Source organism: Haemaphysalis longicornis, unplaced genomic scaffold (assembly GCF_048455015.1).
Source record: "Haemaphysalis longicornis isolate Haplotype H1 unplaced genomic scaffold, Haemaphysalis longicornis Haplotype H1 scaffold_8, whole genome shotgun sequence".
Classification (NCBI taxonomy): Eukaryota; Metazoa; Arthropoda; class Arachnida; order Ixodida; family Ixodidae; genus Haemaphysalis; species Haemaphysalis longicornis.
In genome coordinates, this window is record NW_027526445.1 from 32,787,134 (window position 1) to 33,044,308 (window position 257,175).

At 49.0% G+C, this 257,175-nt stretch overlaps 8 protein-coding genes across 12 annotated transcripts; 4 read left to right on the forward strand and 4 right to left on the reverse strand.

Annotated features, from left to right (window-relative positions):
• The first annotated feature begins 13,229 nt into the window (after positions 1 to 13,229).
• LOC144148237 (uncharacterized) lies at positions 13,230 to 17,982 on the forward strand. The gene has a single exon (XM_077679809.1). It carries the CDS (start codon positions 13,230 to 13,232, stop codon positions 17,526 to 17,528), a length of 4,299 nt encoding a protein of 1,432 aa, XP_077535935.1. The 3' UTR covers positions 17,529 to 17,982.
• Positions 17,983 to 18,405: 423 nt separating this feature from the next.
• Positions 18,406 to 34,339, forward strand: Rpt4 (Regulatory particle triple-A ATPase 4). The gene is made up of 12 exons (XM_077681987.1): positions 18,406 to 18,568; positions 19,849 to 19,928; positions 20,527 to 20,566; positions 20,705 to 20,825; positions 21,829 to 21,943; positions 22,901 to 23,050; positions 25,321 to 25,444; positions 26,034 to 26,095; positions 26,210 to 26,330; positions 29,132 to 29,212; positions 31,447 to 31,518; positions 34,136 to 34,339. Exons 1-12 carry the CDS (start codon positions 18,442 to 18,444, stop codon positions 34,252 to 34,254), a joined length of 1,212 nt encoding a protein of 403 aa, XP_077538113.1. The 5' UTR covers positions 18,406 to 18,441; the 3' UTR covers positions 34,255 to 34,339.
• Positions 34,340 to 37,908: 3,569 nt separating this feature from the next.
• Positions 37,909 to 48,454, reverse strand: Rpn12 (regulatory particle non-ATPase 12). Its single transcript, XM_077681683.1, has 6 exons — positions 48,299 to 48,454; positions 47,887 to 47,959; positions 46,921 to 47,023; positions 46,708 to 46,810; positions 44,833 to 45,117; positions 37,909 to 38,100 (listed from the first exon to the last, which is right to left on the reverse strand). The coding sequence occupies exons 1-6, from the start codon at positions 48,416 to 48,418 to the stop codon at positions 37,969 to 37,971; spliced, it is 816 nt and encodes a 271-aa protein (XP_077537809.1). The 5' UTR covers positions 48,419 to 48,454; the 3' UTR covers positions 37,909 to 37,968.
• A 155-nt stretch (positions 48,455 to 48,609) lies between these two features.
• Positions 48,610 to 67,056, forward strand: LOC144149938 (protein FAM98A). The gene is made up of 10 exons (XM_077681682.1): positions 48,610 to 48,764; positions 49,637 to 49,782; positions 49,936 to 49,992; positions 50,090 to 50,167; positions 54,504 to 54,583; positions 56,074 to 56,184; positions 57,774 to 57,971; positions 59,232 to 59,331; positions 63,106 to 63,285; positions 66,015 to 67,056. Exons 1-10 carry the CDS (start codon positions 48,625 to 48,627, stop codon positions 66,368 to 66,370), a joined length of 1,446 nt encoding a protein of 481 aa, XP_077537808.1. The 5' UTR covers positions 48,610 to 48,624; the 3' UTR covers positions 66,371 to 67,056.
• A 6,745-nt stretch (positions 67,057 to 73,801) lies between these two features.
• Positions 73,802 to 84,261, reverse strand: Arp2 (Actin-related protein 2). 2 transcript variants are annotated; one of them, XM_077681444.1, is made up of 7 exons: positions 84,101 to 84,261; positions 83,829 to 83,939; positions 83,440 to 83,460; positions 81,563 to 81,851; positions 80,407 to 80,543; positions 77,017 to 77,445; positions 73,802 to 75,178 (listed from the first exon to the last, which is right to left on the reverse strand). In XM_077681444.1, the coding sequence occupies exons 1-7, from the start codon at positions 84,146 to 84,148 to the stop codon at positions 75,002 to 75,004; spliced, it is 1,212 nt and encodes a 403-aa protein (XP_077537570.1). In that variant the 5' UTR covers positions 84,149 to 84,261; the 3' UTR covers positions 73,802 to 75,001. The 2 variants fall into 2 exon arrangements, with proteins under 2 accessions (XP_077537570.1, XP_077537571.1); XM_077681445.1 differs by lacking the exon at positions 83,440 to 83,460.
• Positions 84,262 to 84,447: 186 nt separating this feature from the next.
• Positions 84,448 to 107,910, reverse strand: LOC144150153 (uncharacterized). Its single transcript, XM_077681992.1, has 10 exons — positions 107,666 to 107,910; positions 107,412 to 107,573; positions 107,267 to 107,322; positions 107,050 to 107,141; positions 103,417 to 103,616; positions 98,414 to 98,438; positions 97,274 to 97,471; positions 89,038 to 89,308; positions 86,959 to 87,763; positions 84,448 to 85,650 (listed from the first exon to the last, which is right to left on the reverse strand). Exons 1-10 carry the CDS (start codon positions 107,817 to 107,819, stop codon positions 85,520 to 85,522), a joined length of 2,094 nt encoding a protein of 697 aa, XP_077538118.1. The 5' UTR covers positions 107,820 to 107,910; the 3' UTR covers positions 84,448 to 85,519.
• Positions 107,911 to 108,125: 215 nt separating this feature from the next.
• LOC144149942 (uncharacterized) lies at positions 108,126 to 163,330 on the forward strand. Of its 4 annotated transcripts, none has more exons than XM_077681690.1 (14): positions 108,126 to 108,167; positions 108,830 to 108,961; positions 112,155 to 112,240; positions 115,839 to 116,161; positions 119,627 to 120,021; positions 125,415 to 125,514; positions 126,059 to 126,170; positions 136,659 to 136,782; positions 138,708 to 138,765; positions 140,541 to 140,711; positions 145,118 to 145,216; positions 148,337 to 148,434; positions 152,082 to 152,270; positions 157,653 to 163,330. In XM_077681690.1, exons 2-14 carry the CDS (start codon positions 108,888 to 108,890, stop codon positions 157,717 to 157,719), a joined length of 1,896 nt encoding a protein of 631 aa, XP_077537816.1. In that variant the 5' UTR covers positions 108,126 to 108,167; positions 108,830 to 108,887; the 3' UTR covers positions 157,720 to 163,330. The 4 variants fall into 4 exon arrangements, with proteins under 4 accessions (XP_077537816.1, XP_077537815.1, XP_077537817.1 ...); XM_077681689.1 differs by lacking the exon at positions 108,126 to 108,167 and adding an exon at positions 108,187 to 108,324; XM_077681691.1 differs by lacking the exon at positions 108,126 to 108,167 and adding an exon at positions 108,395 to 108,574.
• A 12,382-nt stretch (positions 163,331 to 175,712) lies between these two features.
• Positions 175,713 to 232,129, reverse strand: LOC144149456 (semaphorin-2A-like). Its single transcript, XM_077681028.1, has 8 exons — positions 231,905 to 232,129; positions 225,161 to 225,282; positions 212,358 to 212,469; positions 207,668 to 207,731; positions 202,552 to 202,901; positions 187,375 to 187,502; positions 180,926 to 181,071; positions 175,713 to 175,877 (listed from the first exon to the last, which is right to left on the reverse strand). Exons 4-8 carry the CDS (start codon positions 207,706 to 207,708, stop codon positions 175,847 to 175,849), a joined length of 696 nt encoding a protein of 231 aa, XP_077537154.1. The 5' UTR covers positions 207,709 to 207,731; positions 212,358 to 212,469; positions 225,161 to 225,282; positions 231,905 to 232,129; the 3' UTR covers positions 175,713 to 175,846.
• Positions 232,130 to 257,175: the final 25,046 nt, after the last annotated feature.

Here is a 257,175-nt window from a genome sequence, read left to right on the forward strand (position 1 = left end):
GACGGCCGGAACAGAACTCTCCGCGCGTGAGCTCCCAGTAATGTGGCCTTCAAACAAACAAACAAACAAAAATCCTGGGCCATCTCCACTAACGTGAAACCTGGGGAGGAGCGAAGCATGCAGTGTATAAGCAGTATAGGTGTACTCTCGGCTCCTTGCCGTTTTTGCCAACGGCGATGAAACCGTTGGGGGTAAAAGTATACAGCTTTGCTGTAAAAGTCTCGCGTCTTTGAAGCACGAAGCTCTCTAGCGCGAGGCGTAAACGAGTGTCCCGGTGTTTTTTTAGTACGCGTTACGATCGCGCTCCAGCGCGGGGCCGAGTGCCCCGGTGTTCTTTTTTAGTACGCGTTACGTTCTCGCGCGAGGCGTTGTTTTAGTACCGTGACCAAATGAGACGACGATTACGAGAGGAGACGCCAAAAGCCCCAGCCCCTAAGGGCCTTCGCCCCTAGAAGCGGCGGTGCTTTTCAGCGGGTTATTGCCGCAAGTGAGGACGGAGGAGGTGGAGGAGAAGGGAGCCACCGCTCGCCGGCGCTGTCTGCGGGATAGATAAAAAAGGCCGTACCTCTTTTGAGAGGGAGAGCGGTTACCCGGTGAAACGAAACGCAGCCATAAAACCATGAAACACGCGCCCGCTGCCCGGCTCATTCTGCAACGGAAAAGGCTATGGTCGACGCTGTTTTCGTTGGTTTCTGTGTAAGGGGAAGAAAAAAATGCGTTCGCGGAGAGAACGCATACACGCACGCGAAAAACAACTACATCATGGTTTACTCCAATCAACAGGATGAAAAGTATGCGCCCAAAATTTCACGCCGCCGGTAGTTTTAGGAACATGAAAGTCACGCAAGGGCGCGCACTTATCGAAAAATTATTCGGGTTTTCCAGAAATTAAACTCTTATATTGAAGTTGCCGCTTTGTGTGACCGAAAGTAACTGAATTAAATATTGGAGTTAAAATGAGTGTTCTGGTTCGCTAGCTCCTGAACTTTTTGTGCCCAAGGAGTATACGTACATTCACGGAACAAATTGAATCGGCAGTAAGTTACGGTGCACTGCTGGTGTCTTCATTTGGAATGCGTTGTCCATCAAAGTTAAGGAATGAGACGGCAACAAAACATAAGCGTGAAAGCACTTGAGCTTTACGATCTCCATTTTACCGCATTTGGAGGCGTGACCGTTTGATCACCCCGTCAACGCCGTGTAATGTTCATCGTAAAGAATTTACTTTTGATCGATAGTCCAAGCGCACAAAACATTATTACAAGAGCCAAAGACGCTACACCAAAATGTGTTGGCGCTGTTTAAAAGCGGCGAGGTGCATTGGGACTGTATAAGTCTATATCACCAGTGAGTTTATAAGCGCAGTTTTATTTCTCTTTTGTGCCATAGATATGGGCTTCAGATTATGCTTTTCACCTTTTTTAATAACCAAACCGGAAGCAATAGAACATTTAAAACCCTGTGAAGGTGGAAAACCAGCGAAGCTGTATTGGTGGATGACTACCGTATTTACTCGATTCTAAGCACCCCTCGATTCCAAGCACCATCCCCTTCTTTCGGGGAAAATTTCGGAAAAAAAAAAAAAAAGTTTGTATGTGAATCTAAGCACCCCCTTTCTCTAAGCAATCATCGCTAGGTGGATTTCAGACCCGTGGAAGCGTGCTCGAGTTGACGTTGCGGCCAAGTCATTTATGAAGCTTTCAATCACAAACCACTTCAACGCAACAGAAGATACTGAAAGCGGCGGCCCATGCGGCCCAACGGACTCGAATGGTGGTGAAGGTGACTGGGTATCATACGAAAGCGGGGGGTTCACTGTCTGAACCTATTTTTCGGTTGAATATTGCTCAAACAAAACATTATTTCTTGCGCCCCTCTCGTCGAGATACGGCCGCGAAAAAAAGTAACGGTGGGGGGGGGGGGGGGGGGGAGGTGATTAGGTTTTTCGATTCTAAGCGCACCCCTCACTTTGGGAATCGCCATCTAGAAAAAGGGGAGTGCTTAGAAACGACTAAATACGGTATATGTGCACTTACTACATTGAATGAATAAAAACGCGCAAACATATCTGCATTGGAGTTACTGCTCAACTAATTGTCCTATAATTTGTTTCGGGACAGTTTCGGTAAAACAAGAAAGACATGCATGCTTACAAAAGACGGGAATTCTCTGACTGACGGGAATTCTGTAATTGTGACAAGTACTACATGAAACACGGCGTTATGGTACAGTCGTCTTAGCGCCCACTAGTTCTACGATTTGTTCAGGCATCGTGTCAGTCAAAGAAGCGTTACATCCGTTTTCTGTAACCATTGTTCTTGGGGAGGCAGCCATGTCTTGACAGCAGACGGAAATTCTGTAACGTTTGCAACTTCACTGTGAACTAATTGCAACGCGAATAAGAAACTAGGTGTCATAATCGACTTATCTTAGTTGCTCACCATCATATAATTTATTTTGAGATAGTTTTGACAGAACAAGAGTTAGAGCCGTTTTCTGTACCCATAATCCTTTTGTGGACGCACAGCAATGAGGAGTTCTGCAACGTCTACACTTTCACAGTGAACTAATTGTAACGAGTAAATAAAACTCGGCATAATAATGAACTCGTCTTAGCGGCCAATTTTAGCATTTTTCCCAAGATACTTATTTAGAGTAAGAGCTGCTGAGCAGCTCTCTAGCGCGTGCAATCAATTATTCTCAGAACTTAGAATATATGCGCTAAACAACGCGCTTTTCCGCCGCATTTTTTCGGTCAAATAACCATGAAAAGCGTAAAACCGGAACGCATCAGTGCTTGCATGCGCAATGAGCTCGTTTTGCATATGACTGTATTTGTTCTGTTCCCACCAAGCCCTTGGAGCTCGTGTGGACACCTTCCCATACCAGCCTAGGAGGTATTGAAGCGGCCGACACAGCAGCTCGAGATCTTACTGCCTGAGCAGGCCCTTCTGTTACCCCCAACCACGGAGGACCAATCCCGTCTTGATAGCCTTATTATGTCCACACCTTATTACGTGCACCGCGCACTACTCCTCCTCTGCCAGAAATACCCACTGTATCCCACCCCTCACTTTCTACTATATACCTTCTACAACGGAAGAACGCTTGTGTCGGCTGCTTCGAAGTAACACCCTTCTGTATCGCAAATACCTTCATCGCATATATCCTCATCAATACCCATCACCGCTGTGGCTCCTCTGCGGAGATGACATCGTTTGCCACCGTGACTATGTGGGCGTGCACTCCAGCATCCTTGTACCTAAACCCCTCTACTGATCAATGGAAGGGCGGCGTTGGGCGTCTCTGACCCCCAGCCCATTCCCTAGTTGGTAGAACGAGCTGCCGAAGTCGACTGGGCTGACCACCCACCCTAAATTACATATAATGCAAATGAGCTTTATGAAGTCAAGAGAACACCTCGCGGATACTTAAAGGCACCTGCAGCACGCGTTTCCAGCGTGGGCTGAGCCTGTCGCTTTAATGATATTCAACTATAGCTGCAGACCATGGACACAACCCAAACGTGTTCAAATCCCGTGTTGGCGTGTTCAAATCCCAACAGGGTGTTTTTTTTTTCTGGGCGTTTTTTTAGGTGCCATAGTTTGCGTATCTCATTCGCGAATTCAGTTTTTGCGTGATTTTGAGAAGCAACTACCTTTTTGTTAAGAAAAATTCCCTTCGAAACAGCGAGCCGCAATTCCTACAACCACAGCAATCAAGTTTACTTTTCTTGCAACGCATTTCTCGGAACTTCGATATACCATGGTGGCACTGCGAGGCCTTCTCTGTTACATGAGGCTAAATTTCTACTAACGTACGCACTAATTTATATGCATATTCTAGCTGACACAGAGTCTTTCTCGGGAGGGGTTCATCCAGAACATCCGTTATTAACACAGCCGCAATGCGCACCAGCACCTTCCGCCCTAGAATGGCCTTTACACCATCTCTGCAGGCTCAGCTGAACACGCTTGACGAACTGGTTGAGCAACGTCGCTCAGCCCGTATGCACAGACGTACTTTTGTTGCGAAAGCAGCGACCCTAGCTGGTTAAATGGGTTGTTCCCTACCTGCTTCACCAGATCGCCCTGTAACCAGGCTACCATGGCTGTATCACCAGGTTACCGACAATCGACCACTGACTCGATCGACCGGAAAAGCAGGTGCGAGAGAAACACTAACTATACTGACGGCTGCGACCCAGTACAAGGCGGTAGAGGCCTTCGCGGACGCTGGGACCCAGGATGGCGTTTTGTCTACTGTGATACAGGGTCCTGTCTATCCTGACGCCTCTCAAACTTGCTTGTACCAAACCATCCGTACCCTGCCATATCTACTGGAGCTCACAGCCATCCGGGATGGCCTACAGGCACTAACGCCAGCCTAGCGCGCCCTCCTGGGTTCCATCCTGCATCTTTATGCGAACTCCACGGCGGCGATACGGGATTTACGCCGATTATCCAACAATGACACTATTTCAAGGGACATATATCCACACACTACTATAGACACGTACCACTCCGGCTGTTGTGGGTTCGGCCGAATACGCTCCCGGCTCACACTGCAGCGGATAGGGCTTGTCATCCTACGTCTATTCCTCGGCCGCTGCCAACGCTAACAACCGGTCCACTAGAATGGAATGGATGACTTTATTATAGGAGGAGGTCAATAGGCTCTGTTGTCGGTCAAGGGAAAAAGGGTGGAGAATTCGTTCATATGAATCTTTTCACTGCACTGTGAACGTTCAATTAGAACGTTATGTCTGGTTCCGTCCATAGGGGCACCATATTCACTGTTGAAGTAGTGGAGAGGACACCCTAATAGGGCGACATTCCGGGTATCCACAAAAAAAGCCGTTCAGGATCCACAATGGGTGTGTTTGAGTGGTCATATAGAGGGGGTGAACGATCCGCCATCATACTACTTTATAGAGATCTGTTTTTAGACCGAATTCTGTGATTTGCTGTAACATTTGGGAGTTGTTTCTGACTTGTTGGACGTGTTCTTCAGAAGTCGTCGGGCGTACTGAACATGCCCAGATGAGGTGGAAAATGTTCGGTGTATTGTTGCTCCCGCAGTAGGGGCACCGAGGACTAGCAAGGCCCCTGGGCGTTGTCCGTTTGGAGGGGACGTCCGGAGTGCAGGCCAAGTCAGCGTAGACTTTATTGGCAAAAATTTCGCCTGTTCTTGGCAGGGACTGCAGAGGAGCGCTAGAAAACTTTCTCCAACGGAAGGACGATCTGCGTCGCGCCACACGTGCCCTCATCCCACCGAGTGGAACGACCTCATTAGTAGACTTGCTCGCTGGGAAGAGGTTTTGCTGCGCAGACTTCGCGTTGGAGGGTCTCTTTCTCTTGCTGTGACCCGGGCGTGGCCTCCACGCTACCATGCCCCTTTCGATGACACCTGCGCCCCTTCTGCACAGCTCCTGCCGAACAAGCTGGTGCGAACCATCTAATGGGCGTGTCCTTCACTGGACTCAACTAGAAGGCGACACCTTAGAGGCACAGGCCTTTTTCCTGGAAAACCCCCCGACCTCCAGCGATGGCTATGCCCCCCCCCCTTCGCTCCCTCCTCCGAAAGACGGGTGCCCATATCTCTATCTATAGATAGGCTATTTTTATGCCAACGGGCATTTTATCTCAAATAAGAAAAAATCAGGAAGGAACAACGCCGAAGAATTTCAGCAAGTGATTGCCGATGACGACGATTAAAGCCACGTGCTTTTGGTGGTTGCAGGTGGTGATAATGCGAAATATAACTGGCTTGTAAACAGTTTATTTCACAATGTGTTGTTTGTCTCCTGACTCTGCCTAAGACCCCCTAACCACAGGCGCACTCCATGAACCCGAGTGTCTTCCCCACACCCCCTGTAGTCACAGGCTAATCCTCCATACGGATAGCACGATTTCATAATACCGAAACAAAAGAAGTTAAAGTTTATGATTTTTAGGACACCGGTACTAGCCGGCAGAAAAAAAAAAAGAAATGCTATTTGCAGAATGTACTCTGCTACTTTATGCGGTCTGTATATTTCAGGACGAAACAATTAAATTGCGCACATCTACACCCCTGCGCAATCAGTACTCATGTGGGAGTCGAGTTTACGAAAAAATAAAGGACAGAAATCACGTATTGTATGGAACTGGCATATATGCATGTAATTTCTCAAACTCGGTTTCTGTATGTAAAGTTTTATTTTGACCAAACACTTATACGGGACCCATAGATGAATACCGGTTCTTTGTAAAGCCATGGGTTCTTGGTAAGGACAAGTCGATATGTGTGGCAGTTGCTACGTTCAGGAGGTGCTTCCTGCAGATACGGGATACCGACCTGAGCATCTGACCCTACGGCGTGGATATGCATGCACCGAGCAGTAGCAAAGACTCGTCAATTTGGACGAAATTGACCGTCTTGAAGACAACTGTGTCAGCATGCCTTCGGTTGCGCTCTCGAAAAAATAAATAGAATATGTGGAGAAACGAGTGTAGCAAGCAGAGAGCGAGATAAGTATTTAGTTTTCGTTGGCCTTGGATGTTTCCAGGTTGTACGTGTCATTGTTGTCTGAATAAAAATCCCTTGTATTTCAGCGCTGTGTCCTGCCTTCTCTTCCTTGTGTGTCCTCGTCTATACGTGCGCTGTTAACCCCTTCAAGATGCCCCGCCAGCTACCCCGATAAGCCATACTCGTAAAATATTTGAGCGCTTTGGCGGCTTGCATGTTGGGGTCGTTGAATTGCCTCACAAGTATACAACTCTTCACGAAAAGCGGCCTAGCATAAGCCAATTAGCCGTGCACGTCCACACCCAAACTGTGTCCTGCTTTCACTTTACTACGGACTTATCAAATTCTCCCCAACTCGAGACGAATGAACTTCCCGTTACGTCCATATATCCCGTTGGCCACTGTCCTTCCCTTTCACTGAAGCTCGCCATCACCACCTCTCTTCAAACTCGTTGATGGACACGCATTGCTTACCTTCTTCGTTCCCGCTTACACTGAGTTGTGTGCGTGTCCGACGGCTTGCGTTAGGTTGAGGTTCAATATTTTGCGAAAGTTGAGCAGTTCCCGACGATATGGTGGCGGTCAGATTGGGTGTTTATTTGACAGTAAGGTCATCTTGATGAGGAAGCCTTCATTTGCAGGTCATTCGACACGCACGTGATTTATTATAGATACCGCTCGGGGTGCCGCAGTTCCAAGATGGCCGCCGGCTGTCCCATAGGAGAAAATCGTTTTTATACCTCTTCTAAATAAGCAGGTACCTGCCGTAGCTGTTCTAGGGGCGAAGCACCTTAGGACCTGGCTTTTTCCGGGGCTTGGCGTCCGTGGACACAGTGCTGCGCATGCGCGAGGAGACTTGTATTTGCTTGGATTGAAATATGGATTAAATTAAATTGTATCGGATTGGATTGGGTTGGAATTGTATGTACACGCCTTGTCACTCATTTACATGCGCGAGTGGGCAACGCCACGGGTGATTTACGACAAGAACGATCCCCAGTGCTTCGCCCACTCGTCATGATTTACTTCGTGGAGATGCGTGAATTTTTTTTGGCGTTAAAAAAACCTATACCACCAAATGCGATATATGTGTGGAGTTTCAGCGCGAGCGCGGAGAAGTTATGCGCTCATAAAAAATTTTAGTGGCGCTCAACACCTCATACATTAAGGCTGGTACTCCGGAAGCGGGCCTCATCGAAGTACGTCATCTTTCGTGGACACTAGTTATTGAGGCGCGCTGCATTTCAAAAATCAGGAGCCATGAAGAGAAAATACAACTTCGTTTAATTTGAAAGAACTAGGATTCAGTATCTCACTCAGCTCCATTACAGCCACAAAAGATGTTTTTTTAACGAAAAAAAGCAAGAAGTATTTAAAACTTTCAAATTTCGCGCCACAGTGACGTGTTATGAGCAAGAATGACGTCATACGGGCCAACAATAAAACATTATTTTCAGTGCGTTAACTGCACGTTAGCATTCAAGTGATGCGGTCAAATGTAACTAGAGGCCCCATTACAGACGTCCACTCATGTGTCGTCGTGACAGGTCAGTTAGGCGGCCGCCAATCGCACAAACAAGGTTTCGTGACGTCATAGAAAAGTTGCGGAAAATTGGCTAGGGGGTCGCGACTGCTTCACACGTTTTCTTTCATATCTCCGTTATTTGTTCAAAGATTGCGATGATACTGGTATCATTGTTATCGGGACTAAGCAGTCTTTATAATAAACCCAACTTGTATTTTGTCTTCATGGCTCCTTTAAACTCTCGACACCCTCGCTATGACCTGGAGGAGTACATACCGTCTAGACAGGCGAAGACTGCTAGGCCTTCACGTCGCAAACGAATCCCCGACTGAACTGCAGCTCTGATAGCTGGATCAGCAAAATTATCCGCCATGTCATTGCTACCAAGGCCCACGTTGCTCAAATGACCGGCAACCCACGCCAAAAGTACGTACTTTACGTGTCTGGCTATGCAAAAAAGAAGCGTGCGGAATTGGGTACCCCATGAAGCATGGTAATGGTGAACTGAGTCTGAGAGTTATGGAAATTCTAATAGCAAAATAAAATAAAAACAATTGTAAAAATCATACGCCCTAAATTAGCCGCCTGAAAGCGCAGAAAAAATTTAATAAGCCGTTACGCCCATGTGAAGAACTTCAGCGGAGCTTAACTGGTTTATTCAGTGGAGAGGTTGGAAGCCAATACGCTCCCCGGCTGCTCCAGTTCACCAAATTGAGGGTCTTAGCCCCGGTTAAAGAAATCACAAGTTCACGACAAAGTTCGCGATGTCTAGACGGTGAATGTCTTCCTGGGGTTCGTTTTCACAGATTAGCGATGAAACGCCCACACTGCAGTCGTGAATACTTTGACGCGATACGTGTCGACGTAAAGAATGCATTTAAGGCGCGGACAACCTCATTTTGACGGCAAGAGTCAGGCCGTGTGCCCGTGGACATAATAGAGTTCCTACACACACCATACGATTGTTCGCTACTTTATTCCCCTCCCCCCCCCCCCCCGATTAGGAAGAAGACTAATAAGGAAAACCCGGCCAATTCGTTGCTTCTTTTATACCGGGCCAGCAGCCTCGAAAACATAAAAAAAAAGGATTCTTGCTTCACGACATTATTGCGGCCACGGAAAGAATCGTTTGTTGAGACAACCATCCCGTCTCCGACGCCCCTCCGGAGTGAATGTGGTTACTTTTTTTGTAGTTTTACCTTAATTTACCATTTCACTACGTAACAAAACCAACACCGCTTACAAGTCCTGGCCAATCCCCCCCCCCTAACATCTGCGCATGCGAGCCACTTCATTAGAGAATTATAGCTTAGCGGAGAACCGGTCCTGGTATACGGTAACCAGTACGTGCCCGAAGGCCGGAAACCTGGCTGTGCGCATGCTCCGGTGTGCCGGCCACCGTATACCACTACCGGTTTTCCGCTCTTGGAAGAAAAGCTTGAGCCCATCTCCCCGCGAGGGGGACTCGAGTAAATGTGTCGCATAGGGGGTGGGTGTATTGCGTTAACGTTTAGTGTTGGGGGGGTTGGTGGTAGTGAATGCGTTGTATCAGCAGCTTCTTGACGTAGTTTGAATGAGTCAAGGATATAAGGCGCGTTCGTAGCCTGTCATTCTGTGTCGGTTCTGTGGAGAAGTGGGAAGAGCACCATGTACCTCGCGTTCCGCCCACAGGTAGTGAATGCGTTGTATCAGCAGCTTCTTGACGTAGTTTGAATTAGTCAAGGATATAAGGCGCGTTCGTAGCCCTCCATTCTGTGTTGGCTTTGTGGCGCAGTGGGTAGAGCACCATGTACCTCGCGTTCCGCCCACAGGTAGTGAATGCGTTGTATCAGCAGCTTCTTGACGTAGTTTGAATGAGTCAAGGATATAAGGCGCGTTCGTAGCCTGTCATTCTGTGTCGGTTCTGTGGAGAAGTGGGAAGAGCACCATGTACCTCGCGTTCCGCCCACAGGTAGTGAATGCGTTGTATCAGCAGCTTCTTGACGTAGTTTGAATGAGTCAAGGATATAAGGCGCGTTCGTAGCCCTCCAATCTGTGTTGGCTTTGTGGCGCAGTGGGTAGAGCACCATGTACCTCGCGTTCCGCCCACAGGTAGTGAATGCGTTGTATCAGCAGCTTCTTGACGTAGTTTGAATGAGTCAAGGATATAAGGCGCGTTCGTAGCCTGTCATTCTGTGTCGGTTCTGTGGAGAAGTGGGAAGAGCACCATGTACCTCGCGTTCCGCCCACAGGTAGTGAATGCGTTGTATCAGCAGCTTCTTGACGTAGTTTGAATGAGTCAAGGATATAAGGCGCGTTCGTAGCCCTCCATTCTGTGTTGGCTTTGTGGCGCAGTGGGTAGAGCACCATGTACCTCGCGTTCCGCCCACAGGTAGTGAATGCGTTGTATCAGCAGCTTCTTGACGTAGTTTGAATGAGTCAAGGATATAAGGCGCGTTCGTAGCCTGTCATTCTGTGTCGGTTCTGTGGAGAAGTGGGAAGAGCACCATGTACCTCGCGTTCCGCCCACAGGTAGTGAATGCGTTGTATCAGCAGCTTCTTGACGTAGTTTGAATGAGTCAAGGATATAAGGCGCGTTCGTAGCCCTCCATTCTGTGTTGGCTTTGTGGCGCAGTGGGTAGAGCACCATGTACCTCGCGTTCCGCCCACAGGTAGTGAATGCGTTGTATCAGCAGCTTCTTGACGTAGTTTGAATGAGTCAAGGATATAAGGCGCGTTCGTAGCCTGTCATTCTGTGTCGGTTCTGTGGAGAAGTGGGAAGAGCACCATGTACCTCGCGTTCCGCCCACAGGTAGTGAATGCGTTGTATCAGCAGCTTCTTGACGTAGTTTGAATGAGTCAAGGATATAAGGCGCGTTCGTAGCCCTCCATTCTGTGTTGGCTTTGTGGCGCAGTGGGTAGAGCACCATGTACCTCGCGTTCCGCCCACAGGTAGTGAATGCGTTGTATCAGCAGCTTCTTGACGTAGTTTGAATGAGTCAAGGATATAAGGCGCGTTCGTAGCCTGTCATTCTGTGTCGGTTCTGTGGAGAAGTGGGAAGAGCACCATGTATCTCGCGTTCCGCCCACAGGTAGTGAATGCGTTGTATCAGCAGCTTCTTGACGTAGTTTGAATGAGTCAAGGATATAAGGCGCGTTCGTAGCCCTCCATTCTGTGTCGGCTTTGTGGCGCAGGGGGTAGAGCACCATGTACCTCGCGTTCCGCCCACAGGTAGTGAATGCGTTGTATCAGCAGCTTCTTGACGTAGTTTGAATGAGTCAAGGATATAAGGCGCGTTCGTAGCCTGTCATTCTGTGTCGGTTCTGTGGAGAAGTGGGAAGAGCACCATGTACCTCGCGTTCCGCCCACAGGAAGTGAATGCGTTGTATCAGCAGCTTCTTGACGTAGTTTGAATGAGTCAAGGATATAAGGCGCGTTCGTAGCCCTCCATTCTGTGTTGGCTTTGTGGCGCAGTGGGTAGAGCACCATGTACCTCGCGTTCCGCCCACAGGTAGTGAATGCGTTGTATCAGCAGCTTCTTGACGTAGTTTGAATGAGTCAAGGATATAAGGCGCGTTCGTAGCCCTCCATTCTGTGTTGGCTTTGTGGCGCAGTGGGTAGAGCACCATGTACCTCGCGTTCCGCCCACAGGTAGTGAATGCGTTGTATCAGCAGCTTCTTGACGTAGTTTGAATGAGTCAAGGATATAAGGCGCGTTCGTAGCCTGTCATTCTGTGTCGGTTCTGTGGAGAAGTGGGAAGAGCACCATGTACCTCGCGTTCCGCCCACAGGAAGTGAATGCGTTGTATCAGCAGCTTCTTGACGTAGTTTGAATGAGTCAAGGATATAAGGCGCGTTCGTAGCCCTCCATTCTGTGTTGGCTTTGTGGCGCAGTGGGTAGAGCACCATGTACCTCGCGTTCCGCCCGCAGGGTCGTTGGATCGAAACCAGGCGCCGGTAAGTAATTTTTTTATATAGTGTAGGGGGAGGGGTGCGGACTACGATGGACAACTAGAACGGGTGACATCGTGAGTTAAAGAAATGCTCTGCATTTAAGAATACTTTTCCGCCGTTTTTGACTCAGTAACTGCGAACAAGAGAAGACAACGTGTGGCTTGCCCATTGCCGAGCATGCTGCTTCACCCGATGGGGTAAAGCAGCCAGACCCCATTTATACATTCCTCTCGTCTTAATTGTAACCTGCTTATCGACCACGCCGATAAATGGTAGCCATATATGGATAAGCCATTTCCAGAAATGCAGATTAATGCGCAATCATTCCTGCGCCGTTTCTTCACGGTATTATAGCGATTGCTGGGACCTTATAACTTCGCCAATTATGCCTTTCTTGTGTAAATTCAAGACGCTATACGCCTGCTAATACCTAATTATTCGCGAGTATTTTGTGTGTTGGTTTCTGCTTGGGTGGTTTTTTTACATTTTTTGTCATCCTCTCGTAAGGGTCATGTACGACACATCATATTTTTGTCAGCTTACTTTCCGTTCTTTAATTAGTATTTATTTTACTTCCCGATTTCTAAAAATCCTCTCCGACTCATTTCCTCTGACCACACACGTGTTAACTTCGCCAGTGACGCATTTTTGTGCAAATGCAGGACCTTACCAACGGTTATAATCTAGGGGTACTTGGTAAATAATGCGTCAACAAATTATAAAAAGTTGGGGAAGCCCATAAGCAAAAGGACAGGAGGGGTTGTTTGGGAAAGTCGGGAACCAAACAAAACGCGCGTACGCGTGACGTCGCACCACAACAAAACAACCAGCAGTTGAACTGCGCACACAACGAACGCCTTCCAGGTGATGAGGGCTCGTTTGCATGCGTGCACCTCATTTTTTAAAATTCCCTGTTCATACCGTTCAGTCATACTTCACCGCACCCAAGCTCCATGCTTTCAGGATGCATTGTTTTTAAGATCACAATTTCTTATGAAGACTTCGCGATCAGCATACTGCGCCCTGCGAGTCACAGCGGTGGCGAGTCAATCGCGGGCTCTTCATCATCTTCAGCGGCACGGGAGGCGTGGCTCGCGGCATGTGCCGATGAGGCCGACGACGAGCCAGCAGGCGCACGGAGCGTGCTGCCTCGAGCCTCAGCCGGCATTCGGTTCGAGCCGCCTCCGCAGAAGGGACGTAGCGCGCCCAGCTGGAGCAGTTCCCTTTGGCCTGACGGCGACCCGAGAGGAGAGAGGTCCGATGCGCTTCAGCGGTCCCGCCAAGAGGCGTCGGGAGAACGCCGGCGGCCGAGTGCCGCCCGTGTGGGCCGCCCGGCCCAGCGCGCCCATGTGGCCGCCCCGCTACGGACCCCTGGGGTCGCCATTCTTGGTGCCCTTCTTTCCAGGAGGGCCCCCGCCCCCCGACGTCCAGCTCTGCGCGGCCGGTGGAGTACCGGGAGTCTTCAAGAAGGAGAAGGCCAAGATCGTCCAGTTCGAGTGGAACGGGTGCACGTTCTACCGCTACATCCCGGACAAGGTGAACGCGGCTGGGGGCGCCGGCAGACTCGAACCCACTCCGCCCCCGCCGCCGTTGCCGCCCTTCGGAAGGCCTCCTCGCTCGTTCGAGTGGCACCAGCGGGCACAGAGCCGGCGCCGCAAGCAGATGTTCCCGCCCAGGACGCCCGCGCCGGCCTGGGTTCCAGGACCGAACCTGCCGCCTGAGAGGTCCAACGCCGGAGGCAGCAAGCAGTTTGGCGGCGCCACGGCCGCCGTGGGGGGCAACCCATCTGGAGGAGGACAGTTCCGGGCGAGGGACAACCCGCGGATCCCGCGCAAGGAGAGCAAGACTCCAGCCAGTCACATGCACCTGCCGCCGTTCCTGGCGGCGACTTCGAGCAAGTCGGGCACCGCGACCAAGACTCCGTCTCCTCCCACGCACCAGCAGGGGCCTCCGCGGGCCGCCTCGTTCCGGAACAAAGACGCGGCCAGCGCGCCGCTCCCCTACTCCGTGAGGGCTGCCTTCGGAGCCGAGGGCGCGTCGCCCCCGCTGCCAAAGAAGCCCGAGCAGCACAGCGCCCCCAGCATTCCGACGTCGTCGGCGAACCAGCAGGCCACCGGAGGCGGCGCAAAGTCCAAGTTTGGAGGAGGAGGAAGAGGAGGAGAAGGTGGAGGAGCCGTGACAGCCCGCCGGAGCCAGGACAGTGGCATTCCGGAATCGGACATCCTCGGGGCCAAGCCCAAGAAGCGCATGGGGAACATGACGTTCAACAAGTCCACGGCTGAACGGCCGGTGAGCGGGCCCGCGGGTAACAACGCCAAGACATACACTCGCGCACCGCCCTTCCGTAACAGCCCGCGCGTTTACAGCTCCACGGTGCTCAAGGACGCCGGCGGAAAGCAGGAGTGCCGAGGCGCGGCGGGGGAAGGCAGCAAGCCTGTCCCGTCCACGCCAAAGGTGTCACCGCCCAAGGAACAGAGGCCGAGCCGCCACGAGCGCCGTATGCGCTACAAAGCCGAGGTGGTTGGCTCTAACGTCGTCGTGACGCAGGAAGAGAACAGCCCTGACAAGAAGGGCGACGGCGACAAGGCTGCTGCCACCGCCGCACCGCCGAAGGCTTCAACGACTGCAGCGCGCCCCCCTGGCGGAGGAAAAAAAGGCCACCACGAGAAAAGTTCGGCCCACAAGGGTCAGGCAGCCGCGCCTAAAACCAAAACTCCCCAGTGGAGCGACTTTGACGTATCGGTCTTCCGGAGCCAGGTTGCTACCCTGGCTGCTGGAACGGGCCCGACCAACACCGGGAGGTCATCTGCTGACGCTTCAACCCAAGTGGCAGAAAACTTCTCATTCAACGAGCAGATAGACCGATACCTGACCCCTGGCCCGCGAAGCTCAATGAGCGCGGGCAGCGACTACTCTGCGGGCGGACTAACATCGCCTTCTGGAGATGAGTGGCCAGACGGCAACTCTCGCAGCGTGTCCATTCAGACGCATGAAAATGAAGAGCCCTCCCGACCGCAAGAAAAGCAAGGAAGCAAGAGTGGGTGTCAGGCATCGGTGCACGCTCAAGTGAAAGAAACGCAGTCAGCCTACCGAAAGACAGACGAGTCGAAACGAGACGCCATAGTCTGTAACGGCGCCGCGGGGCCAAACTTCGGGAAAGTTGAAATGAACGGAGTGTTAGACGAGGCTCTGTCCGACGGTGAGCACATTTCCCTGGCGTCCTATCTCGACGAACCGCCCACCAGTAGCTCCGAAATATACCTGGATAGTCTGGTATCGAACGGAACATCTACGTCCTCGCCCCGGGAGGACACCTACCGCAAGTCGATCTGCGGAGCCAACAGAATGCCCAATCAAGATGGCCCGGCAATGGTTTTCGAGGAGATGAACGTCTTTCTCAAAGAATGCAGCCCTATAAAGACAGCCGCTAAGAGAGCGGAGGCGGCGGCACAGGCGCAGGCCCTGAGTGACGCTTGCGGGGCCTCATCGTCCGGTCCCTCGTCGAATGCGCCCTCGAGGAGCCCCGAAGGTGATTCTGCGCATCCCGAAACATCGTCTTCTGCACTGACCTCGACCTCGTGTTCCTCGTTGTCCAAAGGGGACGGCTTCTCGGACATCTCGGAGCCACAGTCGCCACTCGCCAAGGACCTGAAGGTACCGGACAACACGTCACTCGCGAGCGACGTAATCGTCATCAACTTCGCCGAGGACACGACCACGCTCAGGGAGCACCTCGAGGGTCTCGCAGCTGACTACAATGCCAAGCAAGAGGGAACCACCGGTGCGGACGGAGCCGACGCTGAAGAAAGTGACCCTGAACTGCTCGCGATCAACACCAGTGGCCACAGCAACGTTCTAGAAAGACACACTGGGTCCTCCCCGACCGGCTCGATAGCCCCGGTTCTCCAGCCAACCCACGTCTCTCCGGGTGAGGCTTCAAAGATCGCGCAAGAGACTCGCTCTGCTGGTGGAGACTTCTGCGGTGGAGCGAGAGGACGCGGCGATTCGTTCAACCAAGAGCAGCCGCAAGACCAGCGGCGCCAACGGGGAGGAGCGCTGTCCGAGAGGGGCGACGATCCTTTCACCGCTTCGCACAAAGGAGCCGTGGCCGACACGCGAGGCGCCGACTGCACGGGAAGCTACCAACGCCAAGACGCCTTCTGCAGCAAGTGCGGCGATTGCTGCGGCAGCCCGGGCTCGGGAGACAGCCAGGGCGTCGTGCGTGTCTGCTCGTGCAAGATGCGCCGCGGTGGGCTCCGCTCCATGGCCGTAGCCGAGGGAATGGAAGAGGCCCTGAAGGAAGAGTACCGAGACCCACAACTTGTACCTTACTTCGTCGAAGAGACCGTTGAGTACCTGCTTTTGGATAGCGACAGCGAAGAGTACGAAGAATCAAAGCGCCGCGCTTCGGTACGCTTCTCGGAGAGCCGGGGCCAAGCTGGCTTCGAGGAGCGCTCAGCTGCATCGGAGCGATATCCAGAGAACGGCAGCAGCTGGAACAAGCTGAAAGAGGGCTCCGAGGCCTCGGCGGTCAGCCCTGCGCGCTGCTCCAGCGATGCGACGACGGCGGCATCGCGGGCGCTGATGTACGATTGTCCGTGGTGGACGTACGACCAAGGCAGCGATGGCGCTAGTGACCTCAAGGGCTCAAGCAACAAGGCTCTGGCGAGCTGTGACCGGATTACTACTTCGTCCCCCGCGATCCCAGAAATGGGCCCCATGGCAGCTGGAACCCTGCACCCTTGGTCCACCCCACTCGGCGCGGCTGCAAGCTGCGACGGAGGTGCGGAGGCTGCTGGAGCGACGGCAGCTGTTGGCAACAACCCTTGGGGACCTTTCTTGGCGACCGCCGAGGCCATGGTTGGACCCCGGATGGAGGCTGCATCGGGTGACCACGAGTCTTCGGAGCAGGTTGCCTGCCGGATGGTCCGGTCGGACGCCGACTTCAGCACCCTCTACATGGAAGGGCAGCCACGGAAGCCGTCGCTCAAGCAGCGCTGGGCTTCTGTCGACGTCGCTGCTACCGCCGGGGTCGGGGAAACTGGTTCCAGCGGAGTGACTGCCGCCTTGGGCACTGATCGTGACTCGCTGTCCTTCTACGAGTTTCCGATGAACGAGCACCCCGAGGCGATTCCGCCGCAGCGCCACTCGCTCAGCATGGAGACGCTCGTAGGGTCCAACATGATTGAAGCCGCCTCAACGTCGTCTACGGGTGGCGGGGGAGAACCCCCACTCACCGATGTCAGCGTCGGAGCTCAGTCTGCAGAGGCTATCGAGAACAAGGATTCCGGAACCCATAGCCCCAATGCTCAGTGCTGCGAGTTGGAGCTGTACGGGCCCGGGAACAAGGGTGATGCAGCTGCTTGCACGGTGGCGGTTCCTCCGCAGGCCCTGGCCGAGGATGGAGCCAAGGGAGATGCTTCGTTTGACGGTGAAGTGATGCCGGGGACCCCGCCGGATGACCTGAATTCCTGCGGCGACAAGAAGACTCCCGAGGGCCCCAAGCCGATGGGCAAGATCCGCACCAAATTCCGAGACTTCTTTTGGAAGCACAAGTGACTGGACAGAGGGAGCTTTGTTTCGTTAGGATCCCCTACAGCTTTGTGGACTGGAGTGTTTGCCCCTGTTACACTTTTTGGACACCTGTACCACAGACAACCTTGGCCGTTTTTTTTTTTTCGCCCATCCGTAGCCGTGTTAGTGTGTCATCTTGTGTTCAAGTTTTTCCTCGCACGCTCAACTTGTTCACAGCAGGGTGACGCTCTTTCCACTTTTTTTTCTTCGCGACGGCTGTGAATCGGTGTCAATGCTTGTTTTCGCAAGAGGGGGTTAGGGCCTTGGTTACTTTGTGTGAGTTCGCAGAAAACAGTGGTTAGGTGCTAAAGGTGTTTCAGGTTAGCTGATGGTTGTTGAAAGCCATGACTGGTTTTCTTGCTGCGCGCTACTTTACACATCACCAGCTGTTCGCGTTCCCCGACGTGAAATTTCCTTCACTTGAAAACCGCCTTCCATGTACCCGTTTTTTTTCTAGTCCAATAAAAGTTGAAAAAGTGAACTGCAGTGAAATGTGTTACGCACGTAGGAGCGCCCGCGAAACATGGGAGCTGGCGATACTAAGATTAACGGCATAGCACAAAAACAAGCTGATACAATGCGCCGACGCCCCTCACCGCTGTGACGCCTGCGCATTACTTGAAAAAAGTGTGCGACCAGTCAGCTAAAAGAATTTGCACTCTTTTATTCTAAACCCCTAAAATTTGTGGGGTGATGGCGTTGCTGCAGCAGTCGCTCAATGAGCGAACTAGCAACGCGTGTTTCATGTCGGCATTTAAATTTCCCGCTAAAATATCAGTAGCTGCACATGGTTGCTGACATTACTCCGGCACGGACCAAAGTGGCAAAATTGCGTCATGCCCGGTGGCGCGCGCAGACAGATCCAGATCCAAATCACGGCCGCAACAAAAAGAGAAACATGGCGGCGGCTGCTGTCCTGCCAGCGGTGCCTTCTTCCACGGGAGAGCAAGGACGCGAAAGATGTCTCGAAGATTACCGAAAGAAGTTGACCGAGCATAAGGAGCTAGAAAGCAAGCTCAAAGACTGTAAGTGGTAGAGGGCAAATACGCCTTGGTTCTCAATCTTCCGTCTACCTGAGTGCGGTCAAAGGGCTCGCTTGAAATAACGCTGATTCACGTTAGCAGAAAACGTTTCAAATCATTCGGTGCTTGTTCCAAAACAGGTCGCTTATATCTTTATCTTTATACAGGTTATTGCCGCAAGCGCGCAAGGACGTCGTGGTTTATTGTGGTAAATAATGCCGGCTTGGCCAACCGGGGTTTGTTTCGTGCATGGCGGGCCCTGTCTTGTCATGAAACAAGAGATATGAGTAGAAGTGTGTGAGCTAGAGTTTTACCTTTGTGACAGTCAATTTGTTCGTCTGTTAGCAAGGACTTTGCTTGTCGTGTAATTCTTAGGTCTGTCCGCCAGCTTTGACAAAACTGCGTCAGCAAGGCGGACGTAATCAGGTAACGAGGCCCATGGCCCGAAAATGAAGATAAAACTAGGAGCATTCCAGCCATTGGTCAGGAGTCAGGACTCTGCTTGTTTTGACGTGGGGCCAAGCCTCAACGGCCTCGTCGTCTCCAGAAAAAAAAAAAAAAAATCTCTAGGGGGAGACGTCTTCCTTGTGCTTTGAAAGCGAAAGAATTGTGGCAGTGGACGTGAGCCTCTGACGGCCGCTGTCATCGTCATTGGCCAAACCCCTCGCGTGGATATGTGACCCGTCAGGAGACTTCACAGCTCCGTACTGACAAGCCGCGAATCTCAGTTGTGGTAGCTCTATGGAATTAGCATGACACGCGCGGTGTTGCACAAAGTAGGGGTAACCATAACCACGATGTCTCGGCACATAAACAGGCATCAGTGTATCTCAAAACCCGCGTAGAGTGGTAAAATAGTGGTAAGTCGCTTTCCTGTTGTGAAATGGCCCTCAATTCGGTTCCATGTTCACACTGCAGTTTCTTTGTAGTTGAAGGTACGTTGAGTTCGGGGACCGTCTTTTGTTCACAGAACCATGTTTCGTATGAATAAAAGTGGCATGGCCGGTAGTACAGTAGAAAAGTGTTCATTCCTTCGTTCGTTCTTAGTTGGCTGTTAAACATTTCTCTCTCTGACCGAACCCGGCAGGAGTTCAATGCGTTCCAATGTGAACTTACAACTGCAAGCTTATGAAGTAAAGTGGGGAATGGCTCTAGCTTCATTTCAGCGCATCGATGCTAATATCCGTTTATCGAATCCATTGTCGCTGCAGGCATTTCCAGTAAGCAGGGGCAGATTGTCTGTAATTGACCCTGTTGTGTTCACACCTCTCTATTGATTTCAGTGCGGGAGAACCTGAAGGAGCTGAACAAGCAGTACGAGAAGTCTGAGAATGACCTCAAGGCCCTTCAGAGTGTTGGCCAGGTGAGGACTGGACAGCGTATTCTTGAAGTGTGTCAGCCTGTCTCGGAAAACAAATTCCTTCCCAGTTGCATGTTACTGGTCACATTCCCTGATAAGCAGCTCAGTAAGGGTAGCTTAAACCGCTTTCATTTACATTCGGGCATTATTTTGGCTGCCTGTCAGGTGGTTTTAACAGTGCCAGCAGGAGTTAAAAATGACAGAGTTTGTGGTACAGTGTTGTTAACCTCGGTCAGTGTGCCACAGAAATGGCTGCTGCGCCTCTGAAAACCGAATCGCGCCGAATTTTTGTAATGATGGGCAAGCTTTGCTGGTGAAACCACCGAGACGAGCGCACGAATGCGTGAGACTGCTACGTATAACTGCCGTGTACACTGATATGTGCCAGGTGCCTGTAGTTTTGCTGTGTCCTTTTTTACGGATTTGTTCTTATTGATGTTGTGTAAAAAATAAGAGAGAGAGAGAGAGAGAGCTTTTAAATTGAAGATTGGATGAATTTTTATTCGTTGAAGCCCTGGCGAGCTTTATTGGAGTCTCGACTTTGCCAGAGGTTGTGAGTGCTGGTGGTGATCTTACAGAGCTTGCGTAATGTATGTTGCAGATTGTTGGCGAAGTGCTCAAGCAACTTACAGAGGAAAAATGTGAGTAGTTATTCTCTGATGGAGCTTCCATTCTCAGAGCTCTTTTTTTATTCTTTGCTTTCTGTCGATGTAATTTTCAACTTGTTTGAAATTGGCGTCTGTTCTGAGAGCAGTGTTGCATTGAACATTGCTTTGCAGTCATCGTAAAGGCAACGAATGGGCCGCGCTACGTGGTCGGCTGCCGTCGGCAGCTGGATAAAGCCAAGCTGAAGTCGGGAACCCGTGTGGCCTTGGACATGACCACCCTAACCATCATGAGGTGAGTGTGGAACAATGCCCTGAAGACGGGCACCAATCTAGCGTATTCTGTGGTCTGAAGCTGAGCAAGAGTTTGGAAAACGTGATGAAAATCTGACTGGGTGTCGTCCAAGCTCCACAGACAATTCAAATCAATCTTTCATTGCTGTGCAGCGATGGTTCTTGAATGTCCTTGCACAATGTATGCACAAACGAAAGCTAAGCTGCCCTGGTGCATTCGAGCTCGATATTTTGCAGTGGCTGCAGGTCTGCGAGTCTCAGCATTAGCTTCGAAGTTGTGCGTGATAGCATGCGCAAGCAGCACCTGTTAGGCATATCGGGCCGTTTCGTTCAGATCAAAGCACTTTGGGTGAAAAGAAACACAGCAAGAATGTGGGCCAGACTTGAGAGGTTCCTTTCCTCGTCTGCTTTGTACCTAACCTAACACTCAGATTGCTGCCTGTCTCTGGGCGTACTTTCACACTGAAGGAAGGAACAAATCTGTCCAGAATTCAGTAGATCGTGTAGTCTCGTGGTCAGTGCCCTTAGCCCAAAGCTCAAGCGGTTGTGTTCAGAGTTCTCCAATATGGAACAGTTGTGGAACTCTGCTTCAGAATGCAGACTGTGTAAACACCCCTGATTTGTTGAAACTGGGGGCAGAAGGTGTATTGGTGTGACACCTGGGGAACAGAAACTGGGCTTTTCTAAACATTTACTCAGTACAACTCAATAAAATATATTTTGCTTTCCAAACTAGAAAACACTAGATCGGGTACTGTTTACTTGTGTTTCCAAGGTTTTTCTTTTATGAATTAAGGCAGCAGCCTCAAGCGCGTGAGCACTGCTTCGACTTTCTGTCGACAGATGGCAGTCTAATTTATTTGCCCGTACCATGCTTGCCCCTGTTTTTCCCCCAGCACAGGGGGTTAACTGTGGACCGGTTTTTGATGCATGGCACCTATGGTAGTTTTGCAAACTGGTGTAAATTGAGTAACTCTGGCGGATGTGTTGGCAACCCCATGCAGGCACCTTCCCCGCGAGGTGGACCCCCTGGTGTACAACATGTCGCACGAGGACCCGGGCAACATCTCCTACTCCATGATCGGAGGCCTCGCCGAGCAGATACGCGAGCTCAGGGAGGTGAGAGGTCGCCGGTGGAAGAAATACCGCCTGGGCAATCTTGTTCCTCAGATAACTGAGCTACAAGGAGGAGGGGGCAATTCAGAAGCTGATTGGGGAGGTCTTGGGTGGGAAATGCATCACTGACATTTTAGAATTTAAACCTTTTGTAGAACACGTCGTCTGCATGGTCCTTTTTGTTTGTTTGTTTTTTAAATGAAGTAGCAATGTGTGAATGCTTGAGTGCTCAGTTGATCTGAAACAAGCCTGGTTTCGTTGCACAAGAACATTATTTATTTAAAATCACACTTAGGAACTTCATATGGCATTGTGAATGCTATAGACCACAAGTACTTCCTTCTGAAAAAGTGCAGCACCTTGCTTTTTATTTTTAGAATTGTTTTTTTTTTTTTAATAATTTTGTCAGTTGTGCACGTGCAGGAAATATTAGCAAGTTTGTGTGGTCCCTGACTGCTTACCTGCTGTTTAAGAAAATAGATAACAGAAATTTAGACACAGCAAGGCTGCATGAAAGCAGCATGGCCATTTTTCATTCCGTGTGCCCACGGTCTTCCCAAATGCAGCACCCACAAAATACCTGAAACTGCCCTTTTGCGTGAACGCGTGAAATACTGAGCCTGGGAACAAAATGCCATTTGGTTTAAAGTGTTTAGCCGTAACCCAAGCTGCATCTTGTAGATCAAGTGTTCAGCAAGCTGGGTTAGGTTCTAGTTACCAACTTTCAGGAACTAGTGGGTCCAGGCAAATTGAGCTAGAGAGTGCTTGTCTTTGCCGTACCGCAGTCGAAAGTGACCTGGCGCACTCGGGAGGCAGCAACTTCACAACGTATTCATTCTGCTCATGAGGGCCATAAGGGTACTGCTCGGTACATGAAATGGTTACGAGCTATCGTCAGCCGTCTCCTGTTGTAAGGGGCTTATTAACCTAGCCTCGTCTTTGCCGTTGGTGGTGTGCTAGGTGATCGAGCTTCCCCTGCTGAACCCCGAGCTGTTCCAGCGTGTGGGCATCACCCCGCCCAAGGGCTGCCTCCTGTACGGTCCCCCCGGCACGGGCAAGACGCTGCTGGCACGAGCCGTGGCTAGCCAGATCGAAGCCAACTTCCTCAAGGTGGGCGTCCCCCCCTCATCCTTTTTGTTTCCTCCCACGTTGGGCCACAGGGTGTTGGAGAAGGTGTGTGCGCGAGTGCCCGCGGACCTTGCCCATCTCATGTGGGGCTGCGAAGAACACTGTGCGCGTGACGGAGGCCGCGGCCTCCCACCGGACGTTCGCGACATGATCGGCTCTATGGAGCACGGACTCCAGCTCAGGGCCGTCCAGCGGCTCGAGGCTGCTCTGGCGCGGCAACGGCAAAAGGAGAACCCGCGCTCCCCCCTGGTTGCTTCCCTCGGGAACGGTGACAGGAGGCGGGGCGGGGACACCCCTAGTAGCCCGAGCCGCAGGCCAGGCCCTTTGCTTCGAGGTCAGCCCGATACCTATAGTTCATCTCAGAAGCTAGCTGCAGCACTGTGGAGGCTACATTGTTATCAATAGTGCGCCCACTGAGGGCGCCCGTGAAGGGGGTCCTGAAAGGACACTCCCTTCTCCCCTCTCGGCAAGTGGCACCGCACGGCCCCGGCGCCTTTTGTCGCTTCCTTCGCGGTGAGTTAGGCGCCCTGAGGGGGACAACAATGTAGCCTCCACAGTGCTGCAGCTAGCTTCTGAGATGAACTATAGAATAGGTAGATAGACAGGGGTGACGGCAAAGCCCGGCGTGGCCTGACCCGCACCCCCCGCCGGACAACGCAATTAAGGTCATTTCTCTCTCTCTCTTGGAGAAGGTTCTGCAGGATTGGATGTGGTGTGCGGGTTGGACACCACATGATGGCGGTAGCAGTTTTAGTAGTACAAGCATGGGAACAAAAGAAAAAATATTTGGAGTAAATCTGTTTCAAAGGTATTGCTAAGATTGTAGTGTGTGGTAACAGGCAGTTGGTCTGTTTGTACCAGAGCTGTGCTGCTGAGCCCAAGGGTGTGGGTTCAATTCTCAGCCATGGCGGCCACTCTTATGATGGAGGCGAAAAGTGAAAATGCTGCGTGTTTGAGATTTCGCTGCGTGTTAAAAATTTCCACGTAGTCAAAATTAATCCGGAGCCCTCCACTACGGCATGCCTCATCACCTGTGTAGCATTGGTGCCTTAAACCTCATTATCAGTCAATGAATCTATTTGTACCAGAGGATTGCACAGGCCTGGTCCCAGTCGACTCTGGTATTCCAAAAGCAGTGAGGCTAGCCGTATATTGCACTGTTTACAGAAACATCACACACACTACTGTTGAATGCCGTTGATGCAGGCGTGGCTTGTTCACTTGTTCTGTATTCACGTGTAAATGGACCAGGATGTTCGGATTATTTTGTTGTGTATGTTTAAAATGAGCATCGTTTATGCCTTTCATTTTGGCTGTGGCATTATTTTTTACACGGATACCAGTTGTTTGACAGCCACTGCGTAAACATTTTCAGGCCTCTTGTTTCATCGCTGTGGCATCAGCTCACACCGTACGCATTAAATTGGAACTCGGCAATGTGGAATCTTGCTGTTGGTTTGCCAGGTAGAATTACCAAGGGGGTGCCTCCTCACAAGCGACTTCGTTATGTTCTTATTGCATTGGAAAATATTATGTACACCGTGTTTTTTTAAATACACAATGACAATGTAAATAAACTTAAAGGGAAACACATTGTTGGGCAAGTTTCTTTTCTTTTTTTTTATGATTAGCAAATTTCAAATTGTCACAGCAACATGTTTTTTCTCTGTTCCCTTTTTTAATGGCTGATTAGTTCGGACCTGGAGAATGCGCTTTCACTTTTGCTTTCTTTCTTTCTTTTTTTTTTTTTTTCTTTTGTCTAGAAGGCACTGGAAAAACATTCCCTGCCTCTCTTTATGTCCTGGTTCAGTTTGCAGCAGGAAATGACAAGGGCAGTCAGGAGGTCTAGTGTGATCACTCAGAGGCTGGAGTTGCCAACTTTTTTTGAGGGTTGGAAAGATGGACAATGCAGCACAAATAACAGGCGCACAGTGGCGCAACTGGTTTTTCTGTTTAAAAGTGTGAGCTATGCACGTAGCGCCTGTGACTGCACACTTCTCCAGGGGCTGGAGCTTGCCGATAGTATCAGGCTTGGTTATTCCAGCCGATGATCAGAGATATGGCATCTGTAATGGGCAGTCCATTTCGCCGCACAGCATGTGGCAAAGTTGGCGGTGCTGGGCTTCGACTGTTCGTTGTTTTTTCCGCTGTGTTGTTGTAGGCCGCAGTGTTTGTTGCAAGTGGGGTGGAGTGTGAAGCCTGACTGCCCGCCCTCTCCCCCTCTCTCCCTCTCTTCCGGGGGACCCTTGCAGGTGGTGTCCAGTGCCATTGTGGACAAGTACATTGGCGAGAGTGCCCGGCTGATCCGCGAGATGTTCAACTACGCCCGCGACCACCAGCCGTGCGTCATCTTCATGGACGAGATCGACGCCATTGGTGAGAGGGCTTCTCTCTGCGTACTGTGGGGCACGAGGGTGCTGTTGACGACTGGCTGAGAGAGCAAAGGAAGCATTGTCTCAAGCGGCTCGTTGGGGGATGCCCTGTTCGACATGGACGGGATTGGCTATAAGTAACTATCGAATAACACAGATGGTGTTTTTCTTTGACTGTCTTCCTTCCCTCTACCCATGCTCCACATATGGTCACTTGGCAGTTATCGTGTAGACACATCTAATGCAAAGGCACACTTAGGCACACTTATGCAAAGAAGAGAGGGAAAGAAAGACCCCCTTTCTTCCTGTTCCCCGTGAAGGAAAATTGTTTGGAAACAAGGTTCGAATCTCGTCCAGTTGTGGGCAGTACCGTACCTCGAGTGCCAGCAGGGAAGCTTGCCTGTCCTTTTTGTCGGATAAGTGTAGAGCACAAAGCGTCTCAACTTGGATTGCACAGAGACAGTGTCGCTCTTCTCGCAGGACGCTGTATGCAAAGTCAGCAACCCCTTTGAGGGATCGGCCAGATCGAAATGTCGAAAAGCCATTGTGTACTACACGTGTCCATTCTTTTCCTTCTCTTTTGCTGTCTCCAGGCGGCCGTAGGTTTTCCGAGGGAACGTCGGCAGACCGCGAGATTCAGAGGACTCTCATGGAGGTGAGTCCTTCCTTCTTTCTTTCGCTGCTGCTCTTCCGCTGTTCCAGCTTGAAAGAGTGCACTGGTTTCCGCTTCCACTCCTGACTGTCGTGTGACCGTCTGTCTTGTGCGCAGCTGCTGAACCAGATGGACGGCTTCGACTCCCTGGGCCAGGTCAAGATCATCATGGCCACCAACCGGCCCGACACCCTGGACCCCGCTCTCCTCCGCCCCGGCCGGCTGGACCGCAAAATTGGCAAGTGGCCATTCATGCCCACGCGCCTTTGCTCTCGCCCTGTGCGGTGGTTAGGCCTAGCCAAAGTGCGAGTGGATTCAGGTGGTTACGCCTCGACGTTTCTGGATTCTCGTTATATTTCCACCACTTAGCGCTTGCCCCACAAAGGGGACCATAAAAGACGACTGTGTAGAACATTGCTTTGGCCAGGAAAAGATGTTCAAGGCGAAATAAGCAGAGTGTAGCATTTAATCCAAGTTCCATTTCGTTCGGAATTCCCCACTTTCGCCGGACGGTGGTCGCCCTGTGAACTTCACGGATTGGGTGATGCTGGGAATAGCAGTGCAAATTCTAGAGGATCAAGCGGAGGAAATGTCATCATCACTGCGTTGCTACTGGAGCACCGTACCACTTATGATTGAACCAACTGGCAAGAACTACGAGCGCCAGTTGTCTAATACCCCTGTCACACGGGCACTTTCAATCGCGATTGAAGTGAATCGCGATCGAGTTTTCGAGCGCGCTCGACGCACTGCCGCTGCTGCACGGCCCGTTTCAGTCGCGATCGAGAAGTTGCACCGATTGCACTCGTGTGCGCCAGATGGCGCTAACAATGTATTTGCGGCCGGCGTTTGGTAACTTCGCGCGGTCGTAGGTATATGTAACTATGGAAATGTTACCGCACGCTTATTTCGGTCAAATTATTTGACACAATTTGTGGCATTAGTTGAAGTTTTCACCTTCTGTGTCATTACTGAGCGGGGACGAGGGTATCGCCGCTTTCGTTCGATCGTGCTTGGAAGCCTCGATCGCGCTTGAGAAACCAGGATTGAGTTCGAGCGGGATCGAGCTCGATCACGATTGAAACTGCCGTGTAGCATGCACCCGATCCGGATTGAGCTCGATCCGGATCGACTCAATCGCGATTGAAAGTGCCCGTATGACAGGGGTATAATTTACTGGAGGGTTTGAATCGCTCAAAGGGGCCAGAGGTTCATCATCTGAACCAAGCAAGCGATAGCCTGTTAACATTTATTGAAGTGTTGCTAATGTACTTATGGCAGGCTTTTTGCCTGCTCCACCGAATGCATTATTTATTTTATTTATTTAGATAAGTGCCCACAAACAGCATGACGCCTTCAGCGTGGTGCACAGAAGAAACAAGGGAAAGGATAGAAAAGGGAGATGTGTACAATGGGGAAAAAAGAGTATACTAAAAATAACATCAATGGATCAAACATTATGAGGCTGACTCACACGATTCTACAACGCAAAAGAAGACACTCAGAACACACTCAGAAGATGTGTACCGTAGCGAAAAAAGAGCATGAGAAATGAAAATAACTTCAATGGAACAAGGATTACATGGCTGACTCGCCTGATTTTACAACACATAAGTACACACTCAGGCTTTAGATGAGTTTTTAACAGCTTGCACAAAAGTGCTGTAACGATCAAAGATACTCAGATCAGGCACTTCAAGTGAGTTGTAAAGGAGTTGCATTCTCTGGACAGGACTTTTATGATTGACGTCAGGATAAAATAGCGGCGAGGAACGGCATCGTGTGGGGACATGAAAATTGATGGAAGTTAGCAAATCGGCAGAGTCAACAGCTCCATGAGTGAGCTTGTGAAGAAAGCACATATCGAGGAGTGTTCTTCTGTCACTCAGTCTGCTTAATCCAGTGTGGTCGAGTATTCTGTCATACGTGTAATATATTTTCCTGAAAAGGTAACGATCATAATAGATTCTAACAAATCTCATCTGGACTCGTTCCAGAGACAGTGACAAGTATTGAGGAACAGAGTTCCATACAACCGAGCAGTACTCTAGCCGGGAACGTACAATAGCCCGAAACAGGGACAAATAGCAGGTAGGATCAGTGAACTCTTTCGTGACACGTGTTACGAGTCCAAGGGATTTCATTGCATCGCTGGCTGTTTTTTCAATGTGGTGTTTAAAACTTAGTGATGAGTCAATGTGCACACCCAAGTCCCGCACTGTTGACGCTCGAGTAATGGAACCCCCATGCAGCTTATACAAAAATTGAATCGGCACCTGTCGACGATGGTATGATATCACATTGGTCTTTGATGGGTTGATGCGAAGCATGTTTGCTGAACACCATGCTGACACGGTGTTGATGTCATCTTGTAGAAGAGAGCACTCGCTAGCCCTGTCTATAGGCCGAAAGATCTTAATGTCATCAGCAAAGAGGAGCATTTCAAAGTGTTGCGTGCGCTCAGCCAAGAACTTTTGTTGTGTCATAATGTTTATTTGAAAAGCGGGTAATTTGAAACCTGTGCTTTTTGAACGCAGATTTTTCTAAAAATAGAACATCATTCCCTGCCATAGTAGTGAGGTGTGGAGTTAAATAAATAAGACTCAGTGGCTGAGGTGTTGTGCTGCTGAGCGTAAGGACGTGGGTTCGATTCCCGGCCGCGGCAGCCACTCTTCTGGAGGAGGCGAAAAGCAAAGACACCCGTGTGTACGAGATTTCGGTGCACGCTAGAGATCCCCAGGTGGTCAAAGTCAATCCGGAGCCCTCCACTACGGCGCGCCTCATTGCCTGCATTGTGTCGGCACTTAAACACTACAATCAAGTAATCAAAAATAAAGCATGCTGTCTTTGTGGTCCGGTGGAGGCATCAGTGGCAGACTGAAACACAAGACCACCTAACACGCTGTCATTACCATTGCTCCTTTATTGACATGACAAGGGTGTTAGTCATGGACAATCAACCCAGCTGTTGACAATGTTGCTTGATATCCCCTCCCCCTCTCGTTCTCTCATTCTGCGTGCTTTCTTCCCCTCGTGCAGAGATCCCGCTGCCCAACGAGCAGGCCAGGCTTGACATTGTCAAGATCCATGCTGGACCCATCACCAAGCACGGCGAAGTCGGTGAGTGGAGAGATCCTTCGAGTGTCTTCTACGTCACACGGATGTCTCGGGACAATTTGTTGAAGGATGTTGGACGTTTTTGGGGAACAGTGGGCTATTTGTTGGCTTCGCAGCGATGTCCACTAAAGTGGCTCCTTGCCTAATGATTTTCGGAAGTGCTGCCTTCAACAACCTTGTGTGGCGATGAAGTTGGTCGTTTCACCCGCCGTGGTGGCTCAGTGGCTAAGGTGGTGCACTGCTGAGCACAAGGTCGCGGGTTCGATTCCCAGCGACGGTGACCGCTTTTCTGATGGAGGCGAAAAGCAAAAACGCCTGTGTGTATGAGATTTCGGTGCCTGTTAAAAATCCCGAGGTGGTGAAAACTAATCCGCAGCCCTCTACTACGGCGCGCCTCATCACCTGCGTTGCGTCAGCGCGTTTAGCACTACAATCAATCAATCAATCAATCAATCAATCAATCAATCAATCAATCAGTCAAGTTGGTTGTTTGGGCAGGCTGCTGTCTAGGACGAAGCAGTGGGTGAGAAACCAGGGATCCTGATACCTTGGTGGATGGGACCAGGTGCACTTTATAGGTGTTACTGTGGCAAGCTGTTACCATCGCGTTTAGAGCCTGAGGACGTAGTGGAAGTTTTGGCTGCCGCCAGAAATAGGCTGTCGGTGGGGGTGGCTGACAAGGTAACACAGGTGGTAGTGCTGGAAAGTTGCTGACAAGTCACTGCTGCATAGCTTGCAGGGCCTATTCTGTGACAAAAATACTTTCTGGGGCTTTGCAAGCTCAAATGTCGCCATAAAAAGCACTGGCTGTCAAGACAGTTCTGGGTGATGCAGCGTTTCCTGGAAAACTGGCTGAATGAATTCTAGCAGGGAGTCGCTTGTAGCATTGCTAGAAGTTGCGGCGGTTATCCAGTCATAATGGCAGCTGCCGCTTCCTTGAACAACTCTTGCCAGGTGTAGGTTAGGTTTTGCCCTAAACTAGCAAACAGTTGCTCCCTGGTAGATTGCAAAGTTCCTCTGAGCTTGGACGTAACATAATCAGCATAATAAAAATGCAGCAACATTTAGTTTGTCGTCGTGGCAACACTTTTATTTAGATTTTCATATCCATGACTCGAGCAGTAGTGCGCGGTGTTGAGTAGCAGGGCATTGTTATAGCAGCTGCTTATGGTACCTGTCAAAAAGAATTTGGTAAATGAGGTGAAGTCATCCATGCACATGCTCAATACAGGCCGAAAAGTTTGTCGGGAAGTTCCTTGGAGGTACTTCGGTCTTTCTGTGGGTGTGTCGCTGAAATTGCTCGAAGAGAAACTAGCATTGGTGGGAAACGTTGGATGTTCTAAAGGCATTAAAATCTCGTTCCAAGTAGAACTGCGAATGAGGTGCAGTTTTACTATGGCCGAGAACAGCAGTCCTTTTAAAGGGGGACACTGGTCTTGACGTCATTTTTGTTATGTAACCTGTGTGCCCGAGATTTACACAATAGGGGTATTTTAGCGTTCTGAGCACAAATATGCAGTCAGTTTTCGTCCATGTTATGTAAGTTCAGAGTTGTGCAACATGTTATGCCATTCCGTTTTGGTAATTTTTTCATTATCTACCTATAATATACTCAAATACTTTTTGACGCTTTGTACTCTAAAAGGACCATGGAGTGCGACTTTAACACGGCAGTAATTTTAGCATTGTTTCTGCAATTGCTGTAAACTTCATAAATATCAGGTCATTAATTAACAAAGTTTTTATAAAACGAACTGCATAAAAAACTGCTAGCAAAAAGATATCCGGCATTCTTCTGGTTTTATTGCACTGTTCATTTCATAAGGTTTCTAATGCAGCAAAGATTGTGATACAAATCTAACCAGTAAGTATATCCCAAGATATTGTACCTGCCAGTTTACCTCATGGGATAAAAGTTGGTCCTGAGAAAACAAGGCACGAAGTTTGGAAACATATGCGAAAATATTCATTTAGGCGACTTCAAAGGGCGACAGCTTGGTAAATGCGTATGCTACAGGTATAAATAATATTTTGCAGGAACATGCTTTGAAGGCTGTAGACTGTAAATAACATGAATACAGAAAATGATTTTTTGGGCAAATTTTCGGTCACGAGTTCTCGTACTTCACTGTTTTGTGTCCAGCCCTCCTTGGTGGCCACTCAGAATCTCAACTTTGTGTGACTGCTGTAGTTTGCTTAATACAGGTCAACCTGTGCCTCTCCCTTGTTCCTCGCAGACTGGGAGGCCGTGGTGAAGCTCTCGGACGGGTTCAACGGTGCAGACTTGCGCAACGTGTGCACCGAGGCAGGTGAGGAGCGCTCGGCCAGTGCGCCACTGGGGCAGCCCGGGTGGCAGTTTCACTCTGTATGCTATCTGTATTGACGTCTACAGTGGAGTGAAACTGTAGTCGAGGAATCCGTGTGCTGCCCTAGCTGTCTTCGCCCAGGTCACCAGGAGAATCTCGTCCAGCTCAGGGAGGGGGTGGAGGGCCGGGTTGTGTGCGTATTTTGGAACTATACGATAAAGGGTACCTAATTGTTGGCAGAATTTGCGTTGAGTAAGGTGCCATGTGGGGGAAAATAAATGCGTTCGGACTGGGCGTGCTGAAATGCCTGGTCGTAATTGTGAAAGTGCAATTTCCTGATATTTGCCGAGCGTAGGGTAAGAGCAAGGGAATTTTTGTGTGGTGGTCGGTAAGATGGGGTGATTCCTTGATAGGTAATTTTTTTAATCGAACATGACATTAAACAGGCACGATGTTCGTAGCAGCTGTCATGCTTTCGGTTATGCTTGGTGTGAAGTCAGAGTTGAAGGTCTGCCAGCTTCCTTTATATTGTTGTCGGTATTCTGGTATGCAGGGAAATGTTTTGGATCTCTTAAAAATATTTGATGAAAGCACACTTCGTTGCCTTATTAAGGGGAGGACGTGGCAAGTAAAACGGCTCTTTTACTTAAGCAAGAAGTCAACAAAATTTTATGTCAGTGTGATCAGCGATGTCTATTCTGTGCAAGGAGGAAGGAAGGTATTAGATTGGCATAAAGAACGAACAAGTAAAGTTTCGCCTTCCTTTTGAAATCCGAAATAGTTTCACGTCAAAAAGAAAGTGAATCTTTTGTCTTTCTTTTTAGATACCCAAAGGAAATAAAGCAATAGTCTAATAGTTTCCTTGCACAGAATAGACCTTCCTGATGTCGCTGACTTAAAAATCTTGTGGACTTGTAACCTAATTAGTAGGGGTGTGCGAATATTCGAAACTTCGAATATTCGATTCAAATTTTTTGGTATTTGATTCGATTCGAATGACACTTTTATGGTTCGAAATATTCGAACCACCCAAAACTAAAAAAAAATAAATTCAGAGCGTGTCTCAGCTGCAAAGTGGCGAAGCATAAACACGGCGAACGGTACGTGCTTTCGCAGACTGTATCGGTGTTGTTTTCTGCTCGCGAAAACGCTCTGCGCACACCCAATGCGCGCTGACACCGCCGGAAAACCACCCCCACGCTGCGCGGGGTGCGGCCGGCGGCGTCAACATGGCGTCGGCTCCAGCCGCGAAGTGGCGCGGGCGCTCGAGCGACCGTTTCTAACCGCTCTTTAAAATGCGGCTCAAGGGAGACATGAAGTTGCTTGTGCGGTAAAGGAGCTGATAATGCATGCGAAAACGGTACTATAAAACATCATCCGCGCCGCTAGTGAAAGCGCCCATAAAATATTTGCCGGGGTGCTAAGCCTAACCATCTCCAGCGGAGCCAAGCCGGCTGTCTCGATCTCATCGCAAGTAGTCAGACTCCTCCATTCTGCCGCGTGCGTCGTGCGTCATTTTTCTGACCGAGGTAGGCGCTACCGCGGGCGCGAAATTGTCGATGCGGGCATGAAAATACAGCGATCGCAGAGCCGAGGCGAGCGAAGCGCGTGCAAAAACGCACCATGCGGTTCACGCTTGACTGTTGCGGCATGTAGCGAGCTTGGGCACAGCGAGTGAGGAGACGAGCACGAAGCTTTACGTGCTCCAGAAAGGGCTGCTTTGCGACATGGGGGTTAAAAAAAGCAGAAAAAATCAGTGCTTAATTTTTTGGTCTGTGTTGGTTCATACGAATTTCGGATGATACGAATATTTTTCGCGGTCCTGCAAGATTAGTATCATTGAGATTTTACTGTATCAGCGCGCGGCAATGTGCACGGGCTTGGGCATGCCAGCCACTAGTGTGTCAAGTGAGCGGCTACTTTCGGTATCTGGTGGAGTCGTGACGAGCGGGAGGTTGTCACTGCTCCCCGAACATGTCGAGCAGTTAACCTTTCTCTATGTTAACATTTAAGTGAGTGCAGACCTTAACTTGTTGAGTGCAATGGTATTGTGTAATTTCTAATTTTACTTTGTGTGATTTGTTGCGCAATAAAGTTGCAGTTTTTGTGTCTCTAGATGGTGAAAACTTTAATTTTACAAAAAACAATAAGTATTCGTATTTGAAAAATATTCGATTCGATTCGAACTTTGTTTTTATTATTCGAATTCGCTTCGAAATTAAAAAATTGATATTGGCACACCCCTACTAATTAGTTTAACTAGTCTTGGGGAAGCTTTGTGAAGGTAATTAACTTAAAAAGTACAGAAGATATTTTTAAAGTGATTTAGGTGTTGTTATTCTAGTGTACTACATAAATTCTCCTAATTGGACTAATATTTTTAAACTGATTGAGGTTTTGTTATAGGTTAGTTTACTACATAAATTCTCCTAATTTGACTAAATTCGGTCCATTAATAACAAAAATAGTTTCACTTGCCATGTCCCGCCTTAATGCACTTTTATACATCTCCCCAGAGGTGTGTCAAGTGCAATGTTCTCGAGGAAAGCATGTTTTGCAGACTTTTCTCATGTGTCTGGATTTGTTGAACTACGAGGGTTGAGCGTGCCCTTTGGTGCAGGCATGTTCGCCATCCGTGCTGACCGCGAGTACGTCATTGAGGAAGACTTCATGAAGGCCGTGCGCAAGGTGGCCGACAACAAGAAGCTCGAATCCAAGCTGGACTACAAGCCGGTGTAGAAGCCGCCCGGAAGGAGGCGCCCACCCACTGCATGCTAGGACGAGTGTCGGCTCCGAGAAATAAAATTCCTTTTTTCTAACTCTCGCCAGGTGTGTGGAAGTTTTTTGTCCGGCATGCCTGTCCTAGAGGGGAATGGCGTGTCTCAAAATAGGCTTAGTGTGTTCTTGTCTTGGGTTGGGGTTTTTGGAGTATGGTGTTGAACTAGCGGAAACGGTATTACTGTATTTGCCAGTGTGCAAGTCGCGTTTTTTTTTTTTGAAATTTTTGTTGGTGTGTCTTAACCACCGGTGCGTAAATTTAGTACGTGGCGGCCCCGCGCAGTCCACATCGAAAAGATGCCTGTGTGCTGCGTGATGTCAGTGCACATTAAGAGAGACAGCTTTATAGTGTAAATGAATGATTTGTTAGTGAGTCGGAGGAAGAAGGCTTGGATGGTTTTGACTAAACACCATCTGTAATACATGCCATCTGTGTGTATCGATAAACTAGTTTTGACAAGTTAGTTCTGTCTAGACTTTGGGCGATATATGCGCGTGTCTACAAGAACAAGCACTGCTTACTGGGGGATGCGTTGAGAGGCGGTGGCTGCCTCAACCATGTACTTTCGCCGCACTTTCTACGTTGAACAGACTATTTTTGAATTTAGGTGACTTTTTTTTTGCCTGTGATGTGCGAGTGCAGTCAAACGATTTGTGCCTTCTTGGAACCGGTGCATAGTAAAAGTATGGGACCAATCTTTGGCCTTATTTTTGGCATATTTAGGTGTTTTATACACGCCCTATGGGACATCAACACACAGGACCTCTTCGCTGGTGTTGGATTGAAGCTTTGCAGCACTAGCTCAAAGTTTGCCCTGTCAGCTGCACTAAGGAAAGACAGCATTTTGTGATGTGTTCACATAAGTTGCCAAAAAAGGTTGAATTTAAATGGAAGAAAAAAATGCTGGTTTTATTTCACTCGGTTTTGGGAAAAATAAAGTTATCATCATCACTACTTGTTCTGGTACATAAGCCCAAAGACGTTTTGAAAAGTGGCAGAAGTTAGCTGCAGTGAGCGCATGAATCTTTCCTTGCCATGTGGCATTTTGTGTTCCATTGCATCTCGTTCTATGTAGGAGTTATCCGAGTCATGTTCAGATTATGTTCATATACAAAAATCTTTAAGTTGAAGGGCAACACATTTACTATGCCGAACTTAAAGTTATCTAAGCCAAGGCTCGGCCGTACGGTAGAAGGTGCGTGTTGAACTTGCATTCCGCAGGCGTTGGGAGTGAATCCCAGACCCGAATCCACCCAATTTTCTTTTCCTTACTTGCACTTCCATTTTAAGTGCGAATGCACTTTATAAGCGACCCTGAATTCCGTTGACCGCCGTTTGTCCACATAGCAACAGCTGCGGGTGCGCGCACTCCTCGTCTTCCTTGGCAACGGGGGGAGATGGCACATACCCACGTGGGGGATTCGCCAGGAATCTCCTCGTCTTCCTTGGCAACGGGGGGAGATGGGCGCGCGCTGCCTGGCCGCTGACATGGCACATACCCACGTGGGGGATTGGCCAAGAATCGGGCGTGAGAAGGGCTAATGCACCCGCTTAAAGGAGTACTGACACGAAATTTCAAAGCTGAGATCCACTCTAGCAGTCAAGTACAACGACAACACAAATAGGTGTCTGTGAATAAATGCATCTTTCTTTCTTTGTAGTTGTGTGTGTGTGTGTGTGATCTCTCTTTCGCGAACATTACCGAACCGCGCAAATTCAACTCGTGCATTCGCACTTTCACATTCTTCCCCTCGGGGAAATGCGGGGAAATTTTTTAGAAACACTGCTCAGTCTCGCCGACACCAAACTTTCGTGCAATTGAAAATTTTAAATACCTTCGCATTAAAATCTCCCCACAAACATCTGTGAGCTGTAGGCAGATTTGGACACGTATGCAGAGGCACAACAGGGCGCTCACATTGCCCATGAAGAGAAGCGTTTCCAGTGAGCCCATTTCCCCGTAGCAGAGGTCGAGAAACACCTCAGTGCATCAAGGCATGGATGGGACGTTGCCACCAGCAGCTACAGCTTCTATCAGAGTCCGTCGATGCCTTTCTGGTCATGAAACTTCCCCATCACGCTATGGGAGAGCTTCGTACGCTGCCGCCCTGCGGCGCTGGTGTTGGTCGGAGGGCAGCGGGGGGCGTGGTCAGAGCGCGTTTGGCAGGGAACGGACCACGGAGTAAGATAAAACAGACACTCGCCGCCTTATCAGCAGTGCGCTTTCGCTGTACGTGTCGTAGGCCACTGAAATGGACTTATCATTTCGTGAGCGGCAAAAACATTTGGTGCGAGCGGGCATGCTGCTACTGCATTCCTGCCTGCCGATACGGCTACAGAGCAGCGGTGGCCGCCCGATGCCCTCCGATCTGCGGTAGTGCCACTCACGGTAGCCTTTGTCCCCGTACGAAAATTGGCTGGGAGTTTCATGACCAGAGAAGCATTGAAGGACTCTGGTTCTATGTAGGTGGGTGTGGGCCTGTGCCATTGCATAATGCAGCAATCTCGCAGACCGATAGCCCCTACGCGGTTGCAGCGGCGGTCAATGTTCTCCATCACCTGCAGGTCCCCCAAGAGCACAAGCTTTCTTTAGCTCAGTTTTGCACCCTGCTCGCACAACCAGGACCAAATACCAGCGCTATTATTGGTGTGCATCCTGTTGCCCATGCTCTCACATCTAGACATTTTCCCCCTCCTCACCCACATCTTACTAAAACAGAAGAAGTAATACTCCGGAGGCTTCAAACAAACACCTTTCCTCATCCAACTTGGCTACATCGGATGTACCCCACCCAATACCCTGCCACATGTAAATTCTGCCCTAACCCATGTAGCCTCATACACATGATCTTGGGGTGAGCACACAACCCAGCCCTCCCTCCTTTACCCACTTCCCTTCCCCTTCCTGAGCTGTGGGAGAACCTGACGACCAGCGCCAGCTTGGATGCACAGCAACTCCTGGTGTCCAGGGCTGAGACAGCAAGGTCGTCCCATGGTCTCCTGGACTGAGGAGCCACTCCCACATCACCAGGCTCACAATAAAGTTTTTCCTCCTCCTCTCACCGTGAATAGACCTTTGGTAGTGTTGTTTCTGGTCTAAAGGGGAAAAGGGCATCGGTGATTGTGAAGTCAAGGTTTGGGAAAGAAATGACATTGACATCTCTGAATGACATTGACCGCACACTATGAACGCATGGCTGAACCATTTCGTTGTGAACTGGTAAGTTTTTTTCGGTTCAGTTCTGGTTTATATGAAGCCTGTTTCCAAGTAATAGTCTGGGTTCAGCTGTGGCAAAATACAGGTTCAGTTCGCTTTGGCAGCAACATGAAAGGACATTAGAGAGCACAATTTACCCCACCACATTTGCGAGGCAGGTTTGCTAGCTGAAAACCGCTTAGCCGGTCGAATCGGCTCTTTCGAGGTTGGAGCCAAGTTGGTCTAATTTGACGCTACGCGACCGCTCGCATGCCCATTTCACGTCACCACCAGGAGACGCTGACAGCTGGCAGACACGACCCAAACGCTCCATGTGGCTGCCACTGTTTATAATAGTTTTGCAGTGTAAAACGTGGGTGTGTGAGCCACTACTATGGACCACCAAAGCAACACGCAATGAAAGGGGGCTCAGGTGTTTTATACACAAAAAGAGAGGAGGGGAGAGGAGGGGCAGGGGCTAGACGATCATCTCGAGCTCGCGGGCGTAGCCGATGGCCTGGGCCGCCAGGTCCTCGGTGGAGAAGACGTCCTCCGTGTGCTTCGCCTCAGCGCCAAACTTGAACAGGTTGTTCTTGGCCACCCAGCCCCGCTGGTAAAAGCAGGAGAGAGGGGGAGAAAGGTATCACAATTAAGCAGGAGGTCAATCACACAGCCGCTGCCAGAGGTAACAAAACGCTTTCTTTTTTTCAAACCATTTTTTTTAGTTCAAGTGAAAATTGACACATTTATGCAGCGCCTGAATATTCTCGCGTGTTCCATAACACCGGTGATGACGACGACACGGCTTGGTGCGCTAGCATCTTGCATGAGAGCAGGGTATGTAAAGATTGTGGTCTCTCCACCTCACAATATGCATAACGCCAGCCTTGCACAAGGCAGGCATTCATGCACACTGCGAGGAACCACCGTGGGTTCGAGCTAGTTGAGCACGCTCACGATACTGAAACGCCGTCGCGCCAACTTAACACCGCCTCTGTTGGGCACGTGGAGAAAGGGGCGACAAAGGAATATGCCCAGGGTACGGAGGGAAGACGTTTATTTTATACTAACATTCTAGCCACATATTTTACAGTCCCAATTACATAATTTACAGCACAGGTACGTACTTCCCGTTAGGTGAAAGGGGCGATGGGGCGCCACGCGCAAGTGCGCACGTTTCGTCGGCGCAGAGCCAGTGGGCTCTTCTGTCAGGGCAAATTCCGGGTGCGCGCACGTTGTTGTGCGCGCGCGCATCGCCGTGCTGGCCGGATCGGCTCGCAGCAGCGAGGGAGACGGGGCCCATTCGCTCACAGGCGCGTACCGCACGGCGTGTTCGTCGAGTGGTAGGTACGGCCTTACTATATGCAAGCGTAGGGACAACAGGAGCAGCCTTGGGCACGGGCCGCAGCCGGAAGGGCTGGTGGGCTTTCGCCGGCGCCACAGAGTGGCAGCCGGCTGGTAAAGAAAGCGTCACATACCTTCGGCCAACGCCTTCGGCGTCCTGGAAGCGTCTCCCCGAACGGACCCCCGCGCAGGGCGCGCGTTCGCCTCCCGGCGAGAGTCGGGTTCGGGCCTCGTTCAAACGGACCAATGAGGTGAGGTTAGCTCCGCTACCAGGGCGGAGCGCCCGCTGCGTGACAGTGTTTTATCGCCGCAACGGTCTCTGCCAGCTTCACCTCACGCAAGAGTTTGAGAGACGGCTCGGCTCTACACAGAGGCGCCAAGACGAGCCGGAATTTCGGAGGAGAGAGGGGAAAAGCTCCGCGTGATGGCACAAACCCAGTGATCGCGCAATGGCCTGGGCGTCAGGATCCCCACACTCCCCTCTCCTTAAATGCCCTCGCCGGTCTTAGAAGAGTTGACCGGCCATCGCCCAGGCATGCAAAAGACGGCAAAGAGTAGAAAAGAATGCATGCACAGGGCAGTCTCAGTCCCCAGCCCATACAAAATATTTACAAACTACACTACCAACACTACCCCCCTCCAGCACGAATGATACACACAGGAAAACTACACGCGACACTGAGCTACATATTACATAGTAATGGGTTACACATGCAAACACAAAATGAAGCTATTGATATTTACAATGATTACAGTTATCGCGATACTATAATAAGAACAATAATGCTAATAATATATACATGCAGTGCGATACTATGCTACATAGGGTTACAAAAAGAGAGTACACTACGACTATAAAGAATCAGGGCTAAAGAAAAGACACAGGCATGCTAGAAACTACGAAAATTACATCATGTGCAAAAATGCCGACGAGTCCGTTTCGTGGGTCTCGCCAATGTCCGGCAATTGGGAGCGCAAAAGGTTCTCGGCGAAACGTCTGTTGTGGCCCAGAAGGCGTGATAATGGCTCAGAGTGCCGGAACTAGCTCACCCCCATGTCGACACAGCAGCGGGCCCGCACCGACACACGGGTAAGCAGGCTTGTGAGAACCGCGTCCCGACGCAAGGGGGAAGCGCCTACCCTCTCGGGCCAGTGACTTCTTGTGACCAAAGGGGTACCGGCCATGAGGGGATGCAGCTGAACCGTACGCCGCCAGGTATAATGACCAAGATGGCGCTGCTCAGGTGTAGACCTCGCGTGGCACTCGATGGGTGCCCCGCCAAGGAGCGACGAGCGGCGCTGGTGGTGGCCGCCGCCCAGCGCGAGTGAGGCAGCTGCCGGACGACAGTTGTTGAGCCCTGGTGCCCATGACGCATGGTGCAGTTCCGATGACACCACCACATTGTCCGCATCTGGAGAGGGCACCTATGCCGCAACTCGCAACAGGCCGCCAGTCCCGCCCTCGTCGGTGCAGGGTAGCCCGGCCACGTTCGCCTGCTGAAGGCGGTGCGCAGGGGGTACATGCCGTTGACCGCCGAGTCAGCACAGCTGTTCAGGGCCCGGTCAAGTTCACGGCGCGGGAAACCCCCTCCCCATCGGACCTTTAACCACACCGGCGAGGCACCACATGACGGAGGGCGCAGCGGACGAAGCAGAAGCCACTCGCGGAATGCACCGATGGGTTCGCTGAAGCCGGCAGAAGCACACACCACACGCACTCACGAATACCCGCACAACATGCGTGTCAGTGTTCGTGCCACCGGGGCCAAGTTCCCTCGCCACCACGCGGTGCGCCCCACTCGTAGCGTACGCCCGGCCCGCGTTTTCCAGGAAAACACAACCTCCCGTTGGCATTGAGTATATGGTCCCCCAAAGTCTGGCCTGCTCTCCCAACTTCACACAGTCCACGCAACGGCCTCCAGTACGCGCTGCTCGCCCGAACACGGGGGCCGCGGACGGCCGAAATCCGACACCTTCAAAACAAGACTATAACTCTCGACCCTGGCTGCGCGCGAAAGCCAAAGACAGTCCTCGAAGGGCACTCCCGCGACCGACCCAGCCGCCGCTTTTCGGCATTCGCTCTTTCGTCAAGACTGCGCCTGAGTAAAAAAACAGAAGAGAAGAAAACTAGCCCTGCTCACTGCTAAAAGGGGCAAAAAAAGAAAAGAAACGTACAAAGCACTTCGTCCCGCATGCGCAGACTAGGGGGTTCCTGTACCAAATAAATAAAGTTAAAGCACTGGAAAAAGAAAACACTACATCGTGCACCGACAACACACACACACATAAAAAAGAAAACAACCCTAACGCCTTCAACGAGGCTAACACACGAACCGTACCGAACCCAGAAACTAAGCCAACAAAATGGGTTCATGCTACATCACGCGGTACAACGCTCAAAATACTAAGCGGAACACTTCCTCATCCTGTGCATTAAACCAGTGCTCTAAACAATAACAAAACAAATTAGGACAAGATACATTATGTGCAGTCATCAACGCCCAAATGGGGACACACTAATACAGACAGTGCCACGTAACATGCACACTCTTACAAACCGAGTAAAAAGAGAAAACATGCGCTTACAACTTTGCTGGAGGGGAGAGACAACTGACCACACAGATTGGGCTGGGGCGGCCGGGGCGGCCGCGCTGACTGAGACTGAGAGAAGTGAAGTCAGCACGGGGGTGAAAGGGCCTGCCGTTTAGTGTGCTATGATTACTGAGGTGACCTCTTCGTGACGTTATATTGATGAGCCGGCCGAGAGAAGCCTGGATTAACGTGGGTGCCGTGTCATTACCGCGCAGAGCCACTGTGCTCAAGCGCCAAATAGTCAGCCCGTGACACCATATAAGTAAAGCTCTGCTTGCTTCTCGGCAAAGGTCCCTTCAAGTCGCAAGCAACTACCTGCCATGGACGCACACTGTCAAATGGCTTCACAATTCCAGGCGGCTTCCCACCGTGCGCCCTCGCCGTTTGACAGACATGGCAGGACCGGCAACAGCGAAAATGTCTTGCCTCGTCCCGGGCCAGGTCACGGAGCGACTCAGTTCACCAAAACTTTGGAGCCGCCTAAATGCCCGGCGAATGGTTCGTCATGAGCTTAGCGCAGCAGTGCGCAACTCAGACTTAGGGGGTTACCACACTGAATGGTTCAATTGCCTCATCATCGGTGGCTACGTAGTTAAGCACGAGTCCTTCACCGTCCAGCAGAAATGAGTCCCCCGGGGCGTCGGCGACACACGCTGACTTCAGCCCCCCCCCCCCGCGCCTGCTACAAGACAAGTAGCATCTCGGCGCACGCCCGCAGCAGGACAAGCTACGTCTCGGCGTCTAAAAAAAATCAAACTAAAAAAAAAATGTCTCCCAGAGACCGTCGCACATCCGTCGACAAAAACGGGTCATTCTGCTGGCCGGCTACTAGCTCTTTTCGGCTCAATACAACCGCCTTGCAACGGGCATCGCTTCCCCCTCCTGATTTTACAGCCGAGGCCCGTCCGCTTTCCGGCGCCACAGAGTTCGCGAAAAGCGCCTGCCCCTCTCTGCGGGGTGTCCGCACGGCTTTTCTCAACTCTGTGCCCTCTTCCTCCACTCAACGGCTGTGTCAATTTCGCCTCCTTCACGGACGCACGCTTTTGCGCCGCCGGATAAAGTCACACTTGGACAATGAATCTCGATGGATTGCGAAGCACGAGATAGCGCGTCAACTACCACGTTCGTGCTTTACTCTTAGGGGACGGCAACAAGCATATATCTCGCGTGCACTACTCCGAGTGGCGGCTGTGGCCTTTCTCCCGGAATACGTATACCGCCGCTCCAGTGGGGCGCGGTTGCACCGTCGCACTGCCCCGTGGGGCTGCGTGAACGAGGGGTGCACGCACACTGGCGTACGGAGGGGCAGTCGCCTCGTCCCCGTAGCAGCTACCGCTAGCGGATAAGCATTACGACTGATTCCGGTTGCGTACTCAGCTTAATTAGCGGCCAAAGGCTAATGAGCCAATGGCCCCACGTTGGGCGCCAGTTTGTGGTCTCTCCACCTCACAATATGCATAACGCCAGCCTTGCACAAGGCAGGCATTCATGCACACTGCGAGGAACCACCGTGGGTTCGAGCTAGTTGAGCACGCTCACGATACTGAAACGCCGTCGCGCCAACTTAACACCGCCTCTGTTGGGCACGTGGAGAAAGGGGCGACAAAGGAATATGCCCAGGGTACGGAGGGAAGACGTTTATTTTATACTAACATTCTAGCCACATATTTTACAGTCCCAATTACATAATTTACAGCACAGGTACGTACTTCCCGTTAGGTGAAAGGGGCGATGGGGCGCCACGCGCAAGTGCGCACGTTTCGTCGGCGCAGAGCCAGTGGGCTCTTCTGTCAGGGCAAATTCCGGGTGCGCGCACGTTGTTGTGCGCGCGCGCATCGCCGTGCTGGCCGGATCGGCTCGCAGCAGCGAGGGAGACGGGGCCCATTCGCTCACAGGCGCGTACCGCACGGCGTGTTCGTCGAGTGGTAGGTACGGCCTTACTATATGCAAGCGTAGGGACAACAGGAGCAGCCTTGGGCACGGGCCGCAGCCGGAAGGGCTGGTGGGCTTTCGCCGGCGCCACAGAGTGGCAGCCGGCTGGTAAAGAAAGCGTCACATACCTTCGGCCAACGCCTTCGGCGTCCTGGAAGCGTCTCCCCGAACGGACCCCCGCGCAGGGCGCGCGTTCGCCTCCCGGCGAGAGTCGGGTTCGGGCCTCGTTCAAACGGACCAATGAGGTGAGGTTAGCTCCGCTACCAGGGCGGAGCGCCCGCTGCGTGACAGTGTTTTATCGCCGCAACGGTCTCTGCCAGCTTCACCTCACGCAAGAGTTTGAGAGACGGCTCGGCTCTACACAGAGGCGCCAAGACGAGCCGGAATTTCGGAGGAGAGAGGGGAAAAGCTCCGCGTGATGGCACAAACCCAGTGATCGCGCAATGGCCTGGGCGTCAGGATCCCCACAAGATGGAACGACAAAGAAGAAGCATCACTGCTCGCGTTCTGGGTTTTAATCATTGAGAGATCTGGTGCTTGCCTCTGAAACCCTCCAGCTCTTCTAAAAAGGCCCCAGCTGTCCTACACATCTAGTCGCCTTCGAAGACCAAGGAATCGCAATGATCACGTGTTTGTAACACGCAATAAACAATGTCCTTGTTCACAAGCTTCCCTGAACACTTAGCACTGATTCATTCAAGACAGGGGCTGCAGTTTTCTTTTTCTGCATGCCAGCACATTCCTTTTGCAGATTCAGAGCACCAAGACAGCTCATTCATTCAAATCACAAAGAGCCTGCTGGTTATCACAATACAAGAAGTTAGGCATCGAAACTCGCCCCTCACAGGAGAACGGCATAAGGAGATTCAGTGCGAGAGAATTTCACCCCTGTTTATGGCCGACTGCTGCTTCATTTCACCTTTGCCAAATTTATTCTGAACGCGCATGATGTACAGTAGCCGACTGTTTTGGCACTACTCCTCAGCCGAACCTCAGCCAAGGGATACGGCCGACTGATGGGGGGAGAGAGCACCTAACGCTCCCTTTTTGACGGGTGTGTAATACAGTTTTCACTGACTGACTGACTGACTCCGAACTCCGAAAATTCGGACTTGCTGGATATTTCGACTTTTCCGAGGAACCGCCAGTTGTCCCATAGGAGTAATTACTCGCAAATTTTTTGGACTGCTCTTTTAATTGTACTATTTTTCATTTTCCTCCAGGTCCGAAAAACCGGTCGGCTACTGCACTGCTAAACCAACTAAGGGATTCATCGTACTAGCAAACATTAAGTTAGGGACAAGGCTAAAGAGGAGACGAAACAGATGCTAAACACCGTAGCGTGTGTTTCGTAACCAACTCGCCCAACTCAGCGCTTTAGCTGCCACACTGACAGCGACGCTTGCGTACAGCGGTGCCGCCGCCGCATCATCGCGGAAGAGAAGTGCCCCGAGGAGGAAGGAGAGTTGCTCACCTTGGCGGCGTAGGCCTGCGCGAGGGCGGGCGAGTCGAGAAAGAGCATGCGCATGACCTCGGGCAGGGAGATGCGCTCGTAGGCCTTCTCGATGCAGCCTGCGATCTCGTCGCGCACCGTGTCCAGCAGCGAGTCCATGAAGAAGCTGTAGCTGGCCGCCGGCACGTTGCCCTTGGACAGGAACACCTTGTTGTAGCTGCCCTCCATCAGGAACTGCTCCAGCGACACCGGGTGGCTGATGTAGATGTTGCCCTGGATCTCCTTCGCCGGCAGCAGCTCCAGCTCCTTAGTGGGGAAGGGGGGGGGGGGGGGCAATGGGTGAGCACACACATGAAAGACTCTTCTAGACATGCCGCAGCACTGAAACTCGTCACACAGCAATACACCAGTGTCACACGTCATCTGTGCCTACAGGAACACAAATGCCCTTTCCTGCTCATTTTCCGCCTCTTGCTTTTGATTGATTGATTGTAGGGTTTAACGCGCCGACGCAACGCAGGCGATGAGGTGGCTCTGGATTGATTTCGACCACCTGGGGATCTTTAACGTGCGCTGAAACTTCGTACACACGGGCGTTTTTGCTCTTCTCCTCCATCAGAAAAGCGGCCGCCGCGGCCGGGAATCGAACCCGCGACCTAGTGCTCAGCAGCGCAACGCCTTAGCTACTGAGCCACCGCGGCGGGTGCCTCTTGCTTTTACTGCAGCAAGATAAAGTCCACTCTTGTTAACTGCGTTGCATGCTTCCAAAAATGCAATACAGTAGACTTGCAATAATTTAAAATTTCGCCCTATTTATAACAAATTTCAAAATTTTAGTCGGCCCGCTATGTTTTCAATATATTTTAAAGCTACTTAATTCAAACTGCTACACTGAGCAAATTCGGTTAATCTGTACTTTTTATCTGTCCTTGCCGGAACATATTTGCGGCATTTGCCACTTCTAGCTGCACATTTGCATCCTCATATCGCTAACAGTCACAAATAAAGCCGACTCATTTGCAAGTTCTTGACCAGTGCAGAAAACTCTCGCAATGAACTGGTGTCCCTTTCTGGCATCCATCAAAAACTTTGTTTTTAACTGTCATGCAAAGACAAAGCCAAAAATATCAAATATGCATTCGTGATTTTTTAAAAACGTTTAAACAGCACTTCACTATTCTGTGTGGATGTTGCAACAAATACATGTGAATTTTTCATTAACTCGAGTTGGTGTGTTGCCCCCCCCCCCCCCCCCCCCCCCCCCCCCGAGTCATATTTGTGGGAACTTCTCGTACTTCAAACGATGCCGGGTTAGTTAAAGTTTGAATTATCTCGACTCTACTGTAATGTGGTGAAAAAGTATTTACCAATCTATTTCATACTAAAAGCAAAACTTTTTCCAACGTTCATTCCCTATTTGATCAGAAATCTACACCGTTCACACTCGCCCAATTTTTCGTGAGCTGGAAATGCTTGTGGGGATGCTGCTTTTTTTTTCTCTCCCCGCATGTTTAGTACTGCTTCCTGAAAGATCAAGGGAAGAGGTTGTCACACCGCCTCTTGACCTCAGCTTGCCGACGCGCATCACCAGCGACTGTTCAGCCATTCAGTAGACTCGGACAGCTTTGCACAGCTAGCCTTCATGGTACTGGCAGTCACAACACGCATCTAAGCTAAGCACCTGTCCGTTTCTATTTCCCCAATGCTGAGCTCCTGCTTGGTTCTTCCAAACGAAAAACCAAAACCATTTAAAATTAGCCCCCTACCGCACTTCACATCTACACTGGTTTGCTCAATCAAAATCTTTGAGGGGAAAAAAAAAGGGGGGGGGGGTTGCACAGATGAGACTACTGAGTTAGAGAATTTGACGTCTTCGGGTGTACACCATCTGCTCACCGTGTGGAACTCTGCCACCCTGTTCTGGGAGAGTAGGCAGAGCAGGTTCAGGCCCAGCAGCTGGAACTTGGACGGGGACACAGGGAGGTCCGAGTCGGCGTTCCTGGTACCAGGAAGAGGCCGTCAGCACAGGACACTCTCTCTCCCGCGCCACCCGCAAAGCCTTTAGAGAGAGAGAAACCCTCCAGCCAAGGACACATGTGCTCAACTCACTGGTAGTCGAGGTAGTAGCACTTCAGCTGAGCCATGTACCGCTCAAAGGAGGTGATGTCTCGCATCGCAATGCTCCACTGGGCACCCATCTCGAGGATGTCGCCTGCAGCAGTGCACCGAAACGTCACAACGCTGTTTCAGGGCACTCCACATAATCAACATCAACCACAGAAACATTTACAGCTGGTAGTCATCCATGTCACCGTTGTCTCCGATTATCTTCCCACCCCCCACACCAGTTTTCATGCTTGAATGAACTATTTAACTAGGGCCTTCGCTATCTGTGCTGTCACTCGAACCATACCAAAAGCCTCGTCACATACCTCTACAATCTGCAGTCTGATCTAAGCACTAGTCATCTTGAACCCCCAAACCAAACATTCCTGGCTTTGTTGCAACCAGATGAACCGTCCTACTGCCTTACACATCCCAAATCCCCCGTCCCAACCGTCCTACTGCCTTACACATCCCCCGTCCCAAATACGCTCTAACATTTTACCGTAATTTGCAAGATGCCAGTTGTGCGCACCAAGACTTCCGTCTGGTCCAAATGCGTTTTCATTCAAATTTGAGCAAGCATATCATGACTTTGCACTTGTTGACAAATCCGCCGGGCGCCTCTCCTTCGCCTGGCCTCGCCTGTCATTGGCATGACTCGGTTCTTCCATAACAGGGTCCACGTAATCGGGGACAAGTAACAATTAGCAGTGCGCCAGCTAATTGTTACACGCAACGCTCCAAACAGGAGAACAGCTGAGTGCAATGACTTGCAGTTGTCTGGGCGAATGACAACAAAAGGAATGGCCCGTGAGATCTCGTTTTGGAAATACCTGGAGGACGCTAAGAACTACAGACACGTAGAGTAGATCTTAGCAACATAGAGGCAAACTGCGTGCGCTGTGTCGGACGTTTCTGCGAGTTTGGGAAGCCGCGTGTGGAGAAACCGAAACAGAGGCGATTACTCACGGGCTAAGAGGAGCTCCTTCTTTGTGACGGCCGTGTTGGAAGTTGGCAAGAATGGCAGCTGCGTCAGCGTAACCTGAAGAGACAAACAACAACGGTTTTGCACGCGTAAAAACTGCAAATGAGATAGGTGCCTAGTGTGACAGGAACGCCGGTGTGTCGATTGCCGGGTAGAATTTCAAATCCGAAGACCCCCTTTTTAGCTCTTACAAAATAAATACGTTAGGGGCGATACAAGCTTTCTTCTGCTTAGTACAGATACTGCTAAATGTTAATCGAAAAGAGTTGTGCTACGAGACATGACATTGCATTTTTCTAGGTTCCCGGGCAGGTAGGCTTAATCATTGAAATCGCCGGCTCACGAAGCTCAACGCCGTAGAATGTGACCACCGTCGCCGAGATCGGCGCATCTCACCTTTAATTTCGCTAATAATTCGCCGCATTTCTTGAGGTCGGGATTTTTCTTGTTCCATTCCTGCGTGAGGAGCTGGTAGTTCACGAGCACTTCGTCCATGATTTCATCCAACAGCGCCATGTCGTCTACAAAAAGCAATTTTTTCGAACTCTTCACATCGGTTGTTGGCCCCTCATTCCGAAACTTGAAAAAAAATTAGCATTTTTTAGTAACTTTTTAAAGCAACCCACGTATAATTATAACTGCTAGTTTTCAGCTCTCACAACGCGGATATTTTAGGCGAAATTGATGCGCTTGCCAAGATGACAAGACGACGCACGGGTTTGATGAATCCAAGCCAAGCACGCCGGAGCCTGTCAATCGGACGGGTGAAGCGTGGGGTTTGCTATCTGATTTCACTTTCGGGGATACTTTCCTCAAAGTCTGACATGGATGACCATGTTCTTACGGCGCTAGAAGATCTCAAGTAAGTGTTCATATTGAACGACAAGCTTTTCTTTTAGTATTTCCGGTATCGTGCCTTAAATAGCCACGGTCCTAGATGTGCGTGTCGGCACAGCTCGTCCACGCCGTCAACATCCAATATCCAATCGCCTGGTGATGCTCTCCGATGGTTACTCCAGTAACCTTTCATCGAGCTAATTCTAGTCATTCACTAGTTAGTCATTGTCCGCTAGGGCAGTTTCGGTTGTCTTCGTCGAGGCATTTTAGTGGATTATTCTTAATACAGTACAAATCAAACAAATGGTTACCGGCACACCCATGTGCTTACGCGAGCACTGTGATGTGGACGATTTTGTTGGGTGGTAACCGATAAATCTGAGCTTTGTCTAGCAACTACATTACTACAGCAGCCGAAGCATTGAGTGTTGCGCCATTTTTGCGTTCTGATTCTCCTCTAATCGCACTGGATGAACCGAAGAACCAAGATTATTTCGTCATGGTCGTAAACATGCCTACTCGCATTTAGATACCCCGTCCGTAGTGATTTCACCAGCCGCACATGTTGGAAATAAAGCGCCTGCGTGTGGTTCAGGCCGAGGCCAGTGACACGCAGCCATAAGGCAGTCTTCGCGTCGCAGTTTTGACTGCCGAGACACAAATGCTAGTCCGTAATCAATATTCGTCGTCTGCTACACCTTCAGTAGAGCTTAAATGCGGCCTGAAGCACATACAGCTCCAATGTACGACACAATGCAAGTAAAGGCACGTAACGCAGGCGCCGACGGGAAACTTAGCAGTCGTATCCATTGACGGTGCGAGTTCTCAGGCCGAGATCTCCTTTCTTTTTGTTTCTACCTGACTAGTACAGTGTTTTTTTCTGACCTGCTACGTCAGGTACGATGGCGCGCTGTCGGACGCCGAGCTGTTTGCAAAAGAGATCGAGGACCCCAAGTCAACCAAGTTCACTGGCCTTGTGTCGTGGCTGTCCACCGAGATAAAATCTCTGTGCAACCTGGAGGACCACGTCAACGCCATCACAGGTACGCAAGCACTACCATTTGCAGTACGCTCATCTGCTCAGTGGCCTCTGAAAACGTAATTCGAGGCTTGTAACACAAGGAGGAAGTTCTTTGCAGTTTCGAGTTGAGGTCACCAGCTGAGTCGGTGTACACTTGCACTGTTGTCGCTTGCAGATGTGGACGACTGGAACACGTTCCTGCTTGAGATCAGCGCCTTCCTGAAGGAAATGCGTGAGTTTGAAAAGGCTTGAAAAATTTTGCACAAACTTATCTCAAGTTTCCTGAATCCACGCACCGCTTCTGTTCTGCTTTGTTTTTTTACTTCCAGAGTGCCCGATGACTGCGCTGACCGACGGACCTGTGAGCCAGAGGCTGATGACCAAAGAGAACAGGCTGTTCCTTCTTGGTGGGTCTTGGTCTCTCTTTACCTGCCTTTGTCAAACAGTTCCTGGGCAGTCCAGAACTGCCCTCGCAATGGAAATTCTATGGGCAAATGAAATACAGAGCTGCTCTGGTGCAGTTCTGAGCTGTCCAGGGTGACAAATCGAAAAGACCATGTGTCACTGTTGGTGCAGTTTTGTCGAGGGCGATGCTGTCAATCACCGGGCCTTTTCTGTCGGGGACCGCAGTATGCTGCAGTATGTTTGCAAATTGAACTGCCTAGAGTTGAGTTCCCAGGCAGTTCACGGGAGTATTTGGTGCTGGTGAACTAGGCTGCAGTAACTCACTCAGCCCTATTCCAGCCACAAAAGATGTTAGTTTTTTAACCGAAAAAAAAAAAACGCAAGAAGTATTGAGAAACGTTGTAATTTCCCGCTACAGTGACATGATATAGGAAGGAGGGACGTCATTCGGCCAGGAGCAAGAACATGAGTTTTGGTCTGTTGACTCCACGTTATCATTCAAAAGATGAGATGAAATCGAACCAGACGTCCCACTAAAATTGTCTGGCTATGTGTCTTAGCGATTGGTTGGTTCGGCACCCACCAATCACACAAACAAGATTTTGTGACGTCAGAGAGAGAGATTCGTGCAAAGTGGCTGGTTCATCTGTCGTCCATAATATCTCCATTATTTCTTTGAAGTGGGCCGTAAAATTGCTACCACTGTTATCGTGACAAAGCAGTCTTCTTTGTAAACCTAATTTGTATTTTGTCTTCATGGCACCCAGGAGTGAGACAGCTGCGCATATTGTGCCTTTCTGATACAATTCCATTTTCCTGCGCCAAGCTGCTCCAAAAGCACGAAAATGGCGAAAATTGCGCCAAACTGCTCCAGAAGAGCCTCAACGGCACGGATTTTGATGATCATGTCAGTTTCGGCGGGGACAAAACCCTCCCGCATCCCGGTCACCGCTTTTATCGTCGGTCAATCGCAAACGCAGAAATGGCTGAAATAGAAAGACTGAAACGAAGCAAGCGATAGCTTCTAAAACTCGATTCGCTTTCCGTCCGGGTTCGCAGACACGGCCTTCTCGATTAGGCATCGCTGTGGCAACAAATATGGCCGCCGTCTGATCTGGCTGAACTTTCCTGGCTGCTACCAACGCGCTCAGTGCGTATCGCCAATATTTTCCCTGGTTTATGTTATGCTATCAGCTGAGTTCCAGTCTATTCATTCTATCTGTTGTGGCTCTGAACAGTGACGTTAACGCAAGGAAACGGTTTGAGATTTGTGCCAGATTACGGGAAGTTGGGCGGCTCGAAAAAAAGTTCATTGAAATGTGGGGCCTACGACTTCGGCGTGGTTTGTCCTTCAGTGCGAAACGCGGAGCACGCGTCTATAATCGGATTCGTGAAGTGAATTGTTTGGCTTGTTGTGCTGTTGTAAAATGTTGAGGTGTTGCTGTGCTTCGAAGCGCGATCGCGAGCCTCGGGGATGGAACGATCGACACGAAAGTTGCGGGCTGTGCTGCGGCGCCGCGACCTGTTCAGGCAGCGCCCAATAGGTGCAGGACTACACGGTTGCCATAGAACGCGACTATAGACTTGATGTATGCAAAGTGAAATTTAATGCCAAAATCTAGGTGGCTAAACATTAACGCTACTCAAATGACCATAGGGTGAACCTGCGCCCCGGGGACTGAAACGGGTAGGCTGGTTGGGCTATGCGACCGTTAGCTCGAAGCTGCTCAACTGTTTCCGTGACTACAGCCGTTCGTACAACACAGCCTGGGATTACAAAAATAATAGTTTTAGCATTAAAACAGCAAAAAAAACGCCACAATTGCGGAGCCCTTAAATTTGATAAGAGTTTTAGCAGTCCGTCTGTTCCGTCATGTACGTAGTTACTGTGCTCACCGGGACTCGTCTGGGCACGTGGGCATTCGTAACCGTAAGGGGATTAGTTGCCCGCGCCTCCTCGCCCTTCCGCGCGCGCAGGCGCAGACCGGTCCGGTAGACCCGGTAAAAAAGTAACCAACAAAACAGACGGACTGCTAAAACTCTCTAATGTTAACGGCAGTTTTGTTGTCAGTGTTGCGTGCAGGCGCAACACAATGTCACCAGTTAGGAAAAAGGTAGTGCAGTTAATACTTTGTGATACTCTTAAAAACTCTTTCAGGCAAGGCTGTTTGAGTGTTCTGTGTATTCAAAACTGATTGAAATGTGCACTTGACCCTGCAAATTGCTGAAATAATGATTTTTTAAGCTCACAAGACGATGTATTAAATGTCCCTAACTGCTCCAAATCAAGATTCTTCTGCTCCAAAATCGAAATTTTGCTGCTCCAAAAACTGCTCCCAAATCTGTTTGGGCTGTCTCACCCCTGATGGCACCTCTCATAAGCTCACTGTTTTCTGCAAGCGTGCAGACTACCTTCTCAGTATGTCTCGTTTAGGTGTAAGAGAAAAACTGCCAGGAGTGAAAGTGAGAAAGCTGGCAGAAAAAAAATTACTGCGCTAAAATAAATACCTGCTGTGAGACAGTTGTAATTAGTCTATACAGCCCTAATTAGCTATTCAGACGTGAATATCACCTGTACCTCTTATTAATTCATTATATAAACATGGAAGACACGCAGCCATACTTTATCCCGTCACTTCGCCTGTACAAGCACATCTTAATTTTCATACTTTTCCCGAACAATAGAATATTAAAACACGTTGTTTTAATAAGAACTTTACAAAAGATTTGAAATGACTGGTGTTGATACGTGGCTGCAAACAGTCCAATTTTCGCTACTGGTCTTAATCACGTCTTCTTTTCTATCTTGAACGGCTGGGAAATCTTATTATGCCTGTTTCACATATGTTAAAATTGTTCTGAAGTTGCCATTTTTGTTGCATACATGACCTCCGTTTTTGCGTTCATATTGCTATTTGCATTGTATTGCTCATTGTATTGTATTGCGTTCTATACAGGGTGTTGCGACGATAACTGGAACACTTTAAAAATTTTCCTGAGCGATCCGCCGCTCTGTTCGCGCTCAAACTTCACACAAAGGTCGCATTTTGTGGTCTATTTTGTTTGACACCGGGAACAACAACGGTACTTACCTGTTTATTCTGAAAATAAATAAAAACGATTTTCGCCTATGGGAAAATGGCCGCTGATTTGGACGTGCGAGCCAGCGCAAGTTGATGTTGGAACGACGGAACCACCTGCAGAGTGCAACGCATGTTTGGGATTCATGTACGGAGCCAAATGGTGCAGCAGACGATCAGAAAATGCACCTAGAAATGAGCTAACAGACGATCAGAAAACCCGGTTTTCGGGCTTGCACGTCCAAATCACCGCCATTTTCCCTTAGGCGAAAATCGTTTTTATTTATTTTCAGAATAAACAGGTAACTACCGTTGTTGTTCCCGGTGTCAAACAAAATAGACCACAAAATGCGACCTTTGTGTGAAGCTTGAGCGTGAACAGAGCGGCGGATCGCTCAGGAAAAATTTTTAAAGTGTTCCAGTTATCGTCGCAACACACTGTATAAATGTGTGTATGTCTATATTTATTTATTTCTGTTGGCTGTCCTGCTTGAACCATTCAATTGGTCGGAAGTATTGCATAAATAAATAAAAAATAAATATGTGGCTTAGCTGTGCAAGAAAAATTTCAGGATGGGAATATGAAGCAGCACACGAAAAAGAAAAATGCATGATGCTGCGTTGCTGTTTGAAAACTTAACCACTGACAGTCTGCATTCCTACTGAATGAATGAATGAATTTATTGTTACCACCACGGAGAGGAAAGGCCACCAGCAGGCGTAGTTTGTCTCACCTAAGGGTGGACACCGGAACGCCTGCTGGTGTGGGGAACACAGGCGGACGGGAAAGGGAGGACAGAGATACAGAACTAATACCCACATTATAGCGAGTCCTGTGTTTCAGCAGTTCTGGATGCGGTACTGCAATACAATTTTGTAAATGGTGGGACATAGCTATGCAGACAAGTCTTGTACTGGCGCAGAACATGCTTGTCTTGCAAGACAGCTATGTGCGCGCCAAACGGAAATTGCTGCTTTGAAATGTCCTATTGTGACCAGAAATCACCCGCTGTGCATTTATTTAATCTTCTGCTCAGGCTCACTTGGATTTTAAATTCCCAGTTGCACATTTCGCATCATTTTCACCTCTTGCCGGCAGGCTTTGATACTTGTGTGCACCAATGGTGACAGTCACTGCCCCCCCCCCCCCTTCACCCTTTGCTGCTGCATTCTCATTGGTTGAATCTCCGTCACTGACTTCTAAACTCGTTTCCATTTGTCCTCCCTCCCTCTCTATCTCTCTCTCCCTCTTTCCCAGGCTTCCTGTGCGATGAGCTGCAGGCGGCACGCATGATCAAGGTGCTTCGGCCGGAGAGTGGCGCCCTCCAGGTGCAAATGGTGAGTGCCACTGCTGCTTCTCTGGATTAATTTTGGTCAAAATTAACCCGGAGCCCTCCATTACGGCACGCCTCATCACCTGCGTTGTGTCGGCGTGTTAAACCGTACAATCAATCAATAAACTTCTCCTTCTCCTGCAGCCTACACTTCTTGTTCGCACCCCAAGCTAGGGATGCTGGCGTTGTTACGAGCAAGTTTTCGGGTCTCGTAGAAAATGTGTTGAAACAAACAAATTAGCTTGAAGGGCACTGGTTGCGTCAAAAACTGACTCCCCGCGGTCTAATGGATCTCCATTGGGATTCCCACTCACCTGTCTTACTTTTTGTCGTTTCTTTGAAGCAAATGTGCGAAGCGCATGATCTGAGAACTTGTGAACCCTAAGCCTGCATTGCCACGCCCCCTTGAAATGCTGCAGTTACTGTTAGGTTACTCTGTGGATGCCATTGAGATGTGATGAATAATACAAAAAAAATTGAGAAAATTATGCGCTTTTTTCATTTTTCTGGAAATGACTTTGGGGTTGACGCAGTAAGCGAAACCTTTGAGCCTAACCTGGATTCTGCTTGCCCCACCCTTGACGTTTCGACTTTGGGTTTTAAGTGACGGCTAGCTGCAAGTGAAACTTTCTTCATTATCGGTTGACTTTGCGTTATTCTTTGAAAATGCTTGTGTGACTTGTCTGGGTGTTGTGGTATGTACTTGCCAACTACACAGTAGCGTGAAAATGTGAAGTTGGCTTCTTCCGAAAGACAAGTCTACAATTGCTGAGGTGGAAAAAAAGAAGAAACGCAACTTGTCTAATTCCTTGGCAACCCTGTTGTACTAAGAACAAACATGCAGTGGCTGTGAATGGCTTTCGGAAAGCTCTCTGTAAAAAAGTAAAATAGGTGCCAGTGCGTGCTTTATTGGGAGGACCGTTTTTTGTACCAACCTGGAGCATACCATATTCCTTGCTGCTGTACAAGCGTGCAAGGAGTTCAGTCTTTCAACGTGCATGTAGTACTTGATGGAAGAAGCTCAAAGTAGACTGTGACAGGATGAAAGACAACCTCGAACTGCTTGTTCAATAAGACTTCTGTGGTTTATTTCTGTTGATATCATTTGGAGCTGCACAAATGAGGGTTATTACTTTCCTTGATTTCCAGACAGGCATGAGTTTATCTACTGTCCTGAATGTTCTCATTTGTGTGTGTGTGTGTGCTTGTGTCGTATGCATGCATGGCTCATGCCTCACATGAGTGTTTTACAGTAAAGCCAACCTAGCCGAATGGGCCATGCAGAGAAGCCACACATTTGTGTAGTGAAGCCAACTTTAACTTGTAGTGACAGGAAATTTTGAATGAGTTAAAAATAAAAGTAAAGAAAAAAAGAGGCTCACAAGCAGTGAAAAAGCACTGCAAATTGAATCGGGTGTTAAGCAGTGTTTACGAATTATTTACAAATTACCAGTTTTCTCGCGCCTGTAACGGCGGCCATATGTGCTTCTGCAGGAGGAGTCACCGGTGGCCAAGGCCATGAAAGGCATGCTGATGACCTTGGGCTTTGGCAAGCCCCCGCCAACCATTACGCCTGCACAGCTCTTCTCGAAGGCCGAGTCCAAGGTACGTGGCGACTGGCACGGTATTTTCCCAATCACAGCATCGAGTTTCCTGTTTCATTTATGAGGTGGCGACACGAAATTTCGAAGTGTACGCACGCAGACAATCCCCACATCTCACGAACCGTGAAAAACCACCTCATAGTTGTCGCATTCTACCGTATAATGCGGAATATAGGTCGAGGCGGAATATAGGTCGACCCCCTTACCTTGTAGCCGAAAAATGCAAAAAAAAAAATTAGGTACCAACCATTGTTTTATTGAGACTATAACTTGTTTCGTCTTATATTACTCATTTAAAACTGTCTGAAGTATCGTCGGACGACTGCTTCTGGCTCGCTGTCGCCCACACAGCAGGTCGACCTCGTTGCAGTCCAGGGAATTACTTCTGCAGCACTTCTTCAACACTCGCAAGACCATGTCATCGTGAAGCGAGCGCAAAGCATGGGACCCTCGTGTGCAGACCGTAGCGACAGCCAGTCTGTGCAGGCAGTCAGCAAACATCTTGGGGTATCCATTCGTAGAGACATCGCACGACGCTAGCGGACGAAATTCGCCCCCTTTGTACAGCAGCACAGGTGCACAGAGCAGCGCCCATGAAGCGAGGTCTTCCGAGCGTTGCATACCGAAAGCTAACGCCGCTAGCAACACTTCTTTTGGTGATACCGAACTGGCGCAAGGCGGACACGTCGTTGGCCTTGGAAAACCCCCAACTTTTCTTTTAAATGCTGCTGTGAACTGGCACCAAGGGCCTAAACTCATTTTGAGCAAGAAGAAAATAGCACGCACACATTCGCCGACAGCGAGAGAAGCAACAAAACAAAGATGGCGTCGCGTCCGATTGATGGTGGTGGCGATGGTGCCTTTGGGGTTTGGATGGGCTCGATGGGCTGCCCGGTCGCCAAATGACAACTGCCAAATGACTGCAATATAGGTCGAGGGGTGACTTTTCGGCAAATTTTTCTGTAAAAAATCTCGACCTATATTCCGCATTATACGGTAGTTAAAGTGGTGGGGCCTTTGACCAACCAATGTGCTCAGCACTGCACCTCGCTCAAAGGTTTCTGCGTGATGAAGGGCCTTGGATCTCCACCTCTGCATCAGCGGTTGGCGATATTGTCACGCAGCCAAAGACGATGCAGTTGTCTTCAAGGAAAAAGTATATTGAAGCGAACTTGTGCTCCCCTAATAACTCAAAGAACATGCAAACAGCGAAGCAGTCAACAAAAGTGACGTGCGCAGGCGAGCGTCGGCGAGTCGAATACCGCGGTGTCTGCTCTGCAGGTTTTATGTTTCGGCACGAGGGTTTCTCGAAGTGTTGATACACACCCAGAACACTGTAGATCAACGAAGATTATTCTAGGCTAGTGACGTTAGGGCGAAATGCTTTCCTTATCAGAATGAGATAGAAAGAATGGAGCACGCACTTTGCTTGGGACACGGATAACACGGCCGGGCAGTAAAAACAAAATATAAAACAAACAAACCCAGTACATGGTTCGCGGCAGTATTGGAGTGATTGCCCCCGAAATCTGCCTGTGGGGACACTGTCGTTGACTGACGCTCGTTCATTTGTGCATTGGCCCATTGCAGGTGCGTGAGCTGGTGCCCAAAGCGGGCCCGACGGTGATGAGCAAGCCGCTGTTCCTGGGCGGCCTGACGGAGAAGCAGTGGTTTGCCCTGGCCAAGCTGCAGGCCCAGATGCAGGAGGAGTACCGCGTGCGCCGCGAGACCCTCATCAAGCGTCTGGACGTCACCATCCAGTCCTTCAAGTGGGCTGAGCGCCTCAAGGTGGGGGCCAGGGGCACCCTCCTCGGGAAAGCTACGTCAAGGCAGTATACTTGTTTCAACTGTGGGAATATTTTCCTAGCGTGGTCGGGGGCTTTATCAAGGGATATCTGGCCTGTGACTACCACGGTGATATAAACTGTAAACAAGAAAGCGGGAAGAGGGATTAGGTGCGGTACGAGTGACCGATCTGACCCAGTCACGGTGAGCGCAAAGCCTTTGCGCTCCAAATGGGGAGGGGGAAATGAAGCAAGCTTAGTGTAGTGAAGAAGCAGCCGTTGTATAGCCTGTATTCAATAGTGAGACATACGTGCAGGCAACCATGTGAGTGCACCGTCACTGGTTACGGCTCCGCGGGGTGGCGGTACTTGTCCGGGCTAAGCGCATAATATGGGTTGGACATTCCTAGTCTAGCCCGCCGAACGCAAAGTAATGCCTCCACTCCGATGTGAGTGCGATTAATAACAGCTCTGTTGACACCACCATCGAGAATCGGGTTGAAACGGAGCAGACGACGTATGCCGGTGTTATATTTTTCTTCGGTATGCAGCCGCAGTGGCACAAGCCACGCCATGTCCGTGGCGCTTCGGCCACGTTCATGGCCGTTTCAGTGTTGCCAAACGAATAAATTGACAGCTAAACTTTTCAATGAATACCACCTATACTTACATTTGTGTTGGGACTAAATGCAAGTGAGGGGGGGAGGGGGAGGCTTCCCAGTAAAATAAATGCGCCATCAAATCAGTAGGTTGTTACACTCCCAGTCTTAATCGTGGGGTACCGTATTTTGTCTGCTGTAATGCGTGCTGTCCTCCAAAGGGAGTACACGGTGTCCAAACTGCAAACAAGACTTGCTTTGAGCAAGCCAGTCGTTGCACTGATTTTGCGTGCTATGCTCTCTTTTGCCCAATGTCAACATCGGTGGCGGCACTCACCTGGTTATTTGGAAATCCATTAAAAACAATTTTAACCGCTGAGAACTGGGGCTGCTGGGACAACAGAATTGCAACCACGCAACGGTGGCGCCACCAGTCTTAATCAGAATGAAACACTTTGCAGAACGCTTTGTGTGACCTCCACCTCTTTTGTATGAATTCACCCCGAGAAGCGCTTGTCCAAGAGCATGCATGTGGTCACGTTCCCTCTTTAGAAGCAGCAACTTTATTTGGAAGATTGATGGGGGCAGGTGTGTATCAGCAGTGGCATCGAGGGGAGAGAGGCGACAGCCCAATCTGTCAACCTGTGCCCCCTCTCCATCTGCAGGGCATGGAGGACAAGATCATGGCTGCCTACCAGCCCAGGCGGAGACTCATGGAGGCCGAACCCAGCGTCAGCGTCGGCCACGTGCTGGCTGCCAGAGAAGGTGAGGAGGCCCCTCAGGCTGCTGCCACTGTGTCGTTCGTGGATGTGCATCCACTCTTTGGTGAATTCGGTCGTACTTGCAGTGCTGTGTTGTCAGTGCACCTATCTATGCTAGCAAGACACTCATCTCTAGGATCCGTGGTGGCTTATCTGGCTGTGTTCAGGTTAGGGCTGGGCAGGCAGGTGCCACTGTGGGCAGACTTCGGTGCCTGTTTTTTTGCTTTCAGTGGCGTCCAGCTTAGGTGTTACTGCTGTGCATGGAGTTTTGGATGGTGTTACTGTTGTTTCCTCACTGGGAGTTTGAACGGATGCTTGGTGTCTCAGCTGTGAAGTGTCCTACCAGCAAAGCTGAGCTGAGCATTCTCTTTTTTTAAATGCATAAGCATTTCTACGTGAACCCAAAGCGGAAACCCGTCTCTCTGTCTGTAACTGTGATTGTTTCACGACTTCACCTTGTAAGAAAATGTTAATAAGAAAAGGCCAGAGGGCCTTCAGGACTACATTATGTGGTCCATAGAGAAATGCCATGTCAGCAGTGCTGTTGTGCCTTGTGGTGAAGCTGGCTTTGAAGGGACTCGGTGTATAGAGCTGTCTAGGAATACGTGGGGTCATAGGAAGGTATTCAAGAGAGGGCCCTAGGGCATCCATATCGGGCTGCTTTTACTGCCTTTGAAAAGTGTTTTTCCACGAATGCATTTCAGTGAAGTAGTAAAGCCAACACTGAAGGGCTTAGCGCATAACAGAGCAGTGTATACTACTCATTATTCAACATTTCTTAGCTGGGAATAGGTGGAAATATTTGTCAGTGGTATATGGAATACTGCTCAGTCTCGCTTGCAGCGCTAAAGGTGCAAAGCGTTGTGCATTTTGTTTGTTGCTGATCAGTTTCTTGCAGCTTTGGGAGAAAAACCTTTGCCTTTTTGCTTTGAGGTACAATAGCAAGTGCATTGGAAAGCCAACGTTTTCTTGTCTGTAACTGAGTTAAATTAGTTCCATCTGAAAGGAAAAGTTGAAAGTAGGATAGGAACTTTTGAGCTCAGGGCTGGTTTTTGTTTGTTTAGTTTTCAATCTCGTACATTTTCGCCTTTTCAACATGATTTAATTTCGCAGCTTTGTGCTAGCATACCTCTGGGACCACTTTAGGCTTCATATGACAGAACATGCACGCTTCATGCCTGGCCAGCTGCTGTTCTGTGTGCCGAGGCCTTTCAACGTTCGAAATTTGCCTATTCGAGCTAAGGCATGTGCTGTAGTGGAGGGCTACAAAATGATTTGTACCATCCGGGGTTCCTGAATATGTTATGAAGATTTGGGCAGACATGCATTGTATTTTGTGTTCATTACATTTTGGTTTTGCAAAGTTTGAAAACCGCAGAGCACTGATTCAGCTTACAGGGAGCGTGTAACACCTAAAGAGGGTGCTTTTATTAAACCATCTTTAAATAAACTTTAGCGCTGCCTAGTTATAAATGGTAGTGCAACTGCGTCAAACAAGATCCCATTGGTCAATTGAAAACTGGGCAGAAGGAAAGCGTTAATCCACATTGGTTCGTTCTTGCATAAATTGTCTAAAGGGTGTCTATGACGCACAGGAGTACATATCCTTGAAAGACATGGCTGCTGTATTCTTCGGGCTGCTATATCTATTGTGTGCACATTGCATTTAACGAAACCAGTGCTTCTTTAGCTCTGCTCCTGTACTTGTTCAGGTGTGTGTACGGGAGCTGTGTTTGCTGCTCTGTTTAGCACATTGGCCATACAGGCAAAACAAAATGCCATCAACAGACGGCATGACAAGTGAAAAGGGCTGCGATCAAGCGCTACTTTCCATCCTTTACATGAATCATCTTCAGAGGCGACTTCCTTGGAGTGAGCTGTCAATATTGCTGATCAGCAGGTAGTTCTCATCAAATTAGTAAGTTCAGTAGCCACAGCGAGTGATGCAGAAACGCCATATGTCCTAAGACCCTCCTTGGTGCTGATCCAGCACAGGCATAATCAGAGCACAAAAAAGAAATTAGCAGTGACTTAGTTCGGCTATGCCAGGATATACGTAGCGTGAGCTAAGGTTCAGCAATCCAATCTCATCAGATCCAATTCCATCCAGTTCAGTCCAATCCAGTCCGGTCCAGTCCAGTCGCTCCTCGCGCATGCGCAGCAAGGCTGTCCAGGAGCCACGCGAAACGGCTATCAAGCGCCTCCGACGCAGTGACAGACTTGGCTACTGCGCAACGGAGCCGACAGCTGGGCACGCCCCAGCGCCAGTGCATCTGCCGCGGCTATGACGTCACTCCTGTAGAATGCGCAGACCGGCGAATGTGCAGACCCAATTCGTTACCCACCCCTACTCCAATTGAGTTGTATTTCCAATGCAATCCAATTTAGTCCAATCCAATTCAATCCGATCCAATCTGATCCAATCTAACGCTCCTTGCGCTTGTGCAGCACAGCCCTTCAAGGTCTACGCGAAACTGCTCAACCTCGGCCAGTGTAGCTTACGCTACAAAAGAAAAAAACGGTTGAGGTAGGAGTTCACAGTTGTCAACAAGGTATGCACTCATCAAAACGTAGGTACCTTTATTATAAGTTCGTTGGCTGCAGGCAGTAATAGAAACCCACGATGGCTGAAAAAAAATCCCCACAGAGCAAAAGAAAAGAAGCCCACATTGATGTTCATAGTCGTCAATAAATTGCTGCGCGATTTCTGTTGTCTCGGAATGGCCTACAAGATTCCAAGACATGAAAAGCATGACCTGGTAAACAGCAAATACAGTACTGGCTGGCAGTTTGTAACTGGTTTTCCTGTGTTCAGCTATCCCAGGCATTTTGCGGCAGGTTGGTGGGAAAATCATCGGTGCGTGTGACTGTGGGATCCGTCGATGGTTTGCCACCAACAAAGTGAACTGGCTACCATTTGGTTCCATTGGCACTACTAGGTTAAAAAAAAAAAAGCGGACATACAATGAAATGTAAACGAGCACTTCCTTCACGCGAAGCACACGGCTTATTTGTCATGTTTGGTGGTCGTGAAGGCTTTACTGTGCTAAAAGTCAAAAGAACTCCATTTTAAAGGAGAATCATAAGTATTTGCACAGTTTGCAATGCAACATCACAGGGTTACTACCTGTGGGTAACTACACTAGCATTGTCTGCTTGACCTTCTGCCATGTAGTTAGAAGAGCATGCACGAGATGGTGTTGCAGTCCTGTTGCATGGTCACCATAACATACATTGGAATACTGATGTCTGTTGTGAAATTTCTAAAGGGTGAAAGTTGGAGCAACCTGGCGGTTTAGTTCCCTTAGCGATTGAAATTGAGAGCCAGCACAGAGTGCCATAACCAGTGCTCGCTAGATTTTTAACTGATTTTTTTGAGGTCCCACTTGAGGGTGGGAAGAGTTCGCGAGGACCGTCCTCTGCTTGCTTGCTTGACCCATTCCCCACCAGTGGCTGCTGACCTGAAGAATGGTGGCTGCCATTGGCACCTGTACCGGCCGAACTTGCTCAAACATAACAATGGGCGAGTCGATACATTTCGAAGGGAATAAACATCACCAGAACAATTGAAAACAAGAAAGGGAGCACGGACAGACCTAGCACTGTGTCTGATTGTACTCTTTGTTGTGCTTTGTTGTTTTTGCACTGATTATTCTTCTTAAAACTGGACAGACTTGTTTTGTAGTACTTGTTTGCACTCGCCTCGGTGCAAGAGAATGTCTCTCTGTGGCCGATTGTGCAATGCCCCCCCTCTCCTTCTTCCCCTCTCCCTGGGCAGACCTGACGATGCTGGAGAAGACGAGCGGTGCGGGTGTGCGCAAGAACACCAAGAGCGCGGTGAACCGGGTGCTCATCGGCAACGTGCCCGACCGGGGTGGTCGCCCCGAGGAGCAGCAGTCCCCACCCCCCGAGATGCCCAGCTGGCAGAAGCGCACCGACGGGCCCCAGGGGGGAGGAGGTGGGTGTGAGGGGAGGGGAGAGGGAGGAGGGGAAAATGGGTTTGTCTGCCTCCCCCCCTTATTCCTTTTTCTTCTTGGCATCCTGTCAGGGCCCAAGCGACAACAGAGTCAGCACTTTTCCATACTAAGCAAAGCTGCAACTGTTAATGGGAAAGTAGGAACAGCTCAGGTGGGGTGGGTGGAGTTTGGTGTTTGCGGTGTGCTTTGCCATGGGTGCCTGGTGCATGGGAGGGATTCAGCATGCTTCGAATGCGTGTCACCACCCAAGCACTCCCCTTGTGTTGCTATTGATTTCCAAAGCGTCCAGTGCAGACACACGTGCAGGCGCAGTGCAGATACACGGCGACCCGCAATTTATATCACACGGCCATGATCTCATCAAACAGAGACCTATCGAGAAACGGTCAAAGAATGCTCCATCAGCTCGATGGTGTTAGCTTGCTAAAGGTCGACTGTGACCCGCGACTTATGAGCATGCGTTAGAGGCGTGTACCGAGGCCTACGTGAGTAATACGAGCACATTGGTAATTACACAAGGACATGGCAATCACACCAGCTGCAAAAGTACGCTCCCACCGAGAATGTCCTCTTTGCTTGGGAGTGCCAATGTCAAAGTAACTGCAAGAATAAGTAAAAGGCGCAAAGGAAAAGGGGTGGTGATGAGGATTGGGCGGTGATGCTTTAGCATTGGCTGCGCCATAAGGAGTGCCTAGGTGCGCTCGTAATCTTTTTCTTTGTGAGTTGCAATTGAATAACAGTACACACAGCCACTATTTACGTCCACAAGCTGAGTACAGAGTAGTGAAAATGAACACCATTGATGCTTGGTTATGATAAGAGATCAGATAAAAACCACGAAGGCGGAAAAAGGATAAACTCCTTTTGTTTTCCCTATTAATAGTGGTGTGCACCTTCTCTCCCGTACGACTTGCCTGCGGCCTTGGTTCTTGTGTCCCTCTAGCACTGTTGGCTTGTGTGGCTGCATCAAAGTTCTCAAGCTTGTCATGGCGCCTATAGCACACCACTGACAGCCTACTGCAGAATGGCTTTTTTTTTTTTTAGAAATTTTTGATTTATAATACAGGCATTTGCAAATAATGGGAGGGGGGTTGGGGTAGATGCGAGTGCATACGGTAGTCTTAAAAAGGGGCCATGGGGACAAAATGCAAGTTTTGTTCATTAAAAAAGAATGCTTTGCCTCGATAACAGTGATGACAATTTTATCTCGGACAATCGGGCTAGGTAGGATGTAGTGATGAACGACTATGGCACCGTCCACTTTTGTGTGCTTTCTGTGGTAAAATAAGCCGCTTATTACAATGGTGCGGTGCCGTGATATCGGATGTAACGATTGAATCCGGTCACAGCATGCAGCTACAATGTGAGCTGCTGCCGGCCAACAGTATGTGCAGTGAGCCGTCTTTAGAGCCTCGTTTGTGCGATTGGTGGTTTCCAACCTAAACCACCGCTAAGACACGTGACTGGGCAGTCGTAGTGGGGTCTGTGGTTCCGTTTGATTGTATTACACGAATGCTGTCATGCAGTCAACACGCTGGTAACAATGGGCATCCTTGATTCACCAGTCCTGGACGGACTGCGGTCAGTCTGAGGACTGCGTTGGGACCGGCAGTCCCATATAAATGCGTGGGAAAATAAAGCGCTGCATCGTGTCCAGACAGTCCGTGGATAATCCAGGACCGGTAAATCAAGGATGCCCTATGTTTTCACGCAAGCCCTAATGACGTCACTCTTGCCGGTGCTATGTCACTGTAGTGCAGAATTTGAAGGTTTTTCAATATTTTTTTTTTTGGTGGGGGGTTAAGAAAACGATTTCATGGTTGGCGTGGATCTGAGCGAGTCACTGAAGGGCAGTTTTTTTTAATTGAAGGTAGTTGTATGCTGTCTTCTTCAGCGACAATGTCCCTGAAGAAGAAAGTGTATGACAGCTGCATCTTACCAGTGCTCACCTACGGGGCAGAAGCTTGGAGACTCACTAAGAGGGTTCAACTTAAATTGAGAACGACTCAGCGGGCAATGGAGCGGAAGATGATAGGTGTAACATTATGGGACAAGAAGAGAGTGGGGTGGATCAGGGAACAAACACGCGTTAAGGACATATTAGTAGAGATTAAGAAGAAGAAATGGATGTGAGCAGGGCATGTAATGCGAAGGCAAGATAACCATTGGTCATTAGGGGCAACAGAGTGGATCCCTAGAGAAGGCGGGCGCGGCAGTGGGGCCGGCAGAAAGTTAAATGGGCAGGTGAGATCAAGGAGTTTGCGGGGATAAATTGGTCGCCGTTGGCACAGGACCGGGGTAATTTGGGATTAATGGGAGAGGCCTTGGCCTTGCAGTGGTCGTAGATAGGCTGGTGGTGGTGTATGCTGTCTTCATGGCTCCTCTGAACAAGTTCCTAGTCCACCTGTCGTGCGAACCGACCAGACCATATGTCGTCTTCCTGCTTGAGAAAGTCGTACAATCGGGGTTTGACTGTACGCATCCGTGTGTACCTTCCATGTGTGGCACATGGTGTCGATGGCACTGGAACTTTGCATTCGGAGCTGTTTACCCAGTCCTGTCTGTACAAACACTTCGAGTGCAGTGAGCATTGGAAGGTCGTGCTTGTACTATGCACTGGGATGTGCATTTGTTTGGGATTGAGTAGTTGTCGCAGCCTAGGCTGTTGCTTGTCTCAACCGTTTTTGATGCCGTGTTCTCAAACGTGCAGGTCGTGGCGGCGGCACGAGCTACTCGACCGGCCGTATCCAGGGTGCCGGCTGGGACGCCCAGAGGGGAGATGGCAGGGGAGACCAAGGAGGAGGAGGATACGGAGGAGGCTACGGGCAGAGGGACCAGAGGGAGTCCCGGGGGGGAAGGGGAGGGGGACGGGGAGGGGGCCGCGACGGTGGCTATCAGGGCGGAGGCTACGGGCACCAGGACAGCTACGGCGGCGGTGGCTACGGGGGCGGTGGGGGCTACAAGCAGGACAACTACGGCCAGAGAGAGGGCGGTGGAGGGAGGGGCGGCTACAGGGGGGGCAGGGGAGGAGGAGGAAGAGGGGGAGGGAGGCAGTACGACCGGTGACCCTGTGGTGGCTCTGCGCTAGGTGGCGCTGTTCGTGGGGGGGGGGAGTGAGTGCATGGCACTAAGAAAGTGTGATTGACGCAGTGAGTGAGTAATTGTGGCGCATCCTCTGTTTAAAGCGTAATTCAGGCTCTTTTTTTTTTAGTTTAGTTGAAAGTGATGCTGGGATGGGAAGCTGTTCATTAAAGAAGCCACTTAAAAGTGGGGTGTCCTTGTTGGCAGTTCTTTGATTGCCGAACTGGTCGAGGAGGGGCCGGTTTGCAGGCAGCGCCGCTTGATTGTTGCGGCCCAATTTGTGTCTGCATGCAGATTATTTTAGCTAGGCCCGTATTAACAGTGAAGGGTCTGTGTAAATGGCGAGTGCATTTCTCTTTAGCGAGTGGTCACAGGGAGTCGGTTGTTTGCATAAGCGGCTTATTAACGTGCACACAGTCCAACCTGTAAGGCTCTGTCTGAAAAGTGCATTTATTGTAGCCACGTGAGAAGCATCCCAGGGGAGGAGTGGGATGGCGGAAGAACAACAAATTATATAATGTGTGGGGTTGCGAGGGGGAGTTTGGTTGGGGCGTCCAGATGTGGTTTTTGATAAGTTATTGCCATGCATGCGTGTGCCTTTGTTATGCGCCTTCAACCAAAGTTGTTTGTCTGAAGTGTATGAATGGAATAAACTAACCTTGCATTGCAAACTGTCGCGTAATGTCTGTGTGTTAACCTGCGGAGTTCCTGAGTGAGGCATACTCTGCACTTGGTAAATGCAGTTCTGGCTTTGTCCAAGGTGAAGTGAAAGTAGTCGTCTTGGATGGTCAGCCAGTGTGTGGATGCCTCTTGGTCAGTATCCCATATGTTTTGGTGTGCTGGTGTGTGATGAAGCGCTGGGTTTTGACTGCGTACCTTAGTTGCACCGTCAGACAATGTGACTTGCGGCTTTGTATAACTGCTGTTTTCGTTTCGCGAAAGTAGAGTGCCAAAAGAGGTTGTACAAATTTTGCGTCCCATTCCGTAGCCTAAGGCTGGCTGAGGTCCATACAATTATGCGCATGTATAGCCCCACATAATTTCAGTGCGTGTAGTTCCAAAGTTCATGCACTGAGCTTTACAGTGAGTTAACTACACTACGTATTACATTGACAGCTCCAATGTAAAGTCATCTTAACAACAAAACTGGGGTAAGGATAAAATTCTTCCTAGCTCTAGCTAGGAAATAAGCGAAAGTCCATTTAAAAGAACTGCGAGTTGGGCTTTTTGGTAATTGTTCGTGGTGGGAAAAGCGCTACAACGATGAGGACAAGCAAGTACACAGGACAAAGCGCTACTAGCAACTGAAAATTTATTACGGGAAGAAACACATATGGAATAAACGCCACCGTCATAACGTCCAAAGTTACAATCTAGCATCCGACAAGCCAGACCGACATAAGGAGCTTCTGCAACGTGGACCCAAGTTCTGTGTGGAACCTGCTCTGATGCCTGCCGAAAAGGTAGAGCTGTCCAGGAGTGCGGCCCACCAAGTGAAGGAAGAAGAAAAACCAAGGAGGTGTGTTACGGAATGCGTTAAGGTGTTTGCCGCTCGTAGTGCAAGACAAACAGTGACCGGTGGTTTCGGGCCATTGATAAGGTTTCTGGCAAATAGTGGCTCTCGTGTTGCGGTTTCGGATAAGGAGGGTTTTTTTGTTGTTTTGCAAGAAGGAATGTTCGTTGAAAAAGCTAAAAGCGCCATCAAAAAGAATTTTCGTGAGGTATAGGAAAAGGCCACTGTCGTTAAGCGGCACGCGGTAAAATTGCTTGGTGGTTTGAATCTGCACCGGTTGTCCCGTGCAGTAAAAAGTGAAAAAGGCCTTATGTTAGAAGCGCTCTTCATTGTAAAAACCCATAAGCCCGAGTACCCGTTCCGCACAATTGTCTCGGGAAAAGGGTTCATGGCCTCGCCTTGTTTCGGGTTATCTGCAGAAGCATTTAGATTCGCTGCGCCTTTCAGATCTGTTTCTGGTTCGCAATTCCACCAATGTTGTAGATTACCTGCGAACTGATGGTGTGATGGCTTCTGATGCTTTCATTGTAGATGATGTAGACCTGTATTATTCCATTCCACATGCACCATTGCTACACAGTGTGAAAGAGTGCATCATCAATGATAATGACGAAGGTGCGTTCCGTAATGCTTGTTGGGTTTCTATTGAAGGTTTCTTGGAGTTGCCTGCCCTGTATCTCAGATCGATACTGGTTGTGTGGGGAGGGAAAGTACGTACAGAAAGCAGGCATTTGCATTGGCTCATGTTGCCCCGGTCCTTTGCAATATTTTTCTGAGCAAAGTTGACAGAACAACTGAAAATGAACTGGATGGCATGAACCTGAAGTTGTTCAGGTTTGTTGACGACTATCTTGTTTTGGTCGGGAACACCGCGGTTACGCACACACTCGTAGATGTCGTGAAGACGTTCAAGAAAAAAGGGCTTGGCCTTGAGTACATGTTTGAGGCAACAAAGCAACGCGAACTTCAGTTTTTAGATATCTTGATTAGGTTTCTTCCCACCCACACTCGCTGGATGTACCACCCTAGGTCCACCAAAAATTTGATAAGCTATGAATCGGCCCATTCGAAGCTAGTAAAATACGGCGGCGTCATTTCCTGCATCAGATCTACGTTAACAAAATCTTGTGAACATTTGGTGGAACAACGTGTTGCCGCTCAGGTAGACCGGTTAAGAGCGGCGGCCGGGTTTCCAGATGAGTGTGTTCTGTTGGCGTGCGAGAGGAATTGCCGAGAGGTTAAAAAGCACCGATCAGAGCAGGGGAACAGCAGATTCCAGGGGCGAGAAGATCCGTACCGTCGTGGCACATCTCATCGCCTAAAGAATATAGAATCAAGATATGGGGTGCGCGTGGTGTTTTCGGCACAAAACAAGTTGGCGAAAATTTGCCCAGCGGTGCAAAGGGTGGCAGAAAAGAAAGCAACAAGGGAGAAGGGATGTGGTCGGAAACACGGCACGAAGTTTGTAGAGTGCAAAAAAAGACGTGTACAATATCCCCTTAACGTGTGGAAAGAAATACGTAGGACAGACTGGCCTCTGCTTGAACGTACGCCTTCGCGAACATCAGAGCTCGCTAAAAGGGTCACCGTATTCGCATTTAGCCGTTCATTGCAGAGACTGCAAGTGCTGCCCAAAATTGCGTGACACGGTAATTGTTGATAAACACAAAAAACAGTTAACAAGAGAAATAATAGAAGCCTTCCGTATAAAGAAAGGAGGGAATGACTGTGTTAGCCAACCATCGGTTTTGCTGTCTGACACCGAGTATGCCTTTTTGAACCAGGGTTGACAAAATGTGTTGCGTTTTGTTTTTGTCAGCACACATGCAGTTTGATTATGCATAGAATGCTTGGCGCTGGTGCGCCGGGATCTTGTCGGATGGGAAATAGTAAATTTGGATGTTATGACGGTGGCGTTTATTCCATATGTATGTTTTTTCCCGTATTAAATTTTCAGTTGCTAGTAGCGCTTTGTCCCGTGTACTTGGTTGTCCTTGTAGCGCTTTTCCCACCATGAGCGAAAATAGTTGCCATATATTGCACTGTGGCGTCATAGCGATAGTCACTGAGACGTGCACTGGGAGCTGTGATAGGCGAAAAGTCCCGTGGTTTTTGCTAACGCCAATACCAATACATCGGGCTCTGCTGGCCTTTTGTGGTCACTAGACTTGGTGTGGCTAAGAAGGCCAGCACAGGGTAATTACTTGCGCACTTTACTAAATCACTCAGAATGCCATTGCACCCAATTACAGGGTCTCCTACGTTGCAGCTTGCCTCCATTTGCAGCCGATCCTGAAGAGCTTCCCATCCAGTGCCCGCTTCTTCCCTGGTTAGAGTGTTAAATTCTGGACGACTTTCAGCTGCTGACGGTGTTACAAGCTAATCCTGAGGCTTGAATATACATTTTTCCAGGAGGACAAAAAAGCAAGGGTTTTGGCAAGGCTTCTGACTCTCTTTGGACCTTAAAAAGGCATTTTAAAATGCAGGCATCGTAAAATCCAAACAAAAATTACGCCTATAAATACAGTTTTGCGTAACTGGTTTGCAAGAAACTTTAATGTGAACTGCCAACTAACGCTTTGCAGGGCTCGGAAACCCAAATCCCCATAAAAAGTAAATGCGAAGAGAATAATGTAGTGCAGGTGCCTATTGTGCTGTACTCAAACAAACCCTGTACCGCACTCCACTGCCACAATTCCCGCCAGCCAGTGCAAATCATGGAACACACAAGTAAAAGAAATTGGTCCGTTGTAGAGCCTGGGGACATATGACCGGGGTTCTGCTGTATAAAAACAGCCTGTCTGATCCTTGCAGCACTTGTATGGTGTCTTTTATCTGCCTGCCCAGAGCAGTTCTGAGCAGCTCGTGGGCAGTCCTGTTGCTCTTGGAGTAGAAATTCAATAGAAAAAAAAAAAAAAAAAAAAAAAAAAAAGAGAGAGGCTGTGGATGCTTACAACTCCCTAGGAATGTGGAGGCCTAGTTGGGCCCTCTGTTGGCGTGTTGCTGAACTTTCTGGTGAACTAGCTGTTTTAGATGCAACGCTCAGAGCATCTCTTGTCGGCGGCCCTGCCCTTCCTGCGTGCGTCCGTTGTCGTCCGCGTTCGTTGTCCGCAGCCACTCTCCCGCTCTCCTCTCCGATAGCGAACACTCTCGCGAGGGGCATTGGATTTGATTGGCTTGGCTTGACTTGGATTGGATTAAAGTGGATTGTGTTGCGTCATAGCCACGACACTCTCTCTCCGCGGTCTCCTCTCCTTCGGGCACGCTGCGCATATAACTGGTGTGCCGCTCTCCGGCGGCCTTTCGGTCGACGGTTGCTCTCCGCTTGCGCTTGAACCCCCCTCAGCGGAAAAAACAGAAAATTTTTCTGTTTCCTGGCACGCAATCCCTAGCTAGGTTCGACTTTTCTTAGAACACCTATTTTCTGCACCTTAAAAGAAGATTAAGAGAAGTATGAAGCGTGTATACTGTGAACAACACAGCCAACACGGTGGTTGACTGGGTTTATTTTCATCAAGGAGTCAAGATGGGCACAGGTCCTAGTGTTGAGGTGAAATCTCTGCTCATGTGCAAAGTGCTTCCTGCAGTGCTGCTTCCAATGACACCAGGATGCATGCATAGCTTCACAGCTAGATTGGACATCATTGCACAACACATGGTACCATGAACACCCTTTTGGTGCTGTGGCATGCGCTCATATTCTTGCTACGTCTCTCTCTCTCTCTCTAAACTTTGGACAAGGTAGCAGCCAGAGTCCGGTGACATTTTGACAACACTTGCCGTAGCCAATAGAACACACTGTTGGGCAAGTTCGCATATTTGGTAAAACTTTGGAGTGCGATTCAACAAGGACGACAGAAAGACGACAAACACAAGTGCTTGTGTTAGTTGTCCTTGTTGAATCGCGCTCTTAAAGGAGCCATGAAGACTAAACACAAGTTTGTTTTATTTGAAAGATTTTGTGTTTCATAGTGTCCCCAGCGCTTGCGCGGCAGCAAATGATGCCGTATTCACCGTGATATTAATCAATTTAGGGTGAAATTTTGATTCTCCCGCCAAATCATGTTTCAGTGACGTATACACTGAAGTCATACTAAAGAACTTCCACTGCGCCATTCGGCTCTGCAGCCTTGCTTGCCGTCAAACCTCCCAGATGGCGCTAGCATACTCTGCACTCCACCGTTGCTTTGTTTTTAACCGTACTTACACTTGGCTTGTTTTTGTTACGGTAGAAAGTAATCGCTTCGTGAAGCAAGGGGTGTGCTTGACAAACAGGGCCACGTAAGGCAACGTCGCTTACGCCAATCGGCCAGCGTCATATAAGACAACTCCAAAGCGTTGGACTGCTGTGCAGCTAAAACAAGCATAGTGCGCCCAGTGCGGATCGGTACTTCTATGTTTACGTGTATTTTCGTAACTTTTGCTGTTTATCGCACCATTCTTACTGCTGTAAAATGGATATGCATTAGTACATTTAGGCGCAAACAGCTCGTTCAGCAAGCTTATAAGCTCTAATTCGTGTTTGCTTTTGCCGGCCTCCGCCTATAGCAGAGCAGTCTGGTATGACATCATAGGTTCTGTTGCGGGAAATGAGCTAGTGGGTCGAATGGCCATTTCTTTTTTTCCTAATTATATAGCTTATTTGAGCGAAGTTTACATCAAAAGTGGTGTCTACATGATTCTAACGAGGCAATCTTTTGAATGAACCAAACTTGTGCTTTGTCTTCATGGCTCCTTTAAGGTTTACTAAATTTGCCATTGTCAGTCTTCTTGCTAAAACATCGGCACGGCACTAGACTGAGGACGCTGCCTAGTCCGAAGCTCTCATTTGCGCGCCATCGCCCAGGTTTGGTCATTTTCTCTCTCGGCATACTACAGTAAAAGCTCGCTGATTCGAACTGCAAAGGGAAGCCATCTCAGTTTGGATTAGTGAGAGTTCTAAATAATGAAAGTCGAGAGTAGTAACAGCACAGCACACTCCGACTGGGAGGCAGTAGGGCATGTCGACAACTCCATGCTTGAAAAAGCCCGCAATTGTAGTCTGCCTTTTCGGAAAGCCTTGAAGGCGACAGCCAGCACTTCAGCTATAACCAGCAAATGTAGTGGAAGACTTCTTTTGCAGCCTCCTTCGTAACTGAAGGGGAGGACTTCTGAGTGAATGGCTGCAGTGTCACTGGCTGTTGGTAAATGATGTCCTGGTCAGCCAGCATACCATACTGTACTCGTTACACCTTGACGTAGTCCGCTAAGAATATGTCCTCCAAAATGTCCACAGTTTAGTTTAGTTTTACCAAATTTTACCTTTCCCTGTTTTCTTTTTGGTACACAGCCTTGCATATAGGCAGTGGGTACGTTTCTCTAGCCATGTGCCAGGCAATAAACATCAGGCACAGTGGCTCGTAGTTTGAATTATCCGTAGTGGAACCTACTCACCTTCGAATTGACGATCGTTTTTTATAGACTTCTATGGAGCTTAAAGATCAATTACCCTTAATTCGTATTGAAGTTTGAAATGACAAGCTTTATGTATGCTCGCACATGCATGAAACTTGTGGGATTAAGATTGCGATTTAAAACGTCTGACTTTCTATCCTCGCTGAAAATTTGACTTGGTCCTGCTTCTTGAGTAAAAGTAATTACGTTCACATAACCTAAACTGGAAGTGTGTGCACATGAAGTTGGATATTTTATAGCATACTTAACGTAATGAAGAAAACAAACAGCTTGTGCCTGTTCGAAGGCCCTTGAGAACTTTAGCTGCTAAAAGAGGGGAAATTTGGCTGTTTTATCACGAGCACTAGAAGAAATACTCGTCGTTCCGTCTTTCACAATTTGACAGCACAAACACCCGCCATTGCACGTGCCGTCCATTGTGTTTACATCAAGTGAAACATGAGCCGAGGTTACCAGGTAATCTAGAAGTGAAGGTTTATTACAAAATAAAATAAACAACGCAATCATTCTCTCGGAATTGTTCTCGTGAGCCGACGCATCAGTGCGCACTGCCACCAGACGCACACTAAAAAAGGGGGTTCAAAAATATAGCGTGGGAAGCTTGTGGACCATTGCCCACAAAATCACAAGGAGAAACAACACAGGGTGCGGTTCTGATCTCTGCCAAACTGCCCACCCAATCAATCGAGCGCGGAATGAAATGACCAGAAATGATCAGACAGGGTCACCCCCAAATCAACCGGAACAACCGTGATGCATTCGGGTTATCATACAGTATAATACAAACGGCACCGCAGGGGTGCCGGAAGAACGGGTGCACCGACGCAAAGTTCATTTGCCCGCAAATGTGACCGCACCCGACGGACGCCACCCACAGGGCTGGTAGTCTATTCCCGGAACGAGTCACCATTATATGTACAGTTTCGAATCACTCAAAAATTAACTGCACGTGGCCCATACGGACAGGCAGTAACCATGCAATAGGCTAAAACGCGATCACCCCTGCTACACAACCTAAGAAAGCGATCAAATTCACCTACAAGAGGAGCTATCGATTGAAACTACGTGGCAGTCCCTTTCAACAACACTAACAACATTCGAAGTGTCAACGCATCGCGTGCTCTGCAAGCGAGAAGGGTAGTCTCGCCACATCAACGCACGGAAAGCGCAGCTCAAGGAGGCTTTTCTGCTCGCAATGCTTGCGGAAGCACCCCACGCACCGGGTTTGCAAAACAGAGAAGCCCCGGTGGCCGCATACGGCACACTGTGTTTGGGAATGGCAGACAAGGTTTGGGCACGAGATTGGTCCTGCCCTTCTGACACGCGATGGGGACCGGGTCGCTAAATGATGACAGTGATGTACCTCGCGACACGGCTGGGAACGGATGGAACCATCCATGTGCGATTCCATACCCGCACACCATCCCTTAGATGCTGTGCACTCCGTGTGCGAATAAGGGTGCGTTTTGGTAACGACACTCTCCATGACGGCCCCGAATGGCGCCAACCAGCCCCGGCGTCTGTAGACGTCATCGCTGGCCCGTAGGCGTCGCCACATTTTTCCGCGAAGCACGCGCACATTGCACGGTCCCCCACCGCCGCCGCAGTCCGAAGATGAGCCGTGCAGACCGCCCGACCGAGAGGCCAGCTCAGAGGACGGCCGTGCCGGGCAGCAGCTTGTCGAGCACGCGGACGCCCTTCTCCTCGTACTCCTGGCGGCTCATCCAGAACTTGGGGTTGTCCTTCATCACCTCGGCGAGCACCGAGCCCCCGATGAAGACCATGTCCTTGCGCCGGGGAGGGTCCTCAATGCGGATCTTGAACTTCTGCTCTCGCGCAAAGAGGGGAAAGAAAGGGGAGAGGGAGAACGTGATGAGTCCTGGACTATCCCACTGCCCAGAGACTGCAGTGGACTACTCATTTCTGACAACAGTGCAGCAACACCAAAGGGTTAATAATTCTGTACCACCCGGGCAAATTGCCACAAAAAACTGCTGCCCTCGTAGTTTTAGAGGTAGAGTGCTGGCACACAGTGGTGAGCAAGCCCTGCCTTCCAGCAGTACAAAAGCACAAGACAAAGATGTCCCGTCATTCGTGCAGTTCGGCTGACACGAGAGTTCAGCTGGAAGTCAGCACTCAGCCTGCTTCAACACCCACGCTAGCTGCTTTGCACAAGCTAGGGACTGATCACCAAGCTTTACTGATCACTGGCGCTCATTAGTGGCTGTGCTGAGTAAAAGTCACACCAGGTTACCGTATTTTCTTGCATATTATCATCACCACCACCAGCCTATCTACGCCCACTGCAGGGAAAGGCCTCTCCCATGGATCTCCAATTATCCCGGCCCTGCGCCAACTACGACCAATTTATCCCCGCAAACTTCTTGACCTCATCTGCCCATGAAACCTTCTGCCACGCTTGCCTTCTTAGGGACCCACTCTGTTACCCCTAATGACCAACGGTCATTAAGGGTAACATAACTTCTTGCATATAACCTGCACCAAAAATGAAAAACGTATCTGAAAAGTGTGGGTGCGGGTTATCTGCGAATATTCTTGAAGCAGGGGTTCACTTCACGGCAGAGTCCGCATCCCCATCACCTAGTGCAAAGCCAATACGAGGCCAACACAGGCCATAGACAGATCCCCATCCATAGCCTTTTCGCATGTTTTGCTTGGTCAACGGCACCTGCTGCTTCGGTTTGCATGCGCTTTGTTCTAACGTTGTTGGATATCAAGTCATGCCAGCCTTGTTTAGGTGCCATGAGAGGGTCTCGGCGGCAATCTTTTATAGCAAAAGAGAAACTTAGCATTGCAGCTGCTGCGGAAGAAATCGGCCACAGAGCTGCTGTGAGAAAGCACAATGGCTACAAGTCCTGCACTTGCGGTAGACGGAAGAAAAAAAAGCCTCTCTCAAAAGCGCCCACAGGGACATGCGAGCATTTCGTTGGTGTGTAACCCTCCTCGAGATTCAGCTTGCCGAATTCATCGAGAAGCGGGGAAGTAGTAGCCACGCTGTGTCGACAATGGCAGCCCTTGGGTTGGCCCGGCAGATGAACATCCCTTGCGAGTTTCGTGCAAGCTGTGGATTGTTCCAGTGGTTCATGGCCTTCTGTTCAAGGCTCATGTGAGGCAGCTGTGTGCTAGGTGATGGCCGACGACCTTTACACCCTCACACTGATGGAACGCGTGCATTGGGCTGCTGTGCCAGTGGATCGTACATGCGTGGGGGGCGGTTCCGGCCGACACGGTGTGCAAAAGCTCCAAGAAGTGCGCCATAAGCAACAGCTTAGATGGCATCGAAGACAACCGAGTCTTTGAGAGCAGCAAGGAAGCCTCGGGGGGCAGCAGCGACCACCGACTGAATCGGACTACAGCGCTGACAACGTTATGGTGGCCGTTTTGAAATGAACTTCTTTTGTAAACGAGATTATGACTGTCTGCACAGTTGTAACTCCCTAGCTTTCATTTTTTTTCACGTAAGCATGCAGGTTATACGCAAGGATATATACATATATTTTTTGGTGGAGTTCGAAGTAAAGGGTGCGGGTTATATGCGAGAAAACATGATACGTGGCTTGCTCAGAGAAGACCTGGCACGTGCCCCGTTGGCCCAGTCCAGACAAGAAGGACAAGGAGTAGAAAAAGGAAAGAAGTCACGCACCATGAGCTTCTCCGTGTCCCCCCGGAGCACGCGCTCCAGGTAGAGCTGCTTGATCTCGCGCTCAAGGCGGCTCGGCAGACCCGGGTACATGGTGGAGCCCCCCGACAGGATGATGTACTTGTACAGCTTGGTGCGCACGTCCATGGCGGCGTTCTGGATGGTCTGGAAGAGCAGCTCGGCGATGCCCAGGCCCTCGACGTTGATCAGGTGCGGCTGGAAGAGGGCCTCGGGCGCCTCGAAGCGCTCGCCGCCCAGCTTGATCGTGCGGCCGTCCGGCAGCGTGTACGACTCCACCAGGAAGGTGGTCTCCAGGGCCAGCTTCTGCTCTTGCTCCACGTTGTAGCTGACGTAGCACAGCTTCTCCTTGATCATGCGCACCGTCTCAAAGTCCGCCGAGTGGTTGAACACGTAGCCCCGCAGGAGCAGCAGCTGCAGGGGGAGGGGAAGGCACCGACCGATTATTCCGAGTTGCACGCGTCATGTACTCGTAAGAAGTTTGCGCTTCCTTCTTAGGAATTTGGAGTAAAAAATTTACTCCAAATTTGGAGTAAATTTCTGGAGTAAATTTGGAGTAAAACTGGAGTAAATTTGGAGAAATTTACCTTTTGAAATTTGGATTCAAGGCCCGTTCACACTTGCGACGAAAGCGAGCGAAAGTGACGAGAATTGGTCCCGACCATTCGACAAAAACGATCGTCGCACGACAAAGCAACAGGAATTCTGTCACTTTGGCGCGCGGCGACGAAAATCGGCGCCAACCATTAGACAAAAATGATTGCTGCGCAACAAAACGACGAAATTCCCGTCACTTTTGCTTGCTTTCGCCGGAAGTGCGAACAGGCCTTAACTCTTTCACGACGGCGCCACAGGCAATCGGAAGCCGGCGTCCGATGATTTCAAATCTCCCGCAAAATCTGAAACCGGCACTCCACAGACAACTATCGCCATCTGGTGTGTTCATTGGCAACTTCTCTTTCAATTTCGGTTTCGTCTGCTTATATGTCTCGTGTGGTGGCGGTGAGCAAGAGAAATTTGAACCGACGGTAGAGGGGAGGAGGAGAAAAAATGGCGTCGGGTTCGCGCCGCGCTCCGCACAGTCGGACTGCAGTAGCAAGCACTTCGGCAGCTCCTGTGCTGTCGATTTTTCTGATTCCAGCAGCAGTGAGGGGTCAAGCAATGATGTGGGATCTTCAGATTTCAGTTAGGTCGACGAAGCTCCGGTTCAGGTGCCTCGCACTTCAACAAGCGCTGGCAGGTAATTTCGTTGTGACTCCGCGCTGTATTTATAAACAAAACGTGCTTCTTATGTGATGACTGCGGTTTTGATTTTGTGTTTAGGGTCTCGACAACGTACGGCCGGGATATTTTGCCAAATGCACCGCGCCGTATCGCGCTATCACCTTCAAGATAACCTGGCGCTCGTGTCAGATTAGCGCTGCAAGGTTCAGGTGCGAGCGACGCTTGTCGAGAGCGCTCGATTTTTTTTTTGTTTTTTACCATCGAACTGATAAGGATTTTGTGCGAGGACACAAAAGAGTATACCGTAAGTACCAGATTCTAACGCGAACCCGATTTTCCTCACAAAAAACCGAAAAAACTTGCACCTCCGATTGTAACGCGCATGGAACTGTGTGAGCAGAAAAACGAATGCGAGATAAACGGGTGATTTATTTCCCGAAGTAATCTCACTCAACTCACTTCTCGTCGCTCTCCGCTGACCACAACATCTCGTCCTCGGTGCCGTCAAGCACGTTCGCGATGCCACACTTCTGAACTAACGTTCAACCATGGTCGATGGGATCGTGGCCCACGCCTCACACGCCCACCCCGCGAGCTTCTCCAGAGGCGCACGCTTCAGCCGACCGCTCGTTTTGAACGCTTGAGAGCCGCTGCTGCCATTGCTGTTATCAAGCGCACAAGTGGAACGATTTGACGATTTGTGTGAACGCCGATAGAAAAGCCTAGGCGCCTATGCACCATACCTATGCTTCCTGCGTCTGAAAAGTCGTTGCTAAAAGCTTTAGCGCCATCTTGACATGGCGATGGGTGGGACGAAATTTCCGCCGTTTCAGTTTAGGTTTCGAATCCGATTCTAATGCGGATGCGATTTTTCAACCTATATCTCGGGAAAAAAAGTGCGCGTTAGAATCGGGTAAGTACGGTACTTGGATGCACATTTTACAGAGACTCACTCACCCTTGAGTGCCCTTGCGGCGTGGCACAGCCGTCGGTTGCGCTAGGTTGACGGGCCCTCAAAAATCCAAAACTTGGTGTACACTGTTAGTTTATATATTGAATCATAGCCAAGGAACGTAGGAACAATTTGTATATCTTAAGGGGGCAGTTGGGTCTTTGGGGCCGAAAAACGGTCAAAAAAAGTGTTTTCTCAAAAATGGCATTTCTGGCCTCCACACCCATTTTTCTATCAGTCTGTAAATTTCCTCATCAAAAGGCACCATATTTTGTTGTTATTATATTATAATAGCATTTTAAAGTCCACTCTACAGCTCAGTAAGTGCAGAATTCGATGGTGAAACGGCACTTTTCTTGCAATACAAAGGTAGCATTTCATCCTCAGATATCTTGGCACCCAGAGCAGGTACAACTTTAATTCTTTTTGCTTCTGATACCGAAATGTGTGGGGAATACAATGTTGGAAACAAATTTTTCAAATGGAGGCCTTGGAAAATTATTATCGTGTTCGATTGGCACCACCTGCGAGCGATTTCTGGCAGAGCACGGGAGAAGTGAAGTTCCCTGTGTTGTAAAACGACCAAAAATAGCTGAATCAAAAAAGTGCTTCCTATGTTGTATTCTTTAGTCATTTGTCTGCCTAGCCACGTGGTAATTGCTATTCTGTATGGAGTGGTTATTTTGTAATTGTGAGCCAAAATAATTGCAATTAATCATTAATTAACACAAAATATAATCAACTTACAAAAAATCTAATGGCAGATTTGAAATCAGCACAAAAAACTCTATAACACAGTGCAGTTTCATTAAAATTGGTTGGTAAATAAAAAAAATAGCTCTAAGACCAGTCTGCCCCCTTAAAATACCTGAAATAATTTTTAGCCTCGGTAAAAGTGCCGATTTGTGTTTTTCGTATACTTTTCTTGGGGGTTTTTTCCGATTACTTGACGAATAAACTGTAAGTAATTGTACCTTTAACAAAACTGCTGCTTTGTGCTTGGAAGAGCAATCTATAAGCTACAATTTCATGCATAGCAAGGCTACGTGTGTCCAGTAGCTCAAGAGAAAAAAAAACGTTTTGTGGAAGCACTTAAAATCGGCCGTTTTTCCGCCGTAACGAAAGAGTTGACGTCCAACTCAATATGCTACTGCTTGCCCTAGAAATAGTGTGCGTGTGGCATATCGATTGCAGCGCACCTTGATGAGATAGCGCGTGATGTCTCGGCCGGCAATGTCCAGTCTCCTGGTCAGGTGGTTCAGGGCAAACCCCTCGAAGACAGGGCAGATGTGGGTGACGCCATCACCAGAGTCCACAACCACTCCGGTGTAGAGGCCTGCACAGAGACACCCCAGGCATGCACACAAGAACAATGAGGTCACGACCATACTCCGAAACACGAGGCTAACCACCACCTGGTTTTGTGTCGGTCACTCCTTTACAGACAATTCCAAGGGGCATGGCCTACACATCTTTGTGCGGAACCACACTCAAGCAGAGAAGGGGTGAACAGGTGTGAAGAGTTTTGTTGCTCGCTCGAGTGCCGCTCACTCAATGAGGTTTTGCTCCTTATGCTACAAAAAAAGTTCATAAAAAATTGGACAGAAATGCCAGCTTTAGGCATCTATTTCTAAACAAACAAGGCATCACCTGTCTTTGAAAAGAAAAAGCTGTGAAGGCTGTGAACTTTCGGTTAAAGCAAAAAGTTGTTCCATCTTTAATACTGCCCCTCTGTTTCCCAGAATTAATGCAATACAGCAAAGGTTTGAGCAATGATAGCACGCTTCACGCAAAGTACACGAAGAGATACTAGTATTGGGAAATTAGTGCCCTGCGCTGATGAAACAAGCACCGCATACCGTATTTTCGCACGTATAACCCGCCCCTGCATATCATGTGCACCCCCACTTTCAGCCCACTGGAAAAAAAAAAAAGCTTATTGCCCGCACATTTGATACAGAAAAGGATGCACCAAAGAGACTGCTCAAGCAACACATCACATAATACGTAGAGAGAAAAAGCGCATATTTAGGAAGCAGAATACACCTACTGCAAGGCGAAAGTCCCAATTCACTAATAAAATTCAGTTAGAGTGCGCTCGTCCTTGTATGTTTTGCTCAATCGCTGCCATGGAAGGCTTTCTTTTACTGCATAGGAGATTCCCGGCACAACGTGCAGTGCCGTGAAGCTGCATTACAAAAAAAAAAAAAAAAAAAACGCATATTACCCGCACCCCTACTCTGCCACTGAAATTTTCACACTTTCGGTGAGGGTTATACGCGCGAAAATACGGTACACGACCAGCCCCTTCGATTATTACTACATAGTGCGAAACCAGGAGGAGGAGGCACGCACCCTGTGCGTAGAGGGTGAGCACGGCCTGTATGGCGATGTAGGCGCTGTCGAACTGGTACTTCTCGAACATGACCTCGATCATGCGCTCGCGGTTCTTGAGCGGGTTCATGGGGGGCTCGGTGAGCAGCACCTTGCACTCGCGCGGGTCGATGGCCAGCTTCTGCTCCCCAAAGGTGTAGTCCCAGACCAGGCACATGTCGTCCCAGTTGCGCACTATGCCATTCTCCATCGGGTACTCCACCTCCAGCATCGAGCGCAGCTTTGACGCCTCGTCACCCACCATCACGTCCTGCGAGGAGGGATAGGGAAGCGGGAACCCTTCCTCTCTATGCAAGTACTTCAACACTAGACTAATCGGTACAGTAAGCGTAAACTGCTTCACGTACATCCAGAGCATTTCAATGGCACTGCACTTCTGCTGAGCTCACGAGGTGGAGCTTTTTTCTGACGCTTTGAGTAACTACTGTGACAAAAATCTTTGCTCTTGGAAGATCGTGCATAGTATAACATTTCATACTAACCCAAAAACTGCAGTCTCACAACGCTAGTCTCTTTGGCATGCTTTGATACGGTCATGCTTGAGGCTCATCTTGAGCACTCTGCTTTGTTCTATGAAAGTGTTACTTCGACAAATGGCTCGTGTGCAACTCAATCGCTACATTTACTCAGTTCGTCACTAATAACCACAGAAGCAGTTATAAAATCTTTCAATGATTATTTTATTTTTATTTTCTATGCTCACACCTGCAAGCTGAACTAGTTTTACAGCATTATACCGTAATCCTTTTTTTTAACGGATCATTAATAACTTTTTAATGAGTAAGCATTCTTAAGCAGCTGCCCAACTCCAGAAATATGCCTGTCTGTCCATAGATACTCAGATTAAAACAAATGACTGGAGAATATCACCAAATTCGTTATATAAAGACTCAAACCCTCCCTTGCCTTTACCGCATATTAAAGTTTGAACAGTGAGCCATCCACAGCAGTGGTGTAGCCAGAAATATTTTTCAGGGATTGTTATACACTGCCGGTTAAAAAAATAAATCCTACACCCCACTGAAATTTTAGCCATTTTTCGGCTTCAATAAAACTGTCACCGTTCTCATTTTTTTTTTCTTCATTATTTCATATCGATTGTTAACAACACAGGTGAAAAACAGGCGAAGGAAGGGGGAGGGAGACAGGGATACGGGGCTCAGAAAATTTTGGGGGGCGTTCTGACACCGAACACCCCTCCTGGCCACACCCAAGACCAACAGTGACCCTTTGGGGGGGATTGGAGGGACCACCCCCCTCCCCACCTCACACCATTCCCCTAAGATTTATGAATTGTGCTGTGGGAAAGGCAGTAACCCTTAAAGCTTATCTCTGAAACTAGACGACCGATTAAACCTGCGAGGAGGAAATGACATCACACTGGGGAAACTAAACCAACAGAAACTGAGTGCACCGGCACAGTGCGTGAACGCAGAGAGTGTTGCTCATGCACGTGAAAGGCAAACACGCAAGCAGCATCAACAGAGCCGGGTTATAGAGGCAACTCTAAACCACAGGCAGTGACGAAGGAACTTCGCAGTCAGGGCTCACTGGCTCCCTCCAGCAGTAAACGCGCCATGCGGAACTAAGTATGCAAATTATGCACCTCCCGAAAGAGCACGGAACCCAGTGGAGGAGACGGCTAGGCACACAACTTGGCTGGCGAGTCATGCCAGTTCCAAAAGATGCTCAAAATTCGGTCCGTCGAATTCGTTTTCGCGCGCTAGCGAGCCGGTCGTCGCGAGATGCTAAAGGGACAGGTGGGGGGGGCACTTATCAGACGTAAGCGTCACGAGATAAAGCCGGCGCCGCACCCCGGGAGCTCAAATAATACTTACGTACGATTCTGTCGTTGAATCCTTCGCAGCGTAACGAGAAAGCGGGAGAAGAATAAGTCACTTTCGGCACAAGCAAAGGAGAAAAATATGAGGAACACCCGCCGTAGGGCTCGCTGTTTCGGAAGCTCGGTACCAAGCTGTGTTGTACCCCCCACACAGACGAATGACTCAGTGACATCACCGGAAACTACTCCGGCAAAGGCCGCTCCCTGCTTTGATCGCCAAGTTTACGCCGGTGTCGGGTGTAGCTATGAGATCAGAAACCTGACCAGGCGTGCCCTACGAGCTGAGCAACAGTTGTGAGGCTCAGAAGCTGAACAGAGTTTGACGACACTACTAGTACTGCTAGTACTGTAGCGGCGGTAGTCACCGATCAAACACTCGCTCACCTTCACTTCGATGTCCCCTATTTTGTGGGCGGCTCGTAGAATGGGCCTCCCGACGAGCGACGGGAACCTGAAGGCCGGGAAGTTGGAGCCCGCGTATCCACATTTGACAAACTGCGAAGTGTAAACACGGAGGTGGCAGCCCGGTGAAGCGGTGGGCAGTCACCATCTTGGGCTCGGCTGGGTACACCGGCCTCTTGACAAACGGAGGACCATCGGCCGGCGAGCAGCGCCCCGAACCGAAAAATAAACGCGATGCCGAGTAAAGAACTTACCCCCGTTCCGTTGTCGCACACAATTACTTTCCTACCTTGGCTATCCATTACGATTGGTGGGGACTGAAAAACTCCGAGCTACCTACACATCCACACATACAGAAAGCCCGACATCCGCCGCCGCCGCTCCCCCTTACCGCACTATCATTGCCGGAAGTGGTGGTGCGAAAACGGAAGTTGGCGTGCTAGTCCACTTTTACATGCACAGAGGGCAGCACGAGCTATAGAGAAAAAAAAAAAAAGAGAGAAAACAAAGAAAGGCGCGCGGGGCAGTTGCACAAGAACAACAAAAGCACAATGTAGACAAGTTTATTGTCTTAAAAAATCATAAATAACCTTCGGGTTCACCACACAAAATTATAGTACCAAGAATTTCAGCACACAAAAGAATTCTTCCAAACCTGTAACCAGAAATGTGTAACACGTGTTTTTACGAATGCTGCAAATAAAAGTTCCACCTCCCAAAAAAATTGAGAATTTATTTAAATATAAATGAAGTCGACGATTAACTTTTAGGTGAGCAGTGTAATAATAAAACTGAATAACTGAACAAAATAATATTGCTTTAGGCCTGCGCCAATCTCTAGAGAGACAGTGAAGAAATTTTCTGCTACATGCATGAAGATGGTCCCCAGAAAGACGTGGCTTAACAAAGTGAACTCGCACTTACAAACTTGCCAACAGTATCAATAAACAAACAAAAAAACATTTTGTGGCACAATTCAGTAAGAAGCATTGAACACTGGTTTCTCGTAGGCAGGGTTAATAGCTTTGGTCCGCATAACATCATTAATGCGCAGATGACTTTTCATTCCAGACACACAGAGATACATCAGCAACATGTTGAAAGAGACGAGCTGCATGAATAACGTTGTGTAGCACTCAAACGTACCAAACACATGACTGCATTTCACATAATGCAATTTGAAGGCAGCTCCACAGCACCACTGCTAGGCAAGCAGCAGGCTCAACATTTCATCATTTCACAGGACAATTTAATGCCGAGAATCAGCCCTTGTTGCGGTTAGAGAAGAAACTCCACAGCCTGACTTGTTACCGATCGCCCAGTTCAAAGGCCCCTCTGGCAGAAGGAACCCCCACGATCCCAATCACTCGTAAACAGCTTTCACGAGAAAGTCCCAATAAAAACACCGCGCCACACATTGGCCAGGTGACAAGCACCCGAACCACCAGAGGAATAGCCCAAACTGGACAGTCCTTGCGAACAGGCAGTCCAGCAAACAGTCGACGGAGGCCCTCCAAAACCTGGAATGCGTCAAGTGTCCACAACGGGTTTGCATGGCTTCAGCGACGTTGCGAGATAGGCAGCTTGAGGATAGCAGCACTTCGTCCACGATGTCCTCCTTGATGTCTACAGGCACACAGACACAGCCTCTCGCTGGGTTCTGGCGTGAGGGTTCACTTTGACACGCGCAAACGGCCCGTCCACTCTGTTGGCCCCTTTGCCTTGAGACGTCGCCGCTGTAGCGCCTCCTCACGCTTCTTGGCTATCTCTTCCGGGGTGCAGCGCTGGTTCTTGCTGGGTTGGGCTGCAACAGAAACAGAGAATGGTGATGCTACAGCTGAAAAACGTGCAGCACCAAAATTGTTGCAGCACTTGCCCTAGAGTGCGCAGTAGAAGCTTTAGTAGTAGTAGTAGTAGAAGTAGTAGGAGTAGGAGTAGCAGTAGGAGTAGTAGTAGAAGTAGTAGGAGTTCCTGTATAAAAGGTAACATCCACTATAGGCTACTCACATAACAATACCATTCCAAAGAGTGAAAAACCCTTGATGTACCGGAGCGGTAACAAGTAAACAAGGCACAAATTCGTGAATTTAAGAGTTCTTTGCCTCGCGGCGATACTGTAGGTGTGCAGGCAGCTTTCAGTTCCAATGGAGTCACTTCAAAACTTGCAAACTGTTGGCCACGCATGTGGCAGAAGATTTCGCCGAAACTCGAAAACACGCACTGTCGTTACTTTCAACTGCATGCGTACCATGGATGGATTTATAGATAGAGACATACCCATGCTCAGCAATCACCATGCACCAAAAATGTGACGATACAATCCAGCGCTATTCGGTGCAGTGGTGTCGGAGAAAACTAAAAAACAAAAGCCAAACAAGCTGAGCCGCTTTTTTCTTATGCTATTTGTCAGCTATGCATACTAGCTCAGTCTTGAACGATTACTTCATTGCTTTTCTTAGTGGCTATGCTTAGCCTTTGCCGATTCACAACGCGGGTGTACCAACATGCTCAGGATCGACTGAGCGTTTAAATGGGAAGTTTTTTCGCTCCATATTTTCAGTCAGCACATCATCGCACACAATGGCGTATCGTTGCATGCCGCTATGCAAAACCACCGAATCACATGGAAAAGTTTCCCATCACAGTTCTCCTGTTGCAAAAAACTGCAAGAAACATTAAAAAATGTCCAAACTTCGCATTGCAGCAACAATTGCCTGGTCATGTTTCCAGGGAGCGTCTTGGGTAGACAGCCGCCAACCGCACAAATGAGATTCTGTGGCATCACACAGACGTCGTCGGAAAGTGGCGGGGGAGTAGCCACTTCTTTATGCATGTTCCGTAGTATCTGGATTACTTGTTTGAAGTTTGCAATAACATAGGTATCATTGTTATCAGGACAACGCAGCCTTTTTTCATGAACCAAACATACATTTTGCCTTAACGGCCATTGTGGGTTTAATTCCTGTCTGCGTCACTTCTTTTTCCTTCAGTTAATAGGACTACATATCTGGTGTGTGATTTCGTGCACACCCTTTGCGAACACTAGCCAGGCACACCCTAACACCAACCTCAGCAAGTAATGCTCTCCCGCTCAACACGAAACGCTACTCACATTCCACCTTTTCCAGCCAGGACATGACCTCCGGAGTGGCGAGGTCGAAGTCGTCATCGTCGAAGTCCAGGCCAGTGTCGGCTTTGCCGCCAGACTGCACAGCACCAACCGGCGGCCGCCCCACAGGAGCGGAGCTGGCGTGCATGTGTGGTTTTGACGGGGCGGAACTGCGAGACGACAGGGAGGACGATTTCACCCCCAACGAGGCTTTCGGGGGAACCGCGGCACATCTCTCAAGGACGACTTTCGGCTGGTTCGTTGCCACAGTCGACGGCTTTGAGTGCGAGGGTACACCAAAGGCCGCTGGCTTCCCGTAGGTTGTGGGCCTCGTTGACTGGCCAGGAGGCCGTGCTGTCGAAGTTGAGACCTGTCTCAGCAGAGAGGCAGCACACTTGGCCGGCAGGGACGCCTTGGGCCGGCTTGGATTGGCACTGCCATTGCTGACAACCCCTTGGGGACCAATCTTCTTCCCGGCGGGATCGCCCGCAGCTGTCGTCAGCTTGGGGATGTCCGTTCTGAGGGAGCTCGAGGCAGTGTTGGCTGATGGGACTGCGAAGGTGCCACTGGAAGGTTTGGCTACTGGCTTCACAGCGGGGCTGGCCCTCTCTGCCGGTTTCAAAGTAGCAGTAGCAGCCGTTGAGAACTTGGCTGAATACGCAGAAACGGCTGTGGCTGCGACTTTGGTATCCATTTGCTGCTGCTGCTCGTAGGTGCTGCAGATTTGGTCGAGCAGGTCGTCTTCGTCGTCGTCCTCGAACAGCACCTCAGTCGAGGACTTTCTCGAGCATGCCTCAAGGGGAGGGTTCTGCAATATCGATGCAAATGGCTTTTGTTAACGGTGAACTCAAATGGCTGCCTGGATGTAGTGAGGAGATTCTTAACACACTGAGCTCATTTGTCCAGCAAGCTACGAGGTACAGCTCTTACATTCAATGGGCCATGGCTGCATTACGGATGCGTTCAGCGATTGGGGAAGAAGAACCCCTGCAAGAGCATTATGCCCTGACAAAGATTTGCTTTGCCGTCAACCATCAAGACCAGCTTTCTGAGCCACCATACAATGGGGGTGGAGAGAACGCAACAAGGCAAAGAATAGTGGCAAGGCCTTACTTCACTGAAGTGGCAAAAACTGAAACCATGGCACAAAACTTAATTAAATGCAACTGCCAAGCCTGCAGAATTTGAGATGCTTTGTTTCAATTGCAGTTCAGTGTGAAAAGTACACATATACTGCCTGGAAAAAACAAACTTACAGCTGCGCGATATCATTACCATGCATAGTAGCCAAGGGAGAGAGGGAAAAGATAAGAAAAACTGGTTGATTCCTCTGCCACAGGAATCAGTAAAACACAAAAGTGAAATGTGCTGCGAAACCTGCATCTGAGCATGATCTGTGGGTTGGCAGCTGTGTTGTGGGTGTGCTTGGCGAGTGACGTTCTGCTGGCAGGTCACTTCACCAAAGGTGTACTGGTGTCATTTCCATGACGGATATGACATCAGTGAAATCTTTGTGTATCCGGGAATCAAACACTTGCGTGTTAAAATATAAAACCCGAAAACGAACAACTTTAAGTATAACATACTCTTTAGTACTAAAGGTTTTTGCTTCCCCGCAAGAAGACCCTGTGTGCAGGGGTGCACCCTCTACAGGCCGCTTGTTTCATTGTACTGGCGCCATTTCCGTTACGGATATGACGTCAGTGAAATCTCATGAATCCCGGAATAAAACACTTTCATGTTAAAAAAAAGAAGAAAAACACGAAAACAAACAAAAGCGCATGCAAGCCAGGAAGCACGGTATGTTCTAAACAACAGAAAAGATTTGTGAAGCCACAGAAAAAGCTTTACAAAACAAGACAGGGGGTACAGAAACGCTCTCAAAAGTTCTGCAAAATATTTTGACCAACCCCTCAGCCCGTTACACCCTAATTAGGGTGTAATTAGGGTGCTGCACCAGTGCACCACAATCCAAATGTTGAACACTCTGGCAGCCATAGCTGGTAACAGCCAGCCCTCACAGCCACAACCTGCTTTCAAACACAGCGCTGCTCATAAAGATTTCTGCCCGTGCCATCTCACCGGTGCGTTGTCAGCAGCCTTGTCGGGCTTGACCGGGGGTGGACGCAGGGGCGAGGGTGTCCGGTTCAGCGACAGCAGGGAGAGCCGCGGTGACTTGCGGGTGGCACTGGCCCCCTTGGGCGTGGAGGAGTTGGCCGGACGCCGCAGGGGCGACACAAAAAGTGGTGTCTTGCGCGGAATGGGAGAGCCCACGTTGGGAGTCACGGCCCCACCACCACCGCCCGACGGTTTCGCTTGCGCCGGCTGCCGCGTTGGCGTCTTGGAGTACTTCCTGACCGTGGGAGAAGGGGCGGAAAAAGCCATCTGGTGAGCAGTGACCCTGAAACGGTCACGTCGCCGAGGCAAGGAAAAACTTCTTTGCGAAAAAGAAGTTCCACTGCGGTAGCACAACGTAGCAAGAATGTTTCATCTATCTCGGATGAACGGAAACGTACGAAAGAAGTGGGCAACCACGAAATGACCGCCTCGCATGCCATGAATAGTGATAATGCAGAATAGAACGGTACTTCAATAAAACGTCTTATTGGGCTAGTTGGCACATACTTAATGGGAGGCCTAGTGCACAGAAGACGAGGACGGTGGCAGACGAGACAGGTGACAGACAAGACAGTTGAGACAGTGACAGGCGGTGACAGACAAGACAGGCAGATGAGACGGCATCTGTCTCGTCTTCCACTGTCCTCGTCTTCTTTGCGCTAAGCCTCCCCCCAAAAAATAATGCCGAATGTTTGGCGGGCCAAATTTTTCACGGTAATTTCTTCGGCGGCGAAGAATCAATGTTTCGAGTTAAACAGACTTTCACTAACAGAGTTTCAACGCAAGTCATGCTTCAAGAACTATGTAGTTTACTGTAGCTGGAACACGGGCCAACATGCTATTGTACTTAATACTGTAATTATCGAATACAACACAGAGCAAAACTCTTGAAACCCATAGTACATGAAAAATGCAAGGTGGAGAGGCTTATACAGCTTAACTCTTTCGGGACCGCTCCATAGGCCATCGATCACATATGATCGATGGTTTCGCGAGCCTGCAGAATACAAATTTTCGCTCAATGGAACACCTAGCGACATCTAGGAGATAGTTTGAAAACTGGAGTTTTCTCTTTTGTGAAGTTTCTTTTTTTATCGCCAGGCGGCAACGCGTCAGATATTTTATTCTGACGGGCAGTGGTTTCGAATGTAAACAAACATGGCGTCATACTCGTGCGAGCGCGATAAGAAATCTGCCTCATCTCGGCTCGCATATCTTCGCCTTCTACTGTGGATTTTAACGATGAGAGTGGCAGTGAAGAGTCGAAATGCGGCTTTAGAGATCGGGTTTCAGCTCGAGTGAAGATTCGGGTGTCGATCAGCCTGGAACATCAAATCGCGCTCAAAGGTGGGTGTTGGTTTCGGTTTCAATTGGCTCTGGAGTAGGTATGTGCGCTCGAACTATGTTCTGGCTGGTTTATATTTATTCGCTAGGGTGTTAACTACCTATGGCGGTGATCTCCTGCCACCAGCGCAGAAACGGATCAAGTTTTTGCCGAGACAAGAGCCCGGCATGTACCTGGGCGACGACGTAGCCATGGCCCTAGTGCCAAAGAGATCACACACAAAACAAAAAACCAGTTACACCTAGCCGCATCAAACTTTTTCAATGAAGAAACAAAGCATTGTGCTAGATTTTGTATATCCTGAAATAATTTTATTCTTTTTTAATAATTTTATACTACGCTTTTTTCTATCTTTTTCCGTAGAGAGAGAGAGAGAATAGTCTTTAATGATGCTGGTGAGGTTAGCCTGGCCAAGGCGCCTAGCTTGCTACACCAGATGTATGAAAAAATGAAATCAATGAACAGATGGTGATAATGACTGTGATGAAGATGACGCGCTCATTCAGAGAGTCCTGTTTAAAGAGCCTGATCAAGTCCTGTGCTTCGCAGGAAAGACAATAGAGCTTTTGTCGCTCGAGATGCTCGTTTAGCGTTCGGCCAAGGGCCTAGCACGTCACTGAGAGTTAGGCCTCTAGACAGCGGAAGACCCAAGGACACTAAAAGGGACGTTCTGGCGGCTCTATACCGCGTACACTCACATAGCACGTGGTTCAGGTCCTCGCGCACGTCACAAAGAGTGCACAAGGGGGAAGCAGCCTGTTTCATCTTGAATCGAAAGTAATTGGTGTAAGCGACATTTAGCCGCACACGGTGAAGAACCGCTTCGTCATGCTTGGAAAGTCCTTCAGGCATTCTAAAGGTCCCGTGCGGGTCTATGGAGTGAAGCGGCGCGTAATTATGCGGCACAACAGCCCACATGGATCGCTGAAATCTCCAGGCAGCCTTGGACGCAAGGGCAGAAGCATCTTTTCTGGAGAACGGTATCGGTATCACTGGCCCGTGCAGATCATGCGCTATCGATGCCGCAGTGTCTGCCTTGACGTTTCCAGTTATACCGCAGTGGGCAGGAATCCACTGAAGCTCTACATGATGGTGTGCATTTAGAGCTTGTAAGTGCAATGCATGGATGTCTAAAACAAGCTGTTCTTTCGGGTACGATTTTAAGCACTGAAGGGCCGCCCGAGAGTCCGTGAAGATTGCCCACTGACGTGCTGGTTGCTTGATGATGTAGGCGAAAGCAGCCCGCAGAGCGGCAAGTTCGGCGACCATGGATGTCGTCCTGTGGCTAAGCGTTGCGCTGAAGGCGGTACAGGAGGAAGGGAACCAGATTCCTATAGCCGATGAGCTAGCTGTCACAGACCCATCCGTGTATAGATGGGTGTGGGCCCTGTATTTTTGGAACAGCAGTTCCAAGGCGAAGAACTTTAAGGCAGGGGTGGCGATATCGTGTTTGCGGGTAATGCCGGGCACTCCAGTTGTAATTTGCAGACGCGGGTACATCCAAGGCGGTTGTAGCGACGGAGAAGGGTGCTGGAAATGCAGAGGCAGAAGGTCTCGCACTTCAGTGGCTGAGCTGAGTGCTAATGGGTGACCTTGCTGCCGTGCTGCAAATCTCAATTGAGCCCGAAGTACCTCCTGCGTGCCAAGAGCAAGTGGTGCCAGTCGTCGACACTCCACCATAGTTCCCACCGTGGATGTGGTCTTCGGAACTCCAATGCACACCCTCAGGACCTGCGCTTGCATACTTTGCAGGGCTCTGGCATTTCCTTTTGAGAGGGGGAGAAGAACAGGAAGGCTGTAGCGTAACAATCCTACGCACATGACGTCATACAGCCGAAGAAGAGACTGGACGTTGCATCCGCCGGCGTTGCTAGATAACATGCGGAAAATGTTGACGAAAAACGCAAGCTTGTCTTTTATTTAGCGGACGTGTTTTGACCAAGTCAGAGACCTGTCAAATGTCACACCCAAAAACTTATGGTGCGGAACATAGGGGATAGTGCAGCCTGCAACGCTGAGTCCATAATTTGATACATCACGCTTTGTGAAAGCGATGGCAGCGCACTTGCCAGCTGATATATCTAGGCCTCGGGTTCCTAGAAACGCCGCAATGGAATTGATTGCCCGTTGCAGTCTCGCACGCAGTACCCGCCTGTTGCGTCCGGCACTCCATATGCAGATGTCATCCGCGTACAAGGATATTTCCACTGACTGCGGCAAGCACTTCTCTATGCCCATCATAGTGATGTTGAAGAGCGTTGGACTGAGGACACCACCTTGGGGAACACCACGGGTCACTCTGTATAGCGGTGTGTCACCGCTGTCTGCTGACATGTAGATGCATCTATCGGTTAAATAGTCCGAGATCCATGCATACATGCGACCCCCAAGGCCCGAAGACCTCATGGCCGAGCGTATAGCTTCATGGTACACGCAGTCATACGTTGATTTGATATCAAGAAACACAGCGATTGTAATGTTGCGCTGTGTTTTGGCTTGTTTAATGCTGTTAGCAAGGGCTAAGGCATTATCAATGCTACTCCGTCCCTTGCGGAAGCCAGACATCTGTGGCGGGTATGCGTTGCGAGTGGTCAGGTCCCAGTCCAGGCGATGGAGCACCATTTTTTCCATAAGCTTGCCGACGCAGCTCAGGAGGGCAATAGGACGGTAGGACTCGATGGAAGTCGGTATTTTGCCTGGCTTCAGTACAGCCACAATACGCCCGTGCTTCCATTTTTGCTCTAGGCGGCCAGCTTCCCAAGAACGATTGAAGATGCCTAAAAGGCACTTCTTTCCATTTTCGCCCAAATGGGAAAGGGCTGTGTAGGTGACATTGTCCGGACCAGGTGATGTAGCTTTCTTGACTGAGGTCAGCGCAGCGACGAGTTCTGCCATGGAGAACGGTTCATCCATGGGTGATGTTATGGCTAGGGCAAGCGCACTTGTGGGCGGCGTGTGTCTTATGTTTGATGTCGGCGAAGAGGTAATTTTTCTACAGAAGGCGTTTGCAGCGTCCAGGTCACTGATGTTCATGCTTAGCGAAACAGAGTTGAAGGGGTGAAGTTGTGTCGGTGGTGCCCGGAGACTTCGAACCAGGTGCCATATTCCCGAGAGTGGCTTCCTGGGGTCCAACTTGGAGCAAAAAGACGTCCACTCGAGCTTGGCCAACTTGTTCATGTGCCTCTGAATGGCCTTCTGTGCTCTTCTAGCATCTCGGATATCTTCCGGTGATTGCGTCCGGCGCGCTCTTCTTTCGGCTCTCCGACGCACTGCACGAAGTCTTTCACACTCTGCATCGGCGGTAGTATACCTTTCCTGTACCCTCAAATACTTAGTGCAGGCAGACCTGGCCGATAAAAGTGTTTCTACTAAGTCGTCATAAGATGACGAACAGTCCACTTTCTCCTCTACTGTGGTTTGGAAAGACGTCCAGTCAGAGCAACGCCGTGTCCGTTGAGAACGACTACCCTGTAAGCCATCAACAGTGACGTAAACCGGGACGTGATCGCTGCCGTGTGTTTCAATGTCAGATATCCAACTCGTTCTAGCTAGTAGCTGCGATGACACAATGGTGACGTCAAGGGCGCTTGACACGGTTCCACGGAAAAACGTTGGTTCTCCAGTGTTGAGTACAAACATGTCGTACCGTTGAGCACAGTCCAAAAGCCGCCGCCCTTTAGCTGTCACTTTTCTTCCTCCCCATGACGGGTGGTGGGCGTTAAAATCCCCCGTCAGAATGTGGGGTGCTGGGGTAGCATTAATAATGCCTTCAAGTCGATGTAGGTCCAGTGCGACACGAGGGGGTATATAGGCAGCAATAATAGTGAAGGACAAGCCGCCGCCTCGCACTGTAGCTGCCACATATTCGTTTGACGCATCGGGTGGAATGCTATGTTCTATAATGGCCAGGTCATTACGCAAAGCTAGGAGGACCCTTGTTAACGCCACTCCAGTTGACGATCGTAAGACCGTGTAGCCCGAGAGACGAATATCTTTGGATAATCGCGACTCCGAGATGGCGATCACCGGGAAGTGATGCTTTTGCACGAAACGGCGGAAATCAGACAGACGCTGCTGGAGTCCACAAGCATTCCACTGAAATATTGTTGCCTTGTTTCGAATTTCCTGCAGTTTTAACGGTGAGGGAGCGCGAGTTACAGTAGCTACCGCCATTCAGCAAGGAAGGGCGAGACAAAATCCAGGAGTGTGACAAGAGCCGTAGCCAATGGAGACGCAAGGGAAGCAAGGAAGCTGCGTACAGCGTCCACGAGTGGCGAAATCATTGTCCAAATCCCACCAAAACTCCGGTCAACTTTTCGACCACTATCTTCTCTTGGCGGAGCTCGACGGGCCGACTTCGACGTCCGCACAGCTGGAATTGGCAGTGACGCTGTCGCCGGTGCCGATGCAGGCTCCGCTGTAGATGCGGAGGTATGGGCAGGTAGGACACTTTTTAGTGCAGACGCACGAGTAACCACTGGCGCCCTCTCCGGTTGCGTTTTCGCGGCAGGAGCCTGCTGCTCACACTGAACGACCGGTAGCGGAGGGAAGTCTTCCTCAACATTGGCAAACGTTGAACTCCCTGCAGCGGACTGGTCTTGTCTCAGTAGGACGCCCTTTCTCCCAGTGTTGCGTTGCTCTGATAGAGCAGACTTCGCTGACTTATAATCGACGTGGTTCGCCGACATACTTTAAATATCGCTTTCTGATGTCGTCGTACAGAGCACTTAGCAAAGGTCGATTCGTGCTTTTTTCCGCAGTTGGGGCAATGAAGTGTTTCAGCGGCGCACTTTGTACGGTCATGACTGCCTCCGCATCGTGAGCATCGTAGTGATAGCTTGCAGACTTCCGCCACGTGCCCGAAGCGCTGGCAGTTCTTGCAATGTCTGGGTGTCTCCACATATTCGTACACGCGGTAGCGCGTGTATCCAATGATGACGTGCTCGGGAACCGTTTCAGTTGCAAACACAATCTGAACACTCTCAGAGGTTTTTCCAAGTCTCCGGGCGCATTTTACTGGGGCCCTGAGGCGCAGTGCACTGAGGATGTCAGAATAGCTGACGTCCGTGGCAACACCTCTGATGACACCCACCCCGCAGTTGATGGGGCGTGGCTCATATGCCTGGACACGAATTCCAGCAATGGAGGATATTTTCAAAAGGCGCTCCGTGGCATCAGCATTGCGTGTATCAATGGCCAGCAGATTAAGTCTATGATTTGGTCGTACTTGCAGTACACCAGCGGGCAGTGGCGTAAATCATGGGGGGGTCAGGGGGGTCCTGACCCCCCTTGTGTTCGGGCTGGGGGGGACACCCCTTGCAAGTGTCCCCCCTCTTGAGATTCATCTTTCATTTACCTTTGAAAGCTAAAACAACTGTTGTTTTTTGAAGTACTGCACGAGCTGAAATAACCATCCCGTTCCCGCTAAATAAAAAGAAGGTTCGTTTTCCACAATCGGCGACGTGCACAAGGTGCAAGCGGAATCACTGAAAGCAGGTAAAACCTGTTTCCGCTGTGGTTCGCCGAAATAAATTAAAATTATTTCCGGCAATTTGTTTTGAAATTGCTTGCGGTTACCGGGCTCGTTAGCGTGCTCGTTTTTCTTATTTTAATTCAAATCACGATAGTAATTTGTCTATAAATGAAAATAAAGCACAAAACAAAATGGCCGCCTTGGCAAGATGTGTGTCCCCCCTTGTGATTTTTCTGGATTTACGCCACTGCCAGCGGGAGCCAAAGATTCTAGTCCCTCCTTGATGACAAGCGGGTTGAATCGAGTGATGATTTTAGATGTATCATTAGGCTTGATCACTACTACGACCCCATGCCTCAGCGGGCTCGGGACGGTACTGATGTCTAGCGGCCGGTAGGAGCGCTTGGAGTCACGGCGGCGCTTCGGGGGAAGCACATGCTGAGGGAGTTCTGATTTCTCAGTAGAGGCCATGGCTTCATTAGCGTAAACAATAGTATCGGAAACAGAGTTAGACGATTCTGACATGCCATCCATGTCGTCTGGTAGCGGTAAGTCTGAAGGTTCCACAGGACTCACTTGTCCTGGTGGGAGCGACGTCCCAGAAGTGTCTTGGTCGTTGCCGCACGGGCTTAATGCAGCTGGCAGTGGTCCCGAAGGAGCGATAAGCTGAGGGACTTGTTTTTTTACGAAGTTCTTACTTTCAGATTTTTTCATGGTTCTATCGTCAGTGTTGAAGTAAAACTTGGTATTGTATGTAAAAGAACATATAATTAGCTGCATTTTGGTATATGCTAAGGCAGGATGGTGCCTTTGCTTTATGTAAAAAAAATTTGTACCGAGACCTCCCTTTTTCATCACTTTTTCCGGTGGTCCCGAAAGAGTTAAAGGGACCCGAAATTCATGGGTAAACACCAGCTAATCATTGTGCCAGGTTAAAGTCACGAATGTGTCGGTCCTGCTTCAAGTATCGTTTTTGACCAATTTACGCACCTTTTAACGAGAAAAGTTACCTTCCCGACACTGCTTAGCCACCCGTCACGAAGGCACACATTATACCGTAATCACCTTGCTTTGCATAAGCAATCGCTGCATAATTACTCGTACTGCCGAAGTAATAAGGCCCCTCGTTCATCTAAGCCCCTTGGAGGCAGTGAGTTGGACCGGTGAGTTAAACCGATTGCGGTGACACACGACGCCGCAAACTCCTAGTGAATGTTTGGTGGTGCTTATGCCTACCGTAGCCAGCTAGATGGGGTTTCAAAGCTCTGTAGCAACACCCTTTATGCCCAGATTGGCATTCAGAAGGTATAGTAGACCCCCCCATCTGGTACACTTGCCACTGAGAGGGTAATCATGCCCAGAACCCAGCACCAAGCACATACCTGGCCGGAGAGGGCATGTCGATGTCCTGCGTGGCAGCCGCCAAGATGCTGTCGTCATCCATGATCCACTTGTCGTAGTCGTCGTCGTCGGATATCAAGACGCCCGCTGCTGCTGCTGGTGGCACCACATTGGCGGTGGTGGTGGTGGCAACGTCTCGCTGAGGCGCGACCTCCGCTTCCACTTTGAGAGCAACTTCTCTGTCAAAAGTCAAAAGCACGTACAGTTAAGTGTAGCCAACGCTGTATGTAGTCAGTTAACTAAAGCACCCCTGGGAGAAGGCCCACGAGATCATGATAAACTCTCCCCGAAATGAGAAACTTCTTTCCCTTCTTCAGCAACACGTCAAGCTCAGGCAGCACATGTTGCGAGCTCAAAGTATTCTACCTGACACAGAGTACGAGGAGAATGCTGGCACCAGGGGGAAAAGTGATGGGGGCTTCGCTACGGCTGAAGAATTTTAGAGCTCTGCAATCAGTCTAGGATATGTAAGGGTTGAAGATAGACTCCAGATGTTTCATCTGTGAAAGTTTAAAGGGGCCCTGCAACACTTTTTTCAACTCCTTTGGAAATGCTTGCAGAAGAACCTAGTGAACCAACACACCCAGTACTTAGATCAGGGATTACAGTACTTAGATTAGCATAATGGAAACAGAATGGTTCCCAGTCCCACACACACACAGACACACACAAAATGCTACCAAAACAAAAGCATTACTGTACACTCGTTCAATGGAATTGGTAAGATCGGACACAGACACAAGCACACTCCTCATTGAGCTGCTCCTTACGGGAGCAAAGAACCCACGACACAGCATCGCGAATCTGTTCCCCGTTATCCTGGATGGCAACAAATTGATGTAGCTTACGAAGAAAGCAGTGATATCAAACTACCCATCACACGTCACGTTAGTGAGCAGTGGGTAATGATAAAGAAAATGTGTGTGGGAATGAGCTTTTTTGTGTCCACAGTCAGGGAACGTTTTATATCCCAGGGTGAAAAGTAATTTGCACAGCACAGAATGGCCTACACGGTGCAAACGCTTCCGTCCAGTGCCCTAATGCAATACCCTCTGAAACAGAGCAGACCGAACAGCAAGCTCAGCAAAATATCGCACAAGAAAGAGGCAGTGGACACTTACCCTAAGCCATCACTGGTTGTCGTCCCTGGAAAATGAACAGAAAAACTAAATAAACTAATAAACTCTACCAACTTTTATTGGGATCCTGAAATGTCATTAGCTGCTGAGCACGAGGACGCGGGTTCGATTCCCGGCCGCGGAGGTCACTTTTCTGATGGAGGCTAAAAGCAAAAATGCCCGTGTACAAGATTTTGGCGCACGATAAAGATCCCCAGGTGGTCAGAATTAATCCGGAGCCGTCCACTACGGCGCGCCTCATCGCCTGCGTTGCATCGGCGCATTAAACCCTGCAATCAATCGATCAATCAGAGTCGAACTGAACATTTCTGGAATATTTTCCGAATATGAATGCTCACTGTTTTTTGTAAAAATCAAAGTTTTCACCCCCTGGAAGGGTGCATAAACTTGTGGGGACCCTTGTTTCCTTACGCCTCGCTTGCACATGTTTTCGCGAGCTGGGAGCCGCCATCTTGGGTAGCCGGCGCGTCACGTAGGTCGTGTCCTCTTCACGACCCCGCGCGACGCGCCGAACCGGCTTGCCGCGAACGTGTGCGGAGAGCGAGGGGGAAGGAGGACCGGTCGTCGCCTTCTCCCTCGCCGCCCTCTCCTCGAGCGCCGGGGGAGACCTCCTCTCCCCCCGAGCCGACCTGCGGGACGCGCGAATGGTCCGCGGGGACTCTGCCGAGAGATTCTGCCCTGATCGGTCGCCTCGGGATGCCTCCCCTGCTCCCGCGGCCGTGATGACGGATATCGAGGTCTGAGCCCAGCGGCTTGAGCGAGCGACAGGAGCCACTGTCTCCCCGCGAGCGATAGTCGTGTTGTCTGGTGTATGCACTGTATCTGCCAGGCAATAAAGCCTCACTTTGGATTGCCGGAGCCTGTCTACCGCATGTGAGTACCCGAACCCGTGCGTGAGTCTTCGGATTCCGCAGGGCTAGTGTACGGCGCGTAGCGTTCTCTAGCAAAGCTAGCCGGGGTCCTCTGCTATCAAAGAACATAAAGCAAAGAAATAACACAAAGCAAATTGCGCGATATGCAATATCCCAGCATCGTGGCACGCATGAACCAACATGTTTTGGCCTGTTATCATGGTCAAACTTACAATTACAGTGTCACAATGCAGACGTGTGAGTGGCCCATCGGTTCAATACTTGTCGCGCGTTTATTAACGCCTACCCGTTTTTCTCTTTTCTCTTAATTAGGTATTCGTTTTTCATTTCGTGTTGTTAGCGTCATTTAGTGTGGGACACCTATTCATTCCGGTCATTTTTTAAAAACTAATTTCTGCACATCGTAGCAACATCGTGCTCAACCCTGTACACACTGCCGCACACCAACTACGAATGAACATTGATACAGTTGAACATTGCAATAACGAAACAGCCGGGGAAGGCCAAGAAATTCGCCTTTGAGAGAATTTAGTTTATGTCAGAATGAAACAAAGTACTGGGAAATTGCCCGCAACACGAATATTTATTTTTGAAAGGGTTACATTACTTTACGAGCCTTACCCTGCAGCTCTAATATTCCGAATTTTAAAAGTCCCATTCGAATTTAATCAAATAATTCAAATCGAATATTTGAAGTTTTCAATATTTGAACACACCTAGCTTTGACAGTTCTATTGAGCAATTTTTGAACATTTGTACTAGCTTGTAAGGTTCAAAAACGCGACGACGCAACGCAGGCGATGAGGTGCGTCATAGTGGAGGGATCCGGATTAATTTCGACCACCTGGGGACCTTTAACATGTGCCGAAATCTCGAACACACACAGGGCATTTGTTTTTCGCCTCAATCAGAAACGCAACCGCCACGGCCGGTAATTGAACCCGCATCCTCAGGCTCCGTAGCACAGCGCCTTAGGCACTGAGCCACCGCAGCGTGTATTTGTACAAGCTTATTTCGTATAAATATACATGTTTACAAATGTTATTAAATTTATTTTGTTCATCATTTCATGTCAGGCATTACTTTTGCAGTTTTTTTCAGATACTGATTTTCGGTACTAACTAGGTTTGTTTATTTATCTGACGTATAGTCGTCATTGCCTTTTTTACGTAACGGTGCCTGAAATATTTTCATCTGAGGTCCCCCAAAACTTCAGTAACTCTGAAATTTGCTGCTACATTGTGCATCAATAATGAACTTCAAAAACTTCAAACTTGAAAGCTCAAAACTTGAAACACAGGTTTGTTTTATTCGAAAGATTCCGTGTTCTATAGTGCCCCTAGCGCTTGTCTGGAAGCAAATGATGCCTTATGCGCTGCAAAATTAATCTAAAATTTTGATTCTCGCGCCAAAATGTGTATTTGAACTATGTTTGCAGTGACATCATAAGAACAGATCTTTCTGCTAAACTTGGTGTGGAGTGGAGGTTTGCGTGCTGTTAGCCAAACTAGACGGCACCACCATACCGCAGCAAGCCGTTTCCTGCCTTTGGTTTGTTTGTGACCGTATTTAACCTGGCTTGTTTTTTTGATGCAGAAAATAATCGTTTCATTAAACATGGTGCCTGCTCGACAAATACGGTCACGTAGGACATCGTCGCTTGCATCAGTCGGCCAGTGTCGTCTGAGACAACCCCAAAGCCCCTCAGTCCTGTGCAGCTAAACCAAGCATAGTGCGCGCAGTACCAACAGCAGTATACATCGGTACTTCTATGTTTACGTGTGCTTTCGTAACTTCCACTGTTTGTCCCACCATTCTTACTGATATACAAAGAATGTGATCTAAATTTAAGCGCAAACAGCTCGTTCGGCAAGCTTATAAGTTCTGCCTAATTTGCGTTTGCTTTTTCCGGCCTCCGCCAATCGCAACGCTGGCTGGTATGACATCATAGATTCTGTTGCGGGAAATGAACTAGCGGGTCGCATGGCCATTCCCATTTTTCATACTTATATAGCTTATATGAGCGAAGTTCACGTTAAAAGTGGTATCAGTATGATTCTGACGAGCCAATCTTTTGAATGAAGCAAACTTGCATTTTATCTTCATGGCCCCTTGAAAGGAGCCATGAAGAGAAAACAAAAGTTTGTTTTATTCGAAAGATTAGGTGTTTCATAGTACCCCAAGCGCTTTCCCGGAAGCAAATGATGCTTTATTCACTGAGAAATAAGGCAATTTAAGCCAAAATTTTAAATCTCCCGCTAAAATTGCAGATTTCGTCACGTGAACAATGGCGTCATACAGGCCGGTCCATGAAACAGATACTTAGTATGTCGACTCCATATAGCACCCACACGCGGGAGTCGACCGAGACGGCGGCCATTTTAAAAATACTAGTAAAACCTAGTGCACCCGCAGCCCTAGTCATGGAATCGCCTGATCCGGAGAACAAAACTCTTGCCGAGGAGCTCGGGCTTGCATTTAACAACCTTACATCACTTGCATGCTCAATGCTTGTAAGTGCACGAGCGGCAAGAGTTGTGGGATACACGGTGGACGGGAAAGCGACCATTCCGCGATAGCCACAACAGACGAACGCCCTGCCGTCGGCACCGCTGCCTCGTCAGCCCCGTCGCGACGGACGAATATAGACTGGTACATATGTACCGTATTTTTATTACGGTTAATAACAGTTCAATTTCAGTAGCAGTATCGCTTATGCCAGTAAACCGGTGTCGTGTATGGAAAGCCGTTCGCGCGAGCTCTCTGCTTCGACCAGAAAGATACGAGCGTCAATGCGCGGTGTTTACGGCATTTTTTTCCCCAAGGTCAGAGCGCCTCGAACCCTAAAATTCGTCCGCGCGGCGGCGAGATGTCGAGCTCGGCCACGCGGTAGTTTCGTACGCATTGGCACACACGCTTGCGTGTTCGTTCGGAACTTCAACCGTTTACACCACCGTTCTTTGTCATAAAAAGAATGTGCAGTATGTTTCACGGGCATTTAGCTCGCTATGCAAACTGTAAGCCCTGCCTAACATGCGTTTGTTTTTGCCGGCCTCCGCCAATCGCAGAGCATTCCCAAGTGACATCATAGGTTCTGTTGCGGAAAATGAGCTGGTGGGTCGCATGGTCATTTCCTTTTTTCCTAATTATGTAGCTTATTTGAGCGAAGTTTGCGTTATAAGTGGTGTCGTTATGGTTCTAACGAGGCAATCTTTCGAATGAACCAAACTTGTGTTTTCTCTTCATGGCTCCTTTAAGGAGTACCATTAGATCACCTAAAATGACACAATTTGAAGTCAAGACCTCACTCATCAGTGCCACCTAAAAGTTTTTAAACCAAACTCAACAGTTATTTAAGGTGTTTCACAAAACATGGAAGTGTGCCCAACAGTGACCCACTTGCTGTGGGAGTGCCCTGGCTACCAGGACCTTTGTGCCCACTACCTGCCACTGCACATCAGCACCCTGCACGAATGGACCACCCCCAACAACAACAGCCGCGACACACTGCTCTCCCTCTGGGCGTTCGCTCACGAGGCAGGCATTGATCGCCGCATGTGACTGCAAATGTACATCATATACACGCATGTGTGTATGCCCTTCTTTCATTTCTTTCTGTCCTCTCTCCTACAACCCTTGCCCACCCTATTAGACCAAGGAGCCATCCTATAATAAATAGACATTTCAGTCATTCAACATAGAGAAACAAGAATATTTAAGTCAATAAATAAGGATGAATTTAACAAATAAAATTTGTGAAGCCATTCAATAAGCAACAGCCACCAGGGGCACTGCTTACAACCGGAGCTCCTCAATTTTCGTAGCAAAAGAAACCGACCCCCCCCCCCCCCCCCAACCAGCCACTAGCCCCGAATTACACATCCCTCTCTTCTAGTACACCAGACTTGCGGCGTGCACGCGTGTGTTTCAGCTGCCATAATTTGTACCTGCAGTCCTTTTAGGCAGGCTACACAGGAATGGGGGTTTCAACAGGTCAAAAGTATGACTTCAGTTGGCCTTTAACAAAACCCCCTTCTGTGCACCCCCCCCCCCTTCCCCCTCAAGATAGAGCCAATGCAAATGGGAGAAAGTGCGAAATGTGTCATCACTGACCTGCAGGCTGCTCTGAGGGGGTCTGAGGGAGAGGAAGAGGAGGAGTGGCCTCGGTAGCGGGCGAGGACGGGAGTGGCTGGGAGCCGTCCTGCTTGGACTGCTGCACGATGTTCCACAGCTCCTGCATCTGCTCCACCACGGCCCGTGCGCTGGTCGCAGAAGAAGCGGCCACTTTCTTCTTCCCCTTCCCCGTCTTCTTCCTGTGTGGACCCAAGCAACCAACCAACCGCCCGTACAGTTGCAGCCAGCACAACCCTGTGCTGCGATGTCCCCAGGCCTTTTCAAAGGCAGTGGGCCTTTTTAAACCAATGTGAGAGAGTGATCTGAACTGTTCTTGCCCCAACACGCAACTGTTGCTAGTGGGAAGGGCCAGCCGCACCAATGGAGACCAGGATTCAAGACCCCAACCACGTACCTTCTCGCTTCAACTCTTATTAAAAATTTCTCTCTCTCTCTCTCGGATATGAGTTCGTTAGAAGTAGCCGCCATACGACGGATTTCCTCTTGTTGAGTGACGGGTGAGCGGGGGGAAATGGGCCCATGCCAGACGATAGTGATTTTTTATGTCCCTGTAGGACACGAGCCGATCCCTACCTGACCACCGGAGCGAATGGGCGAATGGGGTGTTAGGGTCGATGTCAGCTCGGTCGGTGAATCCTCGAGCAACATCGTGCGCGCACTTGTTCCTGGCCAGGCCGGAGTGGGCAGGTGCCCATATCAGAAAGATTTTGCCGGTCCGCGCATCGCGACGGAAGCCAGATGTTCCTTTCCTTCGTGCGAATCGAGCCGGAAGCTATGGAATTTCCCTGCCTATCGACTACCACGAACGCCATGGCGTCGCGGCCTTCGTAATCGGCTGCGTCCACGTATGCCACGTTCTCTGATTTTTCGTACTGTTTGCGGAGGGCTTTGGCCCACGCGTGTCTTCGCTCCAGATTGTGCACGGGACCCATGTTTTTTGGAATGGGTGGTATGGATATGCCTTCTCTTATGGCTGGTTGTAGTGGGACCTTGGTTGGGGCAGTGCTCGGGTAAGTGATGCCAATAGAGTCGAGGATGTGGCGTCCAGTCGTGCTGTACGTAAGTTGTTCTCGTTGTGCTGAGCGTTGAGCTTCGATGAGTTCGCTTAGCGTATTGTGTAGCCCAAGTGCCTCGAAGCGTTTAGTCGATGCGGTAAGCGGTATCCCGATAGCTTGCTTGTAAGCTCGCCTAATGAGAGCGTCAATTTTGTGTTCTTCGTCCTTTTTAATGTCTAAGAACGGAGAGACATACATTATCCTGCTTAGAACAAAAGTTTCAACTAATCTTACTAGATTGAGTTCCTTCATGCCGTGATGGCGGTTTGCAATACTCATATCAAAACCTGGTTATATATAGCTACTGCTATCCAGGGCAGCATTCGGACAAATGCCATAAATGTAAAGAAAGGGCACATCTAGCCCATATGCTATGGGCCTGCCCGCAGGCGGCTATACCCGCGCGCAGAATCACTCGGGCGGAGCAATGGGAGACCGTGTTGCTCAGCCACGACCCAGCGGATCAAGTCTGGGCCGTCCAGCTGGCCGAAGACACTGCCAGAGCCAAAGGGCTCTTGGCCGACGCCTAGGATCACCAGCCTCTCCAAAATAAGGTTATTTCTCTCTCTCTCTCTGTCTCTCGGATGTAACCCTTGATGTGTTACTCTCTCGCTGAATAGAAAAATTCTGTTCATAAATGGCCCAGCTAGGGCCTTCGTGTGTTTAGGGCCACCCACGCTGCCCCTTGAAATTTGTCTTCCAAGCAACACACCTTTGTAAAGTAGAGAAGCCAACGTTAAAGGGGCGCAAGGTATAGCGGAGCAGCTCACACATTAATCCCCAATTCGTACTTGGGGCATCTCTGAAAATATTGTTTTGATATTTTGAGCATTCTCCAATGCACTAGGTGCTCGCCAACCTGTTAAGAGAAAGGTTAACAGGGGAGGAGGAAGGGGGCAGTGGAGGGTACAATGCGAAGAAAGCTCCCACCATCTTTATGCTTCCACCCTCTTTCCCCTTAGAAGCACCGCAAAACCGTGCAAAAGTGACAGGGGAGAAACCCTGCTCTTGTGCATCTTCACATCTCTTTAAGTGACCCCATGGAATGAGTAGCCTTGCCGAACACGAAAAGAGAATGAGATACGGACTCACTTCTGCTACCCCTTTTTCTGGTGGTGAGTAAATCCATAAAAAAGAAACAGACCTTGAGCAACCCATCCTGAACAATAAGTTATGAAATGAAATTTAAGCATAAAAAATGCACAAGACTTAACTCGCAGTGTCAGAAAGACCACGACTGCCTTTGAAGGTCCTGAGACAGCTTAACTATCAAGCACTTGTCATCCAAGCAGAACTGCGAATGCCAGTACCGCGGTAAGGATTGGTTTTCTCAATGTAACAAAGGGGGGAGGGGGGGAGCAGAAGAAAATGTACAAGGAGCACTCTTCGAAGAATTTTCAGTATAAACAAACAACCATAGAAACAGTTTACAAATACTACAACTACGTGTTATCCCAGAACAAAGCAACAACAGCACTCTGCACAACCGTTTTATTTTAACTCAGTGTGCTTGTATTTAAAACTTTGCGGATGTGCTGAGAAATTGACACTGCAATTAAGAATTTCAGGGTAAAATTTCCACTTTGGGAAGGTTTGGACCTGGAAACAACCGCGTAAAATGGGGCAAGGACTAAGAACAAGACAAGACAAACGTGGCTCTGCTTCAACTCAATCAAACTGAATACAATTTAAATTTGATTACAATTTTATATCTCCTACACAATTGGTCACTGTCCCTAGTATTATGGCATCTCAGCAAGCTTTGCGGCCGTCCAAAACCATCAAAGCCACTTGTGCCTAGACATCTCTCCTTTGCTGCTGGTATCATGGCTTCTGTAACGACGCGACACTACAAAAATAACAACCGGTAACTGCAGTCACCCATTTTCTTGCATTGGTGTATTAAAAGTTTAGGTGGGCCCAAGCCAACTTATTCTAGCCAAATATAAACCCGACGTCGTAGTTTGTTGTCTGAGGTGCGGAGTCCATGTCTAACCCACAACTGAGGTGAACCGCACGATTGCATTCTGCCATGCTACAGCCCAATTTTCAGTTCCTGCTGGAAAGTGTCAGCGTCGACAGCACACATACCCATTTGGGTAAGTGTGGTGATAGACCATAAAATAGACCACAAGAACTTCAGTATGCTTCAGGTTTGTTTAGGGAACCATTAATGGGAAATCTGTGCTTAAAACCACAGACATCCCATTAAATGCAGGGGAATTTGGCACTACAATGCCGAATTCCCCTGCAAAATATCATCTCCTGTGAAACAAAATTGCGGTGAGATATGCAATGCAAAATATATGGAATAAAGCGAAATTGCCTCCATAGCTTTCTAAAAACGTTTAGTTTCATCTTGGCTAATTGCGTACCTATTGAAAATGTAAAAAGGCACGACGCTACAAATAATCAACAAAGATTACGATTGTAAGCTAACTTGATGTTTAAACAAAAACATTTTGCAGAGCGTTAATAAGAGCGATGTAAACATTTCTTACGAGACTGAAAGCTCGCAGGTAAGGAGTAAGAGAACACGCAGATGGTTTCAACGTACCGCGGAGTAGCTGCTCGCCCAAGCGTCGACGTCTTCGTAAAACTCGCAGTGATGATATTAAGAGTCGACGTCGCCGGCTTGACCTCTTGGGGCTGGAATTACAGACGCGCAGAAAGGAATTATCCAGTCACCGCCAATGCCTGTTTTCGCGGTATCCACACATTAACAACCACCCCCAACGACGCCTAATTATTCACGAGTCATCTAGCTTGCCTACCTTTGTCCGGAAAAGCTTGACCAAGCTTTCCACGTCCGATCCACCTCGCGCGTTGCCTGCGCATTGAAATACGTACGAACAGCGTTGTAGTTTCCAACGTAACGAAATTCGAAGACAGCGTACGCAAACGTGTTGGCATAAGTACCTGAAAGCATCCTGTTACGCGGTGAAGTGCAGTCCCAAACGACATCGTTGTGAACGACGTCTTGTGAGCACAGAAACTGGTCGACGATCAAATTGTCGAGGTCTACCGGCGGGCTGCTGTACGCTCGATCGGGGTGATTTTGCGGGCTGCCTTCTTTGGAACCTACACACATGCGCAGAAAAAATAAACGCGATTATTCAGTGACTTCAATAGTTACGGCTTTCCTTCAGCGTTGTGTCATCTTCTTGCCGTACCATTCGACGTCGGACGACGGAGTTTATTCGGGGTCAACTTCGACTTTCCGATTCGTCGCTTGGGTGTTGCAAGCTCGCCGGACGTTGCCGGTGGAGGTGAGCTTTTTGGCTTTTTCATCTTAAAGCACTCAGTGATCTGCTTGTCCGATGACATGGCCCAGACTTGAAAACACAACGTAAATTACAGCACCCATAAGAAGTGAAGAACCACCATAGAGGTGAATCGGCGTCGCTACGAAAAATTCCGCCATATGTAAGGCATGATGATGATGATAAAACTCAAAGAATTGAATGTCTTAATGAAATTTTATTTCAACTATCACTTCTCTCAAAATAGTAGATCGCAATAAATAATACTTAAAAACTTCTAAAAATAATAATTTTTGTTTTTGTCTTGCTTACTGAGAAAACAGCAAAACAAAAAGTTTCGCTTCGTGAACGTCGCTAGCGTTCGTCGCGCCACCTAGTTCGCGAACGCAAACAACAAACATTCCGCAATCAAGTACGTGGTTTGTGTCGTTTGTGTGATCGGCAGCGTATCTCAGCTGGTGCTTCCTTCCGTGCTGTCAAAACTGCATTAATTACGGCTCGGCCGTGGCTCGGGGAAAGTTCGCGAAGACAATTGGACTCGAAGTTGTGTTAACACTGTGATCGCAAGCGTAAGTTTCGCTCGCCCGCGGACTGCAAACACGCCGCACCGTGCGTTGAACCGCGAGAACCACTTGTTCGTGTATGCATGTCACAGCGCTCTTTCGGCGTTGGCACCGTCCCATGTCCCGCTTTCCTTCGGCTATCTTCTCCTCAACGCGCAGCCGGCCGTCTCACGATCCGAAAGCGTGCCTTCCTGCAATAAGCAGGGCGATCAACCCACTCGTGACCGTCAGGCAGTCGCCTAGCGGGCCGGCCTCGGTGATTAATCGCTCCTCCGCGCCCAATTACGACCCACTGACGACTGCGACCGAAAATGCGTGCCTCGCTGCTGGTTAACTGAGCCGTTCCACCGGCTGCGTTGACTGTGCGAACTCCTGTAGGCTCGTCTTTAAAAAGAAACCCAAGCAGTCGGCTATCTTTCCCCTTGTCAAATGCTTGTTTAGTTTAGAAGGCCGGGCAAGCGTTGATCGAAAACTGGCTGTGCTGACGGGTTTCTCTCTTGATTCTTTGTAGGGCCCGGTCGGCACCTTGGGTTGCCGCGCGTCAAATGTGCTCGCTGGCTGCGCTGTGAATGGATCGAGCGTCTCTGCGCGTCGCAGACGGAGCGTCGCAGCACGACACGCCGCCAGACGACTCGAGTCTGAGGTGAGGTGATTGCTTTGCCCTTGGCGGAGCAAATTGTCCGAGACGTCGTAGTACATACGTAACACGCGCGTTTGTTTTCCTCTCGGTCCAGTTCGTGCGGCGAATGAGCGTATTGCGGTGTTGCGTGGACGACGCTGGCGTAGCACGCGAAATTACGGCGCGGCGGCTGTCATATCGCGTCTGCTACGCATACGCATTAAGCGAGAACGCATTTCCACGGCTTGAGCTGTTGCGTCTCGAAATGCCCTGTGTGTCTTTCGGCCCCGGTTGCATATATCTTCGCGTAGCCTTCGGTCCTAGGAGTTGGTCTCCTTTATTATACTTAGCAGCGAAACCATGACACGTAGTTTCGTTTTAGTGCGCGTAGTTTTCGGTATGCTGCGATATCATGCATAGCACCATAATATTTGTGTAAGAATCTCGATTGTTTCCCTGATGGACTTTCTGTCAGAGTGACTCCGTGCTTGACAGCTCACCCTCACAGATCTGTAATTACGCCTGCAATCATGCGAGTGTCCAAAATAATAATCTGGGAAAGAAAAATGGCCTTACCGGCTTAGTTTACTTTTTGAGCCGTTCCTTATTGCAGCTGCGGCTAAGGTTTTCTTTTTAAGCTTCCTTCTTGTTGCTAACTTTCATTAGGCCTTAATTTAAGATTGTCTGTCTATCCACACTACCCGAATGAGTTTTAGGTGCAACTCGTACACATCAGTAGTGATTGACGTTCGTTTCCTCGAAGTCCAGTTGCGACCACGAACTCCATTGTATGAGCTCTGGTTGGTTTGGCAGGAGGCTGAGCAGGGTGATGGCGTAGTTCTCAAAGACAGGGGCTGATAGATGAATTTGACACTTGGCTGATGAGGTGACGACTTTACACAAGTATTTACATTACATCACAGGGTGCATGAGCAGTACAAGAAAAACTTCACATTTCAAACTCCATCTCCAAGTTTATGAGAGTCACGTGACGTCTCAAACTCCGATTATAACTTTCTTTTTTAAGTGTCCAATAACCACTGGAGCAAGTTTGGCGGTGCCGTTCTTTCTGCCGTGGGATCCGTCTAGTTGCCTAAATGCAATCACATTCTTAACTTCAGGTGCAAACCATCAGTCCAGCTCTAGCTGTGGGGCACAAAAATCCCCCCTACCCATCGGACATGACCTCACGTCTTTCTGGGACCTGCCTAACTGAAACGCTCATTTCTGCCTTTATAAGTTCACCTTTATGAACCCTTGACATTTTTCTCTTGGGGACACCCCTCCAGCTTCGCTGCCTGAATTGAGGAAGGCCCAAAGCTTGCACCGACAGCTTTCACTTATATCAGCTGTCACCTGCTGATTAATTAGCTTCCATAGAGTGCAGGCCGATTGTACGTTACATGCCCGTGCTAGAACATGCGTTGTTCCGAGTGGGAGGGTGACAGAAACCATTCCAGGGGTCAGTACAAAGATGACCTACCAAAATGCGTCTCATTTCTGTGTAGGGCTTGTGTACCAGCAGAAGTTCTGGCTGCAGTGGTGCTCTGAGGTGATACCTAGCCACCTTTGTTTCTGTGCACCACGATTTCTGGAATTTGATGGGGAAAGCTTGTGTTGTGTGGGGATGCGTTAACTTGACATGCCGGGCACCTTTCATAAGCTCCCTGTCACCCAGAGCAGCCGTAACTAATTCATCCACAGTGGTGCAGTCATAAGTTCTGCACTGTACGTTCAGACAGCTCCTTTTCTCGATAACTCAAAGGGGGGAGGAGGGGGCATCTGGTGACTGACCTCACGAGTGGCCTTATGACATTTGATAGGCCAAGTACAGGCGTCGTGCCGTTAGGGATCAAGAAAGTTTGTACGATAGTGACCTTGGCAGCAAACACAGTAGCACGCATACCTTGTCGAACGTAAGCATTTACCTGCTTATTTTTTTTCCCGACACAGTAACCCTTTGGAATTCGTTACCCGACGATATAGCGTCGCGTCGTTTCAGAAGAAACTGGATGATCATTTCCACAACTAAAGACCTCAACCCTGATCCATAGTTTATTATTTCATAGTTTGAAAATGTGTAATCAGTTTTGGTTTTTTATTATTTTATGTTATTTTATATTCCTTGTTTGTTAGTTTTGTTTAACGGTGCGTGTTAGCCACTATTATTGCCTTTATTCACAGCCGTACTCCTCTTTTACTTATTCGTGTAAAAATTGCTACTCTAAGTGAACATTGCTATTGCCACATGTATTTTGCCCCCTTTATGTAACACCTTCGAGCCCTTTAAAAGGCCAGCTGCGTTTAAATTTCACCTTGGTCGACGAATTAAGGATGGAAAATTGGTCTAGTTGATTTTGTGATACTGGGTACATTGTATTAGTGCAAGGATGGAACACAAGATTTTCTTGTGTTCCATCCTTATGCTAGTACAATGTACCCAGCACCTTGGTCAGATTTACTTTCTACGTACAGTATGTACCCACAAGCCTACTGGGACATTACTGGTAGCCTTCAGAAATGCTTTGTTAATCATTTAGGAACATTTAAAGTAGCTCCGTCGCAGATGAAACTGCTCCTGTTTGCATATCGCGCAAACAGCCATGGGGCGGAAGTGACATTGCTGCCGGCCAGGTGGTTGTTCTGCCAGCCAGCCAGGAGAACCAGTCGAACGCTTCTTGGTGTGCTTCTCCGAGGGCTGTCAGCTTGCTCCGGCCAGCTAGCAGACTGCTCACTGGCTCCAACATCACTTCAGCCTGGCTGTAGTGGCTGTGCTCTTCTCAATTTCAGTTTCCAAATTGCCGATCGTTGCTGGTCATTTGCGCCTTGCATGCGCGTATTTCAGCTGCCATATTTTGTATCTTTCCGTCTTTTTAGGCAGACTATATGGAAATAGGGTTTTCAAGAGGTCAAAATTTGCAGTCTAGTTGGCCTCTAATGAACAAGTAAATGAAATGAAACTACGAATAACCAATGAAGGGTGTGCAGACTTGATTGAGATTGAACGACCGCTAAAAACCATTGCCAAAGCTGGCTTGCATTGAATGCATGCTGGGAGCATATGAACAGGTTTGTGCATGAAGTCTCATCGGGCCGGTTAAGCTTTCACATTTCAGCCGAAAAACTTGTGCACTAGCGTTGCTGTTCTTAGAACTGTTCCCTAGGGGGGCTGCTTTGTCATGAGTGCAACCGTGTGCTGTCTCTCCCGTCTGTGCAGCATTTCTTCGAACGAGAGCACAGGCGCCAAACGCAACCCTCCAGCCAAGCCCCCTAGGCGGCGCCACTCGGTGACATCCCTAAAAGGTCGGTAGACTTTTTTGAGACATCCCTTCCGTCACGGGTGTTTCCTGTAGGTTATGTGAAGTGGTTTCTATTACGACTGAAAATTTCCAGAATCGACCACGGCACACATGTGATGACAGTGGGCTGTGTAGCAATAAGTTTAAAGTAGTCTTGAGACAGGTTTTTAACGCAGTTGAACATTGTCGTACAGTTGCGAGTTTGCATGCCGAATGATGCCCCAGTCAAGTAGTATTTCTTTTTTGTTAACAGGGGAAAACTCACGATTACGCTTGGCGTCGCTGCTCATCAATATTTGGGCAGCTTTTCTCATGCATGTGTGATAGCGCATGAGCATCTTAGCATCTTTGTTTACGCCAGCATGTTGCATTAATTAAGTCTTTCAGTACGGCGCTAAAAACGGCACCTGGTGGACAACTAATGCCATCTGGTGTATTTATTCACAACTCATTTTTCGATTTTAGTATGTTTTGTTGATATTCCACATGCAGAGACCGCGCCAAGAGTGAAATTTGAACCCGCGGTAGTGGCGAGTTGTGTGAAAACGGCATCCGCTGTATTTGGGCTGTATTTATAAACAAAACGGGCCTCCTATCTGACGGCTGCGACTTTACACATTGATGTGTAGGGTCTGGACAACGTACGGCAGGGATATTTTGCCAAATGCGCCGTGTCATATCGCGTTATCACCTTCATGATAGCCTGGCACTCCTGTCAGATTACCGCTACGGAGCGATGCGCGACACTTCTCAAGAGCGCTGGATTTTTTTTTCTAGTTTTTTACCTCTAAAGTGAAAAGGATGTTGTGTCAGAACACAAAAAAGTGTGCTTGGATGCATGGACGACCTACACTCGAGTGGCTTCAAGGAGTGGCACAGCCGTCAGTTCCGCTAGGTTGACGGCCCACAAAAATACAAAACTTGGTGTGCAGCGTTGATTTATATATTGAATCATAGCCAAGAAATTTCGGGAACAATTTTTGTATATCTTAGAATTCCTAAAATAATTTTTAGGCTCTTTACAATCGCCTATATATGTTGCGTGTATACTTTTTTTGTGCATTTTTTTCTGATTTGACTAATAAACTGTAAGTAGTTGTACCTTTCACAAAACTGATGGTATGTGTTTGTAAGAGCAATGTATAAGCTACAATTACATGCATAGCAATGCTAAATGTGTCCACTAGCTGAAGAGAAAGAAATAGTTTTGGGGAAGCACTCAAAATCAGCCGTTTTTCTGCCGTAACGAACGAGTTAGCAACAATTTTATACTGTTCCCAGAGCACTTCCGCATGTTTGCCATTTTGTAAGGTATTTTATGGTAAACCATGTCGCAAGACGTGCATGTTTGTTGTGGGAAGGCGTTGTGCAGATTGCACAAGTGCACAGCTCTTTTACCAGCTGCTGTATGCCTCTGATTGAGCAGTGTGTCTCATGGTTACAGCTAGCGGCTTTTTTTTGCTTTCTAATTGTGTTTCCCGGCGAACGCAAAAGCATTATATGTTGCAAGCAGATTTTTGAAAATAGAAACTGCTACTGGTGACCATTTCTGTTTTCTCCGGTGACGGTGTGCCCGCAACACATCTGAGAAAGTTGAAGTGGTTCTGCCGATGCATCCATCAATTGCGACTGGCATCGTCAAGCAGCACTGCAGTGGAGTACAAGGACAGTCATTTTTCTTTTTTCTATACATTGGAAATTTCCGCTGAAATCCTAGATGCACACATGTGGCATATTTTGACACTGTGTATGGCACCAAGTGCAATGTGAAAGTGGAATGGTGTCTTCACTGGTCTTCACCTCAAAATGGCGACACTTTTTGCGGTATTATAAATTGAAGAGATGTGCGCCCTTTTTGATATCTAAAGTGTGTTTAATACTTGTAAGCAAAATAATTGGGGGAGAAGATTACTGTGATGGTGCCGCACAGAACCCTTCCTAGCTTCAGCAAGAGGGTGTTTAGGACCACTTCAGCCATTTCTTTACAGCAGGCGTTGATCGTTTTTAAGCATCCAAAAAAGCCTTTTTTTTTTTTTCACCTTACAATCCAGTTTGGAATATAATGTGGCATGTTAAAATGCAGATAATTACAGAGGTCATTACAGGCATTTTTTTTTTAGAATAGAACAAAAAAATTCCTGGTTTCCAAATTTTTTCTGTGAGACTTCGTAGGAAGTAATGAACAAAAAAGTCAGCGTAGCTCAAAAACACGTAGCAGTGAAACAGTGTCCCTAATCTGTGTTCTGTAGGTACATGCTTCAGCAATGTTTTTTTTTGTTAAGAAAAATATTTTCATATAGGTGTTTCTGTTTAAGTACAAAAAGAAATTTCATGATGTCCTTACAGTGTTATGTGAAATGACAGGGAAGCTGTAATTATGATTAAGCAATAATTGGGCAAAGCATTGCTCACCGAATGAGTATGAACACGTGCCTTTTGTGACCACTTTGAGGTAGCTGTGAAAAAAGAGTGTTCGATGCAACGTGACATAACACCTCATTTTGAGCACAGTGGTGTGCTTTGAGTTTTCCTCTGCGTCAAGCCTCTTAGCCTTGAACCGCCGAGGAATCCTTGGATGATTCCATCTAAACGAGAACTTTCTTTTTTTTTTTTTTTTTCTGTGCATCAAAAGAAGCGTTTTTCTATTGGTGCTGTTACTAGAATCTGCTACAAGACAAAGCGTGTATTCTTACGAGCCACTTCAGTCCTAATGCAGCAAGACTTCACTTGTGGTGGTGGGGGGGGGGGGGGGGCGGTCACAGAATTGTAAAAGGGCTGTGGGGGTAACATTGCATCGGTCGATAGAATGTCAATGTTGTGTTGTACAGTAGAATCTCGTTGGTCCGGTTTTTAAGAAGTATGTGAAGGAGATGCGGACTATCTGGGAAGAAATGTACTATGGGGCATTTTTAATGTTCACAATTGAGAACGTATGAACCAGGATTGTATCAACGAGATTCTACTCTAATAATGAGCATGCCAGTTCAACATAAATTAACGCAGATATTTTAGGTAGCAGGTGAAAGGGTGGCGGCTCCCCGGGGACTTTCCTGCACTCGACGAGCAATACCCACCGGTGTGGCACGTGTTGACTGGCTGCTTCAAAGAAATACAACCGCAAATTAGAGAACATGGTGTGCTTGCAGCTCAAGTTAACTGTGGGTGAAGTGACAAGCGAGTCGGTTGACACATTGCTGCGGCAGGAAGACTTCAACAGCCGGGTTGTCATCTCTGACAAGGGGTTGACAAGCGTGGCAACTCCTTTTTAAGGACGAGCCAGAGCGTTCAGCGGCTGAATCCATACGTTTAGCCAACCTGGCGTCTAGGCAGCACTATCATTTGTTGCGGAGAAGTGTTCCCAAAAGTAGGGCTCTGCAGTTTACAGTTTCAGACTCACTGCCGATACGCCTCATACATAGTCTGAGGATTGTCCTCCGTATGGAAATGTACGTGAAAAATGAATGTCGCATTGCTTCCCGGGGACTTCGGGGTGAGTGCGGGAGTGATGATCATAGAACCCCAGTGTGTGTGTTGCTGTGCTCGCTGCGAGCTTGCTGGTGAAGATGACGAGCCCCACAATTGCCCTCCTTCCCCCCTCGCAGACACGGAGTGCTCGGGCAGCAGCAGCTTGCGGCGCTCCCTGCCCAGCGCCGCCTCTGCAGCCGCCTCGTCCGGCCGCCATGGGCGCGTGGGTGGCGGCGGAGGGGGCCGGGGGGGCGACGGGGACTGGTCGGAGCAGGGCCAGTGGATCCTGGACCCCCCGCCCAGCTTTGGAGGCTCGCCCCCCTGCTTCTCGCTCAGCTACGCGGGCCACAACGGCTGCCAGGGGGGCAGCGGGGGAGCCCCCCCGGAGGGGCGCAACGACTTCCGCTCCCTGCCCCCCCTGAGCGTCGGCCAGGAGCGCAAGCCTCCTTGCTGCCCTTCGGTGAGTGCTGGTGGGGGGGAGCAGCCACGCCTGTCGGCTGGCATGCATGTTGGTGTCTTGCGCTGCTTGCTCTCCTAGTGTCTTGCTCTACCGGGCAGAGGGCTTTGAAGCGGGAAGTTGGCCTGTAGCCAGAACGCGCGCAGTCTTTTTCCTCAAAGCGTCGAGAAACATGTAAAACCTGACACTAGGCAGACGACAAACAAGGCTGCTGGGATGAGTATCGGTTACTTTGTGGAAGTGCCATGGGACCAGCACAGCGTTGACAGATTGGAAAGAGGCTGCAACGCCAGCCCTTGGTCAGGATTTCGTCACATTTCACAGCAGCACTAAAATACGGTTGTAACAATGTAAGCCTGGCTCCTCCGTCTCTTCAGCATGTGCAATTTGCTGAAGAATAGTCTTTAAGATAACTGATTTTGTTGCTTCACTCAAAGTAAATTTGAGTAAAGGGAAATAAAATTTTTGATTCATATCTGTTGCAGCGCTAGTTACAGGCCATCTGCACTCATAATTTCAAACTCTTGAAAAGGTTATTTCTATATAGTTTGCCTAAGAAGGCTGTGCAATACAAAATATGGCAGCTGTAACGGCAAAAATGGCCATCACAAATCGGAGATTTTGGAACCTATTTGAGACGAGCACGGCCATTACGGCCAGGCTGAATTGACATTCCAGCCAGCCAAGCCAGCTAGCGAGCAGCCTCGCGCAGCTGGCTGGCCAAAACAAACCTGTGCACGACGCTTCGCTGTTGCTGCAGCCCTAGAATTCTCCTGGCTGGCCATAGGAAAAAGCACAGGGCCGACCACAATGTCACTTCTGCTTCATAGCTATTTGCACGATCCGCAGGCAGGTCCTGCGCCAAAGCTATTTTAAACATCTTTAACTGATTACCAACACATTTCATGGGTGGGGCTACCAGTTGTGTCTCATTTTAATAGTACGTACTGTGCATTCAAAGTGAATTTGTCCGAGGTGAAATTTGAGTGCAGTTGGCCTTTTAAAAGAACATTTACTTTATTTTGTATCAGTATGCTCACACAGGACGTTACCGCGCATCGAATGCAAGGGTCACTGCACTTTTTGCCTATCTTTATATTCAAGCATACAACATAGTGCAACATATATTTCTCTGAATTATGTGAGCATTTAACATTCCACTGGTCATTGTACAATCAACATGCCATATGTAACAAGTTAGAAATACTATATTAGAGAGAGGGAACGCTAGTGGGACATCCTGCATAAAGAATTTTGAAGGATGTTAGTCAGAGTGGTTTGTTTAAAATACAAAATAGTATCACATTTGAGCGGGCATTTCTTTGAAGGAGTGGTAAAAACCAAGAACAGTTACCGAGCACAATGAAATGCACATGCAGGTCTCTAATGTGAGTCACTCGTGGTGCTGAGGAGCTGGACAAGCGTCCATTCACGGGGAGAAAATCGTTGTTTTAAGCGGTAACACAATTTGTTTCACCACTTTTCACCTGATATTGTCTGGTGTAGTCATCCGGGTACCTTAACCCGTTCACGCTTTGCGATGACAACGTGACGAGAATTCTGTTGCTTTTACGCGCAGCGATCATTTTTGTTATTACGTCTGGACCTATTCTTGTCACTGCAACAAAAGTCGTGTCGCTTCGTCTCGAGTGTGAATGGGCCTTACCACTAGCATCCCTTAAATTTCAGCAGATCTTCACTATGTGGTGCCAAATTTCACCATCTGACAACACTGTACCTGCATTGGCAGAATGAGAGAAGGAAAAGGACGGTATCCCAAAGGGGGTTGAGGAAGATCTGTGGCCTTGCCTAGATGAATGCCTTCAAAAGTAGCAGTAAACAACACTTTTGACTCCAGTAGAATGAAGCCTTCTGACACCTGCAGTCCACTCCCATGTCCCGCGCCTTTCTCTCACAACCCGTGCTGCGAGCTGGGGAGGCATCAGCGCTGCATGGTGTCTTGTCTTTCTCTGTACCAGCTCGTGTGCTGTTTTTCTGTTTAAACACCAACTGGCCCGCATTATAGCCTTCTTTTACACTGAGCAGTTTTTTTTTCTTTTTCATGCACGATAGTCATGTGCTGAAAAGTGAACTGCAGTCATCTGATTCAGTTGTACGTGAGACGTTTATTGGTTTTACTGCTTGTACATAGTTCAATTTGTCGCTTTCATTGTCATTTCCCATACCTTCCATATTCGTTCCTTTCTCCTTCTGTCCCCAGTACCCTCCCCCAAGAGGGAAGTAGCAGGCCCAAGGTCAATTTATCAGGCCGACCTCTTCTCCTTTTCAATCAACATTTACTCTCTCTCCCTCTCTCATGCCTTTACATGAGCTTTCCAGCGATTCCTTGCAGGCGTTTAGGTGTTTGCTTTAGTGGCCGCTACTGGGGTTTGACATCGGCGTTGGCCTCGTAGCCGAGCGAGTGAAGACAGAAAGGAAAGTGTGAGGGGGAGGGAAGTATGCAGTGTCCACACCAGATGCTCCCCGGCGGCGACGGTTAGCAAAAGTGTGAGGGGGAGGCAGTGAGACATGCGCCTGCATTCGCGGGTCATTCGAATCACGCGACATTTGTGCAGGAGGTTCAAACACTGTTTGCCACAACATGGTCGCTGGTGGCAGAAATACGCTGCGAGATAATGGCAGAGTAGTGCGCACCACCATTCATTCACTGGTGACGCGATCCCTTCCTGATGCGCCGTGACCAAGAATTCTGCAGTCTGCGCTGCACAGAAATTTCGCATTAAGAAGTATAGTAGTCTTCAGCCGTTTTTTTAATCATGAGAACAAGGTCATGTTGTGGGCTGGCATAGCAGATCAAGGGTGCCATGAATAGCTATGGTAGGGCGACAACTATCAAGCTGTATTTTAGAAGAACTTGTTGCTGGGCGAGTTGGTGCGTCTTCGTGGCAAAACACGGACTTTGCGCGAAAAAGACAACACACAGCGAGGACGGGACGAGCGCAAATTTTCAACTAAGCTGTATTAGCGTCATAGCGGAGTTCAAAGAATCACTCACAAATTCAAGGGCTCATGCATGGTAGACACGTTTCAGCGTCAGAAGTGCAGCTTTATTGTCAAATGAATATGGGTGATGTACCAGCAGCACCGCTGTGGCTCGCAGCGCAGGCATGGGCTTTGCTAGCTCGCTTGTTAAAAGCCATGGGGACTCACACTCAGATAACTGTCATCGTGGCCCCCAGGGGAAAGGTGAACTTGTCAGCAGGCACCGACCACAAGTAACGGGGGACAAGTTTAATGACAGTATAGCTGCCTTGCACAGTCAAGTTTACTGAAGGCCAGCTTTTAGAGTCACCTGCGCTTGGAATCACACCTCTTCGTGGCAACAACTAGGCCACATATTTGCACAGCTCCAACCGCTACAAAGACAGTTTCCACAGTCTGAAGTTGTAATTTTTGAAATTGAGAAAAGGAAGAGAGAACAAGAAGCACCGTTTAAACTGTTTGCAGCCCGGCCAGTCTGCCAGAAGTGCCACCCACAACGGTCCGCGCGCGAGGCCCTCGCACCTGACCACGGGCCCCCCGCCCCCGCTGTACGTCAACTTCCCGCCGAGCCCCGTGGCGGCCTCGGACGTGCCCGATGTGGTCTCGCGCCCCGTGCTGGCCACGGCAGCAGCCACGCTGACCAGTGCGGGGGGCCTGCTGGGAGCCACGCCCTGTCGGCGGGGCTGCGGCGACCTCGGCGACCGGTCTGCGGCGCACCCGGGCAGTGCGGGTGGGGGTGCCTCGAGCTGGCTCGCGGCGCCCCCTGCCAGCCCCCGGCGGACCCACAGCGACCCTGTGATCCACCTGGACGAAGAGGAGCAGGTGGCGGGAAACCAGGGCATCTGGACGTACCGACCCAGGTGGGTTGCCGCCTGTTGCCACCCACCATCGCCTCCTGTATTTTTACAATGCCAAACGCATCGCGCACTTCCCAGTGGGAGTGAGTGGTACGCCCGCAGTGCCCACGTGTCGCGAGGCGGGGCCCTGAGCTGAACTGGGATCACCCGACCGTAACTGACTTCGAGAGCGGCTTGTGCCTGGTTGCCAAGGCAACCGATTATGCAACCGATGTTTGAGATTGCCAAAGAAATGGCGCTCGCGCCAGCGCTAGAAAGCTCAGAGCCACGGCGGAGCATGTTTTCCTAACGTTGCCGCTCTCCACCACGCGTCGCCTTAAGCTGAACTGGTCACATGACTGAAGCGCTACCGATTGGGGGAGAGTGGCCAGAGTAGAAGGAGAGGACTTGGTTGGACCAGTCTGGGCTGATGTGTTTGGCATTGTAAAAATACAGGAGGCGATGCATCCACACATGCCTGGCCGAAGGTTCCCGATGTTTAGCGGCAGCCTGCAATGGCCGCTGGGAATGGAGCCACTCTGCGGGGGTCAGTCGTAGAGTTTCATACTAACCCTTTCAGCCCTGGTCTTCTTATTTCAAGCAAAACAATGTTTTCTCAATATTTCGGGTCCCATAAGCCCCCAAGCAAGAAATAGAGCTGAAAGTGAAAATAATAATAGATTTGTTATAAATGAGGTAATTGGGACATCTGGCAATTAAATATTTTTTGTTGAGCAGAGACATCGCTTTTGCATATTTCCCTAAACGTTATGACTCCATCAACCTACAAACGGAGAATGAGTGTTGTAGTGCACGTATTTATAGATTTACAAGCTTGGGAAGAAAACTCCAACCGCCATTTTTTTCAGCCTCGGTGTCGTAATTTCGCCTTCACCGGAGCTGCTGCTGCTTTGTAGCATCCAGCTCCACTAAAATGAAATAAACAGTGATATCTATCACGATAGGCATAGTTTAGGTACTATTCCCCAGAAAACTAGCAGTTTTGGTTTTGTTCTGTATGCACTAAAGGAACTTTAAGGTAATGGTGTCAACTGACACTACCAGGGTTGAAAGGGTTAATATGTACTAGAGGAAAATCTGGCACCACTGGATAGGCGAGCTGCAATTCAGCGAGCGTTCCGTAATGTATCGGGCAGACCCGCCGCGGTGGCTCAGTGGCTAAGGCGTTGCGCTGCTGAGCACGAAGTCGCGGGTTCGATTCCCGGCCGCGGCGGCCGCTTTTCTGATGGAGGCGGAAAGCAAAAACGCCCGTGTGTACGAGATTTCGGCGCACGTTAAAGATCCCCAGGTGGTCAAAATTAATCCGGAGCCCTCCACTACGGCGCGCCTCATCGCCTGCGTTGCGTCGGCGCGTTGAACCCCAGAATCAATCAATCAATGTATTGGGCAGGCACGTTACACTTGTACTTGGCTTGGCTCATGAACAGGCTAGAAAGTTGCCGCTGGCTGATATTACTGCAGAAGATTAATCAGATTTGTTTCGTTACTATAAAACTGAAACTCCAGAAAGATTTATTGGTCAGTGATTATTCAGAACCTTCATGCAAGATGGACAAGAAAAAGATGTTATCCTGTTGGCCACGCCGCGGGCCTTCGACAGCAGCGGTGGTGGTGAAGGGGTTCGCTTGCATCCCGTGAGATGGCGCCACCGCTTCAGTGTACTCAAGCTTGAGGGATGCGCCGGCATGAAGAAGGTACTTGGCGAGTGGCGTTTGATGCGACCGGTTGATTGTGCCAAGCCAGGGACATCACGGCGTGTGGCGGCGTAGCAACCCAGCTCTTCCCCTCCAGCCTGGACCGACCATCGTCCACCGGTAGCGCTGGAGCCAAACGGCTCTGGCTACTCAAGCTACACAAAGTTGACAGTGGAGAATTTGAGAGCGCTAGGGTGGTCTTGGGAATGAACCTCCTTGGAGGCTGGCTTTGGTTGCCTTTGTGTCTTGCCTGCCTCCCATGCCGGTGCTGTATATGCGGCATCTGCATGTGGAGGAGCAACCAGGTCCACATACCTCAACTCTCTATCCACAGATGAGGGGCTAGGTGCTTGCCTCATGCCTGGCTCTGTTGGACCCCAGCACAAGGGGTCCAACCATGGACCGGGTTTTGATACATGGGGCTTATGGGGAGTTTCGCAACTTGTGGAGTAACTCTGGCTCCGGTGGGGGGGCCAGATGTCAGACGTCTTTTGGCAAGTCGAGGGGCACTCTAACAAGCCAGCTTATTCATCTATCCATTCATCTTTAATGTCGTGGATCCAGCTGCAGTAGAACCTCAGTGAACTGGAATTGGCTTACCAGAACTGCTGCCTAAATGGAACAAACATGTCACAGTTGGTTGATTTTGTATGAAAGCAGTGTGAAAAAATCGTGTTAGTCAGAACTTTAATTGTTCGGCTAACACGAAAACCGAACCGACAACAGACTCAAAACCGCTATAACCGTGCCAAGGCACCACTCCCCCGTTTTCTGTCCACGGTGTTTTCGGACTTTCTCGTGCGTCATCGTAGCTGCATTGCTTGCCTGTAGTTGCAGTGTGCTTGCAGTTGTGTTTGGGAAGTTTTAAGCCTTAGAATGGGCGAAAATGGTCCATTAAACACTTGGTTGAAACAAACCAGATTTATTTATTTCTTTGTCTACACACAAGAAAGGATTGCTGCACACTGTTTTTTGTGCGCTGCCACCAGTAATGACACTGGTCTGGAAGTTACTGTGTGTCTGCTCAGAGCAGAGCAGCTTCTTTCTTAATCCACCCATCCACCGGGGTTTAGCATCTGCTCTTTCAGTCAGTCTTCCACATAGAGCCTTTGCTAACACAAGATCACCAACTCTGATCCTGTACTGTGTGGGATTCGAAGGGTTAAAAGTAGGTAGGTTACTTTCCCCATGTAATAGCAAAACTGGCGACGAGAGACACTAATCAGTCTTTCTCTTCTCGTTTCGCCCAGCCAGCTAGCTTTCTCCCACCCCGCGACTGCGCGCTGTACCGCGGCGGGCCGTAGCTCGACGGAACAAAGGAAGTGACAAGTGTTTTTGCTCATTGACATTTATTAGTGAATAATAAACATACAAAGAACACGCAGGCTAGCTGGTTGACGGCAAGGATCTAGTTCCTCGCCTGGGCAATTTAAGCGAATCGAGAGGTTCGACTCACCGCAAAAACAGTCATCTCCGGGGCACCTCAGCGTGCTCGCGCTTGCCTCGCTGGGACACCGATGGCAGCCATTGTTGCCCTCCTTTTTGCCCGATCCTCGAAGGAAGGAGGTCGCCAGGCGCGTCCTGTCGCCTCGCTTCCCCAGCATCAACCTCCCGCCGCCTGCATCCCGCGCGCTCTCATTGGCCACGAGACACTCCTTCGGCGAGGAGGTAGATCCCCCTCGCCGACATCTCGCCAAGCAAGTTCCCGCGAGGAGAAAGCAGTGTGGCGAAGCCAAACGAAAGGGAACGCACTAAGGTCGCGTTCCCACAACTGACACCTATGCATGCAGAATTGGCAGTCCAAAAAAAAATTCCAAACTAGTTCTGTGCAGACCATCAAGTAGGGGGGCTGCTGGTAAAAAATAATTTAAACAAGCAAATATCAAGTCATTCTTTGCTAGGCAACAAGTAGCTTTCCACTGTATTTTACCGGCGGGAGGAGTTATCAGACTATACGTGTTTTTTTTTTACTATTCAGACAAAAAAAAAATGCCCTCTGCCTACTCTTTTGCAGTAAAATTTGTGCACATAGCATGCCGTTGTTTGTGTTACCTAGATCTTGCATCCTGCAGTGCTAAACCTATTCTCACTGTAAACAAAACTCCCGATAAACGGAACACATTTGCCCAGTCCCTCCTAGTTCCGTTTTACAAGAGTCCACTGTAACTGTGTGCCTACTTTTCACTGGCTCAGTAACTTGCGACGTGGAAGTTCACTAATGTTGCTGTGTTGAGCTTGCGTACAAGGGCCAGCTCGTGGAAAGAAACCTTCTAATCAAATTGTGCTCATTTCTTTAATTATTGACTTCTTCAGGCAAGGAGTGAGAAGCTGGTGAATGATTAGGATGTTTAGTTTTCCATCCTTCAGGAATATACCCCCTCAAATAACTACCTGGCTCTCTTCTACATTTGCCAGTTTTGGGTGCATCGCTATTCTTGCAAAAAAATACCTAAATGTGGGGATGTTGTCCATGTCGTGCACAATCGGCAGCAGTTTTGAACCTTTCATAAATGCTATCGTTGTATGGAAACGATGTCATTTTTTAGGACAAAGGCAAAGCTTGTGACTCTTCCACATTACTAAGGCAGCATTCAGCATGGTGACCATACTTCACAAATGGTCCCCAGGAAACACAAAAGCACCCAGTTTGATTTCTCTTGTTGGCAATAGGAATGGCATCCCACGTTAAAAACTGAATGCTGCAGTTCTGACAGCATCCAAATCCAAATATAGGGTGCGAGTGTTGTTTCCGCTCTAGACTACTCTTTTCCACACTTTTTCTTTTCCTACCACAAACTGAGAGAATGTTTTGAGGTGTTCCATCTGGTGCCTGAAGGATGCAGAGCTAACTAACACGATGCTGTCCTGTGAGAAATAATCCCTTCTGGAATGCCTCTGGGTTGAAGATTTATTGTGAACAGGTTTCAGTACATGGTGTTGGGTCTGGGCCATCTCACCGCTGCCACCACTGTTGTGACTGGCCATCCGAGCGCAGTCACCACTGTTGCGACGTTGCCTTGCTCTGTCCGCTATCGACGCGGCGCAGAGCAGAGTGATGAAGTTCTCGAGCCGACGAAGAGTTGAAGCAACATTTATGTAAAGTATGTACAAGGGTAACAAAATGTAACATGGCTCGCACAAAGGTGACAGCACGTCTCCACTCGGTGCCTTCAAAAAGTGCTGCGCTCGCTGTGCTTCCGGGCGGTTTTTATACCCCCAGGAGTCCATTGCAGCCGCGAGCAGTTTGAATCACTCCACTCAGGACTCTCGCTGGCTGAAGTTTGAATCTGACGAATGGAGGTGAAGCAATTGCGTCAGCCAAAGCCGCCGCCTCCAGGCACGTAGCGGCGTGTCTGTCACGGGCCGTTCGTCCGAGGCATGATTCGGCCCAGCCATTGAGAAGGGAAAAGGAGAGGCGACACTGCGGCACCTGCAAGTTGGGGCACATCTGCTGCTGGCGGTTTGGCTGAGGCGCGAATCGGCCCCGCTGTTGGCGGGTCGCTTGGTGCAGCGAATTTGGGCTGGGCTCTCTGGCACAACAATGGTTAGGTTGCACAGCAGGAGGATTCAAAGTCACAGAGCGCGACATGACCTCGTGAAGGGCCTCTGCTGCGTGCTTGTTTCACTTGCAACCGCTCGATGTATGCAACGTTTACAAGAGAGAGAGAAGTGACCACAGTGTCACTACTGTCCACCACGCAGGCATAGCCAGGCGACCGGCAAGGCAGATGCCCCAATGTGTTCGCGGAGCCGAATGGCTGTGCCAGAGGAACTGACCGCGCTGCAGGAAATCAACGCCAAGGTAGGCTATCCCACTGAAAGTGCCCTCACCCTCAGCTCAGGTGGATTTTGTCTCTGCTGGGTAGAGGGCAGAGCGAATGACGGCTTAGTGAACAGCGAGTGTCCTCAGTAATCACATTCTAGTTGTGTAGACATTTGAAGCCTGCATTGCTTCCAACTTCAAGAATTGCACGCCGGCGACACCTTTGACCTCAGTAACTGTATTGCTTAAATAATAACTTTGGCGCCATTGAAATTCGTGGCTACTTGGTAGCATTGGAATTGTTTGTTGTTTTGTTTTTGTTGTGGAAGATTTGTTAACCTTAATTAACTCATCCGTTTTTTGTGGAACTGCAGCTTGTAAGCAGCGACTTTGCCTGGGTTCCTTGTTTGAGTTTGTATTCCCTAGCCACAGACTGGGACACTGACTGCTTTCGGTTCCACGTACACGTTGTAACATATTCCGGGGTTGTACAGTTCTGGCAAAAGAGGGAACAGCAGGATGCTTCTCGGTATGCTCTGTTGTGGACGTTGAGGTGTAACCTGTGACCCCCTGTGCTGCACAGCTGTGGAGCCAGGTGCAGCACCTCCAGTCCCAGCTGGAGCTGATGAGGAGACTCCAGTCACCGGGGGACAAGCAGCCGCCGACCTCCTCGGCCAACGGGGTCAGCTTTGCGGGTGAGCGCCAATTGCCCGTCTCTGGACACGCTTCCCCTCCTTGCCACCGTCTTGGCGTTGGTGCTTGTGCTGGCCACTGCGCCCACTGCCAGTAAGGACCGTTCCATCACTTATGCTGCAGCACTGTCCATTCCTCCCCACCAGTACAGTGTACTAGAAGGTCAGGTGTGTCATGCGGGGGAAAACCCAGTGGAGAGCACGGGTCCGTTTAGTGATGAAAAAATTGTATGGAGTGCAGGCGTTCACCAGAGAACCCCTGTTGCAGCTGGTGCCACCTATAAGTTTTTGAACCAAACGCAGCAGTTTTTTGACAGGTTTTATGAAACTTTATGCCGTGAAATCATAGAGTTTCATACTAATATATACTAGAGGGAAATCTGGCGCCACTGTCTAGGGAAGCCACGCTTCAGCGAGCGTTCCGTCATGTACCCAGCAGGTACGTTCCACTTGTCCTTGGCATGGCTCATGAACAGGCTGGAAAGTTGGCTATGGCTGCAAAAAAGCAACAATATTACCGTAGATGGTTCATGAAATTCCTTTTGTTATTATAAAATTAAACCTACAAAATGTCAGTAGTTTTTTAGAAGCTTAATGTACAATGAACAAAAAAAAATGTTACTTTTTTTTTGGTGATTTTGGCTTTTAGACAAAAAAGAAGCCCTGTTTCTAGCCAGGCCAAGCAGGCGAGGAACGTCGTTAGCAGCAATGGCGCTGCCTACGGCGGCCCGCGACTGCAGCGACAGATTTCCCTCTAGTATATCATCATCATCATCATCACCAGCCCATCTACGCCCACTGCAGGGCAAAGGCCTCTCCCATTATTCTCCAATTGCCTCGGTCCTGTGCCAACTGTGACCAATTTATCCCCGCAAACTTCTTTATCTCATCTGCCCATCTAACTTTCTGCCGCCCCCTGCAACGCTTGCCTTCTCTAGGGATCCACTCTGTTACCCTTAATGACCAGCGGTTATCTTGCCTTCGCATTACATGTCCTCCCCACGTCCATTTCTTCTTCTTAATTTCAACTAATACGTCTTTAACACCAGTTTGCTCCCTGACCCACTCCGCTCTCTTCCTGTCCCTTAATGTTACACCTATCATTTTCCGCTCCATTGCCCGCTGAGTTGTTCTCAATTTAAGTTGAACCCTCTTAGTGAGCCTCCAAGTTTCTGCCCCGTAGGTGAGTACCGGTAAGATGCAGCTGTCATACACTTTCTTCTTCAGCGACAATGGTAGGCTGCTATTCATTATCTGAGAATGTCTTCCATATGCACCCACCCCATTCTGATCCTTCTAATTATCTCTGCCTCATGGTTGGGATCTGGGGTCACAACTTGGCCTAAGTAGATATATTCGACTACCACTTCCACTGCCTCGCCCCCTATCCCAAACTTCTGTGATGTCCCGAGGTTATTGATCATTACTTTAGTTTTCTGCATATTAATTTTCAGTCCCACGGTTCTACTCTGTTCGCCCAGTGCGGAAAGCATGCTTTGCTATTCGTCCCCCGAGTTACTTAGCAACGCAACGTCATCAGCAAATCTGAGGTTACTGAGGTATTCTCCATTAACCCTTACACCCACCTGTTCCCAATCCAACGTTCTGAATACTTCTTGTAAACATGCTGTGAATAACATTGGAGAGATCGTGTCTCCTTGTCTGACACCCTTCCTTATAGGTATTTTACTGCTCTCCCTATGGAGGATGATCGTAGCTGTAGACCCATTGTAGATATCCTCTAGTATTGTTACATAATGCTCATCTACCCCCTGGTTCCGTAATGCCTGAATGACTGCTAGGGTTTCGACCGAGTCAAATGCTTTCTCATAATCTATGAAGGCTATATATAGGGGTTCAGTATACTCAGCGCACTTCTCTATCACCTGATTGATCGTGTGAGTATGGTTCATTGTTGAATAACCTTTACGGAACCCTGCTTGTTCTTTAGTTTGACTGAAATCTAAGGTTGCAGAAATTCAGTTAGCGATTACCTTGGTAAATACCTTGTACACGACTGACAGTAAGCTGATCGGCCGGTAATTTTTCAAGTCCTTCATGTCGCCTTTCTTATGGATTAGGATGATGTTCGCGTTCTTCCAAGATTCCGGTACCATTGCGGTCATTAGGCATTGCGTATACAGGTTTGCCAGTTTTTCAAGTACAATTTCTCCGCCATCCTTCAAGAGGTCTGCTGTTATCTGATCCTCACCAGGTGCTTTGCCCCCTTTCATTTCTTTCAAAGCCTTCCTTACTTCTTCGGTCGTTACTGGTGGGATGTCTATCTCCTGTGAACTACTGTCTCGTTCGGCATTATCCTGTATGCCCTGGCTACTGTACAGATCCCTATAGAACTCCTCGGCCACTGTGACTATTTTATCCCTATTTGTGATGACATTGCCTTGCTTATCCTTAAGTGCATACATCTGATTTTTCCCCACGCCAAGACGTCTCTTCAATGCTTTCAGGCTACCTCCGTTCTTTACAGCGTATTCGATCCTCTCCATATTATACTTCCGTATGTCAGCTGTCTTACGCTTATTGATTAGCTTGGAGAGCTCCGCTAGTTCTATTCTGTCAGCTGCGGTGGAGATTCTCATGGTTTGCCGTTTCCTGATTAGATCTTTCGTCTCCTGTGAAAGTTTACCAGTATCCTGTCTAGCTATAGTGCCCCTGACTTCTACTGCACACTCCGTAATAATGCGTGTAAGGTTGTCGCTGGCTTCCTGCGTCGTAAACTCGGCTTCCTCGTTAAGAGCGGAATATCGGTTCTGCAGCGCGATCCTGAATTCTTCTACTTTACGTCTTACTGTTAGCTCATTTATCGGCTTCTTTTGTACTAGCTTGTTGCGGTCCCTCCTCAAATCTAGCCTAATTCGGGATCTTACCATACGGTGGTCACTACACCTTACCCTTCCGAGTACTTCCACATCCTGCACGACGCCAGGGTTATCGCATAATATGAAGTCTATTTCATTTTTGTTCTCCCCATTCGGGCTCCTCCAGGTCCACTTCCGACTCTCCCGTCCCGACTCTCTAGTATATATTGGTATGAAACTCTATGCCATGAAATAAAGAAATAAGACTATTTAGGGCAATAAATAAAAATTAATTTAATAAAGAAAGCTTCTGAAACCAAGTGGCAAGCACCAGACACCAGGGGGCACTGCTTACAACAGGAGTTCCTCAGCAGAAATTTTCATCGCAAAAGGGACTCCCCTAATCGGCCCCGAACGACACACCTCTCTCTTCTAGTACACTGTACCACTGGTGCACATCCATCGGGGCTCAACAGTCTAGCCGTGTGAGCACTTCCTGCTGTGTTGCTTGCCTAGACAAATTGGGGCGTGGTAAGAGACAGACAACCCTTGGCAACCCTTGTCACTCAGGCAGCAGACACGGCTTGCAGTTGTAAGCATTTTGTGGTAACCCTGCCAGAGGAAAGTATAGAAGGTGGACACCACTTTACGAGACCTCTTGGTTGGTGTACTTGGGTTTTTTTTTTAATGAAGAGAAAGTGTTTGAAAGTGTCACTTCCCCTCCACTATCTTTCCTGCCGATTTGGTGACACTGACTATGGCGACGCACTGGCAACCCCACGGGGCCTAGTGGGTGCAGTCGAGAGTGCCAGGAACTCTGTCTGCAGTGAGAGTTCCTTTCCTGCACACATGCTTGGTGTTCCAACCTGGAGACTTTGTTTCTGGAGTATCAGTAATGGGTGCTCATGGTGTGGTACTGGCCCTATTCTCCAGCCATCTTACTTGCCCTTTAAACCATTTTATTTTTACTCTGCAACCTGGCCATGTACACCACTCATTTTATTTGTATTTTAAAGGCCAACTGCACTTCTTTCGCCAAATTTGATCCAAATAAGTAGTCTATACTCTTAACTCTTTCGCTACCGCCGTAAAATTGACTAATTTTAGGGGTCCAAGAAAACATTTTTTTTCCTGATAAAAAATTGGTTAGGCACTAATTGCGGGAGCACAAAATGCAGATTATTTAACGGCCTTTCCAATAACACCAGTTTTTTAAAGGTTTTTATATATCATAGTTGTAAACAAAATTTTAAATTCAAAATTTTTGTCAAGTTGTCGAAAAAAATGATAAAGAAGGAGTTGTGTTTATCAAACCACCGGTAGTAGAAAAAAATTAGAATATACAATTTGTAGGGAAACATTTCAAAAACACGCCCTAGAAAAAATGTCGACTTGCGCGGAACAGTTTGTCAGATATAAAAATAAATGTTAGCATGCACGGTGCTCGTGTCATGCGGTGAAGCCCAACCTCCAATTCAAATTGTGCAATTTTGGGTGGTTTCCTGGAATAAACCTGGCGGTTTGTCATTATCAGCGGCACCAATTTGCCCCCACATAACGTAAAAACATCATGTCAATGGCTGACTTTTCATTTACAGCGAGCACAATATTTGGGACTAGCACGAGATGCGGAAAAAATTGGCCGCGTATCTGCTCCTTTTGTTGCAAATGACGTCAAAAGACGATAGTCTTTATCGAGTTTTGCCAAGTAAATGCCTCCCTTCGCTTTTCCGCTCACCTATCATGTTGTTCCTCTTGCATCGCACTCCTCCCAAGGTAAAGACGCCAAAGGTTTGCTTAAATCATTTTAAATTTCCCGTGTTCCACTGCTCCAAACCGGGTGTCTCGATGACAACGTTGCCGTACGGCGAAGACGCGCGTGAATCGAGGCGCCCTACTTCCACGTTTATAGAACCGCGTTTCCCTAGTCCACGTGCGTTCAAGCAGAACGTGGAATCTATCTAGTGGAACCTTTCGTAACTGTTGCCACTTGATTTTTTCAAATGCCGCCTGAAGCTATATGGCGCGGGCGACAGCAGGCGACGGCGGAGTGATATTTTTTATTCAGTTGATTAAGTATTTAATCTCGCCAAAATCAAACATGTGCGATTTTTTATAAAGGAACGCTGCAAATATCACTTATGTATTAATTTGTTGTCTTATATATGCGTAATGCCTTTTTGTTTTTCAACAATATTGACAAGTATGAACATTACACCGGAATTAGACGGGCACATTTAGCTGTGACTATATAAGACTATTGCTCAGGCATTGTTTTACTATGGCCAGGTGGCTGAATCGAGTCACAGACAGACAGACGGACAGACAGACAGACATACAGACAGACCAAAATTTCTGGGTTTAAGTAGCCCAAGAAAGACTATCGTCTTTAAAAAACATGCATGAAGTTGAAAACGGAATGCCGTGGCTGATGCTTGTTGTCGTTCACGGTCAGTTATCTCTCAAAACATAAAGCTGAGCTTTATTATCCTCTTCTTACTCGCAATTGTAGCCTTGCTCGCAAAAATGAGGTACGATGAGCTAGAATCGTGCCCTGCGATCTTTGGCCGAGTAGCAGTTGCGCGATGAAAAAGATCAGCACAACGAGCCTCCTCTATTGCAGCACCACCTAACATTTTTCAAATGAAGCAGTACAAAAACTTATCGGAGACTCCGTCCGAATAGACAGTTCAACTAAGCAGCAACATTGGACACCCGGATATACCCTCGCATGGAAACGAAACCGGAAGTCGAACAGCTGGCAGTGTAAGGCCGGTTTGAAGCGCTGTCCTCGGCGGAACAGATATCTGGCGACTGGGTGTGATCTTTTCACTTGCATCTGAAGTTCTTATCGCAGAAATTGGGTTAGGGTGGGGGAAATCAGGAGCGCCGTGCTTTGTTCGAGGATCAGTCGTGGACGCTCCAGGCGTCATGGCAAGTAGCCTTGAAGTTGGGTAACTGCGTAGTAGCGCTAAATATGAATTTCGCGATGCAGAAACGAAACCGAAATTGTTGTAAACTGTTTGCAAATGGTCCTGGGGTAAGTAAAACCACCACAGTACTTAAAACAACGGGCGCAAAGGCAATAAAACTGCCTAAATTAATAAAGTAGCTCTGCAACCAGGCACTGCTTGACATTTTCAGCCGATTTCTGGGATTATTACTGTCAGAGCGCGAACCTGACGATTGAAAATTGTTTGCTAGTTCCCCATTCACGCCCTGATAGCAAAAAACAAGCGCTGGTGCAGAGTAATTACGAGTTGCACGCATTCTTCGTTGGTAGCAGTGACGCGCGATGACCACGCCCCTTTTCCACACCCAGGTGATTCAAAAGCGTGTCAAAAATCCCGTTTCCGTAGCAAAAATGAAAACAAAACTGATTTTGAAAGGCCATTTTCTGATCTAACTCCGAACAGCTTTACTTGTTCGAGAAACGCCTGGAACGCTATGAAAAGGCACTCCCAAAAGTATCGATCAAATTGATCGATTTTGATAGGCGCGGTAGCGAAAGAGTTAAAATCACCATGGCGAAATCCTAAGCACGTAAGCACGGAGAGCTCACTAGGTACCGTCATTCAAAGTAGCTCCGTGCAAACGACGTTTGCACCTGGCGGAGATTCACCGAAACAAGTTATGAGTGGCATGTGACGGAGGTTGGGGAACCTCTCCTATGGAGCTTGCGTTTCTCCGGTGACCTGCATGGCGCTTTGCCGGGCTATGCCGGGCACAGGGACGCGTTTGCCCGGGGTTTCTCTGCTACACCACCGCGCTGTACCGCCGTCGCCATCACGTGATTCAAACTAACTGCATAGGTAGCAATATTGACCTTTTTTTCCAGTGCAATAAAAGAGATTAGAAGCCTACAAACTATACGCGCGCTTGCGAATGTTCTGGAGTTAGCAAAGCAATTCTACTAAAAAAAAAAATAGCACGACAAGCACACTTGCCTTAAATTTGTCATTCCTATTGCATGTATCCCAGAAAAAAAAGCATCTTTCATAAATTATTCACCACTTGCACTTCCGTGTCCAATTTTTGCGATGTTTGGGCTGGGCAAATGCCACTTCCATCCCTTAGACCTGTCAAAGTTTTGCGATCTAACTAGAGTTGTGCACGCGTGTATAAACATTTGTGTGACTTTTGCCTCACTCGCTAAGGGATCCAAAATCAGCCTTTTTCCTGGATAACAAACACGTGGTAACAAACAAATATCGGCCGGCGTCTTTGCGAAGTGCAAAAGCTAACAATACTGCTCCTCTCCCAACAATAAACTCAATTTTTTGAATTCCCAAGGGAAGTATTCACTTTTGTAGAGCGCTAGAATGTTTTCAACAGCACATGTCTCTGGTGGAAGTAGAAAACAACGGTAGATAGGTAACTTTTTTCGTGTTTTGTTGCATCATTTAGCTGTGGAAGCTGGCTAATAGTTATAGATCCTTTTTATAATTTGATTCTCAATGCGCAGAAAGGCAAAAAATACTGGGCTGATATTCACGAAGCTGGTTGCACGTAATGTATAGTGAAAATAGTGGTTGATCTCCGCCCGCGTGCAGTTTATTCCCTTCAAAGAGAGTGATGTGATAGCCGAGGTGCCGGCTAACCGAAGCTGCTTTTCGATATCGTACGAGCAACTAGCTTTGTAAATCAATGCCCGCTTTTTTACTCGCAATGCCTAGGATTGCTACAATGGCAGTTATTCTGATGGAAAAATAACTGTCGTACGGTCTGCTTCATTTTGATTGTTAGCAATGCGATGTTGGAATTGCGCCCAACTCCATTATCCTGGGCAAACGTTAGTGCTAGTTCTTCTGTAGAAATAACAGTGCGAGACGCGACGCTACCGCGCGCATTTGAAGGCGGCTCTAGCGCGGCCGCTTCCGTTCCATCACGTACGTCACATCCGGCCGCCGGTAATGGCCGCTTTTTCTATTCAGTTTCAGTTCCGAAAACGCAAATGTCGTGAGCCGTTTGCATCGCACGCGTTCATGTTTGAAACGTAGTATTTTGCATTTCGCACTCTTTTTATGTGTACCATTACGTGACATTATTTTTACGTTGTCGAAAATTTGAGTGCAGTTGACCTTTAAGCCCTTACTTCTACTCTTTCTACTTGATTTTATTTCTACTCCGCTTAAGTTGATAAGTAGCTTTCTTTTTTTGCTCTTTGCCTCTTGTTGGCCCTTTGCCATTAAAAAATGTCATTATCATCATCGTCACCATAAAAAAATCGTCATCCTAAGCTGTTGGTAGTAATGCCAGTGATGGTGCTGTGCAAGGGGACCTGGTTGGGAACTACTGCTAAAGAAAAAATCCTTCCTTAGACTACTGCTGAGTGCACCAAATATGAGGCAGTTCTCAAGACCCCCAACTCGGGGGTCCTCGGAACGGGGGTGCTGAGAATGTCTTTGCATTTTTCCGTGGACTTCACCTGTTGGGCGTTGTTTGCAGTGGTGTAAGTGGCCAATTGATTTCTCATTCCAGCACACATGGCTGCTGCTGGTGCTGGTCACTTCTCCGTGCCTCTGTTCAAATTATTTGCTTACAAGCTATTCGGAGTAAAAATCACTTGTAGAAGCAAAAATCAGCATTGGCATGCACCTATCAACTCTTTCAGTACGGCGCCATAGGCCATCGGACGCCGGTGTCCGCTGATTTCAAACGTCCCGCAAAAGCTAAAAACGGTGCCTGTCAGACAACTAACGCCATCTGCCGTATTTATTGACAACTCATTTTTCTATTTTATTATGTTTTGTTAATATTTCGCGTGCAGAGACCTTGCCAAGAGTGAAATTTGAACCCGCGGTAGTAGCAAGTTGTGTGAAAACAGCGTCCGCTGTATTTGGGCTGTATTTATAAACAAAACGGGCTTCCTATCTGACGACTGCAACTTTACACATTGATGTGTAGGGTCTGGACAATGTACGGTAGGGATATTTTGCCAAATGCGCCACGTCAGATCGCGTTATCACCTTCATGATAGCCTGGCACTCGTGTCAGATTACCACTACCGAGCTATGCGCAACACTTCTCAAGAGCGCTGGATTTTTTTTCTGGTTTTTTACCACTAAAGTGAAAAGGATTTTGTGTCAGAACACAAAAAAGTGTGCTTGGATGCATGGACGACCTACACTCGAGTGGCTTCAAGGAGTGGCACAGCCGTCAGTTCCGCTAGGTTGACGGGCCCACAAAAATACAAACCTTGGTGTACAGCATTGATATATATATTGAATTGTAGCCAAGGAATGTAGGAACAATTTGTATATCTTAGAATTCCTAAAATAATTTTTTAGGCTCATTACAATCACCTATACAGTCGAACACGGATATATCGAACTCCAAGGGGATCGCGAAATAGTTCGATATATGAAAAATTCGATATAAAAAACGTGTGCTCTGAGACCTCACCTATGGCGGACGATCACTTACCGATCGTCGCATTCAAGAATGACAACTAATTCCGCACTCACGACGCAACAGGACGCTTTCTTTCCGTGAAAAAAAAATCGCTGATCTTGGCCTGCTTCTTCGTCCTGGAAATGAAATTAAAGACGCTGGTCTCGATCTTCTCGAGGCTGCACAACTAGAACATTCCAGCAGTACGCTGCGCCTTCGCACACCATGCACAACACGCACGCAAAAGAAGAACAGGGCGCACGTACCACCAGAACATTGAAGGTAACAATTCCAAGGCTCTCTGAACGGACTCCAACAAAGCGCTCGCGATGGTCATCTCCGAGAGAAACAGTGATCTCCGAAAGTGCGGGACAACTCGCCAAACAGCAGCAACAGCAGCAAAATGCAAAAGAAGGAGGCAGCCGTCAGCGCCTTCGTTACCTCTTCCCTTTCCTGAGACGACACCGGGGGAAGACAGACCCAGAGAGAGAGAGAAAAAAAAAACTATTTTTCGGCAAGTCGGGGAACGTACGCAGCCGAAAAAAAGGACGTGCGCAGTCGGGGCATCCCTACCTCGCACTGTCACCTTTTCCGAGCGTTCAGGCTTGCGTGCCTAGAGAGATTTACCATACCGGGCTCCGTTCGCTAACGCTATGGCGGCCGGTAGCGGGGCCCGACTGGGCAAGCGAAAATTCGTTCCAGTAGAAGGAATTAGTTCCGCTAGCCAGTCTTCGCCATGCCCGCGCATTCCTCCACATCCTCCTCAACCTCAATCGGGGGTGCAGCGACCGCCGAAATGCACCTTCCGGCTCGCGCGGCGTTCGATATACGCAATGCCGGGAAAAATACGGTTCGATATAAACGTACGAATTCCTATACTTTTACACAGCATTTTCAAGGGGATAATTTATGAGTTCGATATAGACAATAATTCGATATATCCGTGTTCGATATATCCGTGTTCGACTGTATACGTTGCGTGTATACTTTTTGGTTCATTTTTTTCTGATTATTTGACTAATAAACTGTAAGTAATTGTACCTTTCACAAAGCTGCTGGTATGTGTTTGTAAGAGCAATCTATAAGCTACAATTACATGCATAGCAATGCTAAATGTGTCCACTAGCTCGAGAGAAAAAATAGTTTTGTGGAAGCACTGAAAATCAGCCGTTTTTCCGCCGTAACGAAAGAGTGAAAACCCAATTCGCAAACATCAGACTTGTGCAAGGGCAGCAAACTTGCCTGTTTTGGTTAACATGGCACCTGGCGGGCATTGCAGAGCTGCTGGCCGATGTTTACTACGCCCAGCGGGAACGGGACGACTCAATCAGCGAGCGGCTGGCCAGCGCCAACCACAGCCTCGAGCTCTACCACAAGGAGCTGCAGAAGCTGGCAGAGGCCAGGTACTTTCCACTGTGCACTGCCGCACCCCCCTCTTCAGTGCTCACGCTTTTTAGATTTATGCTCTCCTGATTTACACTTTCTCATGAGGCTCTCAGTTGTCCAATCTGTGTTTCGCTGGATGCTGTATGTCACTAGTCGCATCTCAGAATAAGTCTTGGGATTTGAATGGGTGGAGAAAGAGCAGTGCTGTTTGCTCCAGTCAAAGAGAACAGTCACCAGGCAGGCATTGATACCTGACAAAGCTCCCCCCTCCCCATTGTTTTTTTTTTTTTAAATTTGTATTTCTACTGGACAGGCAGCGGGTTGCATTTTCTGGTTGTGGCTTTCTTGGCAGTAGGCTTTCTTGGCTTTTTCGTCGCACCCCACTTATCCTTGCTACATTTCTCATCACCCTCCTTACTGCATTACTCATCTCACGGCTCATTGCACTGCTCTTCCCTAGTTGTAAGCGAGATTTTTGGCAGACTTCTGAGAATCGCAACTTAAAAGTAGAAAAGCGCATAGCTGTGTGTCATGTTCTGTTCAATGTGCTTCTATTTTACTGAGCGGTGGTTTTTGCTGTGCGTCTTTCACTGTCACATACAGTTGAGTTCACTTATAACAATACTTGATCATCAAACTGATATCGTTCATTATATTCATGGTTCCTGAATAATTATGACTTTAATAAACTGCGTACAACACGGGCCGCTGCAGCTGCCAAAATCCGCGCTGTAAGGGAAAGACCACATTAGAACAAGTGAAGGCCACATGCACAAGCTACCTTTCAAAATTCCATTTATTATCCTTGAAACACACTCGGCCTATCAACACGGACGGTGTACGCTTCTAATTTTTTTCATATCGGCTGCTGCTGCTGCTGTACGGTATGTCTTAGTTGCGGAGAGGGATTTAAATTTATTTCCCCTCGTTTTGAGTGAGAGTGTCTGTGATTTCTTGGCGTTCAGTAGAAGGAGTGCAATAGCAGCAGAAGCCCAGCCGAAACTTTCGGTGTTATGGGATATAGTAAAACCTCGTTACAAGAGACACTCAAGGGAACCGAAAAATGTGTATCTTGAAACCAAGATCTTTTGTATGCAATGTTGCTAGCATGCCGAACTTAACAAAGCCAACCAAACCGCCTTCATTCAAATGTCTCATATAACCAAGTGTCTCTTGTAATGAGGTTTTACTGTACTTTTTAAATGCTGCCTTGTTTGCTGGGGATAGGAGGGGAAGTTCCTCATTGGTGCAACTTCCTAACAGAAATAACTGGCAGTGCGGCAGCTGTGGTGGTTATCACACGACTTCCAACAACAAATGCACAAGTGAAAGGACACTCTCCCCTTCCCCCTCTTTCAGTTAAATTAGAAGCGGAGTGGTAAGCACACGCCACCTTCAACGGCTGTTCCTTTGTCCCCTTTTTTTTTACCGCAATCCTGAAAGGAAATGCCAGCCTTAGTTTGCATTTTCTTTCACCGTTGTTGTTTTCTTTTGGGAAGAGAAACAGAAGTGTGATTCAGATCAGCATGTCTCGCGCCTTGCTGGTGCCAATCGTTTGAAGGGTCCATTGTGAGTGTCCTCCACGCTCAGACAATTACTGGCAACCACCACGTTAATTATACCTGAAGCACAACGCTTAGTGCCTACTGTGACTGTGGTCACGCAGTATGACTGCTTCTATTATAAGTGGCCTTGACTCTATTTAGACTCTGGCTTTGTAAGTGTGATCAACCTACGCAGAGTATTTCACAGTAGGACTGCTGACACAGTTGTAGAAACACAAAAATGGTTCAGCCGCTTGTGTAGCATTTCAAGGATATCTACGTGAAACAGGGAGAGGTAGTGTAAAATGAAGGTGTTTGCAAACAGAGCATAAGCGAGGAATGTTAAGGTGGCTGGACGTAGTCTGTGTGAAAAAGGCAACCTCTTCTCCACCCCCCAGGAGTGACGCTTCAGATGGCTCGAGCGACGAAGATACCTGTGACAACCTCGTCCTGACTGTGAGTTCTGTTCTCGCATTATTTCGTTCTTTTACTACTGTCGGGTGCCATAGCGAACATGGCTACCTATTTTTCTGGAAGGTAAAAGCCTGTCAGTTGCTGCATTCAACTTGCACAGATGCTGTTCCGCTGCTGTTTGTGTATACAGTCGAACCCCACAATAACGAAACTGCTGGGGAAAGCCAGAAAATTTCGTTTTGCGGGAATTTCTTTTCCGCAAGAATGAAACATAAACAACCGGATAATCGGACAGAAACCAAAAAATTTATTTCCTAAAGTCAGTTATATTACTTCGTGAGCCTTACCTTGCAGCCAGCTTCACATTTCAGCTCTAACTGTACAAGTGGTTCATTGCTAGTCGTCGTGCGCGCCTAAGAACGACGAGATCGTGTCAAACGCATCCAAAACATTCCGTGGGTTCACCTTCTCTGCACGTTTTTCGCCCTGGCCCTCGGCACCGAGCATGTCCGATCATGCAAGCGAAGCCCAGCTTCGTCTGTTTACAAACTTTGCTAAACAGAGTGGCACCTCGTTGCACCAATACTGTTTAGAAAACTAAGTGAGCACCACTTTGTTGACGTCTAGAAAGGCCACAGCCATCACTGTTTTGTCTTGCGCACGTGTGCCATTGAGAACTCGTGGGATCCTTGCTTTTCAAAATGGTTGAGCGAGCTGCAGGCGTTTCCAAACTCGTCAGCGCTATCTACTCCCTTCCTCCACTTGGGCCACTGACTTGGGCGATGATGGCTGCCTTATCTCGTAGCGATAAAAACCTCTATCTACTTTCGGGCTGGCGAAGGCATCTTACTGAGAGCAAACATGCCGATCGCCGCACACAAACAAGCGCACACACGCTGTTCAGTGGTAGCAGGCTAGCGTAGCCCAAGCCAAAGCCGCGACTTGAGTCACCATGTGTCGCCCCCTGCTGGTGCCGCTGCGAGGCTGCCTCCACGACCACCGGCTACGCAGTCTTTTGTAAATAAATATGGCGATGGCCATGCAAGCGTGCTGTGGCAGAAGTTCACGCACTTTGAGTCCAAAAAAGTGCATTTGAGCACTTTTTGGACACAGTTAACCTCCAATGAGTAGGTAAAATGGCGACCAAACTTGCAGCGAATTTCGTTAACGCGGGATCAATCTCCAAAAATGTTGCGTTGCGGCGAGATATAAAATGCCTGGGCGTCTATGGACGTTGGCCGGGGATGCGAAAATATTTCATTGCCGCGGGAATTTCGTACCTGCGGGATTTCGTTATCGCGGGGTTTGACTGTAGCAGCTGAGTATCTTAGTGCTGTCAACAACAACTTGTTCTTCTCTCCTGTTTCCTCTTGTGAAGTTCTGAGCAGTTGCTGTTTGTTCAGTTTCATTTGTCTCGCCCCGCATTGAATAAGGTAGTGCTGGCATAGCTTGTCCCCGAGGTGGCCGAGGTGGCATTGTCACTAAAGATTTCTGGTGGTGCCTCTGCCAGAAAGAAACATCGGGGCAGCTGAATGAAACGGCAGCGTGTGTTGCATGTTAACCTTGCAAAGGTCTTTCGACCGTTGGTACTAGCGTTGTAACATGCACGCAATGCATGCACTGCACTGAGTCACTAGGAAGTGAATGGATGCGTTGTTTGTTCTGGAATCGCTAGGTTTAAGCCTAACTTGGCCACCTTAGTGGTGCAATTTAGAAGGCCACAATGCGGTAAAGAGTGCCAGCCAGTGGTCAGTGCTCTGCAACCTTGAGTCCCGACAACTCCCCTCGCCCACCCCCTCGTCACCCTGCCTCCCCAGGGTCTGGACAAGATCCTTCAGGGCCTGGAAGGGAGCTGGGCGCCCGCGCGGGTGGCCAGACACCAGGAGACGCTGCTGGCCACCGTCCACCGGCTGCGGGACCACCGGGGCAAACGGGCACGCCACCGGCTCAGGGCTGTCCAGGCCGAGCGGGACGTCGCCCTCGAAAAGGTACGTTTCCGTCCACCGGGGCCCGACTGCTGCCACCAGGTGGCAGTGCAGTCAGTGTGAGGGTGTGCAGAGACATTGTGGGGTGGTTGTGCGTTTGGGCAGCCTGGTGTGTGTTCATTGTGGAGGGCAGTTTTGTGCTAACAGTGGGACTCTTGGTTTATCCTCCTGGACTCGCTACGGACTCCCCGAGAAGCAACCCACCATTCGTTTTTCACAGGCATTTGTATGACATGGGGAATGCTTGGACTGCCCACAGACTATGTGTGGTGTGTCCGATACTGTAAATAAAAGGCCCCCACTGACAGGTAGTCCTCATATTGAATTGACGTACCGTATTTAGTCGAATCTAGCGCGCCCTCGATTGCAATGCAAACCCGTTTTTCGCGGTCCGAAGAAGAAAAAAACCCTATGTCCTCGATTGTGATGTGCGCTAGAGATTCATTATTTAGTACAAAAATGCAAATTTTTCTCACTTGGAACAAGCCAGGTTTATTCCAAAGGTGGCACAAAATGAAATGTGCCGGTTATTGCCGGCAAGACCGTCAGCAGTGCTGTCACTGCCCCGGCAGCTCTGTCGTTACGGGTCTCTGAGCCGCTCGCTACTGCTGCATGTACTCCGCCAGCGGGTCTTCTATTTGGGGATATCACCCCCTCTTTGGTTCGCTGAACCCTTTCCGTGTTGCCTTGCTTGTGAAAATTTTCTCTTTCTGTTTGCGCCAGTCCCACACACAAGTGTCCGGAACACTGAAGGCACGTGACGCATCCCGATTTTGATCGCTTTTCACGCACAAGATTACTTTCTTCTTAACACTCTTTCGCGACCGCTGGAAAATTGACCGATTTTTAGGGGTCCAAGAAATTTTTTTTTTCTGCTAAAAAAATTGCTTTAGGCACTAATTATACGAATAAAAAATGCAGATTATTTAACCGCCTTTTCAATAACAGCATTTTTTTAAATGTTTTCATATATCATAGTTGCGAAAAAATTATCCAAATCAAATTTTTTGTCAAGTTGTCGAAAAAAGGAGTTGTGTATATCAAACCACCAGTGGTAGAAAAAATTAGAATATACATTTTGTAGGAAGACATTCCGAAAACATGCCCTAGAAAAAATGTCGACTTGCACGGAACAGTTTGTGAGATATAAAAAAAATGTTAGCACACACAATGCTCGTGTCATGCGGTGAAGCCCAACCTCCAATTCAAAATGTGCAATTTCGGGTGGTTTCCCGGAAGAAATCTGGCGGTTTGACATTCTCAGAGGCCCCAATTTGCCCCCACACAACGTAAAAACATCTCGTCAATGACTGGATTTGCAGTGAGCACAATATTTGGGACAAGCACACGATGCGGAAAAAACATGCATGAAGTTGAAAGCAGAACTCCGTGGTTGATGCTTGTTGACATTCATGGTCAGTTACCTCTCAAAACATAAAGCTGGGCTTTATTATCATCTTCTTACTCGCAATTGTAGCCTTGCTTGCAGGAAAGAGGTGTGATGCGCTAGAATCGTGCGCTGAAAACTTTGGCTGAGTAGCTGTTGCGCGATAAAGAAAATCAGCACAACGAGCCTCCTCCATTGCAGCGCCAGCTAACATTTTTGAAATGAAACAGTACAAAAGCTTACCGGAGACTCCGTCTGAATAGACAGTTCAACTAAGCAGCAACACTAGACACCCGGAGATACCCTCGTATGGAAATGAAACTGGAAGGCGAACAGCCGGCAGTGTGTAAGGCCGGTTTGAAGTGCTGTCCTCGTTGGAACAGATATCTGGTGACTGGGTGTGATCTTTTGCCTTGTATCTAAAGTTCTTATCGCAGAAATAGAGTTAGGGTGGGGGAAATCAGGAGTGGTGTGCTTTGTTCGAGGATCAGTCGCGGACGCTCAAGGCGCCATGGCAAGTAGCCTTGAAGTTGGGTAACTGCGTAGTAGTGCTAAATATTGCCGCAAACCATGCATGGGCTTGCTTATTTATTGTTTGTTTTTACTGCCGGGCCACGCCCGGCTCTGTTATCTGCGTTCCAAACGAAGCGCGTCTTACATTCTTTATTTTTATGCCACACGGGCTATCACATTCAGATAAGCAAACTGTTTCGCCCTGACGTCGCTAGCCCAGAATAATCGTCTGTGATCTACAATGTTCTGGATGTGAATCCACGGTTCCAGAAACACTCGCGCCGAAAGATAAAAAGCCTGCAGAGCAGATGCCTCGGCATTCGATTCTGCGACGCTCGCCGATGCAAGTCACTTTGTTGACCGCTACTTCGCCGCCTCTGTATTCTTTTGAGTTGTTAGGGGAGCACAAGTTCACTCCAATAAACTTGTTTCTTTTCCAAAGCAACTGCATCGTCCTTGGCTTCGTGACAATATGAATTTCGCGATGCAGAAATGAAACCGAAACTGTTGTAAACTGGTCGCGAATGGTCGTGGGGTAAGTAGAACTACCACACAACTTAGAACAACGTGTGCAAAGGCAATAAAACTGCCTAAAATCATAAGGTAGCTTTGCAGCCAGGCACTGCTTGACATTTTCAGCCGATTTCTGGGATTATTACTGTCAGAGTGCGAACCTGATGATTCAAAATCGTTTTCTGGTTCACCATTCACGCCCTGATAGCAAAAAACAAACACTGGTGCAGAGTAATTACGAGTGGCACGCATTCTTCGTTGGTAGCAGTGACGTGCGATGACCACACCCCTTTTCCACACCCAGGTGATTCAAACGCGTGTCATAAATCACGTTTTCGTTGCAAAAATAAAACAAGACTGATTTTGAAAGGCCATTTTCTGATCTAACTCTGAATAGCTTTACTTGTTCGAGCAACACATGGAACGCTATGAAGAGGCGCTCCCAAAGTATCGATCAAATTGAACGATTTTGAATAGGCGCGGTCGCGAAAGAGTTAAACGCAGCATCGTGGTGAGCCCGCCATGTCTTTGCAGTGGGAAATTCCATGGCAGAAAGAACAGAGGAATGCAATAAAAAGACTATGCAGACAACAAAGGCAAACATGCGCAGTTTACGAAGCGCTGGCTGCGCGTTCAGTAGTCAAGCGGCCATCTTGAAATGTTGGTGGCGATAGTCGGCGCAGTTTTGAGTCGTGCTCGATTGCAACGCACATGTGATTTTGGGACGTATTTTTCCAGAAAAAAGGTGCGCGTTAGATTCGGATAAATATGGTAGTCTGGTATGGGAGGCTTGGGGATATGAAATGAGCTACCTGAATAAGAGAGCAAGCTAAAGTAGGAGATATCATAGTTCAATTGAAGAAAAAGAAATGCAGGGAGGCGACATGGCAGCAGGTGGGCCGCCAGGGTGGGTGGCAGAGTGGACACCGATAGATGGGTCTGCAAGAAGGGGAAGGCCAACAATACGTTGGAGGGAAATCCAGAGGCAAGGAAATGGACTGGGCGATCACAAGGCAGGAACATGGGGAGGCCCTCATCCTGAAGTACACACAAGCAGGCTGATGATGATGGTGAAGAAGCGTTACAGGTCGTATATAAATTGCATTTGCAGCCTCTTCGAAGCTTTTTGAGTGTAAAGGACCTCCACATTGTGTCATTTCAGGGAAACTTGCCCAAAGCTGTGAAAAAGCCGAGCCTGGCTGTTATGCTACCTCGGAGAAGGACAAAAAATGCCCTCTGTGGAGCAGTGTTGAGTGAGGGAAGTCATTGGGGGGCCATTTGTGGTGAGAAATAAAAAGTTTGATGTGTGTTTTGAACGTAGGCAATGCTTCATTGGAAGTGTTTCAATTCAATCGTGCTGCGACCACATACAGCACTGCGTGGACTGAACCAGAGCATTGATGTGTACCATGCTGTCCTGGAAAACCAGCTCTGCCTCGTTCCACTTGCTGCAGCCCACATCCTGCTCTCTCGTGGTGCGCAATCATGCAAGAAAGAGCCCCCATATGCTAAGCACCCAGGGAACGCCTGACACAGTCGTCTAGCCAGCAATGCCAGCGCTGTGATTGTCCGTACCCCATTTCTATTGTGGACGGTGCACACTTTGCAGTTTGGTGTGCACGGGATCGGTACAGTAGAGACGATGCTGCACAGTTGGCGTGAGCAAGTAACTTTAGTAAGGAGTGTTCGGCATAGTGTCATCGTCCCGACTGTGTGATTCATTTTGTGATTGCAGCAAGGCTTAAAACAATATGTGTGCCCAGTTACTACAAAGTTCTTAATGTGTCTGCGTAGTACCAGCTGGGACAAGGACACTCAGCGGTGTGTAGAGCAGGGCCCGTCACAATGAAGTTTATTCTAGCAATTGTCAAAGTGATCTCCATCTGCACACTGTAGTTAATAAAACCACTCCTCCCACAAATGATGCTTGTACGTCAGCAGTGTCCAAAACCTGACCACCCTCCCCTCTTTTCTTCTGCTGCTGGTGCCTGTGCAGGTGAAGGTGCTGGAGAAGGAGCTGCAGGAGCTGCACATGAAGGCCATCTGGAAGAGCGAGAACTGGCCAGGGGGAGGAGGAGGGGGATGCTCGAGCGCCGTGAGTTCTCTTACTCACCACTTCATGGCATTGATGCGCAGGGGTTGAGCACTCCATGCACGCGGGACCGTATCTTTGATACGACTGGACCGGTATTATTCGAACTTGCCTCCACTCTGCTCTGCCATTAAGCCCGCAGTGTCTGCTCCCCATATCCCCAGCCTATTTTGAGGCTCCCTGGTACTCTCTCTCTCTCTCTCTCTCACACACTCACATAACACACTTAAACAAAAGCACAAATGGTTTGTTTGCAGTAATTGTGAAATATGCGAAAGCTTGTTTTCCCAAGCCTGGTTAGCCACTTTCTTGCTCCAATTCAGGCGTTGCTACACCATTATTTGACCATCTGCTAATCCAATGCTTAACAGCGGCAATGTCGTTTCGTGTGTGCTTAGGCGGGTGTGGGTCTGAGGGCAGATGGGTATCAAGTAGGGCCGTTTTCACTCAAACCCACGTGTATATGTGTTGTGTGTGCGCGGTCATGGGCCTGGTGCAGCAAATCTCTTCCTTTGACAGTCTTCGTGACGATCCCAGGTTCTTTTTCCATTTAATTTTACCTTACACGCACGTGCAAGCATCACTGCATGCAAAACAGCGCTGTAGCATCTGTAACAATGCATGGTTTGCATACATTGCATGTGTGGCATAGTGAAGAATGTGTCGAGAACAGGGTATACCAAGGTGCCGCACTAAGTACACTGTTATTTAAACCGGTCACTAATATGATTCAAGCAGGTCAATGATTTGGGATGTTGGCCTTTGTAAAAGTGAATTGGTGGGGCTCGCAAAAAATTAGCTTATGAGTGAGCGGCACATGCGGCAACTATTAATAGGCGGCTGCTAAGGCTGTTGTGAGAATGTCCAACTTCCTTGCTCACGGGATTGAATTTCTTGCTGTAGGCCATGTAGACAATGGAGGGTGCGAAGATAAGCTTTCTCTTGTGAGAGAGAGGATAAACATCTTTATTTGGAGCTTAATGGTGCAGGATGGTGAGAGCATCACCGTGGAACGTTCTCTTGTGAACGTTCCACAGTTACTTGGCCTGGCTTCCCAAGAAGCTTCGGTAGAATTTACAGGTGGTTGCGTAAAGAAAACATCGTTATTGTTAAAGGATCGTTTAAAGCTGTTTTATTTCTGGAACAGTGGAGCTCCAAAAGATGTTTTGTTTTGCTGGTGACTTTTTGGAAGCTTCATGAGAGATGTGTAATAAAATAATGTTGCCCTTTCCTTGTTAATTTTGGCTTCAAGAGTGAGAATAAGATGGAGAAGGGAGTTCTTCCGTGTATTTAATGCCTTGTAATAAATCCTTGTCCAGTTGTTTGTCAGTGCTCAAGTGTGTCACTTCTTCCTTCCTTGTCTCTGCGCTGTTTTTGGAGTGTTAAATATGCGTACCCGGTTTCAAGCCTTAGTAAGTGTAAAGAAGCCCTGTGGCTGGCCAAGCTGAGCAGGAGAGCATCGTTGCCAGCTTTTATGGCAGCACCCACGATGGCATGCGATTGCTGCGCCAGATGTCCCTGTCATTATATCATCATCATCATCATCAGCCTGTCTACGCCCGCTGGAGGGCTAAGGCCTCTCCCAAGCATTTCCAAATACTATGTCGTTGTATGCTAGTATGAAACTCCATGGCTGACTGATTTTACTAGTGTTACCAGTGTAACCAGTGGTTATCAGTAAAGGCTACCAGTGTCACTGGTAACCTTTGCGGCCACTGGTGTGTTTAAGTGCGGCTCATTGCGTGCATCATTTTCCGGGTGGGTACACCCCCCTCCTATAATACAGTGGAATCTCGGTCATACGAATCTCAAGGGGCGGCAAAAATATTCGTATCACCCGAAAATTCGTATCATCAGAAAATGAAAAAAAAAAAAAAAAAAAAAAGGACTAGTTCCGCGCATATGACAGGCGGCGGCAACATGGCGTCGGCTCATGCCGTGAAGAGGTGCAAGTAGCTTCAGTGACCGCTTGTAATCTATTGTTAAAACGCTGCTCAAGGTGTAAACTAAATTGCTCATGTGGGAAAGGAGCTCACAGTGTGGGAGAAAACTGCGCTATAAAATGCCATCCGCGCCAAACATCCGCGGACGTGGCCGAGCCAGCTTCCTACATGTGCGAGCGCTTCGAAATTGCCGCCATGAGGCACACGTCTCCCCATTGGCGCAAGTCGTGAGGCTCCTCCCACTGCCGTTCGCGGCAACCGATGCAGAGGCTGGCACCGGGGTGCCGGCCCGAATCGTCAACTCGGTAGTCAAAAGAAAGCGTGCTCATCGTCGACGCGACGTGCGCACACGAACTGCATGCGATTCGTGCGCGTCGGCGTTGCGCGCGCGTTATTTTCACGCCCGCGTTGACGATTGACCTCGTTGACCTCGCTCGGAAAATGACGCCCGATGCCGCCATGATGCCGCCATGTTGCCACGGGCAATGCCGCCGCTTGCTGCGCCGGGGGCAGCATGCGGGTGGTATTCGCGGCGGCACGTTTTCGTGAGCAGAAAACGTTCCATGCGGTTCACACTTCAACATAATCGATGCGAAAGTGGCGCAGGCAACACGGCAAGGCGACAACGGGGTAACAGAGCGCGGGACATAGACCTCAGAAGCGAGGAATGCGGAGAAGGCAAAATGGCGAAGGTATTCACCGTCGGAAATGAGGGAACGTCTGATTGCCGTGGTTTATTCAATAAATGTAATACAAAAAAGGAAGTTGGAGGCACCCGAGCTGCAGCCAGCCGAAACGAAAGATACAGAGAGGAGAGATTGTAGCGGGAGATAAAAGGGAGGGAGAAAGACCAGGCGTCGAGAGGGCGAACCAACGCTCCCGCCTCCCGTCCACGCCGCAGTCGTCTGCTCGCGGCTCGCGTGTTCGTATCACCCGCACCGGAGTGGTAAATGCGTACGGATCATCCGAATTTTTTTACATTGCAGACAATGCATTTTCGCCGGGGAATTTTGAAAATTCGTATCACAGCGAAATTCGTATCAACCGAATTCGTATCACCGAGATTCCACTGTATATCGTTTTAATAAGGGACTTCAGGCGGCCAGAATGTGTCGAGGCCCCTCTGTGCATCAATTGTGAAGCCCTTTTCACTCACCACACACTCTTTCCCTTGTTCTAGGATGCGATGCAGCAGGCGACCAACGAACGCAACGCTGCCCTGGGCAGGCTCCAGGAGCTGCAGGAGAGCCTCGCCGCACAGACCAATGGCGGCACCAGGTGGGCCACCCTCACCGCTGCTGCTGCTACTGACAGGGGCTGCGACATTTTGGCACGACCACACACGCAAAACTGAGTGTGGGATGAGGTTATTGCCGTTTCGGATCACTGGTCGATTGGTCGATTTGAAGTGGTCATCTGAGACTACTGATGAGATTTAGCTGTTGCGTCAATCCTGCTGCAAATTGTGGAGGAGTTCGTGGATTGTTGAAGTGGTATAGTACTTTGAGTGATTGAAGTTGTTTGCCTCCTTCAAGCTCTCTCTCTCTCTCTACCCCCCCCCCTTTGAATGCTGATAGTGGCTGGATGTGCTCACCATGACCAAAGGTGGATAGCTTCGCACATTGGAAACCTTCACGTGTGATGCAAGAATTTCGTCCTTATTTGAGCAGGTTGTGTTAGTGTGTGCTGTCACTTTTGACCGAACATAGAATTTCTGGTTCTGACATGTTTTCGAGGGGAGGTGGGAAGTGGGGGTGCTGGGTCTTCGGTTGGTGTGAATTCACAGGCAAACATTGGCCGGGGCATCTGTTTGCCCTCATTTCCTGGCGGTGGGGTGGGGTTTGTGGAATAAGTCTGGTTCCTGTGTATTGAAGAGGGCACAAAGTTGATATTGCAATTGAAAAAAGAGCAGTGTTGAGCCGTAACCGTACCCTCTAATATGGGCAAGGGGCTTTGTGCACAAAGGTGGCGTGTGAAAGAGGAATTAAATCGGATTTTTAGCTTCTTTACCGACCTGTTTCATGAACGAATTGAGAGGAAATGGTTGCTTAGACGGCGGCAGGTCGTTGGGGGGCTCGCAGGTTTTGTGTATACAGACAAATCCTAAGGCCTGGTAACAGCCCTTGCACTGCTGCTGCTGTAAAACAAAAAGGCCCGTGGGCGTACGGTATCGACACACGTTAAAGATTTCCAGCTGGTATAAGTAAACCAGTAGCCCCCTACTGCAGCATGCCTCAGTTGTGGGGTATTACTTCATCACCGAAAACCTTCCAGTTGGGACAAAAAGGGTCATCTTAAAACTCTTTCCAAATGTCAGTATGTTTCAGTATTCTCTAAAAAACTTCTCTTGAAGGCTTTCTCATGAATACTCGAACATTGTACGTAAATTTCATTCTATCACCTATGGTTTCTGGAACTGAAGCGCAGAAGTGATTGGGAGCTTAGTTGGGCAGCAGCTGAAGGTGTTGATTACACGCATGACCTACTATTAAAAGCTGCTTACCTTTTAAAGGCCGGAAGGTTGCTTGTTTACATTGCTTACCACGTCTCTCTGTTCAGCTGTTTTGCTGGGCTTGAACATTCTGCAGAAAAGCCCACTTTACAGCGGACATGGCGTGGTGGAGCCCAAGGCATGTGCTTCACGGCAGACGCAACTTTTTGCAGGGCCACAGTTCTAGAGTGCCTCTTGGGTGCCCTGAAATGCTCTCCTGATGAGATGATCATGGCTGCTGTATTCATCAACAGTTCGAAGGGAGGGGAGGATGTGTTAGCGATTGTTTATCATAATTGCACCATACTAAAGGAGCATGCCCCTAACCGAAGCAAATGGCAATGTGTGAAAGTTTCTCTTTTTTTTTAATAGTGGCAGTCTTTTCCATGGTTCTATGTAATTTGGCTACCAAATATCACTAGCATTTCTGGCCGATAATTGTTATCCAAAGGCAGCGTGACCAAGTCTCCCAAGAAGTGCATAGGCATTGCGTGTTTCACCTAATGCTGGTTCAGAATCGTCGTAAGCTTGTGGAAATCTCTCAAGGATGTGTGTTTATCTTGTCCAGGACTGAAATCGTGGGGTAGGAGAACCTCACTGGAGACGTCGGGGAATTGCAGTGCAAAGCAAAGTTTGGGACACAAGTGGTGATCATAAGCAATCAGCCAGAAGTTGTGGCTCCAGCATTAACATAGCGTCATTTCACCTAATGCCAGCCTTTGAGTACTCGGAGTAGTCTTGTGGGGACATTCTGGTCACACCTTCTGATTGCCCAGCACAGTGGAAGGTTTTTGCTGTCTAATACTTGCGCCACACGTACACGAAAAATGACACGAAGTGGTTAGGGCTTAAGTTCTAATGCCATTAATTTGCCGCTACACGCAAAAATCTAATGCCATCCGCTCGAATGTCATTTTTCGTTTTAAAGGAGTTCAGCACAACTCATTTGCCTTCATGAACACCTTAAATGTGTCGATTCTCGAATGCAATGAGCACCAAATGATACCAACGAAACTCTCAGCACCACAGTATTGACGCAGAAACGCAGCTGAACTTTGAAATAAGGCAATTTTTAGTGCAAAGTTCTGACGAAGATGAAGTTCACTGAAGCAGTGGCAAAAGGCAAAACATCATGGAGGAAAGAATACTCAGGAGAGGCCCCTAGCATCCCAATGCATTGCGAAAAGTGTGGAGGAAGTGACGTCATTTTTCTTGAGCCCATGGACAATGTTGCTTACTTGTTTACAACTGCGGCGGCCAAATTTGGGCGAATAGAACGGACAAATTTTTAAGGCGCTTGGTATGTGGCTGCCCCGCTACGCTTGCAAACCAGCGCAGTCGCTACGACAAACGTTTTTAGATTAGGCCAGCTTGAAAACTTCGCCGTCGGAGGCGGCCTTAACTCATACCCCGGCCGCAGCGGTGCTTACGTCGCATCGAGATAGGCGGAGCGAGCCGCTGCCGTCGCCGGCGACCTGCCGGGAAAATCCCCTTCGCTCAGCGTTGGTGAGAGCCACAGTTCGTTCTTTGCTCACTTTGTGTTTCTTCGTTGTGAAGTGAAGTGAAATTTATCGCTGCTGAGACGTAGCGCGCAAAGACTGCAGTGCTGTACGACCCCAAACAATGGTCCCGTCGTCTGCGTTCGCCATCCCGCGAGCCTGTTGCTATGACGACGACAAACGCTACTTTGCCAGGCTTAAGAGCTGAAAAATCGTCCTTCTATCTCAAAAACGAAGGCCGTTTTTCGATTGAAACTTTGGGTGAGGGTTAGAATGGGCAAATTGAAGGCGAAATCAACAGCTTAGAACATGACATCACTCCGAGGAATTGGCGACGAAGCTGTTTTCGCTTCGAAGCGGGAGGGCAGGGCGACGCCATGTTAGTCAAATCAAACCGGAGACAGCAAAGGATGATGGAATAGAGTGCTGGGCTCAGTGGGCTCAAGTCATGGCGGCACGCGGCTTCACAAATGTGACGTCAGGGCCTATCCTAACCTTTCTTTCCTCCATGCAAAACATCGTGTTACTCGTCGTTTTGAATTTTTCGGATTTGGCTACTGCTGGCAGGTGATGGCAGCTGCTGAAGCCACTTTTATAAATGGCTCATAACAATTTCTCTCACAAAAAACATTTTTAAACCCTTGTACGACGTTTCTCTCTATGTTAAAACTTCTAAAATACGAGTGCGTTTCTCTGTTTGGTCATTATCACCATCATGCCTAGCACATTTAATGCCTTCGCGTTTTCGCGTGTAGCATGGCTCGCCCAATTAATGTCACTCGGTATCTTAGTAACTTGAACACTTAATTTCATTTTTCGTGTACGTGTGGCACAGGTATTACCTATGTTGGTTCAAGTTTAAGCTCCAGTACTGTATTTCAAGTGTGCTTTCAGCCCCTTGAACTGTTCCTTTCCCACTCCTGCCCACTGTGCAGCGATCGAGTGGCCACTGACGGTGCGAAGATCTCGACGGAGGCGCAGACGGACTTCATAGGCGTCGAGGAGTGCCTGGACCTGAGTGCGAGCCCCCTGCTCCAGCAGCTGAGGGAAGAGGTCCAACGGATCAGCCAACGCCTGGACGAGGAGATTGCGTCACGCCAGGGTGCAGAATCAAAGTGCCAGAGGTGACCACCGCTCTGCTCTGCTCTCTTCGCAGTTTTTTAGGGGGGCCTGCCGATGCTTTAGCTAATCACTTATCGCCACCCATAGCTGATTGCTGGCTGATATTATCAGGGAATTTCAATTTCTGTCTGTGCAAAACTGACTAAACAATGGCTTTTGCATACTAGCTTTGCCATACAAGTTTTGAGTGCAAAGCAGTATTTGTGAAAGAAGGGCTCTGAACTGTGAACCTGATTGTGGAGAGGCAAATTAAAAATGTAGAAGTAGAATGAAAAAAGGGGCGTGTTTCAAAGTGACAGTTTTGGTATGCCATTGTGGGCCAGTGTCTGGCTGAGAGAAACAAGCTTGGTTGGCCAAGAATGTTGTCGCAGTATGCCTGCTGCAGTTGGTGCAGTTTTCTTTTTTTTTTTTTTTTTTCATCCGAGTAAGGCATAGTTACCTTTCTCGTAGTCACATTATACTGCATAGACGTGTGTGAAAAAAATCACCTCCATTGTAGGAGCTATTATTTGGCTATGCCAACAAATGAATGTGTTTGGAATTTCACGCACATTATCGAACCTGGAGGGCTCTAAATCAATCCCCGAACTCCGTTATCACACAGCTCATAGCAAAGGAAAAGAAACGCAATCGCAAAAGAATGTGCTGAAAGATCCTGCAATATTTTTGCATCATACTTTTAGTGAACATATCGTACGTGATGGTATTTGTAGTGTACAACTGAGCAAGCCGAGCAGGTGCACAGTAAAGGAAAATTGTTTTCACCAGGTTCCGATCACTTAGGTACGGGGGCAGTGGCTGAAAAAGATATCCCGAAGATAACTGGTTCTTACCGCAAGCATTCACCTAATGCGGCTGCCATACTCAACTTTGCCGTTTGTTGGGCTTGTAAGCCATCCTGACGGAGCTCCTACAAACGAGGCGTTCCAGTTATGGTGAAAACGCCTCAGCGTCGCTGAAAATGTCGCCGTCGATTAGGGCTCCCTTCTCTGAGAAACATTGTGCTTTCCCGCTAGAGTGACGGCGCTTCCACGTACACAATGGCGCTGTTTGGTTGTTTATACAAATTCCAGCCTCCTCTGTAAACTTTTTCCCGTGCATAGATGAGCTTCACGTTGAAAGAAAGCTGCTTGATGTAAAGCGAAGTCGACAAAGTTTTTGCACGTTTAATTTAACAAAAATGCTTGAAAATAAGAGTGCCAGTCGAACAAGCGCATGTGGTAGCCGTGTGGTTTACTTGTGTACATTGGCGTTTGCATAGATAAGAAATGGTTCTAGGTTTTACAACAAATTCTCATTGCTGGCCAGTATTATAGGTAGCGATCGGTACAATTGGCATTGACTGGTACGACCGAAGCCAGCGAGTATGAGGATTAAACTTAGTCCCACCTGACGCAGCGCGCCTTCCCTACACGGCAATTTTTCAGCATGGCTCCCATTGTCGCTGGCAGCGATGGGCAGGTCACTATCTTTAAAGCCGGTTGTGGTATTTGCATAAAAGTTTAGTGGATGATTTCTTCTTTTGGCGACATTGAAAACCGCCATGACAGTGCCCGCGATGTCTGCGCATGCTTTCGCATCCCGCAGAAAAGAAAAGAAAAAAAAAAAAACGGCTTTGGTGTCTGTCGTCTGCGCTGTTATTACCCGATTCTCAGCCATGGTGTGAACAGATATGAATAATCGCAGGGACATTTTGTGTGTGATGCTCTACTTGCCCTTGAGAAGTCCGCATTCCATTGGAGAATGGAGCTGCGGTTGCGAAAGAAAGCGGCACGACGCACGAAGCTGGAGTGCAGTTGGCTACGAACAGGCGACGCCGCCTGTATAATCCTTGCCTAACGCATGAGCGAAAAATGGCCAAACAGCCACTCTCCTGTTGAGGTCAGAGGTGTAGAACCTGTCGCTGCTAGTGACCACAAGGAGGTGGTGAGTTTACCACCAGTGTGGCCATCAATCGAAAGTAATGACCAAATGGAATGCCCCTTCTCTCTTCTTCAGCTTTGGAGTACCCGAAGCAGAGGCCTCCCGCTGCATTCACTCGTTGCAGGAAAAACTGCTAGCTTTTGCCTTCAAGCATAACAAGCAGGTTTCATTCGCGGCCTTTTTCGAGCATTCATTTGCTGACATGCTCGACTGCTTTCCACTCGCATTGTACGGCTTTTGTGCTTAACTTTTATTGGGTTGAACTTTCATTAATTTGAACTAAGGTGTTGTCCCCTTTGAGTTCAAATTAACGAGCTTTTACTGTATCAGCACCAGAGTGGGGGCACTCAAATAGGTCGGTACCTGCACTTGCCCGACCTGATTGGTTTCACTTGAGCTTCTGAATTAACAAAGATTGCGCTATTGATGTTACACCATTGAAGAAAAAATTAAAGCCATTCCACTCAATGTGAAAGCTGTTGGAAATGCAGAGCGGTGATTCTCCATAATGGGCTGTAGCGCCATTATCCGCTCATTGCTACCACCCAAGGCAGTTCAAATTTCCCGCCTCCACTGCGCTCGCGTGCCCCCTGTTAAAAAGCGTCTGCAGGAGTTCTGTTCTTTTTCTGCTTGCTGTTCCTCCCACACATGCCGGCGTTGCACTGCCACTTTTTTTTCTCTTGCTATTGTAAAAACCAACCCAACGAGCGTTCCTAACGAAATGAACGTGGGCACTGCCAGCAGTTAATTACGTATATTTTGCCTCAAATATGTACCTGTAGTTTCTTTGCGCTAAACAACGGGGAGATGTGTGACAAGCGCCAGCGGGTCACAAGTTTCGAACGCTTATGACCTCTGGGTTACGCCGCAACAATGGGACGCTGTGTGGCTATACTTGGGCCCTGGGAGCGAGCTACGACGACAAGGCGAGCCCCTAAAGGGCTTTGCACTTAAAAACAATGCCACCAGTTCTTGTGGGAATGCGGTTGTTGAGCTACATTTGAGGTAACCACACATTCACGTAAAAGTGCCACTGCCGGGTTGTTTCATTCGCTGACCTGAAAGGAGCACTGACACGAAAATTTTATGTTACACTTTTATTGCTTTTATCGATGCTTAAAGGGGCCCTGAAAGGTGTTTTGAGCACACTAAATGAAGTAGCGCAATCGTTAGATTGGGTCGTCAAGGTCATGTGGGCCAAGTATTACTATTTTACGCGCAGCGGAAAGCTCACACTTTTGTTGCAAAGTTTGTCGCTTTTTGCTCACCCTTTCCTTCGTGTTTTTGGACGCCGCCATCTTCACATGTCTACATCATCGATTCCCAGATGTTCGTCATGAGCTAGACATCGTGCTATTGGGCGGCTTTTTCACGCACTTCCGGCAAAGAGATGAGTCGTCTGCTCAGCGTCGGCTCGCCGGCTGATCCGCCAGCGGAGTGTCGGAGTGCTTGGACATTTTACAACAAACGAAACAAGTGTAAACAAAACCGCTCGTATAGAATGCAACACGGCCATAACACGACATGGATATTCTCTTACCTGAGTACGTTCCACATAGAAAGCGTTGAAGCCCCTTGGCACTTCTTTCGTGCAATCGCAGAGAACGCCCTGAGCCGAATGCCCGGGTTTGACGGATACATTTTATTCCACTTCAAAACAATCCAGAGATGCGTTTCGAACGAACACAACGTCACAACATGCGTTGCAAGTCCGAACCACGATCGACAGACGATGGGTTGCCTCCTCCTGCGCCTCGTAAATTCGGCACTCACCTCGCGCGCGGTTTGCGGGGACGAACAGTAAGTCACCTAACTCTGGCGCACAAGCCGAGATGGCTTTTAGCCACGCACACTGCACATACGCCATGCGAGGTTGAGTCGTACGCCGCTTGAGAAAGATAATCCAGACCATGGGAAGCACTATCCACCCGCAGAAGCACAACGTCACATTTCATCGCGAAACAATGGCGTCCACAATCCACAACACGCACACCATCGCCTCCTGTAATGCCAAACGCATCTCTCACTTCCAAATGGGAGTGAGCAGTATGCCTGCAGTGCCCATATGCCGCGAGGTGGGGCCCCAAGCTGAACCGGGATCACGCAACCGTAACTGACTTCTAGACTTCTAGAGCGGTTTGTGCCTTGTTGCCAGGGCAACCGATGTTTGATATTGTCAAAGAAATGGGGCTCGCTCCAGCGATAGAAAGCTCAGAGCCGCGGCGGAGCATGTTTTGCCAACGTTGCCGCTCTCCACCACGCGTCGCCCCAAGCTGAACTGGCGTTTTGTGCACGGGTTCTGTATCGGTTTAAAATGTCTTTTTCACATGCCACCGGCAGGAATTGCCACCGCCACAAAATAAGACCCGGCAACAGCGGGGCCACATCTGATACGGCGCTTTTTGGATAAACAGTGCGCTGTGCATCCAAGGGAGAGAGCGCAGGATCCTCCCCGTGCGGCTGCGAGTTCGCCGCCGATAAAAAGTCGCGTGCCGCCGATAGCAAAGTTCTGCAGCAACGTACACCGCGAAAGGGCAAGGCCAGGCCGCCGCACACATGGGGCCAGATTTTTCGTTCGCTTTTCCAGCCTTGAGCGGTGTGCGGAATTCATGGTGTCAACAAAGCTTGCCCGTAGCAGACGGCTGTGTGAGCAGCGCAATAGCGGAAGTACGTCACCGCCGAGGAATGCAGCATCATGGGAGGGAAGGCTCGCTCGCCGTATACAGCGGAGAGTAAGTTGAAAGGAGGAGGAAACGCGGCGCGACGATAATGCGCGGTTTTTGATTTACGATTTCTCAGCTAATACTCATCGCTTCAACAAAATTTTTGCGGGAGGAGATTGCTAATACATTGCTTTATTTGGTTACATGTACATCCACGCATCGGCGGAAGGTATTTCAGGACCTCTTTAATGGCCTGGCGAACCTGAAACAGTACTTCAAATACTTCAGCGCCCGATAGTTAATTACATTGAATGGCCTGAAAATCGTTTGCTTAAATTCCCGCGCTTTTATCCCGAACGGCGCATATGACAGAATCCCTGCCTGACCTCACCGCTTTGTGCTGACGTCACCGGCACCCGCTTGAGAGGGTGTTGCGCCCGCTCGCCGCTCGTGGGGCCGCGCGCATGAAGTGACGTCACGAGCTTTTGATGAGCGCTGCCGCGTCACTTCTTTTTCCTCTCCTGGAGTGATGTCACGCTGATGTCCATTTGCTGAGTGCCGCTCCGCGCACTGCTCCGTCGGCGCGATAAATGAGATCCAATTGAACTACGTTCTTTGCGTCGCAGGCCGCTCATATTTCAGCCAGGGTATTCTGTTGAGTGAAGGAAGCAAACTGTGCAATAATATTAACGCCGAAAATTGGTGTCAGTGCTCCTTGAAGATAATTTGCTGCGGTGCTGGATCTCTGGACCCTTGCGGTTTTCTGATGCGCAGCTTGGCACCCTCTCTCCCTTCCAGGCTGGAAGAGCTGGTGAACGGCTTCCAGAAGCGCCTCAACGGGCTCAACAGCGGCTTCTTACAATGACAGCCCCCGTTCCCTGGCAGCCGACGGCCACTGCTGGTTTCACGTTTCCCCTACACGCATCTCCAGGCCAAAGGTCAACATTCCACACAGAAGACAGCGATGCCGTCTTTCGCCGGTTACGATTTTTGCAGGATTGCACCGTAGTATTGAAGGAGGCCGCTTTAATAAGCGGAACTTCATTTCGGTATTCGCTGCCTCCGAGCCGGCCTTTCGCATCGTACCTTTTTGGGTTTAATTTGCAATTTGCGAAAGGAGGAGTGGCTGAACGAGAGGTGACCGCTTGCTTTTCAAAACGAGAGGTCACCTTCATTGCGCATAAAAATGAATGCGGTTAGCCTGTGTCTCGGGCTTGTAGATTTGTGTTAGTATCGGGTGATTGTAGTGACTGTTTCGTGTGCCAGGCCACACCTCTGAAGATTTCCGTTTTAAATTATATACGTGTGTATCGCAATCGCCGAAATAGGATACATTTAGGCATAAATTTTTACGTCACACTGCTTGGACGTGTTTTTGGGGGTATTGCAAGCTAGCACACAACTCTCGCACCATCACTTTCTTCTTGCCGTTCTTGGGGTCACGGTCCGTTGTTTAAGCATTCGAGCACAACGCAGCGGGCGCTGCAGTTTCTGCCAGCTTTGGTCCTGTGTCATTCCTGCTGGGAAAGTAGGGCTGGCTTGTATGAGATCAAAAGCTGGGTCAGGTAATGCGGTATGGTTTTCACCAAAGTTGTGTGAACGTTGGCCGTCTTGTAGCGTGTGACCGCTGCTCCATATTACATTGCATACGCTAAGTTAACCTTTACGAGCAGTGGTCTTTTTTTAAAACGCTGCCGAAGGTTGGCTAACATATCAGTGCCCGGGGACCTAGCCTAACAAATAGTGCCTTGCACGCCTTCTTAACCTGCAAAATAGGAAACAAAGATACTACCGTATTTATTCGAATATAAGGCGAGGGTTTTTTCCAAAATCCATTGTCTCAAAGTCATACTGCGCCTCATATTTGAAGCTTTGTGTGTATGTGTTTGTACACATTATGTGTGTGTGTGTGTGCGCGCACGCGCTCGCATGCATTGTGCAAAACAGGAATGTATGCAACGAGGGATTCTGTAAGAGCACACACCAAAGATGCAGTCCTTATTGCCAGTGCTATTCGATTCGGCTGCTTGAAGGTGCTTTATAGCCCTGACAATCACCTCATTCGGTGCTATAAAGCACCTTCAAGTAGCTGAATAGCGCTGGCAATAAGGACTGCATCTTTGATATGTGTGTGCGTGTGTGTGGCGATTTTTCTGGCACTCCAAACTGCACGTTCGCTTTATAATCAAATAAATACGGTAATTTCTTTCCAAGTGTGGGGAGAGGCTGGTTTTACGCGACGTGGTGTCTTGCTCATTTCCCATTTTTTCAGTGTATGTGTATAGTTTGGGGCACGAGAGCTCAGGTATAGTACTCACCACCACCACTTGTGAATAGTACAAAGCACAGAGCGGCTGGGCCGCCAATTTTATTTGCTTCCCTCCGCTAACCCTCTTCTTTCTTTTGTGTGTGCGTACAATATGGCGTATAGCGTCGCGTGGTTCTAATGCACACTTGCTGTGTAGTAACAGATGAAAGGTGAAGCTCGGTCTTTGTATTTCTCTTGGACCGCTTCTTGCCTCCTTCGGTTGGGTGTGTATATCTTGGATATTTATTTGTTGCACTGCTCCAGCATTGCGACCGGTGGAGCAGCGTAGTCTGTTCAGTGTTATTGTTCCCTCTTTGTGTCACACTTTCGGGTTTGCCTGTCACAGCTGTCTTTCTGGATGCGGGAAGGAAGTTGCTTTGCCAAGATGTGACGCAAGCTGACTGGATGCTTTGCGTCTGTGCATTTGTATTGAACAGCTCGGCGCATTTCTTAACGGAGAGGAGAGTGGTTTTGTTATCCAGTACACATATCCACAGTGTGCTTCTCTTCTCTCTCAGAACACTTTTGAAAGCTTTTGAATGGGTGTCAGTAAGGGCATCAGTTTTTATTGGGAATCTGGCTGTTCTGGCCCCTTCGCTAACAAACCAAAGTCAAACGTTTAAAACATTTCCCCAGTGGTTTTGACCGCATGGATGGTGGATTTGTCTTTTACAATAAGCCAGCTGTTTAGGAAACTATTGTGCTTGTTTTCAAACATGTCCATGGTAACGTTCAGAGACAAGGTGTGTCCTGTGCGCATGACTTGTAGGTGCAAACAATTTATTAGGGAGCTTGTCTTGCATTCAGTGTCTGCCACAACTGAACCAAATGGGGTTTTGTAACGAATGCTATCTTGTGTGTCCTGCTAGTATTTTGATCGACCAACCCACCACACAACCATTTCACCCTTGAATTCATCTCCAAATGCTTCGCATTACAAAAATTGTCAACAAAGGTATATTTCTTGAGCCACTACAAGGCTGGTGCTCCATCCAGATATTTTTTTAGAACTAGTGCTTTGACGCACACTTGCATTTGTGTCGCACTAAAGTGTAGCATTCCAAAGATCAACTTGCCACTCGTCTTGCTGGCAACAATGTAGTGCCTCACAGGTGTCGTCACTGTTACACAGGTTTTTTTACAGATGAAGAGGGTTAAGTTTACCAGGTGCAGAGGAAGCGAGGCGCGTTGGGGCCACACAAAGGACAAAGTATATTGCGGGAAAAATTACAAGATAAGCAATATAAACAACAAACTAGTCTAATCGGTACAGTCTCTAGGTAGGAAAGTCCAACAAACAGTCGTTCAAGCTCACGTGGAAGATGTCGATGACGTTGTGGAGTAGTGCGCTGGCCATTGGCACTATCGTTGCTGAGCGAGGATGCAGCACTGTCGCTAGCGCACTCGACGGTCCAAGAGTGCTGCATTGCGAAGCTGCTGTGTGGACGCTGCCTTGTTTACCAGTCTGGCAGTCCAGGGAGGAAGGTGTGGCTCAGTAGTGGAGCTCCCTGGACTTCCTCACCCGGCCAGTACCTTCTTGAACACACCACTTTCAGCACTCGCCAAGTTTGTGTCCACTTGCTTGTTCGTCTTTGCTCCTTTCTCCCACACGATCTTTCTTGACCCCAGCATGTGCACTTTGTCTTTGTCGCTTCTATTTGCCGACTAATGTCCCGGTGCCAAGCGCCTCCTCACACACATTCACACACTGTTTGAATGGCTCGTACAAAAGCAGTGCCTTCAAGTTCACTTTCAAATGCTAGCTGCACCTGCTGGCGCGTGTATTACTGTTTCACTTGTGCCTGTAATGCCGCCCGTCGCCTTAGTAGGCCAGTCCGCGAGTGGTGCTGCCGTCCTGGTATTGCACGTGGTACCATTGGTGCTGCCACACTGACGTTTTCCTTTGAACCAGTATCAGCAACCACGATCCGTGCCTTTGTATGCCAGTGCCTGCAGTCAGCGCACTTATACTGCACGTGCTTGATGCGGGTTTTTCATCGCATGCGCGTGGGTAGTTGCAGCCTTGACTACTGCGTCCACCATTGTGCTGCTTTCATGCAGCTGCCTTAGGTAGCAAGCAATAAGCTTTTACAGAAGACTACCCACCTCTTTCGTTATCGTCTGGCCTAGAAAGTAGGTACTCTGGGCGGCTCAATACACACCAGTCGTTGCGAAACTCCCTACAGGCTCAGTGATGTTCCGTACTGGGAAGAAAAAATTCCCTTTTCTAGGTTCGAAAATTCCCTGTTTTGTAGCATTTTTCCCTGGAAGTTTCTCAAAATTCCCTGAAAATTTCCCTGCATTCTCGCTTTGTAGCTGATAGATCTTTACACAGATTCCTGTTCGGTTTTGGGCGCTGGCCAACGCTACATTAGCTACCTTGCGTAGCCTTCCACACGTACACGCCGTTCACAAAATCAGGGTTTCAGCGTGAACTAAATTCCACTGTATCTGCTGCTCAGCAGCATTCGACTGTGCATTTCACATTTTCTACCAAGAAGCAAGCTTACCTTGCATGCTAAAGCTCTAAGTTAAAACTGCCCGTGTGAAAAAGAATGAGGTGTTGTTGGGTAATTGAGGTAATTCTAGCTCAGCGCCGGAATGGCGGCTGCCATCTCTTGTTGACAGCACGTGGACTAAGGTGCTCCGAAATAATTATTTGTATATTCCACAGGAATACATGCGAACAGGCTTCAACTCTTCAGCCACCGCCACTTCACCCGTTACTAGATATCTGTCATGGAGTATTCTTTCCACTACACACCCTACAGCTTGATGAGCTCTACTGGAAGCGTTCAGAGATGATTGTGGCTTGCGCGAGCAGGACTGTGGATATTTGAACATAAATCAGACCAAGTGCAAAAGAACTGTTTAAGAGAAAACAAAGTAATAAACGATGCAAGGTCGGTTCACTGACACTTATTTTTCCTTTTTACTCCAAGACTGCTAAAATTCCCCGAATCTATTAAAAGATTCCCTTTATCCCTTTTGGCCGAAATTACACCTGAAAATTCCCCCAAAAAGGGAAAATTCCCCGAACGGAACATCACTGCAAAGGCCCCGTGTGTCGAAAATGGGGCAAAGGGGCAACTTGACTAGCCTGCCATCTGTCGGCAGAAAGTTGGAGTGGTACTCGAGCGCTTGCGGTTGCCGCCGTAAGTGATGAAGGGAAAACTGTGGAGACATACACAGACAGTACCTAATTTAATGTTTCTTCGATTGAAAAGCAAGCTTTATTTTCTAGCAAATGTGCGTGCACAGCAAAAAGTGGTTGATATGTCGGTGTCACTGCAGTAGTATTTTTGGGAAGATGCCGATGCATTGCTTTGTTGGTGGCAAAACAACTTGTGAAAGTGGTCTGTGTTCAAGCACTCCTGCTCCATCCAATCCACTCTTGAGAGCAACAGTGCAGAGAATATTACAACTATCCCTCAAGCAAACCATCGATGCTTAATTTTATGGCTCTAGTTCATTCCGATTTGCTGTGAACAACAGCGTTGCAACGTTGACATCGAGAAGGGGTTGCATTTTCTCTCGGTGAAGCTTGTGTCGTAGACTTGAATTGCTAGTGCATTGTAGAAGTGTGTGATGACAGAAGTTTCTGGGGCCCTGAATTTCATCGATTTGTAAGTAAACATTCGCGGCGTTACACTTGTGTTGTAGACTTGAATTGCTAGTGCGTTGTAGAAGTGTGTGACGAAGGAAGTTTTAGGGGCCCTGAATTTCATCGATTTGTAATTAAACATTCGCAGCGTTACCGTCTTTCATGCAGGTCTGAGCAACCCCTGGATCATTCAGTTTGACATGCCACCTGGTTTTCTTTTGAGTTCCGTTGAGTGAAGACATTAAATGACGTGGTGTAGAGACACACTTTGCTATGCGCAACAGCAGTGGAAGTTTTTGCCAGCCATGTTCTAATGCTCTGATATTTGAGTGTGGTGTTGATGTCTTACTGGCACATCACCAAAAGCACCGGCCGTGCTGTACTCGAGTAATACTTCACGAGCACTCTCACCAGCGAGTGTGCATATGCTCCAGGTTGTTTCAAATTGCTGAGCTAGGGTATTTTTTGCTCCATATACAAAACACTGATTGTGAAATCTTGTGTACCACTTATTTTGTTTGTTGCGCATGTAGGCCCCAAAATACAAATGATGAAAACCTTGAATTTCTGTTTGTCTTTTTCAAAATGGGAAAACAAAAAAGTTGGCCTTTCTAGTACAGTAGAAGCACGTTAATTCGAACTCGGAGGGGACCATAAAATTGTTCGAATTAAGCGGAGTTCGAATTAGCGGGTGGGCGCCAGAATGAATGGACATCGCGCCACACTGACCCGCCGCGGTGGCTCAGTGGCTAAGGCGTTGCGCTGCTGAGCACGAGGTGACGGGTTCGATTCCCGGCCGCGGTGGCCGCTTTTCTGATGGAGGCGAAAAGCAAAAACGCCCGTGTGTACGAGATTTCGGCGCACGTTAAAGATCCCCAGGTGGTCAAAATTAATCCGGAGCACTCCACTATGGCGCGCCTCATCGCCTGCATTGCGTCGGCGCGTTAAAGCCCACAATCAATCAATCAATCGCGCCACACTGCACGCGCAGCACAGAAAAGCGACCTCTGGAGTTGTTATCGCGAAATATGCGCTACCACGCGTTTGTGGCAAGTGATTTCGGAAATAATGTTTCGTAAATAATAATGGCTTACGCCGGAGCACTAGTGCCAATGACGCGATGGAAGCAAATAAGCTGTTGCAGAAGCGTAGCGTGCGCGCCATGCTGTTGTGTTTTCGTTTTACTGTTTTGCATCTCTAATATATTTGGTTTGGTTTGGATTTGCAACACATTGTAGTCGCTCTGGGCTGAGTTCTACGGGCAGTGATGGAAACCAGGGGGTCATAGTTAGAATTAACCGTTCTAAATACCGATGCGTTCCAATTATCAGGAGTTCCCCATTAATTAAATGGAAGTTTGAATTAATGACCTTTTACTGTACTTATTCACTGGCCTTAAGCCTCTTTTTTTTTTTTCTCTCTTCAAGATTTTTCTTGCCAGTTGGGTGTTCACCAACTGCATCTGTCAAAGAGAAACAACAGTCATGGCGGAGAGGGATTTGGATGTGCATAGATGCGCATATGTGGAAAGCACATGTCACCAATACCCTTTTTATTTATCTCTTTGTGGAAAGGCATTGTCTAGAAAACCATTCGGAATCTGCATTGAAACTGGCACATCAAGGTGCACGTAGGCACACCCAAAGAAATGGAGGGAGGAGGAATGAATGCCTATTGAAAGAGCAAAATGGAACTCGTTGAGCTGTAATGAGACCAAAGTTCAAACTAATACACACGTTCAGAAGAGGTTGCTCGTTAGGAGGGTGTACCCATGCATTGTAGGTGCCGTGCACGTAAGGTAGTTCGTTTTTGGGTTAGTATATATATATTTTTAAATTGAAGGGGCATAAAAATCTGGTGCTATTTTTCAAATTAATAATCGGGGAGAAATCGTGTTTTTTGCAATAGCATTCCCAAATTAATATTTTTTCGGGTTAAATCTACAGATGTGCTGTAGCACTCAGTATATTTTATTAGAAGGTGTCACGAGGTTCTGCAATGCGCCAAAATTTGTCTTTATTTCAACCTGGTAATCAGGGGGAACATTAATGTTTTCTAGCAAATACTCTCCGAAATTCGGCGTTTGTGTGGAAATGAAACAGTAATGATGACACTAAAGAGCATTGATAACCTCTTCTCCAAGAAATGAAACATTTCATACACAAAAAAGCTGGTCATCGATTTCTTACACATCCTCGTTTACATAGATTATCATCAGCAATCACAACCCATCGGTCTACGTTCGAGACCTGTCCGATCGTTGAACGTGTTTCAACTGGGAGAAGGTTTTCTCAACATCACAGCTTCTGTTAGCTATAGGCAGTGCAGCATTTGGCAGGCTGGGGTAGCGAGCACTAGGGTCATGCCAATACTCAGTGAGTTCGAAAGCAGTGTTTGCGGGGCTTGCTTCCAGCAAGTACTGATAGAGAATGGTGGACTGATGGTCCACCATTTTGCAGATAGGTGCTTTGAAAGGGTACATTCTGGGAGAAGTCTGGTTCAACCCGATTCTGCCGAAACATGTTCGGGGCTTAAAAATAGGGTAAAATATGGTTTTACCCGAAAGCAAACAGCGTGATGTACATGTAATCAACTGCCTCTCAAAAATAAGGCTTCGTCTATTAGGGAACTTGGCATTGTTTTGTGGCGAATTGAGGGACAAAAAGACGAAGAAGAGATTGTCCATACCCAAAAGGACGCGCAAAGGCACAACTCTCGAGTAGTCCGACGGACACCGTTGCTTTAGAACACACAAATGACCATTCCTACTGAATGTGTAACACTATCTCACGCTCTTTTGAACACGCTGTACTTGAATTTCAGTACGCTTTGTTTCATGGCCCGGTGCTGGGGTTCTTCAGGTATACTTTTTGCTGCGTTGTGGCCTGTTCACCCACTCTAACCGTCGTGTTCAGACGCGCTCCGCGCATGGCAAGCGCGTGGCAAAAATGCAAGTTTATCCGTCAGCTGAAGCTCGGCCTCCGATGGGCTTTCGGTGTGACGTTACTTCCGGTCGCCGTTTGCTTGGCGCTCAATCAATCTTTCAGTCAAGTCGCCGATGAGTGGCCGATAGCTCAGGAGCCAATGGGGACACATGGGGTTTCCAATCATTGGCAGTTGGCCTCTGCTGTTGGGGGTGTGACTCGGACAACCCTCCACACACAACTGCCGTATAGACGGCGCCGGCATGAGAGGCAGGCAAGAGCCACAGGCAACCGACACCAACATCCATGAGGGTTTATTCCCAAAACCAGACTAGCGCTCCCGCTCTATGTTGTCGGCGGGTCACGCGTTGCTCGAGCGGCCGGAGTCGTTCGATTCCGCCGCTACCAGTGGGCGATGCTTGGTCCAAAGTGGAGGGGTATAATCCCGGATCATTCCGTCGCCACACGCCACGATGTCCCCGCTCGGAGCGGCCGAGTGCCGCAGCAGAAGTACACGCCGCCACCGAAGCCACCCTCGAACTCCCCGCTTCCAAGCGCGCTGAAGCGGTGGTGGTGCCATCTCCCGGGGCGCAAGCGAACGCTGCCGTAGTTGCCACGCTATTGCGCAAGCCGCGCTGTCGTAAAAGGGCTGCGCGGGTCTCTGAGCACTGACCGTGTACCGAATCGGGATCGCGGGTTTCCGCCATTCCCACATGTTGAAGCGCAGCTCTGAGATATGTGCTGCGTTGATCTATTGTGAACCGTGGGGAATGTTTCATTTTAGGGTTTAACGACTGGCTGCAGTGTTTTTCCTTTAGAGATAATGTTGGGAATTGTTATTGGTTTTGTCTTGTCATACGTTAAACTTGCCCAGATTTCTCTATTCCATCAGTTGTCTTGGTATAGCTAAAGACAAAAAATGCAGGAAATTTGTTCAAGGGTGAATGAAAATCGTATTATACAACGCATATAAGGGAATTGGTCACCATCTCAACCATTACAAAGACAATAATGATGCACAAGTGGACGGCAGCTCGACAAAGAAAAAATAATCTAATACAATCATGCAAAGAGGTGAAAAACCTCCTACAATATTACGTTTGTGTATCGCCCTGCCTGTATTGTTGAGCCAGTGAAAAACGGCAACAACGTACGCTGGTATTTCTACGTTTAATGTACATGTGTATTCCGTGTAACAAAAGCGTGGATTTCTATGGATGATATATGGATTTCTACAATCGCAGACGCTACTTGAACGAGCATCGAAGTCTATTAATAGAGAGGAACACCGATAATACGACTTCCAAGGGACTGCGAGAAAGCGTCGATGACCGGGGTGTCGTACGACCGGGGTGCGTGTAAATGCGGGCCTAGTAGATGGTCTCACGCGACCGGTGGGCTAACAACTTATTTAAACTACTGTCCTATTTAAACTAACAACCTATTTAAACTACAACTTATTTAAACTTTAGCACGTTCTCGCGCGATCTGCGAACCTCTAGCTGAAATCCCTAGTTAAAGAAAAGCAACGCCTATATTGTGGCCCTCTTCGCTTTATGGCGCCCATCTAGCCCGCCAGCCAAGCGCTGCGCGCTACATGATATAAGGCCAACGTGTTCGAGGATATTAGAGAAAAGGCGAGTGTGAAACTACCAAGGCCAAGCGAAACGAACGATTAGTACAAGGCGGCGATGAACAAAAAACGGCATTGCTGTGGTGTGCTCAACAGATAGTTTAGGGGCGAAGCTCCTAAAGCCATGGGTCTGTCCATCCCTTGTGTCTCGGGGTACGTGACCGCTGCATGCTTTCGGAGATATCGCAAAGTAGGCTGCGTTGCACGCGCAAGAACCGGCTGCAACCGGCAGCGCAAACTCGGCACCGGGAGCGCGAGCTTGTCTGTGTTCGCCAACGGAGGCGCGAGCGCACGTGCACTGCGAGGGGGAGATCACGCAAGAGATCACGCCACGAACGCAGGCAGTCGTTCTCGGAGATCGAACGAGACGCAAGGACCTTTGCTCGTTTCCTCTCGTCTTGTTCGGGCACAAGTTCGCCCTAAAAAAAAGTTATTTCTTTACCGTTGTGTCCCATCCTACGTGACAAATTGTGGTGGAGGTGCGGGGTAGTCCTCGATGGCGCGGGGTCTTTCACCTGGTCTGGGCCTGGGAGCATACACTCCGAAAATAAAAGTTGATTTGTACAATGTACACACACAGTCTTACGTCTTTCTTAATGATGTAATGGGCGAACTTTCACGGGAGAGTTACGGTTACCGATGATCTCCCCCTCTCGAGCTTCGCCCCACTTATCATCATTCATTCCGCGGATATGGCGTGATTTTTTGTTTCCCACAAGACGCAGCGAAGCGAAATATATGAGATAATTGAACCTTCGCGAGTAAACCGCGTTGCGTTGAAAATTATAGCGCGGTCGGGCTCAGTGACTTGCTGCGACGGCCAGCGAGTGAACCAAAATGGCCGTGCCAACGGGTACGTGTCTCCACACTTGCAACGGACGCGCGTGAATTGAGGCGTTCTAGCAAAGAAATTGTCATGACCAGCAGGGCAAATTATGCAGCATTCATGGCGGAGTGTAAAACGTGTACGTTAACGTACACGTTAACGTACAAATTTGAGCTATTAGGCAGTTTTAGCATATCGTTACCGTGTTTGCGTTACCGTTTACCGTGTTACCGGAAGCCGCTGGCGAAGGTAGAGCCTGTGCCGGTAAGTTACCGTTCGCGGTAACTCTCGCGCGGCGCAGCGGCTTCCGGTAACACGGTAAACGGTAACGCAAACACGGTAACGATATGCTAAAACTGCCTAATGTCTTTCTTATCAACGATTCAACCTTGCAAGAACGATTCACATCTTCCATTGCTGTTAACAAAATGTCAATGTTTTTCCTAGTGGCAGTGTTCCTGATAAAAAATTAATGCAATGAAGTAATGTTAACGAAATTCAATATCGTGCTTATGAAAGTGTCAAAATGTAGCAGCTCATGCAGCTGTAATTTTTCACAAGGGCAGGACAGTTTGTAAATGTAGTCATGGTTAATTGGCTTCCCAACTCAATTGTATGCCCTTCTGTGTGTTGTAGAATGGCCTTTCAATGAGTGTTTGCTTTCCGGAACGTATATAGTATGTGAAAGCGTCCATCCGCGCGCGCGCCCTTAGAGCACCGAGCCGAGCGCTTATCTAGGAACATGATTTGAGGTCAGCGTCAACTTGCAGGCGCGCAAGAAGAGCGCGGAGAGCTTAGGGGCTCAGTTACAAAAGGGTAATTTCTACCACATGTGCGTCAGCTTCCCCATCGCCGCAGGCCAGCCCCGCGCACGGAGCGAAACCGAACCGGCCGCCCCAAAGCAGCCTAAACAAGAGGGGGGGGGGGGGGGGGGGGAACTAACGTGGCATGAAGTCGCGCACATACAGGAAGTGACGTCACGGTGCTGTGTCGCTGCTTGGGGGAGGGGGGGCGGTCGGCATGGGCCCCTACGGGATATGGTTTGGGAATACGCGCCCCGGCGGCCGCTTTTCTAATGGAGGCGAAAAGCAAGAGCTTCGGTGTTTCACTATTTCAGCGCACGTTAAATATACCATGGTCATCAAAATTAATCCGGAGCCCTGCACTACGACGCGCCTCATTGCCCACGTGTAGCCCTTTGCACAGCTCGTGCGGGATGTGGCATTTCGGACGTTCAGGAAAAATTTACACGATCACAATTGTTGTATTAACGAGAAGCATACGTACATTCGACGAATACTACACCGCACAACACCAACGCACTACCGGACAGACACGGACATGGTTAACTTGCTTCACGCGTTATGTTAGCGGTTCTCAGTTAGTTTAAAAATTGGGCTTAATTTTAGTAACATGGAGATGAAACTTTCAATATACATGTCAGGGTGTTGATGTACATCTTTTTAATTGAAAAGCAGCGTACCTTTTTCTTTTTTTTGCTTTTATATGCAACTTACGCCATTGTTTGATGCTTTGTGGTAACTTTGTAAGTCCACGGGCGGACGTCCATCGGACATCTGAAAATGTATACCATTGTAAACCTGTTGCTGCATGTCCACAGTGCGTCCGCAAATGTACACCCAAACACGGACGTACAGTGGCCGTCCATATTTGGCATTGGATGTTCGGCTGTTTTTCGGACGTTCCACGGACGTCCGTGGTTGCTTGGGCCTTATTTCTTCTTTCTTCTGCCCGGAAAATCACGAGTTCGAACTCTGCTCTTCTTGTGTTTGTCATTAGCTCGCCTAACCGAGCTATTTCTATTTAGCGCAAGTACGCCCTAGCCTACAGCATAACCTAAATGAAGGCGACTGTGTCTCTACAATGAAGTTCTGCTAGAAAAGATGGAAATTTTCGGAGCCTGCGTCCAGCGTCGAAACTCGGTCCGCCGTCATGGATGATAGCCGCGGAGCCCCATGTGGCGGTACTCGTGCTGACCGAATACCCGGACATATCTTTACCCGAAATACCCACTGCACAAAAAGGACGTGTGTCCGACGGAGCTTGCGTCGTCCAACGGATCCACGAATCCTAATCGCCGGAGTCAAAGCAACGCCCATGCGCAGGGATAACGGCCAGAAGGGTCCGACCCACGCGGGGGAAAGGGGACACGCATAGAGCACCGGGGGGAGACTCCTTGTCAATGAAGGGGCCGTCGTTCTTGAAAAACTGAATCAGCGGATGCGGTCTAATCGCCATCTGGCCTTGTTAGCGTCGCCGTGGTATAATGCCTAGAATATAGTATATTCGAGCGCGGCCTGTAGGGGCGCCACTGAAATCCCCCTAGCGGCCCGCTTCAAAAGCAGGCGCGGGAGTCCCCGGCCCGCTCCCCACTGTCGCCGTAGCTTTTGGGGCTCGTTCAAGACAGCGATTTACCGTTTGTCCGCGTTCGAAATACCGAATAACGTGGAGCAGGCACTCTGTTTGGAAGCGTGGTATGTTCACGAGAGTATAAACGTTTATGAGGCGATCTTAGTGAGATCTATATGAGCGCCGGGCGCGTGTCACAGGCCGGCGTCCCGAAGCCAGAATTTGCATGCAGCTGATTGCAATTCCGCTGCCTTGAAATTTCGTGACAAGCAGTGTTTCCTGCGATGGTCATGTAGCGGCCATACACACTATGATGTGAATCGACTTTGTGCACTTAGAAAATTTAGCGGAGCACTCATACCTGACAGCACGCAAGTTACGCCTGCCAATATCACATATCAGATATTGATCAGTACCATGAACAAGCCAATGCGGCATAAAGTTCACAAACATTGTACCAAAGAAGTACGATGGATAATGCAAAATTACACTCCGGAGTCAGCACACGACGACAAATTTAATGCTGGGTCGTCTTGTCCCGAGGTGAGCGCTCGCAAAGATTCATCTGTTACATTTATCCTCCACGAGAAGCGCGAAGATGGGCTTATAGAGTAATCCGCGTCCGTGACCAAACTTTTCTTCGAAACACCGTCATATGAGTCATGACACAGGGAGACTGCAGAATCTAGCATAAACCGAAATCAGAGACCCTTATCAGATACGACACTCTTCCAACGAGCCCGTGTGTACGAGATTTCGGCGCGCGTTAAGGCATCTAGGTGGTCAAAATTAATCCGGAGCCTCCACTACGGCGTGCCTTATCGTCTCCGTTGCGTCGGCGCGTTAAACCCTGCAATCAATCAATCAACTCTTCCAACGACACCTCGTATCGCTTGTGAACTGCCTACCCTGTATTCTTCAAAAAATGAGTGCGCCGAGTGATCAGCCGTTTTTCAAGGCGAAAAACAAACGAAAAGGGAACACGCAGCTTGTGTGTGTGATTACTAAAACGTTCATTCGTTGATTTCGCTCCGCATTTGTAAACAACGATAGTTGAGCGTCCTCCTCCTAATCCCCCCTCCCCATGTCTAGCGAAATATCAGTGCATTTCGCATCTAGTTGGTCTGGTGAATACTACCTTGCTCAAACAAACGTCTTTAGCATTTCAAAAGCTGCGCTCGGTTTTTTTTATTCCCGTACGACTATTCTATTTATTCCTTTCTGCAGACCATTCATTTTCCCGTGGTTTCATTAACATATACCTTGGTTCTTACTATAAGGCATGAGTGGGCACATATCTGACTTAACATTTTCTTTTCTGTACTTAACATTTTCTTTTCTGTACTTAACATTTTCGCGTGGCTTATAGTCCCATAAAAGGCACAAGTTTTTGTCAGATATTGTGTTATCACGTCCCCGAAACATATTTTTCTACGACGTACATATTCGAAGCAAAGCCGCATTTGTTGTCTGCGCTGCAAAACGAACCAACCTCTTACAGTGCCAATATCAGGTCTAAACAATAGGATTCACTTGTGCTGACGTGTTCGAAGGTGACAGCGGTGATATGCTGCTGCCATCGCCGACGCCCGCAAGAGCGGCCAAGAAGCGCGCAGAACCGCCTCCCCGGGTAGCCCTTGTTGGCGTTAGAGCGCTCTACCAAGACGCAGCTGTTTTTTTAAGTGCCCTAAACATGCAGTTAGCTTACAGACGTCACCATAACAAGTAGTTTAGAGCGCGGAAAGGCAAAGAGAAGAGAAAGAAAACCAAAACACTGCATGACCACATATCAGCCACGCAGCGCTAATCCCGCAAACGCCGCGGAGAAGCGGCGGCATGCAGGCGGCGCAGCGATCGCGAATCTCGAGACGTATAGCCGTGGGCAGGTGTCGATCGTCGATTCCACAAAACTCGCACAGGGCACGAGTTACCAATGAGGGGTGCAATGCATTCCCTAATCCGGTCACATACAGTCGCTGTTACCCCTAGCTTTACACGAGCGAATATAAGCTATTTATGGGCAGAGCAGACCTACGCCATATTATTTGGGAGTATCCACAGAAGCATCCGTTCGGTGCTTCGTTACTAAAACCAGGGAGCAATGAGAGACCGTTCTGCGCAGCTCCGAGCCAGAAGTACAGATCTGTGTTGTCCAAATGGCCGAAGACGCTGCCGGAGCCCAAGTTCTGTCAGGAGTCTGAGGGGGGTGAAGAGGCTCCGCCTTGCTTCAAAACCACGGTGGAAAGAAATGCCTCGTCTCTCTTCCTCTTTTTCTCTCTCTCGCAGGTAGGAAGACCTGGCGATGCGTGGAAGTTTGTGTACAGGTAAAGACAGGGTTTATGCGGAAGTGAGGCTCTAAATCATACCGGATGGCCAGACGTTCTGCCACGATTGTACGAAGAGATGCTTCGGTGAGGTACGAACATACCTGCTGTACTTACATGAGTAAGGCACACCAGGATGGCGTAAACTCTTAAAAAAAGGTCGGGGCAATAACTAATGGAATACTAACCGGTTAGTTGTCCTATAGGTACTTAGTAACTGGAGATAGTATATTTAGTACTAGCCAAGATTACTAACTGAAGCAGGCAGTAAACACCATGCACTACCTTTCCTAGTAAAGTCCTAGCGATAACACTCTTCTGAGCTACATGCGTTTACTAACTGACCATGCATAACCTAGTCACCAGCACGAGTGCATACTACTTCCTACAATCAGTTTAATTTACTAACCATGCAGTTGTTAGTGGCGGAGCCTACGTACAAAACCACGGGGTAGTAAGGTTCGTAAGGAGTTAGTAAATAGGGCCGTTACTACCTTTTTACGGCCTTTTTCATTAAGAGTATAAGAGAAGCTGAACCACTCCTGCGTCGGCATGCACGCTCGAACTGGAAGCTGATGTGTCATCTGACTCCGCGGTAACGCGTTCCGCTGCCACGTCTGGTAAAGGGACGACTGCCTGTGTATCGGATTTAGTTCCAAAGGTGATAGTCAGGTAATTTTGCCGCTAGTGAAGGTGGCCCAGAGTCGAAGTATATATTTAGTGGGCCAATGCTGCAGCAGCGGGACCTGCTTGAATGTTTAAGGGATGTGCACCCCGCCGTTATTCAACAAGCTCGCCCGAAATGTCCAACTGTAAGGAGGGTTAGAATAGGGGTCATGAAAGGCAGGTCTGTAATAGCCCGCATAGAAATCTGGATTTACAGTTTCCAGGAGATTCCATCCCTTAGAGCGATGTCCTGAAGCTGAGCTTGGTATATAAGCGAAGGTTGCACGGTAGACTGAACTTGGATGCGTGCCACGTGACTCACGCACCACGGGTCTTTCGGAAGTTCCGTTGACAGAGATGCAGCGTCCTGGTAGGTATGGCGCGCATTCAGTTATAGTTCCCAGCACTCGCACTGACGATGTGACATTGAAGACAAGGTCCACGTGGTTGCATCGTTACCATTAAATGTAAAAATTGGGCCGCTGCCACGAATGCTCGCCCTGAAAGGAAGTTTGAGAGCCGTCTTTGAGTCCCACGCGATGATTTTTTATTCCCCGGTAGCAGTTGCGAGCGCGATAGCCACTCCTTTTCCAAATTCGGGGTGCGTTGCTGCAGGGATTGTGTCCGAGTTCACCTCGTTTCCTCCCCGCGTCCTCCAGGCTTTTCACCCCGCTGGACGGCGGCGACAGCCCGCAGCGTCATCATTTACAAAAGAAACTTGCTTTCCTACGTTTCTCAAAATATGAAAGAAAGATCCGCTACCAGCGGCAAAGCCAAGCGACGATTTGTCTAATCTGGCCAGTACGATTGACCAAGGCTCTTAGTCATAGTAACGGAGACAGGATGGTAAAAACGCAAAGGAAAAGGTTAAAATCAAGTCCCCTCCGTCTACCGACAACGATGGTTGAAACTCGAAGCTTTCTGGCATGCGAAAATCAAATGACGTAAAGTCCAAGCGTCTGCAATCAACTAAGCGCCCCCTCCTCCCTTAACACATCGTCGGATTAAAATGGGGATTTGAAGCCCACGCAACCTGAGCCAAATTCCAAGATCCAGACTACTACGACCGTGTCGTAATGGCGAAATTGAATAGACGTCGGCTTCATAAAGCAAGGAACCAAGGTTCAATTCCGACCACGGCAAGCGTTTATTCTTTCTTTTATCATCATCATCATCATCATCATCATCATCATCATCATCATCATCATCATCATCACCATCACCACACTCATAATAAGAATGATAATCATCATAATCATCATCATCATCATCATAACCATCACCGCATTACTCCCACCGTGTAAACTTGACTTTCCTGAAGCGCCGTTTGGTTACGAAGCCGCCATCAGGTAAACCAATTAAGCGTCTCTTTAAAATGCTGGTGGCAAAAGGTACACAAACTAGGCGATATGTATAAGCCAAAAGTGAGGCTGACGCCTTCTCGCATAAGAAAAAGCACAGTGTTTTAAATGCAGAGCATTTCAGTAACTCACGATGTCATCCGCGTTGGCGTCCGTAGTCCGCAGGCTCACTGCGCATGCGCGTCGAGTCGAGGCGAAAGCGAACACATCTCTCGCGAGGGGCATTGGATTGGATTCGATTGGATTGGATTGGCTTGGCTTGGATTTGGATTGGATTGAATTGGATTAAAGTGGATTGTGTTGGATTGTGTTGCGTCATAGCCGCGGCACGTTGCGTCATAGCCGCGGCAGACGCGCTTGGGCCGGCGCATGTGCAGTACTCTCTCTTCCGCGGTTTCCTCTCCTTCGGGCGCGCTGCGCATATAACCGGTGTGCCGTTCTCCAGCCAAGCAACATCCGCGGTTGGCTCAAACACCTAGAGTCCACGCCGCTTTACAAGTACGCCAACGTCGTCGACTGGGACCGGGTTACGCAGTCCCCTCAACGTATATAAGCGGCGGAGCGCGCGTTCGGAATTCAGTCAAGGGCGTCTTTGCATGGCTTACGCTTGACGTGACGCTTTGCTTGACTCGAGTAGATGCGACGCATTTACTCGAGTTCCCCCCGTGGGAAGATGCGGGCGGCTTTTTTTCTAATAGTTTCCTCAAACCAGAAATACTGCCCGCTGCCACTGCGCCGACTTGTTTCCTCCGCTCCGTCCTACAGAGACTTCGCATTCCAGCGTGGTCGCAGCGCGGAACGATATTTGCCGGGGACAATCCGAAGAGGCCTGAATTAAAAAAAAAAAAGTAACAAGAGACGGGTAAAATGAATAGACACGTGTAATTGTTTTTTTTCTTTTTCTGGAATACTAAAGGAATACTAAAAGGAATACTAAAGGAATACTGAGAAAAAAGAAGTCCAGAGATGTCCGCCTTCAACATTTTCTTGTAGTGGTCGGGGGATATCTGGAAAGGGGTGAGAAGGAAGACGGAGATCATAAACTTCCAAAGCAGTTGGAGCATGGCTTACATATTCACCGAACATGCATGCATGAACCCTCTAATGGCTATAGCAATATTTTTGTTTGAGGCATTTAAAGGGCTACATACTACATACACAACACAGATTAATAGTGATATCTTTATTAATTTCCTTGCCCCATTTTTTTGAGGGAGTACCAGATCTACCTTTAAAGCAACCAAAGCAGCATTTTGAGGCTTGCTACTCTTTTGCGCGAGGGTTATCTCTTGCGTTTCTCCGTTTTTAAACACAAAGAAAGGGTGGGAAAGAGTGCCCTTAGTCGACGCTGTGAGGGTGCAAAACGAAAGCAAGACACAAAACACGATTTACCGAGGCGCAAGAAAAAACAAGTACATGAAACGAGATGGATTGCTTGTAATTTGAGCATTATCACACTTCAGACCGAGTTACCCTAAAGGAGCCTGAAGACAAAGTACAAGTTTGTTTTATTCGAAAGATTTGGTGTTTTATATTGCCCCCAGCGCTTGTCCGGCAGCAAACGATAGTTTATTCCCTAAGAAATTAATCAGTTTACGTTAAAATTTTGATTGTCCCGCCAAATCCTCTGTTTCGTGAGGTCGTCTGCAATGACGTCAGAAAAGCAGGCCTTGAAGTGAACGCGAACGCGGCGAATAGGCATCCAGCGAACTACCGCGTGGCCTCCGCGATTTGCTGCCGGCGGCGCGCCGCCGGCAGCCAATCGCGAAGGCCACGACTACCGAGCCTTGTTTACCGTCAGTCCTCCCAGATGGCGCTACCATACCGTGGCCGACATTTGCCTGCCTTTGCTTTGTTTTTGACCGTATTTGCGCCTGGCTTGTTTTTATTACGGTAGAAAGTACTCGTGTCGTGAAACATGGGGTATACTCGACAAGCAGGGTCGCGTAAGACAATGTCACTTCCGCTAATCTTCCTGTTTCGTGTCAGACAACCCGGAAGCGGCACACTGCTGTGCAGCTGACATGCGAAGTGTGCGCAGTACCACCAACAGCATGCTCTGGTACATCAATGTTTAAGTGTACTTTCGTATTCCATACATCTCTAAAATGAATATATGCTTTACATTTAAGCGATAATATCTCGTGAAGGAAGATTATAAGCCCATTCGCTTTTGCCGGCCTTCGCCAATCGCAGAGCTGTCTGGTATGACATCATAGGTTCTGTTGCGGGAAATGAGCTAGTGAGTCGCATGGCCATTGCAATTTTTCCTAATAATGAAGCTTATTTGAGCAAAGTTTACGTTAAAAATGGTGTCAGTGTGATTTAATGAGGCAATCTATCGAATGAACCAAAGTCGTGTTTTGTCTTCATGGCACCTTTACAACACTTGCAAAGTCTACCGTGTTATTTCAGACGAAAAATGGGTCTGTCAATTAGACATAGGGTTGTTCGTTTTCAGGTTTTTTGTGCGTGCGTGCGTGCGTGTGTGTGTGTGTGTGTGTGTGTGTGTGTGTGTGTGTGTTCAATCGGGGGGAAAATCGGGTGCTCGTGGAGAAATCGGGTTTTGTTAGATGTATGCTCAGTTTATTTATTCAGAAGGTATGGCGAACTTGTATGGCGAACTTCTCAGCTCTAAGGCGCCAAAAACGGTGTTTGTTTCAGGTTAGTAATCGAGGGGTCATCAGGGTTTTCTAGCAAATGCTCTCCGATTTTTCGACGTTTGTTTGGAAATGAATCACTAATAATGACAGTAACGAGCATTGATAACTTGTAAGAAATAAACATTCTATTCGGGAAAAGCTGGTAATCCACTTTTTACACATCCCTGTTTACGCACATTATCACCTGCATGCGAAACATGTCGGTCTCCATTCGAGACCTGCGCAATCATTGAACGCATCTCATCTGGAAGAAAGTTTTCTCGATATCACAGCTTCCAGTAGCTAGGCGCAACACTAGGGGCATTTTTTTTACCTGAACTGGTGTAGATTAGTGCAGTGTCGTGCAGACCAGTGCAAAGTGCTACTGGGGATATCAATTAGTAAAAAAAAGTGAATATATGCTGCACTGCTTGCACCATGCAGCCAGTTCAGGAAAAAAAAAATGCCTCTGATGTCGGTGCAGCAGTTGCCAGCATGAGATAGCAAGCAGTACAGGGTTACCGTAATTACCCGATTCTAACGCGCACCCGATTTTCCTGACAACAAACCGAAAACACTTGCACCTCCGATTGCGCACGGAACTGTGTGAGCAATAAAAACGAATGCTAGAGAAACGGGTGATTTATTTCCCGAAGTAATCTCACTCATCTCACTCCTCGTCGCTCTCCGCTGACCACAACATCTCGTCCTCGGTTCGCGATGCCACACTTCTGAACTAACGTTGAACCATGGTCGATGGGATCGTGGCCCACGCCTCACACGCCCATCCCGCGAGCTTCTCCAGAGGCGCACGCTTCAGCCGACCGCTCGTTTTGAACGCGAGAGAGCCGCTGCTGCCATTGCTGTTATCAAGCGCGCAAGTGGAACGATTTGACGATTTGTGTGAACGCCGATACAAAAGCCTAGGCGCCTATGCTTCCTGCGCCCGAACAATCGTCGCTGAAAGCTTTAGCGCCATCTTGACACGGCGATGGCGATGGGTGGGACGAAATTTCCGCTGTTTCGGTTTCGGTTTCGTATCCGATTCTAACGCGCATGCGATTTTTCGACCTATTTTTCCGGAAAAAAAGTGCGCGTTAGAATCGGGTAAGTACGTTATGTTAGTACTAAAGGCGTTTAAACCTGTTTGAGGGCCTTGCTTCCAGCAAATACTAGTTGAGAAGGGCAGACCGTCAGTGCACGATTGTGAGATCGGTACTTTGAAAAGGTCAATTCGTGGAGAAATCGGGTTTAATCCGATTCTCCTTAAACATGTCCGGTGTGTAAAATTGGGTACAATCGGGATTTACCCGAACAGGAACAACACTAATTATACGGCGGTTTTGTGATGCTGGGGGAATGGAGCAGGAGCGGCGGCTTTATATTATCTGTATTAGAACTGCGACTGATAAATATTCATGATACCCGCTGAGATAGAACTTCTCACAGTTACGTTGACGTTGGAGTAGTCAAGCAATTTGCTTTTGGATCATGTCGGTGAACACAAGCTACAGTCATTTTCTTTAGCCATGCTCCTGTGGTCGAATCATTTATATTTATGGGAGAGGGGAATTTAAAAACGCTTACCACTCCATGATGAACTAATCATGGGAAGTCAATTAAACTTGGGGAGGTGATATAGCCACCGTAGCCGCCAGTCGCAGTGTTTTCCAACAGAAAATTCCCACGTTAAAAGGTCCATGAAGACAAAATGCCACTTCGTTTATTTGGAAAGAGCTAGACTTCACTACCCCAGACAGCTCCATTGGAGCCACGAAAGACGTTCTCAACTGAAAAACGCAAGACATGTTAAAAACATACAGATTTCGCGCAACGGTGACCCATTATGGACAGAAGTGACGTCATGTGGGCCAGTACTGAAAGCAATTTTCCTCATGTAAACTGCACGTTAGCATGCAGGAGACGCGATAAAACGAAACTGAAGACCCTAAAACAATCGCCCAGTCACGCGTCTTGCAATGGTTCAGGTCGGAGGCTGCGAATCGCATAAGCAGTGCTCTGTGACGTCGTATAGAAAAGTTGCCGGAAAGCGGACAGGCGGTCACCACTGATTCACGCGCTTTCTTTGATATCTTGATTATTTTTTAAAAGTTGGTGATAACCGTGGTATCATTGTTATTGAGACAGTGCAGCCCTTCGAATCTCCATGGCCCCTTTAAATCAAGAGCTATAAGACCGCACGCGAGAACGTTGGCTTTGCTGCAAAGCGCACTCTGCTGAAGTGCCCCCAAAATTCCCATAGACTGAGCCATACACAGCTTCGCCATAAATACGTCTAGACATTTGCCGTATTTTTTTATATTTTCTTCTTCTATCTCCATTTACGTTATTAAAACGATTAGAGGTGGAACTTTCGCGAAATCTGCATTATTCTGGAAATGCAGGGCATACACGTTTCGCCATTTTCCGCATTTTTTTGTATTTTTCCTATTTTTATTTTTTCAAAATTTCGTGCGACGAGTTGTGCCTATTTACGCTATTATAACAATTACAGGTAGAACTCTTGCGATATCGGCATTTTTGTGGAAATGCAGGGCGTTACACCGTCTTGGATGTGGGGGTACTCGGTAAAGAACGCTATAGCGCATTAAAAGCACTGTTGAGAGGGAACCCGTTCCCGCGCCCGCCATTAAAAAACTACTCACAAAGCCATGTATAACTAAAAAGCCTTTGCTTGGGTCTCTTGGTTGCAGAATTAACACGGAAGCGTAATTGTTGCTACTTGTAACGCTGTATTGAGTTTGGCATATCACATTAGATGCGCCAACACCGGAACCCCTGGAGGAGCAAAACGAGGTTCACCGCACTGTTTCTCCAACATGGTAAGGGACAGCACGGAGAGAGCGAAAAGTCACGCGGTCAGCTGTGTGCAGTAGCGGAGAGAGATTTATTCGAGCACGTTATGTGTGCAGAACGCATTGCGCTGGCTGACATGAGCGCTGCGGTGCAGTTGGCATTAACAAGGCGTATTAAGAAAGCGGCCCATGTCCCCATCCCCAATTCGAACAGCCAAAACACGAGTTATCGATCTAACTCAGCTGATCTGGTGGTATAATATAGGCGATACGCAGTTCAGTGCGAGGCCATTGGTTCCACAAATCACGCTCCCAGATGACGACCAGGGCGATTGCTTGTTCTCTACGGTACCGTTCTACCTGACCGTTTGTAGTTCCTTCCATAGGCACTACGGGCGCGACGAGGTCTCTGACTGCACTTTCCTATTTACCCCGTTCTACCCCCAACCTCACCAACAGTTTCCCAACTATTATTTCTAATATCTGCCCCCACTCGCACTATGCGCTGGATGCAGGACAAGGTCACAACAGGGAAACACGGAGAAAAGCTCAACTCAGGGCTAACGACGACGAACATGTACCTTGCGGTGCACGTACCCAGTAGTGTGAGGGAGGCACCGCTTGCCATCCCAACCACAGAAAGGGTCCAGCACGCAGGGGGCGCACTCGAAATGGCGGCCTTCGCATGCGTCGAGCCTGTATTGGCGCACGGCGTCATCTGCAAACACGTACAGGCTCCTCCTCTGGAAACAACGAAGAAAATTATTAGATTACTCTAAGGGCTGCCTATGAGGAGCAAAACGTACATTTAGCCGACCTCGCAGAGGCACTCGCTTGTCCCGCTTGACCGTTTGTCTCGCTTGATGAATAAAAAAAAAATTAAGCGAGTCTGTACAACATGATAAGGACGAATTTATTTCAAGCGAGCTTCGATCACCCTCGAGGCGTTTCGGGATGACATGAACAAGGACACGCGGCAGGTATGAAAATGTGCGCTGCTGGAACCAAGTTTGTCGAGCGATAGCTCAGTTTTGGCGCCGAGAGCGCGCATGGAACGGGCACACAATTGTACTGCAGGACAAAAAACAGACGCTGCTCGACGCAGTCAGACTCCTTGTATCGTTTTCTGATGGCACGCGCACGTACTCGTTGCCCCCATCTGCCTTTCCGCACGTTCCCCCACATGGAAGGAACAAGCGATTAGACGCCTTCGCTCAGCAAACCGCACTAGGTGCTGGCTTGACCTTGCTGGAGTTCGGAGGTCAGATTGACGGTACGAGACATTTTCTGGGTTTGTGCCTGGATTAGTAGAGATTTCGCACTAAAACAGTTAAACGGAGGAAACTGCCGAACAGTTGTCGGCGGCTGAGAAGTGATCGGGAGAGTGCGATGACAGCTCCTGCAAAAGCCCCCCCCCCCCCCCCCCCCCTCTCGTTTTTTTTTAATTGTGGTTGGAATGCACGGAATGTGCATTCCGGCAGCCTTCGGTTGTTCTTTCGGAGCTCTAGTGCGGACAGCGCATGTCTCAGTATTTCTTTGTGTTCCATTGGCTAGGGAAACGGGGAAATAATCTATTGGCGTTTCTGTCACCCGGATCAGCAAGGGATGTTATTGGTAGGTCTGCCGGCTACTGCGAGTCACTGACCCAACGTCAGTTGAGTTCAGTTCAGTTCAGTTCATTTCAGTTCATTCACTAAAAAACATCTAGATAGATATACATAGATTCCTGGGCTAAAAATTGCTAAATACGCATTGACTAGGCCCCAGATGATTCATGGCGTGGCTTACATGGCACAGTAAAGAAATATAGGAACAAATACAATGTTTTCGAAGATGTGTAGTATGTAAACAACAACAAATTAAATTGCAGTAGATATCACAAAACAAACTCTATAACAAGAAGGATACTGAATTAATCATAGTAGCGAACAACACCTTTTATGCGCAAAAAATAATGGAAATATACATATCTTAGTACAATGAAATAGTGACGGATAATTGGTTTAATAAACGAAGGTATAAGCGGAGACAATACAAACGAGATAGCGGGTTTTAACTCCAACATAACAGACAGCAATAAACTCAGACACTGTCAAAAGAACTGAAACAAGTAAAAACACCAGAAATAATTTGTTTCATCAGTTAGTACCAAGTCTACCAAATACCGATGGGTTTCCTTATATGAAATATGTTGAACTGCTTTAAACCTATTATGAATATCAGGAACGTTGTGTTGCAGAGACTGTAGCAATTGTAGTTTGCACGAAAGCGGGGTATGATTGCCAGGCGTCAGTGTTGCGCGTGTTTACTACGTTTGTTGCATGTGAGTGCTGTAGATGATAAAAAGTTCTTTGACAGTACAGATGAAAAATAAAAGGAACGTATCATGCGGAAATGATACATATGCTTAAAAGCTATTGCATTATAGGAGTTAAATTACCGGTTGTTGGTGACAAATAATGCACACCTGAAATGAGTCGCATAATTTTTTCTGCAATATTTGGATTTTTGTTATATTCGCTCTTGTCGTGGTTGCCCAGACTAAGATGCAGTAATTGAGGTGTGATTCGAATAAGGCATAGTATAGTTTCATTTTTACTTTTGAGGGCAGAAGTGACCGGGTGCAGGCCCAAGCTCCTGTAGCTGACGAAAGTTTTCTACAAACGTTATTGATGTAAGTATCCCAGCTCAGGTATGCTGCAAAAGTGACACCAAGAATTTTAACTTCATTTACTATTTAAATTGTACTGTTTGAATATTTAATGACATGGATTATTTAGTTTCAGTGGTTTGTGTTCTGCTGTAAAAGATAACTACCTTTGTTTTTGCTCGATTTATATTGATTCTGTTGGGTTGGGACCAAAAGTGCAGCCTTTCAAGAATACAGTTGCATTTCTTTAGTAAATTATCTTCACATTGACCAGATATCAATTATAAATTTTGATCTGAGTCAATTTGTACGATATTAATAATGAACACATTGAAAAGGAGGGTTCCCAGCACACTTCCCCGCGGTACACCAGTTGTTGTGGACAAAAAAGATGAAATGTTATCATCTATACAAACGCATTGCTACCGATTGGTTAAGTAAGACCGAAGTAGTGATAAGGGAGTTCCACGTATACCATTAGGCAACAGTTTGTGTATAAGTATATCACGATTAAGGGAATCAAAAGCCTTGTGAAATCTATGAAAAGACCGAGAGCGTAATGCTTGTTTTCAATATTTTGCAATATGGTTTATTTAACTGTCGATAGAGCTTTCTCAGTTGATTTGTTTTTTTCGAAAACCAAATTGTGCGTCAGATAAAATGTTGCCTCTGTCAAGAAAACTTGTTAGACTGGAAAGAAGCAATTTTTCTATTGCTTTAAAAAACACTGAAATTACTAATATAGGTAGATAATTACATCAGTTTTTTCTATCACCACTTTTATGTATCACCGAAACCCTACTTGTCTTCATATCATCAGGAAATATGCCACTTTCAAAGCATAAATTATAAAGGTGAGTGAGAACTGGGGAAATAGTTCCTACGACACATTTTAAAGGTTTAATTTGTAGGTTGTCAGTGTCTAAAGCTTTGCTGTTTAAAAGGTTCATAAATGTGGAATAAACTTATTGTTGATCAGTAGGCGCAAGAAAAAAGCTTCCCATGGACTCTGTGATGTGGTTATCTATGGCAACGACGTCATTAACAGGAGGGACGATATTTACGAAACACTCATTAAAATGTTGGGCCAATGCCTCGCCCGTCAGTTCGAGATTGTTTTATGTTATGCTCTAGGAAAACGATCTCTTGTTTGCTCGACCTAATACCCGGTTTAATAATTTCCGAGTAGCATGAGGTTGTTTCGGACATATGTTAGCGAAAAGCTGCAAATAGTAATCTTGCTTTGCTCGCTTAAGCTGCGAATTGAGTGCATTTCTTGTTTTCCTAAATTCCTCATACACTGCCGGCAATCTTGGGATAAGAAAGCGGTGGTACAGACGATTTTTGTTCTTTGCCATAGCCAGGTGTGTTTTGGTGACCCATGGTTTTTAATCTTTTTAGTAGATTTGAGCGACTTTAAAGGAAAGTGGGAAGTGTATACCTGAACAAAAGATTGAACAAATTCTCGGTACACAACGTTCACATTGTTTTCGTTATAACGCTAGACCAGTCATGAAGGTTGATGTCTTGTTTGAAAAGTTGTAAACCTTAGTTGCTCACACATTGCACAACGTCGAATTGTATCGATGTCAAATTGGTGGCTCAGTGGTTACCGACCAACAGTGACCAATCAGTAACCCACCCTCGATAAGAATACAAGCCCGTCACTGCCTGCAAATATCTAAAGCCATCTACGGCTACAATTTGAACACTCCAGCTAATTCTCTTGAGCAACTGCCCGAAACAGCGCACTGTTCTGCCTTCCTGGCATGGATGTGGAGTTCTTGGTTCTTGCGCAACTTGGTCGGAGCCCCAGCAGTTCTTTAGCTGCCACGTAATTTTCTTTCGTAAAAATGTTCTTTTAGATCAATTCTACATGTTATTTTTGTAAATGACGGTGATTTCGCAGTTTTAGGTCAGGTTAGGGGTGGGGCGCAGCCACGTTTCCACAAGCGTTCTGCATCGCGTCGAAATTGCCCGGCCTGTACGTAATATGGAAGCGGGAAGTCGCCTCATCCCCGACCAGTCCTCATTGACTAGTAAATTACTAATGACCACGGCTGTATCGCGTGAACCAGCGACGCAGAGATCTGGAGAGGGGCAGGGGTAGTGAGGAAGGGAAAGGAAAGACGGAGAGTGAGAGAGGGGAGAAAGATTTATGAGAGGGGGGATGATAGGAGGAATCGGGAGAGGCAGGCGGGTAGAACAGGAGAGAATGGGGTGCATCGAAGCCTCGAAAGCTCAGAATATACCGTTATGTGTGTGAAGAAGCTTATGGCAACGCGATCAGTGAATTGCTGTTGAGTGTGCTGAAACTCCGGGCTCTTATATGACGAGATAATAGAGTTCTTGGGGCAGCGTGTAGTGCAGGTGTAATAATGTGACCTCATGTGGGAAGGACACAAATGCAGGCAGCAGGTTAACACCCTTTGAGGACTAAAACAGGGATGCCTTTTGAGCCCAATACTTGTTATGCTTCATATGCCAGGGTTAGAAGGGAAACTGAAAGAAAGTCAGTTAGCGTTCAACTCAACGTCCAACTGGCGATGCAAAGTGGTACAACACCGCATTCTGGAAATGTTTTGCGCAGACGACATTGTTCTGTTAGCGGATAGCAAAAGAGATATGCAGCTTCTCAAAAATATTTTCGGCCAGAAATCTGCAGACCCAGGGTTGGATTTTTGCACGAGAAAATGGGGAATATTGGTCGTTAAAGAACCTAGCACCGACGCGGCGTCCGTTCAGCATGGGGATATATCTAGAGCCAAGTAACACAATAGTATTTTGGTTACGTGTGTAAACGAAGGGTGAAACTACTTAAGCACTCACGAGCACCAGCCTAAAATAGAGGAAAGCGAAATACAACTAAAGTGAAGCACAGAGCTCTGTAGGGGTACCAGAAATACGAATCAGTGAGAGGAATTAGGAAAGGAGTAAGGGTGGCGGGCCTCAGATTTGGGAGGGCAGTAATCAGAAGCAGTAGGCAGTATCATGCCTAGAACAGTACAAACCTAACAAAGCAGGGTATGGAGGCATCGACTGAGTATCGTTTAAAATTAGGGCAGCTAAGAATAAAATATTTTATGAAGAGAGGGTGAGAGCAGTGAATCTACGTAAGTGGAAAGCTAATGTCTTTAGGTACCCACACATGAAAAGCGTGGGCACGACGTGGCTAAGAAAGACTAGAAGGCTAATGATTGAATACGTAAACAACAGAGGAGAATCACAGACAGCCAAGGAAAATAAAACAGAAGCAAGCCAGGCAGAAACGAATACTTGCAGGGGAAAGTGGAATCAAAAAACGTCGTTAGAGATATACACCGCAGGGAATCCTGACAGCAGAAAAAAAATGTTCATAATAGTTTTAAGGGAAGTGCTTTGCTTTTTGGGGCTGGAGCAGGCTGCTTGATGAAAACAGAGCTCTGTGGGGAAGTATTCACAAAATCATGGACTGTGCTTGGTCTACGAAAAGGAAAGAGGAACGATTCGGCACATTGGGTTGGAATGTGATCGTCTCCATCCCAATCTAAATGCGGGGCTCGCCTTCGCGAGGCTTCGCGAAATATTCGCCTTCGCGAGGCTCGAGGTTTTCAAGGTAGCCCAGAAACTGTAAACATCAAGGTTGTAGGGGTGACTAAAAGAAGATTTAAGTGCAGGTACATGAAGAGCAGCGAATGGAATATAGTATAAGACAGCTACCACCTGTAACGTACAAAACTTAATCCGAGTCTGCTCTCAATAGCAGCACTACGATTGAGCCAGTCGTACAACTTGGATGGAGGCTTTGGTGACAGGTCACACGTCATGACCCGCTACATAAGGGATACCTCGAAAAACTAATCAATAGGAGGGCCAGGAGAATTAGAGGGGGAGGAGGTGGCAGACTGGCATGGGAGGAGAGGGCGAAAAAGCATGTAGGGCGGGGAATAGAACAAGGAAAGTTGAAGGACATGAGGGGGGAAGAGTAAGACAGGAGGGGCGCTACACCTTATTGGCGGCAGAATCACAATCGTCTTTTGTCGCCGTGTGCAGCGTAGCAGCTATATGCGGGGCAATTCCTTTCCCAAGCTATCACACCTCTTCCTGGTATTTTTTTTTTTTTGCATTCTTTACACAGAGCGGCTATACACAGCAAACCGTATAAGAACACTCCAGTTGCCCCTTCAGTTGTGTCCTGGAGTACTGCTTCAAATATGCCCAACGTCCACTGGCGCTAGTAGTACGGAAGGTAGCTTCCCTAAATTTACTGTGAGAAGCAGGTTCAAAAAGCGGTGTCGGAAAGGCTGTCGGAGGTTGTTAGGATATCGAAACGGACACCAGTGCATTCGCCATTCACACCCGGAAGACTCCATACATAAACGCATGCGAGGAAGGGAGTCGGATAAAGCTTCCTTACCTTCAAGGAAACCAGCATCTTCCGTATTGGTTCTCCCGTGACATTGAACGTGTCCACCATGACGGCCGGGGCCGGAGCAGGGCCGTTCGGCTGGTATTCTTCCGCAATCTTCAAAACTGCCCCTTCCGCTGTAAAACAGATGTTTTCAAGTCGAGTAGCATAAAACGTACAGCGGACTTTTCTTTTATTTACGGCAGAGTTTGTTGTTTAATTTCATGTGCAATTCAATGAGGAGACATGTGAAAGGTAATAAAGGGAACAAATGTTTGGTTCTTCGTGCTGCTGAGGTTGAAACCATCTCTGATGACACCGAAGTTACATATGCGCTTTACGGAGAACTCATTGTGTATGTGCACAGTGGTATGAGTGCGGGCGAACGTAAACGACCTTGGGCGCAGAATCGCCATGCCGCCATTAGGGCAGAAAATTAGAACCAACCAATGCTGCCGAATTAGTCAAATACCAGTGATTAAAAAGATGCAAATAATTTTGAGAAGTGTCTAGAGTGCGAAAGCATTCTTATGGTGCTTCTCCGTCTTATCGAACTTAAGTTTCCCTTCTGGTTGAAGAAAGGACACAAAGACACCGACCACGAAATAAAAACATTGTAATGACGTTTCGATGCCCAAAACGGGAGAATTGTTCACGATTTGCCCAAGGCTTCCGTTTTGGGGGCCGAAGTGTCGCCATATTTCTATTTGGCGGCCGGTGTCTTCGTCGTCTTTTTTTTTTAGTGATCCTTCCCGACAAGACGGTTGCCCGACGAAGTCCTGATTTCGTCATCTCCCTGCTGACATCGAAAGAATACGTCTCGCTGAATCCGACCTTTACAGATTTCTGTACTAACTGAACCGGAACGTCGTTTGATCGTTGCTATCGGTTTTCCCAGAACGTAGCAGCTTTTATTTCCCCTTTTAACACGAAAGTGTTTTAGGCCAGGGTCCATCAAGATCTCGATGACACCATTACCGTCATGGAAATGACATCGCCACAAAAACTTCGACTGACGCGGCTGCGCCGGGATTCGAGCCACGAACTCTTTCGGCGCAACGGGAGGTACGTAACGCGCTCCTAACTGCTCTATGAACAGACGCGTGAATAGGACGACGAACCCGCCTTTTATCCTTCACTTCAGATGGTGAAGCCGTCTAGGAGAGGCGAAGCGAAGTAGGGAATCGTGACGCCATTCAGCGCCGACAGTTGGTGCCTTGATGCCAGCGCCTACATGTACGAGGGACGCGCAGCGTAAGCTACGGCGGAGCCTGTCGTGTTCGTGACACGGTCCGCTGCTCCTTTCGCTGCAGCGGAGCGTGTGTTAACCAAAACGATTCGCTGACAACCCGTTTGGTTTCGTTCGCACGGACGGTTTGCGAGCGCCTGGGGTTTCAGTCAGATTTACGCAATGCTCCGGCGCGTGCAATCCAGTGTCTAACGTTGGTGCGTATAACGGGGCCATACCGACGAAATATAAATAGCGATGTGCCAGTTCATATCGATGCACAACAAACATTCAACTGCTCCTGTGAAGGCACATTTCACTTTCGTGTTTTACCGGTTCCTATAGAAGAGGGATCAACCGCATTTTTTTTGTCCCGATCTTGACGTGGTGACGGCGACGGCCAATTTTTGTAATGGCCGAATGTAGAATTACCGTACTGTTATCACATGCACTAATCAGTTCTCCATATTTTTAAAGGCGATAGTCTTTCTTGGGCTACTTAAACCCAGAAATTTTGGTGTGTCTGTACGTCTGCGACTCGATTCAGCCACCCGGCCAAAGTGAAACAAAGTCTGCACAATATACTCACAGCCAAATCGAAATGTCTAAGTCCAGTTTATATATCCATACTTGTCAACATTGTTGAACAAAAACAAGACATTACGCAAATATAAGGCCGAAAATTGATACAAAGGGATATGTACAGTGTTCCTTTATAAACAATCCATAGATGCTTGATTTTTGCGAGATGAAATAATACATTCACTACAGAAAAAGAAATCACAGTGTCACCTGCTGTCGCCCGCGCCACTATAGCTTCTGGCGGGAATTTTAAGAAATGAAGCCGCAACAGTTATGAAAGGTTCCACTAGATTGGTTCCACATTCTGCTTGGAACGCACCTGGAGAAAGGAAACGCGGTTCTGTAAACATTGTAGCAGGGTGCCTCAATTCACGCGATTCTCAGCCGTACGGCAGCGCTGGCATCGAGGCATCCGGCCTGGAGCAGTGGAACGCGGTAAAGTTAAATCTACTTGAGCAAACCTTTCGCGCGTTTACTTTGGGAGGAGCGCGACGCAAGAGGAACAACATGAGAGGTGAGCGGGAAAGCGAAGGGAGCCACTTACTTGGCACGTTTTCCCAAAGACTATCGTCTTTTCTCGACGTTTGCAATGAAAGAAGCAGATACGCGGCCAATTTTTACAACCAGCATCCCCACAGATGGCATCTCGGCGCACACATAAGCAATGCGGGGCAGTAAGCTTTTAAGCTGTCCCCAAGAAAACGTCTTTCCGATCATTTGTTAGTGCGTAAACATTATTTGGCGAGTACCCTAGCAAGATCTGCTACGCGGAAAGTGTTGTGCCTTGTGTCTCCACACGAATGCGTAATTGATAAAAAAAGATATTGAAAGGCTGTAATATACTAAATGTAAGCGACTGATAGTTTTACCATCGATAATGAATATTTCTTTTTTTAGGAGCACTTAAGCTTGCCCATATACTTGGAATGCGAAAGCATTGTGGCTTCTCCTGGCGATATTTATGAGACTCATTTGCTGTTGCATGGCGTTTGCATCTTTTCCTTCGTTTTTGTTTCTTCATTTTTTCTATTTCTACAGGCAGACTGGCGACACAGAATGCTCAAAATTAGAGCTCTCCGTGGCAGGGGTTCACCTTTCCTGCTCATGTACTCACGTGCCGTCGCTATCACCCGCCACGCGATATGGCTTCGTCGTTGCACGCATTCGGCTAAGCACTTGTCGCGCCGCTGAGAAGGTGATGATGTAGCGCAATAGTAACGCGGTGAGCTGCTAGCCTAGACACCCGGGTTCAATTCTTACACGTACTCTAATGTACCCATTTATTTCCCTAACTATCTGGTTTTTCTTTTATCGAAATTAATCCACATATGCACTTTAGAAGAATTTCTGAGGGTTTGTAAGTGTTTTTAGTCTTTACAACGGCGGCCAGTTTCTGCACCGGACAACACCGCTTTCCGCACGACGGGGCATTTAACGTTCTTGCATTAAGAGGCACGTGAACTTCAAGCCGGAGCAGATGGCTCCACGTCGGATGTGCGTTTATTGATTGAACAAGCAGTTTAATTGCGTTGGATCCTGTGAATAAGGTATCGATTAAGTCGTGAGGTTCTGCGCTTTCATCGGACCATCAGGCGCCCACGAAACCGCGACAATAGCGCCAAGAGGATCAGGTGTATCTCGTCAAGGCTCTAAGCCTAACATCGCTGCAACGTCGACGGTATCGACTCGTGCATCGCTGCTTCCCGCCGCGGCTACGGCCGCCGCTGCAGGCAACGCAGCCACTCGTGCAGCCGCAGGAATGCTCCTTTACGTCATCACCTCGGGCTGAACCGGCGCCGCTAGCAATGCCTAGCGTGCCTGGCACCGCCGCTCCATCAAGCAGAGCATCTACGCCGCTAACCACGCCCAACCTGCCCTCAGATGAACACAGCGCCTACGGATGAAGACAGCGAGATAGTGCCAGTGACCCCACCCCAACGAAACCAAACGTAGGCGGACTTTCAACAGGCCCCTTTAATCACGTCGCAGCAAGTCGTGCTACCTGAGCAACAACGCAGCCACCAGCAGCTTCATGCTCACGACCACGTGACTAACGGACCGGGTAAGTAGGCCTCACTTTCAACTTGTTCTAAGACCACTCGCTAAATGCAACAGTAATTCTTGTATTACAGCGCACTACAAACAGGACAAGAATGCCGCAATGTCGAATGTAATACAAGAATGTCGAAATACCAACTCGCCCATCAGTCCACACTCGTCAACTGCAACAGTAATGACATCCGCAAACATACATTGGCTCACCTAATCGAAACAACCACCCACGATTGTACCTAACTGAACTCTCACACAGATTTGACACCGTAGAGAACTGCATCTACATAACCGTCTACGAGGATACACACGTGTCTCGCCTTCTTGCTGTTACATCCGTCTCCTTTGACCACCGAGGAACCCGCCAATGTGTCCCTGTTGAGGTAAAGCGCTATACCCTCAAACCAAACACCACCAGAGGTGTCATAACCGTCGAGTCAGATGAGACCAACGAAGGAACTCGCCAATGGCTACGATGTGAACAGGCAGTCGACTTGGTCGCACTAATCGGGCTGTGATAACACTTGATTCGCCGATGTTACCAACGGTGACCAAATATTGCATGTCAATTGTGAAAGTTTCCCCCCACTAACCCAAATGGCTCGTGTGTTATAACTGCTATAACGTTGGGCACATGGCCCGCTCGTGCTCTGCACAGGCAGTGCGCAACTTATGTGGAAAACCCCACCCAGAGAGTGAAGGCTATGGGTCTCAGATCTGCTGCGTCTCCGGCAAAGAGCCCGGGCACACTGCTCTAAACCCTACATTCCCTAGCGGAATACCTAAGCCACCGGCCCACAATCCCCAAAAGGACGCCAGCCGCGGTGTCACGTAGGCCGATCTCACTAAGGAACACCGATCTGCGTCACCTGGCTCAACTGCCCATCCCTGACTCCGAACAACGGTAACTCTAACTGCCCGACCATAATCGCTATTGTTGGGACGCGTCGCTCGGCAGAGCTTCGCAAGTGAACAACTCGCGTCCCAAACAACAACTGAACTTTTATTATCATCCTTCGTCTCGAAGATAACTTTCTCGTGCGGGCGCATGCGCTCTCTGCACCGCACACAGAAGCGCCGCTTTGCGTCGCCACAGTACTCCCCCCCTAGTGAGTGCGCGCACAACGGTCGCACTCGGACGACCCACTGCGGTTCATAAGTTCATGCGCACCGGGGGTCTCGTCCACCGTCCACTCCGCGTGAACCGTTTGAGGATTTGTTGGGGCTGCGCTACGTGGTCTGCCGGGGGTGCCTGCGAAGATGGAGCTCGAGGTGGTGCAGGTGCTTCGCTGTCGGAGTCCACGTGTGCTGGTTTTACGCGGTCTAGAGAAACCACGTCGTGACGACCACCTCTGTCGATTGTAATGTGCTTGTCTGCCCGTCGCAGCACCTTGAAAGGCCCGTCGTACGGGGGCCGGAGTGGACGCTGTACGGCGTCGTGCCTCACAAACACGTGAGAGCAGGAGGAGAGTTCCCGGTCCACGTAGACTGGCCGGGCTGCGGGCGGACGCGGAGGAACAGCGCGTAGCTTGCTCATGATGTCTCGCAGTCGCACGGCGTAGTCCGCGTTCGCGTACACGTTCTCGTCCTTACTGGTAGCGAAAAACTCCCCTGGGAGGCGAAGCGTTGTTCCGTACACCAGTTCAGCAGAGCAGCATCCAATATCTGCTTTCAGAGCCGTCCTAACGCCCAGCAGAACAAACGGCAGTGCCTCTACCCAACTGTGACTCGCAGTAGCCGTCAGGCTCGTCTTCAGATGACGATGGAACCTTTCCACTATACCGTTGCTTATCGGATGGTAGGCAGTTGTTCTGATGCGGGAAGTACCCAAGAGCCGGGTGACGCTTGCGAATAGGGCGGACTCAAACTGTGTTCCGCGATCCGTAGTCACGGTTGCCGGCACTCCGAAGCGGGCCACCCAGTGGAAGATAAATGCGCGAGCGACGGTATCAGCAGTCATGTCTGGAATGGGCACGACCTCCGGCCATCGCGTGAAGCGATCGATGCAGGTTAGCAAGTAGCTTTGCCCCTGACACAACGGCAGTGGTCCCACAATGTCAACATGCACATGGGCAAATCGACAGTCCGGCAGAGGGAAGGATCCCAAGGGGGTCACAGTATGTCGCTGAACTTTGGAGCGCTGGCATGCGAGGCACTCTCGTGTCCAGTGTCGGACATCCCGGTTTATTCCTGGCCACACGAACCTCGCTGTGCATAGCCGTTGCGTGGCTCGAATCCCGGGATGCGCCAGGCTGTGCAGCAAGTCAAAAATGCTGCGACGGAGGTTCGAGGGGACGAACGGTCGGGCCCTGCCTGTAGACATGTCGCAGCATACGGATCCTGTGGGTTCTGCCAACCATTGCAGCTTCAAGGCGCTGGTTGAAGACGTCAGTAGACGCTTCAATTCTCCATCACTGCGTTGAGCCGTCGTAAGTGTGGTGAAGTCCACGCCGCTCGGCAGGCTGATGGCATTCACTGGACCGCGCGAAAGAGCGTCGGCAGCAGCATTATCCGTGCCACTAACATGGCGTATATCTGTCGTGAATTCTGCGATGTACGACATTTGGCGGAGCTCCCGTGCCACGTGCGCACCAGAATCGGAGTTCGCGCGCAATGCGTAGGTGAGTGGCTTGTGATCCGTGAGCACAAAAAATTCTTGTCCTTCCACATAATGCCGGAAATGCCGGATAGCCGCGTATATGGCCAGGAGCTCCCTACCAAAGGTGCTGTACCTTCGTTCGGACGGGCTCAGTTTTCTGGAGAAGAAGGAAATTGGTCGCCACACTCCGCTCACCCTCTGCTGCAACACGGCTCCAATCGCTGCATCGGAGGCGTCCACCATGACGCATTGAGGAACACCAGGCTGCGGGTACGTGAGCATGGTAGCATTTGCGAGAGCTTCCTTAATCATCCGGAATGCTTGTGTGGATTGGTCGTTCCACTGAATGGCAGTTGCCTTAGATCCAGATGCCGCAAGTAGGCTGTGGAGAGGGTGAAGGATGTTGGCGCATTTCGGGATAAACCTACGGTAGAAATTCACGAGTCCCAGGAACTCTCGAAGCTGGCGGAGGTTTTTCGGCTGTGGAAACTGCCGTACTGCTTCCACCTTGTCCTTCTGGGGCTGTACTCCGGCACTTGAAATGCTGTGGCCCAAAAATGATAGTGTCGGTACCCCAAGCACGCACTTTGCCGTATTGATAACGATGCCGTTCTCTGTCAGTCGCTGAAGTACGTAGCGCAGATGCCGCTCGTGCTCTTCAGGAGTGCTGCTAGCAATCAGAAGATCATCGAGGTATACCTTGCAAAAGTCGAGGCCACGGACAACGCCATCCATGAACCGTTGAAAAGTTTGGCCGGCGTTGCGTAAGCCGAAAGGCATGCGTAGGAACTCGAACATTCCGAACGGCGTTGTTATTGCGGTCTTGGGAATATCCTCCGGTGCTACGGGTATCTGATGATATGCTCGCACTAGATCTATTTTAGAGAAAATGGTAGCACCATGCAGGAAGGAGGTCATGTCATGAATGTGCGGGACTGGGTAACGGTCTGGCACGGTTACCCGATTCAGCGCTCGATAGTCCCCGCAAGGGCGCCAATCACCGTCTGTTGATTTTGGGACCATGTGAAGAGGTGACGCATATGGGCTGGATGAAGGACGTACTATCCTGAGTTCCATCATGTGGGCAAACGCCTGTCGAGCCAACCGCAGCTTCTCGGGTGACAGGCGCCGTGGTCGCGCATAGACCGGTGGGCCTGTGGTTTCGATGTGATGCAGGACGCCGTGCTTTACTTCTGGAAATGCCTGTGGCTGTCGCGTCAGCTCTGGGAACTCTTGTAGTATTGCGGTGAAGTACGCTTCTCCAGCCGGACTAAGCAAGGCCGGGCTGATAGGGGGGTGCCAACACGGCGTGCCTTGTACCGCTCCCCGAGAAACAGGATCTTGAAGCCGTTTGTTGCGGACGTCGACCAACAGACCGAAGAACTGGAGAAAGTCTGCGCCTAGTATGGCGAATTTGACATCAGCAGCTATGAACACCCAGCTAAACGTTCTGCCGAAACCGAAGTTCAGCGACAGTGAACGATGGCCATATGTTGTTATCACCGTGTTATTGACAGCTTGCAAGGGCGATGCACTAGGTTTCTTTCTTTCAGCTTGTGACGCCGGTATAACGCTCACCTCGGCGCCTGTGTCAACTAAGAAACGTACTCCGTTGTTGCGGTCGGTAACGAAGAATACCGAGGGACGACTTGGAGGCAACGTAGTAGCACTGGTCGCCCTCAGTGCCTGCCGCGGCTGTTTCCCGAGTGCGCGCACGGTGGGACACATTTACGCGCACTACTTCCGAACCTCCGATGATACCAGCAGATATGCTCGTGCTGCTTTTGCGATAGCGGCGTGTTAGGCTCGGTTATCGTTTGCGCCCTCCTGCTTGCGTGCAAAGCTGATACTTTTTCGGCAAGTCGAGAAATCTCCTCACGCATCTCTTGAAGTTCGTTTAGAGGCTGTTGCGCTTGCACGGCAGCCATGGGTGTGGGCGGGGTCATCGCTACCAGTTTGTCAGCAAGTTCGGCGGCTGCGGTTAAATCCTTGTGCTCTGAGGCCGCGACGACCATGCGGACGCCTGAAGGCAACTTTTGCAAAAAAAGTTCTCGGAGCAATGCTCCATCTATCGTGGTTGATGTCTCGCCGAGCAATTGTTGCATGTGCCGCAAAAGCTGACTAGGAGTACGGTCGCCGAGTTCCGTGCCGCGAAGCAATTGCTGCAGTCGTTGTGGTTCGGAGGGCGTAACTCGGCGAACAAGGGTTTCTTTTAGCGTTGCATATGCGTTTTCGACAGGTGGTGCGAGCAACAGATCCCTGATTTCACTGGCTATGGCGGGCGGCAGACTGCTGACTACGTAGTGGTATTTCGTAAGGTCTGCGGTGATTCGTCTGGCTGCGAACTGAGATTCCACTTGTATGAACCAAAGTGCGGGGTCCGCAGTCCAAAAAGGGGGCAGCTTACCGTCGACTGAGGAGACTGTCGGAGGGGCGTCGGTCGTGGACGTTGAATCCATATTGCGGCTGGTTCGACACTCCGGTCGCTGTGTCTGTATTCCGGGTCACCAATGTTGGGACGCGTCGCTCGGCAGAGCTTCGCAAGTGAACAACTCGCGTCCCAAACAACAACTGAACTTTTATTATCATCCTTCGTCTCGAAGATAACTTTCTCGTGCGGGCGCATGCGCTCTCTGCACCGCACACAGAAGCGCCGCTTTGCGTCGCCACACTATAATGAATCAGCTTAATGCACTGCGGGAGGATATCTACCAGCTGCGCCCCGAAAATCAACAGCTGCACAAAGAAAATCAGGAACTCAAGCGTCTCCTGAACAACAAGACCAACACAGTCTAATACAAAGCGTCTCCCGGCTTTCCAGATTCGACCGAGCCGTAGCAGGAGCACAAAACATACCTCTACCTCCCAACCAACCACTGAATCTCCCGTCGAGTCAGCTCTTAGAACAGCCCGCACAGACATTCACCACGAAGGTCAAGCACGTCCAGCGGGCCGCAAGGAAGATAAGGAATACTTGGACGACCAATTCTTCCAAGGTCCCTGATTCAGTGCTTCATAAAGAAGCTGCCCTCGTTTGACGATTCCGAGGAACTACCCCGAGAAGTGATCTTACGAACCTCCAATCAGAAGCAATAGGTACATCCCCAACAACACTGCAATGGAACTGCAGAATTTTTTTACAACAAACTATTCTCAAACAGAAAATTAAGCAAATACACCCACTATAAATTCCGCTTCAATAAGCCCGCTACACGCCTCAGGACTCAGTATATACCACATAGGTTAACCTCTCCGTACCGCACTACACATGCCGCGGGTACATAACAGCCGATACTGTACCCGGCTATGCGGTGGTATTAGTGCACTCATCTGGGCAGTGCGCAAATATGTTCCACAAAGCTCTACTCGAGCTCCCACGAAGTCGTTGCAGTGCACACTCGCCTTTCCAGTGTAAAAGCAATCATTGTGGCATCGGCTAATTACAAGCCAGTTGCGTCATCGGAAAAACAAGACAACCTTACTTCGCTTTCCACTTTAATTGCCTATTTCCCATTTCCTGGTACTCCGATTTTGCTAGGTCGGGACTTCAATGCACACAGCACCACGTGGGGCTACTCTAAAACTCACCCGCCAGGGAAAAGTGCTTGAGGACGCCGCCGACGCATCCAACCTAGAGCACTGCACGGGTCTGATTTTAAGGCCCGAGCCCGGCCCGAGCCCGCTTTGTGAAGCCCGAGCCCGACCCGGGCCCGTAACACCGAGCCCGGGCCCGGCCCGGGCCCGGGCATTCTTAAGTGAGCTTAGCCCGGGCCCGGCCCGGGCCCGTCGTCTCAAGCCCAGGCCCGGCCCGGGCCCGTCGTCTCAATCCCAGGCCCGGCCCAAGCCCGTCGTCTCAAGCCCACGCCCAACCCGGGCACGGTCTTTTTTTTTTTTTTGAGCCTAGGGAGGGCCCGCATGTGTGTGACCAGGCGTGGTCTTAACGTCGAAGAAAATTTGTTTATTATATTTGGTCGAGTGTCTTCGTAGCAGGAAATCAGACGGAGCATCTAGTCTGTACAAGCACGCCCTGAATTGCAACACAAAAAATAAGGGTTTAAAAGTACACGTAGCTTAGATCACACCGCCTGCAGTTCACGCCACATGGGCGTAATAATAGCTCGTATTCTTACGCGAGAGACACCATCACCTTTGATGACCACACTCTTGGCAACTTCATGTGGTTGTTTCGGTCCCAAGTTTGTATTAATGAAATTTTCTGCTCTCCATTTGAATCCACGAATATGTGCGTGTGTTGAACTATTTTCCCTGGAGTGGTTGTTAAGCGGTGGCGCTTCTCTAGCACGCGAGTTTGATTTCCAGCCACGGCAGCCGCATTTAGATTGGTTCGACATCTAAAATACACGTACATCGACATAGGTGCACAGCTCCAGGGTGGCTTAATTAATTCCTTCCCCGCTAGGGCATTCCTTGTAACACGCGTATCTTTGATATCTTATACACCAAAATATAAAATCTTGATGCAGTAGATGAAATGTCATTAAGGTTACAGTATAGTGACTATCAGACCTAGCAAAACACGTTTTTAAAACAGTGTGTACAACTAACATAAAAAAGCCCGTAAAAGTATACTCAGAATATTCAATTTTATGCTCTTTTCTGCACTTCACGTCGGAACTATTAGGGAGTTTTAGAATAGGGGGCCCCAACGCTCTGGGGCCCCCAAGCATCTTGGGGCGTCGTACTGCGCATGCGCAGAACCCAAGCCGTCCTTGGGGTTTTGGGTTTGCGTTTAGCGCGCACGCTATTTTGCTGAAATAGCGGGCGCCCCAAAGCTGGAGTCTGCGTTCTTGCGTCGCTCTCGCAGCCAGCGAGACTGCGCGTGACCATGGCTGAAGCGAAACCTGCGGCTCGTCACCCGATCAACTACGACGATCGCTGAGCTGAATTTGTTGATTCCGCGCGTCGTTCGCTAGATATGGATAAAGCAGATAATCGTGAAGCGTTTTCTGCCTTCCGAAACAGTCCGCGCACACGCCGGCCGCGCCTGCCAGCTCGGCACGCTCAGCGGCTCGAACCGGCGCAGACCACGGTAGCAACCGCTTGTCGCTGCTCTTCCGAATCAATCTGATCGCTAAAAAGAAACTCCACATGCGAGAAAGTAAGTGTTAGTGTGATGAAAAATTGTGCTAGGGCTTGTTGTCAGGGCTTGTTTTAAAAGCGGCGATCAGATATCTGCCGCGATGCTAAGCCTACGCTGGCCGGCCGCGGACGTTCAGCGATCCGACCGATCGCCGCGGCGCGCGGTGCGCGGAGCGGCTGAGAGATGGCGCTACCTGCGCGGAAGCATCGAAACAGGCAATGCAGATGTCTTGGTCACCGATCGCTGAAACGGCAGTTATAGCTGAAATACACTTCCACATGCGAGAAAGGGGATGATAGTGTGGTGAAAAGTTGTGTTACGGATTGTCATTCGCAGTTGCACAGATAGCGGCGATCAAATTTCCGCCCCGACGCTAAGCCTAAAGTTTCCATCACCCGAGCCGAGCTGAGCAACGCAAGCCGGTTGCGGGCTGTCGGGGACGCCCCTCTTCTAAAACTCTCCGCGCGCGAGCGCCTTGCGTTTGGGTTCCTCTAACTTCTTGGGGGCCCCCAACGCCGGCTTCCCCTATTCTAAAACTCCCTATTAACGGCCGGGCCTATGAATTCATGCCCGAGCCCGGCCCGGGCCCGCGGTACTGAGCCCGAGCCCAGCCCGGGCCCGCGGCACTGAGCCCGGGCCCGGCCCAGGCCCGCCGATAATCGACTTCGGGCGGCCCGGCCCGGCCCACGGGCCGGGTCGGGCCCGGGCTTTTGGGCCGGCCCGGGCCCGTGCAGTGCTCTAACCAACCTACTGCTTATCAACGATGTGGACATCCCAACTCGTATTGGCCTTGACGCTGCACAACAAGACACATCCCCAGACCTTACTTGGGCCACCCCTGGACCCACCAGAAAACAGATGCCTTACTCGACGAGATGGGGCAGCGACCACCTACACATTCTAATTCACCCTACGTTGCAAGAAGCTTTGTCAACGAAAAACAGTAAAAAGGATGGATTGGAATATTTTACGAGAAAGCATTCTCGGCTCATCTCTGCCGGCTTCAGTCAACGACTTCTGTTCACTGATTCTCTCTTCATAAACACATGCACAGGGAGAAATCGATTGTGCTGCAGAAGTATACCATCTGGACAACCACATGGCAAACCTCCGGAAGCGAGTGCGCGAGCTCACCTACGCTTACAGGACCAATGGTAAGTGGCACAATAAGCGGCACAGTACCAATGGTAAGCGGCACCTGCGGATGATCCAAAGGCAATACCGACTAATTGCGGCTTACCAAAACAAGTCGAGTCCAATCAATTGGAGAACTCTATACGCTAATCGCAGGCATAAGACAGGTATTCCGGCACTATGGAAGCTTCAACGGAGCCCCACCAAAAGGCGAAAAAACGAACACCCCTGTTTTCTACACTTGCCTAAACGGAAGATCCCAGGGAAGTGAAACGGCGTCTCATAACCACCTTTTTCACACACACCTCCACATCACCTCCTCAGCCTTTTCCTGGCAGACCCAAATATTGGCCTATCATTCATGATGACTGAACTTCGTATAGCTATTAGCAGAGTCCTTCGATGCTTTTCTCTGCTATTAGAGAAGGACGTGAAGCATCTCCGAAATCTGACATCTGAACACCTCTTGCATCTGCTTGGTCAAATCAATGACCTCTGGAAACAAGGATTCATCCCTGACCATCTCACGCTTACCTTGATCTTCCCTTTAACTAAACCGAACAAGCCAAGCGCAAGTCTAGGGAACCTAGAAAACTTATGCCACATTTCATTAACTCAGTGCATAAACAAATTAATTGAGGCTAATTAACAATCACCTTATGCACTATTTGGAGTATGTGCAACCATACCTCCACCCTACGCAAACAGTCCCAACGTGGGCACGCATGACAGCCTCTGGCTGCTGCGCAGTCATCAACCCATTATACTACGCAAGAGGAAACCCAGAAATTACGCAGGGCATTTGACAACATTAACAAAAAAAATTTTGTTGGAGGAACTTTCGAAGGCGTATCCGAGTGCAAGAGCTCAAAAGTGGATACGAGCGTTCCTACAAGGCCGACCAAAAAGGCTACATGGCTCGCATCGTGATTGAGAACCCACTACTTATATAGGCCGCGTGGTCCCTCAAGGTTCGATTTTGGGACCGGTTCTATTTAATCTAGCCATGACTAGGGTGGCACGACAATTAGAAGTCGACAGGGCTGCCCGCTTTACCATTTCTGCGACGATGTCGCACTATGGACTGAAACAACCGACTTCGAATCTCTTGACAATCAAACAGAGGAACTGTAAGCCGCGACATAGCCTCGAGCTGACTTTTTCTGACCTGGGACTCCAATTCGCTGCTGAAACTTCCGAAGAAGTTAAATCAGCAATAAAAAAAATCGACTCTGGGGGGTCGCATTTGACGAAAAAAATCGACCCTCAAAGGGTTAAAGGACTGCTTTACCCTTGGTCTACCCACGGAGAAGCACCGTAAGCATTCTAAGGCAGTCCTGCGGTTTTGAGTTTCACGTTAATCCACTCGGCTTACGAATTCATGCTGCTTACAAAGCAATTTGGGCGAACGGCCGTAACGCGCATTCCATTCGGCGCGAAAATGTGATATGAGCTGCGGCATTGCGCAATGCAGGGCGCCGTGCTTACATGCTTACATCTCGTGATGCCACAGAGTAAACAGAACTTGCTAGTAGAATAGTATTCTCGACATCGCCTTTCGCCGAAATTTTATTGTTGGCTCTATGTATTGGTCAGAAAGGTGCACTGAGGTGAAGCTAAACTTCGCGACTGACGTAGAGTGTAAGCATAACATAAAAAAATATATAGCCAATGAATGTACTTCAGACATTAAAATAGGCGATTAAAAAAGTAATGGTCACTTTTCCCGTCCTATACATACAGAGCATACTCAGAAAACGCTCAAACTTTTTATATGAAGAAATTTAGCAGTTCCCAACCCACCTACAAGTTTGTTTGTTTGTTTGTTTTAGAGCGTGCATGCTTGCGTGAGAACTTCAGAAAACATGGCAAAAACAAAACACTCCTCAGTACCGCGCAACGAACCGTCGGTTTCCTGACTCCCAAGCTGGAGTCCTATCCAATCGGCAATGACTCGCATGCCTTTACGTAAGCACCTCTGCGGGGGCTTTTGCATACAAACGTTTTTAGCAGCCAGGAGGCGCAGAAGGTGGGAGAGTAGTTCATCCCCGTTTGCGGAATTAGCCTCAACTGCAGCTATAGCCAGATAAGTGTGCAGAATCATCTGCTGTCAAAAAAACTTGCCGAGGGTCTTGCTCACTCATGGAACCTACCAACGTTGGGGACTGACGACATAAGTGTAGGCCGATCCGCTCTTGCATGCGAATACCGCAAGTGAAATTAAAACAAACCGGTCTCGAGGTCTGGTACGCATACCACCACATGGCCCATGGGTTGCGGGGGGACTGCGAAAGTAGTATAAAAACGGTCTTCCCTAGGCCACGGTATATTGCCTGCTTGCCAGCTGGCTCGCTCGGCCAGCTGTCAGCGTGTCATGCAATCTAGACTTTCCCGGGGAAAGGTAAAGGCCGTTTTTCGCCTAATGTTTTCTATGTTTAGAAGCGTATACCCTGTGACCCCTCTCAGAAAATGGCCCGCGAAATCCCTCACCTGTGCCCACGTAGCAGACTACCCAGGAGCCCCAGCTCTCCGTCAGCACGAATACCGCCAGGCTTTTGAATTCGAGGCCACGGCGAGCGTAGAAGGGCCTGTCGTGGCGAGGTTTAGCCGGATCGATGAGCAAAGGGTGGCTCTGCAGGAACAAGACTGGGTAGAATTCGTGCACAGTGGGGTCTCGAGGACAGTCGCCGCCTGGACGCGTGGAAGGGAGCTCGTTTGCAGGAACGGGGTGATCCAGCTCGTACTCGGCGTTACTCGGCCGTTTGACGAAGGAGCTCTTGAAAGCCTCCTCGACGCCCTGCCACCGGAATGCACAGATGGCAGAGTCGGTTGACCCATGACTGCACCACAAGGAGCCGCAAGGACGGAAAAATCAGGGCGACACTTCAGACTGCCTACGTGCGGGATCGGCAAAGAATTACATTTGATTTCAAGAATCTTCTATGTATAGTGGTAGGCCTGCCTTGATTGTGTACTCTTCTCCTGCGGCAATGTTTTCGTCGAGACAGGGTTGTATGTCTGGCGTGTAATCTTCGCACATGCATCTCCACACAGACCCCATAACATGCATGTTGATTCACAAGAAGTATGCGGCTGCAGAATACACAATATTGTCGCGTATATAAGAAATTTGAAGAGGACGACGACGAAGGGAATGCCTCCAGCCACTAGCTCTCTTCAGCGCGTGATGACGAACTGACGACGACGACGACGATGAGGAGAGTGTCTCGGGCAGTTGCGCGCGAGAGCACGTGCAGCTAACTGGGCGAGCTAGAACGCCAGTCTAGCGCGTGTTGTGCGGGAGCAAGGGACTGCTTCGCTGAGTTGTTGGAGGCACAAGTTTGCCTTATTAAATTAGCTTCGCTAACCCGGACAATTTCGTCCTCATTCTTGCTACGTGGCAATATCATCCCACTCATAGCACACAGCCGTTTTCAGCACATCAAAGAATTCATAAGGATTTGCTGGGTGCCTGATCATGCTGGGCTGCAGAGTAATGAAAGTGTCAACCAGCTCACTCGCGAGACCACTTTCCGGGCTTCTGGCAACCCCAGCCAACCGCAAGAACCTACGCTCCCGACACCCATCACCTTCCAAAACCCATACTTACACCTCCATACACAACGTTCGACATAAGAGCAGGCACTTTTTAGGCAAGCACAAATGCGTACCCTGTAAACCGCAGCCATAGTGGCCCTCTACAACGGGATGTCAACACCCAAAGTGCTGCGAGACACTGAAATAGGACCACATCTCCAATGGGTGCGAACAATTTCGCGGAGCGACAGCGGCACCGCAGTCACCAGCCCTACACAGCCAACGCCGCCGAGCAGATTTCGTGAAGTTCGTTACAGGTGCCATGAACTGAGGGGACTTAACCCGGCTGGTAGTACCTCAAAAAAAACTTCATTTATTCATTCGCGCCCTCACGGCTGCAGCGGTGTCGCCTGCTGGTAGCCTTAGCAGCAGCGAGTACCTGCCTCTTTGCCCGCACTGCGGCTATTTTGTATTCTCTCCTGTCTTCTTCTGAGGCATGCGTATTTTCGTGGGCGACCGCGTTTCACTGCTGCCGCTGAGTCGACGCTTCAGAGTCCAGCGCAGTAGGTAGAGCACCGATATTCAGAAAAGTGTCCAGCGGAGTGATTGTCTTTTCCTTACTATCGCCATTATTCTTTTCAGATTACGCCGCTTTCGTCTCTGTGTTACTACCAGTGAGAGGCCTGGACAGCCACCCTTTCTAGCAACACAAGCACGAAATTAATATTCACGTGCTTTGCTGCCTATGTAATTATCACGTTCAAATGACTCATACAGGCCTCCCGTAGTGGGATTGCATCCTCTTGTTATCATCCTTATGTTATAACAGCGATGCTGCTTAAAGGAGCCATGAAGAGAAAACAAAAGTTTGTTTTATTCGAAAGATTAGGTGTTTCATAGTACCCCAAGCGCTTTCCCGGAAGCAAATGATGCTTTATTCACTGAGAAATAAGGCAATTTAAGCCAAAATTTTAAATCTCCCGCTAAAATTGCACATTTCGTCACGTGAACAATGGCGTCACATGAGCCGGTCCATGAAACAGATACTTAGTATGTCGACTCCATGTAGCACCCACACGCGGGAGTCGACCGAGACGGCGGCCATTTTAAAAATACTAATAAAACCTAGTGCACCCGCATCCCTAGTCATGGAATCGCCTGATCCGGAGAACAAAACTCTCGCCGAGGAGCTCGGGCTTGCATTTAACAACCTCACACCACTTGAACGCTCAATGCTTCCAAGTGCACGAGCGGCAAGAGTTGTGGGATACGCGGTGGACGGGAAAGCGACCATTCCGCGATAGCCACAACAGACGAACGCCCAGCCGTCGGCACCGCTGCCTCGTCAGCCCCGTCGCGACGGACGAATACAGACTGGTACGTATGTGCCGTTTTTTCAATTTCAGTAGCAGTATCGCTTATGCCAGTTGGCCGGTGTCGTATATGGAAAGCCGTTCGCTCGAGCTCTCTGCTCCGACCAGAAAGATTCGAGCGTCAATGCGCGGTGTGTACGGCAATTTTTTTCCCCAAGGTCAGAGCGCTTTGACGAAGTCGGCGACGAGCGCCAGCATGTCCGGGTCCCTGCCGTAATAACTTCCTCGGAAATGAAGCGAGCACACTCGTACTTCCTTTAGCTCTCTTTCTCCTCCGTTTGCAAAGTTCACAAAACGTAGCCACTTGCTTCGCCGAGGTTCGTCGTTGGGCAGCACATGAAAGGAGATCTCACCGGCGGGGATGTCGCACTCCCTCGACGATTGGCCCGTACTACATGGGTATTTCAAAACACAGCAACGAAATTTCATTGTAAAGTACTCGAACAAACTGAAGTTTTCAGTGGTTGTAAACTGTAAACGAGCTCGTAACGATAGCAGCAAGCCAACACGACCTCCATACCGAAACCTGTGCGACGAGTGGCACTATCTCGTTGCTGCGCTGTGTTCCTTACTCCCCTTGTTTCTATTTTTACCTTTGCTGGTTGGCGATATGACGGCCAACCTCTTGTGAAGGGATTACGATACCAAGCAAGGTCGCGGCTGTGCGTGCTGGGACGGTTCGTTGGCCCCGAAGAGCCTTGAACCCGAAAATTCGTCTGCGCGACGGTGGCAACGGCGAGATGTCGAGCTCGGCCAACGGTAGTTTCGTACGCATTGGCATACACGCTTGCGTGTTCGTTCGGAACTTCAACCATTTACTCCACCGTTCTTTGTCATAAAAAGAATGTGCAGTATGTTTCACGGGCATTTAGCTCGCTATGCAAACTGTAAGCCCTGCCTAACATGCGTTTGCTTTTGCCGGCCTCCGCCAATCGCAGAGCATTCTCAAGTGACATCATAGGTTCTGTTGCGGACAATGAGCTGGTGGGTCGCATGGTCATTTCCTTTTTTCCTAATTATGTAGCTTATTTGAGCGAAGTTTGCATTATAAGTGGCGTCGTTATGGTTCTAACGAGGCAATCTTTCGAATGAACCAAACTTGTGTTTTCTCTTCATGGCTCCTTTAAGCTGCTGCTTGTGTCGGCGAACGTGCGCAGGAAAACCTAGGCGAGTGATGATGTCATCGCGCGCGTCGGCACCGCTCATGGAGGAAACTTTCCTCCATGGCTCCGCTTCACGATCATTGAGTAATACTACTGACTTTCCCGATAGCTTTGCCTGGCCGCGCTCTGGCGGGAGTCGTGTCGCCACCTGCCGGAGGCGCGATACAATTGGGAGAAGCACGGCTTAGGGAACCCGTCGCGGGGTGGCTCGCTGTCGCTTGTTGCGACAGGTGGTGCAGTTTTGACGGTGCAAACAGAAGAATTAATCCCACAATGAAAAAAATCCAGAAGGCTAAGAAGCGACAACGTTATTCAACTTCTTAATTAGCGTCCCACACGCCAGACCACATGAGCCGAACACGGCCACCGAACTAGTTCAAAATTTTTGAGCAAGCGCTCGTCCCGCCTGCCATCCGCTACCCCTGGAGCTGGAGGGTACGCGTGCATTCCTCATACTTTATTGACCAAGTGTTCATCACTTTTTGAGGACCTAACGACGACATCATGCGGGAAACTTGGCACAAACCCCGCCTGATGCAGGCGCACAAACCCCGCCTGATTCGCTGTTTGCCTTTCCTTCCCGTCGTTTCTTCCTTCTCTCTGTTACTACGGCTGGAAGCGAAAACCACACGGAGCGATTTTCAGAAACGACTCAACGGTGATCCGGAGCTGTTCCTCCCCGTCACACGCCGGAGAGAGAGAGAGAGAGAGAGAGAGAGAGAGAGAGAGAGAGAGAGAGAGAGAGAGAGAGAAAATTTTATTTGCCCTTTAGGCTAAGGCCTCCTCATTCCAGGGGGCCACTGGAATTCCTCGTTAGTTGGTCTTCCAGGGGTCTAGCCGGGAAGGCGGGGTGCCTATGGTCTTTTGGACAAAGCTTGCCAACGATAGCTGCTGCTCTAGCGTGGCCGGTTGAGTCAGCCACTCCCTGGGGATACTGCTTCTATCTACCTTGGGGCGCAGCCATACCATGTGCTCTTGATTGATCGGTACGTGGCATTCATCACACTCTGGCGGGGAAGTGTTCATACAGCCGGAGCAACCCCATGAGGACGACGGCGCGAGCTATGATGCGAGCGAAGGAGAAACGTCCTGTCAATGTTACACAGTTATACGACGGTTGTTTACGAGTATTGTTAGCTAAATAAACGCGACAGCACGGTTGTTTCGCGTCCATTTATCAGAAAAAGGAGAACTAAAAGTACGGCGGAGAGCCGAGAGACTTGCTTCTCTACGAACCATAGTGTACACAGTGCTCCTCCCCTTTTCACCTCGTTCTCTTCCTAGGCCGGAAGTTGGGCCCCTTCGACGGCTCCCAGATTGGCTGCAATGGCTAGTCACTCAGGCTACTATCATTTCTAATTAGGCGGAAGACAAAAATGTAATGAGATCCGTCACCGTATCAGTAGCTTTCGGCGAAACACAACAAATTTTGACGATATTTTAATACCACCATTTTTACAAAATGAGAACCTAAAGAGCAGTTTCAAAAAAGAAAGGAGGGGGAAAGTGCGATGGATGTATAAGATAACTCACACGTTGCTGACAAAAGTGCCGAACAGCACGCCATCATCCATGTCAGGAACATAGGCCGAGCCGTCTGCGATTCCGGCAGAGAAAACAAGGTGAGAGCAGTGGCTGCAGTTTATGCACAGGGTTGTGAGAAAGTACGTTAGAAATTGCATATCACTGAAACGTCCGGCTAAATCGCACTAATGTGCCCACCGATGTAAAAGTGGCTCTGAGTTCTATCTTGAGCGCGCTGATTTTTTGTGCGTGTGTGTGTGTGTCAAGGCATCACAATTTACGCACGTCAGAAGCAATAGAACCTTTTCATATCTTTGAACGCTTGGTTAAGACACGAGCTTGAGTAAACCATGTCTATTCTTGCATCAGGATGGGGCCGCATATCATGACAGCAGTTTGTAAACGCGTCGATGTGCCTTCAAAGTTGTTTTCGATACTGTCGCCTTTGTCAACATTGGTCCCTTGTGTACTCGCGAGCTTTTGTTCTACACCTTTCCACTATATATATGTGGGTGCAGCAACCTCTGTTATACCCAATAAACATCAGGTATTTGAGCGCATGTTCGTCCCTTACTCCCCGTATTGTCCCCTGCCTTGTTTCCCGCCGGTATCGATTACGCCTTCATACAAACTTGCCCAACGTTCAATGTCTTTGAAAACTACCAAAGAGGGCCTTGTGGCACTTCATACCCAGCCTCAATTTCAGACGTGCACGATGTGCAAGCTATAGTGCGTAGCAGCTCGTGTGTAGCGCCCCTCCTGCTTGGGTCAAGGTTTTGAACTGCAGTATCTGTAAATAAATAAATAAGTAAATAAATAAATAAATACCCACACCGCTTCACTGCAGGCCAGGAGTGTGGTGTGCTTGTCGGGTGAAGTATTGTCAAGGTACACTGAAATACGAGCAACGCAGCGCGTAGCTTTCAGTACATGCTGCGCATCCTGGCGTCGGGCCGCGTATGCGCAGTAGGAACAAGTTACGAGTGTTACTACACAACCTAGGTATGGAAAGAGCATAATCGGCGTGTGAGCATGTTGAGGGGCCCACCGCCATGTTTGGCCTCTGTTCGTGATGGAGTTGTCTTATGGGGAATTCTATTCAGGGAACAGGAGCAGCGGCGTCGTAAAGTGAGGAGTAGGGGCAGAACACTTCGGAGCAGGTCAACTGCACCTGCCAAAGGAATACGGCATGCATCCGGAGAGCATGTGGGAGAAGGGAAAACTACGAGCGAGGAGGCTTAAGCGATCTCACCACGCTCGGACAGCTGCTCGCCACGCAGACAGCGCTGCGACATGTGGAGCGCCTGCACCGAGCACCTGGAGGTGACCACCTCCTCGCCAGGCTCCGCTCGAGAGGCCAATCCCGCATGGGCAGCATGGCCGCTCTATTCGAGGACTATGTCGAAGTCCCTCAGAGGGCGTGCCTCCTGCCCCCACCGCCGCCGGCAGCCGCACCCTTAGACATAACCACCACGCTGCTAGGAGTTAGGTCCCGGGCGAGACTGCCGGAGGTTGGGATTCGTCAGGAAGCGGCTGCCCTCATAGACCTGGAACCGCCGGGACAACAGCTGGTGTACACAGATGGCTCGGTCCTTCCAAGTGAGGGCCGCGGAGCAGCTGCCTGCACTGCCTCGGCCAGGGGAGCTCATAGGCAATGCCGGCTGCCGTTCCCCACCAGCTCCACAGCGGCCGAGCTGGCAGGCCTACACTTGGCCGCGGACATGCTGCGAGAAGACCCACCGCCAGCGGCCACCATCTTCTGCGACTCCCGGCCGGCGCTACTTCGCCTCAGGGAGGCATCTGCACCACGGGGGCGAGGTGGCCACCCCGAGATGTCCCTGGTTGCCAAGCTGCGCGACCTGCAGGGACAAGGCTGCAACCTCCGACTGCAGTGGCTTCCTGCCCACGTCGGTATACCGGGGAACGAGGCTGCAGACGAATTAGCCAAAGCAGCCCACCACTCCCCAACGGCCCCAGTTTCTGCGTCCCTGGTGCGCTATGATGTTGCCAGGGGCGTCATCAGGCGTGAGGTGACTGCCCGCCACCCCTGCAAACGAGTGGCCACCGGCGAGGCCCCGCGGCTCGTTCCCACCAGAGGGATAACCCAGTCTGAGCGGTCCCTCCTCCTCCGGCTCCGCACCGGCTGCTACAACACAGCAGCACGCCTCCACAGGCAGGGCCGCAAGGCCACACCCACCTGTGCCCACTGCCCCGACCCCGAGACACTGGATCACGTCCTCTGCTCCTGCCCTGCGTACGCTGGTGCCCGGAACAAACTGGTGTCTGGGTACCGGCGGCTGGGGCTACCTTCAAGCACCGCAGAGGACATCCTGCGTCCTAGGGGGCCCTTCATGCTGCACCGGGAGGCCTTCAGGCTGCTTCTCTCGTACCTCGACGAGTCAGGCCTCAACACCCGCCCATGAACTGTTAAAACCAGAACCCACCGGCCATCCACCCCCTGTTAGCCCTCGTGTGTGCGTGGCTGTGTATGTGTGAGTGCGTGTGTGTGTAAATAGGCTGCAGGTAACCTGAGAGCGTATGTATATAGTCTGTACATAGCCTTTTATACATAGTCTGTACATAGCCTGTTATCATACTTAATCAACAATTCCCTCTCACTCCTTCTTCCCCCGGCGAGACCTGTGCCCTCTACCGAGAGGCAAAACTTCGCCCTGTAAATATTTTCATGTTAATAAACACACTCTCTCTCTCTCTCTCTCGCTGAACGACACCTCTTCGTCTGAGTAGGTTAACACCGTCTTTCTAACAAATGCCTCCACTTTCGGCCTTTGTCCCGGCATCGAAAACAGGTGACGAAAAGCTGCTGCGTACAGTTCGTCGTCATCGTCGCTGCTGCTGCGCGGACTTGACTCTGACGTTGAGCTCCAGCAGCTATCACTGCTGTCGTTCTCTAATTCGTCAAGCACTTCGGCAATGCGACGACGCTTTGCTGCCTCCGTCCCTAGTTCATCTAACGACAGGCAAGGTGAACGGGGACTGCCAGAACCTACCGCAACGACGGCAAAAACCTTCGAGCCCGAGCCCAAACACGCTTTGCCGCCGCCACTGCCTCCGTACCACAGCTGCCATGGCGCTCGCCGGGCCGCGATAACCCGCGGGAGCAAAAGAACGCACGCGAAAAGGGGAGCATGTGACGTTGAAAGTCATGTGACTGCGTACTGTGCTTACTGCGCTTTTCAAGCGGGAGCAGATCTGACTGCTCCCGGCGGCTATCCGCGCAGCGAAAGTGATCTCGCTCTACCACTGGATGACAGTGCTGCTACTCCTGTTCGACCACTGAAATACGCCGGCTCAGAAGAGAGCACTTTCGGAGTGCTTTTTAGTGCTCCTGCACTCCCAGTGGAATTCACCATTCGTTCGTCGTGCGCCATCTTCATCCCACGCTGCGACCAAGTTCGATAACGGTAGCGGGAACCGGCTCCAAACGCGGTGGTCGGCCAAACCAACATGTTCACACGCCGACTACGCTTTTTCCATACCTAGGTTGGGCAGTGTTGGGAATCAGCCATCCCAACGCCGTCACCTGCGCTGCGACTGGCCATCCGAGCGCAGTCACCAGTGTAGCGACGTTGCCTTACTCCGTCCGCTATCAACGCGGCGCACAGCAGAGCGATGAAGTTCTCGAGCCGACGAAACGTTGAAGCAACATTTATGTACAGTATGTACAAGTGTAACAAAAGCGTTACATGGCTCGCACAAAGACGACAGCACGTCTCAACTCGGTGCCTCCGAAAAGTGCTGCCCTCGCTGTGCTTCCGGGCGGGTTTTATACCCCCCGGAGTCCCTTGCAGTCGCGAACGGTTTGAATCGCTCCAATCAGGACCCTCGCTGGCGGAAGTTTGAATCCGACGAATGGAGGCGAAACGATTGCGTCAGCCAAAGCCGCCGCCCCCGGGCGTGTAGCGGCGTGTCTGGCGCGGGACGTTCGTCCGAGGCGTGATTCGGCTCACCCTTTGAGAAGGGAAAAGGAGAGGCGACTCTGCGTGCTCTGCGGCGCCTGCAAGTTGGGCCTGTCTGCCGCAGGCGGTTTGGTCGAATCGGCCCCGCTGTCGAGGTGTGAATCGTCGAGGTGCGAATCGGCCCCGCTGTCGGTGCGTCGCCCCGTGCAGCAAATTAAGTCTGGCCGCTCTGGCACAACCGCAGGAACTCTCGCAACTTGTTCTTAGTGCGCATACTCTCCCCGTCACCAGGATGCGCAGAATGTACTGAAAGTCATGCGCTCCGTTGTCTGTATTTCAGTGTATCTTGAAATACAGTTTTCTGCATTCGTATAGACGAACGACATGATCTTCGTAGGTGTTTGGAACCCCTTAAATGAAAGGAATGAACCAAGAAGGAAACAAGAGCAAAAGTGAATCCAATACCTGTAAAGCTGAAAACTCCACTTAAACCCAATTCGCCCTTTATATTCCGGGCCCTCCACACATCATCCGCACTTACACATTTCTCCTAGCGTCTAAACCTATCAACTGTTATTGGCTGGGCCTGGGCGGGTCAGCCCTTCGGCACCCTTTCTTTGATGCTATTGCTAACGCCTTCAGCTGGCCGCCAAAAAGCACGTGGCTACAGCCACCCTTCTTGCAAAGCACGGGGGCCCAGCCGATGTGTTTTCTTCCCACACGGCCTGAGTCGACCTCTTCCTCCAATGTGTGTCAAATGAGGCTCAACTTGCACTCACGGATCTCGTCAAAGGGGAACACCGGTTCCGTCTTGTCATTGCACTGAAGACGAACCTTGGTGAAAGAAGTCCATCGCTTGTGGCTGTAGATGTCTTGGCGACCGATGTCATTCTGTTCGCGAGCAAAAAAAAGAAATCACGAATTGTTTATCATATTTGGGTGAACGATTTTTGCGCGATAAACCACCGCTAAACGCGAAAATCTTTTCCAGACAAAGTACGTGGCAAATGGAGATGCGCCTAACGGTGGTTGATATTGGAGTACCACTAAGCTCAAACTCATTCGTTGTTACGTTTGCGTATTACGACGTTCGGGTAAGGTCTAGCTGAGTCCGGCCCTTGTTTTGTGCATTAAAATTCGCTGTAATTTAATTACAACCAAGGGCATCGAACAACCAGCCCAAATTGGTGCTATCTTGGTGTTTACGGTTTCAGTGGTTTGCGTAGGAGGAAAAAAGCCATAATTTCCAGCCAGGTATGTCCACGCGCATCTATGAGTGTGCATGTGTGCACGTGTGGACGTGCTTGGGTAGGCGTGTTTTTACGCTACCCGTACTAAAGAGAAAATTACACTGTCTTCCCGTAGGGGAACCCTGAGTAGTATGCGAAGCAGCCATGGGGTCAATTCAAGGGCCCATTAGTTTTCAGTTCGCCGTTTTCGTTAGGTTGAGGCCACGGCCTCCACGATCGGCTGCCGGCGGCGCGCCGTTGCTCCGGCCGTCCCATTCGGCCGGAGAGAGCGTAATTTCGAAGAGGCCGTTTCGGCGCTTTCCGCCGCACCGCGGCGCGCGGAGCCGATGGTTGAAAGCAACAGCCGTCCGTGCTGCGCCGGTCCGCGAAATGGCTTTTGACAGGTTTTCCGCTCCGTATGGCAAAAATAAACGGCCATAGCTACTTTTAGGAATGGAAAGTAATATTTTATGTCAGCTACGGTGGCGACAAGACGGGGTTATTTCACATGCGCTGTCCCGCACTACGCTCCACAGAACCGACTATGCATTTCCGATAATACCGCGGTAGCGAAAATTCCCGCGTTTAAATGATGTTCACATCACAAAACAGGTATTGTTATTTCTTATGCTGGCGTACGGTCTTAATTCAATTCTGTACAGCCAAGGCTATTAACTTGAGACAACGGGTGGCCGCAGGTTTTTCTGGCATTTGAATCAATCTTTATAGGTCGTAATACCGGTTGAGACTGAAAAACGCTGGAAGTGAATTATGTTGAAGGATTCCTGAGCGACGTCGTAATCTCCGTGGCACATCTGCGTTATGCTATTACGTTTTCGTTTTCAGCGGCAGCAAACGGAGTTTTAACTTCGATGTATTTAACTCCGTTTTTATTTCGTTCTTAAAGGTATCTCGGTGCCTACTGGGAAGCGCAATAAGCACTGTGAGTGGTATGAATACCTAAAATACATGAACTTTTCGTTACTGATTTCAGGTCCCATCTGAGAAGTAACTTAGCCTTTATATGTTTGGTTTGAATGTAAGCAATTTCTGTTCACCCTAAACAGTTACCTACCACAGCGCACAAGCGAGTCCAGGGGCCGCATGGCTTTTTTTACATCATCACTGCGGAAGCATTAAATACTCAATTATGCAAAAACATGGAGGTTGCATCAGGGTGGTTGCATCATTACGCTGTGCTTCATTTAATTGTCATAATTAGTTTACAGTAACGTTATAAATGTTACAAAAATCCCGTCTGCTTTACATGGCCCTGTGGAGAGTGTATGGATACAAAAAACGGCTGTAACTTTTGTTTTATCAAAACTATCGCGAAACAAATATGACAATTATTAGCGGAAAAGACTCGAACATTACGCCAGGTTTTATCTGCTTTTCACCACTAAATAGTTCACAGCTGAAGTTGGAATTCCCGTCTGCAGTTAATACATTTGCGTAATGGAAACGAACAGCTTCATATTTTTTATATATACGCAGTATTTTTATTCACAAATGTAGGATCTCAAAGCGTGTGCCTGACACAAGCAGAAAATATTTCAGTGCGGTAAAAAATTTCATATATATGCTTATAATTTCAAATCACGTTGCAGTGCCCTGGACGTTAGTTTCTTGCGCGATGGGTCCTGGTAGGTGACCGTTGCAACAACATGGCACGCCAACTGCGAACTTGTTCTCATCACCCCAAATAACTATTTATAATAACTCTACAAATGACCTCCGAGAAAGTACTGCGTACCACTCCGTATGCTCGCTCCACGCTTGAAACATGGTCAACCTTTCGTTGATCGCTGGCACACCTTAGCTTCAGTTAAATAAGTTTCTCTAAGCTGCTGAGACAAGCCGACTTCATAAAATCATTGTCAAGTCTCTTATTTCATCAAAACAAAACGCCCGCAGAAGAGGCAAGAGGAATTACGACAGCGAAGACACCCAGCCGAGCAATCTCCGCCAAGCCATTCAGAGGAGCCGGTATCGAGCGGCCGAACCATCGGCTAACACCGCCACCTCGCGGCACGTTGCGGAGTGAGCCGCATTACATTTTTTTGCTGGGGGACGCGCCGAATGGGACGGCCGGAGCAACGGCGCGCCGCCGGCAGCCGATCGCGGAGGCCGTGGTTGAGGCATAGAGTTTATTGTATGAAACTCTATGGGTTGAGGTACGTAGCTACCGTTATATTTACCGTTTCGTTTCCATGGTGACTACCACACTTTTCACTTACCGGAACTACGAAATGGGAAATTGCGTTGACCCCATGGCTGTTTCGCATACTACTCAGGGTTCCCCTACGGGAAGATGGTGTAATTTTATTGGAGAAGGGGGGGGGTGTGTTAGAGTGGAGAGGCATTAGAGAGAGAGAGAAAGAGAGAGAGAGAGAGAGAGAGAGAGAGAGAGAGATGTTGTACATGGTATGAGTTTTTCTTTAAGCATTATCATCATCATCATATTCAACGTAGGTGACGTCGAGCTGTGGTTGGCGTTCCGCTTTGATTATGACCGCCTTATGGTCTGTGAAATGTAAAGTCAAGGGCTATTGTAGGGGATGAACACTAAAGTTGCTGAAGATGAGGTCGATACACGTTCCTCGGATGGTTGTGGGCTGCTTGTAATTCCGGCCCGCCGAGACTCGCCGACGCATGCCGCTGCCGACGACGATGAAACGTCGAAGGCGCGTGAAGCGTGCTCGTCTCGTGCCGCTCCAGCAGCCATAGAAGGGACCGGGCGTTCAGCAAGCCGAGCATGCGGAGTGGGGGTGTGGACGGCGCAACAACGACAAGGGAGGGACATAGCCCCGACCATGAGATGCTTCGCATCGAATAAATAGAGAGATCGCCCGTCAAGGGACGAATCGTGGACATCGCGGACAGGGAGACCAGGACGCAGACGGAAGCAAACAGAATCAGTAAATACTCCCGAGTTTGTAAGATAGTGCGTTAGCATCCTTTCCACCGGCTCCACTATGCACCTTTGACTAAATAAAGGATCTTTAACTAAAGGGCGTTTTGTAACAAGAGACCCTAGGGCCTCTTATTGGACATTCTATATGCTGTATTCACTGGCGTGCCGCGCATGCAGGAAACCATGTGCGTGATCCGCAAGGCCAGTGCCTCAGCGTGCCCGTTGCTAAGGCGACATCGTATTTTGGCCGCTTGCCGACAGATGTCCCTAGCCTCCCAGCCAACAATCCACTCACTGCTACCTCTGCTGCTGCGCTGCCGTTGTATCTCAATCGGCGTGTGAGGGAACACTCACAATTTCTTCGGAAGCATTATTTTGCTTTTGTACTGAACGACTCTGCCGTGGGCAAGGTGCGGGCGCACCTGCGTTGATATCCGTGTCCGCAGGCAACTGCCCGCCAGGGTAGTATTTCGCGCGCCGTGCCGCTTTTTTTCGCAACCGCAACGTCATTCTCCGGTGGTGATTCGGAGTTCTTTAGGGTACGTATGGCATAACCACAACGTCAATGCGATTATTAATATTTGTTGACGCCACGAAAGAAAATCGGGTGGTAACCGTGCAGACGACAAACCAAGGGCCTGTTTTTTTTTTCTACGAGGTGAGGACGCATATGAGACAGCGGGCACTGTCATGGCGGTTTTGACTGTTGGCAAGAGAAGAAATCGCCCACTAAACTTTTATGTGAATATCATCTGCATGGTCTTCTAAGGAGCGCATTGGGTGGCGTCACAAACGTTCTGACGGATGGACGCACCAACAGATTTCTGGGACGAGACGGCTAAAAGTGCTTCCACGTTAAAAATACTTTTTTTCCCCAAACGATAGAAGGAAGCTCCGTGCTCTGTATAACGCAGCCAATCGTGCCTCGATGCGGTCAACTGCACTTCCCATCCCGTCATAGTAAGCAACGCGATTAACATACGACCCGCCGCGGTGGCTCAGTGGCTAAGGCGTTGCGCTGCTGAGCACGAGGTCGCGGGTTCGATTCCCGGCCGTGGCGGCCGCTTTTCTGATGGAGGCGAAAAGCAAAAACGCCCGTGTGTACGAGATTTCGGCGCACGATAAAGATCCCCAGGTGGTCAAAATTAATCCGGAGCCCTCCACTACGGCGCGCCTCATCGCCTGCGTTGCGTCGGCGCGTTACACCCCACAATCAAATCAATCAAATTAACATACGTCAATGAACTCGGCCCCAATGTTCATCAGCCAATCATATTTCTATTGGGTCGAGAACTTAGTGAATGCAAATTGGCGGGAGACTTTCAGTAGCCCTGTGTATTCAGACGAGGCTGACTAGAAGCTTTCGGGAATCTCACCAGCGTCCAGTGCAGGAATATTTGTCCCAGAAATTGTGTCGATTAGGATGAAGCTACCTCGGCGCAAAGCAATAAAACGGAAAGTCGACATCACAGGCCCTTTCTTAGAGATCAATTACGCTCTACGCAACGCATTTAGGATTTATATAAATCTACACAAACAGCCGAAGCGTCCTCAAGAAGCGTGAGAGCTTATCCGTTCTAATTGACTCGTCCTCTGCTGACGTGGTAGTCCTAACCGAAACGTGGCTATCCAGTAAAATTTGCAATTCCGAACTGTTTGCTTGCCAGAAGGATTACACTTTTTACCGAAAAGACCGCCCTGATCGTTCAGGTGGTGGAATTTTGATTGCCGTATCGGATGAAATTTGTTCCCATGCCGTTCCCATGGTGTCAAATATTGAATTCATGTGTACTTGCATTCGCCTTGATCACAAAGATACGTTGTTTGGCGCATGCTACCGCCCACCTAACGCCTCACCATCCGTCTGTGATGAACTGCATGATTGCCTCAGCACAGTTGTACGTAGGTTTTCGAAATCCCCGGTCTTCTTATTGGGAGATTTTATTTACCCTGCTATTTCGTCGAACGAGTCTTTTCCTGTTGCCAAATGTAATTCATCCGAGTGCCTCGCGTTTATTTATGTCTGCTCCACTTTCAACTTGTGTCAGCTCAAAAAAAAAAAAAAAAAAAAAAACGACTCGCGTTACTGAATTCTCGGCCAACATACTTGATCTTATACTCACCACGACCCCGGATGCTGTTTCGTCAGCGGTCACGCTGTTCATTTCAAGGTTAAATCGCTTTTGAGTCGCCTATCTACGCAGCATAAAACAATTCGAGATTACAGCAGAGCCGATTTCGAATCCATAAATACCGCCATAGGACTATTTCTGCTTCATTCCTCCCAGAATTATTGGAGCGTTCTGTGTATGAAAATTGGCGGTACTTTAAGGCTACAGTTGATGGCTTGATAGACCATGCATATCCCGCTTCGCAGATTGTCCTGTGATAAGCAGTCGCCATGGTTCACCCAAACTTTGAAAGGATTACTAAAGAAAAAGAAAATGATATTTCGGAAATACAACCAATATAAAAGTGCTGACATATGGGCTTCCTATATACACGCTGTGCAGGAGTACAAAACGGCTCTTAAGAGTACAAAACATACTTTTTTTCACCAGACACTTTCGGCATTGCTATCTACAAATCCACAGAAATTTTCGAACGTTGTGAACGCGCGTAGTAGAAAGCCCGTGACATTGCAAACCAAAAATGGGTTTTCGTACCTCATGAGATATCATGTGTTCTTTTGAATAATACGTTCGCTTTATCATTCACTAACAATGCACTGACATCTTTTCCTGTTATGCCTGGTGCAAATTAAAAAAAAAATGGAGCCCATATCGATGGACTCGGCGGGGATACGCAAATTGATTAAAAACGCAAAGATTTCATCTTCCGCAGGAATTGAAGGTATAAATTACAAATTCGTGAAAAGCACTGACAAGTTATCATGTATTATCTTGGCTAACTCATTACAGACCGCCACTCTGCCCGATGACGGGAAGGTCGGCAAGGCGGTTCCGGTACCCAAGGCTGGTGACATTCATTGTTCGTTCAACTACCGACCTATATCTCTAAAGTCGATACACTATTGGAGCACATAATCTATTCCCACGTTGCTAACTACCTGGAGTCTAATTCATTTTTATCAGCCCATCAGCACGGTTTTCGAAAAATTACTCATGCGAAATCCAATAACTAGCTTTTACTAATAAATTGACCAGGGTGTTCGATAATTCCTCTGCATCTTTATTGATTTCGCTAAAGGGTTTGATACTGTGTCTCATAGCTTGCGCTTTTTAAACTCCGTAACCTCAATATTGACCCAAATGTTCTGAAATGGATTGAATACTTCTTAAGTGATCGCACACAGTACGGAAGTGTTAATAACCATGACTATAATATTTGTACTGTAACCTCAGGTGTTCCCCAGGGATCTGTACTTGGCCCGCTTCTTTTTTTTAATATACATCAATGATCTTTCTAATACCGTCGTCTCTCCTATAAGACTCTTCACTGACGATTTGTAGTTTATAGGGAAACCTCTAAAACATCTGACATGTCTATTTTGCAGAAGGATCTCGATAACGCAAGTGCTTGGTGTGACACATGGCCGATGAAATTAAATGTCGCTAACCAAATCCGCAACAAAAGTAGAACTGCCTACATATAGTCTGAATGGTTCCCCGCTTGACCCCGGCAACACATACAAATATCTTGGCGTACAAATTTCCAGTGACATTTCCTGGCGCACACATATAGAATACGTTACTCACAAGGCTAACAGCATGCTCGGCTTTATTCGGCTTAACTTTGCTTTGCCTCAGCACCAGTCTCGTTAAAACTTCTACTATATAAAACCCTTAGATCAAAAATGGAATGCGCTTCTTGCGTCTGCGATCCACGTACTAACAACCTCATCACTGATCTCGATTCTATTCAAAACAGTGCGGCTCGTTTTGTACTATGCAATTATTCCAGAACAGCAAGTGCCACTCATATGAAACTAACATTGAGCTTTTCTGATCTTGCTAAAAGGCGAGCCATTTCCCGTTTGTGTGTGTTCCACAAAATATTTTTTTTACAATGAATATCTAAAACATGCATTTTTTTTCGGTACCATCGTATGTCTCGCACCGTACTGATCATAAGTTCAAGGTTGGAATACCCATGTGCAAAACAAATCTGCATTTTTACTCTTGCGTCCCCAAAACCAGCTCCGAACGGAACCACCTTGCCGCCTCCATCATCGCTATCACCGATCCAGCTCATTTCAAGACCGCGGTGTGCGACTTCTTGTAATTTTTGTTACTATTATTATATTCTGCATTACTTTTTATTCCTGTAAAAATGCCACTCCCCTCTGTAACACTTTGCCACCCTGAGAGTACATAACTGAAATAAAATCAAATGAAATTAACCAACTGATTGCCTCGATGCGGTCAATTGCAGTTCCCGCCATAGTAAGCATCATAATATCCATGCACTAATGTACTCGACCCCAGTGATCATCAGGCAAAAATGCGTTGTGCGGCCGAGCCCAAGGACTCGGGTTCAATTCCCGGCTGCCGCTTTGCTGATGGAGGCGAAAAGAGAACACGCCCGTGTGTTGCGAGATTTCGGCGCACGTTCACCCCACCGCGCCCAGCGTATCAAATTCGATACGCGGTGTTTAAGAAGCTAGAAAGTGGCGATAACTAGCAATAGGCTAAGGCTAAAGCCCAGAGTATCGTTTTTGTCACCCTGACGAAGTTTCTTATGCGAGTAGATAAAAGGCGGCGACACCAAGGGAGCTCCCGCGATAGCATCCCACCGGCATTATTTTACTTAAAAAATAGTCAGCCTTTCTCCCTTTCGTTCTGCATTTGGCCTTTTATTTTCTTCAGAAGATGTTGCGGGACCAAAATCTCTTTGTTGTCGTCTATCAGGCCCGCCCACCGTTTAACGTCGCTTCAAACGTCCGTGCATCATATTTGACACAGTGGACCTTCATTGATGGCACAATAGACCCTATGCAAAATGCGCCCCGCCATCTCACGTCGACTCCGGTAACTAGGTCCGCCATTTTGGTACGGTCGTTTGAAACCGAAACCAATTAGCAAAACATAGAAGGCGGGCATTGACCGCTCTTGGTGATGGACTACAATGCCGGAGCATTGCTTCGTGCCGCAGAGCACGCAATGCGGAAATAAATACCGGTTCAAATCGAGAAAAGGTACGTGAAGTTCCACGCTTTTGAACGAACTTTGTGACGCGAACTGTGCCGGCGTGAGCAGACACGCTGGGCGCGGTGCGCTTGGAGCGAATATTTGTCGTTGGTTCGCTAAGCGCGTGGTTCCGTAGTCGCTGTCCGTATGAAAAATACAGCTGTGTTGGAGTTCTGTTGTTCGGCCTTTGTATTCTAAATGAAGCCTGAGTGTGCGCCGCCTATTCACGCGACTGACAGCGGCGCTCGACCGGGAAAAAGTACCACACGTTGCCAAAATTAGGCTGTTTCTTTGCTCGTCCCTGTGGCTCTGCGCCCGCTTCATTTCATTGTTAAATGGTACCGCTTAGCCCCTACACGAGCTTTTATCTTACCTAGGGCTGTAAACAAACTTTTCTTGCCGCACTACGCCGTCACGGCGCGGTTGAAAATTTCCTCTGTGGCGGGCGCGCACGGAATGGGAGTGTGTTGTTGGTTTCTTTACGTTGCATTTAGCCGCGTGTCGTTGCAGAAGTGGCGAACACTGTTTTATGATGATCTAACGGTGGAAAATTCGAGCTTTTGCACTTGGTTCCCGATTTGCCGGGCTGAAAGGTTTGTTGTTACGTCAAGTTAACTTGGTGCCCATTGTCATTCCAACAACGATGTATTTACTGTCGAATATTTTGTGACTAAAATACACTCACTCCTCTATTTTGTCACATGCTGCATGCATGCCTCCGACGTAATGATAGTGGCCATTGATGTAGGTAGCTCAGACAATTTTCAAGTTTTATTCAAAAAGAAAAAAAGAAAACGGCCACAGTTGCATCAGGCCGCCACGCATCAGCTTGAGTGCTTTTGCGTTTTTGTGGATATAACTGTGGATATAAATGGAACAAAAAGAAGCATTCGCACACCCCTGCATGTCACGGTCTAGTAAACACGACGTTGCCCAGCCTCTGCGTGCTTGCGAGATGACCACTGCGAAATGTGGCATGAATGCTTGCTGGTAGCTCATAGGTGACCCTTCAGGTGCCATGCCAGTCCTTGTTTCTGTCACTGGGGGGGGGGGGGGGGATTTTATCGCGGGCTTCTCCAGTCAATGTTTTGGACACTCGCTGGCTTGATGCCCTGCTGTCTCGGACGTCCCCACTGTTGTGGCAGCTCAGTGCACGCAAGCTCCGGTGGCGCCTCTTAAAACCTTCGGCTTGCAAGAGGGCGAGTAGGTGCACAGCAGCCAGGATGTGACTCCATGCTCCACTGCAACCCGCCGGGCACTCGCACGATGCCTCCCCAATCGCCCCACTGTCCGTCTCAAATGTGAGGCACACAACATAGGGCCGGCCACTTTTCTTCTGGGAGCGAAAGCAGCTGCTGAGCACATGGATGAGGCCCAACCTGCAAGAACAGAGAGAGTATCAGTAAATAACACTCAGGGAAGAACAGGACTAGTCCGCTACAGTTTATGGCAAAGGGACAGAGCAGAAAGCAGTGGCCGCAAGGAACAGACTCAAAATGACCAGATTTTGTGTCTTGCTTAACACTGTTGCAAGGGCAATAATCTACACCTCAAACAGCAATGATGTCAAAATTGTTTGTCAAGTTCGAGCGTGCAAGTATCTCTGCATGCTTTGTTAATGCATTTTTCAAGAGAAGGAAGGTTAACATTTAAAAACCTCAGTGTGGGTAATGATGTATACCAGTACCCGCATAATCGTGTTCGTCATAACTTAAGCAAGCAATAATATGATTATCTGGAACTCACTTCCAGAATCTTTCGAGATAAACAGGTAAACATTCGGGCTATACCGATGACCCATCGAATTAAAAAAAATCTTCTAGTTCAGTGAGTTCGAGCTAACGAGGTTTTACTGTATTATCTATTCGTGCACACCAAAAACATGCGCTTTAAAAACAAACACAACCACCCCACCGCCAAAAAAGGAGAAGAAAGACACACAAACAGATTTTTGCGTAGAGCATGCGCAATAAATAATGAACACACACAAAAAAAGAAAACTCAAGGCATATGTGCGCTTTTGTAGTTGACTTCGCCGCAAAGCACGATTGCTTTGCGGCAAACGCGCGGGCGGACGACCGTCACGGAAAACGGCCGCAAACTTCCCGTAAATATCTTCGCCAAAAATCATCCCGTAAATTCCATGTACAGCATTTGAAAATACCTAATCCACCCACTAGCGGTACGGTCTGGCGATTGTCTCTTTCAGGGTTACTGCAACAGGGTCACCGCTACGCATTTGCGTGGTAAACAACAATGAACAAAGTGCTCTACAAATGCTCATACCGGTTAACTCGCGTCAAGTAAAAACAAAGAAGGATTTACTTACTGCGAGTCGCACGTGTTTGTCCGCACCGACGAAGGCGAGCAATGCGCCTCGGTGGCTAGGCGGCATGCCCTGCTTCGCTGCCGCTCGGATGGGTCTTTACGCGGCACCCGGAGTGGTATGAGTCTTCAGACACACTCGGCAGCGCAGGCAAGTCCTTCGTCCAGAATCCGCGGTTGAGAGCCGGAAAACACCGTCCAGTTTGAGCCATACCACGTTACCGTCACCTACTCTTCCACAGTAAACAATACGAGACTTCCCGATCGGCGCCCGTACCAATATGGCCGACGGTCTCGTTTACATCAGTGTTGCTAGATCACCAAGCAGTTTCGCATAGGGTCTATTGTCGTATAGCTTTTGGAACGCTTCCAATGCAACTTTCCACCCTAAACGTGTTACTTGCTTGGTATTCTTTTGATTTTATTTTATAGTCTTGAATATAGGAACATATTCGACCGCATCGTAGGCGGCGACGATGTCAGCGGCTTTAGTGACTGAACGGGAAGTTACGGTTGAGATTACATTCCCCTAGCCGTCACGAACTCCTCCGAGACAAGCGAGGATGCGGGAACAAATGGCGAAAGGAATTGCTAAAAAACAGTCATGCACACAGCCCATCAAATAAGAGAAACGGTATGACCTCATGGCCAAAACCCACGTTGACGTCTCCTGCAATGTCATTGGTGGTGTGTACAGTCATCAAAAGTGTTAACAACAACAAAGAACGAGGTGCCAGCGTACGCACAGAGGGGCAGCTTGCTAAGCGCCCTGCGTATTCAGCGAGCTTCTGCGCATGCGCAGGAGCTTCCGAGCGCGGAAAGCAAGCCTGGGGAGCGCCGGAGATACGCCGGTGGCTATCGTAATCTGCCGTTCCATGCATAGGCTGGTACCCGCTTCTTCGTTATTGTTAACACTTTTGATGACTGTACAGCAGTTTTATGGGGGTATTGACGAGCATAATTATCGGGTGTCGCTACCGAAGTACACCATTCTCTCGAAGCGCTGGTAAATGTATCTCATGTACCATGCCATCTTCATCTGCGTCGTGAACGCATGGAATGACCACAGACGCCAGAGCTATCGGTTGAAGGAGTGGCTACTCAAGCTGAGGACGGCCGACCAGTCTGCCTTTGCCTTCTGTGAAGACAACGAAGGCCACGCCGAGACCAAGGAACATCATCACAATCATCAGCCCAGAAATGGCGCTGAAAGAGATGGGGTGGGGCATCTTCGACTTGTGACGACTTCGATTCAGGGGCTCTGTACCAAGCGCTAGCATGCGTAGCAAAGTTGTGTGCGTGAAATGCAATGGAACTCTCCACCTGAACAGGCAAAGCCCCTGCTTCTCCGTGTAACACAAGCGAAATGACTGCAGCTGGCAAGGAGGCAACAGAAGCCCCTCTGTGTCATACAGGATACGCTTACTAATTTTTGACTGGTTTAAAATTCCTTCTTTGTTTTTGTGTGAACGAAGTCGCATAAGGCAGAATTAAAGGTGCACACGTTTCTGGAATTTTCATTTGCCAGGAAATATCTCTGGCCTTTGTGGGGTTAAGGATTCGTAGGTGGTCAAAATTAATCCGAAGCCCTCCACTACGGCGCGCCTCAGCGGCTGCGTAGCGACGGTGCGGTGAACCCCAGTCAATATACATCCGTCAATGCATTCGACACCAATGTTCAACAGTCGATAGTTTTTCAATTGTATCGTGAACCAATGCGAACCAAATGGCGAATCCACTCATTTTAAGGGTGATTTCGCGACGGGCAGTATCGGGTGCGCAGTCCTACGAGGCCGGGGAATCTAGTTCTGTCATTGAATACCTTGTGAAGATGATAGGTCAGCAAAACAGAACATTTATATTTCCCCGGTGATTCACCGGTCTCATTTTGCTACACTGCAACTGGGAAAACTTTTCTTTCGCCGCTGCTCGCAAACTGGGCGGTCGCATTAACTACGCACCTTGCACAATCGTGCCAGGCCGGAGACGTTCTTGGCTCCGCAGGCGCGTCGCTCCACGGCTTCCTCGCGGAAGACGAAGTACACGCGCTCGCCGCGGGAGAAGGCGCCCACGGCGTGAGGATCTGCAAAGGAACCCCGAGGGACGCCGGGAAGGCACTTACACGGAGCTGTTCCGTACGCTAACTATTTAGGGAAATATAAAAACTCAGAACCGGGGCTACACAGGCGCGCTGGGAGGGCCAAGGCAAGTATACCTAACGTGATCTCTAGCTGACCAGCATCAGCTACAGCTATACACCAGCAAAACGTCACCAGGGCTCCACCGTTCTTCCAGGCAGCGATGTAGGCTTCCCCAGAAATATCTTCGACAGAGGCCTGACAAGGGCCCATCTTTCGCGCATACCAAATTTTAGAGCGGAAGCTATATTACTCCGGACACAAACCCAGAGAACGCTTCATTGCTCGTAGCGCGCCAGCCTGACATTCCAGCTCAGCCAAGGTCAAGCCAGCGCCTCGTGCGGTTGCAGAGTAAACGTGTCTAATCGCTGGTTCGTTCCAGGGGAAGGGTGCGCAGAAAGGGACAAGGGGAAAAAGTGGGGGGCGTACCGTCAGAAAATGACACAAGGAGGCGCTGACCGCATACGCGTTCGCTGCGTGTTCGCGCCTGCACCGTGGACTGCACCGAGCGGCGCCTGCGATTTGCCTTGCGGAGTGATTATGCGCGCGTTCACTGCACGCCCTCGACGCGAAAAGCGAGCAACTTGGTCGACAAACTTGGTCTATGCGCGTTCTACCACGGCAAAAAGTTTTACTCGTTCTTCAAACACAACCGTGCTTCCAACCCATAACTCAGAAGCGGCGGCACAACTTCAGCGCGAGGATTGTAGACTATTAATATAAAAAAGTACTGTGTAGTACAAAATGCTCCTGGTAATTATTTATCCAATGAGGGAAGTTTAGCCAAAATAATACTGACGATAAGTGGTAACTTTTTGGGCCCAAATTTTTCTACCCGGGCGCTGGGAGTATTTTCTCCGGAACCATATTTCCCGAAACCATGTTTTCCGGGACCGTTTTATCTGACACCAATTTTCCCGAGCACATTGTTTTCGTTTCTGATGCTTGTCGTAAGAGGCCATAGAGTCATTTATTCAGGGTCTGAGACCAATATCAGGAGCCAAGGCATAGTTTGCATTAAAAGAACGCTCTCGCATTGCCACAAAACCGCTTATCCGGCGTCCCGTGAAGTGGCCCACGACAATAGTGCGACTAACTACACAACACAGCTTAATTTCCGGAGTTGGTAACATTGAACAATACATTCTGTACATCGCAGTTATTGTCAGCATGAGCAAGGAGGCCTAATCTTTTTACAAAAAAATATTCGGTTTCTGATTCCGGTTCCAAACGCCTGCCTACCCGTATGCCAGGCCTGCTGTCACAAGTTCAGTCCAACACGCCACGACAGCTTCCGTTGGCGTAAGAAACGCGACACATGCATACGCATTATAACGGACCGGGCGCTCGACTATAATGGCCTGCATAGTCGATGTGGCGTGACTGGCGAGCGTCTCGCAAAAGATGGCCCCCCTTCCGACGAAGAAGAGCAAGAGGCAAAACTTTGCTTATTTTATGGCGAGAAGACAGAAATGACGTTACAGCCCACTGGGGCGTGACTACACTAGAACAAAAACCAGAAACGTAACGTTCTCGAGCCGGGGTCCGAAAGCGCACTAACTTTCTCGCCGAGGCGTGAGGTTTTTATAAACATAATTCCTGGCGGACGAACAGGCGCCAATTGTGGTAAGACACGAATTAGTTTTCGAAGCCTACTCAAGCGCGCACTTGTAAAACAACTCCCACTGGCGTGTATCACGATAGACTCGCTCGCACAAGCTTCATCGCAAAAGTCCCGTGACGTTAGCCCATAGTCGTAACTGTCCCGTGAACAATAAGCCCCGCGTCATAATCCCCGCGTGTCAAGAACCTTTATTTTGTGGCAGTACGAGGAACAGTCATTTTCTGGTGCCTAATTGATTAAAAAAAAGTAAGACAATGTTCGATGGCCATCTTAAGGGAATATGCAGACGAAACACAAGCTTGGTTCATACGAAAGATTGCCACATTAGAATCATACTGGCACCACTCCTAATGTAAACTTCACTCAGATAAGCTACATAATTAGGAAAAAATGGAATCACCATGTGACTCACTGACTCTTTTCCCGCACGAACATATGGCATCATATGCACATCCGTGCGATTGGCTCAGGCTGGCAGAAGCAAACGCAGTTAGGCCGGGCTTACCAGCCTGCAGAACGAGCTATTTTCGCTTACGCGGAATGCATGTTTTATAGCTGTAAGAATGGTGGGGTAAACGATGGAAGCTACGAAAGTACACGTAAACATAGAAGTACCAGTGTGTACTGCTGTTGGTACTGCGCGCACTAAGCACACCAGTGCGGGGTTGTTTCAGACGACACAGGCCGATTGGCGTAAGCGACATTGTCTTACGTAACCCTATTTGTCAAACATACCTAACGCTTCACGAAACGATTACTACCTTACCGTAGCAAAAACAAGCCAAGTGAAAATACGGACAATTGCAAGCAAAGGCGAATAGCGGTGCGGAGCAGTATGGTGGCGCCCTCTAGGAGGACTGACGGTAAACATGGCTCCACAGTCCGCTGCGTACTGAACAGCCCACTTGAAGTTTGCCTGAACACCCGTTTTTGTGACAAGGCAGGCGTCACGAAACACACGATTTGGCGGGAGAATCAAAATTTTAACCTGTATTGAATAATTTCTCAGTAAATAAAGCCTCACTTGCTGCGGGAAAAGCGCTGTCGGCACTATAAAATATGAAAACGTTCGAATAAAACCAACTCTCATTTTGTCCGAATGGCGTCTTAAGAAAACGGTAGAGGAAGAGTAAGGGACGGACAGAGAACTTGGAAAGGGAAGAGACGTCTGCCAAATTGCTTTAATCGTGTGCTTACAAAAACGTCATCCTCACCTTGACGAAGTAGCAGTGGGATGCATTCCTTCCTCCTTTAGCAGCGCTAATTTGGATGCATGGTCCACATAGGGGACTTAAAGTACACTGCGGCGGAAGTGATAACAGCGTAGTAAACTTCGCAATGTCCGCGTACGTGACGTAGCCCAGTGGCACACAAAACCTGTTCTCTCCGAAGTCTCTGGGGGTGTCACTTAACCCGGGCCGCAACCTGGTCGAGTGACGGGATATTCAGCCCCAAACAACTATTTTGCTATGTGGGTGACTGCCTGCGACCGAAAAAAGGATACAATGTCCTTTTTGTGGGTGGCTGCAATCTATACCATGCAAACATGTAGGATCAACATTATGAACTAAATTGATTATTGCAATCCATGAACTCCTACAGGGCGAAAATATTGCCCGATGGACGAGTCAGCAACGTGGGTCAAAGTTCAATTTTACTTACTTTTCTAGCTTCTCCCATCTTTACTTCTCCTTTCATAAGCCGCACAGAAAAGTTACGAAGCAAAAAAAAAAAAAAATTCGGCTACGTTCAGAATGAAGATGCGAAGACTCAGGAATCAGCGGAGCTAGTGGTTTTCACTAGCTGTAACTTGGCCTTTCTTAGGTATGGCCATCTTATCGGTAGATAGGACACTGATGTCTCTTAGCGCACGTCGTCTCCCTCAACTAGAACACCGGCACGTCAGCGCTTACGTCATCACTAGGCGCAGCCAATCCCCGAAGCGCGCCACCCCACCCATACATCTGTCCACTTCAACCCAGCCAAAGTCGAAAGCCAGCGCCCGCGCTACGAACACAAAAGAAATTCTCGGCGCCGCGAAAGCGGTGATAGCGCATTCGGATAGATGGCGCTGTCATAACGCGGGGGACCCAGGTTCCATTACCACCACGGGAATCGTTTTTCTCTTGACGCGCTCACTCCATCGGCTTCTTGAATCCTTGCCATTTCCCCTCCCACTTCATAGCCTAGCATATCCCCCTCTCCTCTTTGCTGCTCCGAATTTCGAGCGACGCCAGACACGGATGAAACGCACGCTTAAAAAGCTCCGCTGTTAAAAGGGAAAAAAAGATAAAATACAGTGGGCTCAGAGCATGAGTACGGCACTTAAAGAGCGGATCTTTCTTTCGCCACGGTGCAATCGGCTCAGGGCAAATGTGTCAGGGACTTGTGAGTACGGGGTATTCGAAAACGGGGCTTTCCACCACGGGGCCTACAGAGCGGGGCCTCGATTCCTGCCACCGCCGCACTAGCGCACTGCTATGACCTCGCATCACGTCTGATACTACGTCCAGCTGAGCCGCCGCCATGGCAACGTCCACAGGCCACCGACAACCGGCCCCTCGGACGTATAAAAAGTATTCGCCCAGTGCAGCAGAACAACCCCCCTCTCACGATCGACACACCAGATGGTCTCCATGCCCATGTAGATGCATGGGTGTACAATGGCCTCATCCACACGAGCTTAGTTTGCCCTACTATGACTTCTGTAAACAAGACATGCGCTTATGCTACGGAGGCACCACTTTCTTCGTTTTGACAGAGCTCGTCGCCATCCGTGATGGCTTGTGTGCACTAGACCCACGTCGTTGCCTTGCCCCTCCGCTTTGCCTGATCATCTACACAGGCAAACACAGGCTACGCGAGAGATACGGCGTGTAGACAGCACATTGGTCATTACATGCGAGGTGCATGCACCGGATGCTGAAAGCGTTCCCGTGCCCTATTCGCATCGTCTGGGCACACCTTAGCCCGCACACTCACGTTGAGGCCAACTTGGCTGCTCGTCCTCCGCAAGTTATGTACCCGCTCCCACTTCTGCAGTTGTCCCTGCAGGACGCTCCTCTAATCGCAAGAGTCTCTTCGGCACTCCACGCGTGCCCTTCTTCCTCCGAGTGGTACTGTCCTTCCTGGCGGCCTACCCCTCCGCGAGGAGGTCACGCTCCGGAGAATTCTCCTGGGCGTTGCACTGACACCTGCTGTTTGTGCAGCATGGACTTCTAGCCTTGCAGTGACTTATGAAACCTGTCCCTACTGCCCTGCTCCCGCTTCGGAAGCGGCATTGGACCACCTCCTGCTGACATGTGCAGGACTCCAACCAGCCCGAATCCGGCACATGGTAGCCTCAGGACATCGCCCAGGCCGTCCTCCCGATATTCATCGGTGGATGCATGGTCCTCTTTACAATCTTGGACTTGAGACTGATCTATACGGCATTCTGTAGTGCACGAAGCCGCTTCATCCCGTCACTTTCCTTTTCTTTTATCTTTACATTCCTTTGATGCCCTATCGCAAAATAGCGCAATAAAAAGAAATTGAGACGGCGCTTTTGAAATCATGGGCTTTTGCGCACAACCCTCCCACTGTGTCAGGCACACAAGGTTCTTTCCCGTGAGCCGCGCACCGGGAGTGCGATTACGCACGAGGGTCTCAGCTACAACGAAGTATCGTAGAACTATGCGTCACCGGAATGCACTAACATAAGGAGTCCTACTGGTGGGCTGGCTGCGCTGCAATGTGCGGAAACTCCATGGGTGAGCTCGCAGCTGAATAACTGCCCGCTATTGAAGTATTCACGGTAAGTGAACTGTACAGCTCATTCGTAAAAGCACACGTGCTGACGCATGCTGACGCATGTAAAGTCGATCATCGGAGATGAATCGTGTCGGTAAATTTTAACAGACATAAGAAACTAACAAGAAAATCTGAGTGCGCATCGTTGTTTCACGCCCAAAATAGGGCCGCCGCACAAATTGGCATTCCGGTGTCGTGTTTACCATAGAGACTGTTTTTGCTGTGTTTTGGGTCCTCATTTCTGTACTTTTCGTCGTCTGCGTTCACCTCCATGCCTGCCCACCACGTGTGGTCTACGACGACGTTGCTCCAAATACTCCTAAGAGAGACTATTGGTTTGCATGCTTTCCTAGTGGACATCCAGGGCGCGCTCCGTGATGCTGCCTACAACAGGCTACCCACGCACACATTCATGGGCAGCTAAACACCTACGTGCATCAATACCCCGGACTTAATGTACTTCTGCAAGAGATCCCCGGCCACCAAGGCATAGACGGCAACGAAAAAGGCTATAACCCTGCTCGCGACAGTTCGCCGAGCAACCCTCGTCCTTGGCCGGAGGATTACGACCCGAGACGAGCGCTACCCATCTTAAATTGAGGCAGCAGAAACTGAATTAACTCCTTCACTCTCCCGCCGCCTTAATCCGCCACCATCGCCGCACTTCCCACCCCGCCAAGCCGCCTATATCCGTCAAACGCAAACTCTCGACCCTGCGGCCTTTTCCAACAGCGAATACTCAACCGCCCGGACCTCCCAAAGTGTCAGTGGTGCGGTGGTTACCCCAACATCCGACTCACATTCTGGCCCTGTCCTCGCGTTACTCATTCGCTACACTACCTATGCCATTCCCACTCTCCCCCTCAACGTCCCCGACTCATGAGCGAGCCTTGTCACCCCTGTACACCTCCGTGCAACGTTATGGCCCCAACTCTTGGATCACATAACTTTTGTGTTAGATACGAAGCCGCCTTCATCGTCACATGCCATTGCCGCACCTTCATTGCCCTGCTGTAACTCCACCGCCGCCAACCGAACTCCACCATTAAAACGTGAACCATGTACAACAAAGTTCTATCTCTCCCTCTCTCTCGCTCTGTCTTCTCTCGCCCTTCGTTAAGGCACTGGGCATAGCACATGGCGATGCTTACGGTTGAGAGCGATGGTTACTTCGGACGTGGTGGTGCGGAGGTAGTCGTGCAGTGGCTCATTCCTGTTCGAGCTGTCGTATGCGGCCGTCCGGTAGAAGGCGTACTCGTTGGGCAAATCTAAGATGCTTAGCCCAACGACAGATGAAGTTTCTGGCACGGGCACATCGTCTGTACAGAGAAGCCCAGTAAGAGGCGTCAGGTGCACACAAAATTGAGCTTCAAAAATACATACACCATTGAAATCGAGATATTTTAGTAGCTTGCGCGCTATATACAGTCACGACAGTGAAACAAAATTTTCAACGAACGAATCAAGAGAGCGGTAATTGTCTCTATTTGCCAACCGCCAATATGGCAGTAGATGCACATTACGACCAAAAAAATCAGGTGAACAAGAAAACGAACGAACAGCCTTGTTTTCTCTTCTGAAAAGGCTTCCAGTGGACCAAGGCGTTGAACTGGGCTAGTTGGTGCATGTATGAACGGATGAAAAACCAGCGGAAAACGCAGGCCACACAAGAAAACCAGATTTTCCCGTCGTTTTCTTCTGTGTTTACTACTGGTTTTTTATCCCTTCCGGCGGAAGCATCCGTTCACCAGTCCACCGAGCACCGTCTTGGGTGGCTTGTAAGCAGGCTTCCCGGTGGTCCTCTCCCGAAGACCTCTCGAAGACACTCGGTTACCTCCTTAACGCCAATGCCTTAAGGAGGTCGCAGAGTGACCGACTGAGGACGAAGCACAGCCGATTTTCTTCGTGCGCGCACACGCAGAACGCGCTTGTGCTGTTTTCGGTGAACGAGAGGGGGGGGGGGGGTGATGAAGTGTGTAGCGATGTGTCTGTGTGGTTTGATAACAAAATTCGCGTTAAGTTCCACATGAAGAGTTGTCTCGGCGTAGGCGAACCCTATTTATTACGGGGCCAGAACAAAACAAACATAAAAACAAAGGGAACTGTGTCAGAAAGCTTCTGAAAAGTTCCGGAGCATTTTTCCAGACATTCTCCAGAATCACTGAAGAAGATCATTTCATCCGAAACCTCACCAGAACATTTCCCATTCACTGGTGTCCATGACTGTAACTTGAGCGCACAAAAAAAAAAAAAAAACGAGGGCTGAACGAAAAAGACGCCAAGACCAGCGCAGACTAACAAATGGATTTTTATTCATCACACACCACACATATACCTTCTTTGACAACACCAGCGCATGATAAAATGTGTACGTAACACGTCATACACACAAACACAAGAAAGGGCTCTTTACACTTCATTATCTCATGTCGTCTAACGACTTAATTTCCTTATCGGACAGGGCTACTGAAGGTTGACTTATGCATGTTCCCTTTATTTTCGCCATTTTCCTGGCTTCCACTATGTCTCTTGTAGTCCTATCTTGATGGTGAAAATCCGTTGTCGTATTCCCCGTAAAACGCGGAGGGCTAAACTTCCCATCATCATCATCATCATCATCATCATCATCATCATCACCAGCCTATCTACGCCCACTGCAGGGCAAAGGCCTCTCCCAGTCTTCTCCAATCACCTCGGTCCTGTGCCAACCGTGACCAATTTATCCCCGCAAACTTCTTGATCTCATCTGCCCATCTAATTTTCTGCCGCCCCCTGCAGCGCTTGCCTTCTCTAGGGATCCACTCTGTTACCCTTAACGACCAGCGGTTATCTTGCCTTCGCATTACATGCCCTGCCCACGTCCATTTCTTCTTCTTAATTTCTTCCAATATGTCTTTAACACCAGTTTGCTCCCTGACCCACTCCGCTCTCTTCTTGTCCCTTAATGTTACACCTAGCATTTTCCGCTCCATTGCCCGCTGAGTCGTTCTCAATTTAAGTTGAACCCTCTTAGTCAGCCTCCAAGTTTCTGCCCCGTAGGTGAGTACCGGTAATATGCAGCTGTCATACACTTTCTTCTTCAGCGACAATGGTAGGCTGCTATTCATTATCTGGGAATGTCTGCCATATGCACCCCACCCCATTCTGATTCTTCTAATTATCTCTGCCTCATGGTTGGGATCTGGGGTCACCACTTGGCCTAAGTAGATACTTCCCATATGACATGCCAAAGGAGAAGCTGCTTACAATTCCTAGATGTGCAGTTCACCTTTGAAGAACACCACATGTGCTAGCAGTATTCACCAGGCACAGAAAACCCCCTCCTAGAGTACACGTCCGGCCACTCAAGGATTGTGAAGATTGGGATAGTAATGGGGTGTCTAGAATCCGCTCTTGACAAAACTTGCCAACAGAGAATGAAGGAAGCGTTCAGTGAGCAGAGACACCGTCTTGAAAAGGCAGGGTATACAACGACGGTGCTGCTAACAGTTAGCGAAAGGCTTCTAAAGCGAGTACAAAGGGAGGACAAGGAGGAGGAAAAAGGCGCCCAAAATAAGAGCGAGAGCATGTCGGTAATCCCGTATGTGCACGGTCTGTCTCACAGGCTCAAAAAAAGCCGCCGCCGAGTACAACTCGAATGTGGTTTTTTTCTGCCAAAAACAAAGTGGGACGCGTTTGCCCAGCGGTTAGAGATGGTACGGAGAAAGGGCAAGCTAGTAAAAGTACTATGCGTCGGCCGTACAAATTTTGGAGCTGCGGAAAAAACATTGTGTACAAAATTCCCTCTCACATGTGGGCACCAGTACGTCGGTCAAACCAAGAGACGCATAAATGTGAGGCTCTGAGAACGATACACGCGTCTGGCTGCGCATAGTGCGCAGTGCACAAGAAACAAACGCGAGCCGTTGTTTGACCAAACTACGACGGAGTTCCACCATCAAGATAGGACTACAAGAGAGCTTTTCTGATGGAGGCGAAAAGAAAAACGCCGGTGTGTTCGCGATTTCGGCGCACGTTAAAGATCCCCAGGTGGTCAAAATTAATCCGGAGGCCTCCACTGCGGCGCGCCTCATCGCCTGTGTAGCGTCGGCGCGTTAAACCCCACAATCAATCAATCAGGACTACAAGAGAGATAGTGGAAGCCTGGCAAATGTTGAAAATAGAGGGAACATGCACAAGTCAACCTTCAGTAGCCCTGTCCGATAAGGGAATTTTATTAGACGGCATGAGATAATGTAAAGTGTAAAGTGCCTTTTCCTTCTGTTTGTGTGTATGACACATTTGATGATGCGCGGGTGTTGCAAAGAAGTTATATGTGTGGTGTGTGGGATGAATAAAAATCCAGTTGTTAGTCTGTGCTGGTCTTCGTGTCTTTTTCGTTCAGTCCTCAGTCATGAATTGTCACCACTAGCCCGCGTTTCAGTGTCACTGGTGTCCCAGGAAACTCTAAACAATTCTGGGGCGATATTTCCTCCTTATCTCGCGCCTGTCTTCTTAATTGGGACATTTCCGCCTTTGTTGTGAAATATTACATTGCCCGTGCAAGTTCAAGCATTATGTCCTCCAATAGTCTTGTACATGTGTTCTTTATTCGCTAATCTGTCAACACTTCCACTTCTGTGACGGCCTCTACAGAATCGAACGCTTTTTTTCTATCTACAGATGCCCTTACACTCCGTGGACGTAAATGATGGCAGGAAGAGATCAATTGTTGAATACCCTTTCCAAAATTAATTCTTTTTCTCGGTTGCTGGTGACCGAAGGTTTTGTTTATGTGGTTAGCTAAAACGTTGCCAAAAACTTGTATACAACGGAGAGTAGGGAGCTGGTTCAGTAATTTTCAGCCTTTTAAATGCAGAGCATTTCTTAGCCTCGCCTGTTCCTGCGTCGGACGGTGTCAACAGTTCCGCGACCGCAGCAGGTGCGCCTCTCCTTCCCTCCTCTCTCTCAACAGCAGCTGGCGCGCGCATGCGTCGTAGTCAGCCCGTTCGCTCCGTCGCGGTCTCGGCGTAACAGGTGCGTGATAGCAGCGCTGTGGGGCGCGGAAGGGCGCGCGCTGCTTGCGCATACGCGCTCTCCCCCCCGTACTGCTCTCCCTCTGCGCGCGCTGCAAATATAGCGGCTAGCGGCCGCTCGTGTTTCAGTCACTGCGTTGCTCCTTCCTTCCTTGGTTGACGCTCGTGCCCACGTTTACTCGTGTCTGCTACTCCAGCATCACGGAAGAAGCGATGGAAGCAACACTGCCTTCAATCAGTACTGAGGCCCCAATGCTCTGCATTTACTCGCGTTTCCCTCGCGGTAAGGCGCGGGAATTTTTTTACATCGCCCTTCTATTGAATTAGAGATATATCGGTATTTTTCATGGCTTGGAGTGCTTTAAACAATACGAGGAAATGTGAGGTTAACTCTGCAAGCTTTTCTGGTACAATGCATTCTCTATCCTTTAGCTGATCTATGGTTATTCCTTCGTACCGAATAGCGCCTTTTCTATGTCGTCTTTAGTTACTGCTGGAACCACACGAACAAATTTAGCCCTTGCCGTACTGGTCTCCTGGCCTAACGCTTCTTCTTTACAACCCGACATACAGGTGTTCAGTTAAAGTATGCGGGCCCCCAATCAGGAGTAAAGGAAATAACTTAACTAATGTTACTGTAACAAGCTATATGGCAAGTCATTCAGACTCTAAAATACACTTCCTCCAGCACCAAAATACGAAACTCCGAAAGCTTCGCGATAGAATTTGCTCTCAATTCGTTTATAATTCCCCAAAGTGCGCAAGCACTAACGACCTTGTTTGATCACGCGTGTACTGAACCCACAGTGATCGGTCAGCTTACACACCGTGTCTCGTGTATTCTATGCGGCCGCTGCCGCTTATATATTCGGCAGCATCAATCGGAAGGCGAAATTACGCGTTTTATTTCACCTTCAAAGCTTCATTCAGTTAAGGGGGACGTGAATCAGACGAGGTGAAATTGGGGATGATTATCTGTACTGCCTGAATCGGTCTTCTGAGCGACAAAATAAAACACCGCTTTGCCCTCGCTGTAGGGATCCGGATGCAGCATATACGGACCGAGCCACAAGGAGGTGGTGTCGTGGTGAAGGTAGAAGGGACAGCGACCGGCCGCCCCGCCCGTCTTGTTGTTGTCTCCGATGAAGACCTGCTCGGCTTCGGGCACCAACGTCAAGTCGGCAGCCTGCGGTCCACAAGCGGAAAGTAGTGTTAGGAGTGGGCTAAAAAAATGGTCCACAAGCGGAATGGTCCACAAGTGGTCTACAAGCGGAAAGGAACGGGCTAAAAAAAAATGGCACCCGATCGCGATGTTCTCGTGCGGGAACCCTGGCCTCCGGTGTTTGAAAGACCCAGCATGCACGGCGTGGCCAAAACTAACTCAAGGCGAGAATACTTACGCGCACTTGCCAGTCTGTGGGGCTCCTGGCGTGAGTGCCGCAGATGTAGAGCGTGCTGCCCTCACGAATCGGGTGGACCTCGTGAATGTGGTTCCTGCAGTCCACGTCTGTGCCCAACTGCGAGCGCATTGGTGCGGGGGGCATCTCTTAGCACGATTATCAGGTTAAAGTTGAGTGGTTAGTAGATGATAAGGTCTTCTTTTTATCGGGGGAGGGGGTGGTGGTAGAGGGGAAGACTTACGCTCATTTTGGCACAAAAAGACTTGCGTTCCAATGTGCTGCGTCCCTTTCACTATGATCTTCACAGAGCGTTTCTAGATTGTGGCTGGGAGCGCGTATACTCGTAATCCCACGGAGAAATATTTCACCGATTGTAACTTGGTGCTATGCGAGTGCTTTGTGCTCGCATACGAAGATAATAATACGCATAAAAAAAGACATCTTTATACGTAGCTCAGGGATAGACCGAGATTGCTTTAAACGATAGTTTAAACGCCCTGTGCGGCGTCATAGAAGTGTTAACCGGCGTATTCATTACTTTCAAGCACTAATAAGCGAAAAGGTAGATAGCATGACTTTAACTTCGCAATACAGCCAAAATCTAGAGACGCACAGACTCCCTCCAAGGTCCCTTTAACGCATCTTGATTTCAGAGAATGGCCTCGTTACGAGATATGTTTTTTTCGTTCTTACCATCTTCAAGGGGCAAGGAAAACAAAATACAAGTTTAGTTTATCAAAAAGACCCCTGTTTCCCAACAGCAATTATAACAATATCATGGCAAACTTAAAAAAAGAAGACTTTAATGGATACGGGTAAAGCAGTGGCGTCTTTCCAGCCACTTCCCGGTGCTTCAGCTATGACGTCACATAGTCTTGCTAGTGCGACTGGCGGCCGCCGACCTCGCATCCGTCAAGGAACATGACTGGGCGATTGTAGTGGGGCCTCGAGCTCCGTTTGATAGTATCATTTGAATGGCAGCGGGCAGTCAACACACTGACAACCATGCTTCAGTGCTGGTCCATATTATGTCACTGTAGGGCAAAATTTGAACGTTTCGTAATATATCCTCCGTTTTTCTTTCTTGGTTCAAAAACGTCTTCCTAGGCTGGAATGGGACTGAGTGAGTTACAAAAAGTTTCCTTTGTTCATATTTAGGGAAGGTGTATTTTGTATGTATGCCTCCTTAAATTTCAGTGGCAGTGTCCACCACAACAGCTGTCTGACTGGCTTCGAATACGCAGACCGTTTCAATCCAACAACAATTGCGCGTACTTTCGTGTTCGCATCAGCCTGTAAAAGTGTGCACATAATTAGTATCCCAAGCTGTGTTGACGCCTTACGTCACATACCCGATGTTCTTCCACGTTGTCTTTACACTTGTTGATACTGGACTGTGCAGCAGGCAGGTCGAGCTCCTGCGGGAGGTGCATTGGCCAAGGAATAAGATTTTTTTTCTATTCGCTCATTTACCCACTTAAAAGAGCGCTATATTTCCAACACGAATCTCATAAATTATTCGTGTAACCAAAAGTGTGACTGAGGTATAGATAGGTCTGCGTCATTTTGTTGCTCGATGAATATTTCTCGGTTTCAAGCACTCAAGTCTTGTCTGCTCTCAAGAAGCAAATGAATTGCTGTTGGGTCACTCGGACGTAACTAAACATTTGTAGCCACTAGGTTTGAGCGAGCTGACTCCATGTCTGTTAAAAGCGCAGCTGTGTTAAGCCGGGTTTTGTCGTCTGTCCGGCGGTGTCACGCAGGGGCAGGTTCGCCAAACCCACAAGAGTTGGACTAGAGTTCCTCTATATAACTCCCGCAGGGAGCTGATACCCCTGACACACGGGCACCTAAAAGGCCTTTGCCGAGAAAGACTGCTACCGAAACGGCGTTCGCCTCGGTGACAAACGACAAAGGAGAATCTCCTTCACCGAAACGGGCATTTCCCGTGAGGGGTGTTCGCCTATCTCCTTTCCCGGACGAAAAGGAGTAGCTAGCGGCACAGCCTCGTAAGCAGGCACTTGCAAATCATAAAAAGCTTCTCAGAACTTAGTGAGACCAAATGCGATTTCATGATACTTTCATAAATTGTTAAGCCTGCAATGAAATAAATTGCACCAAACAAGCCCAATCGTAACGTATTTTTGTAAACATCTGCCCACCGTTGCCAGATTAGGTACGGAACATAGGCTAAAAAAAGCACTTTATTGTTGCTGTCTAATAAAAATATGTGAAATCACCCATTTATTTTTTCTAAACAACAATAAAACGCACGGTTCCTCTTTAAAATAATAAAAAAGGTCTATGAGCCGCACTTTATTTTTGTTATTGTGCATGCTTTTTCCACAGAATTGCTAGCGCCACTTTAGTGGTGTGTCAGTTACAGCAACTACATAAAGGAGATCGGGAGTTGCTGTGTGTCAGGAGCGCCACTCCTTTTCACAAAATGTCTTTTGACGTGGCAAAAGGGGTTTAGTCTAAAGGAGATCTAGCGTTGCCGTGTGTCACAGGTATAACGCGACCGCCGGCTGCTTGTTATCCGGACTGCTGCGGGAAAGCCGCCCGCCGCGAGTGTAGGAGCCTCGCCGCCGCGCTTCCGACGGCGGCCGGCGCGCGGTGGGGGCGCTTCGGTCGGCGGCGCCTTACGGCGGCTAAAGTCCCTTCATCTGCTAAACGCCGATCAAGGGACTTTAACGGCGGCTACGCTGGATTCCTGCGATGTCGCTCACGCTGCTGCTGTTCCTGGGCGGGGCGCGGTGCCGCCTGCGTCGACGGCTGTGGCGCAGCCGTAGTTGGGGGCTTCTCTGCGCGGCATGAATAACCGGAGTGACGTCATCACGGCGGTGCGTGGAAAAGGGTCGCGCAACTCTTAGCTCCCTCCGGGAGCTATATAGAGGAATTCTAAGTTGGACAAATGTTATGAGTGGTTGTTACACGTGGCTTTGCTTTGTGAGTAACGTGGACTGCGCGGGAGAGCGCAGCAGTAAATAGGTTCGAGTTGCGCATGCGTGGGCGTTTGAAGTACCATGCCACCAAGGAAGAAGCCGGGTGGGGTGTGCATGGGGTGCGAGCGAGAGTACCCGCTCGAAGATACGAGGTTCGAGTCGGACGAGCGGAAGGGCGGGATTTTTGGGGCAGAGTGTGTGTGCTGGCGTCGCGCCTCGACCCGCTCGAAGCAGAAAAGCAGCAGCTCCGGGTGTAAGTTGGAGAGTTACAGGAGGAGCTGAAAGGTGAACGGAAGCAGCGGGAGGCGCTAGAAGAGAATGTAGCGCAGATGGAGGGCAAGCTATAGCGACGAGGGGCGCTGTTCCGGCCAAGAATGGCGTAAGAAGCAACACAGGCGCGCCGTGTGTGCTTGGCCCCGAGGAAAACGATGGCGGACAGGCCATGCTCTGGTCACCGAGGGAGTATCAGGGCGGCCATAACAAAGGAGGGTAGCGAAGCCGAAGCACCGGTCGAAAAGGATCCGAGTGATAATGAGCTCAGGCTGACTGAGACGCAGCCGGAGCCGGTGGCCGCGTCGGGGGGCAGCCAAAAGAAAGGAGATGGGTGCATGGTGATCGCGATAGGCGATTCGAACATGCGATACTGTGAGGGGGAGATTAGAGGACGGGTGAGGGGAGACGAGAGAGTGCGGGTGGGTGTGTTCCCTGACCAGACGGTCAGGGTGGTTTTGGAAAAGGCAAAGGGCAAATTGCGGGAGAACATGCAGGGGCAGAACCTCGTTGTTATAGGCGGAGGAACCAATGACGTTCTGCAGGGAAGGGGCGCTGGAGGGCGGGAGCAACTAGAAAAGGGGATGAAGGAGCTTCTGACGCTGGGACAAAATGTGCAGGTCGTCGTGAGCACAGTACCCTAGATTATTGGGAGAGCGGTGCATGTGGAGAGGGAGGTGACGGCAGTGAATAGGAAGATACGAGAGCTCGGTAAGGTGATAGATTTCGCAATCATTGACATCAACACTGATGTCCGACGAGTGGTCTGGAAGAGGGCGCTCCAGCGGGACGGAGTCCGCTTCAGGGGACAGGTGGGAGAGGCCATCGGGTGGCGACACGTAGCGCGAGGAACGGCTTTTCTGGGGAGCCGCAGTCCTTTGTGAGGAGAAAGTAAGCGGGAAGCGAAGGGAGTTGGCTAGCTTGGTACAGGTGGGTGCAGGTAGAAGAAAGGGGAGACGCCGGTGTGTAAATAAGAGGACGAGAACTAAAGATGGCGTACATAAACATGCACGGTGGCAGGAAAAAAGAGAAATGGATGGAGATTCGTAAACAGCTAGAAGAGGAAGATATCCGGGCATATGCTGTGACCGAGACGCACCTAAGGGACCTGGAAGAACCTCCGCTAAATGGAGAGTACGTATAATAAGGTTGCAATAGGACGGCAGGGTCGAGAAAAGGCGGAGGAGTAGGTATGCTTATACGAAAGGGGGAAATGGGAAAAGAGCGAAAGGAGACTGTAAAAAGCATGTGTGGGTGAAAGGGATGGTAGGGGGTAGGGAGGTGCCTTTGGGAGTGCCGTACCTGCGGACGGGTAAGGAGAGTAAGGAACAAAATGAAAACCTGGTGGCGTGCCTAAAAATGGACATAGAGGATGTGAAACGAGCCGGGGAGGTGCTATTGGTAGGGGACATGAACACCCACATTGAAGATCTAAGTGGGTACACAGACAACAACGGACATCTAATGCTGGGTGGGTGTGAGGAACAGAACCTGATTATAGTAAATATGGAACAAAACTGCGAGGGTCAAATCGCGTGGGAACGTAGCAGGAGACAGTCGAGTATCGACAACTGCCTCCTTTCGCAGGGATTTTATGAATGGTTGGATGGAATGAGCGTAGATTAGGAAGGGGGTAACAGTCGGGGCAGTGACCACAAGCGTATGCAACTGAATTATGGGAAACCGGGGGGCGCGAAACTAGGCCGAGGGGGCAGTACACAAAGTTAGGCAGTAAACAAATTGCAGCTATAACTAAAATTATAGACGCCGGCATAGAAATTCTGGAGAAATATGGGAATATGACAGGCTCATGAAAACTATGCAGGAAAAAATAGTCGAAACAGAAAGGGCAAATCAATGGAAATGAAAGAAAACGCCAAGAAGCTGGTAGAATGCAGAAATCAAGGAGGCTATAGGGAGGCGCAAACAGGTATCTAGAGATCACAGGCCGGCCAAGCGGGCAGGGAGGCAGCAGGAAGAGGTGGACATAACATGAGAGCAACATAAGCAAAGAAAAGTGAAAGTGCAACTGTTGGTAGCGGCGAAGATAAAGGGCCCGACACCGAGCGATGAGTGGCGTAAATACGAGGCGAGCGTAGAGACGCGCCGAAAAAGTTTTGGAACCATGTGCGGGCATTAGAAAAACGCAAGGACATACAGGAGGTGGTACTATAGAAAACGGGGCGTGCAGATGCTCATGGGAGAGCAGCCATTGGCATATGTTCATAAAATTACCACTCAGAATTTCTGTAAGGTTGATAGAGCGGCCCCGTAGTGCCACAGCGATGTCACGACGGGGAGACCGAAAGGTCTGGAGATAGGAGGGGACAGGCTCAAGTGGGGAAAAGCACAGGGAAAGGTCCCCAAAAATACCACAGTGGGCACTGATGCAGTTGATCAACCAATTACGTAGAATAGAAGGCAATACCGAACACGTGGCGTACTAAAGCAGGGTATGCTTAATCTATAAGGGCACAGGAGACAAGACTTAGGTCACCGTCACGTCCGTGCTATAAAGGTTCGGAATGCAGGCAGTGGAATTCGAGCTGTAGCAGTGGGTAGAAGAAAAAAGGATACTAGGGGATCTTCAAAACGGGTTTCGAAAGGACAGAAGACTAGACGAAACCTATTTGTAGTAAGCCATAGAGGTGGCGAAGTTGCAAAGTCGACCTTTGTGGTTAGCCTTCTGGACATTACAGAGGTTTAGAATAACGTACGCAGCCGTACGCAAATGGTTAGCGAACGCTATTTCTTTGCGTCGTTCGCACTGCGCATGCGCCGTAGGCTATGCCGTTTCTTCGTTTAGAGGACGGAAGACGAGCGGACGGACGCTCTTTCAGCTAAATAGCGTGCGTACGCGAGGCCGATGCGAGGCCGCTTGCGTTGCCAACATGGCGGCAAGTAGCGCGACACCATCCACGGCTCCGCTCTTCTGTGGACAGTAATTTGCTTCCAGTGGATTGATTGATTGTAGGGTTTAACGCGCCGATGTAACGCAGGCGATGAGGCACGCCGTAGTGGAGGGCTACAGATTACTTTTGACCACCTGGGGATCTTTAACGTGCGCCGAAATCTCGTACACACGGGCGTTTTTCCTTTTCGCCTCCACCAGAAAAGCGGCCACCGCTGCCGCGAATTTAACCCCCGACCTTGTGCTCAGCAGCGCAATTCCAATGGGCCAAGTTTTTTGCTCCTGTACTTTTAAATACACTCCGTGGTTAGCAAGTCACCCTCGTGCAGCTCTGTAAGGTCGCGAAATCGCTGAGTGTCCGAGCGAAGCTTTGTAGCCGGCCAGCGACCGAAACGTGCGCGCGTGTGCGTACTGTGCGTACGTGCGCGTGCGTGCACGTGCGTGCACGTGCGTGCGTGTGTGTGTGTATGTGTGCGTGCGTGCGTGCGTGCGTGCGTGTGTGCGTGTGTGCGTGTGTGCGTGCGTGCGTGTGTGTGCATGCGTGCGTGTGTGTGCGTGCGTGCGTGCGTGCGTGCGTGTGTGTGTGCGTGCGTGTGTGTGTGTGTGTGTGTGTGCGTGCGTGCGTGTGTGTGTGTGTGTGTGTGCGTGCGTGCGTGCGTGCGTGTGTGCGTGCGTGCGTGTGTGCGTGCGTGCGTGCGTGCGTGCGTACGTGCGTGTGTGTGTGTGTGTGTGTGTGCATTGTGCATTGAAACGTGCATTGTGTGCATTGAAACGCTACGCTGTGCACCTGCGGGTAGACAGTGCGACGTACGACTCAACAGTGCGACGTACGGGTAGACAGTGCGGGTAGACAGTGCGACGTACGACTCAACCTCGAATCGTGTTTGTACAGTGTGCGTGGCTAAAAGCCTTCTCGGCAAGCACGCCAGAGTTATGTGACTTGTTGTTCGTCCCCGCAAACAGTGAAAGGCGAGTGCCGAATTACGACGGGCAGGAGGAGGCAACTGCTCGCCTGTCAATCGCGGTTCAGACTTGCAACGCATGTCGTGACGTTGTGTTCGTTCGACACGCATCTCTCGATTGTTTTGAAGTTGAATAAAATGTATGTTTCAAACCCGGGCATTCGCTTCAGGCCGTTCTGTGCGATTGCACGAAAAAAGTACCACGGGGTTTCAACGCTTTCTTTATGGAACGTACTCAGGTAAGGTACTCAGGTAATTATGTAATCAGGTAATCATGTTATGGACGTGTTGCATTCAATACTAACGGGAAAGCGTTTGTTTGCACTTGTTTAGATGACCGTAAAATGTCCAAGCACTCCAGCACTCCGCTGGCAGATGAGGCGGCGATACATTTAGCAAAACATTGGACAGGTGGCGCCGTAAGCATTAGCGTGTCGTTACGCAAAACTGCCGAGACGCTCTACTAAAGCTCTCCTCGCGGTGTTTACGTAGCGTGACGCAAAAACTTAGCGTCTAGCGTGCGCAAAGGCAACAAACACTGTACTAAAACTCCCTATTAAAGCGGCGTATGATGACGTAGACAGGGAGCGGCTATGGGGAGTAGGAGCAGAATTTATTAGCTTACTCAGGGAACTTTACCGGGAGAACCAAGTGCAAATAGTGGGGAAGGGGATAACATACAATAGGCCTGTATACACCACCTACAAGGTTTTGAAACAAGGATGCCCTCTCTCTTGCCACTGCTTTTCAGGATCTACATGGCGTGGCTAGAGAGGAAGCTAGAGGGCAGTACGCTGGTGTTCGACTTATTGTAGATGAAAAACGGGCAGGTGGTGAAACAACGGGTTCCAGGATCAATGCATGAATACGACATACTATTGATGGCGGACAACTGGATAGGTATGCAGGGCTTGATGGATATAAGCGGTGAAGAAGCGACGCACCTGGCGCTTTTCTTTAGCAGAGAAAAATGGGGGATCATGGTCTCTAACGACGGCGCGGAGCACAAAACAGTATAAGAGCAACAAATAGAAATATCGTGGGGGAAAAAGTATAAATATCTAGGAGTATGGCTAACGACGGCAAAGATTACACGCATGCGCATGAGGCTCACCTTAAGGCGAAAGGAAGATGGAAGGCGGCTATAATGAAGCATAGAGCACTCTGGGGCTACAGCAAATATGAGGTGTTACATTTTGGAAAAAAAAAACGCGAAAAACGACTACACGTAGAAAAGAACACATGACGGCGCGCTTTTCTGTTCTTTTCTACGTGTAGACGTTTTTCGCGCTTTTTCCCAAAATGTAACACCAACTCGCCCTCGCCCAACTTTCAATTGTGTTAAATACGAGGTGGTAAGGGGAGCCTGGAAAGGGGTTATGGTACCAGGATGGAATTTCGGAAATTCGGTTCTCTGCATAAAACCAAAGATCCAAGCAGTCGCGGAGGTAAATCAGAGGGGGGCAGGCAGACTGACCCATATATATATTGGGACCCATAGCAAAACCACGAACGAATCGCTACAAGGGGATATGTGCTGGTCGTCCTTCGAGGCAAGAGAGGCACAGAGCAAGATAAAGTTTGAGGAGCGACTTCGTGACTTGGAGGATGGAAAATGGGCCGCGAGAGTTTTTAAAGCATGGACACGCGGTGGAAACGGGGGAGCAGACGAAACGTCGGTAGGGAAAAGTGGGGCATACACAACAGTTAAAAAGCAGGTGAAGGTAGCAGAGACGGCGAGTGGGGCAGAGGGAATTGAAGCAAAAAAAAAAAAAAAAAAGACCTGGAAACATAGGACAGAGAAACTAGAAATCAGGAAGGACTCTATGTCAATGCGATATGCAGTGCATTGCTTTTTGAAGCACGGGCGGGGTGCCTGCGAAAAAAACGTACATGGTATCTACAAGCAGCAGGAGGAAACATGTGTATCCTGCGGCGGAGATCTGGAAACTCTACACCATATTGTCAGGGACTGCACTGAGATACGACCGCCACGGGGCGAGGGGGGACGTTAGTGGAGGGTTTGGAGTTTGGGGGGAGGAGAGCCTCAACTTCAGTGCCATAGAGGTAAGGAAGAGACGGCTGGAATGGTGGTGAATGAAAAGCATGGAAGAGATCGGTACGCAGGAGGAGTAATCAAATGGATGGGAATTTAACACAGCGGGGGCAGGAGGATTGGGGAGGGGGCGATGGGAGTTTAAAACAGGAGTGAGGGGGATAATAGGGAGGCAAATCTATTAGGTTAGCTAGGAGTAGGGCAAGTAAGTGAAATAAAACAGGCAAGTTGGTTGCTGACAACCGACGCCCCTATTCAAAGCGAGAGCCACTAACGATCATCTTGATCGATTGGGGCCCTATTCGGGATGGAAGTCAACCAATCAGAGCGCGTGCCGGTAGAGGAGAAGGTGTATCGCCGGCGCACACCCTTTCGCCCCATGCACTCCGCACCGCTATGGAGAGCAAGAATATTCTACTTCATCATTATAAGGACTGAGGCTTGGGCATGACAGACACGAGAAGAAGGAGACGACACGCACAGCGCTGACTTACAACAGTTTATTCTTTACCACTCGGGCACATATATACCACCACGGTTAAAAATACAAGGAAAAGCAAGACTAACACGATAGTGTTTCTTATCACCATTGCTCGTCACACATCACCATTCGCTCTGCGCCACAACACGTGCTGCACTAACCTGGGGTAAAAAAATCTAATTCTTTTTGGGAGAGGGTCAGAGAGGGCATGCTTACGCATTTATCTTTTAGGCGGGCGATTTCGGCAGCTTCAATTATTTCCCTGGTGGTTGTATGCTTATTTTTTGCTATGACCTTTGTTTCAGAAAAAAATAGGGCTGCATCCGCTAACACTACAGTCCCTACAGTGAAGGCCCAGGTGGCCACTGATTGCCTCGGTTACTTTGTAGTGGTGCTCTTTCAGCCTTTCATTTAAGCACCTTCCTGTTTGCCCTACATATTGTTTACCACAGGACAGCGGAACTGAATATACTACACCTTCTATGCAGTCTACAAACCGATTTTCATGCTTTGTTGAGCAAGACTGCATTGTTCTTGCTGTTTTGTTGACTCTTGAGCACATGGCTGACAATTTATTGGGGGCGGAAAATACTACTTCCACGTTAGCGCGTTTGCGTATTTTTTTCAAGTTATGTGCAATTCGATGCAAGTAGGGAATCACAGTTATCTTTTTGCTTCTGTTTTGATCTGATACTGGTAGGCTGTCCTGCGAGTTTCTTTTTAATTTTTGTAGAAACGCTTCCGCTACGGATGATAGCAACTGTTTTGGGTACCCCGCTATCTGAAGTCTGTCCATCTGCCTAATAAAACTGTCAGGCATACAGTGAATACATGATTCAGTTTTCGCCAAATCACATCTTCTGGGCGTATGATCCACGCGCCAGCAAGCCACTTCTTCCGTTTCAGTCATCCCATTCCAAGCTGGTAAAAAGGTCGATAGTTATCACGTGCTTAAAAAACGCCTTAAAGGAGCCATGAAGAGAAAACACAAGTTTGGTTCATTCAAAAGATTGTCTCGTTAGAATCATACTGACACCACTTTCAACGTAAACTTCGCTCAAATAAGCTACATAATTACGAAAAACGGGAATGGTCATGCGACCCACCAGCTCATTTCCCGCAACTGAACCTATGATGTCACATGAGCTAAGCTCTGCGATTGGCGGAGGCTGACAGAAGCAGACGGAAATTAGGTAGAACTTACAAACTAGACGAACGGGCGATTTGCGCTTAAATTTAGGGCACATTCTTTACAAAGCAATAAGAATGATGGGACAAACAGTGGAAGTTACGAAAGCACATGTAAACATAGAACTACTGATGCGTTCTGCTGTTCGTACTGCGCACAGCATGCTTGGTTTAGCTGCACAGCACTACGGGGCTTGGGGTTGTCTCAGACGACACTGGCCGATTGACGCAAGCAACGGTGTCTTACGTGACCCCATTTGTCGAGCGAGCACTGTTTCAGGGAACGAATATTTTCTCCCAGAACAAAAACAAGCCAGGTTTAAATGCGGGCAAAAACAAACCAAACGCTTGCCACGGTATGGTGGCGCCATCTAGGTTACGGAACGTAAAGAAACGCGGGAACAAACCAACACCGCTGTACAGGGTGGAGACAACCTTTGAACGGTCCCGTGCCGCCGCAATTGGGCCAACGGGCTCAACGCGTTATTCTTTTCGTTTCCCACGAGACCTAGCAACGCGAAACAGACAATATGATTCAAACTTCTTCAGTAAACCGCGTTGCGGCGATAATTTTAGCGCGGTTTTGACACAATGACTTGCTTCGGAGGCGAGCGAGCAACCGAAAATGGCGGCGCCAGCGTATATGTGTCTCTACCCTGTACGGCGGATGCGTGAATGAAGGTACTCTAGGCTGCAGAGCGGTCGGTTCCTGTGATGTCACTTGGGACCACGAAAACACACGATTGAGCGGGAAAATCAAAATTTTAACCTAAATTGTTTAATTTCTCTGTGAATAAAGCACCGTTTGTATCCGGACAAGCGCTGGGGGCACTATAAAACACGAAATCTTTCGAATAAAACCAACTTGCATTTTCTCTTCATGGCTCCTTTAAACAAATCATGCCTTAAAACAAACAAACAAAACAGGAAGGTGCTTAAATGAAAGGCTTAAAGAGCACCACTACAAAGTAACCAAGGCAATCAGTGGCCACCTGGGCCTTCACTGTAGGGACTGTAGCGTTAGCGGATGCAGCCCTATTTTTTTCTGAAACAAAGGTCATAGCAAAAAAAAATAAGCACAAAACCACCAGAGAAATAATTGAAGCTGCCGAAATCGACCGCCTAAAATATAAATGCGTAAGCATGCTCTCTCTGACCCTCTCTTAAAAAGACGAAATCGCCCGCCTAAAAGATAAATGCGTAAGCATGCCCTCTCTGACCCTCTCTTAAAAATAATTAGATTTTTTTACCCCAGGTTAGTGCAGCACGTGTTTTTGTGGCGCAGAGGGAATGGTGATGTGTGACGAGCAATGGTGATAAGAGACACTGTCGTGTTAGTCTAGCTTTTCCTTGTATTTTTAACCGTGGTGGTATATATGTGCCCAAGCGGTAAAGAATAAACTGTTGTAAGTCAGCGCTGTGCGTGTCGTCTCCTTCTCGTGTCTGTCAAATTTGCGTTGTTCCCCTCCTTTTAGTCATCATTATAGCAACGCGCCAGCGGCAGCGGGAGCTCGCCACAGAACGGCAGCGCCGACGACGCGCAAATCCCGAACCTGGAGAACAGGAAGCCGAAACCAAGCGTCAAAATTGAGTCGCACCTACAAGAGTCGCGTCGACAAAATAATCTTGCGGCAAAGCCAGCTTTCTGGTAAATGATCTGCACAACAAAATCTAAAGTATGTATTGAAAAAATACTGAAATTACCCGCTAGGATGACTCCATCTTCACACAGAGTTTCTACTGCGAGTTTGTTTCGCGCCCTTCTGTGTCTGCGCCCATCTCCGCTAGTCATCATTCTTCACAGAGTGGAAGGGCACTAAATTGTGTTTTTCTGATGCGTCAACGGAAACACACTTTCCCTCTCTTAAAAGAATAAAGTACCATTAGACAGCCTTGGCTCCCTCGATTCATCGTGGCTGCGCAGAGCTCCGGGAGTCCGGATCATGGCTTAAACAGTATATAATTTCGATGGTGACCTCGCGGTTACAGCCAGAGTTCTTCAATATGTGCCAGTTGCGAAACACCGCTTCAGAACACGGGAGGTGCGCCCACCCCCCTGCTTCGTTAAAACAGGGTCAAGTAAGGTCCCTGAAATTACTAAGGTAGCGCCATCTTTAGATCTCGCTGCTTTTCGCCCTCGCCCGCGCTCCTTTCCTCCTTCGTTTTTTGCCATTTTCTTTTTCGCCGGCAAACGCCGCGCGCCATTGGCCAACGTCCAGTGACGTAGTACCTCGTCCCCGCGTTGTTTGTTTTTTTCTTTTCTTCGCCGCCACTGCCCATTTAAATTCGCCATTTTAGGCTCAGCTGCCTCGGAGCAGCCCTTATCGAAGCCGCCAGCGTATAACAACCGATAACGACCGAAGAGTCAGCTGCTCGTTTCAAACAAGTGTTGCGTCGGCGTCACTTTATGTAGCTTCGCGATGCCGAGTTGTTGTGCCTACGCCTGCTCGAATAAGGTCAGTGCAGTCACGGCCAGCTCGGCTGTAGCAAGCTGTAATTTATCAAAGCCCACACATGAATCAATGTTAGCTGTACAGCATAAAAACGATTCACAATTGCGCTTGTTAGCGCGCTTCTGGCCTTGGAATACGGTAGTTATTATAGAACTGGGCACTACAGCTAATTGTAAGCTGAGCGCATTCTTTAACTGCGCGTTCTTTGTGCCAGCCTTTTCCAGATATGCCCGACAGGGCCTTACTCGAAGTAATTGTGAACGCCAATCGCACGAACATTGCTCTGCCACGGACGCACTGCCATAAGTGCAGCCGTCATGGCCGAGGCCAACGAGGAGACGCGAGAACTTTGACCTTGACAGCAGCCTATAACGACGTGAAGTTGACATATATTTTGCAACAGCGTCAAAGCACCGGAAAGTGCACGGAATAAAGGTGGCATGAATGTCAGTAGCTAATGCGGGACGAATAGTGAGCGCTGCCTAATGATCTGCAACTAACGCAAAAAACGCGAACGCAAAAAAGCCAGCGCAGCGCTCGAACTGCCGCAAACCAAGGTCCCCCCGAACCATGCGCAAGCCCTCTGTGCAGCGCTTGCACGACCACAACTTAATCACGCAAATGCAAGAACGGAATTACTGTAACAGAGCAATTTGAAACGTCCACGTTCGATTCTTTCGCGTTCACGAACTATCCTGAGCATGCCGCACACGTAAACAAACACCGCGCTGTCCGTATGCGCCGGCGCCATCCATCCCGCACATATCCCCTTATACACAAAAATATACAACAAAACAGCCTCACTTAGGGCGTGTTGGTAATACGGGGCTCTAGAAATACTATGTAACAGAGCAGTTTGAAACGTCCACGTTCGATCCTTTCGTGTTCACGAACTATCCTCAGCATGCCGCACACGTAAACAGCGCGCTGTCCGTATGCGCCCGCGGCATCCACCCCGCAAATATCCCCTTCTAGACAAAAATATACGACAAAACAGCCTCACTTAATGCGTGTTCGTAAAACGGGGCTCTAGAAATACTACTAATGCTACCAAAGAGCGATTGCGGCGCGAAAACAAGAGCAAACTGCACGAAAAACTGCAGCGAGCGGTCCGAAGCGTTGCGAGGGCGTCTGCTCTGAGGAAGCCAACAAAAATGGCGGCCCCGCCGCGGAGTTGAAAGCACCGCGGCGAAGGCACCGCGGCGCCGCGGGTGAGGGGAGAGAAAAAAGAGGGGGGCAGCGGAGAAGGAGGGAGCAGTTGGCGCTACCTTAGTAATTTTAGGGACCTTAGGGTCAAGTAAGGTCCCTAAAATTACTAAGGTAGCGCCATCTTTAGATCTCGCCGCCTTTCGCCCTCGCCCGCGCTCCTCTCTTACTTCGTTTTTTGCCATTTTCTTTTTCGCCGGCGAACGCCGCGCGCCATTGGCCAAGGGAAAAGTCACGTGGTTTTGTTTTTTTTGCTCCGCCGCCGGGTCGCCTCGCCGATGCCTCGCCGTCTGGGACATTGCGCAACGCCGCCGCTGCGACGCCATTGCTGGCTTCCGAGCCACCGTCGCCACCGTGCTTCAGTACCGGAATTAGCTGCTCGCTTCGAAAAAATGTCGCACCGGTGTCGTTTTAGGTTGCTTCTCGGTGTCGATGTGTTGTGCCTTAGGCAGCGCGAATATCGTCAGGCAGGGCACAAGACTTCGTTATTCCGTCCGGGAAACGCGACGCAGAAAGGAGAAAAGTTTGGTTGCATAGATTTGAACGGGCACACTTTAGGCCGACGCTACCATCACTCTTTTGCGATGTAAGTTGCTGAATGCTTGTTCTTGCTCTGTTAAATTCTGCGCGAGCTTGAGCGGTCACTTACGAAGAAATGCGTATTCCCTTCGCGACCGTCGTCCACGCTTTGTTCTGAGTAGGCATTGCGCGCAGCGCCGAGTTCGTCCCGTCGTAAGCTTTGGTTTGGATAAGAGGCCGTGTATTTGTCATGTGCGCGCTTAACTTCCAGCATCAATATCAGCGGCGTAGCATGTTCAGTCAGTTGTCGTAAGGGTTTCGTGACGCGAGAATTGTTCACCTGAATTCATGCTTGTTTTGGCCGACGGCAGCTTGCGTCTGACCATGTATCGTGTGCGTTCCGAGTGCGTGTACGCTCTTTTTGGCGTGAAGTCATGTTTTGTGTGTTAGCTACCCGGGTGGTATTATCATCCCGTTGTTATGACATCGGAGTGATTTGCTGCGTAATATGGGCTTGGTCGGTGCGGCGCAAATTGAGGCTGTTGCGAGAAAAAAAAATTGCGGCTAGGTAAAACAATTTAAGGTCAGCTAATATAGTGACCGCGCCGTTGACGTACGTTTGATGCGCAATTTCTGTTGTCGCTTTATTAAATTCGCGCACGTTTGAATGAGCTCTTCAAATGCATATTCGCACCGTAACGGCTGTACGCCCTTTCTTCCGTGTATACACAGAGGAACGTTAATTACGACTTACGTTTGCATTACACGTGATGCCGTACATTTGCAGTGTGCGCGCTTACTTCATCTTAGTAGTCAATGGCGCAGCGTATCCAGTCATTGCGATTTGAACCAAAACACACTGGGCGACTATATTATTTTCAGCAGACGTATTTTTGTCCAGCAAAGCGCTTGCTAAACGGGTTTAGTGTAGCGAGTTGAGCGGACGCGGCACTGAGCAGATGCGCGAACACGAATTTGACCATGCTACGGTAGAACAGTCACTAACTCCCTTCTGCAGTGCATTATTGCCTATATTTGCGGAGTGTTTGTGGCGCATCTCAAACTCGGTGGCGACATTTCTTTTCCCTTCTCAATAGGATTATTTCACGGATCAATTTGAGCAACGGATATTGGAGAAGCTTGGCGTTAAAAAAACTAAACCCAAATGCCACTCCCAACATTTTTTCTCACGGGAAGCCACGTCAGCATCACAAGCCACCTGCACGACGTCATTACGGACGTTTGTTCCAATAAAATATCTATTTGCTGGCACCAATTCATTTTTGTGATTTATTGTTTTCTCTTGATAATCATCGTGACATTGGTCCTCTTTCGAATTTCTTTCGGGTGTATCCCTGTGTTAGTGCAATGTACAAATCTTCTAGAATATATCCCAGCACAAAACAATTCTGTCCAGGCGCCTCCATTAATAACGGCTGTAAACGACCGCGCCCGGTGAAAAAACGTATTGCATGATTAATTAACTGCAGTAACTAGTTACATAATTTCTACCTAGCGGGACTGTAATTTCAGTTTACCCGATCGATTGATCGCAGTCTTCTCTGGCGCGTATTCCCAGAATTACAAGTCTGCGTTTTTCACTAGGTTCGCACATGAACGTACGGCCGCGAGTGTAGTTTAGTGTATCCGGCTGCGAAGTCGGGGAAGCAGGGGCTTTTCACGTCGCTGTACGTGCACACACGCACAACAGCATGTGTATGTTTTTAGTCTACTCACAGCAGCCTATAACGACATGAAGGTGAAGGAAACATTTCTACAAAAACGGCAAAGCACTCTAAACTGCGCGTAATTAAGGTAGGCTGTAGGTCGTTAGTAAAAGCGGGCGCAGAGTGAACGCCGCTGAGGATACACAATTATCGCAAGAAAGGCGAGTGCAAGGACGCCAGCGCAGCACTCGAACTACGGCATTTGCGAATGAAGCGCACTGTATACTGCCGCGAACCGTGCGCAAGACCTCTGTGCAGTGATTGCACGACCACAGTCACGCGAATGCAAGAACGGAACTACCGTAACAGAGCAGTTTGAAATGTCCACGCTCGATCCTTTCGCATTCACGAGCTATCCTGAGGTGTTACAAAATGCCGCACACGTAAACAAAAACCGCGCTGTGCGTATGCGCCAGCGGCATCCGCCCCGCAAATATCCCCTTGTAGACAAAAATATAAAACAAAACACTATCACTCAGTGCCTGTTGGTAAAACGGGGCTCTAGAAATCCTATAAATGCTACCAAAGAGCGATTGCGGCGCGAAAACAAGAGCAAACTGCAGCGAGCGCCCTGAAGCGTAGCGAGGGCGTCTGCTCTCAAGTGGCCAACAAATATGGCGGCCCCGCCGCGGAGTTAAAGGGACGGCGGCGCCGCGGGTGAGGGGAGAGAAAAAAGAGGAGGGCAGCGGAGAAGGAGGGAGCAGTTGGCGCTACCTTAGTTCTTTCAGGGACCTTAGGGTCAAGCGGACTGGAGCGCCCCTAGAGGACAAATGTGAACTTCAATAAAATATTACTTTAATCACAAAACTCATGTAAAATAAGCTTGCTTTTTAAATTAGAAATCAATAATTAAGTAAATGTACCTATGTTTTTATGTACCTATGTTTTTATGGTTTTTCTTGTCGCAAGCACTTGAGTATTACTTGAACTTTCTGCCGACAGACGACAGTCTAGTCAACTTGCCCCGTGCTTGCCCCGGAACGGGGGGGGGGGGGGGCAACCGAAGATTGGCTTTTGATGCACAGAGCTTGTGGAGAGTTTCGCAACTGCATATATCCAGTAACTCTGGTTACAGCACACACCAAGATGATCGCTTTCCTCACGGCGGGAGCTTGGGTTTTGAGACTCGGCCTGAACGAGTCGAGGAAACATTTCTTTCGTTGATGCTCAGCGTGATGGGGTTGTCCCAATTCCGGACTGGCATTGCTACGGTTCTGAATGCGCCAAAACGCCTTGCGGCAAAGGCACCTTATGGCGAATGCATGGTCAGCGGAAAACGGCTGCAACTATTGTTTTGTCAAAACTTTTTTTAAAAAACCCAGTTATATGACAATTGGCCACTAAGGCGAGTGCGTTATTCATTACGCGAATTTCGTACTATAGCGAAGTTGCAAAGGTTTCGGGATTCCCGTCGGCTTCCCATACGGGGTTTCTACGTGAGGAAAACGGACAGCCGCATAGTCTGCAGGAATAACGCACTAGTCCTTACAAGTTTTGCAATACAAGATGCATAGTCACTACTATTACAAAACGATAAGAAAAAAATTCTTCGGGCAGATAATTTTGCTTACGCACCTGGCGACGCTTAATAACAACTTGTTAACTGCTAAATCGTATTTGCATCTTTCTACGGTTTCGTTTCTTTTGTCGCTTGGCACGAGTTAGTGCGAACGGCTTCTTTTCTGCTACGCAGTTTGAAATTCGCAGTAGTGGAAATCTTGTGCACCGGACACATGGCCCCTGAAAGCTCCCAATTCCGGGCCAAGTAATCCCTCAAGTGTGCACGTGTCACGAACAAATGAGCAAAAATAACGACTTTTGGTCTACGCTAGCAACGTGCGAATATAGTTTGTAGAGCACTGGCTGCTTCTCTGTAAACCCTCGTTTGAATCCCATCAGATCGCACATGAATTTCTTGAAGTGGAAGTGGAAGCGAAGGTGGAAGTGAAAAACAGCAAGCAAAAACAGCAAAAGAAAAACAGCAAGCAAAACAAATATTCACTTTTTTTCTGATTGCGTTTGGCACTCTGAAACTTCCTTCGAGTTTCTGTCTCCTTTGAGTAGCAAAAAGGTCGTGGTGGAGGATTGAAAAACTAATTATCTTTGTAACACCACTGCGGTCAAATCTTCAGTTCTGAACACGTTGCCAATGCTTAATGTGGCGCAGGTAAATTTGGAAACGTATTCTTGATGACGGAAAAATGGCTGCGACTTAGCTCCGCTAACCTTGGGTATGCGAAGCGAAAGCTTGGCTTAGTATGGTTGCGTCTTGGATTAGCTTGGTTAACCTTTGACGTAGACCACGGCTCAATACCGTTCGGTCCCGTGCAACGCTCAGCCCGCCTCGCCGTAATTCGCGGCGTACGCGGTGTTCCTTTTCACCGGGCGCAATACGAACCACGTAGCCCGAGTCGACCGAGCGGCGCATGCGTGGGAGGCGGGGGGGGGTTGGTCGGCTGCCGATCAGCTGAGCGCCCGCAACCGCGGCGGTCGCCGCCGCTAGCTGAGCAGAACGACTGAAAACGGGGCCTTGTGCGCAGCGCCGAAAGCGGGCCCGGCGAATCACTCGATGCGCTTCAAGGGGTGTGTCGCGGGGGGTGTGTCTACGGTCAAAAGGTGAACTTCCGCATCCGCGGCGAAACCGCTGGACGAAAGTAGTAAAGCTCTGCTTTAAAATCCCGGGCCATCTCCACTAACGTGAAACCTGTGGAGGGGCGAAGCATGCAGTGCATGAGTGTATTCTTGTCGCCTTGGTATTTTGCCAACGGATATGAAACCGTTGGGAAGTAGAGGTATACAGCTGTGCTGTAGAAGTCCCTTGTCTGTGAAGCACGAAGCTCTCTAGCGTGAGTCGTAAACGAGTGTTCCGGCGCTTTTTAGTACGCGTTACATTCTAGCGCGAGGCGTAAACGAGTTTCCCTGTGATTTAGCACCGTGGCTACATGAGACGATGATTACGATGACGACGACAGGAGACGCCAACAGCCCCAGCTCCTAAGGGGATTCGCCCCTAAAACAGTGTTTCAGTTCGATTACCGCGCTATCGTAAAGCATGTGCATGTTGGTAGTCATGCGGTAGCTATAATAACTTACCGTATGGGAACCGCTGCTTATGTCGCCGAGCGGGAGCTTGAATAACTTGTCCCTGCGATTATGATTGGGTCATGTGTCGGTTCCAATGTCCAAACGTACGCATGCAGCGGCGTGACGATATCAATACCGCCGCTGAAAGTGGTTTTGGATATATGTCCTGCCTATCAAGTTATGTGCTTTCAAAACAAGAAGTGAG

Coding starts and splice junctions, on each gene's coding strand:
- LOC144148237 (XM_077679809.1), top strand. CDS start 13,230: ATGCGCTTCAGCGGTCCCGCCAAGAGGCGTCGGGAGAACGCCGGCGGC.
- Rpt4 (XM_077681987.1), top strand. CDS start 18,442: ATGGCGGCGGCTGCTGTCCTGCCAGCGGTGCCTTCTTCCACGGGAGAG. Junction 20,826..21,828: donor ACCACCCTAACCATCATGAG/GTGAGTGTGGAA, acceptor AACCCCATGCAG/GCACCTTCCCCGCGAGGTGG. Junction 31,519..34,135: donor CAACGTGTGCACCGAGGCAG/GTGAGGAGCGCT, acceptor CCTTTGGTGCAG/GCATGTTCGCCATCCGTGCT.
- Rpn12 (XM_077681683.1), bottom strand. CDS start 48,418: ATGGCGCTGTTGGATGAAATCATGGACGAAGTGCTCGTGAACTACCAG. Junction 45,118..46,707: donor GGGTGGCAGAGTTCCACACG/GTGAGCAGATGG, acceptor TTCCCCACTAAG/GAGCTGGAGCTGCTGCCGGC. Junction 38,101..44,832: donor CGCAGGCCTACGCCGCCAAG/GTGAGCAACTCT, acceptor TGCTTTTACCAG/CGGGGCTGGGTGGCCAAGAA.
- LOC144149938 (XM_077681682.1), top strand. CDS start 48,625: ATGAATCCAAGCCAAGCACGCCGGAGCCTGTCAATCGGACGGGTGAAG. Junction 56,185..57,773: donor TCTCGAAGGCCGAGTCCAAG/GTACGTGGCGAC, acceptor GGCCCATTGCAG/GTGCGTGAGCTGGTGCCCAA. Junction 63,286..66,014: donor CGGGCCCCAGGGGGGAGGAG/GTGGGTGTGAGG, acceptor TCAAACGTGCAG/GTCGTGGCGGCGGCACGAGC.
- Arp2 (XM_077681444.1), bottom strand. CDS start 84,148: ATGGATAGCCAAGGTAGGAAAGTAATTGTGTGCGACAACGGAACGGGG. Junction 81,852..83,439: donor ATTCAACGACAGAATCGTAC/GTAAGTATTATT, acceptor CCCTCCTCGCAG/GACGTGATGGTGGGTGACGA. Junction 77,446..80,406: donor TCACGCGCTATCTCATCAAG/GTGCGCTGCAAT, acceptor CTCCCCCTGCAG/CTGCTGCTCCTGCGGGGCTA.
- LOC144150153 (XM_077681992.1), bottom strand. CDS start 107,819: ATGTCATCGGACAAGCAGATCACTGAGTGCTTTAAGATGAAAAAGCCA. Junction 107,574..107,665: donor CCGTCGTCCGACGTCGAATG/GTACGGCAAGAA, acceptor GCATGTGTGTAG/GTTCCAAAGAAGGCAGCCCG. Junction 85,651..86,958: donor CTGGCTGGAAAAGGTGGAAT/GTGAGTAGCGTT, acceptor TTTCTGTTGCAG/CCCAACCCAGCAAGAACCAG.
- LOC144149942 (XM_077681690.1), top strand. CDS start 108,888: ATGGATCGAGCGTCTCTGCGCGTCGCAGACGGAGCGTCGCAGCACGAC. Junction 112,241..115,838: donor CTCGGTGACATCCCTAAAAG/GTCGGTAGACTT, acceptor CCCCCCTCGCAG/ACACGGAGTGCTCGGGCAGC. Junction 145,217..148,336: donor GAGGGGGATGCTCGAGCGCC/GTGAGTTCTCTT, acceptor CCCTTGTTCTAG/GATGCGATGCAGCAGGCGAC.
- LOC144149456 (XM_077681028.1), bottom strand. CDS start 207,708: ATGGATGATGGCGTGCTGTTCGGCACTTTTGTCAGCAACGT. Junction 187,503..202,551: donor AGTCTGCTACGTGGGCACAG/GTGAGGGATTTC, acceptor TCTGTTTTACAG/CGGAAGGGGCAGTTTTGAAG. Junction 175,878..180,925: donor TGCCTCCCTCACACTACTGG/GTACGTGCACCG, acceptor ACCCCTTTCCAG/ATATCCCCCGACCACTACAA.